General features: G+C 31.9%; 29 protein-coding genes, 1 long non-coding RNA gene and 2 other non-coding genes across 51 annotated transcripts; 15 read left to right on the forward strand and 17 right to left on the reverse strand.

Annotated features, from left to right (window-relative positions):
* Window positions 1-12,882: 12,882 nt before the first annotated feature.
* LOC115706512 (beta-amylase 2, chloroplastic) lies at window positions 12,883-17,349 on the forward strand. The gene is made up of 9 exons (XM_030634181.2): window positions 12,883-13,511; window positions 13,697-13,774; window positions 13,872-14,075; window positions 14,288-14,482; window positions 14,584-14,748; window positions 14,834-15,094; window positions 15,207-15,425; window positions 15,619-15,838; window positions 16,139-17,349. Exons 1-9 carry the CDS (start codon window positions 13,209-13,211, stop codon window positions 16,219-16,221), a joined length of 1,728 nt encoding a protein of 575 aa, XP_030490041.2. The 5' UTR covers window positions 12,883-13,208; the 3' UTR covers window positions 16,222-17,349.
* LOC115706513 (acetyltransferase At1g77540) lies at window positions 16,639-17,288 on the reverse strand. The gene has a single exon (XM_030634183.2). The coding sequence runs from the start codon at window positions 17,286-17,288 to the stop codon at window positions 16,917-16,919; it is 372 nt and encodes a 123-aa protein (XP_030490043.2). The 3' UTR covers window positions 16,639-16,916.
* Window positions 17,350-17,448: 99 nt separating the features above from the next.
* On the forward strand, window positions 17,449-24,105 carry LOC115706510 (beta-amylase 7). 3 transcript variants are annotated; one of them, XM_030634180.2, is made up of 11 exons: window positions 17,449-17,919; window positions 18,330-18,872; window positions 19,136-19,420; window positions 19,737-19,814; window positions 20,150-20,353; window positions 21,040-21,234; window positions 21,788-21,952; window positions 22,346-22,606; window positions 22,925-23,143; window positions 23,428-23,647; window positions 23,819-24,105. In XM_030634180.2, the coding sequence occupies exons 2-11, from the start codon at window positions 18,414-18,416 to the stop codon at window positions 23,845-23,847; spliced, it is 2,115 nt and encodes a 704-aa protein (XP_030490040.2). In that variant the 5' UTR covers window positions 17,449-17,919; window positions 18,330-18,413; the 3' UTR covers window positions 23,848-24,105. The 3 variants fall into 3 exon arrangements, with proteins under 3 accessions (XP_030490040.2, XP_060969881.1, XP_060969886.1); XM_061113898.1 differs by having other exon boundaries at window positions 18,340-18,872; XM_061113903.1 differs by having other exon boundaries at window positions 18,424-18,872.
* Window positions 24,106-24,242: 137 nt separating this feature from the next.
* Window positions 24,243-28,637, reverse strand: LOC115706514 (uncharacterized). 2 transcript variants are annotated; one of them, XM_030634184.2, is made up of 6 exons: window positions 28,484-28,637; window positions 26,788-27,498; window positions 26,369-26,427; window positions 25,771-25,899; window positions 24,841-24,976; window positions 24,243-24,741 (listed from the first exon to the last, which is right to left on the reverse strand). In XM_030634184.2, exons 2-6 carry the CDS (start codon window positions 27,490-27,492, stop codon window positions 24,409-24,411), a joined length of 1,362 nt encoding a protein of 453 aa, XP_030490044.2. In that variant the 5' UTR covers window positions 27,493-27,498; window positions 28,484-28,637; the 3' UTR covers window positions 24,243-24,408. The 2 variants fall into 2 exon arrangements, with proteins under 2 accessions (XP_030490044.2, XP_060969896.1); XM_061113913.1 differs by having other exon boundaries at window positions 26,788-28,086; window positions 28,484-28,557.
* Window positions 28,638-38,517: 9,880 nt separating this feature from the next.
* LOC115706516 (acyl-CoA hydrolase 2) lies at window positions 38,518-44,586 on the forward strand. Of its 2 annotated transcripts, none has more exons than XM_030634187.2 (17): window positions 38,518-38,672; window positions 38,828-38,920; window positions 39,083-39,150; window positions 39,236-39,317; window positions 39,489-39,535; window positions 39,688-39,813; window positions 40,082-40,159; window positions 41,235-41,322; window positions 41,768-41,880; window positions 42,327-42,389; window positions 42,466-42,521; window positions 42,875-42,979; window positions 43,147-43,203; window positions 43,628-43,729; window positions 43,895-43,943; window positions 44,026-44,094; window positions 44,192-44,586. In XM_030634187.2, the coding sequence occupies exons 1-17, from the start codon at window positions 38,657-38,659 to the stop codon at window positions 44,264-44,266; spliced, it is 1,287 nt and encodes a 428-aa protein (XP_030490047.2). In that variant the 5' UTR covers window positions 38,518-38,656; the 3' UTR covers window positions 44,267-44,586. The 2 variants fall into 2 exon arrangements, with proteins under 2 accessions (XP_030490047.2, XP_030490046.2); XM_030634186.2 differs by having other exon boundaries at window positions 38,568-38,687.
* A 101-nt stretch (window positions 44,587-44,687) lies between these two features.
* LOC115706517 (F-box/kelch-repeat protein SKIP4) lies at window positions 44,688-47,684 on the forward strand. 2 transcript variants are annotated; one of them, XM_030634189.2, is made up of 3 exons: window positions 44,688-45,614; window positions 46,157-46,656; window positions 46,967-47,684. In XM_030634189.2, exons 2-3 carry the CDS (start codon window positions 46,175-46,177, stop codon window positions 47,559-47,561), a joined length of 1,077 nt encoding a protein of 358 aa, XP_030490049.2. In that variant the 5' UTR covers window positions 44,688-45,614; window positions 46,157-46,174; the 3' UTR covers window positions 47,562-47,684. The 2 variants fall into 2 exon arrangements, with proteins under 2 accessions (XP_030490049.2, XP_030490048.2); XM_030634188.2 differs by having other exon boundaries at window positions 44,688-45,517.
* Window positions 47,685-48,035: 351 nt separating this feature from the next.
* LOC115706518 (uncharacterized) lies at window positions 48,036-49,731 on the reverse strand. Its single transcript, XM_030634190.2, has 2 exons — window positions 49,307-49,731; window positions 48,036-48,565 (listed from the first exon to the last, which is right to left on the reverse strand). Exons 1-2 carry the CDS (start codon window positions 49,527-49,529, stop codon window positions 48,351-48,353), a joined length of 438 nt encoding a protein of 145 aa, XP_030490050.2. The 5' UTR covers window positions 49,530-49,731; the 3' UTR covers window positions 48,036-48,350.
* A 1,715-nt stretch (window positions 49,732-51,446) lies between these two features.
* LOC115708173 (kiwellin-1-like) lies at window positions 51,447-52,373 on the reverse strand. The gene has a single exon (XM_030636382.2). It carries the CDS (start codon window positions 52,371-52,373, stop codon window positions 51,807-51,809), a length of 567 nt encoding a protein of 188 aa, XP_030492242.2. The 3' UTR covers window positions 51,447-51,806.
* Window positions 52,374-53,011: 638 nt separating this feature from the next.
* LOC115704482 (kiwellin-1-like) lies at window positions 53,012-54,114 on the forward strand. The gene has a single exon (XM_061109447.1). The coding sequence runs from the start codon at window positions 53,545-53,547 to the stop codon at window positions 54,112-54,114; it is 570 nt and encodes a 189-aa protein (XP_060965430.1). The 5' UTR covers window positions 53,012-53,544.
* Window positions 54,115-59,313: 5,199 nt separating this feature from the next.
* On the reverse strand, window positions 59,314-62,797 carry LOC115704483 (uncharacterized). Its single transcript, XM_030631687.2, has 2 exons — window positions 62,239-62,797; window positions 59,314-60,001 (listed from the first exon to the last, which is right to left on the reverse strand). The coding sequence occupies exons 1-2, from the start codon at window positions 62,795-62,797 to the stop codon at window positions 59,514-59,516; spliced, it is 1,047 nt and encodes a 348-aa protein (XP_030487547.2). The 3' UTR covers window positions 59,314-59,513.
* A 5,805-nt stretch (window positions 62,798-68,602) lies between these two features.
* Window positions 68,603-69,619, reverse strand: LOC115704485 (kiwellin-1-like). The gene has a single exon (XM_030631689.2). It carries the CDS (start codon window positions 69,599-69,601, stop codon window positions 68,972-68,974), a length of 630 nt encoding a protein of 209 aa, XP_030487549.2. The 5' UTR covers window positions 69,602-69,619; the 3' UTR covers window positions 68,603-68,971.
* Window positions 69,620-69,922: 303 nt separating this feature from the next.
* On the reverse strand, window positions 69,923-72,641 carry LOC133037136 (uncharacterized). Of its 2 annotated transcripts, none has more exons than XM_061113973.1 (4): window positions 71,134-72,641; window positions 70,929-70,981; window positions 70,452-70,595; window positions 69,923-70,364 (listed from the first exon to the last, which is right to left on the reverse strand). In XM_061113973.1, the coding sequence occupies exons 1-4, from the start codon at window positions 71,576-71,578 to the stop codon at window positions 70,206-70,208; spliced, it is 801 nt and encodes a 266-aa protein (XP_060969956.1). In that variant the 5' UTR covers window positions 71,579-72,641; the 3' UTR covers window positions 69,923-70,205. The 2 variants fall into 2 exon arrangements, with proteins under 2 accessions (XP_060969956.1, XP_060969954.1); XM_061113971.1 differs by having other exon boundaries at window positions 70,929-71,008.
* Window positions 72,642-78,934: 6,293 nt separating this feature from the next.
* TRNAV-CAC (transfer RNA valine (anticodon CAC)) lies at window positions 78,935-79,008 on the forward strand. The gene has a single exon. It is a non-coding gene; the product is annotated as a tRNA-Val (tRNA).
* Window positions 79,009-79,184: 176 nt separating this feature from the next.
* LOC115706526 (voltage-dependent chloride channel 1, chloroplastic) lies at window positions 79,185-81,933 on the reverse strand. Its single transcript, XM_030634202.2, has 4 exons — window positions 80,906-81,933; window positions 80,384-80,551; window positions 79,945-80,151; window positions 79,185-79,614 (listed from the first exon to the last, which is right to left on the reverse strand). The coding sequence occupies exons 1-4, from the start codon at window positions 81,629-81,631 to the stop codon at window positions 79,438-79,440; spliced, it is 1,278 nt and encodes a 425-aa protein (XP_030490062.2). The 5' UTR covers window positions 81,632-81,933; the 3' UTR covers window positions 79,185-79,437.
* A 1,816-nt stretch (window positions 81,934-83,749) lies between these two features.
* Window positions 83,750-85,360, reverse strand: LOC115706536 (uncharacterized). Its single transcript, XM_030634213.2, has 2 exons — window positions 85,053-85,360; window positions 83,750-84,058 (listed from the first exon to the last, which is right to left on the reverse strand). The coding sequence occupies exons 1-2, from the start codon at window positions 85,167-85,169 to the stop codon at window positions 83,933-83,935; spliced, it is 243 nt and encodes an 80-aa protein (XP_030490073.2). The 5' UTR covers window positions 85,170-85,360; the 3' UTR covers window positions 83,750-83,932.
* Window positions 85,361-86,427: 1,067 nt separating this feature from the next.
* On the forward strand, window positions 86,428-88,396 carry LOC115706533 (uncharacterized). The gene is made up of 3 exons (XM_030634209.2): window positions 86,428-86,779; window positions 87,248-87,302; window positions 87,702-88,396. Exons 1-3 carry the CDS (start codon window positions 86,627-86,629, stop codon window positions 87,971-87,973), a joined length of 480 nt encoding a protein of 159 aa, XP_030490069.1. The 5' UTR covers window positions 86,428-86,626; the 3' UTR covers window positions 87,974-88,396.
* Window positions 88,397-88,586: 190 nt separating this feature from the next.
* On the forward strand, window positions 88,587-88,658 carry TRNAC-GCA (transfer RNA cysteine (anticodon GCA)). The gene has a single exon. It is a non-coding gene; the product is annotated as a tRNA-Cys (tRNA).
* A 9,351-nt stretch (window positions 88,659-98,009) lies between these two features.
* On the reverse strand, window positions 98,010-103,992 carry LOC115706523 (serine/threonine-protein kinase BSK3). 10 transcript variants are annotated; one of them, XM_061113949.1, is made up of 13 exons: window positions 103,794-103,992; window positions 103,384-103,414; window positions 103,150-103,290; window positions 102,450-102,540; window positions 102,115-102,335; window positions 101,490-101,625; window positions 100,856-100,989; window positions 100,666-100,771; window positions 100,140-100,225; window positions 99,817-100,005; window positions 99,125-99,277; window positions 98,853-98,966; window positions 98,010-98,766 (listed from the first exon to the last, which is right to left on the reverse strand). In XM_061113949.1, exons 4-13 carry the CDS (start codon window positions 102,529-102,531, stop codon window positions 98,512-98,514), a joined length of 1,476 nt encoding a protein of 491 aa, XP_060969932.1. In that variant the 5' UTR covers window positions 102,532-102,540; window positions 103,150-103,290; window positions 103,384-103,414; window positions 103,794-103,992; the 3' UTR covers window positions 98,010-98,511. The 10 variants fall into 10 exon arrangements, with proteins under 10 accessions (XP_060969932.1, XP_060969936.1, XP_030490055.1 ...); XM_061113953.1 differs by having other exon boundaries at window positions 103,176-103,290; window positions 103,794-103,916; XM_030634195.2 differs by having other exon boundaries at window positions 103,009-103,290; window positions 103,794-103,915.
* Window positions 103,993-105,801: 1,809 nt separating this feature from the next.
* On the forward strand, window positions 105,802-106,712 carry LOC115706535 (uncharacterized). The gene is made up of 3 exons (XM_030634212.2): window positions 105,802-105,960; window positions 106,054-106,115; window positions 106,423-106,712. Exons 1-3 carry the CDS (start codon window positions 105,903-105,905, stop codon window positions 106,546-106,548), a joined length of 246 nt encoding a protein of 81 aa, XP_030490072.1. The 5' UTR covers window positions 105,802-105,902; the 3' UTR covers window positions 106,549-106,712.
* A 21,548-nt stretch (window positions 106,713-128,260) lies between these two features.
* On the forward strand, window positions 128,261-133,398 carry LOC115706527 (AT-hook motif nuclear-localized protein 11). Of its 2 annotated transcripts, XM_030634203.2 has the most exons (7): window positions 128,261-129,025; window positions 129,209-129,390; window positions 129,858-130,384; window positions 131,738-131,805; window positions 131,987-132,118; window positions 132,401-132,562; window positions 132,728-133,398. In XM_030634203.2, exons 3-7 carry the CDS (start codon window positions 129,955-129,957, stop codon window positions 132,941-132,943), a joined length of 1,008 nt encoding a protein of 335 aa, XP_030490063.1. In that variant the 5' UTR covers window positions 128,261-129,025; window positions 129,209-129,390; window positions 129,858-129,954; the 3' UTR covers window positions 132,944-133,398. The 2 variants fall into 2 exon arrangements, with proteins under 2 accessions (XP_030490063.1, XP_030490064.1); XM_030634204.2 differs by lacking the exon at window positions 129,209-129,390 and having other exon boundaries at window positions 128,378-129,025.
* Window positions 133,399-137,511: 4,113 nt separating this feature from the next.
* Window positions 137,512-140,235, forward strand: LOC115706529 (uncharacterized). 3 transcript variants are annotated; one of them, XM_030634206.2, is made up of 5 exons: window positions 137,512-138,727; window positions 139,048-139,278; window positions 139,502-139,551; window positions 139,676-139,810; window positions 139,913-140,235. In XM_030634206.2, the coding sequence occupies exons 1-5, from the start codon at window positions 138,418-138,420 to the stop codon at window positions 140,105-140,107; spliced, it is 921 nt and encodes a 306-aa protein (XP_030490066.2). In that variant the 5' UTR covers window positions 137,512-138,417; the 3' UTR covers window positions 140,108-140,235. The 3 variants fall into 3 exon arrangements, with proteins under 3 accessions (XP_030490066.2, XP_060964319.1, XP_060964320.1); XM_061108336.1 differs by having other exon boundaries at window positions 139,258-139,278; XM_061108337.1 differs by lacking the exon at window positions 139,048-139,278.
* Window positions 140,236-140,879: 644 nt separating this feature from the next.
* LOC115706532 (kiwellin-1-like) lies at window positions 140,880-141,894 on the forward strand. The gene has a single exon (XM_030634208.2). The coding sequence runs from the start codon at window positions 141,134-141,136 to the stop codon at window positions 141,698-141,700; it is 567 nt and encodes a 188-aa protein (XP_030490068.2). The 5' UTR covers window positions 140,880-141,133; the 3' UTR covers window positions 141,701-141,894.
* A 1,131-nt stretch (window positions 141,895-143,025) lies between these two features.
* LOC115706534 (uncharacterized) lies at window positions 143,026-146,584 on the forward strand. Its single transcript, XM_030634211.2, has 2 exons — window positions 143,026-143,600; window positions 146,101-146,584. Exons 1-2 carry the CDS (start codon window positions 143,038-143,040, stop codon window positions 146,582-146,584), a joined length of 1,047 nt encoding a protein of 348 aa, XP_030490071.2. The 5' UTR covers window positions 143,026-143,037.
* On the reverse strand, window positions 144,022-146,200 carry LOC133037141 (putative ripening-related protein 1). The gene has a single exon (XM_061113981.1). The coding sequence runs from the start codon at window positions 144,850-144,852 to the stop codon at window positions 144,277-144,279; it is 576 nt and encodes a 191-aa protein (XP_060969964.1). The 5' UTR covers window positions 144,853-146,200; the 3' UTR covers window positions 144,022-144,276.
* Window positions 146,585-147,640: 1,056 nt separating the features above from the next.
* LOC115706520 (FT-interacting protein 3) lies at window positions 147,641-152,565 on the reverse strand. The gene is made up of 2 exons (XM_030634191.2): window positions 152,194-152,565; window positions 147,641-151,044 (listed from the first exon to the last, which is right to left on the reverse strand). The coding sequence occupies exon 2, from the start codon at window positions 151,002-151,004 to the stop codon at window positions 147,981-147,983; it is 3,024 nt and encodes a 1,007-aa protein (XP_030490051.2). The 5' UTR covers window positions 151,005-151,044; window positions 152,194-152,565; the 3' UTR covers window positions 147,641-147,980.
* A 12,655-nt stretch (window positions 152,566-165,220) lies between these two features.
* Window positions 165,221-171,047, reverse strand: LOC115706537 (uncharacterized). The gene is made up of 6 exons (XM_061114007.1): window positions 170,431-171,047; window positions 169,825-170,339; window positions 166,825-167,017; window positions 166,674-166,738; window positions 166,382-166,592; window positions 165,221-166,304 (listed from the first exon to the last, which is right to left on the reverse strand). Exons 1-6 carry the CDS (start codon window positions 170,650-170,652, stop codon window positions 165,945-165,947), a joined length of 1,566 nt encoding a protein of 521 aa, XP_060969990.1. The 5' UTR covers window positions 170,653-171,047; the 3' UTR covers window positions 165,221-165,944.
* Window positions 171,048-172,479: 1,432 nt separating this feature from the next.
* Window positions 172,480-176,020, reverse strand: LOC115706525 (tRNA-specific adenosine deaminase TAD1). Its single transcript, XM_030634201.2, has 10 exons — window positions 175,701-176,020; window positions 175,444-175,564; window positions 174,817-175,007; window positions 174,563-174,691; window positions 174,362-174,475; window positions 173,927-174,099; window positions 173,776-173,852; window positions 173,560-173,679; window positions 173,393-173,480; window positions 172,480-172,867 (listed from the first exon to the last, which is right to left on the reverse strand). Exons 1-10 carry the CDS (start codon window positions 175,876-175,878, stop codon window positions 172,757-172,759), a joined length of 1,302 nt encoding a protein of 433 aa, XP_030490061.2. The 5' UTR covers window positions 175,879-176,020; the 3' UTR covers window positions 172,480-172,756.
* Window positions 176,021-192,989: 16,969 nt separating this feature from the next.
* On the forward strand, window positions 192,990-195,427 carry LOC115706531 (remorin). Its single transcript, XM_030634207.2, has 5 exons — window positions 192,990-193,246; window positions 194,351-194,401; window positions 194,500-194,587; window positions 194,799-194,880; window positions 195,032-195,427. Exons 1-5 carry the CDS (start codon window positions 193,081-193,083, stop codon window positions 195,224-195,226), a joined length of 582 nt encoding a protein of 193 aa, XP_030490067.2. The 5' UTR covers window positions 192,990-193,080; the 3' UTR covers window positions 195,227-195,427.
* A 1,417-nt stretch (window positions 195,428-196,844) lies between these two features.
* LOC115706528 (transcription factor MYB17) lies at window positions 196,845-199,863 on the reverse strand. Of its 2 annotated transcripts, XM_061114014.1 has the most exons (4): window positions 199,592-199,863; window positions 199,270-199,478; window positions 198,035-198,164; window positions 196,845-197,866 (listed from the first exon to the last, which is right to left on the reverse strand). In XM_061114014.1, exons 2-4 carry the CDS (start codon window positions 199,403-199,405, stop codon window positions 197,128-197,130), a joined length of 1,005 nt encoding a protein of 334 aa, XP_060969997.1. In that variant the 5' UTR covers window positions 199,406-199,478; window positions 199,592-199,863; the 3' UTR covers window positions 196,845-197,127. The 2 variants fall into 2 exon arrangements, with proteins under 2 accessions (XP_060969997.1, XP_030490065.2); XM_030634205.2 differs by lacking the exon at window positions 199,592-199,863 and having other exon boundaries at window positions 199,270-199,563.
* On the forward strand, window positions 198,160-199,454 carry LOC133037171 (uncharacterized). Its single transcript, XR_009687332.1, has 2 exons — window positions 198,160-199,010; window positions 199,101-199,454. It is a non-coding gene; the product is annotated as an uncharacterized LOC133037171 (long non-coding RNA).
* Window positions 199,864-213,946: 14,083 nt separating the features above from the next.
* On the reverse strand, window positions 213,947-219,557 carry LOC115706521 (eukaryotic translation initiation factor 3 subunit A). Its single transcript, XM_030634192.2, has 13 exons — window positions 219,300-219,557; window positions 218,729-219,210; window positions 217,970-218,185; window positions 217,480-217,848; window positions 217,367-217,396; window positions 216,804-217,031; window positions 216,506-216,667; window positions 215,882-216,103; window positions 215,578-215,778; window positions 215,293-215,502; window positions 215,113-215,193; window positions 214,835-215,036; window positions 213,947-214,740 (listed from the first exon to the last, which is right to left on the reverse strand). Exons 1-13 carry the CDS (start codon window positions 219,343-219,345, stop codon window positions 214,235-214,237), a joined length of 2,955 nt encoding a protein of 984 aa, XP_030490052.1. The 5' UTR covers window positions 219,346-219,557; the 3' UTR covers window positions 213,947-214,234.
* A 4,175-nt stretch (window positions 219,558-223,732) lies between these two features.
* On the reverse strand, window positions 223,733-228,762 carry LOC115706522 (DEAD-box ATP-dependent RNA helicase 8). The gene is made up of 10 exons (XM_030634193.2): window positions 227,809-228,762; window positions 226,913-226,973; window positions 226,198-226,432; window positions 225,675-225,913; window positions 225,226-225,477; window positions 224,958-225,138; window positions 224,553-224,641; window positions 224,408-224,481; window positions 224,199-224,312; window positions 223,733-224,118 (listed from the first exon to the last, which is right to left on the reverse strand). Exons 1-9 carry the CDS (start codon window positions 228,141-228,143, stop codon window positions 224,234-224,236), a joined length of 1,545 nt encoding a protein of 514 aa, XP_030490053.2. The 5' UTR covers window positions 228,144-228,762; the 3' UTR covers window positions 223,733-224,118; window positions 224,199-224,233.
* Between the last annotated feature and the right edge of the window lie 11,972 nt (window positions 228,763-240,734).

Here is a 240,734-nt window from a genome sequence, read left to right on the forward strand (position 1 = left end):
TATTTTATGAATATGAAATCAGGGGTTAACCCTATTTGTGAAAATCCCAGATTGTGTGACTAGGATTACTGGCACCTGGTCAGGAGCACCCGGGGATTCGGAATCTCTGCCTTTGCGGGACAATAGGTAAGACAGTAGTTGCACGTAGAGATATGTACGGTGGTGCTTATATTGAATATTATATTGGTGATAATTAGAAACCGAGATTAGGGTTATTACCCTAAAGTGAGCGGTTTAATGGCCTAGGGTTATTACCCTAGTAATTATTAATGTGTAAATGCTATGCCATGCTAAATATATTGTAATAAAGAATTATGCGCACAAGGCATAATTAAGTTAGACTCGGTAAATTAGTACCTTGAGTTTGATAGTAATGCGGTCTAGGGTTATTACCCTAGAAGTTATGTGAAGGTAAGAAAGTCATGATGTACAATAATATTGTTAATCAAGTGAAAGCATGAATTAGGGTTATAAATCTCTATAAGTGTTATTTTGAGCATGCAATAATATGTTATATGAGATACTATTTGGTATGTAATTTAGGGTTATTACCCTAAGATTCTATATGTTTTGTTATTTATTGAATACATACATATATTTCAAGAGTTATGTGCATAAGACATAACTTGGTTAGACCTAGTATATTACTAGGATAAACCACTGAAAGAACGTAATGTATGGATTACGTAAATATATATGAATAGGGTTATGTGAGCAAGGCATAACCAGGTTAGACTCGGTAATTATAATCGAGATAAACCTTACTAAGGCCTTATTGTAAATAGACGTGTGAGCGTAACACGTAGGTCTATGCTACATAGACATATATAGACGTGTGGGAGCAACACGTAGGTCTATGCTACATAGACATATATAGGCGTGTGAGCGTAACACGCAGGTCTATAGCAAATAGACAAATAGTGCAGTGGCACCAATAATTATATGATAAATATATATGTTGAGACTAAGGGTTATGCGCTCAAGGCATAACCAGGTTGGACTTGGTAACAAGAACCGAGATGAACTGATCTAAGGCCTTATTGTAAATAGACGTGTGAGAGCAACACGTGGGTCTACGCCACGTAGACATAAATAGACGTGTGAGCGCAACACGTAGGTCTACGCCACGTAGACATAAATAGGCATGTGAGCGTAACATGCGGTGTCCGTGTCACACGTACAAATTTGAATAGCATTGTTGTTTATATTGTATGATGAGCATATTATTGATATGTTTTATCTTGTCTTCTTGGGCTTGGCTCACGGGTGCTCTCTCGTGCGGGGAAAGGGTAAGTCAGTGGCTGATCAACCATGAGTTTGAGGAGCAAGATGAAGAATGTACATGTTCAAGCCATATCAGACCAAGCGGGTTAAGGGTCTATCAGTGATGAACTTTTGAATTCTATTTTGCCGTTTAGGTCGGCTAGAAATAAATGACTTGTAATAGCGTTTGTAAATATTTTTGGGATCCCAACTATTTTAAAAGTTTTAAATATATTACAAGTTTATTTTCTTTCTGTTTAATATAAAAGTTTAAATTCTGCGCTATTTTGATTAGTAATCTCGTTTAGTGGATTAGGGTTTCATAAGTATTTTGGGTAGCATGCCTAATTATTTAGGGCGTTACAGCCTACACCGTACAAACTGTCTGCACCGTTTAAATAATACGGTTCGGAATCTTTTACTGTGCAATTGTGGTTTGTATCTTTGTCAAACCGCGTAGTGCGGTGCAGTTTGCAGTTTTAAATTTAATAATTGCAGTTCAAGCTGCATCGCATTATATATATATATTATTAAAATTACAAATTTTTACAATATAATTTTTTTCATATAAGAACAAATATATGTAATATATGAATATTATATTATTTTTAGAGACGACTCAATATAATAACTTAATGATTAGTATATATGTTATGATATCAAAAGTTTAACAAGAACTTTTTTTTGTACAGTTAAAATTTTATTAGATTAATTTTTATTATAATGTTTGATAATGGTGATAGTGTAAACTGCTCAAACCGCACTGCACCACACTGCATTTTTGTAGTTTTAAGATCTCGCGGTACAGTTGCGGTTTGAGAAATTACAAAAACTGCATATGCAGTTTGGTTTAAAAAAAATTTACAACTCCCACCGCGAACACCCATAACAATCACCTAGGAATATACAAAAGCTAGTTGTAGATCGTCGAGTAGCTAGGCAAGATGCCCAATCCAAATCAGAGAAGCCTTGTAGGTGCAGAGTGGAAGAGGTAGAGTATAAAAGACCTTGGCTTGGACTCCCTTTCAAGTATCAAATCAAATGATGGATGACTTGGAGATGATGTGTGCGGGGTTTTTCCATGAATCGACTGAGATTGTTGATTGTAGGTGATATTTGGTCTCGATAAGGTGAGGTAGAGCAACCTGCTAATTAGTTGGCGATATGGAGAAGGTTCGTCAAGTGATTCACCTTGTTCACGATATAAGGTACTGGTCCCCAAGCTCACAACTCATTTTGTGAAAATAATAAAATACATTTAAGAGAGTTAAAGAGAGCTTGGAAGCCCGAATACCCACACTAAGTTTTGTTTTCTTTTGCAGATCCAAAGATCATGTGGGATAGAAGCTCAAAGAATCAATTACTAGAGGCATTTCGATCCTTTAATCATACACAATCATATATGCTCCATGTATTATATAAAAATATCTAACAACTTTACCTAATCTAATTATTGCTTCTTCTATGATGGTGGTCACAGTTTGAAAAATTATAAAAATTATATGTGCGGTTTACTTTAAAAAAAAAAGTTAATTAGGATTTCTTCTCCCCGAACTTTGACATGTACCAAATCATGCCCTTGAATTTTTTTGGCCGTTAAAAATTTCCTCTGAACTATTGAGATTGTTAGATTTAAGGACTTTTGTCTAATTTTAGTAAAAAAAATTCTAACATGGATGAAAGTTCAGAGGACATGATTTAGTACATATCAAAGTTTGAGGGGCCTAATTTGGTAGATATTAAAGTCTGGGGAGTATGATTTAGTACATAAACAATCACTGAAACAGTAAAATTGAATGAAATTAGACAAAAGTCCTTAAATCTAACAATCTCAATAGTTCAGGAGAAATTTTTAACGGTTAGAAAAGTTCAGGGGCCATGATTTGGTACATGTCAAAGTTTAGAGGGAAAGAAAAAAAATTGTAATTAGCCTTAAAAAAAAATATTAAAAATTACACCTGTTGCACGACATATGCCAAATTAAATTAGTTAAATACTCCAATGCTATGTTATGTATTAATATAGTATAATAATTTAAAAATAAAACATATAAATGGTTTTTATTTTTATTTTTATAATTATGTGAAATCAAGCGTTCTTACTTAGGAGTGGCAAAATATGTTATTGTATCGTGTTCGTGTTATATTTTATTTGACCTGTTTTTATATTTCGTGTCAGGCGTGTCGACTCGTTTTTAACTCGTGTCTAATTTTATCAACACTAACTTGACCCATAAAAATTTTTTTTCTAGATAATATAGTAAAAATTATAATTTTTAAAATATTTTTTTTTAGAAGAAAATTAAATTTAAAATTTTTAATTCTTGAATCACTAAATATATATTTTTAGATAGGCATATTATTTTTAGACTGTACATCGGTTGGTGTGGGGAATTTATCCTATATATTTTCTAACCGAACCTAAAGTTCGGATTGCTAAAATTTAAGTGTAACTCGCCCAATTTTAAAAAAAAAAAACTGTAAACCGACCAACGGTTTAGGTGGCCAAACTTTTTTTTTTTTAGTTTCAAAATCAAAATCAATAAAAATTAAAAAGATAAATTAAAAATATCACATTTTACCAAAGTACAACAAAATATATATGATTTTAAAACTAACAATTAAATATATAACTTTATATTATTATACATTTAATCATTTATGTTATATATAATAAAAACCAAAAAGTTAAAAAAAAAAATAAAATCCAAAATCGGGTTGGCCGGTTTAATTGGGCGGGTTGGACCTATTTTTAACCCACCCAATTAATAAATTGAGCGGTTTGTAATTTTTTCGGTTTATTTCGGTTTGGTTTGGGCAGGTTATTCGATTTGAGGGTTTATAATTTTTTTTTTGTACAGCCCTAATTATTCTTAATTAATTTTTATTTTATTTATTTAAAAAAATTGTGTTATATTCGTGTTAAATAAGTTATATCATTGTTGTGAAAATTGTGTACGCAAGTATACGCAATCGTAACAAGTAATAAAGTGATAAATCGAGTATCGTCTCCACAGGGATTGAAAATTAGAAATTAATTTATAAAACTAATTACTCACAAATTGGTTTCAACAAAAATAACATAAAGTGATGAGAATATGTAAAAAATTAACAAACACAAACTATGAAAAAAAACAAGCTAGAATTATTAAATTGGCCTAAAAATGCAAAGTTGATATAATGGTGCTAATGAGTATTGTTGTAAATTGATAATGTCAACTAGGAATTTAAAATGTCATAATCCTTTTTCCAAAGTGTTTATGGTTTGATTCTCTAATTAATTAACATATTCCTATGCCCAATTAATTTTAAGAATACCAATTTAAGCACAATTCCTTCAAGTCATACAAGGTAAATAACACATTCCTATGCTATTTACAAATCACACTTTTCCAAGTTGATATTCATGCATCATTCAAGCAATTCCACTAACTCTATTTTTTCCAAAATCAAGATTAGCTACTACTTACTAATGGTGATCAAGCAAAAGTAAGCAATTGCACAATAAACACTCTTGAATGAACAAAACCAATTTACTAAACATAGCAATAAAATATCAAATCATAATTTAAGTCAAGAAAATAATTATAGCAAAATAAAAATTAACTCATAATAGATTGTGTAAAAATTAAAAAATTTAAAAGAAAAGAAAGATAGAAATAAAAACCCATTTAGAGCTTGTCACAAGACTCTAAGTTTCTTCTCCAAATTGCTCTTCTTCTTCCTCTTGATTTTTGCCAATCTCAAAATTAAAAATTCTAAATTAAAACCCTAAATAAAACTCTCTCTCTCTCTCTCTCTCTCTCTCTCTCTCTCTCTCTCTCTCTCTCTCTCTCTCTCTCTCTCTCTCTCTCTCTCTCTCTCTCTCTCTCTCTCTCTCTCTCTCTCTCTCTCTCTCTCTCTCTCTCTCTCTCTCTCTTTTTTTTCTTCCTTTTCTTTTTCTTCACTGTCAGCCGCCTCCTGCTTCTTAATTCTTTTTAGCTTCCTCCTTCCTTTCACATATATACATATCTATATCAAATGCCAATAAACCCTTGCAAAAGAAAAATAATGATCAGCCCATTATTTTCATTTGTCTATTCCTTTTTTTTTTGTGAAAATTACATGAAATATGGGATTTCATAACAAAGTTAGAAAAATATGGCATTTTTAAGTTTGCCACTCTTCTATGGCATTTTTTTACATTTAAGATTTTTTATGGTATTTGATATGCCATATTTTTATAAACTTATTATCCAATCCCATATTTTATGTTTTTGTTTTTAGCTTTATTAGTTTTATTTATTTTTTAATTTATTTTACACTTACATTTGAGGGTTTCTTTTTATTTGAAAAATTTACACCAAATATTGCATTTTTTTTCAAACATTACATTTTTAATTTGACAAGAACATTTTATTTTTATACTTTTATTATTTTTTTTTTCTTTTTTACTTATTGAAACTTCAAAAAGTTTTTTTTTTTTGGTTTTGTTTTTTTATATATTTTTTAGTCAATTTTGGCTCTCTTTTTTCTTTTCAACTTTTAAGTCAGTTGCTACTTTTTTTATCTTTCTTTCACTTATCTCTCTCTATTGTTTTTTTTTTAATTTCTTTTTGTGTCTCTCTTTTTTTTTTTTAATTTTTTTTTCTCAACCTAATTTTTTTTCTCTTAATATATATAATAAGTGTACATTTTTTTATTTCATTTTTTTTTTACAAAAATTAAACTTGTTTTTTATTTAAACTACTATTTGTTTTTTTTTTATTAAAAACTAATTATTCCATTAAAAACAGCAGAAAAAAAAAACCAGTTTCATCAACATCATCCTGAAAAAAAAAATAATATAAAAAATCATAATCTAAAAAGAATCCAAACTTTAAAAACTAGTTTCATCAACATTGAAAGAAACTAATAATTTCATTTAAAGAATACAAAAAATAGTTTCATCAACAAGATAATGAAAAAAATTACAATCTAAAGACGATAGTAACTTTAAAAACCAGTTTCATCAATATTAAAAGAAACGAATTATTTCATTAAAAGAGGCAAAAAAAAAAAAATAGTTTCATCAATAACATAATAAAAAATACACAATGCCTAATGACTAAACTTTTACAAATTAACGATACTAAATTTAAAAACCAGTTTCGAACATATAAATTTTATATCAATACCTAATAATCAAACTTCTAACTTCATTCTTTATTTTAGCATTTAATTTTTTATTTGCTTGCTCAAAAATTAGAGTTAATTTAAACATACAATATGCAGCAAATATAACAAAGAGAATCATAAATTAAAATGAAAGAGAAAAAAAAAGAAACAAAGAAAATTAAAGAGACAAAAGTGCAATAAAAACCATAAAAGAATAACAAAAAAAAAAACAGTGGAATGTGAGAAACCAGTTAGTAAAACAACCAAAATAAAAACAAACAAATAAAAACCAGTTTCTTGAAATAAATTAATAAAAAATTGAATAAAATTCAATTATGAACAACAATAAAAAAAAAAAATTAGTTATAAAAACTAGTTACTTAAAAAAACCAGTTATGAAAATAATAAAATAATATGTGTGTCAGAAACTGATTAATTAAAATAAAATAAAAATTGTTGTTCAAATATCATACAATAAGAAAACTGGTTTTATACAAACTAAAAAATATATAATAATATCATAAAAATTGAGCAACCCTATTAAAGAACAGTTAAAATCAGAAACCAGTTTCGACATGTGAAACCAGTTTTGACGTTACAAAAAATCATAACAAAACACAAATGTTAATAATAAAGTTAATTGAAACCAGTTTCATCGGACAATCAAATAAAACCATACACACACAAATATACAAAAAAAAAAAAAATACTAATTACAAATATAATCAAAACAACACATAATGCCTACCAATAATTTAATAACAAAATATAAATGTAAGTTTCCAACCTAGAAAAAAAAAATAAAAAAGTAACTTGAAAAAAATTCTAATAACATAATGAAACTATTTTTTTTATTCTTTTAATGAAATTAATAGTTTCTTTCAATGTTGATGAAACTGATTTTTAAAGTTTATATTATCTTTAGATTATAATTTTTTATATTGTTTTTTCTTCAGGATGATGTCGATGAAACTGGTTTTTTTTTTTCTGCTTTTAATGAAATAATTAGTTTTTAACAAAAAAAACAAAGAAAAAAAATAGTAGTTTAAATAAATAATAAAAAAAAACAAGTTTAATTTCTGTAAAAAAAAATAATATCTATAGTTGAGATCATTTTTTATTTATTTTAGTATTTTATTTTTTTTAAAAAAAATAATAAATAAAAAGAAACACAAATTTAAAGTTTTTTATGGCATTCCTCAAGACTTTTTCCCATATTTGTAAGTTTTTTAAAAAAATGCCATATTTAGTGTAATCAAGTTTTTATGCCATATATATCAAAACTTATCTTTATTTTCCCATATTTTTGTAAATAGCCCTTTTTTTTTTTTGACTTTTCAACTAGTAAAGTAAGGCCCAATAAATATAACATCCATTAGTGAATTAAGTGTAGAATACTTGGGCTTTAGTGAGTTTATGGACTTTAACATCATTTCTCTCAATTTGAATAATAAGTCCAAAATGTACATTTAATCTTTTTACAAAAATACACAACATTGAGATTACACTTATAAAATGGAAAACTAAATCAAATTGATAAAATATAACAAAATTAATTAAAATTTAATCTAAAGATACTAAAATTAATATTTGTGCAAAACTAAATAAAACTAAATAAAAGTCACTAAAATAAACTAAAAATACTTGAGAACAAAGCTAATTTAATGCCCAAAAAGATATAAATAACTCTATTTTCATAGAGTTATCACACCCCAAACTTAAAACTTTGCTTGTCCTCAAGCAAAAAAAAAGAAAAATAAAGAAAATAAAACACGAGGCAATATGACACTAAAATTGGTGATCTCCACATTTCCTTAAAGCTTAAGGTTGATTAATGAACATAACTTAGAGAAAAATAAAAAGATTGTCCAATGATTGTGAAAAATTCAAGCACAAGTTTCATTCCAATTTTGATTACTCCAAGTGTGGGTGTGAAATGCCTTTTATCAAAATATTACTTGCAATTTAGATCAATTTATGCAAATATGAAATAAGCACAAAATCTCTAAAGTAACAAATTCTCATAGGTTTGTTTTTCATCTCTCTCTCCACTAATGTAGACAAACACAAAACCAAAGATCAAAAGGATTTTTTTTTTTTAAGCTTGTAATGTAAGGCTTAGGTGAAGGTGGTTAAGAGAAGTCATTTTTGGCTCAAATCACCTAAAAGCACCTTAATTTTCCTAAGACCAAAATGAGACCTTACACTTACTTCCTCAAAGAATATCCCACAAAAAATTTGAGTATTAACATTGCCATTATTTATTGCCCCAAAATTTTCCAAAATAATGTGCTCCCAGGAGTTATAGCAATGCTTTAGCATAGCATTTTTTTTTTCTGTGTCTCTGCTCCAGAATGCTGAAGCAATGCTATAACACCTGAGACTTCAAGCTTCTAAAAAAAATCTTGCTCTTTTTTTTTTTTTTTGCAATGGGTGGCACACCCCAAATTTAATTTTAAACACACTTTTTTTTTTCAAGGGGTGGCACACCCCAAACTTAATTTTAAACATTCTTTCTTTTTTTTTTTTTTTTTTGAATAACTAACAATACAAATATAATAATGACAATATACACAAAAGATGGTAATTCTCCCCCAACTTAAAATTCAACATTGTCCCCAATGGTGAGAATAATAAAGTACCACAATGAAAACACTCACCCAATTACCACGCTACAAAAATTGCACCCCTCCCATCCCCTTCATGACACAACAAACAAAATCTTGGAATAATAAGGTGCTCAAAGGGTATATGGTGAGAAGATTTGTATTTAGCTAGGCTTACATATGGTAAAAAAAAATAAAGGGATCAATTATGCTCAAAGGGGGTGACTAGGGATGAAATAATACTATGGTTGGCTCGAAAGGCTCAAACGGTCAAAAAATGGCCTAAATCATGTCTTTGGTTAAGCATTGTCTAGGATTTCGCCTCAAGAGAGAATCAAACGAAATTCTAAGACTTGTGAGATCACAAAATCATATATTTACACAAACTTTCACCAAATCACACACAATAAAATGATCAAGGCATTCGTGCTCAAAATTAGCCATATCTCAATCAAAATGAAACTAGCACAAGAATTAGTCACAAGCTCAAACAATATTTACATTTTTCAACAAGCTATGCACTCTATCAATCATGTATTAGAATGTGAAAAAATCACCAAACCAAAGCACATATGCCTCAATTTTTTTTTTTAAACAAGCAAAATAAAAGAAAAGAAGAAAAAAAAAATATTTAGTTTCCCAAACCATTGTATGCACAAAATTCTCAAATATGTGTGAGCAAGTTTAAAATTAATAAAGAATAGTTAAAGAGGAACTCCCTTTCAATGATGTGCAAACTCGCTAGTGTCAACCTCCATAAGTGCGCCCAATTCCACTTGACTTTATGCTCGCACCTAAAAGAGAGAAAAAGAAAAGAAAGAGAGAAAAAAACTACAATGCAATTGTCAAAGCCATTTAATATTGCATGTTTATTGAATTTAAAACAAAATAAAGACAAAGTTTAGAAAGCTCGGGTTGCCTCCCAAGAAGCGCTTGATTTAAAGTCGTCGGCTTGACTTTTTGAGAAGCACTCATCAAAGAGCGGCTTCCGCCCATAGAGAGTGGCATATGCCCTCACAAATGGGTCTTTGTCATGAACGCCCTCAAGCTTGGCGAGATATTGAATTGATGAGCGCAAATGTTCAACTTTTCTTGAATTCGATGAATGCACATGATGGATGCCAATGTACCATGCCAATGGTGGAGGAGGAGGTAATGGCCAAAAAGGATCCTCATAAACATAGTATTCCATTACCATGAGCTCTTTGACTTGAGGAATGCAAAAATGCTCTTGCTGAATTTTTTCGAAAACTGGGCAGTTTTGCTGTGATAATGCTACAGCATTATGAGCAGCAATAAATGTTGACCAACTTGGAATGCTTGCTTCCTTATCTTTTATTTCACTACTTTGGATTGAAGTGAGCTCTTGTAATTGCTCAAAATTTTCCCCAAGTATCTCCAACTCATCACCACTCCTCAAAATGACATTTTCATTTTCTTCTTTCTCCCTTGAATTTTCCATATCAATGCCCAAAGTTTCATGGTGTTTATCACACAACTCATTGACCAAAAGCTCAAATTGGTTCTCCAATTTCCTCAAGGATGAAGCTTGGCCTTGAATTAAGGCATCATTTTTAGCCATGAACTCCATCATCAACACCTCAAGTGAGCTTGGTTGAGCCATTTGATGAAGATCTTCTTCTATGTTGAACTCTTGTAAATCTTCTAAAATCTCATCATTTGGTCCTTGAGTGTAAGTGTCAAAATTTGGCTCCAAATTGTTGTAATTGTCGTCCCAAACATGGTCATTGTTTGGACAATTACAACACCACTCATTGTACTCCGCCATGTCTTCCAACATCCAATAGGCTTCATCGATTGATAGTTGGTAGAAATTGGTGGTACCATCTCCTCTTTCTACCCATTCCCTTGTGCTTGGATTCAACCAATTTAGGAAGATTTCTAATTGACACTCTTTGGACAACCCATGATATGGAAATCTCATTAGAAATGCCTTGTATCTCCACCATGCTTCATACAAGGGCTCCAAGTCATGTTGAACAAAATTCATAAGGACTTGTAGATGAGACATCTCAAGACCTTGCAAAAGAAACCAAAACAAGACAAACAAAGCGTAAAATAGAACAAGGAAAATAGAATAAACAAATGAAAAACTAAAAAAAAAAAAAACCAAATTGATAGTAATTAAGTTCTAAAAATAAAATTTCTCTAAATCAATCCCCGGCAACGGCGCCAAAAACTTGTTGTGAAAATTGTGTACGCAAGTATATGCAATCGTAACAAGTAATAAAGTAATAAATCGAGTATCGTCTCCACAGGGATTGAAAATTAGAAATTAATTTATAAAACTAATTACTCACAAATTGGTTTCAACAAAAATAACATAAAGTGATGAGAATTTGTAAAAAATTAACAAACACAAACTATGAAAAAAAAAACAAGCTAGAATTATTAAATTGGCCTAAAAATGCAAAGTTGATATAATTGTGCTAATGAGTATTGTTGTAAATTGATAATGTCAACTAGGAATTTAAAATGTCATAATCCTTTTTCCAAAGTGTTTATGGTTTGATTCTCTAATTAATTAACATATTCCTATGCCCAATTAATTTTAAGAATACCAATTTAAGCACAATTCCTTCAAGTCATACAAGGTAAATAACACATTCCTATGTTATTTACAAATCACACTTTCCAAGTTAATATTCATGCATCATTCAAGCAATTCCACTAACCCTATTTTTTCCAAAATCAAGATTAGCTACTACTTACTAATGGTGATCAATCAAAAGTAAGCAATTGCACAATAAACACTCTTGAATGAACAAAACCAATTTACTAAACATAGCAATAAAATATCAAATCATAATTTAAGTCAAGAAAATAATTCTAGCAAAATAAAAATTAACTCATAATAGATTGTGTAAAAATTACAAAATTTAAAAGAAAATAAAGATAGAAATAAAAACCCATTTAGAGCTTGTCACAAGACTCTAAGTTTCTTCTCCAAATTGCTCTTCTTCTTCCTCTTGATTTTTGCCAATCTCAAAATTAAAAATGCTAAATTAAAACCCTAAATAAAACTCTCTCTCTCTCTTTTCTTTTTTCTTCCTTTTCTTTTTCTTCATTGTCAGCCGCCTCCTGCTTCTTAATTCTTTTTAGCTTCCTCCTTCCTTTCACATATATACATATCTATATCAAATGCCAATAAACCCTTGCAAAAGAAAAATAATGATCAGCCCATTATTTTCATTTGTCTTTTCCCACTTTTTTTTTTTTTTACTTTTCAACTAGTAAAGTAAGACCCAATAAACATAACATCCATTAGTGAATTAAGTGTAGAATACTTGGGCTTTAGTGAGTTTATGGACTTTAACATCATTTCTCTCAATTTGAATAATAAGTCCAAAATGTACATTTAATCTTTTTACAAAAATACACAACATTGAGATTACATTTATAAAATGGAAAACTAAATCAAATTGATAAAATATAACAAAATTAATTAAAATTTAATCTAAAGATACTAAAATTAATATTTATGCAAAACTAAATAAAACTAAATAAAAGTCACTAAAATAAACTAAAAATACTTGAGAACAAAACTAATTTAATACCCAAAAAAATATAAATAACTCTATTTTCATAGAGTTATCAATCATGTTTGGTATATTTTATTTTGTGTCAAATTTAATTTTTCAACCATAACTCATAAAATTTATATCGTATTTGTATTCGCGTACCACGTGGAAACCCCATTTTACCACCCCCTTCTTAGATTTTTTTTTATGTCGATCACAAATATCTATGACATTCACACCAAGGTTCAACTTAAACGACACTTAACTTGAAAAGTAAAGAAAGAAACGACAGATGAGGTTTTGTCTAAGAGCGACACCACCACATCAACCTGATTCTTGGAGTTGGATCCATCTTCATTTGTCACGGGTTCTCATTTTCTCTTTTATTATCTTTTCGGATTCCCGATAATATCGTAGAAAATACGTAAAGGAAAATTGAAGTGTAACGTCCATGATAATTTTCCCGGGAAAATAGTGAGAAAGTGAATAAAGAGAAAAGCTTCAAACTTCCATCGCTGTCCACAAAAAAGCCAAAGTACAAAATATTCACTTCCCCTCAGTCTTTTTAAGTGAAAGCAATCCTTTCCCGTTTCTTCTCTAAAAAATTTCCTGGAAATAAACGACAAGATTCGAGTCTGTTCCTTTCCTTGGGAAAATCTAGAATGGCGATTTCTTCAGCTCAGATTTTCCGTAGCTCGAGACCACCCAATGGTTTTTTCAGAGCTACTACGACTTCTTCTTCTTTTTCAAATGCGCAAACCTTTCTGGCTTCTTTTGGGGTAGCTTCAAGGTTTCGAAGCTCTGTAGCTGGAAGTCATCGCCGATGGAAATGCGAGTCTGGGTACGGTACTTATGCTACCAATACCCAGTTTCGGACTATGGCGGTACTCAAAGATGAACGAGAAGAGAGAACCGAGGATGATCATCCCTTGATCGATGATTCTGTGGCCACCTTTCAAAGCCAGGTTTAGTATTTCTGCATTTAAATTTTTATACTTTATTTATTGAATGTAGTGAATGAGGCAATAAAGAAATCAGGAGAAGGAAAGGGAGGTTCACTTTATCCACAATCAATCAATGGTGATTGGGGATTAATATGTAGTTCTCTACTGTTTAATATCAATTTCAAAAATTTGTTCATCATTCGTAGGTTGAAGATAAGCCTGCCGAAATTCGGGAGCGTGATTTTGCTGGAACTCCTTATATTCCTATATATGTGATGCTACCAGTGAGTTCTCGAATTCAGTTCTTGTTCTACTTGCTGTGCTAAGTTTCCCCTCTAATGTTATTTACCAAATTGACTTGTTATCATGGGGGACTGGCAGCTGGGTACAATTGATATGAATTCTGAGTTGGTTGATCCAGAAGGTCTTGTTAATCAGCTTAAAATATTAAAGTCCATTAACGTGGATGGTGTTATGATCGACTGCTGGTGGGGGATTGTTGAGGCACATTCTCCACAGGTTTATAATTGGAGTGGGTACAGAAAACTCTTCCAGATTGTACGCGATCTTCATCTGAAATTACAGGTGAATAATCTGTATTCACTGTTAATTTAATAATATGCTCATTTAGCATATATTGTCACCTGCATTTGAGTATGATGTCTGTTCTCTTATATATACTATTGTGCAAATAATTACTTTTCTTCTCGTTACTTTTGATTTTATTAGCGCCTTTTAAAAACTCAAAGGTTGATTTTGTCTAAATACTAAATGTTCTTCTTTTCAATGCACTTTAGGTTGTTATGTCTTTTCATGAATGTGGAGGCAATGTGGGAGATGATGTACATATTCCACTCCCTGGTTGGGTTACGGAAATTGGCCTAAGCAATCCTGACATATATTTCACTGATAGAGAGGGAAAACGCAATACAGAATGTCTTACATGGGGCATTGATAAAGAACGAGTTTTGAAGGGCAGGACTGCAGTTGAGGTATGATTCTTTAGCTGTACTAAATATTTGCACATTTGGCTTCTGCAGTTACATCTCTAAGAATTATCTTTTGTCTTTTATATATCATACAATTAGTGCAGGTCTATTTTGACTACATGAGAAGCTTTAGGGTAGAATTTGATGAATTTTTTGAGGATGGTGTTATCTCTGAGATTGAAGTTGGACTAGGTCCATGTGGGGAGTTACGGTATCCTTCTTATCCTGCAAAACATGGTTGGAGATATCCTGGTATTGGTGAATTTCAGGTACTTCTGTTCAGCTATTTCTTTTAAATTGGTGAAAAGGTGTGCACTTTTTTTTCTTCCCTTGATGCAAACTATTTCAGTTCAGTGCTATGATAAGTACTTGATGAAAAGTCTGACCAAAGCAGCCGAAGTGAGGGGGCACTCAAATTGGGCGAGAGGACCAGATAATGCGGGTTCTTATAATTCCACACCACATAAGACTGGATTCTTCCGTGATGGAGGTGAATATGACAGCTACTATGGGAGATTTTTCCTTAACTGGTACTCTCGGACATTGATTGATCATGGTGATCGTGTACTTTCTCTAGCCAATTTAGCTTTTGAAGGAACTTGCATCGCTGCAAAGGTTAGTCTGCTGGACTCATTTAAAAAGTGAATCTACTGTATTCAATTTACTTGATAAAATGGTATTATAGCTCTGCAACTTTTAAAGAAACATTCTTTTGCTTGATGAGCAGCTATCAGGTATACATTGGTGGTACAAGACCGCCAGTCATGCTGCTGAGTTGACTGCAGGGTTTTACAACCCTGCAAATCGTGATGGTTATGCACCAATTGCAACAATGTTTAAGAAACATGAGGCTGCTCTGAATTTCACATGTGTTGAACTCCGAACATTGGATCAGCATGAAGACTTTCCAGAGGCATTGGCAGACCCAGAAGGATTAGTTTGGCAGGTATGTATACGTGTGAGGTTCCTTCAGCTTAGTTTTTCTGTTAAGTAATAGGATGTGCTGATGTAGGATGCAATACAAAATTCAGTGATAACCATGGGTCTATTTCCCTTACTGCCATGAATTAATTTAGTTTGAATTGGACAATGCTTTGTGAATCCCTTTGATCATGACACATTTGCCTATGCATGTCTAGGTCTTGAACGCTGCCTGGGATGCTTGCATTCCAGTTGCTAGTGAAAATGCTCTTAATTGCCATGATAGAGATGGCTATAACAAGATATTGGTAAATGCCAAGCCTCTGAACGATCCAGATGGGAGGCATTTGTCTGCCTTTACCTACCTCAGGCTCAGTCCTGCTCTCATGGAGGCGCACAACTTTGCCGAGTTTGAACGATTTATTAAGCAAATGCATGGTATGTCATTCTTGCAAGTCTGCTTATTCCTCTGCTAAGTTTGCTTAGTCCTCTGCTAAGTCTGCTTATTGCAAGTTTTTTTTTTTTTTTTGGCTGAATATGCAAGCTATCACTTATTTTGCGGTTAGATATGCTATTTATTTCATAAACATGCAATACAAGACTTCATCGTCCCACTGTCCCAAGAACTATTGGTTGCCTCATGTCTGCATTTTTCTTGGGGCAATATATGAATGACATGAGGGAGCTTTTCATGTGTTGGCCTTTCGCTTTAATCACTAGTCTCCCTTCCACTTTCAGGGGAAGCAGTTTCAGATCTTCAAGTTGATCTGGAAACGATGCATGCCGATGTAATGGATGAGGAAGTTGCACCACAAGACTGATTACAAGTGAAACCCAACTCATCTCTTTTGATGAACAACTCATATGATATTCACATTTTTCTTCAACCATTGTGGGAGACTACGTTATTTAATTACCAGAAAGCAATTTCATTATTGCAAAGAAGAGACTATTTGCTTAAATGGTAAAAGCTGATTGTAATTCCGATGAATCAATAACATAAGCTTCATCACACGTTTATTTGTTTTCCTTTCCCCCTGCATCTGTCTTACAATTCATCTATTGGTATTTAATATTCAAAGTGGCTTGATCATGTCAGGTTGGTCAGCACTTAATTAGCAGCAGCAACCAGAGGATGTAGCTCATTAATTTTGATCTTTTTATTGATATTCCGAAAATTAAATAAATTGGAACGAATTACCCAATAGCCCATTAATTTTGTTCTTTTTATGCTGGATAGTGTTAAGAATTAAAATACCAGAAGTTGTAGGTGCTGGATATGATGTTTCTAATTAACCATATCTAACCACAAAAGAATCAAAGAAAACAGGAAAAAGCCATATCTGAAACAACAAAGATACTTAGCTCCAAAACGACAATGAAACTTCAGCCCCTTAAACAATTTTTTTTTTTTTTGTCGCACAAAATACTAAAACGATATTGGAATTGAATTGTAACTCAAATACAATATAATGCTATAACACAATCGTTTTTTTTTTTTTTTGGAGTAACACAATTACATGCTACTACTTGCTTTAATATCTTCTGAATACACAAGAGAATTCCAAGAAGGATTCCTCGGAAGAAAAGTGTCGGAGATGTAAGTGCAAGTGGGGATGATAGTAAGGGAGCGGGATTTGGCGTGAGTAAAGGCAGCAACACAGAGGTGAGAAGCCAGACCTAAGCCTCTCTTGGAAGAAGGGACAAAGGTGTGGAGCAATTCCATCACTACTTTGCCTTTACCTTTATCTCTACCGTTGCCACCATACTCCTCTGTCTCTCTCTCCACATACTCTAAATACGCCTTCTTATCTTCCGTCTCGAACCTCCGTTGGGTCCCGTTCCACACAATTTTTGGAACCTCCGCCGGAATTTCTCTTCCTGCCATCTCTCTCTCTCTCTCTCTCTCTCTCTCTCTCTCGTTTCTATCAAGGTAGCTATTTTTGAATGAACTATCTAAAATCCAGGTCACGTGATACAGTCGGATTGAGTGAGTGAGTCCACCAAAATCTCGTGCCCACCCCACTTCAATCTTAATCCATGTACCATGTCCATGCCTTTTGCCACGCCTCACACGTGTCCTTCACACAATTACCATTTTCCAGCTTCGCTCGCTTATACACCACACACACACGCACCATCCGTGCCAAACTCCCGATTCGCACACTCTCGCACGCGCGACCCCAAAACCCTAACTCACTCGCATGTTCGCACGTTTCTTCCTTTTCATCTGCTCCGACCCGACCCGCCACCGTCCGCCGGTTTCTTAGGGTCTCATTCCCCGGAGATCTGGTTCGCCGTTCTGAGACGAAGAAGGACCTCCACTCCGGCCGCCGGAATTTTTCCGTGCGGACTTCATCGGAGGTGGTTAGGGTTTCTTCCGTGGGAAAAGGTGGATCTGTTTGAGAATTCTTTGAATAAGCTTTAGTGGAAGACAACCGAAAATGTTAGGATTTTGAAGCGTCAGTTTTCGGTCAAAAAGCTGGAAAACCTGTCCAGTTTGTTATATATATAAAAAGGTAATATACACCTTTTAACTTTTCCTTAAAACTTGTTTGTTATATGGGAAAAAGTTCATTAAGTTTAGGAAGAGAATTCGCTGTTTCTTTTTGGTTGCTACTGAAACTGTAGCAGATGTCAACACAGTGAAAGAGAGAAGTTTTGGCCTTTTGTTTGTTTTTTGTTGCTTCTTTGATAATTTACTCTAATCACAACCAATTTTTTTTTGCAACGGAAGATGATTGACTGTTTCAACTCCTATAGAATTAGTAGAATTGAGTTTAAGCTTAATTCAATAAGTTCTCTTTTTCTTTTTGAGTTAATTTTATCTTTGATTTGTTGTTATCATTATTTTTTTATTTATTTTTATTATTATTTTTTTTATACTGTGATAGTATCGCAATGCTTACTGTTATTTATCAACAATTAGTGAAATTCAGTTCAGACTATGGCATTGTTGTTACATGAATTAAGTTGTGAGGATAATTGGGATTAAAAGAGAAAGAAGGTTATTATGGCTTCAGAAATGCACAAGTTAATTGGAGCTAGTGAAGAAGATGACGAGGAAGAAATGGAAATGGATGTTAAAGAGGAGGATGATGATGACGAAGACCGGAGGAAACATGCTGCTGCTTCTGCTTCAGTAATGGTCGGTTTTGATGGAGGGATGCCAACTAGTAGCAGCAATAATAATCATCAGTTTCAAGAGCTACAGCAAGTACAAGAAGTAAGTACCCCAGGTGGAGGAGGAGCTCGTAGGTGTAGGCCACTAGAAGAGAAGGAGAGAACAAAATTAAGGGAGCGGCATAGAAGAGCTATCACTGCAAAAATCTTGGCGGGGTTACGGAGGCATGGGAATTATAATCTTAGAGTTAGGGCTGATATAAATGATGTAATTGCAGCTCTTGCACGAGAAGCTGGCTGGGTTGTTCTTCCAGATGGGACCACTTTTCCTTCAAGATCTCAGCCTCAGGTAATTATACTACGAGGAAATTTTTCAATATTGGTCATATTTTTTGCTACATTATTTAACATACAGGAGAATTAGAAGGCCAGAACCAGATTGTGAAACTCGGAACTATTGTAGTTCTACCTACGTGCTAGTCATGGACCATTATGCATTTTATGGACACATGATTAGTTATGTAGGACTTTTGCTGGGTTATTGTGATAGCCACTTCTGAAGATTGTTAGGGAATGAGTTAAATAAAGATAGATATTCTCTTCTCTTTTCAGGGTTCAAGACATGCTGTTGTCAATTCTACTGTAGCTACTTCATCATCTGGACATGCAGCACCACAGCAAACTCTACCTTCCTTAAAAGCTTGTGCTGCTGGCTATCAAAGTTCTGTGGATTTTAATGCAAATAGAATGAAAGGTGTTTATATGCCCTGCTCATCACCATACGATATTTCCACAAGTGCTCGTTCTCAAACTTCAACTATGGTGGGTGATGGAGGGGAACAAACAGAGAGTCATCCTCATATTGTGGGCTCCATTGATCCCATTGATGACAAGCAGGTAGTAGAGCAAATCTCTTTGGAGACTATGCATACTTCATTATCAAACTCTTTTGGCATGTCGTTGCTGATTTTAATTACGCTGACATGATCTTTTATATGATCACTACTCATAGCTCGTATGACGTCTTGAACACATGATAAATAATTCTTTCATTTGTTTGCAGATTATGTATAGTCTATTTGAGAATCTGTGATATTGATTTACCTGTATTCATATTAAATTTGTAGCATTCCTTTTATCTTGATGTAATTTATGAAACTTGTGAGTTCCTTTATGGCCTTAGCGTTTAGCAGTTTTCTATTTTGTTCTACAGGTTGTTGATATATCTCCGAAGTTATCAGAGCGTGATTTTTCTGGCACCCCTTATATTCCAGTTTATGTAATGTTACCGGTGAGTTTTGTAATTTGTATTTCGGCTGAATTTTTCTTTTTAAGTTTTCATACACACGTGACACCCCCATCCTTGTACTGTCTGTTGACTTTTATTGAGTGGCATGCATCTTTTTAGCTGCCATCTTACCTTTTATCATTACCATGATATTCCATATGCTAATTCATACGCTGTTGCTTTTTGAGTCCATCCCAATTCCCAATTTATTAGCTTTCTTCTTAATTTTCCTTTGTTTATGGTTATTAATTCTTTTTGGTACTTGTGTAGTTTGGATAATTAAATTTCTTTCTGGTAATTTTTAGTTTACTTTTCATGACTTGCTCTTTTGATGGCAGTTAGGTGTTGTTAATATGAAATGTGAACTGGTTGATCCAGATGGCTTACTCAAGCAGTTAAGGGTACTGAAATCAGTTAATGTGGATGGTGTTTCTGTTGATTGCTGGTGGGGAATTGTGGAGGCACATGCTCCCCAGGAATATAACTGGAATGGTTACAAGAGACTCTTTCAGATGGTGCGTGAGCTCAAGCTCAAGTTACAAGTGAGTTTAAATGAGCTTTACTGTTCTTCAGTGCTTATTCTAGCTGATGTCCCTTTTTTTTTTCATGGTGAATACTATAGAGCCACGGCCATACTAATGTTCACTTCCTTTGTAAAAGTAACTGTTTGTAAAATGATTTCCATATGCTTCAGTATCTAGAAGACAATCTAAGAAGCTTGTGTTTTGTCCTTTTGATTGATTTATATAGTTGTTTGGTATGTGTGTTTATTAAATCAGATTATCTGATCTCACGGAAAAGTACTAAAAACTTAAATCACATTTTTACTACAAATGGTCACCATTGATAGTTGACAGATTTTGACTAAGTTTCTATGCTCTGTATGCTAGCATTATTCTTTGAAAGGGGATTTATTTATTCTCATTCAAGTTTTTTTATATACATGAAAATTGAGTATCGTGTGCAAATATTTTGTAGCTGTAGTTTGAAATTATTTTTGTGGACTTCTGAGTAATGGATCCCCTTGATCTAACTAAAAGCCAACTTGTGGAGCATATTGATGTTTGGAGGTTGGTGATGTGCTTTTAAATGTTTTGTTTCGTGTCATATGGAATCAATTAGCAGAATAATTATGATGCATATTTAGATTCCTTATTCAGATGATGCTGTTCTGGTTGATTCTCCTGGCATTTATTTTTAGTTTGATAGTTAAAATCTCTTATTTCAGGTTATGATGTCATTCCATGAGTGTGGAGGTAATGTCGGTGATGATGTTTGTATTCCACTGCCACATTGGGTGGCAGAAATTGGTCGCAACAATCCTGACATCTTTTTCACTGATAGAGAGGGAAGGCGGAATCCTGAATGTCTCTCGTGGGGAATAGACAAAGAGCGTGTTCTTAGAGGCCGGACAGCTGTTGAGGTATTCTATTTATTATTTAATTATGAGGATGACTGTTAACACTGCTTACTGTTTAAATGTTTCTTTTTCTAAATGGTACAAGAACAGTTTTACTTTTAAAGCCATAATTTCTTTTTTCCCTCTCTCTGTTTTTCCCCCTCTGTTTAATTGCGTACATGTGTTTTTACTTTCTTCTCTTTTATCTTCTACATGATGAAACAATGTTAAGTGCCTGCTTTAGTAATTGCCAAGTTCTTGTGTACAACAGTAATTTTTTTGAGAATTGTCAAAAAAGATGAAACACCATAAAGTTTATCATTATTTCCTAGCTTGTCATGAAGGACCTCAGTCCCCTATTCAGTCACTCAATTTTAGCTTTTCTTTTTTAGCAAGCTGTAAACTTTGACATCTCATGCAGATTTGAAGACCTTTTCTTGCCATGCAGTGCCCTGATTTATAAATCTCCTGTGACCCTCTTTTTTTTTTTTTTTTTTTTTTTTTTTTTTTTTTATGTATTTGTATTTCAGTAAATAATAGATTACTAGTGCTCTAATAAATCTTAAGATTGATGCAGGTCTACTTTGACTACATGAGAAGCTTCCGGATAGAATTTAATGAGTTCTTTGAAGAAGGTATTATCTCCATGATTCAAGTTGGACTAGGTCCATGTGGGGAGCTGAGGTACCCTTCTTGTCCAGTTAAGCATGGTTGGAGATATCCTGGCATTGGTGAATTCCAGGTAGTTTATCATCCAGTCCTTAAAGTTTGGTTACCTATATTTTTGTAGTTGTATATATATTACACACATTTTGGTGTCTTGGCTCCTTATGCATAATAATATCAAGTCATTACATTAGCATTCAACCCCTTACAAGACCTGATTGGGAGACAATTTGTATGTAAAAGTTGGATCTTATTCTTGAGAACTTTGTTTTAGTGTGACATGACTCCTCAACCATTCTCTTATGAAATTACATCCCTCCAGTAAATCCCTCTTTGAGAAAGAAAAAAAAGATTGAGAAAATAATTATTTATAAATGTATTTATTTATTTTAAAAAAACCATTTTAAGTATCAAAAGCTTTTTCAATTATATTTGAGCATTGAACAATAAATTATTTGAATACATGCAGTGTTACGATCAATATTTGCTAAAAAGTCTGAGGAAGGCAGCAGAGGAAAGAGGACACTCCTTTTGGGCTAGAGGACCAGATAATGCAGGTTCTTATAATTCCCGGCCTCATGAAACTGGTTTCTTTTGTGACGGAGGTGATTATGATGGCTTCTATGGCAGATTCTTCCTTAATTGGTACTCTAAGGTTTTAGTTGATCACGGTGATCGAGTCCTTTGTCTTGCAAAATTGGCTTTTGAAGGCACCTGCATTGCTACAAAGGTAACTTGCCTTTTTGTTTATTGTTTTCAATCAATGTTATTTTGTGTATTTTTTTTGTTTGATTGCTCTGGCTCCACTTCCAATTCAATAAAATATTCTCTTATTTCCTTTTTTTTCCACTGTATCACAGAAAAAACACGATTTGGCTGAACTTTGACTCTAAATATTACAATGTGCACATTCTAGACATAAAATTTCTTAATCTAAGGGTCTTTTGTGTGCCCAAGCTAAAGGAGAATTCAATTGAGTTTGGAGCCATAGAAGTCATTCTTTTAGGCTTTTTGATCAAGTGTTTGCTATATTTTAATTGTTGAGCAGCTATCAGGTATTCATTGGTGGTACAAGACGGCAAGTCATGCTGCTGAACTGACTGCCGGATTCTATAATTCATGTAATCGTGATGGCTATGCTGCAATTATGTCAATGCTAAGCAAGCACGGGGCTGCTCTGAACTTCACATGTGCTGAACTGCACATGCTAAACCATCACGAGGACTTCCAAGAGGCCCTAGCTGACCCTGAGGGATTAGTTTGGCAAGTAAGCTTCAAAATTGTGAAATCTCATTGTCAGCATCAAAGATCTATATAAATATATTTATATATAATTTCCTGATCTAAAGTTTAAACAATTGCATGATCTGACCCGTATGCTTAACCTCCAAACTATGTGCCAACCAAAAGCCTCAGGGCAGAGCAATTTTCTTTTTCCCTTCCGAAAGAATGTGAATTGTTTGGCAAAGATAGGAAGTTGTCTTGCAATGGGCTTTTTTAGATTCTTTGGTAAATTTTGTTCCAATGCTTGACAATGAACCTCTATTTCAGGTGCTGAACGCAGCATGGGATGTCTGCGTACCGGTTGCCAATGAAAATTCTCTTCCCTGTCATGATCAAGTAAGCTATAACAAAATTTTAGATGACGCTAAGCCATCTTCTGATCCAGACAGAAGACATTTTTCATCATTTACCTACCTTAGGGTCAGTCCACATCTCATGGAAAGACACAACTTTGTGGAATTTGAACATTTTGTTAAGAAAATGCACGGTATGGCGTTCAACTTTCTATTTGAACTAGCTGATGAATTCTGAATCTGTTCGAGCTTCTTTCTCTTAATTGCCATAATCTGTTTTAGAGAAGTTTTAATGCTACGAGTATACATCGTCTTAAAGAATCCGACTGTGTTCAATTCTCACTCAAACTCTATGCTTATTGCAGGCGAAGCTACTCGAGTACAAGGAGCATAAACGTTTCTGCTGATTATGTTATTGATTTGCCCCCACCCCCCAAATTGTAGTTATATTCTGTTTATGGTAGTGAATAAATATTTATTTATACCAGCTTCAGGCCAGTAATTGACAGTCATATTGGAATTATTTATTTATTTTTTTTATAATTAACAAACAAAGCATCGATAAATTGTTAAATTAATCTACAAATAGAATTTACTACAAGCGAAAATAGAATTTACTTCTCCCTTGGAGACATTATTGACTGATTTTGCAAACGCATATGTGAGTTGTTTGATTCTAATGAGATGAAGAAAAGTTCAGCGGCAATTTCAATTTTGGGTTAAAAAAGTAAATAAACAAGGTTTATTCTTGCCACATTTATGTTACTTTGTAATGTGTCTAATTTATAATTGATTAACAAAACTAGCTTCATTAATTATTGAATTAGTAGATGTACAAATTGTCCAATAATAATTGGATAATAAACTAGCTGAACTATTCTTGGATTGGTATAAGCAATCCTTTCTTTTATAGCAATTACACTGAATACTAAATAATTGAATCAAAGAATAGATTTTAGTGACTATTTACAGGGTGGTCCCTCTTGAATGCTATGTGACCAGACTCATCCACGTCAAACAGTCTCTCAATGAAACCATCCCAGCTTGCCCTCAATTTATTGAATGACAACATTGACATCTCCCCTGCTGACCTGCTAGAATTCTCCCCTTCCTCATTTTCATGGAATGTCCCATAAGGTGAAGATGAGATAGCATGAGGAATATCCAAAGCCACAGCCCGTTGGAGGGCTGCCTTGTACTCCTCACTATGTTCTCGAACAAGAAACTCTTGCCGCTCCATCCTCTGCTTTTCCGGAATCTCCATTGTTCGGTATTCTTCCAGCATTAACTGAAATGTAGAGAAATATGGTTGTTGGATGTAGTTAAAAACAAATGGACTAGGGAATTTAGAGAACAGATCTGCACAGTTCAAGGCCTAGGAACTTACATCAAGAGCCCTTTGAGATTCTCTCTCTATCCAAATAATGGCATGATCAGTTGTTGCATTACATGAAAGCACTAAGTGCTCAAATCTCCCATCCACTGGCACTGCTGTTCTTACTACTGGTGGAAATCTTCCCATCCTGCAAGTAGCAAGACCTGATTAGTTATTTCCCACACTTGTATCTCTTATTCACCTCACAAGTGCTCCAAAACCAGTTAAGGTATTAATATGTCATATGCTAAAAAGAACCAAAAATCATGTAGTTCCAATTCGACACCACCACTCAGATTCTGTTCAACTTCAAGGATTAAATTGTAGATATCACACTGTATATCACCATATAACCCAGTCTGACAATTACGGCAAGGAGACATGTTAGATGTAAGTCAGGGAAGCATTCAATCTTACACCATAGGTAACTAAAACCCTGTAGACCCACAGCCCTAAGCCAGACCCAACATGAGAGCACCGATAAATTCATTTCTCTGCTTGAGTTCAGTGCTTGAAAACTACGATCAATCTCATAAAGGTGTGAGTTAATCATCAAACTTCAGGGAATGCTCTCATTCTCTCTTTATAGAGCAATAACAGTCTTCTAGGGCGACTAACATTTTCAGAAACATATGCAATGTCCCCTTATAGAAACCCCCGTAAAGAATATCATTTCATTGGAATGGACTGAGGATTTGTAATTTTATATTACTTTCATGGTTCCTCATATCACCACACATCACTTGAAGGCATTGTATGCCCATCAAACTAATCTTTTTCTAATTCTATGTCACCTTTGCATCTATGAGGAGGCAAGCAATTGGACATTAACACTCATCGGCTAGAGGAGAAAACACACACACACACACAAAAGAACACAGACAGACAAATCGAGAGTAGAGTAAACAACAAAGCATACATCAGCAGGGAGCATGTTGTTACCTGAAGGGTTTCCGTTCAACAATATGATAGAGACGACCAGGGGCATATAGCCTTCTTGGGTCTTTAAGCCTCTTTTTCTCCAATGTACATGTATCCTTCAAGCACATTAGGCAAAGCAAACAAGGCAAACTGTTCATACGAAGGAATTCAGCTGAATTAGTATTTCAGAAAAAATCTACAGCGCAAGTAAATGCAATTAAACTGTAGTAATAGTAACACACGAACAGTTTTCAATATAAACAGAATGTGCATGTGATCTATTCAACAACTGTCAAGGCTTAGGAAAATACTTAGATTGCACTATGCTATAAAATTGAACTACCAGAAAATCCATTGTAATATTCTCTCTGTTTAGGTTGAAATAAATTTATTGTGTAAATTAGGCTATAAACTGGGGTCTTACTCTCACAGTCGTCTAGAGTTTTGCTTTATCATTCGCGCGATATCATAAAGGTCGCTGTTTAGTTTGTGCGTTCGATCTCTCACTTTATATCACCTTACTAAAGCCTAGCGTTGGATTCATTTTGCTACCTGGAATTCCTATGTTTTTACTCTTATCAAATGCAAAAAAGGTGACTCAAGACATACTATATTTTACCAGAAAAGTGATCTGAATACATCTTCTAGAGCAGTTGTTGTCCGTGGTAAGAAATCATCCTGATTCATTGAGAAGTTATTAGCACAGAAACATGTAACTTCAACAATAATAGACAGCTAACTAATTATCACGTAAATAATGTATCACACATTCTATGCTTGCAACCCCATAGCTTAATGGAGTACAAGTATAAGTTCATGTTTCAGTTATCCAAGTGCTTCTATTTCAAACCAGTAGTGCCCTTAATTAGGAGATCAAGATGGCTTTACATATATCTCAGGATTCATATTAATGCCTGTAAGTCAATACAGCACATTTTCCCTATGGCAGTGCAAATCTCATTATCTTCATAGTGTGGAATTTACATACACATTATATTTAACTGAATATCATATATTTTGAGCAACTAGTGACACTACCTGTAGTACTACTGAATTAATAACATCTGCATATCTCACAGCCAAATTCAGAGACATGCAACGAGCAGGCGCTATAGCATAGCATCTGATCCTCTTCCTAACAATGGTTCCCAGTTTCTCAAGATTTTGAAGTGCCACTATTGTTAACAATGCTACCACCCCTGCTCCTAAGGAATGCCCAGTAAGAGTCAAGGTATATGTCGGGTGTATTTCTGCTAATTCCCTCAAACCCTCCCACTCCTCATCAAAAACCCGTACTGCTGCCTTTAGTAAACCATTATGAACATAGCCACCATCAAATTTTGTTTGCCCCAGCTTGTTATCAAGTAAAACTGCGTAATCACTCTCCTTTGCAAGATTGAGGCCTCTAATTGCCAGAACTATATCAGCATTCTCATGATCAAGATAGACCATATAAGGAGGAACCTGACCCAGAGTTTCTTCATAGTTTTTTCTTAAGATTACAAAATCAGGATCAATGCCATATCCTCCAGGGGGTGCCCAAAGCGGGTTGCGTAGATCATCTTCGTATACAGCAAGGATTAGACGACAGAGGCGGGGAATGGGCTCAAATTCTTCAGCAGTAGCTAGACCCCAATTTTCACTCTCATAGCCAGCAGTGTAGAGGCACTTTAACCACACCCAACGAGCACAGCCAAGACAGTACACACACTCAAGGATAGGAACCCCACAGGCGATTGACATGGACGCCTATGAAGCAACCATGTGAAAAGATGATCAAGTTCTCAACATCAGTGTTCAGATTGAAAAATCAATACACTACACTACACATCCACAGGATAAACTGGTAAACTGACACAAATACAGGTATCCAAACGGGCATTTACCTGGGTTTAAACTTGAAATACAAACAAAATCATCAAGAAAAATTAAAAAGAAGACTGTAAGAGCATTTAAATAGCTGTCAAGTGAAAACTATCAGCTTCCACACATTCACAGATCAGAAAGCCTTATCCAATGAAATTGACAGTTTATGAAGGAGTTTAACGGTGTGATCAATGATCTATATATATATATCTATGTATATATATATATATATGAGGTCCAAGTGTATAGCCCGAGTTCAATCACAGCAGTTGAAAGGAAAGGTTTATAGCTTGAATTTCAGGCTTTCAGAAAAAGAAAACAAGTTCGCAATCAACGTGAGCGAAATCCCATGATTGGAAAAGAAGAAATGAACCCAGATTTTAAAATCCAAGCATAGACTTAAAGAGAGTGACCCTTACAAAAAAAAAAAAAAAAAAAGGAAAAACAGCCATAAAGATCATTACTACAAGCCTGGAGACAAACACAACAAACTAGCATTAGTATACGACATAATAATTAAAGACCATTAAAACCAATAACTTAATTTTAAGTTCAAAGAAAGAAAGAGAAAAAAAAGATTCCAAATAAAGATTGAGAAAAGGGTTTTGGTGGGTTTTTGAGATTGGAACAGTGGGAGCTTCTTTCAACAACTACACGGATGTTAATTATTACAAAGTTGGTAATTCCAATTATAAAATACGGAATTTCAAGAGTACATCTACATATATAATTATTAATTATAGAGTTGGTCAAAATTGAATTGGAGAAGAAAATTATATATACAGATAGTACACACTAATATAATTGCGAATTGTAGTTGTGTATAATCTAGAAAGAGAATAAGAAGAAGTTGAAGATCAGGTATTACCTGCAAGTCAAAACCATTTCTTTTGGGATTAGCTTCAAGAATCTACTCATTCGAATTCTAATTCCATCGTTTACTTCTCAAGTAGGAAATTACTATTTGAGTGTTTATAATTAAGACTGGTCTCAAATTACTAAATTAGCCCTATCTGCCTTCAATCAATCATTACTAACTTTGGGCCCATTTCTCATCTTCAATCAGCCCATGTTTTTATTTTCTTCTTCACTTAAAAACGAAATTTGCTTTTATTTGATGGTTGGTTTGGATTTTTAGCATTGTAAATGGCTTCCTCACCTAGCGTTACTTCTAGGGATAGTGACACAAAGCGTTTGTAAAATTTTTACGACTTCTTTTACATATTTATAGTATTTTATAAAAATAATACGAAAATAATATAAAAATTATATAAAAATAATAAAAATAGGGGAGTTATATTTGCACCCCATAAAATTATAAATACACCCCATTATTAAAAAAAATATAAACTTAAATAATTTTTAAAAATTACTCTTAATATTTTTTTAAAATTTTTTCCTCACATTATTTTATGTTAATTTCAATACTTATTTTGATTTTATTTTTATAATTTTTTCTAACTCATGTATATATTTTTTTATTTTTTTCTAAGAAAATTTCATATAATTTTTTATTTTTAATTTTTTTGTCATAATTTTTAAAATGTAATTTAATTTTTTTTGATAGGTATATTTGTTAAAAATATAAATTGAAAGAAAAAAGTTAAAAATACTTAGTAAAATTAAAGATATAAATTTTATATAAAATAAAAATTATTAAAATGAGGTGTACTTATAAATTTTTGGGGTGTAAATAAAATTTTCCTAAAAATAACATATAAATAACAATAAAAAATCAACAACAAATTAACAATGGCACATACACCATAAAATACATCAAAAAAAATATATTTTCTATAAATAAAATCATAAAAATTATAAAAATATTTAAATTTTATACAACCGTAATTTTACTTTTGTATAATTGTGAAATAATCCTTTACTTTTTCTATATGCATTTATTCTATTTTAAACAATGAGCACTTCATTGAAAATAATAATTTAAGTTATATACATCATGTATAAAAAATAATAGAAAATTATCCATTTAAAATAATTTGCTATCAATCCTATAACATGCACAATTATTTCGTAAGCAATTATTCTGATTAAAAATAGACATATATTACAGATGTCTTAGTGAAATTGGATAGTAATATTTTTTTAACAAAGATTATAAATTATTACAAAAGTAAGATATCTTAGAGAGCACAAACTGTTAGACATTTATTTGTATAAACTAAAACATACATGATTATGAATAAAGTGCGGAATTAATAAATCATACATGCACTATAATTTAAGGATCGAAATACCTCCAGCCATTGAATCTTTGAGCTTTAATCCCACATAAGCTTGATCTGCAAAAGAAACCGATTGATGTGGGTAATCGGGCTTCCTCGCTCTCTCAACTCTCTTTAGATGGATTTTGCTGTTATGAACAGAATGAGTGAGGAGCTCGGGGACCGAGACCCTATATTTATAGGTGAGATACTCCATCAGTATCTGCGCCACATTAATTGTCAGAATATTTTGACAATTAATTCAGGAAATCAAATCAAGTAATGAATATAGAAATCTGACCATATATAGAATATTACATAATTGATTTGTCCAGATTCAATGAATATAAAATATTCATTTAACAGAAAATCAATTATTTATTTATTTCCTTAAATAGAAAATCATTTCCTTAATTAGAAAATAATTTCCATAAATAAAATATTCTAATATTCTCCCACTTGGTCAGCATTTAGACTAAAACATTCAAACCCAAACGTTCCTCATTATATAATAAACATACGAATCATAGCGACATGTCCTCATTATAAGTCGAGTATTATCTTCTATGTATTACGATATATTTATTATATAACAATGTACTTTATGTGGCAATGTACTTAAGTGAATAAACCCTAACCCTTATGTTTATTCAGGTCCTCTTACGATAATTTTCTCAGATGAAATTAAGGTGCACATAAATATGAGAAAATATCGAAATTAGAGTTTCATTAAATAATTTTTGGTTGTACAAATAAAAAACTGCATATGGGTTAATTGAATCCCATATTTACTTTATGATCCTTGAATTTGTGTTGTGGCATGCCTTTAGTCAAGGATATGCGATCACCTAATTCAGTTTGCGTGATTAATGACCACTTATCACGCCTTTTTATGGCTAAATACTTAATGTCGATATGCTAGCTTCGACCAGTACTCTTATAGTTATTAGCCATAAATATTGTAGCTGAATTTATCGCAAAATTTTCTTAATGGCCTAATGAAACTGTAATTCTGAACTCTAGGCCTACTATGAAACTCTATAATACATCATACGAGATGTATCCTCAAAACAATAAATGAATCTGACTTCTATAGTGGAAATAACAATCAAGATTCTCTACAATATAACTTACTGGTAATCTTAAGGACGTAATAAAATATTGATTTACGTGAATAAATACAACCAGTGAAGTATGTTAGAATCTAATTGGTTAACTATATTTCCAGATGGTCAATTCATCTTCAAATATGTATGAATATAATTTTTAGTATCTTAAAGATACCTCATCACTTTGTATGAAAAATAAAGTGGTCTTAACTTTAGTTATTCTGATACTACTTAACAATCCTGAAACAAATGTAATGCAAAGTCTTATTCAGACTCTTAGGCATACATTAGGCTTCTAAAATAGAAGCAAATGAATGTTCTTAATTTATTCTCACTCCAGATCATTTTTCAGATGCTGGTTCGAGTTGAATTTATCACACTTAAAGATAAAAGTTATATCTGATGAATAATACATAATTTTATTTAATCAGAGATGCTGTGGCTACTCTCTAATTAATTAAAATTATATATATTATTTATATTCCTTATCTCAAAATAATAATTTAAGATATGAATGATTTCAACTTATATAGAAAACTTTTATCATCATTTGCAAGTAACATATTGTCGACGTATAAAACAAATATTACTCCCACTAACTTTCTGGTATATAATTATTTCCATAATTCTCTTTTCAAACCTAAAGGAAAAGATGATATAATACCAATTTGTGAGATGTTTGTTTTAATCTATAGGTAGACACTTTAAGCTTGCATATGTTCACCACTATTAGAGGAAAATCTTTGTGGCAATCTATATACCTTCTCCTCTAGTTCACTATTTGGAATTGATTAATGAATTAAAACAAGCAACAAATGCCAAGGTCTATAATAGAATCTTTTATAAAAACAATTGAGAATGTAAATCTCCTTTGTTATTGATTCTTAGTTCAAAATGAACTTCTTAGCAATGAATATTCTTTTATATCTTTATGTTTCTCAATGTTGCCTAATGAATATTATTGGTGAAAAAACCTATGCTTAATTAATGTTCTCCACCCCATTAGGCAACTTTACTAAAGATAAACTTTATTGCTATTTAAGATATTCATTTCTTCATTCATGGCATATTGTACTACAACTTCAATTCTTTATCATTCTATAATTTAATTTGTGTCTCAAATTAATATTGTAGTTGAACTCTTATTGTACAAAATGTGATCACTAGAATACATTGATCTTACTGTTCTAATAAGTCATCTTAAGGATGGACCAACAAACTCTTAAAAGAGCAAATGGTTCAATAGCATGTTATTTTAGAAATTGTAATCAATTACTAAATAACATAACTTATTAGAATTTTACCAATGACTTGTATATTATTAATGATTAGTTATGAATTCTCAATAACCAGTAATCTTAAGGGTTGTTGTGAATCATAATTAATCTAACACTTGAGGTGGAAGTTTGAGAAAATATGAATGATCTTTCTCGGAAACTAGGTTCCTAGATTGATCACTCCCACTGATCAAGTCAATTCTTAATTCCACAATTCTAGTGTTGTGAGATGGATAATAAAATATGTAACCCTTAAACCTTATAGCTTTTCAAATGAAATATGCTCATTTATGGTTTTGGGCCCAGATCTTTTCTTTGACAATTTTACTCTAACTATATATGGGTATTTATAAAATGTGTACATGTCATCCAGTCGGTTTTCAACCTTATCACAACTCAAAATATGTTTGAGAAACAACTTTGGTTAGAACACGATTCGATATGTACACCCCATTGAAGAGTATCAATAGAGAAAGATTTAGGAAAGATTGGAGTTTGCTATGTAGGCTCCACCCCATGTCCAAAAAATGCTTAGTTTCTTAAATCTGTTACACACTATAATTTAGGTGTACCAAGCATATGTATCGGGCAATGAACCCATGCTTTTAAAGAAACTTTGCAAATAGACTGGGAGTTTATCCATACTCACGAATTTTAATGTAGTATTCTCCATTTTATATTTGATCTCACTATCTTAATATGCAAAATGCACCATTTCTCTACTTAAGATTTAAATGTCTTTGAAACATATAAATCTATACTTTTGTAGAAAAGTTATTTATGTGAGTAATTGTTAAAAAAAAGATGCAAAATTTGAGTCCATGTCTTCAAAATTAATTGACTTGTATGATTTCTAATATGATAGAATTCTAGTATGCACCAATTTTGACTTGTTGGAATACATATTCTTAATGAAATTCACACAAGTTCTAAATAAAGTTAGTAAAATCTAGTGTAACGAAGATCCCCACCATTTACTAACATTTATTCTATTTATGGAGATATGTTCCATAATTTTTGGTGCTATAATGTAGAAGAATTCTTATTAATAACACATTTCTTATTGTCAGATTGAACTTGCATATCTTTATGAGTGACATCATTTGTAGTAAAGACCTCTAAATGTGTCTAAATCAAGTTTCAATAGAATCTTGGAACATAAAGGTCTTTGCCAATTTTAAAACAAAGCCACTATTGCTTGTTCTTTAAACTTCTAAATGTGAGAACTTATCTTGTCTGTGGATAAGATTTTCTCACAGTTACTGACTTTCTTAGGTTTATTGTAAACCTTGCAAGAAATTATGAATGTGGAATAACAATTTAAAATAATCCACTATGTGTTAATAATCACATTAACTATATTAGAATGAATTCATACACAATAAATTAAAATTTATTGGTGATAATAAAGTGATTTATTTTTCTCAATTATACAGTAAAAACTGTATATTCTAAATGAAGTTATCAGAATAAATTTTGAAAATTTCTACTGGTATGGAAGAAATTTATGAATAGTGATGTAATAAAATTACATATATAGTTTTGAGGTTTAAATGAATCATGTTTTTACCAATGAATAACATGCTTACATATGAAATCTTATTAAACAAAAATTGCCTGTGGGCTAAATTTTTAATTTAATAAGATTAGATTTAGATGTAGATTATGATAGATTTACATAATTTATGAAAAACTTAAAGTTTAATAATTCTATCTCAATGAAAGGTATGAAACACTTAATTATTTATAAATGTTTCAAAATTTTATACTTTTTGATAAAATTATTAAATTAAATCTACATAATTCCCTGTGGGATAAATTAAGAGAATTTAATTTAACATATTAATTATGTAAAAATAATAAAATCCTTGTAGGGTAAGATTATTATGTTCACATAATTCATGTCCATTATGTGATCTTAATCCACTTAATATATATAATTTTATATAATTAAGGATGCTGTGGCTACTCCCTAATTATTTAAAATTATGTGGTTCACTAGACACCAAAGTATAAACTGAAGATTAAAATTTTACTAAATCTAAAATTGCATGTGGGCTAAATTTTAAATTTAATAAAATTAGATGAACCTTATGATAGATTTAATTAAACAATTAGTTTAGGAAAATGAAGGATTATTATCTATCTTTAATTAAATTTGTGATAACACTATTAAATTAAATCCCCATAACTCCCTGTGGGGTAAATTAAGAGAATTTAATTTAACATATTATCCTAATTAATTATACAAATATAATAAAATCCCTGTGGGGTAAAATTATTATACCTATATAATTAATTACAAGTTATGTCCATTAAGGTGAATTTTAATTAATGTATAATTTTATACAAATAAGGATGTTGTGGCTACTCCCTAATTATATAAAATTATATTTTCACTTTGACATTAGGTATTGGACTCTACCTAAAAGTAATTTCGTTGTTAACATAATAAACAATCACTGAGATTAGTGCTCCTAGTGTGGTCGTCCGAAGATCATTAAAAACCGTTCTAGATATGAGCATTTGTCCCAAGTTCATGTTTTCTTATGTCAAACCATAAAATTACTTACATTTTATTCATATTTTATTCATTTTAGGAAGTTTTATGAATATTTTATGAATAATTTTATGAATTTTTATGAAACTTAATGTGCTATAATAAAATATTCAACCTATCTTAATGTTTGAATATTGCTAAATATATCTAGCACTATAAAAGGAATTTATGTATAGCATTTAAATCATACAAATCAAATTTAATTGTATTAAAAATAAATTTGCCAAATAAATACAAATTAAAACAATTATTGTATGATAATAAATTAAATGCTTAATTCCATGACATGTAATTAATTATGCATTTATAACCATATAATATCTTAAATATTTATACTAATAATTAATTTGTATAAATAAGGTAAATATACAAATTAGTACAATTAATTATATGGAATGAATTAAATGCAAAATTAAAGAATATACTTAATGGCAGATTATCAATTAATTTAATCAATAAAATACTTAATTGGTAAATAAATACAATAATTGCGCACTTAATTGTAGAATAATTAAATATTCACATTCTTAAAATATCACAATTATTGTAATTACATGAAAAAATAAAACATGTAATTAATTTACCAAATTAAAAACTTTCCATAATAATTTATTACTAAATAACATATAATATATGAAGATATATGTTAAATAAGAATGGAAAGTTAAACAAATGTAATTTAATTGACTAAATCAACAAAAATAAGGAAATAAAATAAAATTCCAAAAATAAATCAAAGTAACAAAATTTCGGAATTTTCTTAAATTTTTCTTAATTTTTCTTTTTCTTTTTTTGAAAAACTGCCATAAAATTAATTTCTTAATTTTGGTTTCATGACCAAAATTCATGAAACCAATTCCAAAATGATCTAAATGAATAAATTAAGAGATCCATATTGATTTCAAGCATCGAAAACACGTAAAATGTAGACTTTAATTTCATAAAAAATTCTTTCGGGTCCAATCGTGTTCTTAAGAGAATTTTTTTCAGTTTTCAGATGGGTTTTAAATCCTTTTCATTCATAAAATCGATCTAAAATATTATATGAATATAGTAATGAATAGAGGATTTAAAATAAATACCGAAAATGAAAACGGAAAAATTATAGACCGAAAAATAAAACTTTCATGTATATATATACTCGTATACAATGTATATATACTGCATAAAATCATCATTAATGTATGAAAGAGAGTATTACATACAATTTTATGCAACAAAAATATGAAAGCATTGAGTATTATACATAAACATATATACATGAAAATTATATGTATACACACAGTATATGAATATAAATATGAATGTGCATATATATGAACATATAAATTATGAAATATTAATATAAAAGTATATATATAAATATGAATATATATACGTAAATGAAAAGAAAATGTATATAAAATATATATACAAACAAAAACCAATACTGGATATGTATATATATACATATATACTTACATATACACATTAAACCATATAAAATATCATAAAGATATATAAAAGAATATGATAATCAATTATATGGAAAGAAATCAATGAATATAATATGAAAGTGTATACTCAGAAACATATATATATATATATTATACGGTATAAATGAATGTATATAATATATATATATGAACGTAAATATGAAGATGAATATATATATATGTATATATTAAAAAATTGAGTATATGAATATATATATATATAATCGGGAATTATATAATATGAAAGTATATATATAAAATATATATTATATTATAAATGAAGAACCCCGTAAATGTATGTATATATATATATATATGAAACTCAAAATAAATCAAGGCAGAGATATATAATCCGCTCTGATACCAACTGTTAGACATTTATTTGTATAGACTAAAACATACATGATTATGAATAAAGTGCGGAATTAATAAATCATATATGCACTATAATTTAAGGATCGAAATACCTCCAGCCATTAAATCTTTGAGCTTTAATCCCACATAAGCTTGATCTGCAAAAGAAACCGATTGATGTGGGTAATCGGGCTTCCTCGCTCTCTCAACTCTCTTTAGATGGATTTTGCTGTTATGAACAGAATGAGTGAGGAGCTCGGGGACCGAGACCCTATATTTATAGGTGAGATACTCCATCAGTATCTGCGCCACATTAATTGTCAGAATATTTTGACAATTAATTCAGGAAATCAAATCAGGTAATGAATATAGAAATCTGACCATATATAGAATATTACATAATTGATTTTGTCCAGATTCAATGAATATAAAATATTCATTTAACAGAAAATCAATTATTTATTTATTTCCTTAAATAGAAAATCATTTCCTTAATTAGAAAATAATTTCCATAAATAAAATATTCTAATACAAATACCATAATTAAATAGAATAGTATTGAAAAGAAAACTCACTCCTAACTACTAATTTAAAACCACCATAAAGAAATTGTGAAAGTATTTTGAGATTCTTGATCAAAACGATAACACTAACAAATAGAAAATAATTTTCTTTCTTTTTTGTTTTCTTTTAGTAAATTTTGAACGAAATCGTAGTAACATTAACAATAAAATTTTGATATTATGGCGAAACAAATGAGCATACTCGAGTAATACTTTGAATGAAATTATAGTACTTACAAATTATAATCTTGAACAAAAATTCATGGGGTTTTTAAAGGAAAAACAGAAAAACTAAACTTCACCGTAAGAATATATGGGGAAGATGAGAGGTGTGTGTAAATTGATCAAATCTAATTATAATCGATTGTCACATTAAATATTTAATTATAATCGGATCAGATTAGATGTTATTTTTTTAATATTCCAAATCAAATGTTGGATTAACTGTCTAAAAATTAAATACATCTAATTTCTAATCGAATTAATTAGTATTTTTATTTAGTTTGGATAAGCAATTAAATTTTTTTGATATTATAGTTAAAATGTAAATGTATATATGAAAATTAATATTGAAATTGTTCTTTTTTTTTTATATTGAATAAATATAATCCAATTAAATAAATATTAGAACTAAAAATTTGAATGAATTTGATATAAAAAGATTAAGTTTAAAATATTAAATAAATTTAAATTATTTAAATTAATAGATATATATGAAATATATTTAATAAATATTGAATTGATCGAATTCAATATTTAATAAATATTGTGAATGATTGAATGACTGAAATTATTTTTTTTCATGTCAAATCTAACCTTTAATACATAATTAGAGGAGATTTGAATAAATTAAAAAAAATGTGATCCAAGATAAATTTAAATGAGTTTTAAGTGAAATCTAATAATATTCTATTTATTTACTAGTGAGATTGAGTAGTTCGAGGGTGCACTCCCTTGCACCATAAATTTCCCCAAATTATATACAAAACAATAATAATAAATAAAAAAATATTTACGATAAAAATGATAAAATGATAAAAGAATATTAGTAAAGTAATATTTAAAAATGATAAAATAAACAAAATAAATGAGATCAGAAGGATCAGTCTCCAAAAAATAAAATAAACCAAACAACATCCACAGCTAGGCCCACCTATTCAGCCGAGAAAAGAAAGACATGCACAGCACGTGATTAATATGAAATGAAAAATAGTAATTTCAACAATTTTAATTTTGAATTGACTGTTAAAGGTCGGTCGTTTGACTTCATTATACAAGCAAGGCCCATCTTATTGGCCGAAACCCAACCTCCAACTCTTTCCATGTACCGCTACGCACTGGATAATTGCCCTCCTTTCTCCTATTTCAGTTCGCAACACTACAATTTATAGCTTCACACTTCCCACTATTTTCTCGGCGTTTGTACTGTTTAGAAAATATTAATTTCAATCAAACTATTATTTTCTTGATTCAATTCATTCATGGACTCCGAATCAGGTGAGCTATTGAAAAGTACAAACTTAACCTGAACCTATACTCTCCTTTCTTCGCCACCTACAAATTGACTGACAAAATATCCACTTTATTTTAACGTTTTCCTGTATTGTTTGGGCTTTTTCGCTTTTGGGGTTTCATATATTTTTATTTTTCAGTGATTGAATTCCTGGGTTGTGTTCCCTTGCTTCAGAGTTTACCTGCCTCATCGCTCAAGAAAATTGCCGATTTGGTTATCGTCAAAAGCTATGGTTGTTATTCTTATTCTTACTTTTTTTTTTTTTCCATTGTTCTCGTTCAATTTTTCTTTCATTCGAAATTAATTAATGGGTATTTTTAATTTTCTTTTCCGAGTGAATTCATGGTCGAATTGAGGGTGGTACTGATTTTTGTAACTTGTTTTTTTGTGTTAGATTCTGGAGAGTATGTTGTTCGTGAGGGTGAAACCGGACATGGAGTTTACTTTGTATGGGAAGGAGAGGTTGGTTATATGGTTTGTCTATATTGTTCGCATTATGAAATCAAAATTTTTGTTTGTTGAAAGTGAATATCGTGGATTTTTACAGGCTGAAGTTACTGGTAATGTTAGTTCTGGTGCCGATAATCGTTTGGAGTTTCAATTGAAACGTTATGATTATTTTGGTTATGGTGAGAAGCTTTCCATGTTCTTTCAGTTTTTGTGTTTAGAGCATAGATTGGCTATATTAAGTTTCATGTAAAATTCGAATTGTTTGTTAATCAAACAAATAAAAGGGGCTTTTTATGATTAAACCTGCTACCAGCAATAAAATTGAAGAGTAACGTCACTTGCATGTGTAGGTTCAACATTATCTGTTCATCACACTGATGTAATCGCTTTGTCTAAGGTACCTGCAATTATTTTATTTATTTATTTTTCTTTTAAGGTACCTGCGATTATTACAATAGTGGTTTTGCCTTTACGAGGGCTAAAAGTGTTGTTGGCTGTTCAAATTTGTACATCAGTACTTAGTTTCTGATGTGTAATTTGTTTTGGCAGTTGACATGTTTGGTGCTACCTCATGAGCATTGCAATCTGCTGCAATCAAAATCAATCTGGAGTGCTGATACAACTCCTGGGTCATGCTCACTTGTAGAAAGTATATTGCATTTGGAGCCGGTAGAAGTATGTTTCTGTATGTTTGCAGAAGGTTTTTTTGTTTTATTTTTCTCCTTTTCTCCTTTCTTAGAATTTTAGCAACTTTATTAAATACCTTTAAGACTTTAGAACAGATTTAGCTTTTGTTATTACAACAGTACTGATAATAATTGTGTCTACGTTGATTGATTTAATATATAAATATTGCTAAGTTGTCATTTCATTTATATTTGATGGAAATTATTCAAAATCGTAAGATAGTTATAATGTCATTTCATTTATCTTTGTTGTGAAGGTAAATATATTCAAGGGAATCACTTTGCCTGATGCACCAAAATTTGGGAAGGTTTTTGGAGGACAGCTTGTTGGACAGGCATGAAGAACTTATCTCTCTCTCTTTTGCTTTCATTTTATACATATGCAACAGTTTATTACTGTGTGTTGAAAATTGAGTAAAAGAATATTGATATATCATGATGGTTGAATAAACTGTTTGGCTACTTTCCCAAGATGCTTGATAGTCTCATTTGGTGAAAAAGGAGGGTGTGAACATAAATGATCAGTATGATTATGATACACTATTGATCCAATTCAGTTCTTGAAAGAATTTGAGAATAGGCATTTTATTGATATCAAAGAAAGGATTACAAATTTTCCAAGCTTTTCGAGACACTTGGATATCTCCCTGAGTAAATTTTACTCTAAGCAATACAATTTAATTCTTATTCGTTACAATTAATGAGCCCCTCTATTTATACTAACTCACCTCTAACTGTTTTTTTAACTAACCCTCTTGACTATTAGCATAGCTCACTTAAGACATTCCATCTCAGCCATTAAGAGTTTGACAACTCAGCTTCTATAATCCTAGTCAATTTTACTGGTTAGACTAATATTAAGGCGTAACTGATTACATGGTACTTGATTATGAATGAGAATTTATATGAATAAGCTTCAAGACCTTATGGAAAATTGGTTGTTGAAATCCTCCTAATATCCAACTATTAGTTGTTCACGATTCCTTGTGGAAAACCTCTTGATGTACCGTGCAGGTTTCATTGTGCTTGTTCAACTCGATATAATATTTGTTATGTTTTCCAGTTTTTTTTTTCTTTCTTTCTATTGATAAGAAACATAATTTTTTAAGTTCAGAAATAATGTGAGGAGGAAAAGTACAGTACAAGATTGTGCTCTACTCTAGAACATATCTGTTTTTCTTTAACAAACTTTTCGTATTATTTTGCCTTCGCTTAGTTTTTTCAATTCTCTTTTGTAATTAGCTTGAAATATATTTTTTTTTTCTATTCTTCCCCATCATATTTGTTCAAACACTTGTTTAGATATTGTAACTAGTCTTCTATACTAGTATTTCATTAACCCTGAGATATTTCTTCAAACACAAAACTTACAAGTGATAGAACACATTTAACATGATCTGTAACTTGCAGGCTTTGGCAGCAGCATCAAAGACTGTTGATTGTCGCAAGAATGTCCATAGTTTGCATGTATATTTTCTACTTGTTGGGGATTTTGATAGTAAGTAAATTACCATTGGTCTTTCTTATGGTTACTGTTGTATGTAAAGATCTCTTGCCATGTATTCTATTATCCAAGATATTCTCTAAGGATTTGATGATGAGTATAACTCTGTGTGTGTGTGTGTAATGAGATATAGATATTAAGTAAAAGTAAGCTTCTCCATTGACAAATTTATGTTTGTATTGAAAAATGTATTGAGCTTCTAGGTTTTTACTGACCCAAGTAGATTGCCAGCTTTGGATTCTTACAAAACTTCCGTAACATAATGTAGTTGCTGCCACATATTTGCATGATTTTGCATGGAAGATGAAATTTATAATCTTTTAAATTCTTTTTTCTATTTATGCTTTAATTGGCTTGGTTTTGTTTTTAATTTATTTTTTATTTCTAAACACTACGATGAATAATTTTTGGAACTAAAGTTAATTTGAAAATTCTGCAGTACCAATTATATATCAAGTACACCGACTGCGTGAAGGGAGAAGCTTTGCTACCCGAAGAGTAGATGCAATACAGAAAGGAATCATCATATTCACGTTGCTTGCTTCATTTCAAGTACACACTTAATCATTGGAGTTTTATTAAGATTTTTATTTTTGTGACTTGAATTTGGATAGCATTTACTTCTAGTTTTCTAAAATCACCCAGCATTTTTTTGATACCTCCCTCCTTTAAATCAAGTGTAAAGCTAAAAATACGTTGTAGGCATGGTTGGCTGCAAAACCCACCATTCTTTACTGCAGGTCAATAGATTGTATCAACACTTCTGTAATAAAATATTATAGTAATTCATCCCAAACAAAAAAAATTATTATAGCAATTATACTTGTGAGATTATGGTACAGTATGCTTATACATCTCAAATTAATTGACTGCTAATTTTTATGTTGGTCCTGCATTTACTTTGTGAGCTCTTTAGCGTGTGTTTTTTCTTGCATTATGCTCCATGCTGTTTCAACATCTCAGATTTCTAATAATATTTTCTTGAGCTGATTTTACAGAAAGATGAGGAAGGTTTTGATCACCAGGAATCACTAATGCCATCTGTGTCTGATCCAGAGACGGTGAGTAACAGTGCTTGCTGATATATATATTTATATATAATTGCTTTACTAATATTTGAACTCTTATCTGCTACAGCTCCTCAATATGGAAGAACTACGAAATGAGCGGATTATGGATACTCGTCTTCCAAGGTAGATTTCTTATCATGTTTTAAAGGTCTTTCTAATTCTTTATATTAGTTTCTACATCAAACATTAACTGGAATATTCCATGACACTAGCTCTAGCTTTTGCATAACTTTAAAACAAAAAATCCACTGTTAAATTTGAAGATCTATATTAGTCATGTATTGTCCATTAAAGAGTAAGTTTGTTGAACACTAATTTGATATGTTGAGATGTATTAAGCAACTGACTTTTCTATGCTTGCCTCGTTAGCCCCGCATGTGCTTTTGAAAGGGAGTTACAATGCACACTGTAGTTTCATTTCTGATATAAAGATGTTAATTTTCTGTTATATGATTTGTGAGAATGAATTGATTCAGGACATATCGAAACAAGGTGGCTACTAAAAGCTTTGTCCCTTGGCCCATAGAGATACGTTTTTGTGAACCGAATACTTCAACCAATCAGACAAAATCTCCTCCAAGGTTTGCTTTCTTTACAGTGCTGTATAAGTTCATCTCTGGTTGAACCCTACAATCGCTTCTCATTTAAGGGGTTGTTTGTTTGTTTGATTTCCTTAACTTATCTTTTTGAGGAGAAAATTGGCATTTATTTACTCTTTTATTGGCACCTTTCACTAACTGTGTTGTAGTTTGAAGTACTGGTTTAGAGCAAGAGGAAAACTTTCAGAGGACCAAGCCTTGCATCGGTACGCAACTTGCTCTGAGTATTGAATATTCATCCAGTTTTCTTGTTGATAATGGTTGTTCTTAGACACAGTTTCTTTAAGTGACTACGTGAACCAGGTCTATCGAATACTTGAGTATTTTTATTTATGCTATTATACTCAATAAAAGACCCCCATCTTTCTATCTAAATTCTGCCTATTGCTGTCGTTGGTATTGTGGAATCTATCAGATAATGAGTCAATGACGTGATGAATTTTTGTTATGCCTAGGATATGTTTAGGGGTCTTTATAGCTGAAACTGATCTTAGAAAATAACATAACTGAATTGCAAATTGTGTTGGAAAGCATACTGGTTTTTTATTCTTTGATTGGTAATATTTTTATGCCCTTTTTTGAACAAATATTTGTATGCACTTTGATTTCTCATTATTGGTACCTCTTCAGATGTGTTGTTGCCTACGCATCAGATTTAATATTTCTTTCAGTAAGCGTGAATCCACACCGCAAAAGGGAGCTGAAGACGAGTTCAGTTAGTTTGGATCACTCGTAAGTAATTGCTCTAAAATAGAATTGTGGATACTCAGAGACTCATCATCTTCCATTCAAAATTAGAGAAGCTCAAATCTAGTACCTTTCATTTCAATTTCAGAAATGTTTAAACAATATAATTTATAGATCTTTCTTCCTTGGGTAATTGTGTTTGTTTCTTAGGATGTGGTTTCATCGCAGCCTTAGAGCGGATGACTGGATATTATTTGTGGTAAGTTCCTTGAAAGAAAGAAAAAAGAAGACTCTCCTATCAAAATTTTGTGGCTAAATGTTAATATGCAAGTGTTGTACAGATTTCCAGTCCCAGTGCATACAATGCCCGCGGCTTTGTTACAGGCCAAATGTTTAACCGAAAAGGAGAGGTAAGAGAACATGATTTTTATTGATGCGTGCAACCAAGTGTCTTGGTGTTCTTTTCTTGTTTTCTTTTATTGAGTTTTGGCAACTATTTTGTGGCAGTTGGTTGTGTCACTGACTCAAGAAGGGCTACTAAGGGAGAGGAGGCCAGAGTTGGCCATTGGATCAAAGTTATGAAGTATGTCCAAACAAAAACAATGCTATTTATTATTAGTTCAGGTCAAGGCACGAATTTATTGAGTGTATTGTCAATATAATCCTACCATTATTCTGATTGTTAATGCCCTAGCTAGTTTGGCGTAAATATTCTCTCTGCACTGCAGCCTTCTGGAGATTTTTACATCAGTATTCAAATACATAAAAACCAGAGCCAAATATTAAGCAGAAGCCTGCCTCATTTGATAGCTGCAGGGAATATATTTTGTTATTAGTATTTTATCTTTCTTTGGTGTATGACATGAACTTCTGAAAGTATATCTTAGACCATTTACCGTTGATTTTTAATAATAATAATAATAATAATAATAATAATAATAATAATAATAATAATAATAAATTCTTGTTTTATTTATCAGTTTATGCACAAGTATATCATTCTTGTCAAAATATGGTCAAAGTTAATGGAGTGTAAAGGAAAACCATTAGCCTAATTATTTAGTCTCCTAATATCAGTTAACATGGCAGAATAATATTTTATTGTAATATTTTGATTGATATAATTAACAATATTTATCAATGAGTATTAGTCTTTTGTAAGGAAAGAATCCAAAAATTTTCTTTAAGGACAAACTTTTGCACATAAATTGTTGAAAAACGGCATCTTTCAAAAATGAAAATGAAAAAAAAAAGAAGAAAAAGACATACTAATTGAAAACATGCTGTTTTTTAATTGGGATGTTGACAGTTACTCGAGCTTGTAGGTGTTGGATTGGTCTTTAATGTTTGGTTTTTCTGTTTATTTTTTCAACATTGACTGTTTAATTTTATTTTTTGTATTCTTTATGCGATCTTTTGCGAACTAGTTTTTATGAATTATCCTTCATTTATTAATGATGTCTCATTTTATTTTTCAATGAAATTTTGTTCTAAACGACATCAGGTCAAAAGCGAAATAACAACAAAATTTCGAAAAAAGAAAAGGAAAAGAAAGACATTTTTCTAAACGACATCATTTCTGATAAACGATATGAATCTGGGAAAACGACATTTTTTCAAGACACTTTTCAATAAAATCGACATCGCTAAATATTTTACAAATTCAGATATCAAACATTTTATGAATTTACAGGTTGGTCCCCGCTACAAAGATAATTTAGATAATTGACGCTTACTCCAAATATTTTGTACATATAACCTTCGCCGTCACCGCAACCCACCTCTCCTCTTCTCTCCATCGTTATCTTCCACACGACGATTCAAATATCACAGGTCAGATTTCCATGGAATCCTTCTCTCCTAACTTAATATCTTCTCAAATTTCCCCCAGAATTTTCTTGCATTTTGGATCGAACGAAGCTTCTCCCTGGTATCTTTATTAGGGTTCAAATTATTGGATTTTACTTTGTGATTGCTTTCATACGATTATTGGATATCAAGCAGTGAATTTTTCTTAGTTAGTTTTGGGTTTAGATTAGCTTTTCGTATAAATAAAAAAAACTGATGATAAAATTTGTATATTGGGTGTATTGTTTTTCCTCATTTTTCGGGCACATTGAGAAATTTAATAGTCATACTTTATGGCACAAATTTCTTGAGACTGGTCCATTTGTGGACAAACAGTTGATGTTAACGAAAAAAAAAATGTCTATTTTCGGTGCAAGGCTTTGATTTGAATTTGATCATAGATTCATAGGTAATAGACTTTATGTATATGGTGAAAAATTGATGCATTGTTGGGAAGAAAGATTGATCATGCTGAAATCTTATGTTAGAAAGTTTGCCCAGATCATTCGATTGATCTTGCAGCTTGTGAATTCCAAATGAATTATTATAATGTTAACTTCTATACCTTATGGTTTGAGCAATACAACTTTGGTGGGTCTTTTATACATTAATGTTTCATTTCAGGACTCTTAGCCTAAATTCATGGAAGAGTTAGACAATGAGTCAAATGCTATGAGTCAAATGGAACTGACTCAGCCGGCACTCATTTGTGGGCTACCAGATGACCTTGCTGTTTTTTGTTTAGCAAGAGTTCCTCGAAAGTACCATAGAATTCTTAAATGTGTTTCAAGAAGATGGAGAGACTTGACATGCAGTGAAGAGTGGTATTCCTACCGCAGAAAACAAAAACTTGGTGAAACTTGGATCTATGCTTTGTGCAAAGACAAATCAGAGCAATATTGCTGTTATGTTTTGGATCCCAACTCATCAAGAAGATGTTGGAAGCCAATTGAAAGGCTTCCACCTCGTAGCTTGAAGAGAAAAGGCATGTCAATTGAAGTGTTGGGAAAACACATATACTTGTTGGGTGGTTGCGGTTGGTGTGAAGATGCTACCGAAGAAGTATACTGCTATGATGCTTTAGCTAACACTTGGTCCGAAGGTTCTTCCTTGTCAACTGCTAGGTCATTTTCTTCATTTGTGTTCTTTGCTAAGTCGATTGGGAATAGTACCAGTAGTATGGTTGTTTTTTTTTAAAAGATTTTGAATGCTCTTTCATAAATCTATCATTTTTTTTTACTTCAGGATCATCTGTCTATGCAATGCTTAGTTGTTCATTATATGTCATTCTTCTGGCAAGGATTATACTCTTGATTAAACAAAGTAGTATTTGTATTTGTGATTAACTATAACTAAAATAATGATACTTACGAGTTACGAGTAGTATCATTGCCACCACAATTTACACTACATTTGTCTATCCCTTGCGTTCAGGTGCTATCTTTCTTGTGAAGTTTTGGATGAGAAAATATATGCCATTGGCGGGTTAGGTTCAAATTCAAGTGATCCACACTCTTGGGATACTTATGACCCGTGCACAAACACTTGGACATCTCATTCAGACCCAAATATTGTTTCTGAAATTGAAGATTCTTTTGTCATGGATGGGAAGATATATATCCGCTGTGGCATATCCTCTGTAACTTCTCATGTGTATGCAGTGGTTTACGAACCATCAAGTGGCACATGGCAGAATGCTGATGCTGACATGGCATCAGGTTGGCGAGGTCCGGCTGTTGTCATGGATGGAACTCTTTACGTATTGGATCAGACTTCAGGAACCAGGCTGATGATGTGGAAGAAGGGAAGAGCATGGGTACCAGTGGGAAGGCTATCTCCCTTGCTCACTAGACCACCCTGTCGGCTTGTAGTTGTTGGTAAGAGCATATTTGTTGTGGGGAAAGGTCTAAGCACCGTCATGCTTGATGTTGACAAAGCTGTAAATGTTGAAGGGGTTATGGTGAGTTCCTCTATACCTAAGTTGAATTCTGATGATGATGTAATTAGCTGTAAATGTTTAACCATTTGAAACATTATCTTATTTTAATGATTCCTATAAATCTACTGACTATTTCTTGTAATATGTTTCTGTTGTATCGTATTGTATATAAACATCTGCAATTCATACTTTAGGCTGTGCTGTTTCTTATTACTTATTATTCATTTTGCTGTAAGAACACCCATTACACATATACCCATTGACTTTCATGTTGTGATCCTCCATACCATCACAGCAACTTTTCAACTTTATAGCAATGTAAATTTGGCTTCATATATTCATAGTAAGCTAATTGTTTCTCAAATATAACAGTTAGTCTAGAATCAACTAAGCAATTTAAGTACTTGTGCAGGCACGTGTAAAAACTAATCATTATAGTCCCTATTTATTCATAAAATAGAAAGAAAAAAAAATTAACAAAGAAGATGAAAGGTGCTAGTGGTACATGAGGGTAGAATCTGAATACAGTTTATATGCCAGGGACATAATAAAAAGGGGAGGAGATTCTGTTCTCTACATCTTTCTTTTCACAATTAATGCATGAATGGTTGGGACTGGGAGATCAGTTACATATGATGTAATGTCATCATCCTACTATTGTACACTCTCAAGAGGAAAATTACTATTTTTCTCCTTTTCCTTTGCATAATTATCGTACACATTGAGAACTTTACAACCCATAAAAATGGAAAACCAGACCTCATCAGTTATTCTCCTGAAGAAGCTGGATCATGCCTTCACTGTAGAAATCAGTTTCCATCACCAATGTCATTCTTCACTAGTTAAGAGCTAAATCAATACCAGTCAAGGGTTGTGAGCTTAGCTAGTTCTTTTCCTTTTAAAAGCTGGATGTATGGTTCTGTTTTGAGAATCTAATTTGTCAATCTTTGAAATACACTCTCGCATCCTCTTTAGAACAATAGGCATTTTAGAGGCATTACTTGAAATCTTATCCTTGAGCAACCGTATTTTCTCAATAGTCTCTTGATCTCCATCTGCAGGTATGCTGGAAGTAACTTGCCCCTGTCCTGCATCTGTACAGTGCAGATATATTTAGTGTTTCTAGCACACTACTAAATAATTATTAAGGTCATTAAAGAAACGTTTTGGGGAAATAGACACGAACTATGAAAGCAAGCACAATTAAGGAATGTAAAGTTTGTGATAAATTTTAAAAAAATAATAATGAAAAAGAAAAAGATGCTGCTTTAAATGAGACTTTTTTTCACTCAACAGACAAGGACCAAGCATTATTAATCAGCATTCAATAGTAATCTTATTACTATCCAATCATTATTTGATGGACAGGGTAGTAATTTAGGTTTCAGAGTTTCTTGCTTCCTCCATGAATCTCTCTTGTCTCTAGCCTAAGGTGATGATGCTAGACTGAAGGCAAATTTTAACAAGGCCCGTCCTTGAGTCTAAATCATTTACTTCATTAGTAACTGGGATTTCTCTTAAGTGTTTCAGTCGCAAGTCAAGTGCAAATAAAAGATCCATTGTATTTAAGAAAACTACAAGCTATAAAATTTGAATTTCACAACACAACGATATTCATTTCACCGAATTTTAACCAGAAAATAATAGTTTTTAGGTTACTTTCATTTACTTGTAGTCTATACCAATCTATGAGAAACGAAGTTAAATTAGAAGAAACCCATATAAACAAGAGCGAAAAAAAAAACAAAGTACTTTCATAGTTTTTTTTTTTTTCGATCTGGGAGACAAAACCAAGATAAACCCACACCCCGAAGCAGAAGAAAGTGAAACTATACCTGTGTTTTGATCACCTGACGTTCCAGGCTCGGAGCCTTCTGGTAAAATGGGTCTCTGAGTTGCAAGAAGAGAAACAAACGTGTCTTTGAGCTTGTCGGGAAGACTGGCTCTGTATTGAATAATCTTTGCGGACAATTCTTTGACCTCCGACTCCAGCTCCCCCAACTCTTGGGGTTCACCAGCCTCCGTCTCTAGGTCTTCAGGGCCATCGTTCGAAGCCATGACTGGCGGAATCTGAACCCAAACGAATAGAGACCAGAGAGATCGGAGGCTTTTGCGAAAATTCAAGTTATGAGATTTCAATTTTTTTGGAGGGTAAATGGGATTTTGACGTTAGGGTTTTTGAATCTTTGAAATTTTGAAAATTATGATTATGACGTTAGGGATATTTTTTTCTTCCAAAAAAAAAAAGAAGTTTATGATTTGGGAGAAATCATTTCCTGATAATTTTGGACTTGGGGCATGGACCGGGCCTAAAGTGATAATGGCCTGTACTCATTCGTCATTGTGGGTTGCTAATGGGCCTTACTAGATCCCGTTAGCCATATTTCAGTAAGAACACTACATCACTAACTCTACATTTATTTAAGAAAATTTAGAATGGCACCCACAATCTGACTTATCTTTTTCACTTTTTTACAGATTTTTTTTAATATTTTTACGGACAACAGTAATTTTTACTTTGCAAAAATATAACAGCAACGTGAAAATATTTTTCTTTAGAACAACAGTAGTAATATAACGGTTTGTATTTTTGTAAAAAAATTATAATCATAAAAAAAGTTAAAAATACTATAGACCCGCAATTTTGTAAATTTATTATATTTTGTGAGTATTTATAAAATAATCCCTTTATAAATGCTACCAAAAAAGAAAAAGAAAACTCCACATTTTATATTCTCATCTATAATAAAAATATTTTCTTTCCTTCTGATATAAGAATTAATGAAATTTTACATTTTGAGTGATAATTTAATTTTAAGTACATAGTAAATGCACATTTTTTTTTCCTTTTCTTTTCTAATTCTTACCACCAAGCATTTAGGTTTGATTTGGAGTTGGGCAGGAAAGACAGGTTACCCACAAGTAGCATATTATAAGGGAAATTTACATGTTATACTAACTTTTGTCATTTTTTTACAAAAATACTGCCAGACAGTATTTTTTACTTTCTTACTGTGTTTTTTTATAAATTTCATACTGCAGTATACTGTGTAAAGTTTTCACTGGTGTTCTACTGGTGTTTTACTAGTGTTCTACTGTTGTTTTGAGTTACACTGCTTTGTGTTTTACTGGTGTTTTATAAAAACACAGTATTTTTGTAAAAGTTAATCCGAATTCTAATATTTTTGTAAATTTCCCTATTATAATTGCTACTCGTGATTCTGAATAAATGATACATCGATCTTCACAGAGACCTATTACGGATATCAAACCCATTTATTGACCCAATGAGGACAACTTACTCAACCCACCCATCAAGAATAGGCAAAAATTAGACAGATGGTCCAGTTCCCGTGTCACTTCCTAGGGAAGAATCCAAACATCAAGTTCTGGATCATCCTTTAAGACTTAGTAAGCAAACAATGTGAACTAAAGGAGGATACCCTAAGGGGTTATCCACAAACAATACATGAAAAGGTGTTCGGGATAGCTTGGTGTCCTAGAAGTTTCCTACGTGACACTTCTCTAACACAATCTTGAGAAATTAGGCAGCCCGTCCCTTGTGTCAGGCCTTGGAATGGCACACAACAAAAATGAAATTACCTTTATGAACAAATAGTCACTATTATGACATTTCTTCCTCTCCATAACGGCTCACGCCTCACCTGTCACTGTCAACAGTATAACCATGTACGGAAAAAAACTCAATTCAACTTGGGCCTCACTTATTTGGTCCAATAGCTCAAATTATATTGTATTTTATCCCATCAATAGGATTTTTATACTCAAATAACCCTAATGGGTTTGGATTAGTTCGACCCAACAAAGATAAGTACTTATAAATATGGAATTATCCCTCTATGCAATTGCAAAGGGTTAGAACTTCCTAGAGCTCTAAATGAGAAAATATATTGTAAACTCCATAGCCAAAAACTTTATGGCAATGAATCTTGGATTAAGTCTCGTTAATATCCTAACCATGCAAAAAATCTTCTCTCATTTGCTTTCTAACATACTTTCTTTAGCATAACACTTATGATAACGGGTTTCCAAAAAATTCAATAAACAATAACCGTTCAAGTTAGAATAATGCAATATTGATAATTAGATTAAAAGCTAAAGCCTTCGGACAAGTTTAATTATGGCATCAAGACTAAGCTCATAAAGCAACAAACTGAGTGAGCTTGCAATGTAAGTTTAAACTTTTCTGTTTCAATATAGATAACACGTAAGATGCACTTTCATTAATTCAAACATAAAAAAGAACAATAAATAAACAATACATAATATAGCCTCAAATCACAATAATCAATAACCGTATTACAACAAAGGAAATCAGGCTTGAGACCAGTAAATATCCAATTGACCCCAATCACCTTTGGAGACTCCTAATGCCTTCCAAACAGCTTTAGAAGCATCAACAATGTTATTAGGACATGGAGGCTGATAATCATGAGCAGCATCACACCCTGCTGTTGAATCACACTCATCCACAACCATTGCACTCACACTTCTCCCATTACCATATATGGTTATGTTTTGAAGACATCTCTGCATATTGTTGAACCAGCCAGTGGATAATGCCACCACCGGAGTATCATCTGAGTGGTATTGGTTGTCGCATTCTGAGGGGCCACCGCCATCTCCACCCTTCTCAAAGCTGTTGATTGTCAAAACTGCCTTGGTTTTGCCTGACACTCTTGGTGAGCACTCGTAGGTAGTATAAGATTTGCCTTGCTTGCAGCAATCAGAGTCATTTTCTTGGTTGCATTGTCCTGGAGGAGGCTTTTTCCCTCTTATTTTCCCACTGGGATTACAAGTTTTGGCCTCTGTGGTCAACCACTGGGTGACCACAAGAAGGAAAATGAGAAAAAAGGTCTTGGAGCAAAATTGGTTCTTCATCCTTTTGTATTTTTTTGTTTTTAGATACCTTCTTTCTTTGGTTAGATTGGTGTAAGTTGATTTCGAGGTTGGCTCTATATATAGAGACCAAGTAGTAAGTACAAGAAGTGATAAATGTTCTTTTTTGTGTGTTTCTACAAATAAGATATTTTTGCAGTCTTTATTTCAAATAAGTGGGTTATTCAAATAAACTAATACTAAATAAATTAAATAGAGAAACGGGGCTTTTAGCTGTATCACCATGTTTAGGCCATATTAATTCTCCTATATGATTCAGAATCTACGTGGCGTCCTGGCAAATTTAGAACCACAAAATGTCAAAATAGAGTACCTGAAAAAGATGCATATTTTATCACGAATTTTATACAAATGGCCTCACAAAGGTACGCGAAGAGGCCTTTATTGTGAAACAAACAATAGAGTATTATGCTATTATTAGCATTATTATTATTATTTTTTTTTTTTTTTCCATATATACTGAGGGAATCAGATTGTTTTTATTTTTTTCTCCTGAGAAAGGGAATTAGATTGTTGATGTGTACAATTAGAATAATATATATTAGACTTGAGAAAACTTTTCACGCAAGTGATTTTGGAATCTTGCTGCCTAGAAAAATAAAACAAATAAAAAGAGTTTGGCATCTTGTTGTACTTACTACAACAACAGTGTATTGAAAGAGAATATATATAAAATACTGCTATTTTGTCCCAGCATCCAAGTCAAGTCATCACCTCTAAGTTAGAAACTTTGTCTTGGTAGATTATAATTAAGCAAATGTTTTCCCCTAGAACCGTCCAATGATAACAACCCCTCTCTCATGAAGATTATCCTATTTTATATGTGAAACACTAGGAGTAGATTAGATCGATTTGACTCTTATTCCAGTAATATTTTAACTATTCTTATAATCAGATGGATTCGGGAATAAATTTCAAAAACCTTAATTTGCATGGTTTAATCAGTACGTACTGTCATCTTGATAGTGATCTGCTGTGAAATTCCAATACAATATATTATTAATATATGTATTGATCACTCTGATGTAGCAGAGTACTAACTAATAAATATAAGTACTACGAAATCTCATGCAAAGCAAAACTCATTATACATATAACCTATACACAAATTCAGGTTAATAATAAGCAAGAGAAAATATCAATCAATATCAATATGTCTGATAATAATCACCGTATTTTTCTCCTGGGACTAATAATTCTCTTTCTAACATTAGTATTAATAAATTGTGACGAGGGCGCAGCCTCAAAATGCCGCCCGAGCGGTAGAATCAAAGGAAAGAAGCTACCACCGGGCCAATGTATGGAAGACGACCTGTGCTGCGTGGAGGGCAGAATGTACAAAGTCTACGAGTGCTCCCCCTCCGTAACTGCACACACCAAGGCCTATATGACAATCAACAGCTTCGAGGGTGGCGGGGACGGTGGCGCCCCAGCCAAGTGTGACAACCGCTACTACTCGGATGACACGCCCGTGGTGGCACTGTCGACGGGGTGGTACGAAGGTGGAAGCAGGTGCCTCAAGAACGTGACCGTCAGAGCCCCGAGTGGGCGTAGTGTGGAGGCGATGGTGGTGGACGAGTGTGACTCCTCTGTGGGGTGTGGCAAAGATGAGGACTACCAACCTCCATGCGCCAACAACGTTGTTGATGCCTCCAAGGCTGTTTGGAAAGCTCTTGGTGTTCCTCCTCGGGACTGGGGTGACTTGGATATTGTGAAAAGTTAGTTGGTTAGTTACCTATTGTACACGTGTCAAGTTAGTAGCCCTAGTTCGGTATGTTAGGTAAGTTAGTTAATAACTAACTCCTAGTTTCCTAAGACATATATATAAATGTCTAACTAGTGCTAATTCATTGTAGTAACATTCATACACACTCAAATCAATACAATTCAATTTACTAAAACTGTTCTTGTGTTCAATGGCCAATCGGCCAATCACCTTGTGAGTTCATCTTGAGAGTTTGAGAGAGATTCATGCAAGGCTTTGCATAACAAGTGGTATCAGAGCATTGGAGAAGGAAGTTCGAAAAGGATTGTCTTGATTCTTGTTCAAGAAATTCAGTGAACAACCAAGAAAATGGGGACTGCAAAGTACGATCTCGAGAAGTTTTCTGGAAAGAATGATTTTGGCCTATGGCGTGTGAAGATGAGGGCCATGTTAGTTCAGCAAGGCCTTCAAGCAGCCTTACTGGAAGAGAAAGACTTACCAACCTCCATGACAGCTAAGGAGAAGACTGAGATGTTCGAGAAAGCTCACAGTGCCTTGATTCTAAGTCTTGGAGATAAAGTGTTACGTGAAGTTTCGAAGGAGACAACAGCTTCTGGGGTCTGGAAGAAATTGGAAAGTCTGTACATGACCAAGTCACTAGCAAATAGACTATTTCTGAAGCAGAAATTGTATGCATTCAAGATGGTAACAGGGAGAAGTGTAGAGGATCACTTGGACGAATTCAACAAGATCATTCTTGATCTTGAGAATATTGGAATTAGGATCGAAGATGAGGATCAAGCCATCATAGTTCTAAACTCATTGCCCACTGAATCGTACGAGCATTTTGTGGATACAATGATGTTTGGAAAGGAATCATTGACTCTCGAAGAAGTTCAGAATGCCTTAATGTCAAAGGAACTTAAGAAGAAATCTGAACAGAAGGATGAAGTTGATGGAGACGGTTTGTTTGTTCGAGGAAAGAATTCCAAGAAAGGAAACAAGGATCACACTGGACAGAACAAAGATCAAGGAAAATCTAATTCTAAGTTCAAAAGAAAATGTTTCATCTGCAGCAAGACTACTCACCTCAGGAAAGATTGTCCAATTCTGAAAAGCTACAATCAGAATCGATCTGGTGATGCAGGGTTAATTTCTGATGGTGATAACAGTGAGGGATATGACAAAGTCTTTGGAGTTCTTGTTGTCTCAGACTCAAATTCAAGAACTGGATGGGTGATGGACTCAGGATGTTCATTTCATGTATGTCCTGATAAATCACAATTCAGTGAATATCAAGCATTGGAAGGTGGGACTGTAAGATTGGGAGACAACAGATCATGTCCCATCACTGGAATGGGAAAAATAAAATTACAGCTTCATGGTGGAGGTGTTGCAGAGTTGAAACAAGTAAGACATGTTCCTGAACTAAAGAGAAATCTAATTTCTGTGGCTATGTTAGATCAAGAAGGGTATACTGTTCGAATAGAAAGTGGAACAATGAGAGTGATTATGGGATCAAGAATGGTGATGAAAGGAATCAAAGACCATGGGATCTACATACTACAAGGAAATACCATGATTAGTGAAGTAAATGTTGCAGCCTGTGATGCCAAGAAAAACACGAAACTGCATAAGACTGGGGCATATCAGCAATGGAGGTCTTAAAATTCTTGAAAAGAAGGGTGTTTTTGGTAAGAACAAGCTACAAGATCTAGATTTCTGTGATCAATGTGTGTTGGGGAAGTCAACCAAAGTCAAGTTTGGTACAGGGAAGCACACATCCAATGGCATCTTGGATTACCTACACTCAGACCTATGGGGGCCATCCAGAACCATTTCCAGAGGTGGAGCAAGGTATTTCTTTACTATCATAGATGATTTTTCAAGGTATGTTTGGATACACATTTTGAAAAATAAAAATGATGTTCTAACTAAGTTTAAGGAATGGAAAATCCTACTTGAAACTCAAACTGGTAGAAAGGTTAAGAACTTGAGAACTGACAATGGAATGGAGTTCTGTTCAGATGAATTTTCAGTTTTTTGCAGGAAAGTTGGCATAAGGAGACATAAAACAGTGCCTAAGAACCCTCAACAAAATGGTTTAGCAGAGAGAATGAATAGAACCATTTTGGAGAGGGTAAGATGCATGTTAATACAAGCTGGATTACCAAAGAATTTTTGGGGAGAGGCTGTTAACACAGCCTGTTACTTAATAAACAGATGTCCTTCATCTGCAATTCAATTCAAAACCCCCATAGAAGCTTGGACAGGGAAGAATGCCAACTATGATCACTTGAGAGTCTTTGGTTGTGTTGCCTTTGCTCACATTAGGCAAGATAAACTAGAACCAAGAGCAAGAAAATGTATTTTTCTTGGCTATCCAGATGGAGTAAAAGGTTACAAATTGTGGAGTATTGAAGAAGGGAATCATCAAAAGTACTTCACAAGCAGGGATGTAACCTTTGATGAAAGTAGAATGTACAAGGATACTCTCAAAAGCAACCCTGCAACTGATCAATTAACAATTGACAGTGAATCTCAGTTTGAGGTGGAGCCAGATCAGAAAAAGGAGGATTCTGAACAAGTAGAAATAGAAGAAACAGTAGATGAAGAACCAGAAGAAAGAATGAGTGATGATGAAGATCATGAGAGGGAGGACTATCAACTTGTGAGAGATAGAAAGAGAAGAGCAATAAAACCACCAACCAGATTTGGTTTTGCTGATGTCATCTACTATGCACTGAATGTTTCAGAAGGAGAAGAGCCTAGATCCTACAGAGAAGCTATGAGATCAGTGAACAAGCATCAGTGGGGACAAGCTATGGATAGTGAGATGGACTCCCTCAGAAGAAATAAGACCTGGATAGTCATAAGGTTACCTGCAGGAAGGAAAGTTGTGAGTTGCAAGTGGGTTTATAGGCACAAAGATGAGATTCCAGGGATTGAACCAGCTAGGTTCAAGGCTAGACTAGTGGCCAGGGGTTTCACACAAAGGGAAGGTATTGATTACCATGAAATATTCTCCCCTGTTGTGAAACACACCTCTATTAGATTGCTTCTCAGCATTGTAGCCTATAATGACCTAGAACTTGAGCAACTAGATGTAAAAACAGCATTTCTACATGGAGATTTGGAGGAGGAGATTTATATGAGACAACCAGAAGGGTATGAGGAGAAAGGGAAAGAAGATCATGTATGTCTATTGAAGAGATCCTTATATGGCTTAAAGCAATCACCTAGACAATGGTATAGGAGGTTTGATGATTTTGTAACCAAAATAGGGTTCAAAAGAAGTGCCTATGACAGCTGTGTTTATGTGAGAAAGGCAAAAGGATTAGTGTTCTTGCTGCTATATGTTGATGATATGTTAGTAGCTAGCAAAGACAGAAATGAAATTGACAAGATCAAGAGGTTATTGAGCAAGGAATTTGACATGAAGGATCTAGGGGCTGCAAAGAAAATTCTTGGGATTGAGATTGATAGAAACAGAGAACAAAGATGCCTCAAACTATCCCAGCATAGCTATATCGAGAAGATCCTAAGGAAGTTCAATTTTCTGGATTGCAAACCAGTAAGCACTCCTATTGGCATGCAATTTAGATTAAATAGCTCCCAATCACCTTGCACTGATGAAGATACAAAATACATGGAAAATATACCATATTCTAATGTGGTAGGCAGTATAATGTATTTAATGGTATGCTCCAGACCAGATCTAAGTCATGCTGTGAGTGCTGTTAGCAGGTTCATGGGCAATCCAGGCACTGAACATTGGTGTGCTGTGAAGTGGATACTAAGATACTTAAGGGGAACAATGGATATAGGCTTGATCTATGGTCCAAACACATCTAATACTCAAATAGAAGGGTTTGTAGATTCAGATTATGCAGGAGATCTAGACTCAAGGAAGTCTCAAACTGGTTTTGTGTTCAGAATAAACAATAGCACAATCAGTTGGAAGGCAAATTTACAAACTGTAGTTGCTCTGTCAACTACTGAAGCTGAATATATTGCTTGCACTGAAGCTGTCAAAGAAGCACTCTGGCTCAAAGGAATTACCAGGGAGCTTGGTGTTGAACAGAGCACAGTTGTCATCCATTGTGACAGTCAAAGTGCACTCCATTTAAGCAAGAACCAGGTCTTTCATGAGAGGACCAAACACATAGATGTGAGATACCATTTCATTCGAGACACTGTAGCTGAAGGAAAGATCAAGCTTCAGAAGATTTCAACATATGAAAATCCCTCTGACATGCTTACCAAACCACTTCCCACAGCAAAATTCAAGCTTTGTTTAGACTTACTTCAAGTTGCAGCCTAAAAGGCTGGTGTTGTTAAATTTTTGTCAGTTGTAAGTCTGTATGTTTTTTTTTTTTTTTTTTTTTTGTTTAAAAGGTGTGTAATCTAATTTTTTGATTCTGTACATTAGGTTCCTAGGTGGAGATTTGTGAAAAGTTAGTTGGTTAGTTACCTATTGTACACGTGTCAAGTTAGTAGCCCTAGTTCGGTATGTTAGGTAAGTTAGTTAATAACTAACTCCTAGTTTCCTAAGACATATATATAAATGTCTAACTAGTGCTAATTCATTGTAGTAACATTCATACACACTCAAATCAATACAATTCAATTTACTAAAACTGTTCTTGTGTTCAATGGCCAATCGGCCAATCACCTTGTGAGTTCATCTTGAGAGTTTGAGAGAGATTCATGCAAGGCTTTGCATAACAGATATTACCTGGTCTGATGCCTAATTCATAACTAGTTCGCTCATCATCACTTTTCTTCTTCTATATAGTACGATATCAATATTGAATTTTGTTTTTATCCGTTGTGGTAGTCCTTGGCTAAGTTAATCGTGTTCTTATATGATTTTGTATGATTGTAGTGTCATCTAAATCTGTAATATATTTCTTAGTGTTCTGATCTGTTGTTAAAGTAGCTAGTCCTAACTCCTATGAGAACACTATCGCTAATTGGTGAAATAATAAAATTAACTGTTCTTAGATACTTACATACATAAATATGTAGGATGTTCAAACATAGAGATATAACTCGTTAAAATTTCAAAGTCAGATAATGAGTAAGGAGTACTGACCGCGCGCTTGTATGTTTAACATTTCTTAATTAATAAAAAATTAAAGATATGTACTCTAAAGACCCATAATCCATCAAAGTTCAATTAGTTCAGAAGATTAATATAGAAAAAGGGGGAAGAACATAGCTTTATTAGTAATAATATTAGAAATACACACATAGATACAAATTAATCAATAACATGATTCATTAAAGATTAGGAGAATAATTATGACCCTGTCTAATAACAATTATGAGATTAACTATTCAACCTTTCTGCATGCATTCCCATTTTGCTTATTTAATAACAATAACTATTAGCATACATAGGAAAAGGAAAATCAATCTTCAGACCAGAAGATATCAAGTTCACCCCGTTTATGTTTGGGGACTCCTAATGCCTTCCAAACGGCTTTAGAAGCATCAACAATGTTATTAGGACATGGGGGCTGATAATCATGAATCTCATCACACCCTACTGTTGAATCACACTCATCCACAACCATTGCACTCACACTTCTCCCATTACCATGTATGGTTATGTTCTGTAAACACCTGTGCCCTTTATTGAACCATCCTGTGGATAAGGCCACCACCGGAATGTTGTCCGAGTGAAACTTGTTGTCACATGCTGATTTCCCGCCGCCATCACCACCCTTCTGGAAGCTGTTGATTGTCAGAACTGCCTTAGTGTGGCGAGACACCCTTGGTGAGCACTCGTAGGTAGTATAGGACTGGCCCTTTTTGCAGCATTCTGATTGATTTTCAGGGTTGCATTTTCCTGGAGGTGGCTTTTTGCCTCTCATTTTCCCACTGGGATTGCATCTTTTAGCTTCATTAATGCTTAATAAGTTGGTTGCAATAAGAAGGACTAGGAGAAAACTGAGAGCTGTTGTAGAAGTATAGCCCATTATATTTTCTTTTCTCTTGTGCAAATTGATTTAGTGGTTTGGCTGGGTTGGGTATTCATATATAGATCATGCGCTTATGTAGACACGTTGCATGGCTTTATTCTAGCTTAAATTCTTAGTTAACTTCTTCTTAAAAGTAACGCTGGTGATAGCGCGAGGTTTGTATAGCTTAAAATAAGTAATACTACTAGGCAGGGACACATAATAGGTACAAACGTTTATATATAGCTTAGGTAAATCACAAGAAGGAAAAAGGTAAGTGAGAATTTTGATTATATCACCCATTTAATTTTATTTTTGAACATTTAGGATAAATTTCTCTATCGGATATATAACTTGCGGCTGAATCGAAAACATAAAACAAAACATATTTCAGAATCATGTATTAGGAAGGTCAATCATTAGCATGAAATATGAGCTGGGAAAATATTGATAGGGTGGCAGATTCGGAATCTCAAATAAGAGTTCTAACACCACGTACAGATGCTATACAGTAATAGGTGCAATTTAATATAAAATTTTATGTATTTTAATTTAATAAATTAATAAATGGTTATCTTATATAGCTTATCTCAAATAATAGAATACTAGCTAAGCAATTTATATGTTCTACTTCTCTACTCAATTAGTAATTTATTAAATTATTAATTTAAATTCAAATTCTGGCCCTTCTTGCCGGGTTTTATGTCATGAGACACCCAAGGTTCACTGCCCCTTAACTTCTTCCGGCGGCTTCCAGCAAGGACAGATAGCATGCTGTAGAAGGTTGGTTGGACGTGAAACTGCTCTATATTGTATATGTCCTAGTCTTACTAGCCAGTGTTTTTGAACCTTGTGTTTTCTGGGTTAGTGTTTGGGAATGGAATGTGCAAAATCTTTGTAGCAACCAATATTATTATTGGGGTTTATATAAGCTATAACTGTGTATCTAGAAGGCCTGCTGGTCTCCGGTGAACTTGTGTTTAGATGATCTTGTTTTGTATTAGTTGTTTATGTTCCTTTTTAGCTGTTAAAAATGGGCAGGTTTTATTGGTTAATTATGTCAATCTTTATCTTCAGCAGCAATGAAGATCAGAAGTAGAAGAATCTATTCACCTCTCAATTCTTTAGAGCCATCATACTTCATACATTTAAATTTGTCATTTAAAAAATAAATCTAATTTTGCCTCTAATTTATATTTGTCAATGAATTTTTCAATGGTAGTTAGATAATTTTTTGGTTTAACTGATTTTCTAGCAGCAGATGTAGACTGACCAAGCCTAAGGCCAATAGTTGTGTCCTCCAGATAGGATCATATTGACCACACCCAAACTTGTTAAAACTTTCAGTAGCTAGAAGAACAACAACTATGACTACTTTTGGTTAGTTCTGTAGCTTTCAATTCCAGTTTTCTCAATTGGATGTCTATCTTTATTTTAGGGAAACTTGTATACTCATGTTACCACTAATCAAATTCAATAATTTGTGGAAAGTTAATTATGTTCCATTGAGGGATAATTGTGTAAAGATTAGACTCTATCTGTTAGTTTAACGTATGTCTACTTTTCTAGAACTACTTAATCTATTATATGAAACCTTTAAGCTATGTGAATGAAACAAATGCAAACAGAATTCTATCTTTCAAATCCATCAGTGTTTGTTTATAAATTCATCTAGCCTTTTTTTTTTCTTTTGCTGAATCTAAGGCAGCATTTAGCTTGAAGGCAACATTTTCTTTTTCTTTCTTGAAATGGGCTGTCATTTTGTGGTCTCTTCCGATTTCTGCCATCTTGGACCACAATTTTACTACTAGGTTCTTTACTTATCAGATAATTATGTATTGTGGACAAAGGATTTATTTGGCTCGCAACTATTAATTCTAAGTCTAGGTGGGTTCAGATTCAGTTCAGGGGGCTGTTGTTCCTAGTGAACTGACTCAAAGTTAATGTGTTTCGACTAAGTGTTAAATTAATGACTGATCTAGAGAAGCTTTTCACAATATGTATCTTTTCATTAAACAACATGAAGGAACAACTACTTACTGCCAATGAAAAGGAGTATATTACAAGAAAATAAAACAGAACCATAATAAAAATGCAACAATCTCAATCACAATGCAGTGCAAATTTACAAGATATAACATAATATGTATGGAGATAAAGGGAAATCAAGCTTGAGACCAGTAAATATCCAATTCGCCCCAGTCACCTTTGGAGACTCCTAATGCCTTCCAAACAGCTTTAGAAGCATCAACAATGTTATTAGGACAAGGAGGCTGATAATCATGATCAGCATCACACCCTGCTGTTGAATCACACTCATCCACAACCATTGCACTCACACTTCTCCCATTACCATATATGGTTATGTTCTGAAGACATCTCTGCATATTGTTGAACCAGCCAGTGGACAATGCCACCACCGGAGTGTCGTCTGAGTGGTAATTGTTGTCGCATTCTGAGGGTCCTCCGCCATCTCCACCCTTCTCAAAGCTGTTGATTGTCAAAACTGCCTTGGTTTTGCCTGACACTCTTGGTGAGCACTCGTAGGTAGTATAAGATTTGCCTTGCTTGCAGCAATCAGAGTCATTTTCTTGGTTGCATTGTCCTGGAGGAGGCTTTTTCCCTCTTATTTTCCCACTGGGATTGCAAGTTTTGGCTTCAATAGTCATCCAGTGTGTGACTACAACAAGGAAGATGAGAAGAAAAGTCTTTGAACAAAATTGGTTCTTCATCCTTTTCAGTTCCTTTTCCTCTCTTTCTTTCTTTTGGGTTGGATTGGTGAAAGTATAATTACTTGTTGGCTCTATTTATAGAAAACTAAGGAACAGTTAAAAGAAGTTATTCTCCTTCTTGTTTGTATAGCTCAAAATATGACATTTTTACAGTCTTTCCTTCAAAAAGTAAAAGTACGTTATTCTCTAGATAAGATGTTGCTGATAAAATGAGGTGTCCAACTATGGATACAAACAGGAACCTATAAGGTAAAAATTTAATAATAATAAAAAAACAGAATTAAATTAGTGTTGGATTATATCACCAAGTTTGAGCCTACTTTTGTATGTTAGTGATGATTTCCCTTTTGAGTTGCTATTGGATAACTTAGCTTTAAGTTTGATCAAAATGATAAATAATGTTCAATTAAAAGTCTATACAGCACTAGGAGAGATGATAAAGATTTATTCATAGAGTGCTCTGTCTCTTTTTAATAAATTGAACAAAGACAAAGAACACATCATACTTTTTTTTGTTCTTTTAAAGAAGCAAAGAAATCTAATAGAACTTATCTTAGGTTAATGGGAAATGTTGAATAGGAAATATTTCACTATCCTTGTTTTTTAAAAAAAATAGTAATTTGTGATATAAATATTTAAATTTAATTCTTGATTACCAATAAATACTTAAATTTAATTTTTGGTAGTAATAATACTTAAATTATATTTTTGTAACTCTATGTACCTAACCTTAAATGTTAAGTTATTATCTACGTGTCATTTTCTTATTGGTATATTTAATTAATTTTTTTTTAAAAAAAAATAAAAATTTAATGACTTAGACCAATCAGAAATTGTCATATGACAATTTAACACTTATAGAAATTCTAAAATTATAACTTAATATTATTACCTTAAAAAATTAAACTTAGATATTTATTTATAATTAAAAATTAAATTTAAGTATTTATGAAACATATTATTCTAAAAATATAACCCCCCCATTAAGAAAATAGATCAATTAATATCTAATTGAGTAAATAAAAATCATAGCTTATTTACGAGTCATTGACAAAGATTACCTCATTAGGAAAATGGGTAATTATACAAAACAACAATTTTTAAAATTTTTACTTTTAAAGTTTTTTTTTATATATATATTTTTATATTTTTTACGGTATTTTATATAAACACAAAAAATAACAAGAAAACTTCATGAATGTAACAAGAAAACAACATCAAAATAACAACAAAACAACATAAAAGATAATATATAAACAACAAAAAATTAACAACAAAATAACAAAAATACAACATAAAAATACACCAAAAGACTGTATTTTATATAAATAAAATCTAAAAAATCGTAAAAATATTGAAAATACGATGCAAACTGTATTTTTGTAATTTTATATTTTTTGAAATTATCTCTTAGGAATATATAGATCAATTAATATCTAATTATATTTAATCAACTAGTGAGGTGCACGTGAGTGGCTCCTACAAAAAAAATATGTATAGCTATTTAAAGAAATAATTAATATTTTGTCTTTTGAACTTACAACACTATAAAATTGTATCCTTTAAAATGTACACCATGTTGAAAAAATTTCGTCAACTCTTCTATTTAGAGAGATAATATTTTTGTTAGCTTTTCTTTTTTATCATCTAAAATTGGATGTCACATTATTAATTAGTATTTTTTTTCTCATGAACATTATCTACTTCTAAAGCTTGCCTCCTCTTAAAAAAGAAATTAAAAATTAAATAATTTTTCATATTTTTTGTTGTTGAAAAAACTCTTACCTAAAGTATATTTTTGATCAATAAATATATTATTATTGATTTAGATGAGAAACTTGCATTTTTTTTTTATACTTGAAGAAATTCGGTAAGAAATACATAGATATCATATGAGTTTGTAAATATGAAGAAGTTTGAATCTCTCTTGTTTAAGTAAACAAAAAATTTTAGGAAAAAATTAAATGTTCTTATAAATGTTTTTGGATTTTCAATATTACTAATAACAAATAATAATTAATACAAAATTAATTTTTTTAAAAAATGATAAAAATGGGCATAAGTAAACAAATTTTTTGAATCTTATTTCTGACATGTTAAATTATTCTGAATTTATTAAAAATTTGCAAGATATTTTAAAAAACTACAATATACATTGTCACATAAAAAATTAAGATTAAAACTATCTAAACATTGAAAATACGAAAGGAGTTGTTTGGTACACTTAATTTTAAAAATTGGAACATAGAATTTTCCTAAATTAATTATAGTATTGTTTTATTATTATTTTTGATTATCTATATTTAATGGTTGATTAAATTATCTTATCAGCTCAATAGTCTCATGTGATCGATTGTCAATTGCTTCTTGCTGGCCCTTAAACTTTCAGTCTCTCTATCCATGTATTCTTGAAAACGCTTCTTTTGTTGTGTGAATGCTTCGTTCATGGCTGCTCAAGTATCTGTCTGGCCGTGATGAAAAGTGTTCGTGTGATTTTGAATAAGAGACATTGCCACCCTCAAATTATGTAACTCGGTATCATTATCAATGGTCACCCGAGGCTCGCTAATTAATGGCTCTCCAATGCCCGACCTAGTTTCCCCATGAGTATTGGTTGTTCTAGTGTTCTGAGTGATTGGAGTGGTACCAATTTCACGAGAAGTGTTCTTCAGATATTTGTTAGAGGATCTCTTGAATTTGTTAGAGAATCTCTTGAATTTGTTAGAGGATCTCTCGAAGTGTTCTGAGTGATTTTACTATTTGTAGGGAATAATTATAATGAAAATACTTTCTCAAAAGTTATTAAGGCATAAAATAGAAAATTACTAACTTTCCCAAATTATGATAATTACACATGGAAATATAGAACAAGAAACTAACTTATATAGATTTATTTTTCATGTTTTACCCTAGTCAGATCGCGTGAGGTGCTGACTGTTTCTTGTCGTCCAGGTTAACTTCGTTTGCTACGTACGACAACTTTTATCTTGTTCTTTTATTGTTGCATTTGACAAGTTATTCATCTTGAGCAGATATACTGAAAAGTATTTCTTTCACCCAAATCTTAAAAGTACATGGAAGTACACCATGTGTCGCTCAAAAGATACACCTCGTCATTCGAATAAGATTTGGGATTACATAATGTATATCATCTTTCCCCAATTCTAATCTAAATTCTTTTTTGGTACATTCATTAATGAACAAATTGCTCTCTTAAATTACTGTCTTCCCCTGTGATCGTGACATGCACTCGTTTCACAATTTATAAATTTATTTTTCCCTTAGTAATACAATCTAACAAACGAATACCACATTCCTAATACAATTAATATACACCTTATTTTGAGTATGGTATTCACAATACAATTAATATAAAATTTGTTAAAAATAAACTAGGCTTATATCTCTATTTATAGCCCTTTCAGGTTTATCAAATTTACTACAAAACAAATGTAGGACTAAAATCCACTTCTTTTTTTAATTCAAAAAAACAATTGTGGACTAAATCAACTTTTCCAATATCCTCATCTTCGGGCCCTTCTTCGTAATCTTCTTCCCAAACTTAAAAAAGAAAATCTAAAGAAAAATAAATGAGTAAGTTAAGTAGAGGAGAATAACACCTTGTTCAATTGTGCCATAAAAGTGAGCAATTTCGAATTGTCCCTACGTGCACAAGACAATTTACCAATAAGAAGCTGCCAAGGACGATGGCCGAAGATGCACTTCCATTCTTTTTATTTTTTGTTTTACTTTTAAAAAAAATTATAGTTTTACAAATTTAATTAATAATTTTAATTTAATTAAATAATTTATGAATTTCAAATGGGAAATTTGATTTTCTATACTTAGAAAATCTTAAAATTTTTTCCCTAAACCAAAAATTTAAACCCTAAAAAAACTATACTTTTTTTTCAAAACCCCAAAAATACCCTCAAACTCTCACAGCATCTCTCTTTCTCTCTCTATCTCGGCATCCCACACCCCAGGTCCGATGGGGTCCGACCAATCGGACCCCATCGGACTGTGTTTTTTTTTTTTTTTCTTCTTCTTCTTCATTCGATTTGAGAGAGACTTAGAGAGAGGGGGTCCGATGGTCGAACCATGGGTCCGATGGGTCCGATTGGTCGGACCCCATCGGACCCCATGGTCCGACCATCAGACCTGGGGCTTTTTTTCCTTTTTTTTTTTTTTTTGCTTTCGATTTGATGGACCGGCAGTGTAGAGGGGGCCTGGGATTCGTGGGCTTCGACCGTCGGTGATGGGGGGCCTGGGATTCGTGGGACCGGCAGTGAACTGGGCTTCGACCGTCGTTCGGGTTGGGGTTGGGATTCGTGGGTGAGGGTGGTTCGGGTTGGGGTTTTCGTGGGTGAGGGTGGTTCGGGTTGGGGTTGGTCGTGGGTGAGGGTGGTCGACGACCGTGGGTGAGGGTGGTTCGGGTTGGGGTTGATCGTGGGTGAGGGTTTTCGTGGGTGAGGGTGGTTCGGGTGAGGGTGGGCGGTTGGGGTGAGATAGAGAGAGAGAGATGATGCAGAGAGAGAGAATTGTGAGGGGGGTATTTTTGGGGTTTTGAAAAAAAAGTATAGTTTTTTTAAGGTTTAAATTTTTGATTTAGGGAAAAAATTTTAAGATTTTCTAAGTATAGAAAATCAAATTTCCCAATGAGAATCTGCTATGTCATTGAGAATGTTTGTCATATAAAATTGTGAATCACACTCGATTATTTGAAAGGAAAATTTGATTTTCTATACTTAGAAAATCTTAAAATTTTTTCCCTAAACCAAAAATTTAAACCCTAAAAAAACTATACTTTTTTTTCAAAACCCTAAAAATACCCCCCTCACAATTCTCTCTCTCTCGCATCATCTCTCTCTCTCTCTCTCTCTCTCTCTCTCTCTCTCTCTCTCTCTCTCTCTCTCTCTCTCTCTCTCTCTCTCTCTCTCTCTCTCTCTCTCTCTCTCTCTATCTCACCCCAACCGCCCACCCTCACCCGAACCACCCTCACCCATGAAAACCCTCACCCACGATCAAGCCCAACCCGAACCACCCTCACCCACGGTCGTCGACCACCCTCACCCACGATCAACCCCAACCCGAACCACCCTCACCCACGAAAACCCCAACCCGAACCACCCTCACCCACGAATCCCAACCCCAACCCGAACGACGGTCGAAGCCCAGTTCACCGCCGGTCCCACGAATCCCAGGCCCCCCATCACCGACGGTCGAAGCCCACGAATCCCAGGCCCCCTCTTCACCGCCGGTCCATCAAATCGAAAGCAAAAAAAAAAAAAGGAAAAAAAGCCCCAGGTCCGATGGTCGGACCATGGAGTCCGACCAATCGGACTCCATGGTCCGACCATCGACCCCCTCTCTCTAAGTCTCTCTCAAATCGGAAAAAAAAAAAAAAAAAAAAAAAAAAAAAAACCAGTCCGATGGTCGGACCATGGGGTCCGATTGGTCGGACCCCATCGGACCCCATGGTCCGACCATCGGACCTGGGGTGTGGGATGCCGAGATAGAGAGAGAAAGAGAGATGATGTGAGAGTTTGAGGGTATTTTTGGGGTTTTGAAAAAAAAGGTATAGTTTTTTTAGGGTTTAAATTTTTGGTTTAAGGAAAAAATTTTAAAATTTTCTAAGTATAGAAAATCAAATTTCCCTTCTCATTTGACATGAAAAAGCCTCAATATTAGGGACTTTTTTAATGAATTTATATGAGAAATTTTCTATATTTCCAAATTAGGTGTAGTTATTTTCTAATTTCTTGGATGAATTAAAAATTAACATGAGATATTGAGACAGATAAGGAATCAAAACCAGAAAACCCATATCTTATAAGGACTCACTCTTTATATTATGTTTATGTTAAGCTATGATTTTCTCCTAATAATGAAGAAGCACAAGTAAGGGGTCCCTTTTCATGCATCTTCTGCACTAACAAGATTTCAAACGACGACATAATCGTACAAGCAAAATAATAGTACACTGGTCAAAGCAGTGACAAATTTTCCCGAGTAAAATAAAATAAAATTAAGCAATTTTGATAATTAAGCACCTGAGGATATTCCAACTGATATGAGACAATACCTTTTCTAACAACAATCATCAGCATTCCCATTATGCATGATATAATAACAACTATCACTAGCATTACATTGAGAAATTATTAAAGAAAATTAAGCTTCAGACCAGAAGATATGAAGTTCACCCCGATCATGTTTGGGGACTCCTAATGCCTTCCAAACAGCTTTAGAGGCATCCACAATGTTATTAGGACATGGGGGCTGATAATCATGGTCAGCATCACAGCCTCTTCTTGAATCACATTCATCCACAACCATTGCAGTCACACTCCTCCCATTACCATGTATGGTTATGTTCTGCAAACACCTCTGTCTGTTGTTGAACCATCCTGTGGATAAGGCCACCACCGGAGTTTCGTCTGAGTGAAACTTTTTGTCACACTCAGAGGGTCCGCCGCCATCTCCACCCTTTCCGAAACTGTTGATTGTCAAAACTGCTTTAGTGTGACTATACACCGGGGGTGAGCACTCGTAAGTGGTATACAATTTGCCTCTTTTACAACACTCTGATTGATTCTCCGGGTTGCATTGTCCTGGAGGAGGTTTTTTCCCTCTTATTTTGCCACTGGGATTGCAGCTTTTAGTTTTAGCTTCGTTTATGCTCAATAAGTTGGGTGTGATAAGGATTAGGAGAAAACAGAGAACTGATGAAAAAGAATAGCTCTTCATCTTTTCAATGAGTTCTTTTTCTTGTACTAATTGATTTAGGGGTTGGCTATACATATATAGATATAGAGACACATTGGCTTTACTGTCTTGGTTATTTTTTCTTTAGAATTAACGTTGGTGGCAGCGTGAGCTTTGTAGTTTGTATAACTTTAAATATATAATAATAAAATTACCGGCAGGCCTACCTACTATGTACAAAGTTTATAAGGTAAATCACAAGAAAGGAACATAGTAAATGAGAATTTTGATTATATATATCACCATCTAATCTTGTTGGTGTATTTTTATGATAATTTCTCTACCGTATATATAATAAACATATTTCAGAATCTTATTCACATGAATGAGTAAAGCTAAACTTAAAATTAAAATATATTAATAGAGAAAGCAATTTATATGTTCCACTACTCTGTCTAGTAATTTTATAGTTGCCATTTTAAAAAGCATAAAATAGAAAGCGTGATAAAGTGAAGAATGAAGGCTAAACTTTTATGTTTGAAGGAATTAAGCAGCAAAAACATCAATCCAGTTCAAACATTAAAAGAAAAATGAACGATAAAGAAACAAGACAGGCTCAAACCACAAGTAAAATATACATGAGAAACTGCTTGTGGAAACTCTTAGCTTTAATTAGGAGTAATCTACAATGTTGTCTGTATCACCATTTTACATGAACGTAGGTTGTCGCTGCAGCAATGAGCGTTCCAATAACCTCCCCATTATATTCATCAATATGGTCTTCAAAACGACGACGTAAAACCCTGATCACAACACCTCGATCAATTGTGCCATAAAAGCGAGCAATTTTGAATTGTCCCTACGTACACAAGACAATTTACCAAAAACATTTATATAAGAACAATATTCAAGTATACATATTCAGAATACTTTTGGTAGTACATACCTCATAATCATTTCGTATGTTTTTGCCTCTGTAATACTTCGTAAGAGTCGGATTAAGAACATCACCAACAGCTGACACAATGACCACACTACTCGTCTCCACCCGTATCTGTGACGCAAACGATTTGACTTTTCCTATGATGTCCTTCATAACCAAATACCAAAGTCAGATAGAGAAGTAGTACTGGGTTCGTTTGGAAAGCCGTATTAGGTCGTATTGTATTGTATTATATTGAATTGTATTTTATGCAATATTTTTATGTAAAACTAGATGTAGTATTAACTTTTATATATGGACACCTAAATATATAATATTTTAGTATAAATTAAAGTTTAACATAGTATTATATAAAAATATGATATATAATCTAATTCAATATTATACAATATAATACGACCTAGGCGTTATAAACGAGCCTAAATTATTCATCTTCTCTATTTCATATTTTAAATTTAATGAATTAAAATGCATGCTTACTTCTCCTTTTCCAACGTTAATAACACCATAAGAAGGACCCTCCTGATCAACACCTGTCACGCCACACATAATCTCATCATCTAACATAAAAAGATAATATGTAAAGCAAATGAACATTATTACCGGAGCAAGAAAATCAAGATTTTGGTACATGATGATACTAACTAACGTTTGAAAATCATATTAAATTATAGTATATACGTACACTCTGATTTTTGTTTACTCGCATTAGCACAAACTTTTGGGAATCCTGTTCTAGCGCGCTTGCGGGATACTGGGGCTTCTATTTGTGTTAATTTCCTTGAAGGCTCACTAGAAAAAGAAAAAGAAGACAGTTGTAATATTACTGATTCCTCCATTTTAGATTGGTCCATTGCTGCTAATTCCATATTATTGGGTTGTTCTTGGGCTCGTAATTTCATTGCAGGATTACTAGGAAAAGAGGAAGAAGATAGCCGCAGTGCTGTTAATTCCTCCATATCAAGTTGATCTTGTGCTGTTGATGATGATTCCATATTGGGTTGTTTTTCTTGCGCTATTGATCTTTTAAACAAATCTTCAACAATGAAAGACAAATCTCTAGTTCTTGTGGGAATAGATGAATTGGATAATGTTTCCCTATCATCATCATCACGTCCATTTGCATCCATGTTGCTTTGAAAAGCTAGCTTATAATTACAAAGAATGTTTTCCAAAGTAGAAAAGCTATCTTTGCAAAGATAAAAATTAGTGTTTTTCAAAGGAATGTGGGTTGGTGGGGGTAACGTACACAATTGTATATATATAGTAATCAAGATATAGTTCGTCACGGGTTCAAGATTCAAGAACGATAAAACAGAGGAATAAAAATATATATCATTTATTCCTTTAATTCCACTATCTACTCATTTCAAGGCTAAATTACTTGCGGTGTTTGGTAACACTTTTTTAATTAGTTTTCAATTTTTAAAAGTGAAAAAGTGAAAATATTTTTCAAAAATATGTTCTGTAAAACTGTTTTTATTTTTCAATTTTTTAATTGAGAATCAAAATATCTTTTTTTAAAAAAAATTACTTTCAATATTTTTTTAAACAGTTTTTTTATTAATCAATATTTTGGACTTCGATCAGACTCGGACCCAAATCCCTCCACGACCCTGGCGCTAAACCCGACCTCTGACCTGAACTCGAATCCGACCCCGGACCTATAGACCTGACGTAAATAAAATCAAAAAATGAACTTTACAGAACACACTTTTGTTTTCTGTTTTTGTGATTAAAAAATTAAAAAACAAAAGTGTTACCAAACGACACAACGCAAAATTGCAAAACAATTAGTAGTAAGTGAAATTAACATATCAGGTATGTGATAGTGCTACTTATAGTTATAAAACATTAATTATATTTTAAAAAAAAAAATGACTTTAAAACTTATATTTGAAAAACATAAATTAGGAGTCATTAATATACCGGCATTTCAGTACCCACAACTTTGGCTGCTATTGTTCTACTTACTGAATATCTTGCAGAGGAATGAATTATTTCCATCACCATAAACCACATGCTCTAATCCACAGAGATTTAACACCAAGGTACTCCAACATGATCTTTACACTAAGAATAATAAATTGTTTGTTTCTACCAAAATTCTCCCTTTGAGAAATGGTAGAAGGCCCTTTTGACTTATAGAAATGTGTTACAAGATGAAGCTGAGAATGGTTATAAGACTGGAAAAGAAAGTTCGTGTAATATAAGGTATAATTAGATGTTTCAAAAAAGACCATCACCTGTAGAAGAGGATACAGAACAAATTGCAGAGCATATGCAAATGGTGTAGTTTCCTTCCCTGGCTCTTCTTTGTGATATTACATGGCTTCTAAGAGATTGCTGGCACAAGAAGCCAGCATTTGAGAACATAATTTCTCAGCTTGAAATCATCCATGCAAAACTCTGAGATAGGAAAATAGTTCATGTGGCTTTCAAAAAAAAAGAGGTTTAGTTCATGTTTGGTACTGTGAATCTCAGATTTTCATAAGCATATTGTTTAGTTTGTTTGTCAGAATTTTATTCAATGACTACGTAGGCGTATAAATGTTCTACCGAACACGTAGATATTTCGCTAAGGGTTTTTTTTCATAAATGTACAACAAAAACAACATAATTACAAAAAATGTGCAAAAAAAAATATTTTAAGAACTTGTATATTTTGAAAATGTATTACATGAAACCATACATTTTAATTATTAAATAATAAACTATGTTTATTAAAACTCAAAATAAACAATTTGGTAAAATTAATTAAACAGTTTTATAAAAATAAACAAGTTATTTTTTTTATTAAAAAATAAATGTTTATTATCTATTTTAGTATGAATTGTTATAATTTAATAAGATTTTTTTTTTAATAAAATACGATATCAAAATTATAAACATACTGTATATAAATACAAATCAATACTTAAAATTACTAAAAATAAACATAAACACATAGAGTGATATAATAAACATATATGAATATTATTATTTTGTTTATTAAATTAGTATGTTTAATAAATAGAAAACAAAATAAACATATATATACAAAGTATTTTATATTATTAGTATGTTTATTATAATTGTAAACATAAAAATAGACATAGACAATTTATACTAGGGAAAAAAACAAAAAAATACAAAAAAGGAAAAAAAATTACAAAAATACTTTGGGCCGGCCCATTAAACATTTATACAGTCCACATACAAATATTTACAAAAATACCACATGCACTAAGCCTTCAGCTGTACAGAGCGAACCATGAAGATGAAAATACGCGCTCGTTTCAAAACCGCAAAACAACCAAAATGAAACCAAAACGAGAAAAATACAACTATTAATTCTGGCAAAATCAACTGGAAACGAATACCTGCAATGATCTAAACTGAAAATGACGAAAAAAAATCAGAAAAACTGTGAAGAAACTGAAATTACACATTTGTTTTCTGTTTTATTCGATCAAAACAACTCCCCCTAATATCGAAATCCAGATTCATGAAATGTAGCTCTGTAACAAACAGATCTGGACCTCCCACCAAATTCAAAACAATGTATGATGTAAAAATTTAAAAAAAAAAAAAACCTCATGAATAATACATCTACGTTATATACAGTTACATTTTGATTTATTTTTTGTTTTGGTTGCCTTATAGTTGCATTATCGTTTTATGACAGTTTATATATTATGCAAGAATTTAATTTGATGGGGACTAAGAAATAGTAGTTATACATAGTAAGTTTTGTGCAAATAGTTGCATATTAATTTTATAGTGAAATAACATATGCAAGTAGCAAAACTATAATAAAACTACAAAACAACTGTATGCAAGTGCAAATAGTTGCCTTATAGTTGCATTATCGTTTTATGATAGTTTATATATTATGCAAGAATTTAATTTGATGGGGACTAAGAAATAGTAGTTATACATAGTAAGTTTTGTGCAAATAGTTGCATCTTAATTTTATAGTGAAATAACATATGCAAGTAGCAAAACTATAATAAAACTACAAAACAACTGTATACAAACTAAAATACAGGAAAAACTCTTTGAACATCAACATCCATGATAAATCTCATTGTTACCCATTGATGATATAAAAATGGACAGGAAACAACTAGATAAAAAACATATTAAAAAAATACATACAGAAGGTGTAAAATTTCAAATATGGGAGAAAACCAAAAAGAAACCGAAAACAAACCTCGGTTCGAACATCAGCACCAACATTAGCTTTTTTCCCAGAAACGTTGACAATGAAATCTCTGCATTATTTGTTGAGCAAACATACATAAGAAGCACAATGATTTCCTAAGATTGTGCCTAAAACCAGTGAAAATATTTTTCATTTCTCAGAACACTTTCCTTGACTTCGACTATTCTTTAATATTTGATTTTGTCTTCAGGTATTAGCTTTTGTTGTCTATACTCTTTCTGGCTTTATTCTCTACACAGTCGCTCCATATGTTATCAAGGTCCGTTTCTTCGTAAGAATATATAAGAAACTAGCTTTACAATTAAAAATTAAAAATAAAAATAAAAGAAGAATTTTTATGTAAAAAAATTAAAAATTAAAAACTCGAAATAAAATTAAAAATTAAAAATTAAAAACTCGAAATAAAAATAAAAATAAAAAGAAAAGAAGAAAAAAAAAAGAGTGAAATGATGGATTGATTGATAGAAGTCAATCCTAGACCTAAGCAACAATATATAAGAAACTAGCTTTACAATTAAAAATTAAAAAAAAAAAAGAATTGTTATGGAAAAAAAAATTAAAAATTAAAAACTGAAAATAAAATTAAAAATAAAAAATTAAAAACTGAAATAAAATTAAAAATAAAAAATTAAAAACTGAAATAAAATTAAAAATAAAAAGAAAAGAAGAAAAAAAGAGAGTGAAATGATGGATTGATTGATAGAAAATGAAAAAAGAGAGGGAAGAGAGTAGGATTTGATTGATGATGGATTGAATGATGACTAAGTGGTATTTGTGTAATAAAACCAACATTGTAAGTAAAAAAGTTGATATAGGCGTGTAGGAGTATTTTGGTAATAAATTGTGCAAAAGTGATTTTTCATGTAAAAATTTCTTTATACTATACTAAAATAAGTATATTCTTTTTCTATTGTTTCTATATATTGATTATTTTATAATGAATTAGTGAACGAATTTTCTATTAAAGTATAATTCTTACATCAAAAAATAAATAAACAAACATAACTTTATAAACTCCAAAAATTATTTAATTAGAAAAAATAAACATGACACAATAAACAAAAAAAAAAAGATCAAAATAAACAATTTTTTTATATATATATTATTTATTTTCTAAAAAATTACTAAAAAATAAACATAACACGCATAGAATGATATAATAAACTTATGTGAATATTACTATTTTGTTTATTAAATTAGTATATTTAATTAATAGTAAAAAAAAATAAACACATATATAAAATGTTTTATATTATTAGTATATTTTTTAGGGAAAAAAACAGAAAAATACAAAAAAGGAAAAAAAAATTACAAAAATACTTTGGGTCGGCCCATTAAACATTTATACAGTTCACATACAAATATTTACAAAAATACCACATGCACTAAGCCTTCAGCTGTACAGAGCAAACCATGAAGATCAAAATACCTCGATCGTTTCAAAACCGCAAAACAACCAAAATGAAACCCAAACGTGGAAAATACTATTAATTCGGGCAAAATTAACTGGAAAAGAAGACCTGCAATGATCTAAACTGAAAATGACGAAAAAAAATCAGAAACACTGTGAAGAAACTGAAATTACACATTTGTTTTTTGTTGTATTCGATCAAAATAACTCCCCCTAATATCGAAATCTATATTCATGAAATGTAGATTTGTAACAAACAGATCTGGAGCTCCCACCAAATCCAAAACAATGTATGATGTGAAATTTTTTTAAAAAAAAACCTCATGAATAATACATCTACGTTATATACAGTTGCATTTTCATTAATTGATTACTGGTTTTCAATATAAATATATTTTTTTAGAAACACAATAAGAAGAGTAAATTCGAATAAATGTACAACCAGTTACGTATAAGTCTGTTTATTTTTTGTTTTGGTTGCCTTATAGTTGCATTATCGTTTTATGATAGTTTATATATAATGCAGGAATTTAATTTGACGGGGACTAAGACATAGTAGTTATACATAGTAAGTTTTGTGCAAATAGTTGCATATTAGTTCTATAATGAAATAACATATGCAAGTAGCAAAACTATAATAAAATTACTAAACAACTGTATACAAACTAAAATACAGGAAAAACTCTTTGAACATCAACATCCATGATAAATCTCATTGTTACCCATTGATGATATAAAAATGGACAGGAAACAACTAGACAAAAAACATATTAAAAAAATACATACAGAAGGTGTTTACACTATTAAAAAACTATGAAAAAACTATTTCAAAATGAGAAATAATCAAATGAAGAAACTGAAATGAAAAACAATAAAACATCTCGAAAAATAAAAACAGAAAAAAAAAACAAAATAAAATAGAAATTAAGACTAAACAAACGAAAATGAAAAATTCCTAAAAAGAACATATAAATTAAACTAAAAAAATAGAAACCCTAAAAAACCAAACAAAACTAAAAGAAATGTTAAAATAAAAAACCTAAAATAGTAAAATCAATAAACACAAAACACACTAATGTCAAATACGAAAAAAATTTCAAAAAGGGGGGAAACGAAAAAGAAACCAAAAACAAACCTGAGATCGAAGACCAGCTCCATCTTAATCATTTTTTGAGCATCATCTTGATGAATTTTTTCCTGGGCAGCAACCTTTGATTTTTTTTTTAGGAGGAGCTCGCTCACGTTTCAACAATTGAGGAGCAAAATCGGAGTCATCGTCTTATTCCTATTAGCTACAGCTTTCAACCCCATTTTAGAACTTTTCTTTGGCAAAGGGGAAGGAGAAGAGTTCAGCTATGGAGGTTTTATTGTTATAAAAAAACTGAAAAGAAATTGAAAATAATAAAAAAAAAAAAAGAAGAAGAAGAGAAAAAGATAAGGGAGTGATGTAAGGTGTGATTGATATAAATCATCAATCAATGACAATGACGTGTGTGGCTGCATGCATGGATTGTGTGTGTAAGTGGTAAAAGTGTAATAAAATAAAGTTAATGTGTATAAATGTTGGTTTAACCGTGTGAAGATATATATGTAATAAAGTGTGTATTTTGTATTTTTGATGTAAAAATTTCTATTTTTTATTATAATTTTAAACATAAAAATAAACATAACCAATGTTACCATATATATATATACTAGGTTGAAATTACGTGCAATGCACGTTTATTTTGTTATAATATATATTTTAAAAAAAATATATCATAATTTTAATTGTTACAATAATTAATGTCTTACATAAATTTTATTTTATAAATAGTGTTATTTTAAAGATAAAAAAATATTTTATATACATAATATATATAAAAAAAATAATTTAAAAATTAAATTTTTTAAAAAAAAAACATGGCCTAAATAACAACCTTTAGGCCTGCTAGACACTGGTAAACATGGTAACCAAATCTAGCTTGATCTAATATACGAGCATAATTTAGCTTGTGAGTGAGATTGGCATTTGTAGATCGTGATTAATCAAGATTACATTAGATTTTTTACAAAGGTTAAAAATAAAACAAAAATGTTAAGGACAATTATTCGAAAGATGGAAAGGATATACATAACAACTTCTTTATTTTTCTTTTCTTGTTTTCCATTTCAATATGCAGAAATTATATAAAAAAAAAATTAAAATATAGAAGAATATTGCTCAAGGCCTATTGAACAAGATATCACAATTTGAATTGAAAGTAATGGCTAGGCAAATCGGTTTTACTTTTATATGTATTTATATATATATATATTCTTGTTTTTTTGGGACGATATGGTTTTGTTTATATATATATATATTATTTTTTTAGGGAGTTAAAATGAGTCATCCGTTTGTTAGAGAGATATGTGGGTAAGATGATTTTTTTAATTTAAAAAGAGATTATTAATATTTAAAAGATTTTTTAATTTTTTGGGTTTAATTATTGGGTTTATTTGTTAACGGGAGATCAAACCTATTAACATCGTTAAATTTAACAGAATATTCTTTTAAAAATAAGTATATTCTGTTAAACCAAGAATTGCCGTTAGATAGGCACTTTTAATATATAAAGATATAATAATCAATAATTGTTACTATATATATAGTATAAAAGAAATTGAAAAAAAGTTTTTAATTATATATTAAAATGTATGAGAAAATAATAATAAGTTTTTTTGCACATATTTTGTAATTATTTAAAATAATGTATACAAAATTGTAAAATGCTCTTTCGCTAATTGATATGCAAATGTGGTTCTTACCGTTATTGACAAAGAAAAGAAAAATACTTATTTTTACTCGTTCATTAATCTTATTGTAAAAATATACCCAATATATCAATTGTCTGGGTGGTGTAGTCGGTTATCACGCTAGTCTCACACACTAGAGGTCCCCGGTTCGAACCCGGGCTCAGACATTTTCTTTTATACAACTCCACCATCCATTTTCTAGATATAACCTTTCTAGATGCTGGATTCTGATTATTACTTCATTTATTAAGAGGCTCGATTCATTTACATCTTCTCTTACAGAGTCCACTCATTTCACACATTTAAGAATAAATTTGACAATAACACAAGGTATGCCATAATATCAAACGAGGTTACAATTTCATTTAGCATATAACCATTTATGTACAGAGAAAATATAGTATTTACACAGGATTTCTTGTTCGTTTATGTAATGTATCTACCACATTCAATTGATAAAACTCGATAATATTTGTGTTTTGTTAAATGGATCAAATGATCATTATTCACAAGCTTTGCCCGAGTGTAATACTCAAAAACACATAAGCATACGCCGTGAAGTTGTGCAAAAATTTCTGTATGATCATACCACCCAACTACAAATTAGGATGCCCATTGGAAGAATGTTGCTCCGAGTAGATATTTCTTTTAGCATTTAGCACAGCCCGAATTCGTTTTTCACTTGCCACGGCTTCCTGAATGTTCTCCCTAACCAAGTTGCAGAGATCATCTAGGGCAAGCACCGGAAATGGTTCTTCAATAAGAACACCAACCTGCAGTAGATAAGATGAATGGTAAATAAAGTCATCTAAATTAAACCACACTTCTACAAATTCCACAACTTGACTCCCATAATCTGATATCCTATCTATTTTCTCTTCAGAAAGAAAGGTTTGAGATTTTCCACTACCTAATTTGGCTAGAAAATCTCCCATTCAACCGACATTGACATAAACTGTTTCATTAACCTCAATAGCTCCCTAATTATCAAAACCATAAAAGCAGCACTCACTACTTGCCTCCCAATCTTTAGATGATCTAACTGTCAGGCAAAAGAAGACTAACACAAGTCCAAAACTGAGTATTAGAGAGAGAAAACATACTTCTTCTATGCAGAACAAAGAAGCAGCACTAACGAAAGTAGCAGGAACCACAATCCAGTGGCAATCATCCCAAAGTATGATAGGGAGAGTTAGATGCCAAAGGACAAGAAATCTTGAAGTCAAGCGAGTGTATGATAAAGGGATTGGAGTGCCAATGAGCTGTTCACAAACACCAATTCCTTCGTGAAAACAAGAGATTTTTGATTCCTGCACAAGTTGAGTTTAAGGGTTACCATGATATGGTGGTTGCTAATTTGAAGTGTCCACTTCTCTGAACTACTAAATTATAGTCTTAAAAAAGAATCAATGATTTCCACCTGATGATATCTTAATTACAAAATCTAAACAGAAATTATAGCTTATTTAAGATGTTTAATAAAACTTGGGAAATGAAACTGACAAAAATTTCTCAATGTCTTGCTAATTCAAGAAAAATTACCAACGTAATTCTCTTTGCTTCTTCCAACTTCAGCATTTGCAAGCTCTGTGAGATGAACTGAATAATGCTGCGAGGCCGATGTTTTGAATTCAGAACCACCGCCAATTCATCTCTTTCAAGCAAATTCTGGAGATCTCCTTCAGCATCCGAACCGTAAAGCACATGGCACTTAAATCAAGAAGTCCAAAAAAATCAGCATCAAACTACAATACAAGCATATGAAACATATGAATATTCTTAGAAAAAAGCTTGAACCCAAGAACCACTAATTAATTAGCCTGAATTTTGACAGCTTGAGCAATTTGTTTCAAGTCCAAAAACACAATTTGAGATCAAGTGGAAAATATATATTGAATCCATTCCTCTCATAGATAATACTTTTGGATCAAATTTCATATTTTTGTTACTTAACTTGGGTCAAGCAAAACTTCTCTACTTTTCGATTAGCTTATATATCTGTCTTGGTATCCACTTTCAAATTTCTTCAAGTAACAAAAAAACTTGGGAAAAAATGGAATTGACCTTAAGGGCAACCGGGAATGCCATTATGTACTGCAAAAGCGCCTTTTTGAGCTGCGCATCGGAGGAACTCTTCACCGCTGTAATCACCAGTCTAGCCATATCATTCGTCCCTGCAATCACTTTAGTCCAAGCCTTCCTCCCTTCCTCGAACCTCGAATACGAAGCCTCCGTTCGGAACACCAACAGTAGCGCCAATGCCGGCGCAGTCAGCTGGTACGGTAGCGATGAGGCCCTCAACACAGGGAAAAACTCCGGCAACCAATGCATCAGAACCACAGAGTTATAGCTCGCAATGACAGCTGCTACCGACGTGAATGCTATTACCGGTGGTATCAATGAAAGGATGACTCGGGACGACAGGCTCGAGAGAAAGTGGCGGACATGGCGGAGCGAGCTTCTGTGGTCAACCCATTTCTCGTGGTTGTAAAGGGTTCGGTTCTGTCGCATTCCGCGCTCTTTGATTCGGTCGGCCCAGTCTGGTATGGCACGGAGGATTGAAATTAGAGTTTTTGAGGGAGATGAAGATGAAGATGGGTTCGTGGGGTTTGATGAAGCGAGGACTTTGAAAGAGGTGGTTGTTCTGGGTTTGGAGGAAAGGGTTGGGTGTAATTTTGAGAGGGTTTTTGGGGAAAAGTCGGAAGAAAGGGACACTCTGGTGGTAGAGTCATTTCTGGTAAATATCAGGTTTGGAGTTAGGGTTTTGGAAGAGAAGGAAGAAGAGGGCATGTTATGGAGTCTGAGAGAGTGAAAACAAGAACTAGGAGAGAGAGTGGATTGGTAGTTAAAAACAGTTATTTGTGAAGGAGGTTTTTACACGTTCAAAATACAAAAATATGAAATATGAAATATGATAATGTTACTTACATTCGTGACAGACATATTTGGAAGTTACTGAAAATAAGTATGCTGAGTGGAGTCGGGGAATTTGTTTCAAAACAACAACACATAAATTCAAAAAACTTTTTGAAGATTAAAGAGACTCATCATGGGTCATTTGATGTGATGACCTCATTTTAATAGAAAGTTTTCTCCTATTTCATGCAAAATCATATTCAATAGTTTGAACTTCCAATTGGTGAAGGCAGATCAGTCGAAGCGGTTCTGATCCATGGATTCTAGTCACACTTTTTTTCGTCCACTTTCTTATGGTGAGCCTACAAATGAGGTAGGACTAGCAAAACGAGTCAGACACTATAACACAATTTGAAATCTGCACGAGAGTTAGGAGTTTGGGTTTGCCTTAAATGAGTTCGGGTCGTGTTCGAGTTAACTCGTTTAACCCATTTAATAAACGAGTTGTGTTCAGATTCACACGACTAACATAAAATTGACCAGTTAATAACTTATTTAAAGTTATTTTAGTACTTTAACATATCACAAACGGGTCATAAACGCGTTGAATACTTCATAAATGTATTATTGGTTGACATGTTTAAACAAAATATGCTTATAAACGGATTACACAGATCGTGTTCGGATTTTATTTTCTAATACGATTTTTAAATGGGTCGTGTTCGGGTCAAGTATATACCTATTATACATGAGTCTCGACATGATAAGAATACAACTCGCGAACACAAATGGCCACCCCTAAAATGGGGTGGTAGCGAACTTGATAACACATGCGTCAATGAAACATATAGCTCCTGCAACAATATTTTTCACCACTTATGTGGAAAAAATTCTTACTTTACCATTGAATTTCTTCCCAAATTCAAATATGCTCATTTGGCATCATCACCACTTCGACCACTACATTGTTAAATCAAACTTTCATTTGGCAAATTCAATTGAAGATGCACATGCTTCGTCATTATGGGACTATATTTGGTCTCTTAAATTAACGCAAAAAAAAGTCAAAATCTTTGCTTGGGTGTGGTTTATGATGCTCTCCAAGTGGCTAACCTTGTTAAAAGGAAGGTAATAACTGATAATACTTGTTTGGTGTGTAGTCGGGCTTGGGAGTCTATAGGACATGTCTTGTTTAGCTGTGAGTATGCTCGATCTGTTTGGCATAGTTTAGGCTTGGTTTTCGATTGGCATCCTTCTTCTTCCATGATCAAAGGAGACTATCTTGTTCTTCTCTCTACACTTTATACCAAGGCCGAAATAGAATTTATTATTTGTACTCTGTGGTGCATTTGGACTGAAAGGAAAGTTGTTATTCATGGAGGAAAGGCAAGGCCGGCTGCATAACTCGCTAAGTTTGCTGCAATTTATCTCGTCAACTTCAAATCTGCTAGCCTCAAATATTATCCGGCTATTCCTGCAACTCAAGACAACACCCTCTTTGCAACAACTCTACTATCGACTGCTTCACCTCCGTGGGTACTCTCGGGTTTAGGAGACTATAAAGTAGCTGTAGTGCTGCCTTGAATGCTAGCAGGCAGGGACGAAGCTACTTTAGCTCCAAAGGGGGCCATGGCCCCTCTCAAAATTTTGGACAAAAAAAATTATAAAGTAATTTAATGTTAAAAATTTTATTTTTTTCCAAAAAATTATGTATTTGGCCCCCTTAATGATTTTTTTTATCATTTGGCCCCCCTTATTCTGAACTTCTGCCTCCGTCCCTGCTAGCAGGAGTATCATATCATTGGTGTTGGTGCAACTATTCGAGATGCTCACGGTCATGTTATGGCTGCGCTTTCTAAACCGATTATACGAAATTTAAAATCGCATGAAATAGAAATAAAAGCCATTTTTTACAGTCTTAATTGGTTTCTTTAGCTACAATTATCTATTACACAAATATTAATTTATGATAACAAAGTATTATCCTAAAAAAAAAATAGTTTGACTTGCAAAGAATTATTTATTGCCTATATGTTTGACAATGAAAAAAAAAAAAAAAAAAAAAACCATCTTCAAAACATCAAGGTTCACAAGTCACAATTGGTGTTAAGGTGTAAGCTTTTACAAGAAACCAATTGATCCCAATACAGCATCTCATTTTTTTAAAAAAAAAAAAAAACTGGAAAATTTACTCAAACTGGAGGTGTTACTATACAAAGTTAGCTGTTTATTAAACTATGGTTGTTTCTTGATGTTGTTGTCAGAGCCCAGCTTCTCTACTTGAACTTCTTCAGATTGAGTGTTTGGTCCAAAGATGTATCCTTTCACTGAATTTTCTGCCGATTTTATGGCCTTTTTAACCTGCCATAGAAGGTTTGAGCTTTAGGTAACAAATATGAAAAATGTACCTTAATCTTTATCTTAGATGATAAAGTTTGGATAACTCCTCAAGATAAAACTAAATAAACATTAAATCTTATAGACTGCAACTTCATAAATGACACTCAAATTTGAAATCAATTTTTTGAGGCAACCACAAAACAGAAACTCCCAATTTCAAGACATAAAATTCTTGACTAAGTAGAGATTTTTATTATCCACGAAGTGCAAATTAACATATACAAGCTACACAAGATGAAATGGATAGAGCAAATGAATTGACTTGCAAAGAATTGACCTATTTATTCCTAGAAAGCAAAGATATTCTATCATCCAGCAACAAACACTGCCCAAAATAACTGAAAGTGACAATTTACACAAAGTGCAAATATTCTACATTCTAAAATAAGGGGCTATTTGTCATTGCAATTTTACAGGTCTCAATTCGCTTAAAACTTATGCTCGCTAAATAGGTGCTTGTAAATCATAATTCATAAATGGCAGCCAGTTCTATCAGTGTGACAAGGAACAGATTTCAAGGACAAAATCCTACCAACTCAACTCAGTGGTTTCATTCGAAAGGATGAAGAAGAACAATGGATAATAAGTTGCTTTTATCAATTTGATGTCAATAGTGTAATAGTCTAGTCCGTCCAACCTTTGCTTCCATAGAATAATGAAAAGGCCATCAATGAAAAACGACAACCAAAACAGGAGACATTCCCACAGTAACTCAAACCTAGAAAACCCCCCAAAACAATACATATACGAAAATTTACAGACAACCCACATACAAAAACATCAAAAAAAGATCTCCAAAACGCTACTCACAGCTGAGTTGACCATTATTTTAAGTAGCGAAGAGCAAAGATTGCAAACCCATTTCATAAAACATCTTAAAGTTTCTAAATATTTCATCTTAATTGCAATAAAATAACAGCATAGCGAACGGATTCATCGAAGAAGACAAGCTTACAGGATCGAGAGCATTTGGTTCGGAGCCATAGTCGGCGGTTAGGAGAAAATAAGAGGCAGTGACGGTAGCCACCATAGTTGTCCTCCTCACTAGCTTGTCTGTTCGTGGGTTCATCATTTTGTTCACTTTGATCCTAATTCCTAAAGAGGGAAGGGTTTTAGATCTTCGTATTGACAAAGAAACCTGGGAAAAAATATATCCAGCGGTGGAAGAAGGATTTAGAAGAAAAAAGTCGCAGAGAAACCAACGACAGATTGGAAATTGCTAAAGTCTATTAATATTTTTCTCTTATTATTGAAAATTGCTAAAAACACATTATGAAATTAATGTCAATTTTATTTTAAATATTTATTTGTAAACCATTTTTGTTCCCCTAAAATAGAAAATCATTTCTTCATTTATTAATAGAAAGATTTATTTCGTCCAAAAAAAAAAAAAAGAAGAAAGGTTTATAATTTTCTTTTTTTATGAATAGAAAGATATATGAAAAATTAAATGCGTAATTTCCATGTTCAGTATTAAAATTACATGTACTTGTCTAGCCAAGTTTAGTTACTTTAAATTTGTGTATCGCAAATAGGGATGCACATTTTCCCGCGGGGGCCATGGGACGGAGATTTCCCGTCTAAATGAGAAACGGGGCGGGGACGGGGATTACTTTTTGTCCCCGAATGTTAAACGGGGCGGGGACGGAGATCACACTCCCCGCCCCTACGGGGACCCGTTTAGTATTTTATCTTATATTTTTAATAATATTTTATAATTTATAATTTATGTTTGCATTTTTTTAGTATATTAGTATTTTTTTTTTTTTGAATTTTAAGTTATATTTTGGATAATAATTAGTTTATTGAATAATAATTAATGTGTAATATTTTAATTATTATGTAGTTTAATATTTTTGTATATCAAAAATTTCATTATAAACTTTATTTTATTATTAGGGGATTCTCCGCCCCGTCCCTGCCCCATTAGGGGATTTCCCGCCCCCATCCCCGATGGGGAATAAGTGGGGATGGGGATTAAAATTCTTAACGGGGATGGGACGAGGGGAGTACTCCCCGCCAATTTCCCATCCCGTGTGCATCCCTAATCACAAATCTAAGATTTTCCTTAACTATCGATTTTCTTCAAAGTCTAAAATTTGTGATATTTTATTTATTTATTATTTTTTCTTTTGAAACAAGTTGAATAGAAATATCTAAAAGGGAAAAAAAAAAAAGGGAAGAAAAAAAACCCAAAAAGATCCCAATATCGTTAGTTGCTCATTTTCATTACTTTCTGCTTTTGGATAAAACGACATGAAGTGTATTAATATTGAGTTAAACGACACATCGTTTATTATAGTAGGGAAGATAGAGACTCGATAATTATAGGGAAGGGAAGGAAGTGAAGGCAAGTCAAGTTAAAAAGAGTTGTCTTTAGCGGTGGCGAGTACGGTGACCCAACCCAAGTCCAACACCCCACCCGCCCGGATCAAATCTTCAAATCCCCCGCTTTCACTGTCAATTTGAGAGTCCTCTCTCTCAACCATCTTCGCAGTTCGCACCTCACTCCTCCTCACCACACCATCCATGGAGGGACCAAAGGCAGCTCAACCCCAACCTCCTCAACCTCTCTCCTTTAATTCCAACAAGAGACCCCTCTCCACTCACTCTCTTCCACACAATTCCAAACGCCTCAAACTTCGTCTTCTTCTCAATAGTCTTCGTCCTCATTTTATTGAGGTTTGTTTTTGACTTTTATCCAACTTCATTCGTTTTTCTTTATTTTATTTCTTTTATTGGGTTTTTTTTTTGCTAATTCCTTCTGGCAACTGTGTTAAAAGTGGGTCTCTTTCTCTCTCTGGTGTTTTTAATTGTAACCTTTAAACTCATGGAGGTTCAGATTTTGAAAGATCGCTGTTGCAAGATAAATTTTTTTTTCAAGAAAACAAACAGCAGAAAAAAAACTGGATGGACTCTGTAAAGAAAACTTACAAATAGAGTTTTTTTTCTCAATTGCTAAACTTATTTATTGATAAACAGAAAGGTTGATGAATTTTGCATATTTATTTATAGTTAGAAACTTAGTGTTGCTGAAATTTCTAGGTTTCGTTTGAGGATATGTATTTAGCACATTCCTTATATACATTTGCTGAGTAAATTACTACTTTTCATACCAAATAATATGAAATCCTTTCTGTTGTGTTGAAGGTTATTAGCACCCCGGATTTTCGGAATTGCAGGGCGGCTGATGAAATCCAAGAACGTAAGCTCACTGAGATGATTTACTTTCTTTTCATATTTGAATGTTGGAATACTACACCCTTAAATTTTAGTACTTTCAGCTTCATGACTCATATCCATGTCTTTATGGACAAAACTTGTGCTGAGTTTACAAGTATAGTTTTTAGATGGGGTAGACGCCAATGCCATCATAAGTTCAGACCGCTTTATTACAAGTCTGGTACTTTTTGCACACAATGAAAGGTTGTACTCCAATTTTTAAACTGGATATGACCTTAGTAGGATCTGGGGTTTTGGTAGAAGTGAAATAAAATTCACATTAGGTTAGCAGTTGATATTTGTATGGTCTGTCAATAATTAACATATTAGTTGGATTGGCTGTTAAATTGTGTTTGTGACATTCCAAACCTTCAAATTACAGAGCTGAAGCAAGTGGTAGAGCTATTCAAACAGGTGATATCAGAAGCAAATTCCTCTTGGAAAAAGAATGGTCAAAATCAGCAAGAGAAGCCTCAAAATGTCTCTTCAGACCAACAAGAGAAGGCACAACCTGAATCCGGTGAGATTAAAGGGACATACGTTGTTGGAGGATCAGCTTTTGGATGGAATTTCATCACCTTTACCAGCACAGATCCAGTGTATTATGGCATGACCAAGGAATCATTCCGTGCAGCTAAATTAATTACTCCCTAAACCAGTTTGGGACTCTGCCGCTAGGATTGCTGATTCTTATTCTAGGCCTTCAGTTTAGTGTCTACTCCACCAAACGTAACACCTCATTTTGAAGAGCAGAAGATCCAACTTAATCGGTTCAATGCTATTAAGATATTAACATCAGTACTTAAATTCCCGTCCCTAACCCGAAGTTCAGAATTTTAGGTGTAGAACTATAGAAATGTTAAATGATTACAGGTTTGATATTTATAGCTGGATGTTTTATGAAAAGGGATTGGTAAGCTTTTGTGTTTGTGATAGTTTATTATTATTCAATGTCGCTCTGAAAGAAAAAAGTTTTAAATATATTTATGGGGAAAGGAAATTAGATTTTGTAGTGATGAGAATTTGTACCCACAAAATTGATTATGTTTCTTGGGAAGGAAGTTAATTGCTTTATAAGACTTGTCTTGTGAGTTGTGAATCTCATGATTATGACATAATTAACCTCTCTGCTGAGCAAGAAGTTCATAATTTGGTTAGTATATGTTGTGCATTCAAACTCATTTTACAGCAAAATAAATTTCAGAAACTTATGATAGTGTATTATGTTTGTATTATTTAATTAGTAAAACGTATGAATAAACAAATTGGGTCCATAGCTCAGTGGTAGAGCATTTGACTGCAGATCAAGAGGTCACCGGTTCGAACCCGGTTGGGCCCTTTTTTTAAATTACCTTTTCGAATCTTTTATTTATTTGCACATTAATCCATTAATTAATTGCTTTAATTCCCACTTATGGTTAGGGGTGGGGGTTGCATACCAATTCTCTAGTATTCAAGAAGCCAGATTTATTCCTTCAAAAAAAAAAAAGAAGCCAGATTTATACCCTTTCAAAAAAAAAAAAAAAAGAAGCCAGATTTATACTATTATCGTATTCTTACTATTTTTCATCAAAAGTTTAGGATTACCATTCTACAAAGTATGAGTGTCAAAAAGAATTTTGACATAACACACAAACATAACACAAATTTTAATAGTTAGGATCGAAAAAATTAAATGCAAGTTAAAAATAAGTCGATTTAATTTGACACAAAATAAAAAGCGTCAAATATAACACGACTTGTCATCCTACAAAGTATGAGTGCTAAAAAAGATTTCGACATAGCATACACGAACATAACACGAATTTTATTGGTTAGGGTCTGAAAAATTAGATATATGTCAAAAACGAATCAGCACGACTTGACGCGAAATAAAAACGGGTCGACTTGCTTAACACAAATGTAACACGTTTGACACGATTTTTTTAAAATAAAATAAAATAAAAAATTATTAATAATAATATAATTATGTAAAATATTTAATGTATAATATTTTAAAATTTTAAATAGTTAATGTATATATAAAAAAAAAAAAATGAAAAAAAAAAACTATATATAGACAGATATATATATAAAATTGAAAATATTTTATTTATATTTACTTAAAATATTTATATATATAGGGTGTTGAAAAAATAAAAATACACATGGTAGTGGTTTTGGTAAAATAATTAAAGAGAAACAATTTCTTATTTGACTTTAAAACAAATTTGAAAAAATATTAGAAAAAAGGAGAAAATAAATATATAAGTTTAAATAAATATTTCTTTAGTTAATTAATTTAATAAATTTAAATTATATGCCAAGAGAATAAAAATAATAATAAATACACATAAAAAGAATAAAAAAAATATATAAATGAAAAAAATAAAGAAAGATTAATGCCTCTCCTAAAAAAAACGTAAAATGCATCTATGTAAGTCAATCATAAAATTTTTAAATAGCCTAACATTAAAATTAAATTTTAAACATTTAAAAAAAAAATTAAATTTTAAAAAAGTTTATGGGTGAAATAGATACATTTAAAAAATTAATAATTAATAATACTATTTTTTTGGCAACAAAGATCTAAGGTGGATTGGATGCAATCGGGAGACAAAAACACCAAATTTTTTCATGTGAAAGCCAATGCAAGACGGGCTAACAACAAAATTGTTTCTCTCAAATCTGATGTGGGAGTCACAGTTACATCTAAACAAGACATTGCTGATGTTACCTGTCAATATTATGCTGAAATTTTTTCAGCAAGCCCTACTGATGATGATGCTATTGCAGCCCTCATAGATGCTATTCCAACAACCGTCACTATGGAAATGAATGATGATCTTACTAAGCCTTTCACAGCCAACGAAGTTGAGGTTGCTTTAAAGTCTATGGCTCCGGATAAGAGTCCTGGAATTGATGGAATGTCAGCCATGTTCTATCAACAAAATTGGGATATTGTTGGTCCACAAGTTATAGCCGCTGTTCTTTGTGTTCTCAATGAAGGTGCTGATCCAATTCCGCTTAACTGTACTTTAATTACACTTATTCCGAAGGTTAAGAAGCCACAAGTTGTCAAAGACTTCCGTCCCATTAGTCTCTGCAATGTCATTTCCAAGCTCATCACGAAGGTTTTGGTGAGTCGGTTCAAGCATGTTCTACCGTATGTCATTTCAGAAACTCAGAGCGCTTTTCTTCCCAATTGATTAATCACGGACAACATACTAGTGGCTTTTGAACTCATCCATGGAATCAAGCACAAAACATCTGGTCGTAAAGGAGTGGCAGCTCTCAAGCTTGATATGAGTAAGGCTTTTGACCGTGTCGAATGGAATTTTGTGCAGTTAACAATGGCAAAGATGGGTTTTCATTCCAAGTGGATATCTTTGATCATGGCCTGTCTTACAACGAATCACTTTACTTTTCTTGTCAATGGGGAAGTTACAGGCTCCCTCACTCCAACGAGAGGTCTTCGCCAAGGCTGCCCTTTATCGCCATACTTGTTTCTCACTTGTTCTGAAGTTCTGTCTCGACTGCTTCAGCATGAGGAAAATCTTGGGAATCTTCATGGCTACTCTTTGAATCGACACTCTGCTCCCATATCTCATTTGTTCTTTGCCGATGACAGTCTCCTATTTTGTAACGCTACTGAGAGCTCATGCTTGGCTATGAAACGATGTTTGGACATATATCATAGAGCATCGGGACAGCTTCTTAATCCTGACAAGTCGGTAATGTCTTTCTCTCCCAATACCACTTTGGCTAGCCAAATTTTCTTTCATCGACACCTTGCAATGCCAATAAGCGAGTGTCATGAAAAATACTTGGGGCTTCCATCTTATTCGGGTAGGAACAAACAGCAAATTTTCGGGGAAATCAAAGATAAGGTGTGGAGGTTAATGAATACTTGGAGTGAAAAAAAAAATTCAGCTGGGGGTAAAGAAGTCTTGCTAAAAGCGGTGGTTCAATCAATTCCAACTTTTGCCATGAGTTGTTTCCAACTTCCAATTACTACATGCAATCAACTTGAATCAATGATGGCAAATTTTTGGTGTAGAAAAACTGAATCGGGCAACAGAATCCATTGGAAAAATTGGAAGCTGCTGTGCAAAACAAAAACACAAGGAGGTATGGGATTTCGTTCTTTTGTTCACTTCAATCAAGCGCTTCTCGCAAAGCAAGCCTGGCGAATACTCAATCATCCTATATCATTGCTGTCCAAAATTCTCAAAGGCAGATACTTCCCTCGGACATCTTTTTTGGAGGCTTCACATGGCCACTCACCATCGTTAACATGGCAAGGAATTCTATATGGCCGAGAACTTATCAAAGCTAGTCTTCGTTGGATAGTTGGTGATGGAAGACAAATTAACTGTGGTTCGGACCCATGGATTCCAGGATGTTATAATTTCAAACCAACCTATTACACTGGACCTCCATCAGCTGTGGTTGCTAATTTTATTTCAGAAAACCGTGAATGGAATATTCCTCTTTTGGAAAGCTGCTTTTCAATGGTTGATGTGGAAAAAATTCTTACAATCCCTATTAGCTATTTTCAGAGTACTGACGCTTTGATTTGGCATCACACCAACTCTGGAATTTATAGTGTCCAGTCGGGTTATCATCTTGCCACTGAACTTGAGGACTGTCTACAGCCTGCTGCTACCTCCTCCGCACCTGGCCAATGGAATTTCTTCTGGTCTTTGAATCTTCAACAAAAGATTAAGATCTTCGTTTGGCGAGTTCTTCAAGATGCGCTACCTGTAGCCACTTCTCTTGTCCGAAGAAAAGTCATAACAGATGCTACTTGCTCTCTTTGTCATCAAGCTTGGGAATCGATTGGTCATGTTTTTTTTGGTTGTAAGTATGCCCGTTTAGTGTGGCGTTCTGCAGACTACAATCTAGATTGGACTACCACTTCTACAATGATCAAGGGTGATTACCTCCTGCATCTATCAAGCATCTTCACCAAATCAGAAATGGAGCATATACTTTGTGTTTTGTGGTGTATTTGGACTGAGCGAAACCGTGTGGTTCATGGTAACAAGGCTAAACCAGCAAGATCTCTTTCCTTGTTTGCTGCTAATTACTTGCAGCAATATCGCACGGCCCAGCAGAAATTCAGGCCTTCAACTACATCTTCCACTCCACATCAGGTGGCATCTGCTGCAGCAAATACTTCCCAACAAAATCTGGTTGCTCCTCCTCCTATACCGTGGCAACCTCCACCTCACTCATCTCTCAAACTTAACGTGGATGCTGCTGTGGACGCACAGCGACATATCATTGGTGTTGGTGCGGTTGTACGAGACTCGACAGGATCTGTTCTTGCTGCCATGTCGAAACCTCTTGTTGGCAACTTTGCTTCCCATGAAATGGAAGCCAAAGCACTCTTCCACAACATAAATTGGATTCTACAATTGGAAGTGCCAATTACTCACATCGAAACAGATGCTCTCATGGTTTCAAATGCTCTAACTGTTTCTTGTAATGCAATTTCTTCTTTCAAAAACTTAATTGTAGACATTTCTTGCCTTCTTTCCTCTCTCCCTAATGTATCTATTTGTCATGTTAAGCGTAATGCTAACATAGCTGCCCACGGGTTAGCTAGATATGCTTTAGGGTTGGAAGAAGCTTGCTTTTAGATGGGTATTATCCCTTCTCCGATTTACGATGTTATTGTAAACGATATCTCTTTAGTTTTATAATAACATAGTATTTCTTCTCAAAAAAAAAAATAATACTATTTTTTTTCGAGCGAGAATAATAATATTAATAGTAATGTCATTATATATTTTAGATTATATATTATTATTATTTTAGAGTCAGGGTATTAATATCGTCATTTAAATTTCAAAAGAATCTATTTCAAAAAAAAATATCGTCATTTAAAAAAAGATTAATTTTCAGTTTAAAAAAAAGATTAATTTTGATAATAATACTAGTAGAAGAATATATATATCTATTCTATATAAAGTGTGCCTATATAACCAAATTCTTGGTTTATGAGAAATTCGTGGGTGACTTTTTATTTATATTAAAAATAAAATAATTTATTATTAAAAATAAAATGGTTTATGAGAAATTCATGGACCACTCTTTATTTATATATAATTAATAAAATAAATCCCCATTAAATTCAAAAAAAAAAAAAACATCATTAAATAAAAACAAAAAAATGACTAACATCAAATCTTCAATTACATAGCATGTAAATTACTCAACATCAAATCTTCAACTACACAATACATGTAATTACTCAAACATCACATCTTTCAATTATAAAAAAAAAATGACTTTTTAGGAGGGAAAATATGGTTGTCTAATAGAGCTAAAACAATATGTTTCCAGTGTGAAATGACTCAACATCAAATCTTCAATTACACAGCATGTAAACTACTCAACATCAAATCTTCAACTACACGATACATGTAATTACTCAAACATCACATCTTTCAATTATAAAAAAAAATGACTTTTTAGTAGGGAAAATATAGTTGTCTAATAGAGCTAAAACAACAGTGTGATAAAAAATTAAAGCAACAATTTTGTTAATATCAAAGAGTTTGTAAAATCCGAAAGAGTTTGGGCACAAAGAAATGATGTTTCTTTTTCTTACTCTTTTTAGAATCAATATATGAATAATAATTTGAATTAATCTTATAATCTTAACTTTTTGATTCAATCAATAATTATTTGTCACGTAATTATTAAGTCTTTTCCCTTTAATTTTCCTTTTGTTGATGATGCTAATTTATTCATATTTTGATTTCTACAATTTTTGTGTTCAGACTATTAAGGTAGTGTTCTCCTAGGGGATCTAACGAGTTTCGCCCCTTCGCTAATGGCATCTAAAAGTTTAAATTCCAATATTGTATAAATCTTCAATTTGTTCTATTTCTTATATTAACTGAAATTTTGCTATTTTTTTTTTAATTTACAACTTGATTGTTTATATCTTATTAGGGACATTCATGGAAATTAGGGTTTCTTTGAAATATACAATTAATGAGCATTACTTTATGATCATAGTGTGTTTTCCATGGCTGAAAACCTCAATAATCTCTATCATTTGATATCAAATAAAATAAAATTATCATGAAGTATACATTATGGTTATTTAATGAGTAATTAGTGTGTTGAAATTGTCAAGCTAATATTTAGAATTGTTTATAATTGAATTGTTTCTTTGTCAAAATTAATATTAAGTATATTTATATGTTTATAGGTTTATCTATTTTCTCTTAGATCAATCATGCTCATATAGCAAAAAAATCATACTCATATAGACATGTTATTTTCATTTTGTAATTTAGATCTTCTTAGTCATTATTTAGTTCACTTAAATCTTTTCCGATTATGATAACTGAAGTTTTGTTTCTTTTAGGTACTCCATTACAAAGATTTGTATTACATGTATTATTTATTTTTGACTATGAGGAGGTGGATTTCTTTATTGGAAAACATATAGCTTGAGAAATTATTGTTCATATATTGAATAATTATTTTTGATTAATGGGATTCATATATATAACTTTGTATATTGAATTCTTTATTTAATTTTGATTTTTACGTGATTATTTATTGTTTATATATCTAGAATCCTATTTGATTAAAGTTAGATTATAAGATTAATTAATTTGTGATTTCTTCCTATACACATAATAATAATAATCTCACCGAATAACTAATAATATTTTTTCTTTAATTTTTAATTGTATAACTTTCAAATAACATAGAAAAAAATTAGCATAAAATTTAGTATACGTGCCTCGCACGTAATTTTTTGCTAGTATATATATATATGTCAAATATAATAGTTGACTACTGTGTAAAATCACAAGGAATTTCAGCCAATATACGATCATCATCATAGTATTCATCATGGCGAGAAACAAGGGCGACTTTTGGCAAACTCAAAAGAAAAAAAAGGATGGAAAACTCGTGAGGATTGATGATGGTGGTGGTGCATCAATGGACGGTATTTGTGACGATTTACTTTTGGAAATCCTATTACGACTCTCTGATCAGCGGTTGGCAATCCAATGCAGCGTCGTCTGCAAACGCTGGCGTATGCTGATTTGGAGTCCCCAATTTGTTGGCGCCTTCAAAGGAAAAAGGCCCACAACGCTTGTGATGCAGGTGGGGGAATGCATGAGGATCATGCTTTGCGGAAGAAAGTATTGTCGTCCTACTGATAATGTTGTTTACCAAAAACAACTCTCCTCCTTTACTAGTTATTTGAATTTCATTCCTGAGGATGGATTAATGAATATAAAAGCCTGTTTCAACGATTTGCTGCTTGTGGAAAGATTTAGAGATGAACGCAGAAAATTATATATCTGCAACCCATTTACTCGACAATGGTTCCTTCTTCCTAATCTTAATCTCAATCCCGTATCTTATTATGGCGAAAAGTTTGGATTGTCGTGCGAGGAGGTGCCAGACAGTGGTAATAAATTATTATTCAAATACAGGGTTTCGATTGTTTATGATCATATCAAGGTGGCCAATTTCCGTTGGAAAACTAGAAAATGGAGCAGATCATATATTGGAGAAGGGCTTTCTCCGTTAGATGGTACCGACAACCTTGTTTCCTTGAACGGGAATTTTTACTGTATTATGACTTGTTCCAAAACCAAAACCATTATTGTCGTTGTCTTTGATCCTGGTCGTAACAAATTTGTTGGGCGTATCGAACTCCCCAAAACTGACCGATTTCCACCCTACGTGAGTACACCACCTTTAGACCTATCGTACCCCAAATTTTCGCTGGGAGTGAGTGAGGGTCGTCTACGGTTGGCTATGGTAAGACCAGCAAATCCAGAAAAGGAGGAAGAGGAGGAGCAAAACTACATGTGGAAGGTTTGGGAAAACAATAATGGGTCATGGAGTTTAGTGTACAACAGGGCTTGCTTCCCTACATGGCAAGACAAACCGCAGATAATTTACCCAGATAAGATTTGGTTTCATCCGGAGAATGGTGAAGTTATGTTCTCCATCTCAGAAATATTTCAACGTGTCCTTTGTCACAACATGAGAGAAGGAACGGTAGAAGAAATATTGGAAATACTCAAAAGATATGATATTGTTAATTTTCGTGGACGAAGTGATAATCAGATAACCTCAATACAAGTCACCTTATCTGCAACTGGATTACCTCCTTTCCCTTTCCACCTTACTCGTCTCATCCCCCCAACTCCAGCTCCTAATTAACCTTTCCTTAGTATCATAATTACTGTTTAATATTGGTTCATGTTTATGTTTTTTTGATAAATAATTGTTTAGCTTAGTTTCTATCAACATTGGGTGAGTGATGTTGTCATTTTTATTTTTAAATTTTAGGTTATTTTTAATATTAATTTTAGATTAAGTTTAGTATATTTTTAATTGAGTTTTAATCGTGTTTGGAGCATTTTTACGCTTGTTATTTTTTATTTTTGCAGATTTAAAATAGAAGAAGACTAGAAAAATGGAAAAAGATAAAAATATCATGATATTTAAAATAGAGAAAACTGTGCAAGAAAATAAAGCTGAAATTTCAAGCCTGAATTCGACTGTCTTTTGATTGGATTTTGGAAAAAGTCAAAACATAAAAGTTCTAGATCTCTCTTTTATCTTTCCAGAACATCTTGAATCGTCCAATTCCGAGCAATATTGAGAAAGTTATGGCCAAAATACTATCAGTCGACGCAGCAAAAAAATCGCTTCCAACACGGGCCGCGGCATGGCTTTAGCATGCCGCGGCCCGCCTCCCTAAACAGCACAAAAATCGTATTTTTATCTCACGTGGGTGTTGGGGGTTTCCTAGTTCGAATAGGCATTTAACATGTGCGTTTTTCTATCTTTTTAGGCCCTGAATGCCTATATAAAGAGCAGAAGAGAGTTGATTTCATCAAGCAATTCCAGAGAGAAGAAAGTGAGAGTTCAGATACAGAGTAGAGAGATCAGCTGCAATACTGGAGACATACTGTTCAAGGTTTTTCAGCATTCTTCTTTTCTTCTCTTCTTTATTTTTCATCTCTTTTTTATCAGTTAATATGTGTATTTGTGCTTCAATGAACATGAGTAACTAAACACTTTATTAGGGTTAGATGGATATTGTTTGATATTGTTTATGGTGTTAATATGATTAATTTTCCCCCTAATTTCTATGTATTCTATTTTATTTGTGCTTAATTACTTTTAATTGTCTGGCCACCAATTAACTGTTTATGATTTTGATGTGAGATCTGAGAAGTGAGTGTCAAATATGCTATAGTAGAATAGAACTGAATTTCGATATAGGACGAGAGTACCTATATGGTTTAGATAGCTTATAGGGTTTCTGTGTTTAATGTCTGTTGCATGTTAAATTTATCACGAGAGTAGAAAGTTTGCATGTAATTGAGGTTTATATATCTGAGAAGACTATAAATTACCTTAGTAAATCTGCTATTGCATTGGAATTAATATTAGGAAAATAATCATATTAGACCATATTCAATAGAAACAATTAAAATCGACACCCTTGTTTATTAACTATCAATTTTCTCGAATCGTTACTTCCAACTACTTTTCTTATACTTCATTGTTTTTTTTCCTATCTTTTATTTAATCAAATAGAAGTAAAAGTTTAATTTCAACGTACTTAACTACAATCCCTGTGGGATCGACCTCACTACTAGTGAGTCTACTACTTAAAACGACAATGACACAGTACATATAATTATTAGTAACTATAAAATTTATAGCAATAGCCAATTGTTGATCTATTCTTAGGAAAAATCCAAAAATAAACTAATCAACAAGATCAAACAAAAACAAGGGTGGTGGGTATCTGTACACAAATCACGTACAAGCTTGTGGAACACTATTCAACTTCAACTCATGTTTTACACCATTTTTTTTTCTTTCTGATTTCAAAAATAAAAATAGATTGCACTTATGGGATCCTCCTCACATACACAAGACATCGAATCAGACAAAAGAATAAGCCAATAAAATAATATTAATAATTTTATATAAGAGAATAAGCCCACTAGGAAAATGGCAAAAAATTCACACTGCTCTTTCCTAATACCTGTTTTTTCTTTTTTTTGGGGAACTCTTCAATTCAGTTATGCTCTCCTAGCATTCACTGAAGGGAAAGAATTTCTTTTGTATGTCATTTGAAATGGAAGCAAAGGAAACAAACTCTGGATGTTGAAATTGCTTCAATCTCACTAATGTCACTTCTGTCCAGCAGTAGCTGTTCTCTTCGCTTCAAGACTTGTTCCCTCCTTGAGTGCTACATGTGCTTCATTCTCCATTCCAAGTGCAGAAAGAGCCGCGGCCTGAAGATAGGAAGCAACATGCCATACTGGAGAAATGACCTGAGCTTGCATTGCATCGTTAAGAGCTTCTTGATGCATGTCGCTCATGAGATACGATAAACTACGCCTCGCAAAAAGAGTCGGGGAGACCATGGTTCCAACATCAATGAACTGCAAGAGAAATAAGAGCCTGTCAGCAGATTATAAACAGCTAAAGCATTCCAAGCAGGCAAAAGGGAATATAATACGATATTAACCTGTGAATAACACTCGATAGCCATTCCAAAATCCTTTTGCTTAAATGCGACATCACCCTTTTTCTTTGAATTTAAAGTTTCCTGCATTTGGTCAGTCCACATCTGGAATGACAGCTGCATCAGAATATCAAGGAGAAAAAAACAGGCTCAGTACTCGAGCGTAACAGAAAAAATTGCACAGAAACAAGGAATGAACTAAGGAACAATGCAATCAGCATAAGAGGCAGCAGAAACACTAAATATCTATGGCATGTAAGAGACAACTAAAGGACCTCATTTGTGACTCCTTCATCATCCTTATAGCCAATTTTTTCTAAGATCTCATGTATAGCAGTCAAGTCTCCTCTCGAGCAAGCCTCACCAAGCGGTGACAGAGGAGTGCAGGAACCACTGTGTGGAATGCCCATCAAGAGATAGGAGAGAACCTGCAAAGCTCAACAGAAAGGAATTTGATATAAACCACAGCTACCAAAATATGAGTTTGAATTCCAATAAAAGCATGCAATGCAAACTGAAACAATGGCAGGTTTTACACTTCAAATGCAGCCTGCCATAGGAACTGGCGAGTCAATGTGCATTCATGAGGCTGAATCATTTATCCAGGCATTACATTAAAAGCAACTTAATTGAAAAAAGTTTGGAAGTTCCTAAACTTGAATTTGAAGGTAATTATATGAACAGTTGTTAGATGAATATATAAACACCGAGAACATCCGAAAATGCTACTAGTGATAAACTCATAAAACAAGAAACCTTATTCACAAACCAAAAGGTCAAGAACCAGAGAAACATTAACCACCAGCAATCATGAGAATAAAAGTCAACTTAGAAGTAGATTTTAGTAGAAGAAAGTGGCTATCTTGATTAGAGTCTGCAAACTTCAATAAGAAAATCTTGAACGAAGTCAAACAATATTCACCAACTTAAGTTAGCAAAGAAATTTTCAAGAAGAGGGGTAAGTGACCTCTGTTTCCTTCTGAAGAGGAGTCAATGCTGTAACTAATGACTTCGGATTTGGACGCTCTCTAGGTTCATACTGCAAGCACCGTGATGCCAAGCGTACCAACTCTGTACCATCATCCTCAGAAAACTGTCCTTCTAAGCAAGAATCTGTTAACATCTGGATATTTTTGTCCCGTATAAGGTCAAGAGCCTGGAAAATTGTTTAGATTGTTAGGTAAGCATATAATTCAATCAAGAAAAACCACATCTAGGATACATATTAATTCAACAAAACTAATACTGATAATGTTAATATTTTAGTTATATATTACATTTACAACTTACATGGCTTGGGGGAATATGTTTTCCGCTAAGAAGATCAAGCAAAAGAGTACCAAAGCTATATATTACACTCTCGGGTGTCACTCTCCCTGTACAGCAAGTTAAAATAGAAAAAACAAATTTAGTGATGCTTTTAACATAAGACTTTCAATATACGTCCGACTTTAAATCATATATAGGCATAATTACTAAACACATGTGAAAACTTAAAAAAGAGAAAGAAAAGCATCATCATGTGATTCATAAATAAAATTATAGTGCCAACATATGACTTTTGAGGAATTTTTTGGACTGGCCACAGAGAAACCTTGTAATCAGCCTAGAGTCCTACACACTTGACATAGATCAATAATACATGTCACTTAATGTGTCATTTATATTTTTTGACAAGCCTGTAAAGGGCCTTGACCTTGAAGCCCTATAATATTTTGTCACCATCTACTGCTGTTTAATAGTGTAACCAATACCTTAATCTCAAAACTCAGTTCCAAAACCAAGAGATTTATCAGGAGGGGTAGGGGTTGCATACCAGTTCTCAAGTATTCAGGAGGAGTAAAAGCCAGATTTGTACTATAACTTTTCCCATCCCTACTATTTTTCATCAAGCCAAAGGTTGAAAGTCTGGGATTGGCATCCTGCACAAAAATTTATTTCAAAGTTTAAGGGTTGCAAACAGATTACACCAAGAATACTGGTTATGCAATATGAAAGTAACAAACCTCATCAAATAAAACTCTATAAGCATTAAGATCATGATATAAAGCACGTCCTTTGCTTGTGCAGTATTCTAAAGCCTGTGCAAGATGTAGAACAACCCTTAATCTCATCGCCCATTTCATAGGCTGTTTTTCCCCTGCATCAAGAAAGTAATCAAGTCAATTTACAGAGAAATTGAAAAATTAAACACTGGCAATGCATCTTTAACTGCACTGGGCAAAGCAACTTTTTTTGGGAACCAAAATAAAAAGGAAATCAGAACAAGTTACTGACTGAAAAAGTACTAGGAAAATAAAAAACTCAATAAGAAATAATTGAATCGCATTGGTTTTGTTAAATTAATAACCACAAGAAAATTATGAAATGCCAGCAAAGGCTGTCAAAATTAGAAAGCAGTCCAGTGGCCATCATAATAACATATATGACAACGCTTCAATATGATTATCTGAAAAATTCTTGTTCTGTACTAGAGGGTGATGCCCGTAGTCTCCTATTTCAACTTATTAAATTTCTAATTTGTTGAAGCGAAAGTTAAAGGTAAGGACACAATCAGAATAATTAGTTTTTCAATGGTTAGAAACAAATTAAATAGATGCTTTTATAAACTGTAGTGTATGCTTAAGTATTAAGCCTTACAGTGAAAAAGATGTTTTGCAAGTGTTTCATTGGGCATGAATTCAGCCACGAGTAATCTCTCATCATTTTCACAGCAGCAGCCAAGCAAATTCGCCAATCTCTGGTTTCGTAGTAGACCGACTGATTTTGCTTCTTCCTATATAATTGTGCAAAAGAAAGTCTATCATGATATCTCTGTAAGTGGAGTGAAAATAATAATCTTTATTAGCAAAAAAAAAAAAAAAAAAAGAAACTTTAGTATCACTGACATGTTAATTATGTAAGACTCAATAAGCTAATATGTATATGTCAATAAAATGAGCCATAAAGATATAGAAAGTAATCTTGGACAGCAAGAACAACACAGTGCAAAATTATATGAGCACTCTCTGCAGCTGATCATAGAGAAAAAGGAAAATAAGAAAAGTTTTTCAGGATGATCACAAACAGAACGTAATAGCTAAAAGAGCATAAATCTTCAGCATTATGCACCAGCACATACAGAGGACATGTCATCAATGGTACTGTTGCTGAGTCAAAAAACTGCAGAAAACCCTGATGATCCCCACTTGAAATTATCACAGGATGGAAAAAGATTTGACAAAAACCATCAGAAACAATGAGTGAGAAAAAGTGTAGTAATTACCAGAAATTGCCGGGAATCAGGCCATGCCATTCTATTAAACCGCTTAACTGCAATTCTGCGTTGATTCTCCAGTTTCCCTTTATAAACAACATTAGGAGCTTTCTCACCATGCTCAGACACAATGTTTTCCACCGCGAAACCAGATGTGGCATTTTTTAGTTGCTCAAATGTGAATTCACGAAATGCAGGTATGTCATTAACCTCAGTGTTCCCCTCATTCTCTGCAAAAAAAGGAAACAAGAAAACCATAAAATATATTCATTACTTTCTTTTCAAATTTAGTTTATGTATTGGGAAAAAAATCTTAGTAAAGTTTATCTTCAACTTGAACCTACCAACATCTGGAGCTTCAAGCACAGCTGCCTTGAATTGTGAATTCCAGCAGCAAGGACTCAGTTTGGAGCATTTACACCCCATTTCAATTATCTGAAAAGATAAATGCTTTTTTGATTAGTTATCCGATTTTCAGCACAGAAATTCTTGCAGCTTCAAAGTTCAAACTCTGTATTTCATTCTATGATCAGACAGCTGAACTCCTATTTTTAGGATCAAAATGACAAGAAACTAATCTGTTTTACATGAGATTCAAACAAATTATGAAAAAAAAATTATCTGCATACAGCATATAGTTTCTTATGGATTGACATATTAAGATATAGATAAATTGAAAACCCAGCTCAATGCTACAAATATAACCAAAGTGATCAGCTTTCCTTCTTCTTGAAGCAACATTTTGGATAGTCTTTACTGGGCATACGCAATTTCCTATACGCTATTAATTAGTAACCAACTAAATCATAAGTCAAAACTGAAACTAATGAACACGAAACAATAAATGCTGAAAGGCATAATGAATAAGATAGCAATAACTTAACTGCATACATATATTTATACCTATTTAAATTTAATTTTCTTAGTGTTTCTCTCTCTCTCTTTTAAAGCTTCTGAACCAATCCAATCTGGTCAAGCTGAATTCAGAACCAAAAGATACAGACCCAGATTCCAAAACCCAAAAACCAGTTAGAAAAAGCTTACAAACTGAGTCAACCACAAGTCAAAACCTTAAAAGCTTCGTCTCCAGTCTGCAAAAACCCCTTATCTGGGTTTTATCTTCTTTTATTTTCTCTTTTTACACCTTGAGACAATCAATAAACTTTCTCGATCCAATTTTAGCCCCTTCAAAAGATTGAAGCTTTTCGTCTCAAAATCCGGAAAATTAAAAAAAAAAAAACGAAAAACAAAAACAAGCAAAACCCAAATCAGTAATACCGTGAAGCTTGATAATATCAGAGCTCAAGATCTGCAGAAGAAAAAAATATAAAAATAAAAAATAAAGAAGAGCTTGATAAGAGTTGTTCTAAACCATTTGTTTTATTTTTGTTTTCTCACACTATTATTTTTTTAGTATTATCATTATTTTTAAGTTTTCCTGTACAAATATTTAAATAAACCAATTATTTCCGACATGTCACGAACATTTATTCAAAGCCAAAGAATCTGCATAATATTTTAAGAAACTATTTGTGTTTTCTTTTTGTGCAAAAAAGAAAAAAACTTGATAAGCATGATTACTTGAGAAATTATCAAAACCATTATAATAATATTATTATATATAAATTTGGAGTTTATAGGGTGGAATTTGAGGCTGAGTTGTGTTATATTAGAATTAAGGGGCCAACCAAAGCAAAGTCGGAGAAAGAAGACTCTCTCTTTCTCTTCCATTCCCATCATTCCTTCCTGTGCCCCATCACTCCCGCCGTAATCATTTCCATTTGCCTCCTTTAATTATTGACTATGGGGACACCTTTAAACGACACCGTTTCTATATTAACTCATTTCTGTCTTTCTTTGGTAAGAAATAATAATTACAATTTTCTAAATTTGATTACATAAAATGCTTAGTACTACTTATCATGTGCCTTGCTTGTTAAAGCTGGAATCCACCTCAGGTGTGTACACAAAAAATAAAAATAAAAAATCCCATGATAATGGTATTTCATAATTATTTGGAAAATTAAATCAGGTAACGAAAAATATGGCATCCAAGTCATGATACTTTGATTCTTTGTATTAATTTATTTTTCAATAAGAATAATTGTAAAAGAGTAATTGCTTTATTTAGATGAATCATTTGTCAAACATACTATTTCAATGCAGTTTGACATTATTAGGTGGGTGGGGCAAAGTTGTCAGTCAAAGGATGAAACTTCCCCTGAAAAAACACTCTCAAATTACTTTAACCAAAACAGTAGTTTGAATAATTATTACCTTTACCTCTCTTTTTCAATACTAATTATATTTGTTTTCCTCTTAAGAAAAAAACCCTTCATTTTTTATATTAAACAGCATTATTTTTTATTTTAGACTTAATTAAAGTTATTTATATAATTTTAAAATACAATTTATTAATTATTTTTATAATTTAAAATCAATTTTTATTATTTTAAATAATATATAAGCAATAAATTGCAACAGCGTGACACATGTTACTTAACAAAGTGGTCATTGGTCAGATTTGAGAGATTTTCTACCCTCAATCTTACAGATTAACAAATCTAACTAAACAAAAATTAGTATTCATCGTCTAAATTCCAAATAATGATTTTAATAGTCAATTTTTTTTTAAACGTCTATTAATCAAAACGGAGATCTAATGGTAAATGCAAAATACTGACTCGGGATGAAACCTCTACAAATCGATCCAAATCCTTAGTTTGAACTTTCAATAGGGACATTTAATATTAAATGTAACTGTGGAGACATTAAGAGCTGATTGAATAGTTTAAAGATAAATTTAAAAAGAAAAGCTACATTTCTTCTCATGTCCAATTTATTTAAAATTTAAAGTATGATGATAATATTTTTCTTATTAAATAATATATAAATAAAAATAAAAATTTAATGACCAAAAAAAGATGATCGGTCATTTGATCGATCTATAAATCAACGAGTCAAGAATAAAATGTGTGCAATTTTATTCAATCATGGGATTGATAACAAAGATATCACTACGTAATGAATATAAAAATAAAAAATATAAAAAAACGGTTGTGTTTGGTAATAATTTTTTAATTATTATTTTTTATTTTTTAATTAAAAAAGTAAAAATGTTAATAGAAAATATATTTTATAAAACTGTTTTTGTTTTTCAATTTTGTAATTGAGAATGAAAAATTTAAAAATTTTAAATATAAAAAAAAATCATTTTTAAAATTTTTTTAAAATAATTTTTTTTCTTAATTAATATTTTGGACTCCAATTCTAACTTAGACCTTAAGACACAGACTCCAACTTCGGCCTCAATCTCGGACTCGCACCACAATCATGGTCCCAGATACGGACCTCGACACGACTTAAATAAAACTAAAAAATAAAAATGAAAATTCTTAACAAAAAAAAAAAATGAAAATGAAAATGAAAGTTATGAAACATATTTTTGTTTTTTATTTTTAAAATTAAAAAACAAAAGTAATCATAGATTTATTTTTATTTTTTGAAAATAAAATTTTAGAAATATAAATTTTACTTTTATTTGTATGATTCAAAAATTAAAAAAATAAAAATATTACTAAATAGCTACCTATAAAAAAAATCAAATTTGAAAACGTTGGGACCAAATCTGTAATAAAAGCAAAGTTAGTGAAACATACTATAATAACTTAAAAGTTTGTGGGTAAAAATATTAAATACCGAATCTTGTGTGAATTAGGGTTAGAATTGGGCACTTACTCGTTAGTCAGAGAAAAAGGAAAAGAAAAGAAGAGGCGAAGGAAGTAACAGCGGGAGAGATGTCGAAGAAGAATAGCCTTTCTAAGCGGAAAGTACAGCACGAATTTGAACTCAAAAGTAAATTTTTCTCTGCAATCTCTCTATCTATTCATGTATCTATATGTTGTTTCTGAATATTTACTCATATTAATCATTCTATACTGAACACAGGGGAGAAGGAAGAAAAAGAAAGGAAGGCAAAGAAGCTTCATGCTAAGAAGAACAAGATGAAAGTGAGTCCCCATCGATCGATTGCAATAGGAATGAGTTCTTTTTTTGTTTTTAGAAGTTACATTCTTCGTGGTCGAATTCCAACAAGAGTATCTGCTAACTGAAGTTTTTTATTTTAATTTTTTCCATTATCAAATGCAATTGTCTTGGGTAATTAGATTGGGTGGGTGGTTATAAATTTATAAAATTTGATGAATAGTAATGTGTTTGATTTTGATTCTTTTGCACAAATTTTTATGTTAAAATTTATGTGTTGGGTGTTTTGGAATTCACTGAGAGGAGTTTTCATTGTCTAATTGTGTAAAACAGGTTGATGGTGGTAATAAGAAAAAGAAGGGCTCAGGTGGGTTTCAGGTAGGGAAGAGGAAAGTAAAGACCAAATTGTCAGCATTGGCCAAAGCTAAAGCTGAACAGGCTATGGAAGTTGACAACTAAGGTTCGATTCCAAAAGCTTTCATTATACTAATTAGGAAGAGGATAATAGTGGTTCTAAAATTTGTAATTTAGATGGGAAATGTTTCGTATTTTTATTCCATTGTTTTCATTTGTCCTGAAATGTTCACTTTTCTTCTAATGAAAAATATTGAGTGAAAGTTAAAGATTTCTGGCAATGCTCCATTTTAATATATGCTGCTAAAGGCGAAGTTAATATATATGATCGTAGAAGCCTGTTGGTGATAAATTGTAGGAGATAATATGGAAATAAATGTTACAAACTTAGGACATGGATTTTGATACCCAGATTCTGTGGAGTATATGTATATCAGTATATGTATACAAATTACAAAGCAAAAAGGAACTATCTTTTTTATTCAAAAAGGTTTACTGAAGAGAGAAAAAAAATCATATTTCCAAATAAATACTAGAGACTCTAGTGTTTCAAAAGCAGTCACTAGAGTGAAGGAGATGGAGAGAGAGATTGTGTGGGATGAAAATAAAAAGTATATATAAATATTAGAGACTGCAGCATTTCAAAAATAAAAATGGTCACGCATCTTCCTTTGGTACCAACCGAGATCTTCTCAGATGGTATTAGAAGGTTGTGTATGAAAATGGGTATCTGGTTCTACTTATTTTTCGTAGCCATGACCATGATAAAGGGTTGCGTGCTGCGTGTGACATTTTATGGGTTTGATTTTTAATGTTTTATTAAAATTTATATTATATAATATAATATAATGTTGTTCTGGATCCCTGAATAGATTGACATTCAAGAGCTATCACCAAAGTGGGATATCATTACGAATGCTTTGCAAATAAGTAGTGGATTTTCATCATAATTATTAAATAAAATGTAAGACTTAATTGGGATATAATATGTTATGATGTTGTGGATTTTGGGTGCCTTATAGCATATTTTAAAACTTATATTTCTTTGAACGACAAAGATTAGTGATCAATAGGTCCACCATGTAAAAAAGGAAAAGAAAAAAGTTACATGAGTTAGATATCATTGGCAGTAAATAGTCAGCAACATGATAATTTAGATTACTTTAACGTGATTTAAGTCTTTAGGGAAAAAATGAGGATCTAGGGTCATATACCTGCAATGTCAAATGGATTGAGGTACATAGCTTTGTTGTCAGCTTCAAAATTAATTGACTGAATCCCCAAAAAAATTATATTGAAAATAAAACCCTGTAGTTTGATTATCATTTTTCTTTGTCATCCCCAAAAGTGAGAAAGTATATTTGGGGGTTTCAATTATTTAAGTGGTAAAGTTAGTGGAAATTTAAGACATTATCCCCACATGATGATTAGAATAGCAAGATAAATGCATGCCTTTGGACAAAATGATGGTATGTTTGTTTGTTTGTTTTTTCCCTTTACTTTTGGTGATATTCTTCTCACTACTACATCATTTACAACAAAAAATTTCGAGAGTATTATACATCTCTTTTCGTTGATAGGCATCATTATCTGTATTATTATTATTATTATTAATTTCTCGAAGTGACCAAATGCGAAAAGTGCATTTCTAGAAAGGGGTGTATTTCGTTTAAATTTAGTTCCAGTCACATTATATCATTCACATTGAGTCATTGATTAATATGTCCCATTACATGTTGAAGCTTTTGTATTGAGATTCAGATTCCACGTAAGAAATATGCTTACAGGTTAAGGAGAAAATAACAGAGTTATCAAGTACGTAGCCTAGCCAATTCAATATGAGCTACAATTTGCATCAATAAAAAGTAAAACAAAATATTTGTTACAATTAATTGATTAGCTGTATTATTTTGGAAACTGAGAACATATTAAAATATTGAACAACCTTTAAAAGAAAACAAACTAAAGATTCCTTGGCAAAAATCAAAGAAATAAAATACATAGTGGGCGAAATGGGCTTAGGCCCGTCAAAGCCCTCCCAAACCCAGTCTGTAAAAGTCAAAACTGGCAAAAACCCACGAGGAAATTACGCTCTATACCCTTTTTATATTGTTCACTTTTATTTTTACTCTCTTTTTTAAAGTTTATTATTTTTACCTCTTTTTTTAAATATTGTACCAATTTTGCCCCTGTCACTTCAAGATACTCTCCATGTGACTCTCTTATATTAAGGTATTTTGAGTACAATACATATAAAAAGAGGTATGTTTCAAATAAATATAAAATTAAAGGTAAATTTGATTAATTGATTAATAAAAGGGGTATTTTTCAACTTACCCAAAATCCATTATAGGCCTTCATGAGCCCATATAAAGACCACCACCTTTAAGGACGATGAGCCAAACAACGTCTTCACTTCTAATTGTCGTTTTAGGTAGTTTAATTGTAATTATATGTCTACAATATCCAGCCTATATTGTTTTCCTTTCGGAAATTTTCAGAAAAATAGCCTAAGTTCGGAACCTCTTAAAAGAAATCTCAATTTTGTAAATTTTGTTCAGTAAAATGACCAATGTTGGATAAAATTGTCAAATTTAATAATAGTGGCAAATCCTATACTTGACTCGTATTGGTATCTAAGTTGATACATACAACCTCAACTATGAAATGCTAAATAAACTTTTTTTAAATCTTTTCTTGACATCATCTTGCCTCCACATATAGCTTTTCAATAATAATAATAGGGAAATTTATAAAAATATTAGAATTTAGGTTAACTTTTACAAAATACTATCACACAAAAAAGTTTTCAAAAATACTGTGTTTTTATAAAACACCAGTAAAACACCAAACAGAATAACTCAAAACAACTAAAAAACACCGGTAGAACACTAGTGAAAACTTAACACATTATACTGCAGTATGAAATTTATAAAAAAATACAGTAAAAGGGTAATAAAAAATACTGCCAGACAGTATTTTTATAAAAAAATAACAAAAATTAGTATACCATGTAAATTTCTTCGGGCATGTTTAGAATTGAGAAGTTCAGCTATGATTATAAAAGGATAATTTACATGTATACACCTTTTTTATAATTAAATTACACAAATAACTTTGCTCATTATAAAGTACCGTAATTTACCAATCATAAGTTTGTTTTTTTTCCTTTTTAACTTTTTTGCTGTTGGTTTGATTTTACTTAGCATATGCATACATGTTGCATTCCTATTAATTTTTATTTCTTTTTCTTTTATCTTTCACTTATTTCTTTCTCTCTACATCATTATCAATTTCTATTTCTTTTTTAATTTTAAAAATAAGTTTTGATTACATCATTAATTTCAAAAATATTATCATTGTCATTTACTTATTAATGTGATTATTTTAAAATGTAGAAAATATATATTTTTTCACCTTTTTCAAAATTAATTTCAACATCAAAGTCACTATTTAATTGCTTACCGTATCAATTATATACTTATTAGTTACATTTCACCAATTTATAATTATAAAATTAAATTTTTTATAAACAAGTAACCAATTACTATTATGTTAATTTATAAATTAAAATATAATCAGTTACCACTTAAAATCTCGATATCACAATATTTTTTTATTGACATCGTAAACAATTGTATTTTTTTTATCAATAAAAAAAATACATATTAATAAAACAATGAATCATTTTTATGTTATGTGGAAAAGTAACTTCATAGTTACTTCTAGCCTCTAGGTTTCACTTTCGGTATCATAAGCAACTAAATAGTTACTATTAATTATGGCGACGATGAGAAAATACATATTTTTCTTACACGTCAAAATGACCATATTGAAAAGTAGTTTCTTTTTCATTTAGTTAACCAAGAAGTAACCATATTTTTAAAACTATTTTTCTGACCATATCGTTGCTTATTTAAGTTAAAAAAAATATTATCGTGATTTACTTTTTAATGTGATTATTTTAAGATATGAGAACATATATATTTTTTTATTATTTAAAAAAAAAAAAAAAACTATTGAGGTAGCCATGATACCAATCATATACTAATTGTTTACTATTATATTATATATTAAAGAAAACTTAATTTATAATTAGTTTCTACTCTTTCTACAATAAAATAAATTTGAAGGTTACTCAAATGTATTTTAAATAATAAAATGTTATAATATTACATAAAAATAACTTACTTATTATTAAGATGCATACAAATAAGTTTTAGAAAAAACAAAAAAATGTATCTCAAATTATATACTGTTTAGTTACCATTCTATAACTTTTATTTAGTTAACAAATCAAATTTATATTTAAAAAATTTAAAATACTTATATAATAATAAAAAAAATATGAGTGACTAAATGTATGTTACATACTTTTATTTGAATATTATTATGAAGTATACTAAATAAAACTATTTCATATATATGCTTACTATTTTAAAAAGGTATAGTAGCTTATTATATTATATGACAAACTCATTAGTTTTGAAAATAAACTTTAAAGTTACCCAAATGTATTTTAAATAATAAGATAGCACAATATAACTTAAAAATAGCTATAGGTTATTAAGATGTTTACAAATAAGATTTTAGAAGTAACCAAATTGCATCTCAAATTATATAATTTAAAAAAGAAGTTTTTTTTTACATAAAAGTAACTAATTATTTTCTTATCAGCATTATAAGTAACCAAAAGGTTACTTTTGAAAACCCAGGAAAATAATAATAATAAAAAAAAAATGGAATTTGGGATTAATTTCGTTTCAGGCATATTATTTTAAAATTAAGGTATTTTTAAATGACGTGGCAAAGTATTATTGTAATTGAGATTTATTAAGGTATTTTTGTAAATAGTTTATATTTTAAGTACATTATTGAAAAAATCCCATTATAAAATGTGCTGGGCCTAGCCTATAATAGCCCTTTGATAAGTTAGCCACTGAAACCTCAATACTTCGACGAAGACCACGGTGAGTTTGCTTTTTTGCTCTTTTCAACCATCATTTTATTTCCCAATTAGTTTGGAACTCCTATTTTGCTGGTTATTTGAGGAATATGAATTTTGATGTACAAATTTTATGACTATCTCCAATACTATTGAGTATTGCTATTAAGCATTACTAAATTGTACAATACGATTAAGAGATAGCGCTCTCGGAAGTGATTTTTTATAATAATGATAAGATTAAAATAAGTAAAATAGGATAAAAAACTGTACCAATAAATCTACCACTCTTATAGTAATGTTCAACACAAATAATATTTTTTAATAATTCTTTTAAGAATGACGTATGTTTTTGGACTGTATGGAAAATTTACCACTCAATACATTAGTTTGATTTTGTATAATGAATTTAATAAGTTATGTGCATGTGTAGAAGGTGGAGTTTTTTACTAACATGTCTCAATAATAAAGGTCGATGTGACCCTATAAAAGATTTAAAACTAGGCCAATCATTTTTAGACACAAACGCTAGTAGTATATTATATTTGGTGTGAGGAATAAAAGTAAGTAGTTATCAGAGTTACAAATACTCATTTAATTCACTGCTGCCTAAATTGTATAACTCAAATTCATGATTTGTAAGAGTTGGTCGAGGTTTGGAAGGTATGCCAAGTTGGGAGACGGAGACACTTTCATTTCAATCTTCGCTATAATTATTTTAACATAAAAATCAAATCACTCATTCTTTTCAATTTATTTTGATTTTTTAACCATAATATAGGTGGTATGCCAATTTTTAATTTGACCATTGCTTCAATCTTTAGATTATTCTAATGTTTTTTTGATAAGCTACATAGCAACTATTGTTTAGTTTTTAAAGGTAAATAAATATATAGCTTCACGATTTATTAACCAAAAAATTAGGTGTGGTATATGATCATGCTTTACCTTATGTTATTATTATTTCTCGTCGTAAACATGTTATTAAAACTAAGCAACAGAGATGAGATAATAATGATGGGATTATGAGTAGAATTTCCTAGTCAAAATAGCAATAGCCTTTCATTCTTTATTTTTCTTTTTCCTTTTTTATTCATTAAATATTATATATATATATATATATATATATCTTCAACCACTGCAGGTTGAGGGTTTCTTCACCCACCAACATCATCTTTGCTTTCAACTTCTTGCTTAAATTTCTTTCTGCAGTACTTAAGTTATTTAACTAAAAATTCAAGATTTTGATCTTTATATATGTATGTGTGTAATCAATATAATCAAAAAGTTCCTCAATTTCATTCTTGAAAAAAGAAGAATTCTTCAAATTATTTGTTATAGAAGATGCAAACTTTAAAGCCAAATTTCAAACTACATTTAAGCAAAACGATAACTGTTTACTTTGACCACAGATAAACAAAATTAGATGCGGTCGATAACGTTAGTACTTTAGGATGATAATATTTTTTTTTGGGTTTATTATGGAAAGTTTATTTACAACAAATATAAACACATCTTATTTTAATATATTAAATAGATTTAAATTAATATCAACATAAAACTTTAAAAATATATATATATAAATGAAAAAAAATATCTATAAATATAAGTTATTAGTAAATTATTATAAATAAAATTTAACAAAACAGCTAGTTTTACTTTTAAAACTAGAAATGTTAGCACGTGTTAATGAAATTTAATATTAAGTCTTATATATAAAATGTTAAAAAATACTAATAGTGTTTAACACTACTTTAAGTGTTAGATGTTAAGTATTAGAGTCTATACAATTTAATTTAAATTTATTCTAGAATAATACTAACTATTTATAATAGAAATCTCAAGGTGGTATAGCAAATGAAATTTGTTAAACTAATGAAATAATAAAATTTATAAAATAATTTTACTTAATTAACTCTAGACATAAATTTATGGCTGGTTATGAGTATGCAATTCATAGTCGTTTCTGTGACTTATTTTACTAATAAAATTTTTTATAAAATTATTTTACTATTAATAATTTTTATAAAGTCCAACTCAAGTGATTATAGAAAGATAGGCTTATATTAGAGATCTTGTGTATGTTATAATATAAATACCATAGGACACTTCTCAAGAGAAAGGAAAAAAATACAGCGGATAAAGACTAGTTAACAGTGTGGTGCTATTATTATTGTCTTCTCCTATTGGAACCAAATTCAGTAGGCACACACAAATTTATTTATTTATAGCAGCCCAAAAATAACAGAATTTATTTACAACAACCCCAATATCTGACCAGAAAATTAAAAGAGCCTCCCTAGGATAAATCCATTTAAAACAATTTTATTTTCTTAGCATTGTAGACACTTCTTATGTCTGGTAACAAAGTCAATTCAATAATAGGTATCGAAATTTCCTGGTCTAGCACATGCATGTTTTTTTGTATAGTTTTCGTATGACGACTTTAATTGCTTCTATTTTAAAACTTTTTTTTTCAAAAGAAGGATATTGAGGGTAAAATTATTTAATTATCCTATTTGTGATATTTAATTTTATAAATTGATTTTTTCATGGTAAAATTTTCAATCTTATTTCTGTTTTGGTATTTATACTTTCGTTAAAATATTACCGTTAAATATATTTCGTTAAAATATATATATGATATATATTTTAATTAGTCTACATCATCTTAAAATATAATTATAATTTAAAAAAAATAATAATAAAGTTAGGAAAAAATTATTTTTTTTCTTCTTCTTCCTTCTTTTTTTTCTGAACCATCGAGCCCACCATCACCACCACCATCACCCACAATTATCATCACCGCACCACTACCCACACCACCATTATCATCACCACCAACAGAAATACTAATAAACACTCATATCACAACCAATCACCACAATTATCACTACATTTTTTAGAAAACAAATTCTCAGATCTGAAATAACAGTAAGATAAATATGTACAAACACCAAATAGCATACCAAATTTAACAAAGAAAATCTAGCAAAATCACAACAAAAAATAAACCCCAAGTTCATCTATTCAAACAGCACAACCCTAATTTTTTGTAATTATTTTTCTCCTAATCAATAGTCAATATTTACAAAATTAAAATTTCCAAACTAAGCCAAAACAAATCTAAGGCTACTTGGCAAGAAGGAATGAGTGTAGGAGGGATGGACTAGAGTAAGAAGGATGGTAAATCTACAAAGGATAGAGAGGATAGTGACTCTTTCTTATTATTTGGTATTAGGAGTAAAGGTGGGAGGATTAAGAAGAAGTTATTTATTAAAATTACTATAGTATCCTTATAGTATAAATATTTGTAATTTTTAAAGGATAGTTTTAGTATTTGGTGTGTATATTTTATTTTTTTCTCCAATCCTTCCTAAAATGAGGGGATAGAATTTTTAAAATTTGGAGGGAAAAAATCTCCCTCCACCACTCCTCTCTTGTCCTTTCTCACACTTACCAAACAAGGAATTCTTCCTCTCGTTTTAACTCTCTCCCTTCTCCTCTCTCCACCCACCCATCCCTCTTTCCTATCAAACATAGTGTAAAAGAAAACTGAAATGAAGAAGATCGCCTCTTGATCTGGGCAGAGGAGACTGGGAGAAACACCATGGAAGTCTCGTTGTTGGTGTGAGCACAACGAGTTGCTCGAGTTCTTCTCCTGATTAGAGGTCTACGTAGAAGAAGTCTCAGGGTTGAGGGGTCTGGGAAGAAGAAGTCTCGGTGCCCTTTTCCATCAGAGAGAGAGAGAGAGAGAGAGAGAGAGAGAGAGAGAGATGAGAGAGGAGAGTACTGAGCCTAAGAGAGAAAGAGGGATTGTTGGGTTTCGGGTTAGTATGGTCAAGAAGTCGGGTTTTGAGGTTCATTTGTGTTGAAGGTGGCTGTAGTGACCTTAATGAAGTTGCACAAAAAGAAAAAGGCAAAAGAGAGAGAATGCAACTGGGGAAGAGAATAAAAATTAGGCTAATTAGTAATTTTTTCCCCCGAACTTTGACATGTACTAAATCGTGCCCCCTGAACTTTTTTGGCCGTTAAAAATTCCCCCCGAACTATTGAGATTGTTAAATTTAAGGACTTTTGTCTAATTTCATTCAATTTTACTGTTTCTGTGATTGTTTGTGTACTAAACCATGCTCTCCAAACTTTGATATCTACCAGATCATGCCCCTCAAACTTTGATATGTAGTAAATCATGCCCCTTAAACTTTCATCCATGTTAGAATTTTTTTACTAAAATTAGACAAAAGTTCTTAAATTTAACAATCTCAATAGTTCGAGGGTTTAACGGCCAAAAATATTTAGGGAGCACGATTTAGTATATGTCAAAATTCGGGGGAAAAAATTACTAATTAGCCTAAAAATTAGGGTTACAAGGAACAAATGAAAAAGAAAGAGAAGAAAAGAAAAAAGAAAAAAAATATTTTTAATTAGTTTTCCTATTTTAAATTTATTTATTTAATATTGTAATAATTAAAATTATAAGAACAAGGCATGTGTACATGATAGCTATTCTACTTGGCATTTAACAACACTATTTTAATCAAAGTGTAAATATCAAAATAGAAGTGAGGTTCAGAGGGTTTTATTATCAAAAATTTATTTTGTAGAATCAAGTGTCATAAATCGTACAATTTAGATAGTTTTACTGTCAATATAAAGGACAACCTTGTTTCTTTCCAATATATAAATTAATCAAATTTTAGCACACATTTGTTGGTAATCTTTTATTTTTTTAATAAAAAAGTAATTAAACTTTATTAATTAACCTTCAAATTTTGCTTCCAAACAAGAAAGTAATTTAGATGGAACGTTCCCACACACTAAATGTACCATTAGATAGAAACTAGAAACTCTTGTAAATAAATGAGCAACTAAATTTAGTGAACGTTTAAACATTTGTTGGTAAATTTATATATATAGGGACACGATTTTCTTTTGCTATTGTACTTTCACGGATTGTAATCTGTGATGTACGGCAACCGTTAGATCGGGTAGTTAATTTGATCTAATGGGTGGGGTTGATCTAGGGGTATTTAAGGTTAAAAAAATGGCAACCGGTTAAATTTTTGAATTTTAAATTTATTAAATTTAAAAAAGTTAAAACTGACATCCATCAATCACATCAACCGTCGTCCTCCACTCTTCCATTTCATTCTTCACTTTCTTTTTGTTTTTCATTTTCCATTTTCTCATTTTCTCCTTCCATTTTCCGTTTTCGTTTCTGCTAGGGCAAACCACTCATCTTCATTTTCCATTTTCTTTTTCATTTTCCATTTTCCATTTTCCATTTTCGTTTCAGCTGAGGTAAAACTCATATTGTACATTTTCTTCACTTTTTATACTTCGTTCTTCACTGTGGTGTACATTACTCGTCTTCTGTCATTGTTGGGGTTGTTACAGTCGTGGGTGTCGACGGTGGGTTGTACAAGTAAGTTTTTCCGATTCTACTTTACACACATTTCGTTCTTCACTGTGGGTTTAAAAAATAAATCTTTTTTTGAAGGGAATGTGGTGTTAGTCCATTTTCGTGTACTTAATAGTCTCATTTTGTCTCAGGTGTCGACGGTGAGGTGTTCAAGGTAGTTTCCATTTCTGTGTTGAGGTATTTCTCTCTCTTTCTCTCTCTCTCTCTCTCTTTCTCTCTCTCTCTCTCTCTCTCTCTCTCTCTCTCTCTCTCTCTCTCTCTCTCTCTCTCTCTCTCTCTCTGTCTCCCCCGTGCATGTGTTCTGATTCTTAGTGTGCAATGTACTGTAATTTGTTTTGGGTTTTTGGTTTTAGTTTTTTTGGAATCTGTCATTTGGTATTTTGATTTAGGTTGTTGCAAAAAAGAGTTGAATTGTTTAAATGGAATTGGTTGCATTGTACTGTAATTTAGGTATTTTTGGAATGTGTTAGTTGATTTGGTTGGATTTTGATTTTTTGGGGATTGGATAAATGGAGATGGTTTTAGCCGCTTAACAAACCTACAACAACCAGTTATCAACTAAATTAAAAAAATTAAAAAATATTTTCATGTACCGTGGGACCCACGTGCCGTACAACGGATTACAATCCGTGTTTTCCACTTCTAGTCACAAAATCGACTGCCTATATGTATATATATGAGTAAACCTTTTATAATTATAGCATCGCCAACCCCTAATCCAACCCGTATGTAAGGATAAAAAAAGTTGAGAATAAACGCAAAAAAATTATAAACTACTGTGATTATAATTGATTATACAATTAATGAAATTTTAAGAGCACTCCAAACAGTTTCTTTATTCTATCTTTAAAATATATCATCAAAATTTTACTTTTTTTTTTTATTATTTTATAGCACATTTTTAATTACACCATACATCAGTTTCTGTAAAATACATCACTAATTTTTTTTTTTTTCTAAATATTAATACACTTTATTCATTTTAAATATATAATATTAATATATACACATATCCTCATACAAAAATAATTATTAAAACCCAATACAGTTAATAAAATATGTTTAAATGAATGCATAATATTCTATAAATGTAGAGCATGAATAGTAAATTTTAAAGAAACTTTAAAATGATAAAAGAGTTTAGAACATCTGCGTATAATAAGGTTTTAAAAGTTTTTCTATTTCAAAAGATTTGTTGTGAGTGATCGGTATTTGAACCAAACTTCATTTAGAAAATCAAAATGGTATCAACTATCAAGAATCAAGCTTAACCTATTTTTTTTTTTGTTAGGGCCAATCACGCTAAACTTTAAACCATATTCTATCATGCGAATTAAAAAATTAATAGTAAATCTTAATAATACAGTTTTGTTAAAATAATAAAACAAATTTTTAATATACTTAACACACAAAAATACCTTATTGACATTTTGATTTATATAAAAATTAATTTCGATAGAACTTTGTTGATTAAACAGGAAAAAAGGTCTATTTTTTAAAGTCAATAATACAACAAATTGCATATTTTACAATCACCAAAAAATAAAATAGTATAAAAGAGTAATAAATAACCTAACGACCTCAAAACCTTGAAAATGGCTTTGATATTGAAAAGGACCCTATGACACTTTAATTTGGAAAAAATCTAAATTTGTGGACAAAATTGTCTTGGGCATTTGGCCGCTGAAAGAAGCACCACAATAAATATAAAATTATTTAAGCAAAAAAAGTATGTATAAAATTATGATAAAAATTGGATAATTTTGTCTTGGAACAAACGTTGAGTAGTTCTATTTTTGGATGTGATGATCCCAAGTAGGACCCAAACAAAGAGAATAAGAATCCCATAATTCCATGCAAACTATCTAAAATAATATAATTGAACTTAGAAAGTTAATTAATCAAATATTATTTTATACACTTTAATGATCAATCTTTCTTTATGTCCAACATTCTAAATGTCATTATTTTAATAAATAATATCGGAAACAATAAATGTTTTTTTATTATTTTAGAGGTGGAACTTGAAAGTCCCACATTTCACTGATTCTCCAATAACACCCATACTTCACTTCACCCATGTGTTAGGAGAAAATTAAAGTTATACCATTGTATTCACCCAAGAGATTTTCACTATTTTTTTAAAAAATATTTAATTCAGTCTTAAAAAACAAACAAAAGTTCATATACTTTTTGAGTTTATTTAAGCAATATTATAAACATTCCTTTAAAACTAAACAAAAGTATTTATTAATTAGAAGAGTACATGAGGTCCATATTTTATGTGGAAGAATTTGATTGATCCAACTGCATAAAAAAACCACTTGGTAGAGCTGTAGACTATAGAGAGTACATAAATTGTGTCATTCTGCATTGGACTAGATTATCTGGCTTCATGTTTGTGAAAATATTTTACTAAAAATTAATGAGGAATGGTATTAGCTAGACCCTACCATGAAGTGATTTTTTTTTTTTTTTTTGAGTGGTTAGTAGTTGTTGGGTAATTCTATAGTATAATTTTTAATTGGACCGTTTCAATATATTTTTTTATTTGTTTCAGTATTTAGAAAAGTTTTTTAGTCTATCTCATTTTTTATAAGAGCAATGTTATTGAGCACTAATAATTTTTAGTACCTCTAAATATGTTATCTTGCGATTGGTTAGTGATATTCCTTAAAAATTATTATATTAAATTATATGTGACTGGATCTTTTATTAGACCAATAGCAATATTGACACATAAGAGAGTGTTAAACACTATTGATATCTTTTAGCATTTTTATTTTTATAATTGTGTAAGTTGTACTTGTGATAGATTTTTTTTTTTGAACTAAGATAGTTTTCTCTTAATACACATGGTAAGTAATTGTTTGATCTTTATTTTCGATAATGTACATTATTTAGAATTTTTAAAAAATATATGAATTGTCTTAAAAAATTACAGTGCACACGATCATAAAAAAAATAGCCTATTTTTTTTTTCAATCCTTTAGAAAATGTACAATATATTTTTCTGTAATTATTTTGTATAAATTATTAAATTAAATTTATAGGTAAATATTAAATTGCACAAATAATATACAATATAATATTGGATACATACCACCATCTTAGTTTAGGAATAAATATTCTATTAATATGTATATGTGAGTGATGAAACGTGCACTTAAATTATATAACTTAAGGTTATAATTTTTTAATCAAGTATGCTCATCTAAATTAAAATACCGTCTTCCAACACGTGTAATACTTTTACGATATATTTTATGCACATATGATTAGTAAAAATTACAAAAGTAACTTAGATTCTACTCAAACTCTTGTTACAATTAGGCCTAACTAAAGTACATTAAGTGGATGGAAGATATGTGGAATGGTGATAAAGTGACATTAGCAAAAGGCAAATCCAATTGGATAATGTGTAGTCCAACCATAAATAATTGTCGTTCTCAGATGATAATGTAGTAAGTTCATGAGGTAGGGCAGGTAAGGCTATCAATGCCCTTTGGCCTTTGCCCTTGGGTTAGATATTATTATTATTATTTAAAAAAGAAATAAATAAATAAATTTGAATAGATGGGCGTAGGATTAGGAGGGGAGGGGGGTCATGATAGAGGGTGGAAAACTTTGAATGGTACAACAGAAGAGAAGAGCATCACATGCGAACAAAGTCACCCTCTGGTCACCTCTTCCTCTTCACTCTTCACTCTCACTGTCTCACTCTTCCCACGCGCATATATACTAGGCCATACATTTGGGGAGCCAACACGTTCCAATAAAAAATAGATAAAAGTTAGTTAAAAAAAACAGAAATATAGAAAGGTACCCCATATTTTTTTTAAAAGGTAAATAGCCGTACAGAAAATTTTAAATTTATCAACGGTGTAAATTTAATTTTTATTTATAGTAGCATAAATAATTAATATTTATAAAATTATAATTTTTTTTTAATTTTGTCCGTATATATTTTATTTTAAAATTATTAAAAAAATATTTAGAAGTAACTGATACTACATGTTTCTATCTAGATGCTCTGTTTAAAACAATAATAAAGTTTGTACTAACAAAATTAGAGAAAATTACAGTTTTACAAACATTGGATACTTATCCGCTAAAAATAAATATTGAATTTATGTCACTTACAAATTTAAAACTTTGAGTACTTATGCCGATATTTATCATATTTTTTATATTTTTTTCTTTGAGTCTTTCAAATTAATTAAGAAAAAATTGAATGAAAATAGCTAACTTTAATCGTTAGAAGAAATGTCGTTATGAAAAATAACCACAACTATAAATAAATTATAAAAGAAAAAGAAAAAAACCAAAAGCGTTACTTCCACATGCGCCTTAGGCGCTCTAAGCTTAAGAGATGTTGATCAAGTTCAAATAGTGTTGAAACTTAATCCTTGTAACCACTTTTGTAAGCATAACTACAGGGTTATCTACAGCCCCAAAATTTTGGAGAATATCATTCCCTTCATCAATGATTTCACTAACAAAATAAAATTGAACATCGATGTGCTTAGTGTGACCATAATGGACTTGGTTCTTTACCAATCAAATGGTACTCTGACTATCACAGCAAACCTCCACATTCTTCTTAACAATACCCAAATCTTTGGTCAACCCGAGAAGCTAGATAGCTTCTTTGAATGCTTCTGTTACAGTTATATATTTTGCCTATGTAGTAGACAAAGTTATAGTTGACTGTAATGTGGATCTCCAGCAAAATGGTCCACCTGCCATTGTGAACACATAACCAGTATTTGATCGACGCTTATCCAAATCTCCAACGTAGTCAGAATCAACATATCCGACAAGATGTTTACCATTAGTCTTATCTCTCTCAAACTTCAAACTAATATATACAGTACCATACTGTAGAGTCCACTTCATTGCTTGACAGTGACCTTTACCGAGATTGTGCATGTAGCGACTCATCATACTGCATGTGAAATATTAGGTCTGGTGCATACCATTACATACATTAGGGCACCAACGACATTTGCTATGGAATACACTCCATTTTCTTCTTTTCAATTGTGGTGCTAGGTGAAATCCTTGCACTTAACTTAAATGAGGTGCAGGAGGTGTACTGACAGGTTTAGTCTTCTCGTTTATGTCAAACCTTTGAATACTTTCTTCAGGTATTGAGTCTATGTTAGATAGATTGTTCTTGCAACTCTGTTTCTTGTGATCTCCATCCCAAATTTTTTTTTAGTTTCTCCAAGATCTTTCATTTCAAATTATGAACTTAACTGAGTCTTTAGGGTTTAGGGTTTAAGGTTTGCATTCATCCAATCAAAGAAAAAAAGAATAAAATTTTAATGTTCATATATACATATATATTTTACGTATAACAATATAAAATCTAATTACTCGTCTAAACTAAATGAAAATACTATTGTTTCGATTAGATATTAGATATATTAGATTTTTGCACACCCCATCCAATAACCGATCTGATCCAATTAGATATTCAAAAATAACATCGAATCCGATTAGAACATAATTAGATTTCCAATGTTTGTTAGTAGATTGTAATTGGATCAATCGGTTATCATTAGATTGAATCAATTTATGCACCCTCCTAATAAAAAGAAAGTATATTGAAATGATATTTTGGTAATTATCTCATATAAGAGCATCAGTTGAGATGAAATAAGAGCGTTATATTTTGGATCCCATAATTATCTTACTCGATTTGATTTCCAAATTAAGAATGATCTTTAAGGATGCTTAGAGTGTTGATGATGAGTTCTTGGATGACACATTTAAGTATTTAATTGATAAGATCAATCATTATATGTGCTCTTTACTTGAACTAAAAGATTGAACCCAATAAGGAATACATGCAAAAAGACATTTTGATGCTTAAGTCACTCAATTATTCTCTCTTCTACTCCAAAAATTAAAGTTGCAAAGTGAATCCAAGGTCTCCATGATGAATCAATGATTTCCTAGCCTACTATTTATAGAGAGTTTTGGCAAATCGAAAAAGTTTGCACTAGTTAGTGTAAATCTTTCTAAGTATATTGAGTTTTTGACAATTAAATTCTTTTAATTATCATTTCACTTGTACTTAATTTTTTAAATTCAAACTTTAACAGTAAAATCTTCAAAATTATTGAACTGTTAGTAAATTTAAAGTGTCATCCGACTGACTGTCACCACAGACTGCTTATGTGTACATTCTTATATACGTGATACATTTATAGCAGTACATCTAACATTATTATTTTAAAACTAAATAAAATTATAAAAACTAAAAAAATATTATTAATTTTGAAATAATAATATTAGTTGTATCAATATAAACGTGCTACGTGTACTAGAGTGTACACATAAGCAATTCATGTTAGCAGTTATCTGTGAAAAATAGATGACACCTTAAATTTGTTAATATTTCAATAGTTTGGAGTGTTTTACTACCAAAATTTAAATTAGAGAGTTAAGTACAAATAAAATAATAGTTGAGAGAATTTAACTGCAAAAGACTTCATATTATTTACTTGTTGCGTTTTAACTCTTCTTTCATTAGTTTCCTTCTATCCCTTTTTCACAAAAAATGGGTTGGTTGTTCTTGTATATTTTTTTTTATAATAGTTTACATAATAACTATTTAAGTTATTTAATAATTTATAAAATCAAATTTAAATATTTAATTGTACATTTATTACCATATACATGATTATATATATAAAAGAAATTGGACAAAGAAAACTCTTCTATAAATGTCGAACAAATAAAAAAAAAATGTACAAGAAAGGTGTTCTAAATTTTTACTAATATATACAGAATAGAATATAATGTGATTTGATTCTTAACAATGCAATTTCAAACAAGTTTGAAACAAATTGTGATCTAATCTGGCATATTCTCGATGTCAACTATGTTAAATGTCGTACTTTTTTTAGACTCAATCGTAGTTTTGGGCACATGCACAACTTGTACATTTTTGTCATGATGAGATTGTGTAATTCACATTTTAGAAAAATTCAAATCTGTTGTATGTATATTTGATTATTTGGTCTCACCCCAGAAAAATCTTGGTCTGATTTTATTGTTATTGTTTACTAAATTAGATACATGTAGATTCCTAATTCAACTTTATTTTATGTCAAATCAAAAAAAAAAAAGGAAAATAATGATTCTTTATTTTATTTTATTTGCATTTACAGTAATTTTGAATAATAAATGAAATACTATTTAGATTGTTGTTTTTGTTTTTTGAGAAATAAATTTAGATTATTGTTTGTACTATCTCTACTGTTTCACAGTTTTATGGTATTTATTCTTTTTTTTTTTTCTTAAAACACAATTTTATGTATTACTCTTACCTTTATATGCATGTCCATAATTGAATGATAAATCTTTTTTATTTTCAGTCAATAAAAAATAAAATCTTTTCTATTTTTTTCCTTTGAAACATAATCCACCATTATTGATATTGAACACATAATTTGGAATTTAGGTGGGCCACATAAGACCTCAAATTTTAATAATTTGCCCACTGACATTATTCCTTTACCTCTTTACCAAATATAGTTGTCAAATGTCAAGTAGAAGCACCATAGCATGGTGATGGTGGTGGTGACAATGTACTGTCATACTGTGTTAATTTCTAGACCATGCTATCAAACAACTTGAGCCACACCAAAATCACATATATTTATTTTGTTACCCTTTTTCCTTCTATTTTCTTAACTTTTTTTAATAATGATTTTTTCTCACCCTATATTTGGTAAAAGGGAAAAATCGAGGATTTTTTTTTAAGATAAAGATCGAGAATACAAAATTATTTGTTTAATTGGAAGGAATATATGATAAAAAAAAAAGTAATAGGAGAGAAACAAATGAGTAGGTCCTATCAATATTTTTCTGTCAAATTAGAAAAAAATTGGAGGAGAAATTGTTTATAACATTAAATCAAAATCTCATTTTCTTTTTTTGAAGCTGAAATTATATTTCTCTTATAGGAAATGAAAATTACTTATCCCTCTCCTTAGTTTTCTTTTATTTTTATCCATATACTATTTTTGATTTTTTTTTTTATTTATATCGCCGTAACTAATTTTTTTTTGCACAAATACGATAAATAATCTTTTGTAGTATTAATACGGATATATGTTTTATTTTGAAAAATTAGGACTGAAGCCACACCCCATCAAATACTGCGATCCAACAAAGAAAAAAGAAAGAAGAAAAATGTGCGCTAGAGCTTCACGTATGACATCATCTCCTCTAGCTCTGGCAAGTTTTCGACAATTATTATTGGAATTGCTGACCTTTGACTCATGAGAATGACTGATAGAGGAGGAAGAAGTAATATTGCAATTTGGGTTGCGATATAATTAAATGGTTATTTAAGTTAGGTTGCGATTTAGGTTGCAATTTGCGATTGGGCATGATTGAGATTGTAAATATGTTTAATGGTGGGTGATTTAGGGTTGCAATATCGGTTGCGATTTGTGTTGTAATATCAGTTGTGATTATTCAATTTTGTTTAGGAAATAAATGGAAACTTCATGCATTGGTCTTACAATTTAAGTTGCGACTGGGGCATGGTTGAGATTATTACGTGATTTGATGGTGATTTAGGGTTACAATTTGGGTTGCGATATTGGTTGCAACTTTTGTTTTGTTTTGGATTTCAATGGAAGCTTCACGTGATGGTCTTGAATAATCACATAGAAGAGAGAATGACTCAGAGGAGGAAGAAGAAAGGGATTGAGATTGTGATATATGGTTTGATCATGATTTAGAGTTGTGATATGTGTTGTGAATTCCGTTTCGATTTTAGAAGAAAATAAACATTTTTCATGGTGTTAAGTAATTGGGAGTCTGAGAGGAAGAACACATACTTGATTAATCTTTGTTGTTCTTGTTCTACAGTAGAAATATGGGTTGCAATGATAATTCAGTGTTTTAATTTCTTAAAATCAAGAGATATATGCGAATTGAGTTTTGATTTGGGAAACTTCGGATATGGGTTGAGATGAGGATTTTAGGGTTGCAAATTGGGTGTGCATTTGGGAAAATTGTGATTTGGTTTTGCTAATGTGGGTACTGATTTTAAATTTAAAGAAGATACACTATGCAGAAAGAACAAAAAGAGATCGACAAGCTCTGTAATGGTAGTCTTTGGTGGACACCCATTATCTCCAATAATCACAAAGATAGAAATTTAGCGAGAAAAGAAAAAATAACTTTGGGTGATTCTATAATGTACCCCCTTAAAAGGGATGTACTGATGCACCCCTACTTGTTTCGGCATCTAGAAAAAAAATTTAGTCTAATTTTTTTTTTCATATTCATGTACGTTATAGCTATTTAAGATATCCTGCAAATTTTGGAAAATTCGAAATAATTTACTCTATAGTAAACAATGTTCAAACAGTCTATTTTACACGCGTATAATAAAATAAAATAGTCACGCGTCCAACACTGTAACGTCCACGCTTCAAGCCTCCATTGGGTCCTTACGCCCATGAAATAATGGCTCTTATACACGAGCACGTCACTCTGGCTGCTTCATGGACTGATGACTGACCCTACAAACCAACACGAGTGTTTCCAGCGTGCTTTGTCCTCACTCGCACGCTTCTTGAGAAAACTTCCCAAGAGGTCACCCATCCTGAAATTACCCCAAGTCAAGCACAGTTAACTGTGGAGTTCTTTTAAGAGGGGCTGCCGAAAAACAAGATGCACCTTGTTGATATAGGTAGTACAATCAATCCATTTAAGCCCTCTTCAACTGTGTAGTTCCATACCTACACAGTCTCAGAATCATCCCACTTGACCTTCCCCAAGAGGTGAGGGATTGCACAGCTTACCCGGTGTTTCCCCTTACGGATCACGGGACTACTGACTGTCACAATCACCCCCCTTAGGGGGTCCGACGTCCTCGTCGACCACACTTCCAGCTGGGTCAAAGCTCTGATACCATTTGTAACATCCCCACTTCAAGCCTCCATTGGGTCCTTACACCCACGGAATAATGGCTCTTATACACGAGTACGTCACTCTGGCTTCTTCATGGACTGATGACTGACCCTACAGACCAACACGAGTGTTTCCAGCGTGCTTTGTCCTCACTCGCACGTTTCCTGAGAAAACTTTCCAAGAGGTCACCCATCCTGAAATTACCCCTAGTTAAGCACGCTTAACTGTGGAGTTCTTTTGAGATGGGCTACCAAAAAACAAGATGCACCTTGTTGATATAGGTAGTACCAATCAATCATTTAAGCCCTCTTCAACTGTGTAGTCCCATACCTACACAGTCTCTGAATCATCCCACTTGACCTTCCCCAGGCGGTGTGGGATTGCACAGCTTACCCGGTGTTTCCCCTTACAGATCACGGTACTACTGACTATCATAAACACACTGCTTGAACACAATTTTTGGCGTATTAAACTTTTCTGAATTTCTTAAATTTTTGCAAGATGTCTTAAATAACTATAATTTACATGACCATTAGAAAAAAAATTGACTAAAAAATTATTTCGGATACTAAAACAGAAAGAGATGTATCGGTATATCTCTTTTAAGTGGTGCATTATAGAATTTTCCAATAATTTTTATAGTAAATATAATTAAAAAAGAATATCTTTAATGTAAAAATTAAAAAAAGAAAATATTAATATGGAAAAAAAAATTAAAAAATCATAAAAATAGATAAAATATATAAAACTGGTGAAAATAGGGTGATTTCCCATATTTTTTATTGAGACCATAAAAACATTGAAACCATGTAAGAAATTTACAAAACCATATAAAAAATAAAGATGTATTTGGTAATATATTTTTAATTAATTTTTTAGTTTTTTTAATTGGAAAAGTAAACATATTTTTTATAAAATTATTTTTGCTTTTTAATTTTTTAATTGAAAATTAAAATTTTAAAATTTTAAAAAAAAATCACTTTCATTTTTTTTAAATAAATTTTTTAATCAATATTTTAGATTTTTACTCTAACTTAGATCTTGGGACTTGGACTCCGGACTCGAACACGAACCTAGATTCAGACTCGTACCTTGGCCCTAGACTCGGACTAAATCCCAACCTAGAATGAGATCCAAACCTAAAATAAATAAATAAAAATAAAATTTTAAAAAATAATTTTTGTCTTTTGTTTTTAAAATTTAAAAACAAAAAAAAGTATTTTTATGATTAAAAAATTAAAAGAAAAAAATATTATCAAAGCCACACTTACAAGGACATTTTTCTTTTATTTATTTTTTAAAGAGAGCACTTTGATTGAAAAAAAAAAGAAAAAGCCAAATGAGGGCACTGTGTCACACGCGCATCTGACCGCGCGTCATTTGGCGAACCCGAACCTGAAAGAGTCGTACGCATCTGAGATTTAATATCATTCATCGAACTTTAGCAAATTTCATAAATATTAAAAGAAAAGAAAAATCTTTGTTATCCAAGAGAGGAAAGTGTATTTTTTATTATACAATTATTCCATTTTTTATTAGGTTTTTTTTTTTTTTTTTTTTTAAGTTGTCATGTTTTTTTTTTTTTTTTTTTTTTTTTTTTGAATGAAAGTTGTCATGTTAGTGATAGAAGTAGAACAAAGGAGGAACCAATAAAGGAGAGAGAGAGAGAGAGCTGCATAAGCAAGAAGAGAAAAGCATCGTCAACCTCAACCACTTGGTCACACACTCACAGCTTTTAGAGAGAGAGAGAAAAGAAACCCAGCTTTTTAGAGAGAGAAAGAAAGGAAACCCAGCTTTTTCATTTTCAAAATTTGTATGTTTGAAGAGAGAGAAAGAAAACTCCTCTGCCCCTAGAAAATTGCATTGAGATAAGGACTTATGCTAGTACTGGTAGTAAATACACACACTCTCTCTCTTATTCGCAGATATACAAAATGACCTCTTCATCCTTCTCTTCCTCCCTCCTCTCTGCATTTTCACAGAGCCTCTCTTTAATTTTCCACAAACTGTTCGACCTTTAAGGCCCCCCCTTCTCTGACTCTGACCCCCCCTCTCTCCTGCGGCTTCTCTAATAGCCCAATTCTCTTTTCTTGATTTTAGAGAGCCATCTCTCTCTCTCTAGCGCAGTGAAATCGTTCGACGTTTACTCCTCTTGCTTCAAAGAAATATCGATTTGATAAATCTCTCATTTTTCACCTCTAATAGAAGACGGGTCTGAGAAAAACTGTTCGACATTTAACTCTGGTCACGTATACGTCACTCGGGTCTGTCATTTCTTTTCCTTTTTTCTGTTTTCTTGGTACCCTTTAATATGTCGTCTGCATTTTCATTTTCTGTGGTGTCATACAAGACTTGGTTTTGAGTTTATTAAATGGCATTGACTTAGTCAGTGTTTCTCTGGGTTCATTTTAAATTTTGTTTATTTTTCATTCTTTTTGGGAAAAAAGTGGAACTTGTTAGAAGGGTTTGAAGGGTTGAGCTGGGTTATGTGTGTATGAGTGCGAAAGTATCCTTAGAAGATGCTTCGTGTTAAAGGATTTATAATGGGTTGGTGACAGTGGACCTGTTTCAGTCTCTTCCGTTCGTTGTCTTCAACTCCAAGCCTTTTTGTTCTTTCTTATTTGGTTTGGTAAGCTGTAAACAATTAGTTTCTAGTTTTGTCTTTTCTTTATTTCTTTATTATGATTATTTGCATTCAAACTTTGAACAGTTCTTTTTTCCATGCTTATTTTGTTCCTTAAAAGAAATTATTTTGTGATTCTGCTCAAACTCTTTTTCATTTAATATGTTTCGTTTACTGTTTGTTTTTAGAAACTAGGGTTATTCTAAATATTGCCAGAGTATATTTTTTTTTTCTTTTTCCTGTTCTGTATTTGTGATTTGTTCTTGAAATGTCGTTTGCTATAGCTGTGGTTCTCAAACAAAAGGGAGGAATAAGATGTAGTGGAATGAACAATGGAGTATTATTATTGCTTGTCTTTTTTAAATTTTGAAGTAATGAACGGGTTCTAGTTAATTAGTATCCTGAAGAGAAGAGACATTGTTTAGTATACACAAAGTCAGTTCACATTGTTTTGAAATGTCTTTTCTTTGTAGAGTCTACCTCTGTATCAAACAGTAAACAGTGGAACAGAGAGGAGCTATTCCAAGTTGCTTTTAAAAAGATTTATAAGCTTTTAAGAATAGTAAATGCATGGATCGAAGGGATCCTATGGCGTTATCTGGTTCTGCTGCTTACTATGCTCAGAGAGGAATAGGTGTCCCTGGTTCTGGAGCACAGCCTGAGCTTCATGGATCACCAGGCATGCATCAATTGTCGAATCCAAACGTGTCTTTTCAGTCGAATATGGGAGGCAGTAATATGGGATCAACACTGCCTGCAGAACCACCTTCTGCTATGTCCTCCCATGGTGTCAATGTGGGTGGTGGACAAGGTATGATGTCATCAAGTGAGCAAATTAAAAGGAAAAGAGGAAGGCCTCGGAAATACGGACCTGATGGATCTGTATCCTTGCAACTGTCTCCTTCTCCCGCTACCAATCCTGGAATGGCATCACCAACCCAGAAGCGCAGCAGGGGACGCCCGAAAGGGACTGGGAAGAAGCAACAATTAGCTTCTCTTGGTAAGTTTCTGATAGACTTTTGGATTTTTGGTTTGTGTTTGATCATGACTATCGGTTACGTACTATATAGGTTTTGCTTGGTGTAATATTATGTTGCATGGTATCTTTTTTATTTATAAGCAAATCTGTGTTCAAATATTGATTTTCCTGGTCTTTTTTTTTTTTGCAGTCAGTTATTATTCTTTTAATCTTGGTTTGCTTTCATATTGTAATGTATTTCTGACAAGTTGAGCGTTGGAAAAAAAAAGTAATAAATAAAATTGAGGAACAAGAAAACATAAATATAACTTAAAGAAATGAACAAAATTTTGGCCCATTTTGGCTTAGTTTTTATAACTTCCTTATAAGCTTTAAGATTAAAAAAGTCATTCTAGAGATATTTCGTTAAAAAATAGTCTTTTATTAATTCCTAGTTTCTCTAAAAGGTTTTTGGTAAAGCTATTTTTGAATTGAAATAATTTAAATTATTCTTAATGCACTCATAAAAGATTTTTTTTTCTTTTTTTAATGATATCGAAACATTTCCAAAAGGAAAAAATAATTCAATAAAAATCCTTGTATGGTAATGATCCAAATAGAAAAGATAAGCAAAAACTTTTTCTTATTATATGCTTTTTCTCTTTTGTCAGCACTTATTATTATGTGCTTTTAGTTATGAGCAAAAGCATAAGTTTAACAGCACCAATAATGCATTGTAGGATTCTGCTTCTAATGTTAATTTGTAGTCTTGGAAAATGCATTTTATAGGGGCTTGCTGCTACTTAGGTGATTATTCCTGCTCCTAGTGTTAATTTTAGTCTTTGATAATACATCTTGTAGGGTCTTGCTCTTTAGGTGATTCTTTGAGTAAGGTAATGAGTGGTGAGTTTTAAATGAAGTTACTTAGGTGATTCTGGAGGAAGGTAATGAGTGGAGAGTTTTGGAAAAAGTTAGAAGTGTTCACTGCTTAGGGTGATCTTTTCTAGTGGAGTTTTTGTAGGTAGATTTTACTGGGTAGATTGTATATCAGCATGGTTTGAAAGATGCTCTTCATGTGAAGTCCCTGTTAATTTGGTAGAAGCATCTAATAAAGCTTTCTAAATTAGACAGCAGAAAAACCACTTCTGAAATTTGTGCATCCTCAATATATCGGTGTTTGTAAACGTGTACATTTATACGCTTTCTTCTGTTTTATTCATCTATATTTACAGTATAATCTAAAGGGCATTTTTGCACTCGATATTTTTAATATATGTGATTTTGTTGCTCATTTTTACCTATAGTACTAATGAACTAGCCATTGGCATATATTTTATTATTATTTAGTTGCAAACTACAAAGGTCTAATAAATATGTATTTTTAATATTTGCTAGGTGAATGGCTCTCCGGTTCTGCTGGGATGGGTTTTACTCCACATGTTATCACTATTGCAATTGGAGAAGTAGGCATTTCTTTCATTATTATGTATTCTTTTCTTTTCCTCAGCATTTTAGATTATCAAATAGACTTGTTTTCACTTTTGTTTTTATTATTATTATTTAATAGCCAATGTATTATGTATGAACATACATAGGGTTTTGGAATTTTTGGGGATGCTGATATGTGCTCATGTTTCTATATAGGACATTGCAACAAAAATAATGTCATTTTCGCAGCAGGGGCCAAGAGCTTTGTGCATTTTGTCAGCCAGTGGTGCTGTTTCTACTGTCTCTCTTCGTCAGCCTTCATCATCTGGTGGCACAGTCACATATGAGGTACTTATAGCATTTCTGTGCGTATGAATATATTTTGTTTGAAGTTACAGACTGAAATAAATGGTTACTCCAAAAAACATCTTAGGTTGGAGAGGCAAGGATCTCTAAATTGAGGCTTGTCTTACATGTTTGGCTTTTGCCTCTATGAATTTTTAAACCAGCTTATGATGCTTACTATAATCAGAGTATTGCACTTTAGCTTAAAGTTTCATTGTTAACAGTCAAGTATGTTCATATTAAATGTCGAGTTAGTTTTGAGTTTCTTCAACTTTATTTCTGCAGGGACGATTCGAGATAGTTTGTCTTACAGGCTCTTACTTGATCACCGATAGCAGTGGCTCTAGGAACAGAAGTGGAGGTCTTAGCGTAACTCTCGCCAACGCGGAAGGCCGTGTCATTGGTGGCAGTATTGGAGGAGCGCTCATTGCTGCAAGCCCCGTCCAGGTAACTAACTAACTTGTTGATCACAGTGAACTTTGTGGGCTTGTGATCTTGTTCAAGATGGGGGTTGCTTTAGATGGTTTTTCTTCTAAGCTGATTAGATAAGTTAAATTTGGGTTTATTTGTTGGATGTTATAAGTAAGTGAATGGGTTAAAACTGCAATGCAGGTAATAGTGGGGAGCTTCATATGGGGTGGTTCAAAAATAAAGAACAACAAAAGGCAGGAAGCAATAGAGGGTCCGACAGATTCGGTGGATAACCCACTAGGCATGCAAAATCAAAACCAAAGTCTTACACCAACATCGTCCGTGGGTGTGTGGCCAGCTTCTCGGTCATTGGACATGCGCAATGCCCACATGGACATCGATTTGATGCGTGGGTAACAGTTGTTTTCTATTATTAAATAATAATAATAATAATGATATTATTATTTTGGAATGCAACGTCGACAACAAGAGCAATGTATATATAATCTTTCAGTTTTCTTGACTAGCTGAATCTATTTTTCTTGGAGATAAAAACTGATGACAAATGACAGAAAGCCAGCTGCTGATTCAAGATTTCTAACTTCATTTTGCCCATCATGAATGGACAGCGGGGGAGATCATGTACTCATATTTTTCTAGCCTTTTTTTTTTTTTGATGGATGGAATTTTCAATTTGATCAAATTTCTTGAATGTGTGTCGTTTTTTTTAGGTAATTTCGTTTGATTCTGTAGGAAAAATTAATGACCTGTCTCCTTCATTCATATATTATTTTAATTATAAAGACAATGAAAAACATAATTCATGTATGATGCTTACATGGATGAATGGATGGACTTATGAGCACTGCAAATCGTTTTCTTGAGTGTGTCAAATAATATTCTAGTTGAATTGAATCAATATCCTTATAAGATACGCACTTCAACTTTACATTGCTTACAAGTTTCATATACATGTGCTTGTAAAAGATATGCTATTGACAACAACCAACATTTTGTTTTTCTTCAATAGAAGCTTGTAAACCTAAAAAGTAGATAATAAGTTTGATTTGTTGGTTCAAGAATATTTTTGTACACTTCTCTATAAGCTATGATTCAAAACAAATTTTGATAATGGTTTTATACCATTACATAATGTCTTTTAATACCTGATTGTCTATTGTGAAAGTTGATTGAGTATGGCAATTAATGTATTGAAAGTTCAAATGCAATTAACTTTGATTTACCAATCGATATAACTTCTTTACTTCGTATTTTCTTCTACGTATCTGCATGAGTTAGTATTAACATGTGGATAAGAATGTTCTAAATCAACTTGGGCTAAGTATATATCTAAAGGGAAAAAAAGTGGCTTCATTTAGCTTAATGAGAAAAAGCTTTAGAGAAGAAGGTTGCCAAAAAAAATGTATTATGATAATAGGCATAGGCAGAAGGAGAGAGTTGACAAAATGAGATGGCTAAGCTACCAAACCAAGGTTTGCTAATTGAGTTCATAGCTATGGATCCTTACTGAGAGGGATGCACATATCGTAATTGCTTTATTAACCATAGAACAAGCAAACTCCAAAACTTAATGATCTATATTTAGTTGAAAGGCTCATATTCCAATGTTTTTTTTTTTTGTTTACTTATTAATTTATAGATATATTATACAATTTTATCTTTTGCAATAGATATATTGTAATAGAATATTACAGTGTGTAATTTTCTCACGATCCACAAGCTCGGTAGCTAACTAGCTATGGCTTTTTTAAATTCTTTCAAATTAATAAAATTTGTTAAGAGAATTAGATTGTTCATAAAAATTTAATAGTCAAGCCAAGTTTGAGAAATTCAGTGTTCTTAAAGTTGTTATTAATGTAGTTATAGATATGTTAGTACTAGGCACATCACTTATTCTCTAACAAAAATTATAAGGTCCAAATTCACATTTCCTATCTTTTCTAATGTAAAAAGAATAGTTATTATTAAGATTCCTTTTAATTGCATTGCTTAACTCCAAATTAGCTCGATACATTTTTTCAAGCAAGCAGTCATTTTATTTTAGAGTAATGATTCGTTCATATATAAATTAGGCTAATTAGAATTTTTGTCCTTGAATTTTGGCATGTACCAAATTGTGCCCTTGAACTTTTAAAGTCGTTAAAAATGCTCTCTAAACTATTGAGATTGTTGAATTCAAAGACTTTTGTCTAATTTCATTCAATTTTACTATTTTAGTGTTTGTTTATGTACTTAACCATGCTCCCCAGATTTTGATATCTCTCAAATTATGTCCCATGAACTTTGACATGTACTAAATTATGGCTACTGAACTTTCGTTCATATTAGACTTTTTTACTAAAATTAAAAAAAAAAGTCCTTAAATCCAACAATCTCAATAATTCAAGGACATGATTTGGTACATGTCAAAGTTCAACGACAAATTCCTAATTAGCTTATAAATTACATTAAGATTTAACACATAACTTGTGAGAAAATTCAGCCAATCACCTTCATTAAAATACAGGTCATTTATGTTTAAAATAAAAAAAAGAAAAAACAAAAAAAGATGGGTCACAGTTTTTATTAAAAGAGATCGACTTGCTACATATCTTATATATAATAAGAGGCTTCTTCACCTCCTGCTTATTATACAATATTACCCTTCTATTTTAATTTTTTAAGAGGGCATTATAGTACATTTATTTTATCAATAGTATTTTCTTTTATTTAACAAAATAGTTTTTATGTATTTCATTTTTTTTAAAATTTATGTTGGCCAACTTCATACCCATTTTCCGTCGGTCGGTTTATGCTATATTTTATTCAACTCAATATAAATATCGGGTTACAAAAATCTAAGTCCAACCCGTCCAATTAAGAAAAAAAATAGTAACCCACCCAATAAAATTTGTCAGTTTGGTCGGGTTAATCAGTCCAAACCGACCACTAATATTTTTTTTTTACAATAGTATTTTCTTTTATTTATCAAAATAGTTTTTATGTATTTCATTTTTTTAAAAAATTTATCTTGGCCAACTTCATACTCATTTTTCCTGGCTCCTAGTTTTATGCTATATTTTATTCAACTCAATATAAATATCGTGTTACAAAAATCTAAGTCCAACCCGTCTAATTAAGAAAAAAAAATAGTAACCCACCCAATAAATTTGTCAGTTTGATCGGGTTAATCAGTCCAAACCGACCACTAATATTTTTTTTACAATAGTATTTTCTTTTATTTATCAAAATAGTTTTTATGTATTTCATTTTTTTTTTAAATTTATCTTGGCCAACTTCATACTCATTTTTCGTCGGTCGGTTTATGCTATATTTTATTCAACTCAATATAAATATCGGGTTACAAAAATCTAAGTGCAACCCGTCCAATTAAAAAAAAAATAGTAACCCACCCAATAAAATTTGTCGGTTTGGTCGGGTTAACCAGTCCAAACCGACCACTAATATTTTTTGTTTACATACAATTATTATATTTTAGTTAATTGTAATAATGAGACAAATATATATAGATTAAATTTAATGTTCAAATCAACCACCATAAAAAAATATATTAGTTTAAAATTTATATTTTAAAATAGTCATATAAATTATATGATATATATATAATAAAACATATAAATATATATATAAAAAAAAAACCCTCTTAATCGGGTTGTTCGGGTTAGTTGGACGAGTTATATTTTACTAAAACTTAACTCTAACGGTGATGTAATGTATGCCAAATTTGGCCCTAGCTAAAAATACATTATATTTTGTTTTTGTTATTGAAAATTCTCCCAATTAATTTAGTGGTTTGATGTGTTTTGAATTTGTTGAGTTTATTTGTGTATGTTTTAATATGATAACCTAGACATAGTATAATTATTTGATTAAAGGTATACTATATATGTTGTATATGTTTCTACGGAAAATAAGGAACAACTTATTTGTGTTGATTTTCTTTTATTTTATTTAAGCTTTGTTCCATTGATTTATTGAATTTAAGTTATACTGTGTTATAAGAGAAACATATATCGTGTCATTGTTTAGCATTAATTAGTTCTCCAAAACCTACTATCTTTTAGATGCCTAGATGGACTTTTCATATCATAAGATCAAAGATCAAAGTCTTTAACTTGTGGTTATCTCCAGTCTCCAGTACTATTACATACAACTACTTTGGAGGATAATATTAACACACTATTTTTTCATTTACTGTGTTACATGTCACCTTCTTTGACCTCTTTGTATGATTATAGTCAAGCTCATTCATATAGATAATATTGTGTAATGTAAATGTAATATATATTCACTATATAAGATGTTTGTTCGTGAAAAAACTTGTAGCAGGATGTTCTATCAGTCAGATTTGTTGTTTTTGGATTGCCTTTTTATAAGAAAAAAATAGGAAACATTGATTCGTTTTAAGTATTAGCTTACACCATTTTTAATAGATGGTATATATTTTGGGTTAAATTTGACTAATATATATATATATATATATATTATAAAACTATATTTAGCTCAATTTTTGTATTTGTGCTCCAATGTGCAAATTAGCTATAAAATTAATACTATCATTAATGTTCATTGAAAATATACAAAACAATTAATTATATTATATTATTTTAATATCTTATAAATATAATTTTTTTATTAATGAATAGTATTAATGAATGTCAAAGAGGTAATTAAAAAATGTGATATTTATTGTGGACTAAAATTTAGCTCATGCTATCTTTTGTGCCAAATTTGGTACAATTTTTAGTTTTGGTCAAATTTTACACATATTTTAAATCACTATTAAAATTAAATTTTAATAAAATATTCAAAAAATGACAATACACTACATTTATAGTTTTCCGTTAGAGAAGTTCTTAGTCTCTAATTAATTTTTCATTCATTTTCCACTAAGATTGTAGGAGTACGTGCAACGCACGTGCCCTACACTAGTAATAAGTATACGTGTGAAGTATGATTTAATTTGTATATGGATATATAATTTAGTCATTATTGTTTTCGCTAACTATTTACTCATAATTATCTTATTACTTATATTAAGCTCCAGTATATACGGGGATAACAGTTAGTAGGGCATAATCATATGGTCTATTAGTATTATTTCACTAACTAGTACATGAGGTTCTCAATCCCAAAGAACTCTTTTGTGATGGGGAACTTGCGGCCTATTTTTTTATTCTTTATGAAATATGTTAGTTAAAGTGATTATTAAAGTGATTGCTAATAGAATGAAAGAGTTATTGGATATTTTTGTAAAATTGTACAACTTACTTAATATTTTTTTTTTTTTACATATCGAGATTACTTATTATCACAATAAAAATGCAAATAATTTATTACCTATTTTGTTATTTTTGAAAATTAAAATTTTAATATATTTATTGTTAAAAAAATAATAATTAATTTGTCACATCAAATAATTAGTTTTAACATGTTAATAATTATTTTATTATTTCATTAAACATTAAAAATGACTAGAGAATTGTACTCAGGTTTAAATTAGTATTTCACTTCAACTAGTAGTTGTATATAGAATCTTACAAGTAGTTGAATTACTCTTGAAATAGTGCATTTTGGCGGAAAAAGATTCTTGAAAATTTTACACTATATAGTCATGATTAGTGGAATGGGTTAAATAGTAACAAGATTCAATACTTCTTGAATCTTTAAACAGTACATGACCGACTTCTTAATTACTATATATATACACATTTGTGTACGTAACAGACACCAAATTCATATCATCACGTTGTTTTGAAAACAGTCAAAATTTTCTTGAAGCTAGAGTTCGGTACTGAATCAACGAAGATAGCTTTTCTTTCTTTTGCTTTGGAAAAGATTATTTACAATAAGCTTTTCAAAGTAAAAACATGGATCTAAATAGAAGTGATGATGATGGGGAGGAGGCACAATCCAACTTTACTGATCGGAGAGGAACTGGTGATTTGTCTTCCATTGTTGAAGACTTTTTCAAGAGAAGAAAACCGCAAGAACAACCTAATATGGAATTACCAGTACAGCAAGAACAACCTATTACGGAACTGCAACTATCTTCTTCTTCTTCTTCTTCTTCTTCTAGGGAATTACCACCACGCCACAAGAATTCAAACTTGAATGTGCAATTAACAGGACCCCCAGAAGGGTATGCCTATGCGAGTAATATGCAAATATCACAATTAGGTACTTAATTTCTAACTTTTTCATATAATGTACTTTCTATTGTATAGCAATTTGGCATTAGTGTAGTGATAATAAAAACTGCATGTATTCATTCAAATCTTGATTTTTTTTTTTTCTCTGGTAATTGATTGTTCATTTTCTTTATATACATCTTTGTTATATAATTAAGATATGAGATTTTATTGTGACAAAGAGAAATAAGTTATTTATATAATATTCTGCTTGGTCTTGGTGATGATTCTTGGAAAAAATCTATACGTATGAGTCGAGTTAATTCTGCTCTGATGTACAAAAGTCTTTTTTTATATATATATATGTAGGAAATATGCCGCTTCATTTGCCTCTTGCTGGTATATCGCCTATAAAGAATTATCCAAACTTCTTTTTGGAATCAATATCTCCTGGACTAACTAATATTTTGTCACCTAATCAACAACCTATGATGTCTCCCTATGAATTTCGAAACATGATGCATCAATTCTGGGTTAATAATCTGCAATCGCCACATGTGAATATTCCTTCGGATACAGGACCCCAAAAATCAGAAGAGGGTACTTTTCTAACTATTTTCATCTTCTATTCTTTGTAATAAAATTTTATTAATTCTTGGGTCTTGCTCTGGGATAGAAGATAGTTCATAGTAGTTATGAACTCTGAAAGTCGACATTCATTTCAGGGATAAATTATTTTTTGATTAGTTACTATAAATGTTTGTTCAAATTAAGGTTATAATATCTATACACGTATTAATAATTTTGGTTGTTGTGGTGTCAGGAATTGTGGGGAGTTCTTCTCGGCATACTATCATCGTTACAGAAGGAGAAGTAGGCATTGTGATCTTTCAGTAAATTTAATAAATAAGAACATAAAAATAGACCATAATAGTACTTATAAGGGTTCCTTTAATTTTATCTGATTTCTTATTTGGTCATATGCATGTATGTGTAGGACATCATAGGAAGGATAAGATCATTTTCGGCAGAGATGGAAGTGGCGCCAAGTAGTGTGTTCGTTATGGCAGCACTTGGTGGTGTTAATAATCCCATTTTGAAGCTCTACACAGGCTCAATCTTAGTGTATGAGGTATAATTTTGATCGTCATATGTTTCATCTTTGTACATGTACTATTTATATATTATACTTGATTGTTTATACAATTTTTTCTTGTGTTGGATTGTCTTGTAGGGAGCATACCTGATATTTAAATTTTGTAACACTATTAGTAAGGATGGCTCAAGTGAGAATTTTGAGCTTTCTATTTTCAATCATTCTTTGGATGGCCTGGCCAATACTGATGGAGTTATTACTGGAGAAGTTAATGGAATGCTCATTGCTGCAGGGACAACCTACGTCCATGTAATGGTGACGAGAGGAGCTTAATTAGTACCAGTCACTCATTCTTTTCTAGGCTTTTACATTCTTCTTTTATTATATAAACATTAGTATAACTCTACTGTGTGCACGTATGATCACGAATTCACTAATACAACTTTGTTTTTTAGCTTAAATCTTAACTGGAATTTTGAACATGAAACATAAGCTAGAAATTCAAATCTTTTATACTATATTCGTTGACACAAGATTAATGATTCATATATGGACTACTGTTTTGTTAGCTGGGGGATCATTTATGTAATGTACCCCATCACTTCATTCGATGAAATTGTACATTCAAATAATCTAATCCTTCATTTCAATATGTTTTACGGGACCAATTAAAAAGGATGTTTAGACCATTCTAACCACAGTCGTTTTAATGCATAAAGAGCCAAATAGCAGCTCCCTCTCTATTTTCCAAAAAATGGGTCTCTGTTAATGAGTCAATAGTATCTTATAGTGTTTTAATAAGGTTAAAATATTTATATTGAGATTATCTATATAATACAGAATACTATTCTAAAGGGCTAGTTCTCAAAACATACGCTCTTAATTTGTCCTTTGTTTTATTTATCCATGATGAGAATGGTTGACAGGAACTAGTATTGTTGAGGTAATTTATTAAAAATTGACAGAGTAGTTAATGAAGAAAAAATCTTGAAAATCTATCCATATAGATGTAGACCTTTTTAATTGAAAATTCATCATTATTTTAATCAAAGCTAAAGAGAATAGAATTATAAGAACGTTATATGTAGCAACTGACATAGGGATTGCATTGCTAAAATACGAAAGTAGGCTCAAACTTGGTATATATAATCAACATAAATTTATTCCTTTTATCACCAACGGCACATATCTAAGGAGCCACGAACTTATTTGGTAGAAAGACTCTAAACATGTCATATATTGAAATAAAGAAAAGACGGTCATATTTCAAAGTAGTAATTTATCTCTATATATAGACACTGGTAAATCAACTTTCACCAATCCAACCCAAAAGAAAGAGAAAAAAAAAAATAGAGAGGGATGAAGAACCAATTTAGCTCTAAGGCCCTTTTCCTCATTTTTCTTCTTGTGATCACGCAGTGGTTAACCATTGAGGCCAAAACTTGCAATCCTAGTGGCAAAATAAAAGGGAAAAGGCCTCCTCCAGGACAATGCAACCAGCAAAATGACTCCGATTGCTGCAAACAAGGCAAGTCTTATACTACCTACAACTGCTCACCAAGGGTCACTGGCCACACCAAAGCAGTTTTGACACTAAACAGCTTCGAGAAAGGTGGAGATGGCGGTGCACCCTCGGAATGCGACAACAAGTACCACTCGGACAGCACACCAGTGGTGGCCTTATCCACAGGATGGTTCAATAATATGCAGAGGTGTTTACAAAACATAACCATATATGGCAATGGGAGGAGTGTGAATGCAATGGTTGTGGATGAGTGTGACTCAACGGCTGGATGTGATTCTGATCATGATTATCAGCCTCCATGTCCTAATAACATTGTGGATGCCTCCAAAGCTGTTTGGAAGGCCTTAAGAGTTCCAGAAGGTGATTGGGGTGAACTTGACATTTATTGGTCTCAAGCTTGAGTTTCGTTTGTTATAATATTATCATTGTGATGTACATTTACTCATGTATTCTATTTCAGTGTGATGTGAGGCTGTGTATTGTTTGTTTATCGTTCTTTTTTTCATGTTTGAGTTTAATTAATGTAATTACACCTTGGCTGTTATCTATTCAAACAGAAAATTAGTTTAGCCTTCGTACTTTTAATTGTTGTTTGTCAAAGATGTTATAAACTAAAAGAGCCTGAGTGATGCATAGAATTCGTGGTTGGTACTTATTTGAAATTGACTTTGTAAGACTAGTAAAATATCTGTAATATGTTATTTTTATGTAACAATTAAAGTGTAAAAGGGGAGGGGTCAATATGAGTAGACTTAAATGAATTGTTAGCTACTGTAGATTACTAAATACTTTAGTTTAGAACATGTTTTAATATTGAGCTCTCTTACATATTATTATCCAATTTTTCTTCCCCTTTTAATGATGTTGTTTGGCATTTCATTTAACATTTTATGTATAGGAAAGTGATCGTTATGACCGAAGTATACTATCTACTTAGTTAAAGCAGAATATTTACAGAGAAAAATATTACGGTTTTTGCTCATATTAGTTAAATGCAAAATTGATTGCCTTTTTAGAAATTAATTTATTTTCTTTTAGAATTTGGTTTAATTTGTGATTATTTTTGTAAATTTAAATGGCAGGATGCCTTAAATTAATAATTCAATAAATTACTAATTGAGTAGAGAAGTAGAACATATAAATTGCTTAGCTAGTATTCTATTATTTGAGATAAGCTATATAAGATAACCATTTATTAATTTATTAAATTAAAATACATAAAATTTTATATTAAATTGCATCTATTACTGTATAACATCTGTACGTGGTGTTAGAACTCTTATTTGAGATTCCGAATCTGCCACCCTATCAATATTTTCCCAGCTCATTCATGCCAATGATTGACCTTCCTAATACATGATTCTGAAATATATGTTTTGTTTTATGTTTTAGATTCAGCCGCAAGTTATATATCCGATAGAGAAATTTATCCTAAAAGTTCAAAAATAAAAGTAAATGGGTGATATAATCAAAATTCTCATTTACCTTTTTCCTTCTTGTGATTTACCTAAGCTATATAAACTTTTGTACCTATTATGTGTCCCTGCCTAGTAGTATTACTTATTTTAAACTATACAAACCTTGCGCTATCACCAGCGTTACTTTTAAGAAGAAGTTAACTAAGAAATTAAGAAAGAGTAAAGTCATGCAACGTGTCTATATAAGCGCATGATCTATATATGAATACCCAACCCAGCTAAACCACTAAATCAATTTGCAGAAGAGAAAAGAAAATATAATGAGCTATACTTCTACAACAGCTCTCTGTGTTCTACTAGTCCTTATTGCAACCAACTTATTAAGCATTAATGAAGCTAAAAGATGCAATCCCAGTGGGAAACTAAGAGGCAAAAAGCCACCTCCAGGAAAATGCAACCCTGAAAATCAATCAGAATGCTGCAAAAAGGGCCAGTTCTATACTACCTACGAGTGCTCACCAAGGGTGTCTCGCCACACCAAGGCAGTTCTGACAATTAACAGCTTCCAGAAGGGTGGTGATGGCGGCGGGAAATCAGCATGTGACAACAAGTTTCACTCGGACAACATTCCGGTGGTGGCCTTATCCACAGGATGGTTCAATAAAGGGCACAGGTGTTTACAGAACATAACCATACATGGTAATGGGAGAAGTGTGAGTGCAATGGTTGTGGATGAGTGTGATTCAACAGTAGGGTGTGATGAGATTCATGATTATCAGCCCCCATGTCCTCATAACATTGTTGATGCTTCTAAAGCCGTTTGGAAGGCATTAGGAGTCCCCAAACATAAACGGGGTGAGCTTGATATCTTCTGGTCTGAAGATTGATTCTCCTTTTTCTATATATGTATGCTAATAATTATTGTTATTAAATAAGCAAAATGGGAATGCATGCAGAAAGGTTGAATAGTTAATCTCATAATTGTTATTAGACGGGGTCATTATTCTCCTAACCTTTAATGAATCATGTTATTGATTAATTTGTATCCATGTGTGTATTTCTAATATTATTACAAATAAAGCTATATTCTTCCCCCTTTTTCTATATTAATCTTCTGAACTTATTGAACTTTGATGGATGGGTCTTTAGAGTACATATCTTTAATTTGTTATTAATTAAGAAATGTTAAACATACAAGCGCGCGGTCAGTACGTCCTTACTCATTATCTGCCTTTGAAATTTTAACGAGTTATATCTCTATGTTTGAACATCCTACATATTTATTATGTATGTATGTATCTAAGAACAGTTAATTTTATTATTTCACCAATTAGCCATAGTGTTCTCATAGGAGTTAGGACTAGCTACTTTAACAACAGATCAGAACACTAAGAAATATATTACAGATTTAGATGCACACTACAATCATACAAAATCATATAAGAACATGATTAACTTAGCCAAGGACTTCCACAACGGATAAGAATAAGAAAATTCAATATTGATATTAATGTACTATATAGAAGAAGGAAAGTGATGATGAGCGAACTAGTTATGAATTAGGCATCAGACCAGGTAATATCCAAGTCACCCCAGTCCCGAGGAGGAACACCAAGAGCTTTCCAAACAGCCTTGGAGGCATCAACAACGTTGTTGGCGCATGGAGGTTGGTAGTCCTCATCTTTGCCACACCCCACAGAGGAGTCACACTCGTCCACCACCATCGCCTCCACACTACGCCCACTCGGGGCTCTGATGGTCACGTTCTTGAGGCACCTGCTTCCACCTTCGTACCACCCCGTCGACAGTGCCACCACGGGCGTGTCATCCGAGTAGTAGCGGTTGTCACACTTGGCTGGGGCGCCACCGTCCCCGCCACCCTCGAAGCTGTTGATTGTCATATAGGCCTTGGTGTGTGCAGTTACGGAGGGGGAGCATTCGTAGACTTTGTACATTCTGCCCTCCACGCAGCACAGGTCGTCCTCCATGCATTCGCCCGGTGGTAGCTTCTTTCCCTTGATTCTACCGCTCGGGCGGCATTTTGAGGCTGCACCCTCGTCACAATTTATTAATACTAATGTTAGAAAGAGAATTATTAGTCCCAAGAGAAAAATACGGTGATTATTATTAGACATATTGATATTGATTGATATTCTCTCTTATTAATAACTTAAATTTGCGTATATGTTATATGTATAATGAATGAGTTTTGCTTTGCATGAGATTTAGTAGTACTTATATTTATTAGTTAGTGCTCCGCTACATCAGAGAGATCAATACATATATTAATAATATATTGTTTTGGAATTTCACAGCAGATCACTATCAACATGACGGTACGTACTGATTAAACCATGCACATTAAGGTTTTTGAAATTTATTCCCGAATCCATCTGATTATAAGAACAGTTAAAATATTACTGGAATAAGAGTCAAATCGATCTACTCCTAGTGTTTCACATATAAAATAGGATAATCTTCATGAGAGAGGGGTTGTTATCATTGGACGGTTCTAGGGGAAAACATTTGCTTAATTATAATCTACCAAGACAAAGTTTCTAACTTAGAGGTGATGACTTGACTTGGATGCTGGGACAAAATAGCAGTATTTTATGTATATTCTCTTTCAATACACTGTTGCTGTAGTAAGTACAGCAAGATGCCAAACTCTTTTTATTTGTTTTATTTTTCTAGGCAGCAAGATTCCAAAATCACTTGCGTGAAAAGTTTTCTCAAGTCTAATATATATTATTCTAATTGTACACATCAACAATCTGATTCCCTTTCTCAGAAGAAAAAAATAAAAACAATCTGATTCCCTCAGTATATATGGAAAAAAAAAGATAATAATAATAATGCTAATAATAGCATAATACTCTATTGTTTGTTTCACAATAAAGGCCTCTTCGCGTACCTTTGTGAGGCCATTTGTATAAAATTCGTGATAAAATATGCTTCTTTTTCAGGTACTCTGTTTTGACATTTTGTGGTTCTAAATTTGCCAGGACGCCACGTAGATTCTGAATCATATAGGAGAATTAATATGGCTTAAACATGGTGGTACAGCTAAAAGCCCCGTTTCTCTATTTAATTTATTTAGTATTAGTTTATTTGAATAACCCACTTATTTGAAATAAAGACTGCAAAAATATCTTATTTTTAGAAGCACACAAAAAGAACATTTATCACTTCTTGTACTTACTACTTGGTCTCTATATATAGAGCCAACCTCGAAATCAACTTTCACAAATCTAACCAAAGAAAGAAGGTATCTAAAAACAAAAAAAAAAATACAAAAGGATGAAGAACCAATTTTGCTCCAAGACCCTTTTTCTCATTTTCCTTCTTGTGGTCACCCAGTGGTTGACCACAGAGGCTAAAACTTGCAATCCCAGTGGGAAAATAAGAGGGAAAAAGCCTCCTCCAGGACAATGCAACCAAGAAAATGACTCTGATTGCTGCAAGCAAGGCAAATCTTATACTACCTACGAGTGCTCACCAAGAGTGTCAGGCAAAACCAAGGCAGTTTTGACAATCAACAGCTTTGAGAAGGGTGGAGATGGCGGAGGGCCCTCAGAATGCGACAACAATTACCACTCAGACGACACTCCGGTGGTGGCATTGTCCACGGGCTGGTTCAACAATATGCAGAGATGTCTTCAGAACATAACCATATATGGTAATGGGAGAAGTGTGAGTGCAATGGTTGTGGATGAGTGTGATTCAACAGCAGGGTGTGATGCTGATCATGATTATCAGCCTCCTTGTCCTAATAACATCGTTGATGCTTCTAAAGCTGTTTGGAAGGCATTAGGAGTCTCCAAAGGTGACTGGGGCGAATTGGATATTTACTGGTCTCAAGCTTGATTTCCCTTTATCTCCATACATATTATGTTATATCTTGTAAATTTGCACTGCATTGTGATTGAGGTTGTTGCATTTTTATTATGGTTCTGTTTTATTTTCTTATAATATACTCCTTTTCATTGGCAGTAAGTAGTTGTTCCTTCATGTTGTTTAATGAAAAGATACATATTCTGAAAAGCTTCTCTAGATCAGTCATTAACACTTAGCCGAAACACATTAACTTTGAGTCAGTTCACTAGGAACACAGCCCCCTGAACTGAATCTGAACCCACCTAGACCTAGAATTAATAGTTGCGAGCCAAATAAATCCTTTGTCACAATACATAATTATCTGATAAGTAAAGAACCTAGTAGTAAAATTGTGATCCAAGATGGCAAAAATCGGAAGAAACCACAAAATGACAGCCCATTTCCAGAAAGAAAAAGAAAATGTTGCCTTCAAGCTAAATGCTGCCTTAGAGCAAAAGAAAAGAAAAAGGCTAGATGAATTTATAAAAAAATACTGATGGATTTGGAAGATAGAATTATGTTTGCATTTGTTTCATTCACATAGCTGAAAGGTTTCATATAATAGATTATGTAGTTCTAGAAAGATTGACATACATGATACATTAAAGGTTTCATATAATAGATTATGTAGTTCTAGAAAAATAAACATACATTAAACTAACAGTTGGAGTCTAATCTTTATACAATTATCCCTCAATGGAACATAATTAACTTTCCACAAATTATTGAATAACATGAGTAAAGTTTCCCTAAAATAAAGACAGACATCCAATTGAGAAAACTGGAATCGAAAGCTACAGAACTAACCAAAAGTAGTCATAGTTTGTTGTTCTTCTAGCTACTGAACGGTTTATAGGTTTGTCCAAGTTTGGGTGTGGTCAATATGATCCAATCTGGAGCTATTGGCCTTAGGCTTGGTCAGTCTACATCTGCTGCTAGAAAAACTTCCATTGAAAAATTCATTGACAAATATAAATTAGAGGCAAAATTAGATTTATCTTTTAAAATGACAAATTAATATGTATGAAGTATGATAGCTCTAAAGAATTGAGAGGTGAAAAGATTCTTCTACTTTTGATCTTCATTGCTGCTGAAGATAAAGATTTACATAATTAACCAATAAAACCTGCCCATTTTTAACAGCTAAAAAGGAACATAAACAACTAATACAAAACAAGATAATCTAAACACAAGTTCACCGGAGACCAGCAGGCCTTCTAGATACACAGTTATAGCTTATATAAACCCCAATAATAATATTGGTTGCTACAAAGATTTTGCACATTCCATTCCCAAACAATAACCCAGAAAACACAAGGTTCAAAAACACTGGCTAGCAAGACTAGGACATATACAATATAGAGCAGTTTCACGTCCAACCAACCTTCTACAGCATGCTATCTGTCCTTGCTGGAAGCCGTCGGAAGAAGTTAAGGGGCATCGACGGTGTCTTTCTCCTGAACCTTGGGTGTCTCATGACATAAAACCCGGCAAGAAGGGCCAGAATTTGAAAAGGAGTCACGTACAAAACAATGGCAGCAACAAGACAGAACATTATGAAAATAGTTGTGGCCCGAGAGTCCCTCCAGCTGAGCAACGCCTGCAAGCGCTCCCCTTGTGTGGCAATGTCGCCCACCACAGTTTGAATCCTGCCAGCCACGCTCCTCAAACGGTCGTACCTCATCCGGACAATATCAGTGGCCCGGGACGTTGGAAAAGTGTCGAATTCTTCATCTAGCTCATCGGGATTCACAGCATCTGCGTGTGAGAGCCTTGTGTTCATGTGGGGAGGGTTACTCGGTCGATACCGAAAGTTCCATAACCCGATTAAGAACATGTAGAGGAAAACAGTTGGAAGTATGAGTTCGGGAAAACAAACCAGCATGATGAATAAAGCGTGTACTAGTACTGTTGTAACTGGGTTTTTCCATCTGCAGACTTCTCCAAACCATTTTCCTACGGAGAATAAGCCCGAAAAGACAGTCATTAACCTGAAAAAGTTAGCCTTGCTGCGCCTCATGCTCCATAGATGGGAATCAGCGTCGGACATGTACTCAACAACCTCCCGACGCAGAGGAGGCTCAGCTCTGCTCAACCTTGCAGCCACTATGTTGACAGCCTGGTGACGCAGCGACTCTTGTTGAATCACGGTTAGTGGCCTAATGTAGTGCATTTTGGGCAAAAGGGGTTTAGTGTACTTGAACATCATGTTTGTCAACGAAGTGCAGGAAAATCTTATGGCCAAGTGAAGTTCCCCCATTTTTTTAACCCCAGAAGGATGAAGAACAAGTAAGGGGTAAGAGTGTGTGTAAACTCGGCCTGTCTGCAGAGTTGACATTCGAATCCTAACCTTGCCAATTTTCATGTCTCTGTTACCATCAGTGCCACCGATTTGAGCATTGTCGAAAACTCCAATGGTAAGAACCGTTGCAGGGTCATAAACCTCCCAAGTGTACTGCTCATTGTATTTTGGGTTCAAGCTGTTGATTATAGTTCGAGTTCGAATCCATTTGTGGCCATACTTGGCAACGCAGTAGGTGTCTGATGTGCCTCTACTGTCCCTTGTCTTCATCGGATGAAGTCCATCAGCTCCAAGGATACCGAGTTCAAGAACACCAATGGAGGATTTCCATAGCTGCTTTGCCGTGGGACGAAGATCACTGCTGTAGTGAGTGGACTCGTCAAGAACATGGTACCCTCCATCAAGACAAACCCGAACTCGAACCCTGCTAGAGAATTTCTCCTTCTTGCTTTCACTCTTGTTTTCGCCTTCCATGGCAGCAGACATAGATTTTTCAAGAGGTAGCCACTTGTCACGAATGTTCCGATCATCAGCTCGCTTCTCTACGGTGTGCAACTGAATAACGGCTCTCCCAAGTGTCTCATCTTTGCTGGGCCCAGTTCGGTCTTCAACCGTGATAACCAATGGTTCTTCAAATGGCTCAGCAGCAACGAACAACAAATCATCGTTCCACATTGGATTCATACCCCGAGCCTGAACTGGTTTAGTCCTCTGAATCTGATTGCCAAGCTGAATTTTCACATAACAATCAGGGATTCGCGACTTATCAGAAGTAACCAAATCCTGCGCCTCAATCACATTGACACGGACGTACCACAGCCTCGGAGAATGGTAAACTTTTGATCGGATGTGTGCCAATGCCGACGGAGCATTATCTGTTGGACCGATCGCATCTGAATGCCAAGCATCTGGAAAAGCCTCATCAGCTTGTGTTCCGTACCAAACTGCAAGCATAAGCTCCCCCTTCTTCTTGTCCCCATCCTTGTCCACAAGCCTGTACCATTCAGGAGCCAAAGGACTATCTGGTGGAACTCTAGTTGGAACCTCGTGTAGATCAAACCTGACCGTCCCAACCAAGTCATCCATAACAAGATCCTTGTCTTTCACAACTACTTCAAGAACAGAGGACTGAAGATTATCCCTGGCAAATGCAAAAACCTCATTCCATTCAGGACTTGACTTCTTCTCAAAATGCTTTGTCTTTCCCCTGAAGTTCCCAATTTTCACCTCGACATAAGGATCAAGACTGCCTGTTAAATCCATTGAAGGAAGATCACGAGCTTTAACAACTCTTACGAACAAGTACTGCATCTTCTCCACGAGATCATAGGTGCTCGTAGGTCTGTTGTTTCCAGGGATAACTCGGCCTCCCACAACTCGTCCACCACCCAAAAAAGGACTTGTCTCCCTTATGGTGTAATCAGCTGGCTGAGCCGGGGCACCTGTAAACATCTTAACAACTTTGGGAGCCTGAGGTTCTGATTTCATCTCATACAACCCATAATTCTGTGCAGGCTGAACTACAACTGGAGCAGGAGCAACACTCTTCTGTTCAGCTGGACTTTCTTTCGGAAGATGATGAAATGTGTGTCTCGAGTCGGATTTCTCATTTGAGAATAAATTCGAGACAAAATTTGCAACTTTTGGCTGTTTTGGCTCGGCCTTTACAGGGTTGTCCATGGCAGGAAGAGGATTTGATGACCTTATACTTGGATCATCTATCACAAACACTTTCAGACCAATCTCTCCCTTCACACGAGACAATAAGTGTCGTTTATCAAGAGGGTAGTGCAGAACAAGCGAATCAGCATAAGGAACAAATGAGGTCGACGTGAGGCAGACTTTCCCAAGGAAGGATTTCGCGTTGTTGTTCTTGTTGAGGCTGTAGACAAAGGCCTCAAGAGTGTGATTATGTAAATTGCTTGGATCAGTAATGTTGAAATAGAAAGTCTCGTTCCAAACTGGGTTCAAGTCTTTTTCTTTTACTGTTGTTCGAAATCTCTGGTGATCAAAATGGAGCTCAACAAAAGCATTCGATGCACCTTGACCATCTTTAGGCATGAGATCATGAGCCCCCACAACCTCAACCCCTAACTTGAGGTTACTCATTGTAACTTAATTATCTTTGAAGTTACAAAATAGAAGCAACCTGAAACAGAGGAAACAAAAAAGGTCATAAGAACAAAAACAAGTCGCCACTTCAAATATACAGCCTAGTAAGAGCTAGTTTCAAGAGATAACTTACTTCAGTCATTACTTAACAAGAATGAATATTGTAGAATCTACTTACTAAATAAAAGAAAATAGACACTCATGCAATCTACAGTTATATTAAGCTCAATTGCTATTATTTTAATATCTGGGTACTTGTTAGATTTTGCAAAACTATTATTATTCGTTCCCCCCACCCCTCTCTTTTTGGTCATTAGAGACCTTTAGACAGAAGCCCAATACTAACACAAAGTTTTTGTCTGCATTTTACTCCAGTAATAAAATACAATCAAAATCCAATCCATAATAATTTTAATTCATCAAAAAGAAAAAAAATATATATGATAAAATAAAGGACAGGAATCTATAAACCTTTCGATCCGGGGGGAAAAAGAAAAGAAAAGCAGATTCTGATGAAAAGTTGGAATGTTTTAGCTTGAATTTGAAGCTATATGATTAGAATCCAAAAAAAAAAATACAGTATCTTAGAAAAGAAGGGGAAATCAGGTAAAAGCCCTTGACTTTTTGAGATTCTAAAGATTAGTATCAAACAACTAAATCCGCTTCTCTCTGACCCAAAATCAGAAGCAAGAACATTCAGAATCCTTTATTAAATATTTCTATAATTTTATTTTATTTTCTTAAAAAAAAAAAACATTTCATTTTTATTTTCGTCTTAGTCTTAAAGCACCAAAGCAAACAATTTAGGGTCAAATTCCAGAAAACACTAAACATAAAAATGAAATCAGGGCTCTAGCAAAAACTGATCATCCAGGAGGAAAAGAAAAAAGCAAGAGACACACACCAAAAATTCTATCATCCAAAATAAAAAATTGAATAAAAGACCAAAACTTGTAGATACCAAGTAACCACTTGATTTCAAAATTTAATTTTTCATTCGTTCATAGAAAAGGGCGGAAAAAAAAAAAAGCTTGTACCTTTCAGGAATTCTTATCCCTATGAAAAAAAAACAAACAAACAATCCGGAAAAAAAAAACATCAATAAAACAGAGAAAACCCAAACCACCTACCCTGTGAAAAAAAAAGGTGAATAGCTAGGTACTATTCAAAGGAAAATGAAACGCACCTGGTTTTGAGAGAGCTGAGACTTGTATGGAGAAAAACCTTTCGAAAGAGACTGAGAGGGAGATAATAAATATTATTGAAGGGGGGAAATTTCACCTAATAACAAGAATATGAAGTTAATTGAGATGGTTAGTACCCAGAAAGAGAGACAAAAGTAAAGAGTCTTCGAAACCGAGGAATAGTAAGCAGAAGAGAAAACTCAGAAAAGGTCTTTGGTCCACTCTTTCTCCTTCTCCCATAAATATGAGTATTTGATTGGGTTAGTTTTGTTGTTTAGTTCAAGAATGTTTTATAGAACAGAACCTCCTCTTTGAGTAGTCAGTCATACTCAATACGTTTCAGTTTTAACATTCAAAACAAAACAGAGTATGGTGCAAAGAAATAACGGGCTTTAAACTACGCGCTATAATAGCTAAATGACACGTGTCAATCCATTTTTATTATGTTATTATTATTTTCTTTATTCCCTCGTTTTTTTTTTGTTTTCATTTCCAAAGCACAAAAAAAACCATTTACTTCTTTTGCTTCGTTCTGAAGACACACTTAGAAAATCAATTATGTCTTTTCTGATGAAATCATGATTTTCTACCTAACTGCAGTCTAATATTTATTTCTACTGAAACATATAGATAGAGATAGAAAATTTAGGGTGATTCTACAATGCACCCCTTTAAAAGGGATGCATTGATACACCCTTGACTTTTTTCGGCATCCAGAAGAATTTTTTAGTCTAATTTTTTTTCATATTCATGTACCTTATAACTATTTAAGATAACCTATAAAATTTTAAGGAATTCTGAATAATTTACAATATAGAAAACAAAGTTCAAACAGTCTATTTTACACGCGTATAAAATAAAATAGTCACGCGTGCAACACACTGTTTGAACGTAGTTTTCGGCATGTTAAACTTTTCCAAAATTTTTAAAATTTTGCAGGATGTCTTAAATAACTATAACATACATAACCATGAGAAAAAATTTGACAAAAAAATTATTTCGGGTGCTAAAACAGACAAGGGTACATCAATGTATCCATTTTAAGAGAGTGCATTGTAGAATTTCCCGAAAATTTATTATGTTGCAATTTCTGAAATCTGATATTTATTATGTTGCAATTTATAAGAAAAAATTGTTTTTGATTTTTTTTTTCGGTAAATAAAACATAAGAAAAGATAGTTTTTGAATTTAGTTTTTTTTTTATTATTGTCACCTCTTACAGGGTCGGCCTCCCCGAGGGTAGACGGGTTAGGCGTACTTCTCACGCCTCCGAACGTTCACGGCCTCAAAATTGTGAAAAGAAAAATATTAATATATAGATAAAAAATTAAATAAGAAAAAAATATAATAAAAATTGTTTGGTGTAGTGGTAAAAGGTCTTACTTTAAATTAAGGCTATGTTTGGTGGGAGGGAGAGAGAGTAGGATGGATGGAGAGATTAGAGAGGATGGGGAATAAGAGTGATGGAGAGGATTGTTAATCTCCTTTGTATTGTTTGGTATTACGTATGAGGTGGGAAAGATGGATAAAAAATTGAATAATAAAATTACAAAATTGTCATTTTAAAAATAAAATTTTATTATTTTTTAAAGGTGGTTATTGAATTTTGCAAAATATATTTTATCTTTTTCTACAATCCTTCCAAATTTGGAGAGATTAAATTTTAAAGATTTGGAGGGAGAATGTCTCCCTCTATCTCTCCTCTTCCTCCTTCTATCCCTCTTGCCAAACAAGTGATTTAGTCTCTCCTTCCATCACTCTCACTGCACCCCTCTCCATTGACCCATCTCCCCCTCCTACCAAACATAGTGTAAGAGATCTTGGGATCAATTCCCAACATCTACTTTTTAATTTTTTAAAAAATATTCAATGGTAAAGTTTTTAAATTTTACCATTACATTAAGCACTAAAACTATTATTTTCATAATAGTTAAACTATATATATAGTGGCCCCAAAATTTAATTTCGCCTAATACCTTAGGACCGGTCCTCCCTCTTACTATATCTTTAAATATCTTTAAAACTAGAGCCATTTTTTTAAGCAAGAAAATTAAGTCTGTTCCGCTCTCGCATCTTTAATAGTGATATTTTTTAAGAGTGTCAACAACTTTTACATTATTTAAAAATATAATTTTTTATTTATCTATCTTTTATATTATTTTTTAGCATTTTTTATTCTAAAATGTTCCAATAATAACATCTCAAACAATTATTAAGATAATGTTATGTTATTGTTTAATATACATATTAAATAATTAATTTTTTTAATATTAAAACTCAAACAATACATTAGTTATTAAATAAGAGGGAAATTTTTTCCAACCAAGAAACTTCATTTTTTATCTGTAGTGCATAAACTCACCATGTGTTGTGGTATTATCATTTTACATTACATGTTATAGACATACACTCGAAAAAAATAAATAACAATGATCTAATAGGTTTAATAAACATCTACACCTGGAGACACCCTCAAAATAAGAATGGGTTGAAGTCACTACAACTTCAGGATCACTCCCTACAAAAGAAATAAAAAGACCCAATAGTGAACAACTTTGGGCGGGAGGGGAACTTCTTAGTTGCATGACAGTGAGAATCTTGTGCTTGTGAAGAAGGACTCTCTCGAAGATAGAAAATATTTTAACGGTAAATAAACAAACTATACATTAGTGAGGAAAAAAATAAAAATAAAAAATAATAATCATAATAATAAAAATGTTATAAAAATTTTACAAAATATTTCACTATAAATTAATAAACCATATTGATAAATAGAAAAATAAGAAAATTTATCTTGTCAAATGCAATCGATGCGAGCAGTAAATCATAAATCAAGCTACTTCATATAATTTAATAACGTTAAAAATTTAATAATTTTACAACTCTAATAACTAATAAATAATTAAAATAATTAAATAAAAAATATAATTAAATTTTTTTAATTTTACGACAAAACAATATATAAAAAAAAGATATAAAAAATGTGATAGAGTGAAAAATTCTATGCCCTATCCCCGCCTCGCTTAATTCCCAACAAATTTAGGGTAAAGGAATCCCCATTGGATATAGGGATTCATTGAATACTCATAAAAATTAAAAAAATAATAAAATAACATTATGTAATTCAAAATGTAAATAAAAGAGTTTTTGAATTTAAAATAACATACACTATTTAATTTGTTATTATCTTTTTGTGAGGAGAAATGTGGAAGGCTAAGCTATGCATATATATGACTACTATACCATATATATTGATACATATACCCCATATATTGATGCTAAGTTTGTAAATAATAATAAGTTAAAGAAGATATTAGAAATTAAAATTGATAGGTAGAACACTATATTATTAAAAGGTATCTATTATAATAGTAATAAAAAATAAATCAATAATTTTGTAGTCAATAACTTTAATACATAATAGGAATAAATATTTAGAATATAGATATTTTTATTTTGATATTGAATATAGAATTGGTAGTAGCACTTGTGTTTTTGCCTTAAACGTACTTTGGGTAAATAAAATTGTCCGTACCCTGCTCCATAATCCAATAAACGGGTATTCCCGCCCATTCGGAGTGGCTACCTATGAGTATCCGGTCATCCCGAGTCAAATTTCCATCCCTTGCTTCATAGTGCTTCACAATTATATTACAAAAGGTTTTAGTTTACAGGTGTAATAACAGGCCACATCAGGTGTAATAATGTTTATTAATTAAAGAATTGATAAAGATAGACGTTTTCATGTGTACGAGAGGAATGCTATAATTACAATTATTTATAATAAAAATATGTGTAAAATATTTTTTTATGCCGATATTTGTTATAATATTATTTTTATTAATTTTTTAAAAAAATTTAAATGATTTATTATATCAAAAACAAGTTTAAAATATTTTTACATGCATACAAATTAGAGTATCAAAATATTTGTTAATGATACTGTAAATTATTTTGAAATTTTTATAAATTTACAGGTTTAATATCGTAAAACGTAGATAGTAAAAAAAATGTTATAATATTAGATTGTAATTAGCACAATTTTTACGATAGAAAATGAATTTAAGGAAAATAATAATCCTATAATTTTTTTAAGCAATTTGTAGCGAAATCTCTTTATGTTTTAATTTTTATACACTTAACCCCTTTATTTTTTGTGTGGCAAAACTCCCTTATAAGTTTATTTTTCTTTATAAATTTGACATGCTAGTTAAATATTGCCATCAAATATCAATTGAATGATTACTGTATTGTGTATATGTAACAGTAAAACTTCGAAGTCGATATAGTAGTAATCCAGTTAGTATTTAACGGTAATATGTAACTGACATACCTTAAATTTGTAAAGAAAAGTAAACTTAAAGGGATTTTGCACAAAAAAAAAAATAATTAAAAGGATTAAGTATATAAAAATTAAAACATAAGAAAATTTTGCCGAAATTCATCTTTTTTTTTTTCTTAATTAGTTATCTTTGTGAATTAAGTATCTAGTAAGTACTTTGAAACGTTTTTCTTTATTGAGCAATTGAATAGGGTTCTTTGTATGGATAATAAAAAAAAAAATACAAATTACAATATTTTGAAAATCTATTACTTGGCTTAACTCAATTGTAATATTATCTACCTGTTAAGGGGTGTGCAGAAAGTCATCCAATCTAATTCCAATCGACCGATCTAATAGAATCGGATATCCAATCATAATTGGATCGGATCGGATGCAAATTTTAAAAATCTAATTGGATCGGATCGGATATTGGATGAGACATCCAATCCAATGGATAACCGATCCAATCCAATCCAATATCATCCAATGTCCATCCAATCATATTTAATATTTATAATTTTATATATTTAATTATTTTATTTAATATTTTATATATTATTTTATTATTTATTAGGTTTTAAATTATGTTTTTTCAAATATATTTTTTTTTAATGAAATTAGCCTAAATAGTGGTTAAAATGGATTGGATTCATCCATGGGATTCATTGTATGGATCCAATCCAATCTAATAAAAAACCAGTTAAAGCATCCAATGGATGGAACCGATCCAATCCAATACATCCATTGGATCGGATCGGATCGGATGACTCAATTCAATTGGATTGGATCGGATGGAAAAATCCAATATCCAATAAATAATTGGATTGGATCGGATAAGTCCAAATCCATTAGATGTGATCCAATGAACATCCCTACTGTTAATGATTCAAAACCAAAACTTTTATACTTAGAAAAAAAACATTTAAATTTAATATTTGATATGCATAAAAGCTACTTTTTTTTTATATTATAATTTCATAGGAAATAGGAAAATTAATTATAATCTCATCACCTAATGAACAATTCTAATGCGGAATAAATTGATTGTTATAAAACTTAAGTTGAATGAATTGTCTACCTCCGGTTATTGTTTATGCAAATCTCCACTAATATGATTTTTAGATTTGCAAAATAAAAGGAGGAATAAAAAAGTGATTATTTCATAAATACACAAAAAAAAAATATAAAATTATAGTTGTACAAAATTTTAAATATTTTTTTACGGTTTTTAAAATTTTATTTATAGAATATATAGTCTTTTGATATTTTCATATTATTTTTATGTTGTACTTTTGTTATTTCGTTGTTTCTTTATATTAATTTTATGTGTTTTTTTTTCGTGTTATTTTTATAAAAATACTTTAAAAATAAACTATAAAAAAATTACTAAAAATAGTATTTTGTGTAAATTTTTTAAGAAAAAATTGTTTACTCATTTTATTCTCACATTTTATTATAGAAAAGTAAGATATTCGCTTCTAAACATGGCATATAAAAAGAGCGCCTCCTACATGATAGATAAATATCTTTCAAGCTTTTATTAACTCTTTTGATGGTGATTTGATAGAATGAAAGAGTAGGAACTTAGGGAGAAATCACCTATATATCACAATTAATTATTAAAATATTTTAACAATTAAAATTGAATATAACTTAGACAACTAAATTAAATAAAATTAATAACTAAATAATAGTTTATTTTTTAAAAAATAATAATATTGATGATAATTAAAATATCAAAACTAAATATTGACTTTAACAAAATAAAATAAAATAAAATAATTAATAATTCTAATATTATAATAATATTCTACATACTGTTCGTTTGAGTAATTGAGTGTAATAAAAATAGAAACCATTGTATATTTTGTATTTGCACCCACGAATGAGTTAGGCCATCAAAGTCGATTGCTTATATTTTATGTTTCTTTCTATACTCTATAATATAAGATATCGAAAGTATATAATATGAGGAGCTATAAATGTGGTAGAGTGAGGTGATGGAGAACGAAATGGCACCTGTAATTGTAATTCATGGAAGTGGAAATAATATAATATAATAAAGCTATCACTTAAGGTCCAAAAAGAAAATACCCTGGTGGCGTTGATACACGCGCCATTAGAAGGTGGGACCTGGTGATTTTTGGTTAGTTTATTCTCATGCATTTCACGCTTTCTTCCACTAACTAACAACCTCTGACCAATTGCTGATTACCCATTTCCTCTCAAGTCTTTTTTTACATTAATTATTCGCCCCACACCCTCAGTTTCATAAATTATTAATTACATTATCTCTTTTTTAAGATTTTGAATTAATTTTTTATCGAAATAAAATTAATAATAATTCGATCTAAAGAAATTATGATTAAATTAGTTATATTTTCGGTTCGTATTAAAAATTGTCTTAAAGTTAGTTATATTAAAAAATAAATTGTTAAAAATTAAGCTTAAAGTGCTATTTTTATTATTTTAAAAAATATAAAATTTATTTTGTCATTTAACAAAACAAAAAATTCAATTAGTAATTTTTACAAATACATAGTTTAAAATGATATTATCCATTTTTTTTAGAAATATTTGCACCAATAACTATTATTATTAAATTATTTATGAATTTACCCTTACCTATTTTAATACTCACAATTTAGGCATTTCTTTTTGATAGGTATACCAATGTATATTTATTGCTTATCTCTCCTAAATTCTGCCTACATGCTAGCTTTTTTTTTTTTTCTTTTTCTAGACAGTAGCTTTTTTTTTTTTAATAAAAAACTTATTTTTTCAAAATAATTGATCAAATATTTTTTTTTTTTACATTCTATTCTTTTTTTTTATTTTATTTTACATTCTTTTTTGTTTTTTAATCTAATTAGTAGTTTTAGAAAAAAATAATTATATGTATCAACGTGAATTGTAAATTATTTATGAAATTTTCTTAGACCATTTTATTGTTTTAAATACCGCTACACGCCTACTAAAATTAAAAATTAACCATATGTTTTTCTTTTACATTTTATTGACTCTCCTAGTTGATATACAATCAGATTTTTTTTTTTAAAAAAAAAAAATTATGTGAATAAACGACACAAATTGTTATTATTCTCACTTTCTTTATTTTTTTTTATTTCAAAAGTTTTTTCAGCCACGCAATTTATTATTTGGACACAAAAATTACACTATTATAATCTATTTTTTAAAGTGATCATTTTGACATGTTAGAAGCATATTTTTTTCTGCTACAAAAAAAAATGACTAAAATTAAAAGTTAGACTAAGGTTTCTTAAGGGTCGTTTGGAACGCCGTATTAGGTCGTATTGTATTGTATTGTATTATATTGAATTGGATTATATATCATATTTTTATATAATACTATGTTAAATTTTAATTTATACTAAAATATTATATATTTAGGTGTCCATAAAAGTTAATACCACATATAGTTTTACATAAAAATATTGCATAAAATACAATTCAATATAATGCAATACAATACAATACGACCTAATATGGCGTTCCAAACAAGCCCTTAAACAACAAAATAACACACTATAATTTAAAATCTAAACAAGAAATTATAAGTCTCCTCCAATATTTATCTTTTTACTTTTTTTTTTCCTTTTTGTTTACTTTTTCTTTTTCTGACATTATTATCTTCTTCATTTATTTATTAATTTGTTTTTTTGAAAAAATCTTCTTCATTTATTATTATTTTTTTATTATTCTTTTTCTCTAAATTTATTATTTCTCTTAGTTTTTTTTTATTTTTCCTCTAACATTTAGATATCTCTCTTACATTTTAGTGACTCCGAAAAAGGACGATCAGTGTTAAAAGAAACTTTTTTATTCCTTTTTTATATTTTGTAACAAAAAGTAATAAAATTTAAAATTTAATAAACTTTAACATATCAAGTAACATCATAACTTAACTTAAAGTCTTTTGTTATTTTGTATTTAAAAGTTAAAATATAGTATACTAATAATAAATTTATTTAGTAAAAAGAATTTAATATGTTAATAAAAAAACTTATAAAGTTACCAAATAGTATCTAAAACATAATAGAATTAGTTACAATATGAAAATTATTATATATATTAATTTTAAAGTTGTCTGATCAAAATTAGCAATCAAATGTGTATGAGAAAAAAATTATCTTGAATTAATTTTTTTCTAATAAAAAGTAATTAATTGATATATTATTTACATCAAAAGCAGCCAAAAGGTTGCTTTTTTTAAAATTTGCAAAACACTGAAATTTCTGGAAGCGAGATTTTTTTATTTTTTTCAATTTTCGGTAATTATTTTATATTTCGGTATTTATGCTGACGTGGCAATCGGTATTTGTGCAAATAATTTTCTTAAAGGTATTTTTATAAATAAAATCAATTTTAGGTATAATATTAAAAAGACCCCTTTTTTTTAATACCATAACCCATAATTCATAATTCCATATGTATATATTTCGTTTCTTTTTTCATTTTTAAAAAATAAAGGCATGTTCGGGAGGAATTTTTTGTTTTTTTTTTTTTCAATTTCTCTTAACAAAATTTTGTATTTGTTCATTGATTTTGATTAATTAATCAGGAATTAAATTTTTAATTGTTACCGAATACTACTTAAATATATGTGTAGAAATCATACTTATGCTTTTTAACTTAAATTGACAATGTATTATGATTTTAAATTGGACCATACATCTTCAATTCAAGTTAAAAGGAGTAGGTGTAATTCTATGATTAGTAGCAATATAATTATATATTTTATATTGTTACTAATTATACATTTGTTATTAACACATTTTTACGAGAACTAAAAAATATGTATAATCATACATTTTATAGAAAGTATTTAGTTTCTAATTAGGCATCTCCAATCCAAACTGCATTATTGAATAATTGAAGGTAATAAAGAAAAATAGAAGGAATATGTGTTTTTGAATAATTGAAGGTATACGTTAATGTTAATGCTACAATTATTTATTTATTTATTTATAAGAGCAAAAATATGGAACCAAAAGAATGAAAACTGAAAACACGTGTTTTTTTATAGAGAGATAATGATATTAACCAATGGGAATAAAGGGAAGATAACAAGAATGTTAAGAGAAGATGCCTACTTTACTTTTATAATTTTGTTTGGCTTCTAACTAGCAAGGCATATTCATTATCCATTTCATATAGAAAAAACAATTATATATTGGTCCCACCTTTATATCCAACTATTTTTTTTATGTTATAATGTAACTATACTTTATTTATTTTTTAAAGCCTTTCTATACAGAAAGCGTGTGTACATTTTGGTCACGCAGTTGACTATATACCACTAATGTCTTTTGCCATTGGTATAGGATCCTAGGAGCATTGTGGTTATAATGAAGAACAATTTTTTTTATTAGAGAAGCGTTTTTAAATTACATTTTTGAGTTACAAAGTTAAGGATTTTATTTCATGATTCTTACAAATACACGACTTTAATACTTTTTATATGATCACTTAACTAATGATTAAAAAAAATATATTATTATTAGAAATTACGATATATTATTATAAGTTGATAATTTATAAATAATTAATAATTTTTTATAATTATTATTAAAATAAATAAATAGGATCCCAATAGCAATATGACATGTAAGCACGTATGAAAACCAATATTTAATATTTCTCTTAAACAGTATATATTATAGTTAATTAAAATTTTATACTAACTTTTCTAAAATTATAAATATATAATTTACGATTTTAAAAACTCACTTCAAAATAATTTATTATTATTTTCAACACTTTAAAAATTTTCAAACATTTGTATGCTGTTATATAAAATAAATTAAATTGTAATTTGTAACATATAAACGTGATGACATCTTTAAAAAGGAAAAAAAAACGTATAAACGTGTCAAAAACATAAAATAAATTATTTTGAATTTTTTTTTTATATACATGCATAAAAATAATTCTTTTGAATCATAAATTATTCAAAATTACTAGAAGAATAGAAACTATAATATACACGGTCATATAATTGGAATTATAATTTTGTATATGTACTAAAATTAAAACCACTACTCTTACCAAGCATATAGCCTAGTACTCCTAGCTACAAAAAACAATTCCCAACATATATATAAAATCTTGGCTTTCTTAAAAGCTACAACCATGCAATTATATATATATATATGCAAGCCATGCATAATATATATGGGCAAGATTATGGTAGGACCTAGCAAAAGTTTCTTACCGGTAGAAAACTTTTTTTGAACATTGATTTTAGATCATATGGTTATTATATTGTAAGATGTATACAATTAAAACTTTAAACATATTATAATAATATTTAATTTTAGTTTTATAAAAAAAAAATATTAATAATTAAAACATTTATAATTTTTTTTTTTCAATTATTATTATTTTTTTAAAATTACTTTGAATTATTTTTATATATATTTTTTTTGAAAGAATTTATTATTTTTATATTGGTATTTATTTTTTTAAAAAAATTATTTTTTCTACTCATTTTTTTTTTGGCTTCTCATTTTTTGGCTTTTCATAATTTATTGATGATTTTTTTATGTTTACACCTAGTTTTTTATTTGTTTTGCTTTTAGGCTATGCGTAGTTCTAGTGTTATTAACTATTTTTTTTAATAGTTTTTATCTTGTTGTTTGGTTACTCTTTTGAGACGCCACTTATAAAAAAAAATTAATTAATTTAGTTAGATATTAGTTTTTCTGCCCAAAAAATTGAGTTTAAACGAAGACAGTTGGTACGGTTCCAATTAAAAAGCATCTAAAATCATTCAAGTAAGCCTACATCAGAGAAACTTTTGAGAGTAAATATATATATAAATATAATTTAAGTTATAAAGTCAAATAGCTTCTTTTTGTTTTTCAATCAATTAAATATGAGTACAAGTCCAAAATATTTATTATTACGATAAATAAACTTGATTTAATAAATTATAAAACGAAGAACTATTACTTAATCTTAATGGTGATAAGGAGAGAAAGAACAGAATAGTAATAAGAATTTGATCTTGACATATATAGTAAACTAATGTACAGAAATTCATATTCACATGTAATTTATGTTATAGATATAGAGAGATTTACATATAATTATTGAGTCTTAAGTGAGGGAAACAGAGAGCTATTTACAACAAAAACCAGTTAAGTGATTTTGTTTTAGTCAATTTTTTGTAATTTTATTTAAAAAGTGTTTTAGCTATTCAACATATTTAAATATTTATTTGGTTTTCCCAATATAAGCTGATCACTTATAAAGCATCTAAATAAATAGTTAGCAGAAAAAAAAAATAAATAAATCAATAAACAGTAAAATATCAATTAATAATGAAATAATCTCCTATTTTAGTTTTATAAAATTTATCTACACTCTACTTTCTTAAGCTTGTGATTGGGTCAATTTGTTTCCCTATAGCATAGGGGCAAAACAAGCAGCCCCATGCTAGAATTCCCCTATATATATATATAATATATACATATTTTTATACTAGAAGTTAATATTAAGGTGTATTGATCATTAGTTATATTTTTAGTTTTTATTTTTTAGTTGTATAATTAAATCTTTTTTTTGGTGTAAATGTTATTCAATAAATAAAATTATTTTTATAATCTATGGTTAATTATAATTTTAATTTAATTACCGTAATTTTTTTTTTTAAAAAAAATATTACAATTCAAATTAAACTTTTACTACATTTATATATCTCTTTTATTTTTTATAATAACTAATTGTATAGGTGGATTACACTTAATATTATCTTAGTATAATTAAAATATATTGAAGCTATATTATATATTACATGAGTACCATAGGAAACTTCGTATACTAGTTACTACTTAATTATAACGTCATGAACCATGAAAATGAAATTATGCATGAAATTCATTGTTTGGTACGCGGAGACACATTTTTCACAATAACACTATTGATTTCATGATTTAATTAATTGGAAAGACATATATATTGTTTTTTTAATGAGCTATGAAGATTACATACGTAGTTTCGTATTCAACAACTATACACGTCCTTGTGCCATTTAGTCATTGAAAAAACAATAATGTACATTGAAATATTATTATAGTCCATATTAAATATCGTACGTTGGTGAAATGTCATTTTCTCTCTTTGTATATACATGCAAAATGCAAATAGATATATTTTAATTTAAGCATATATATATATACATATAATAAGTTGGTATATTGTATCTGCGTACGTATCTTAATATATAGCCGATATATACAGCATGCACTTTTGTTTGTAGTTTATATTATATATAGCTTTATATTTTTATTAATTGTCCTTAATTTATGTCGTTGGTTATAACAACCAGTGATGAGTACTAATGAGATTGAGAAGGACACAAATGGTTGACTTAAAAACATAAAAGTTAAGGATTTGATTTTTAGTTCTACTATTTGGATAACCCTAATTCGGGCGGTGTTGTAACTTGTAGCATCTTTATTTTATGTATAATTAAAAGATTAAAAAAGAAAAGTGTTTTATACTTTTAACATTATTCATTCTTATAAATTAATTAGGTCCTTCAGTTCATTGACTTGATTAATACTAATAGAAATGACAATGAGATATATGTCAATTAATTGTCTCTCCATCTTTATATATATTTGAGAGAGAAAAAGTAATAATTTGTCTATTATCGATCACAATAATATTCACAACCCTATCATCTCATGTATGCATTCCAAAAACTAAATTAATGATAAAAGTTTAAGAAAATTATCTTACATATTTGTTTATCTGTTACATGCATACACAAATAATATATTATGTATTTGGTGAGAGAACAGATGTGTACTTGGACTCTTGGAGAGTAAGATAGTAATATGCATTTTGGAGATTATAATGTGATAATAACGTGATGACTCATCAAATAATACATTAAATAAATTGTCCAATTCAATATGTTAGATGAAGTCTGAAGTCATATATATATAATATTATGTATAGCACATCAATTTTCTGTTTCACATACATTTATATAAATATATATTACTATAAGAAAAAGTAGTCATCCATATACAATACAACTTGACGATAAAAATTTTAATCGCGAATACATGATATACATATATGATATATTCTCGAAGGTAGGGCTTATCCTGTGACATAAATTAATAATTGAAAGGTCATAAACTAGCTGACTAATTACATTTATGATAATCTAAAATATAATGACAATAAACAATTCAAACTATACACATATAATAACTGTATATATGAGGACAAATACCACTTTTTTTTTTTTTTAGGAACAAATACTACTGTTTAAAATTGGATATTGTCACTCGGGCCCACAAAATAAAATGCTACAAGTGAGCCTACTGATCATGAAAGCCGGGCCAGGCCGACTAGGGAGAATAAAGTTCAACTAATTAATTAGCCCATTTATTTGGGCTTTGGCTGCTTTTGCCAGTATTCATTTTCCCAGAACTCCACTTGCCTGATAGAACTATCCCTTTTGTGATGCAACTGAGAAATGGCCTGAGGATCGTTTGGGGGTAAAGAGCAGGGAATGGAGTCGCTAGGAGAGTTGACCATCGACTCAACCATGAAATTTCTCCAGGTCCCAGTGACTTGGCACAGCATGGCTTGGGCAGAGAGCTCCTCTGCTCCGGCAGGTATGGTTGGTTTGTACTTAAAAAGCTTTGCGTATTCGTTTAACAGATGGAACATGTAATCATACACGTACTCCATTTTCATATCTTCTTCTATAAACTTACTTGCTTCTTTCCCCATCGCTTCTGCCTAAACATATATTATATATAAATGCATATTATATATGGAGACCATTATATATACTAATTAGAAAACTAATTAATTACCTGGTGAGTGTGATTGTTACCCCAATCTACAGCGAACTTGAGAGAGGTGCACTTGGTGTTTTCTCTAATAGGCCAGTAGTGTTGCAATGGTTGCATGCCTCTTATGTAGAAATCATGGTAACGTGACTTAATGTACAAGGCCATTGAGTCGCAAGCTAATATGTATTTTTCACTAACAGACCATGCCCATCCTTCTGTATATATTTTGTATCTACATATATAATCGTTCATTAATTTATTTTATTTGAACAAAACAATTACCTACTAGTAGGGAGGTCATTTTGAAAACTACCTGTGGGTACACTGGTCTTCTAAATTGGATTTCTTGTACCCTTGTTTTTTCTTTTCTTCCCAGCTCTAATTAGTCAAATTTCAAAATTTAGATATGAAATGGATATATGATTTGTAGGAGAAAAATGCGAATATATTTGTATAATTGTAACCTGAATATAGATGCGGGTATTCCAATCATTTTTTTGGGAGACATTGCATTTAAGAAGGTCCCTTCTTGTAGGAGCCACATATGGGTTTCCTCTCCAATAAGCATAGGGTACCCTATCTTTCCATTTTGTTCTTTTGTTGCCTTCTTTTATGTCCGCCAACTCATTTTTCCATGGTTTTATATTGCACTCAGCCCTGTGCCATATATAAGATGTACCAGTACCTTATGTATTTTTACTGTCAATTTTTAAATAAATTCATAAATAATAAACAAAGAGATGTTATTTTGAACTAAACAGAAAAATTCTTAGTATTTGTCTTGCAAATTCATTCATTAAATTTATTACATCATAATCTTTCACAATTTTAAAAATGAAAAATAATGTAGATTAAAAAATTACATAAATAAAAATTAGAGTAGATAATCTTAAATGTGTAAGTAGCTCTTTCGAACGAACAATTATATCCCTGCTATTATTTTTATTTATAATTCCAAAAATAAGGGGCATATAAAATAAACAAACGATCAAAAAATATCTAATATATATTAATATGAATTTTTATATCTAAAAAATGTAAAAAAATAAAAAATAATGAATTTTTATATTTGGTATAGAATGAAAAATTGTTTAGAAAAATACTCAAGCCAACAAAAATTTTCATATCACTTGAAAAAATTGGTTTTTTTTTTCTTCACACTTTTTTTTTATATTTTTTTTTTCTTTTTGTCTTAATATTTAAAATATATTTTATTTTATTTAATATATATATTTTTTAAAAATAATTTTTTAATGAAGAATTTTTCTTAGAAAAATAGTATAAGTTAAATATATAATTTTTATATAAAAAAATAATTATTAAAATTTGGGGTGCAATGCAAATACGTTAACAATATAAATACGTTAATCAAATTTGGGGTGTACGATATTAATGGTTCGTAGCACTTTTTTTTTTTTTTGGTTATTGCTATAATTAAGTTTGAGTCTTATATATAACTTAAAAAAGTTAATAATAAGGTGCAAAAAGTACTATGCAATAATAATACTTTTATTTTATATAGAAAAATGCTAATTTTTACGATGCCAATTACATGCAACTCACAATATGGTATGGTGTTGGTTAATTAATATATATATAAATATATATATAAGGCAAGACTATGGTAGGACCTAGCAAAAGTTTCCTACCGGTAGAGAACTTTTTTTGACCATTAATTTTAGATCATGTGGTTATTATGATGTAAGGTGTATACTCTTACGATAGGACTGCTTGTATACGATTAAAACTTTATACATATTATAATAATATTTAATTATATTTATTTTTTTAAAAAATAATATTAATAATTAAAAATTTTATTAATTTTTATTTTGAATTATTTTTTTAAAAGTTATTTTAAATTATTTTTTTAAAAAAAGTTATTTTGAATTATTTTTATATTGGTATTTATTCTCAAAAAAGAATTATTTTTTCTAAACTCATTTTTTTGGCTTCTTATTTTTTTGGCTTTTCATAATATACTGATATTTTTTTTTTTATATGTTTACACCTAGTCTTTTCTTTGTTTTTCTTTTAGGTTGTGTGTGATTCTGGTGTTATTGACTGTTTTTTCAGTGGTTTTTATTTTGTTATTTGGCTGCTTTTTTGAGACGCCACTTATAAAAAAAATTAATTAATTTGGTTTGATATTATTTTTTCTACCAAAAAAATTGAGTTTAAGAGAAACAAGTTGGTACTGTTCCAATTAAAGAGCATATAAAATCATTCAAGCGATCTGATATCAGAAGAATTTTTGAAAATAAATATCTATATAAAAATAATTTAAATTAATTTTAGAAAATAATAATAATAATAATTAAAAAATAAAAATTAATAATTTTTTAATTATTAATATTATTTTATTTTTTAAAATAAATATATTATTAAAATATTATTATAATATGTATAAAGTTTTAATTGTATACAAGCAGTCCTATAGTAAGAGTATATACCTTACTTCATAATAACCACAAGATCTAAAATCAACGGTTAGAAAAAAAGTTCCCTACCGGTAAGAAATTTTTGCTAGGTCCTACCATAGTATTACCCTATATATATATATCTTTATATATTAAAAGTGCCTATCTAACGGCATTTCTTGGTTTAACAGAATATACTTAAAAATAAAAGAATATTCTGTTAAATTTAACGATTAGGTTTGATCTCCCGTTAAAAAATAAACCCAATAATTAAACCAAAAAATTAAACAATCTTTTAAATAAACAATCTTTTAAATATTAATAATCTCTTTTTAAATTAAAAAAATCATCTTAGCCACATATCTCTCTAACAAACCTATCTTGGGAGAATATTAATAATTTTTTTATTTATTTTTTAAAAAAGAAAAATATAGATAAAATATCTAGAAAAGATAATATAAAAGAAGATTGATTGTGTTGGCTTAGAAATTTTTGGGCTTGGGCTTAAAAAAATAATTAAAAAAAAAAGATGAAATGGGCTGTAATTAGTATTTACCTTATATGTTTGTGCTTATTTTTAGTTTTATTTTTAATTTTACCACCAAGAGGAGAAGGTTGAAAAATATTAGAATATGAAAATATTATTGGTGCTTATTAGTAATTTGCAAAGAATGTGAAAGTCTATAAATATATAGTTGTGTAGTTATTATTAGATATGAAGTGAGATAATAGAACTTTTTTCAATTAGAAGATTAATGTATATTTTACTATTAATAACATACATTATTATAACACAACTATGTTTTACTTACTAAAGATACTGACACATATTTTATTTTTATAAAACAAATCGTTCAAATAATTATACTATTTTAATTATTAATTAAAATAAAAAATTAAAATATTAAATAAAACTAACACTACGTGGCTTGGCACGTAACAATCACCTAGTATATATATATATATATAAAATGGAACATAAATAATTATAATATATGTAAGAGAATTCATTGCAAAAATATATATAAGAGAATTATATATTACCAGCCCCAGAAAGACCAATCAGGGAACACAATGTCCATGCTCCACCGATCAGAGCAGTATCGGAAAAGCGGCGGTGGTCGGGGGTTGGGTGCCCGGAAGTCCCTCATTCTAACCACCGGACGATCGTTACAGTCAAACATGAGCTCCAAATCAGGCAACCGACCAGGGTAAAACCTCAAAAGCTGTAAAATACCCCATATACTAAACATGTCTCTACTCTGTAACGACTTCCTATACTTTTTAACGTACGCCTTCCCTTCCACGATCACTAGTCTAAAATGCGCCGTCCTCTGAGCTCTCTCCACCATCTCCTTTGTGATTCCACTCTCCTTCCAATGGCCCAGATCTTCATGAATCCAACGGAAGTATGATGGACACGTCGACACAGTAGTAGTAGTAGTATTACTCACCACCGGATCACTAGGATTGATTAAAGATGACCAACTGGTACTACTGTAGGTGTAGTTTCTTGGACAAGTAGTAGTTTTTATTAATCTTGCATTTTCATTATTAGACTGCAAAAATTAATAATACAGATTAACAAATTTACATAAATATTCCTTAATTAGTTCATTAATTTACTTATACATATAATTTATGACTTACAACATTGATCCACCCTGCAGATAACATTATAACGAGAGAGAAAGAGAAGAAGATGAAAACTATCAGAATAACGGCTGGGGCGATGGCTGCCACCGCTTTCTTCTTGGAAACCGGCCTCAGCCAACGATTTCCTCCGGTATCATGGAGTACTACTATTTCTGATGATGATGACTCGTTGAACAAGCCAGTACCAGAACCTTTTTGATCATTGCTCCTTTTCATTTTCTTTTTTACTTCTTTTCTTTAAATATTGACTGTAGTAATAAACATTATCAAGATATATAGAAAAAGATTTTATGGATGATATATATATAGCTAGCTAACGTGATTGAAATAATTTTTTGGATACAAATCTATCCAAATTTGTGTTCCAATTTGGTATCTGATGTATTACATGACATTTACAGTTTAGTACTATTAAGTTGTATAACACTTTATAAATAGTTTCTTCCATATATTTGTTTTCTATTTGAATTACTTTTTTTTTTTTGACGTGCTATTTGAATTACTTTTAATTATAATAATTGTACGTTATTAGATTTTATATATTTATATTTTCTAATTAGTAGCTAATTTATTAATGGATGAATGATTACTTTTGTATATATAATTTATATAAATAATTAGGTGTTCGCGGTGCGGGTTATGCGGTTTTTAACCATTTTTTCAAACCAACCCGCACATGCGGTTTTTCTAATTTTCCAAACCGCACCCGCACCGCGATACTAAAAAACCGCAAAAACCGCACCGCAAAAAATGATGCGGTGCGGTGCGGTTTTTGCGGTTTATGCGGTTTGAACTATCACAATTTTTTTTTTTTTGAAATAATCATAAAATAATTAAACTATCATTAATATAATTATTCCAAAACACTTAAGAAAATACAACAAACTTGAGACTAATAAAAGTTATAACAACAACAATAAATCAATAATCTTTTTAAAGTTTCAACAACACACTTAAATCAAAATAACAAACTTGAAACTAATTAAGTTCTAACAACAATATAAATGTACAACTAACATACTTACATCAATAGATTAAAAATATAACAAACACAAACTTCCAACTCCAAATTTTAATACACATGTATGGACTTGGGTTTGTTGCTAAGAAGAGAGGGTTTGTGAAGAGTTATGGATTTTGCCCTAAGATTTATAGGCTTGGGTTGGGCTCATATGTATGGACTTAATAAAATAAATATAAAAATTGAAATTTTAAAAGATGCGGTGCGGTGCGGTTTGAATCGCGGTTTAATAATTCAAAACCGCAAACCGCACCGCACCGCGCGGTTTGGGAAAAATTCAAACCGCAACCGCACCGCGAAGAATTTCAAACCGCATTTTTTTTGCGGTGCGGTGCGGTGCGGGCGGTTTGAGCGGTTTGAGCGGTTTGATGTACACCCCCTAATGACAGTTAAGGAGGAACTTACAGTGCAGATAAAAACTCTCGTGAATGTCCACGTAAGTTATATAGTACTATATATAATATTACATGACACTCTAATACTGGTAAAACATGGAGAGCTAATTAAGCTAAACTAAGGTACGTACATGGTAAATAAACGTGTCTAGAAAGAATTAAGGTTATTTTGAGTGGTAAATATTGTGATATGTGTAACAGACTTGCTAAATAACGTGATTAAAGTCAAGGATTTGCTATGTAAGATCACCATTGAAGTTTTTTCCTCCTGTCCTTTTAACCTAATGTTTAACTGTGAAGGTTACTACTAGCTTCGCTTAGTTTCATAACAATTTTCTGTTGCAGTAGTAGCTTCAATTCTGTTGTATGGCTTTTAATACGTTAAAAATTTGAAAAAAAATTACAAAAATATATTAACACAGAAAATTTTATTTTTATAATTTGAAAGTTGTGCAGAACACAATAACAAATATTGTACGAAATATAGCATTTTATCTCGGCGTTAATTTATTTGGGGATAAGATGAATGAGGTTACATCTCAAAACTAATTGACAATATTCATCTTATATATGGTAATTTATTTTTATATATTAACAATGTGTGACTAACTCCAATACTAATCCCTCTAAACTCAAGCTAACATCGATAAATATGATTAATACTTTCATCATCTTTTATTACACACTGATTTAATGATTTTACTTGCATAATTTGACAAGTAAATCTCACTGCTCAAGAGTTGCAAAATAAGTCACCTAGAGAATCATACTATAGTAATGCTACAAATCGTCCAATGATTGTTTAATACCTTTTTTGTAAATTTCAGATAACTAACTAAAGCCTCTCCAAATAAAGCACAAAAACAAAGATAAATGGACTGAAAACTGAGCAAGACATCTCTCACTATTTCGAGATAGTGAAGATATTGTAGTTTCGAGGTTTCAACGGCCAATTACAGAACGGTGGTCTTCCTTTCAGAAGTTCTGAAGTTGAATTGTATTCTTGTGCCCTTTCCTGTACAAAATAACACATACTAGTTGGTACATAAGTGTCAAATATTAAAACCAAAAGGTTATAAAGAACTGGTTCTACGTCTTATATATTGTCATAAATTTAAATAAATAAAATATCAATTCTGAATGAAGAGAAGCGTCTGTTCGTACTTTGCAGAACCAACTTTCTCAAGGAAAGAAGACAGTTTTATTTATAAATACAGTACAAGAAGAAGATAATTTATCCTATTTATAAACCAAATAAAATAAAAGGTGAGAGAATCCGGCCAATTGTTGGAACTGGCTGTATTAAATTACCTTCCTACCAAAACATCACCCTTCACAAACTCATTTGGAACCCACACAATACTAGCATAGAGCACATTTCATGGAAATTTAAATGTACAAGTCAGTTGAAGTATATAGACATCAGATTTCTTCAAATTGCATCCTAGTTCCCAAGTCCCAAGGAAAAGGGGCAGGGAGAATTTATTTGTTACTCGGGATAGTAAAAAGATGTTCACATATTGATACTATTGTCGTATACCTTGAGTTCTTGATAAGAAACATCATCTTCTCGGTTTCCGATAGGAAATTCAAATCTTAGTGACAAGAAAAACTCCAACAATCGCTTTCTGTTGAATAAAATCAAAATAACATGATTATAATTGCATTATGACAAAATTCTTCTTAAACGATTTTAACAGCTCTTACTTGCATAGAGAAGACTCGGTTGATGGTGATAATGCCCCCTTAGAAGATGTGCCTTGCTTTCTTCCCGTTGTTCCGAGAATGACTTCATGCAAGCCAGACTTATTCCAACATATTGAATATCTGTTGGCCAATATTTATAAATCTATAGGTAGCAAAAGCCAGTTGAGAAATAACAGCAGCAGCAGCTAGAACAGATCAAGTTCAAAAATCAAATACCCGCATGTTAAAGTAATTGAAGCAGTTTCCGCATGTTGAAACTCCTTTGGTGGTATTGGAGCTGCCCAGAATAGTGGCTGCAAGTGACATTACAAAATTATGACCCTATCATACTGATAATAGATGTACCAGACATTACAAATTCACAAACCTGGTTCACTCGAAAGGGACTCATTAGCTCATTCAACAATAATGGACGAACTCGATCATATAAAGCCTTCTTCAAGCAATCCTCCACAAGAACCTCTCTGGAATAGTTAGAAGATTGACCAACAGTAATGGAAGATAGGTAAACAGGTTGCAGTAAGTGAGAAAGCAAAGCTCCTGAAACAAGATGAATAGCCTTATCTTTTAGCCATACTAAAAAATCTAATATTAGCATAATATGTTGAAGATATACTTAAATGGTACCACACCTTGCCGCATGCACTAGCAAAAATGCTTAACCCTACTAGAAAATTAGCATGTGTTGCACGAGCTATGTCATGATGAAAAATTTAAACTACTACAGTTTTCTTTCAAGTTTTTGTGGTTTCATTTAGCTATTTTTTAACCTGGGAGGCACTTCTTGTATAAAAAAACATACCTTGAACTCCAACAACATTCCAACGACATATCTTGTCAGAGCAGCTGACTGATGATGTCGTATTGCCTCGACCAGGTTTTCTTTGGACTGAGTTACCAAGTTCTGAAGCATCACCTGAAAAATAATAATCCTGTAGTCAATTAACACCTTAGATAATCAAAAGCACAGATACAATTAAGCTAATATTTAAGGATCCACTACAGAAACTCTTTATGGAAGCCTCTCCATTCATGGAATCCTTGAGCTCAGCACAAGATGGCTGGAAACCGCATTCTGTTGGTAAAACATTCTTCTCAGGTGCAAATTGTGAACTCAACGAAGCATCCCCACCTACATGAAACATATCAGAGATCCATTATAAAGAAGTTTTTCAGAAATGTGCATTACCTAAACCAATGCGATAGCCATAGGAAAAGGTAACTGTTTATTATACTTAAAGCATTACACATAGTTACATGGAAGCTGTGATATATACATGTGTAATTGCCAATCCTTCTTCATTCTATATTTTCTCCTCCCCACATTATCTTGGTCCAGTTCCAAAACCAAGGTTTCATCATCATCACCTTCAGACTGTTTGTTTCCATCACCAAGTTTTTGTTTACTGTAAATTTCAGAATTTAGCTGAATCTGCGTGTAAAAGTACCTATTGCCATAGAATGGGAAACCAAAAAACTGTATTATTTCCACATAACAAGTCACAGACTTTGAAATATGCACTATCAGCCAAAATGAAGTCACCAAGTAGCAAACCAACAACTACATAGGTCAATACCGATTCTGAACCTCAAAATGGAAAATTAACAAGCAGAAAAGCAAATTTCCAGTCATGAATTCACTCATATTGTTAGAATTTTGGATAAAGTAAATGGGTTCCGTCTCAAAACTAATTATATATGGATTTTATTTTCCCGCATTAGCAATAATGTGGGATAACTCTAATAAATATACAAATAAAATCAATAAAATTAACAAACTTTCAATGAAATCCGTACACGCTTATATGTATGTCTATCTATAGGCACATACATAAAAAGCATCTATAACAAAATCACTCCAGAAAGAAACAGAGTAGAAAAGACCTCAACAAGGATCTCCGTGCAACGATTTCAGCGTGAGAATCGTTGACTACATCACCATGGGAGCTCAAGCGTGATCGCCCTATACATTTCGTCCCGGTTCCAAGTGCTACAACTTCCAATTCTGTTGGCACCATAAGAACTATACATAAACTCATGTATACATATACACTCGTATAGTAAAGGAATAGCTGAATTGATTTCCTTGAAAATGTATAGAGAGAGAGAGAGAGAGAATAATAGGGGATTTAATAGAGGACCTTGAGAAGGGGAGGAGATGAGAAATGCAGCTAAGACGGTAACTTCGCGACCTTGAGGCTTTCCTTTCTTCGGGAGAGACTTGTAAAGCGAGAAAACCTTGCCTGAAACTTGATTCCCCCATTGTAGTTTCGTTGGAGAAGAAGGAGAGGACGACGCCGTTTTAGGGAAGCACTCCATATCCAGTTGTCCACGGTTCAGACTTCAGAAGCAGAAATCTCTGTACAGAGCTCGGAGCCTCTAGACATGGTTTTTGGGCCATTTTGCAATGAGGTTGGACTTGAAATGCACCTTCAGCATTTGGACCACGTAAGAATAAACACAATGAAATAAGGCCATTTACTGCTATTTCTCATGAAACAATAGGGATTATTTCAGATATACTGATTTTTTTTTACATTTTTACGGACATTTTTTTTTTTCGCTTATGAAAAACAATGTTGTTTTCCTTCTAAAAAATAACAAATCTGTGAAAATATAAAGAAAAATAAAAATTCTATAAAACATACATAAAAAAATGTGGTACTTTGTATAAATTTTTCAAAATAATAATAGCATATAAACTTTTGTTTTATGTTTAAGCCACGTAAATAGGCTGGCCCAAGGGTAGGTCCAGTTAAGCCCAAGCACTCTTCTTTTTGGGTAAGGCCCAACTCTTTTTCAATATTTATATATTTAACATTTTCTTCTTGATAATTATTTAAATATATTTTTTTGAGTATGTAAATATATATAGTTAATTTGGTTGTAATATTATACTTAAATTTTAGTTTTGGATTCTGATTCTAAAACATCAAATATAATTGAAAAAAATTTAAATTTAGTTAATTGTCATTTTAAATTCGTAGTACATAATTTGGACTAATATAATTTAATTAAAATATCAATTTATGATACTTTGTATTAAAATGAAAAATGAGAAATTATTATTTTTATGATATTTGTGGCAAAGTTTACAAAAATGAAGATTTTTGAAAAAACAAATGTATATGAGAAAAGTTTTAAATTGGGGGAGGGAGAATCAAATTTGATAAAACCACTAAATTATGCCTATTACTAGGGGTGGGGTAGCATACAATCTAATCTAATTGAACCGAACAAATTCAATCTAATAACAAAAAGTTAGATATCTAATTACAATTGTATTAGATTGGATGCTAAAAGTTAGATTTTAATTGAATTAGATCGGTTATTGAATGTAAATCTCAAAATCCAATTAAAAACCAATCTAATCCAATTTATTTATGTATATTAAAGAATAATTATATAATAAAAAATATAATATATATTAATTATATTTTATTGGATTTTTTTTGCGTTGAATTTTTAACACTTGGTTGTTTTGTGTATTTAGTTGCATTGCACTTGTAACGATTGTACGTTTATAGGGTATTAAATTTAAATAAATGGTTATATTCAGTCTATACGTACTTTTCTTTATTTTTTTTAAGTTAATATTAAAATTTAGATGTGTAATTGGATATCCAATTAAAAGACCGATCTAATCCAACTAATAATTAGACTGGATTTGATTAGATTTTGAAGTCTAATTATATTAGATCGGATGCCCCCTAGCTATTACCTTTTAACTTTTTAAAAAAATTATATTTCTCATAAGTTAACTTTTTGGAAGGAAAAAAAAATCTTATCTTTAAAGACATTGTATATAAACCTATAAAATATACAATTTAATTCCAATTAAATTTGGCCCAAAGCCTACTTGAGACACAACTTTAGTTCAAATAAAAACATATTTTTTTTTTAGTAAATAATGGCATAAATATTTAAAGTTTTTGAGATTGTAAGTAATATAAATTTAATAATTTTTTAACAATATAAAAATTAATATTGTTTGTAAATTTGTAATTATGACATATATAAAACTCCAGATTATAAATCATAAAATCTAGGCAGAAACAGATAATATTAGATTTAGTTACTTTTAAATTTCTTTTAATGGATTTAACAGAAGCGATCATCCATTACAATAGATAATAACTCTAAAAAATCAAACCATTAGCCACACTCACCTTGAACCTAAACCAAACCAATCTTCCCAGAAATTGTTACTTTAGAAATACATAGATGTAGATAAAAATTTATAAAATTTTCATCTAAAAATTATTATTATTTTACACATAATTAATAATAATAAAAAAAAACAGCTCATACAAATATATATTATAAAATTCTACAATGGGCTTGTTTGGCATGGCTTTGGAAGAGCTTTTGAAGTCTCAAAGCTACTTTTAGATATGTTTGGATAAAATATGAGAAGAGCTTTTTTGATTTAAAAGGGCTTTTTAGAGAAGCAATGACTCACCAGCTTTTTTAGGAAGGACTTCTAAAAAAACACGGGAAATTATTTTTTAGTTTAATGAATCTTTTATAATACCTAATTTACCCTTTTTTTTCTAAAAAAATAATTAAATTACATTCTTGATTTTTATATTACACCAGATCATTTCATCTTTTTCTCACAATAAAAATCTAATAGTCTTCAGCCAATAAAAAATAATACTGTAAAAAAATAATTAATTTTTTGAATTTTTTATTTTTCTCCTTTATTGTTACGTTAAAGTCTTGTTTTTTTTTTTTTTGAAAACATTAAAATCTCATTGTTTGTTAATTAATGTTACAAACACGGATTCTCTTGCAAAAATAATGGTGATGGCATCATTACGTTGGAGTTAATTACTCACGAAAATAATCTCCATTCTATTCTTCTTCACAAACCCATTGGCACGCTTATATATTTTTATTTTATTTTTTAAGATTAATTTTTTTAAACAAGAAAAAAAATTATATTATTATTATTATTATTAAATTTGATATATATTATTTGTAAGAGCTTTTATATTTTACTACTAAACACTTATAAAAGCTCTTCAAATGGAGAAGAAGTTCTTTTAAAATTAAAACCCAAACACTAAATGAAAAGCTCAAACTTTTACTTCTCTTCTTCTACTGTCTAAAAGTAAAAGTATAAGTTATGCCAAATATCACTTAAAAAGGATTTGTTTCGGGGGAAAATCTTTCGTTTAATTTTTTTATATAGTTCTCTATATTATAGTTATTTAAAATATGTGTTAAAATTTTAAAAAATTCGAAAAAATTTAACATTCCAAAAACATGGTTCAAAAAATATTGCACTTATCTTTTTTATTTTATACGCTTGTGAAATTGTTTCAACACTATTTTTTTTTGTAAATTATTTTAAATTTTTAAAATTTTACATGATCTATGTCTTAAATAATTATAATGTATATAATTATATATACATTATATTTTAATTTTTCTTTTTTATATAATTTGGGTAAATTCCTTTAACCACAAATGATATTTGTTAGTTAATTATGTTTCTAAAGAAAAGAGTAAGGAGTTTGAATTTTTTTTGTAGGTTAGTATGTTGTTGTCCTTCCTTGTCCAATGAAATTTAAAAATCTGCTAATGTTTCCATTTTGGAATTTGGAATATTTGTTTGTAGTGAAATTTGACTACCTCTGCTAAATTTTTACAGTTAAAAACAGCAAACATGTAGACATCATATCTATAAATACATGTCACCTTATGCCCCTTATCTAATATCTAGTTAATTCACGTCATTCATTTTCTTGTCTTGTTTTTAGTTTTGAGAACCATTGTTTGTTTAATATGTTATATAAATGAAATAATTAAAATGTACACATTCTCTACTTTATGAGCACATCTAACATAATTTTCAATAAAATTAGTAATAAATACAATACATTTGAGAACAGACTACCACTACCAGCCAGCAACTTTACACATTATTATTATTATTATTATTATTATTATTATTATAGAAATAAATCTGCTTTACATCTGATAATTATTTAAATAATGTTGTGTCATGTTCAATTATTGATAACAGAAGGAAAAGGAAAAGCAAAATGATAATTGCAAAGGCGTCTTGTATAAGCTATTACAGAACATGAACAGCAAAAAACAATGAATTTGTTCCCAAAACATATCTATGGAGATATACCATAATATTTATTTTGAAGGGGAGATTCCATAATTAATTTATACTATATTTAACTATAAAAAAATGATGGAAATGCAAATTTCAATTTAATAACTAAAATAAAAATAAATTGAATGTAAAACGTTAAGTGCCAGTTGGCCACCAACATAACCAAACATGAATACAATTTGGGCCCAGTTCACATGCTGACCAGACCACCCCAATCAATTAGCCTATCCGACGTGCTTCCAAGCGCTACAATTGAACACGCTTTCCATAGCGCGTGAACTTTTTGCTCTTTTTTTTATTTATTTATATGACTCTCTTCATTTGTTATTAGGAAAAATATTTCTTTTTTTTTTTCTTTTTACTTTTTCTTTTGAACCGGATTAGGAAAAATATTTCAGTTAGAATTTTTTTTCTCTGATTCCTGGTAGAATTTTTGTTTCTCAAAATGCATATAAAATCTAATGGAGTGAACAATCATAACTATATAAAAATACATGTATATAAATTGTGGTATAATCATTGATAATGTGTATTTTTACAGAAACTTTTATCTCCAATTTATAATATACAGAATATTTACTGTTATGTATTATAAATTATGTGGCGGTTAGGGAAGGGACAATGAGGCTAACCGTGGTAGTTTGAGATCATGTTGGGAAGGTGTTATAGGCTGGCACAAAGTTATTGCCGTTAGAAGTTGCTTCTTTTTTGATGACATTGAAACTTGACATAGTTATTAAAATTATTAAGAGATAAATTTAAAATGGAATATTGAGAACTATATAGTTCATTATAGGAAATTAGGAATCTTATATTGGATGTAACTTTTTGAAAGTCTCTATATCTTTTAATTTTGTTACTTATTAATGAATGAAGTGAGCATTTATCAAAATGTAATTGGTGTAATTGAAACTTTCTCAATCCCAAATAATATTGTTTGTAATGGTTTTATGGCCTAATTTGTTTCTGTTAAAATACTGTAAACTCTGAATATAACCCTAATTAATTCAAGAGAATCAAACAATAAGATTAAGGAATAGCGGAAGCGTACCGGAGTCCATAGAATCGATCTTTGATTGGTATGATCTTCCAATTTTGCATCAAAACCTTTTAAACCTTATTTTCTTGATGATGGGGATTCAAGAACTCTGGAAAAATACTGATACGATGCAAAATGGGGACCATTACCCGTTATATTACCAACAGACAAACCTGTTGGCAATATTTTTGACTATTTCTATTTGGCCCCTCATCAATATAGAAATTGTCTAATTGGTATCCACATATTAAAATCATAACAATCATGCCCTTAAGTCATAAACTTTATTCCAAAATAGACCACATAAATTTGACTTATTTATTTGATGACCCAACACACATTTTATATATACGATTGTGACCCCAATTATTTCTAACAATCTCCCACTGGGTCACATATGTATACATATAAATGTGTTAACCTTATTGAGCTCATAACTTTGTCATCATAACCATAGGCATGTGCAATCTCGTCCATTAACTATATCAACATAGGATCAAAGCGATTTTCGTTGTATCAATCACAACTAAACCCATCAATGGTCACATACATCAACATAGCCAAATGACATAGATCAATTATGATAATGTGGTATGAAAATTACATGCATGGTGATCTATTCATGTCAATTTTCAATTGGTCCTACTTTACTTTATGGAGATCAAAACTTTAGCTTAAATGTACAAAGTGAAATAAACTGAATAACATAATTTTCGATCAGAAAATAACCAAAATACACATGTTTCATGAAACAAATAAAACACACTAAAGACAAACTCCCACTGAATCTAGATATCCTCATAATCTAAAACACCCATACGAGCAGTGTGCTCGTGAAAGACCTTGGGTGGCAAACCCTTAGTAAGGGGGTCTGCAATCATGGAGTTTGTACCTAAGTGTTCTATACAAATCTGCCCACTTTGTACCCTTTCTTTTACAACAAGGAACTTGATGTCAATGTGTTTTGACTTAGTCGAGCTCCTGTTGTTGTTGGAATACAATACAACTGATTTATTGTCACAATACAACTTAAGTGGTCTTTCAATTCCATCCACAATGCGCAGCCCAGTGACAAAGTTCCTCAGCCATATACCATGGTTGGATGCCTCATAACATGCAACAAATTCTGCTGCCATGGTGGATGAAGCTATGAGTGTTTGTTTTGCACTCCTCCATGATATAGCTCCACCACCTAACAGATATATGTAGCCCGAAGTGGATCTCCTACTATCTTGGCATCCCGCAAAGTCAGAGTCAGAGTATCCAATGATCTCAAAGTGATCTGACCTCCTATATGTGAGCATGTACTCTCTTGTTCTCTTCAAATATCTCATAACCTTTTTGGCTGCTTTCCAGTGATCAATTCCTGGATTGCTTAAGTATCTGCCTAACACTCCAACAATGTACGCTATATCCGGACGCGTACAAACTTGAGCATACATAAGACTCCCAACAGTAGAAGCGTAGGGAATCTTTTGCATTTCTTGAATTTCAAGGCTTCCTTTAGGGCATTGTTTAAGACAAAATTTGTCTCCTTTAACGACAGGGGTATCACCTGGTCTACAATCTTGCATGCCAAACCGTTTGAGTACTTTATCGATATAGCTCTTTTGTGATAATCCAAGAATACCCCGAGAACGGTCTCGATGTATTTGAATTCCTAACACAAAAGAGGCGTCACCAAGATCTTTCATCTCAAAATGCTTCGATAGAAATCTCTTGGTTTCGTGCAATAAGCCTATATCATTAGTGGCAAGCAATATGTCATCGACATATAGAACCAGAAATATACACTTACTCCCACTAAACTTATGATACACACAATCATCAACAGCATTCATCTCAAAACCAAATAAGAGAACCACTTGATGAAATTTGTGGTACCATTGACGGGAAGCTTGCTTGAGTCCATAGATGGATTTTTTTTAATTTGCAAACCATTTTCTTTGGGTCACCAACCACAAAGTTTTCTGGTTGCTCCATATAAATTGTCTCATCAATGTCTCCATTGAGAAACGCTGTTTTAACATCCATCTGATGTAACTCAAGATCAAAGTGAGCAACAAGTGCCATTATTATTCTAAAAGAGTCTTTCGATGAAACCGGAGAGAAAGTCTCTTTATAATCAATGCCTTCTTTCTGAGTATAGCCTTTTGCTACAAGACGTGCCTTAAACCTCACCACATTACCATTTTCATCCCTCTTGGTTTTAAATATCCATTTACAACCAATTGGTTTTACACCTTCTGGTAATGGGACAACTTCCCAAACTTTATTGTCTTGCATAGACTTATTCTCTTCATTCATGGCATCATTCCACTTATGAGAGTTAGAACTTTTCATGGCCTGATGAAAGTTGATTGGATCATCTTCCATCATTCCAATGCCATCCTCATGTTCTTGAAGATACACTATGTATTCATCTGAATTAATAGCATTTCTTCTTTCTCTAGTGGATCGTCGCAAAGGCACTTGTTCTTGAGGTTGTTGAGTTTGTACCTCTGGGGTTTGATTGACTATGTTTGGTTGCTTTCTTGATCTAAAACTTGATCAATATTAGGAATGGAATCCTGAATATTGTCAAAAGCAACTATTGGAATAGGAATCAACTCATCTTCAAGAGAAGTGGGTGATTCTAAATCCTCCTCAAAAACAAAGTCTTTAACCGTATTTCTCCCCCAAACTCAATATCCTCAAAGAACTTTGCAGTTCCCGTTTCAAATATATTCTTTACTTTGGGATCATAAAACTTGAAACCCCTGGATCGTTCAGAATATCCAATAAAGTAGCTGCTCACAGTTTTAGGTTCCAGCTTCTTTTCATTTGGCCTATAAGGCCTAGCCTCGACTGGACATCCCCAAACATGAAAGTGCTTAAGATCGGGCTTTCGCCCGTCCAAAACTCATAAGGTGTTTTTGCAAATTTGCTTTAGTTGGTACCCTATTCAAAATGTAGGCTGCTGTCTTAAGTGCCTCTCCCCAGAGTGATTCTGGTAAGGTTGAATGACTGATCATACTCCTTACCATATCTTTAAGAGTACGGTTTCGTCTTTCAGCAACACCATTCATGCTAGGAGATCCTGGCATAGTGTACTGTGGGACAATTCCACACTCCTCTAGATATCTGGCAAAAGGTCCTGGACGTTGTTCACCTGATCCGTCATATCTGCCATAGTACTCACCACCACGGTCAGACCTGACTTGCTTTATTCTTTTGCTAAGTTGATTCTCAACTTCAGCCTTAAAAGATTTGAACACGTCCAACACTTGAGACTTTTCATGAAGTAGAAATAGGTACGCATATCTTGAGTAATCATCTATGAATGATACGAAATATCGTTGACCATTCCAAGAAGGTGTAGGAAATGGCCCACAAATATCTGTATGTATCAACTCTAAGACATCGGTAGCTCTTTTCGCACCCAATTTCTTTATTTTGGTCTGTTTGCCTTTGATGCATTCAATACAAACATCAAAGTCTGAAAAATCAATTGAATCTAAAATTCCATCAGACACAAGTCGCTCAACTCTATTTCTAGAGATGTGACCTAACCGTTTGTGCCATAAGGAACTTGATTTTTCATTATCCATTTTACGCTTAGTACCACGTGATTCCACATTCAAGGTTTCATTATAAGAAGCAACAGTGTCAAGCAAATATAAGTTGTCATAAACCATAAGTGAACCAGTTCCAACAGTATTTGAATTAATAGATAAACTAAAGCAATTGTTTCCAAATGAACAACAATAACCCAATTTGTCCAAACAAGAAACAGAAACCAAATTCCGTCTAAAAGACGGTACAACAAAAGTATCTATTAAGTCCAAATAGTAACCAGTACTTAACAACAACCTAAAATGCCCTATTGCTTCCACATTTACCGACTTGCCATTTCCCACATAAATGCATCTTTCAGCATCATTTGGCTTTCGGTAACTCAGGCAACCCTGCATAGAAACACTGATGTTAGTAGTAGCACCAGAATCTAACCACCAAGTGTTTCTTGGTACTGAAGCTAAATTTACCTCAGAACAGACCAAAGTAAGAAATGTACCTTTCTTTGCTCGCCATGCAATATACTTAGCACATTCCTTCTTCATGTGTCCTTTCATGTTGCAAAAGAAACAACCATCGTCACTGTTGGTTTGAGTTTGTTTCTTATGTGCAGGACCTTTATCCTTAGCAGCCTCATTCTTTCTTTTCTTGCCCTTATCTTTAGAGGTGCTTGCCAAATGAGCACTTTCAGTCTTCTCTTGCTTCAATCTTTCTTCCTCTTGAACACAAAATGAAATGAGCTCATTAAGAGTCCATTTCTCCCTTTGGCAGTTGTAACTGACTTTAAATTGACTGAATTGTGGAGGAAGAGAGATAAGCACTAAATGCACAAGCAAGTCATCCGAAAGCTCAAGCTTTAGTGCCTTCAACTTTGAAGCAAGGTGAGACATTTCCATAATGTACTCCCTTATGTTTTCCTTGCCCTTAAACTTCATGGAAATAAGTTTCTTTAAAAGAGTACTTGTTTCCGCCTTATCACTTTTTGCAAAGCGTTTCTCAATTTCAGCAAGGAAAGCTGTGGCATCGGTGACCTCCTCGGACACCGCACCCCTAAAAGCCTCAGGTATGCCGCGCTTAATGATCATAAGACTCATGCGGTTTGAACGGTCCCACTTCTCATAAATCCTCCTTTGCTCGGAGGTACTGGTATCCGTAAGAGAAGCAGGACGATCCATCCTTAATGCAAGGTCAAGATCCATGCAGCCAAGAACAATAAAAATGTTCTCCTTCCAGTCCTTAAAGTTATTACCATTAAGGACCGGTACCGAATTAAGGTTAGCAGATACACTAGCAACAGCTGAAAAGAACAATACAATTACATAAATAACATGCTCATATAAGAATCCAAATAAAACAATAAATTCAAATAATGGTTAATCCCATCTCAAGATACCAAACACAACATTAATATTAAGTCTTTGGACAGTAATATTAATTGTAAGCGGTGTTCTTGTTGTAGTGATCAAACATTGACAATAAATTATGTCAAATAATATGCAATCTTTGGACTAACATATTATTCACACAAAATACCTTATAATTGTCACACATTTATCACCACAAACATGCATGAAATTCAACCAAATATTAACTCACCTTTGGGTTAGTTAATAAATTTATGAATCACATACACACAATTATCATAATATTTTTATTAAATTAATCTACACAAAAGAAATCACTTTGGTGATATTTTGTTTCAATTAATTTAACTAAATATTAGATATCCTTAATAAATTCTAAACCAAAATTTGAATTTAATTGTTACTGAATTATTATTATTATTACTTTAAAATTATATAATAATAATAATAATAATAATAATAATAATAATAATAATAATAATAATAAACAAAAGAATGAATAGAATGTAAAGAAGCATTCTCGTATAACGATAACGAAAGAAACGAGTAAATAAAATGCATCAGAACCAAAAAAAATTTACAAGCCAATTGTATGTATATATACAATTCAGATTTTCCTTAAAACACCTATTAAGTAGACATAAAATGAACTCATGCACTAATGCATTTGTAAAATGCACGGACTGCATATATATGTATATGCGATTCCTATGTATATACATGTATTATATGAATCATCCAAATTAGTGTATCAAGGAACAATCCCCAAGAGTAATCACGATTGCTTTATATGTATATACTTGCTGTTATAGCAAAAATCTATATATATATATAGCAGTAGTCGCACTCATTGCTTTTATGCGTATGCGTTTTTGATTTTGCTTTATATGATACAGTAATCGCAAACATACAGCATTTGTCTACAGCATTTGCTTTACATATATATGTATATATCTTAATTCAGATATCCAATCTGCAGATATATTTCTAACAGTTTCATTATTATTCATTCATCTTTTAAAAAAATAAATTATGTTTTATTTATTTGTTATTGTGGTTGAATGTACTAGATTTTGATTTGATTAAGCATTTTAGTTTTTAATAAGTAACAAGTAACAATCATTATTCAACATATATAATTGTAATTTAACAAAACAATTATGGAGATAAACAAGATATATTTTTCCACCAATCAAAATTTATTTTTAATATTTGTATTTGTAACGTCAGTATCTATATTTATATCCGTACTATTCCTTTATAATTAATATTATTTTAGATTTGTATTTTATAAAAATTACTAATCAGACACACTATTTTATCACATGATAAATTGAGTCATTTATTTTCTAAAAATTGTATAAAATTGTATTCTAAATTCAACTTTTGACATTTTTATAATATAACTAATTTGAAAACTATTTTTAACATGAAAAGATATAGAAAATGTAACCAATCTTATCATAATACTTCGAGATTGGGTTATTATTAAATTTTATTTTGACAAAAAAAAAATTAGCTTAAGATATTTTATATTATTTTAAAAAATATGAATCTAATTTATTATTTAACAAAATATATAATTTAATATTTACTCTTCCTCTATCACTATGATCATTTGAAGCAAATCATTCAAAAACGAAAAAGAATGTGATTAAAAAAAAAAAAAAGTAACTTTTCAATAAACACTATAGTTTTGCAAAAAATTTGATAAGCAAAATTTACTAAAATCAATAATTAAGATTCAAAACAAATTATTGTCCTTGTTATTATAACATCACAATTAAATAGTGACAAATATTTTAGGAAAAAAAACATAAAATTAGTGGCTAGGATTTAGAAAATTTTAAAAATTTGAAAAAAGAAATTACAATAATACATCAACACAATTTTATTTTTGATTTTTATGTTTTTAACTTTTTTATTTGTAAAAAGATTTCTTGAGTAAAAATAATAAACTATTTTTTAGTTGTTTTATAATTAAATTATAGTTTTCATGAGATTATTTTTAGTTGTTTTATAGTTTATTTATAGTTTTTGAAGGAATGTGTTGATTTCTCATTGTTTATTAGTTGTTTTCTTACTTTTTGCTGAGAAACATATATTTTCGTAAGTATAAAATTTTATAAGCGTATTTTTGTAAATACAAATTTTAGACTGTAAAATTGTAAATAAAACATAAAAATATATTTTTTGAAAATTTGCCTAACATTTATTTTGTTGGGTGTGTAATTAAAGTTCCACATTGGCTAGAAATAGAAAATAATATGGGTATATAAGGATGGACACTACTCTATTAGTATGAGGCCTTTTGGGAAGGTGCCCGAAAACAAAACTGTGAGGGTTTAGGCCCGAAAATTAATGAGAGAGTCAAGGTGAGATAGCGGTCTAACAAGGTGGAAGAGCGGGGCCCAACAAGTGGTATCAAAGCCAAAGATTTAGGAGCGCTGGGATAGTGAGTTGCATTTGTGATGTGTGGGAGAAGCCAGATCAGTCGCGAGTTCCGTTGGTGATAGCGGCGACACAAGGTGGTTTCGTCGGAGGAAATGCCGCGAATATGTAGTCCTTGGTTTGAGGGGAGTATTGTTAGGTGTGTAACCAAAGTCACACATTGGCTAAATACTCTATTAGTATGAGGCCTTTTGAGAAGGTGCCTAAAAATAAAATCGTGAGGGTTTAGGCCCAAAGCGAACAATTTCGACTTTGGCGCTCTTCTGTTGTGGTTGTTGTCAGCCCTTTGTAGATCAATGTTGATTGTTTATGAAGGATTCGAGTTTTATTTTATGACTAGATTGTGTTTATTCGCAACAAAAGGAAAGCTAGCGATAGTCCTGAATTTACGTGAGTGGGTTTAAGGTTGTGGAATGATGGGTTGGTTTTTAGGGGAACAAATGAGTTTGGTTTTTTCTTTACTCTGTAAATTTGTAATGCCTTTTAATTATTTTTAATTTAATAAATTAAAAAATTTTATCCTCTAAACGTTAACATATACTGCATTATACTTATTAAACTTTTAAGGTCTTTCGAAAGTTCTACTAAACTATGGAAATTGTTAGATTCAATAACTTTTATTCAATTTTTCTAACAAACACTTAGCGCAGATGAAATTTAGGGAAGTATAATCTCATACATGTTAAAATTCGAGGCCAGCACTTAGTACATAGATAACCGTCACATTAGACCTTTGTTAGTAAAATTAAAGAATTAGACAGAAATTTTTAAATCTAACGTACATTTTCAATAATTTAAGTGAAATTTTTAATAGTCTGAAAAGTTTTATGAGCAAAAATTCTATTTAATTTTTGTTTAGTTACGTTATGAGAAATGGCAAATGCCAAAAGACACTAATGTTTAGCATCATTTAATGTGTTGTATTATTATTAGTGTAATAAAGTATTAAGATACAATTCAATTAAATAACTATTATATGGAATATTGCATTTACAAGGTATTACCTCAAGGTGATAGTATATATCGTTGGTGTTTAATAGCAATACCATATTTAATTTTGTAATTTATATATTTTAATATATATAATTTTTATAATAGTGATGTTTATTTTTAGATGTTCCACATCTTTATTTGATTTAGTTGTGTGAACTTTGCTCTTTTTTTTTTCTTTCTTTTTCTTACAAAATATTTGTTTGAGCTTTATTTATTTATTTATTTTATTTCAAAATAGGAACTTTATTTGTTTTAATTATTATACCTTGATACAAGAGATAGTTCTTTGAAATTTGACTAGTTATCTAGTCTCATATTTGGACAAAATTTGAACTCAAGAAGGATTGGATTGGATTATATATCCCAAAGAAAAGATGAATTAACATAGTTCCAACCCCCTTCTTATTCTTCAATTAAATTTTAAATATAATAATTCGTTTTAATTTTTAAAATAATAAAATATGTATATTGAAACATTTTACTACATATTATATTATTCTAAAATTATTATTCTTATCAAAAATTAATTAATTTCTAACTAATAATCTAATCTAATTCATTCAAATCCTAATACTAAATGAGACTTTAAAGAGTCCTATCTCAAATTTTTATATATAATTTAAGTTAATATTAATCATTTGAATATGACTCTATTTATTTGGATTTAATCTTAGTGTTGGGCTAATACTATGTGAGGACTGACGTCCTTCTTCACTACAAGTCTCCTTGCTTGGGATCAGGGTTGTGCTGGGAAAATTGAAGCCTAAGAGTCTAAGACCACGTAAACTTATGAGGACTTTTTTTTTTCTTTTTTTAAAAAATACTAGAAGAAATTGATCTTCAAAAAAAAAAATAAATTAGTAACATAATTTTAAAAATCGTCATCTTAAAAAAATAAATAAAAAACATATGATAATCTTTTTTGAAGAAAATATTAATCAAATTATGTGTTGTAATCATATAATATTATATTAATACACATCTACAACAAAAATGTGATGTAGTGTGATGAAAAACTGTTGTTTATATTTTTCACGAGATCATTCGTTTGATTCTTAATATAATATTTTTTAATAAAAAAATTGTTTAAAAAATGAGAAGCCTCGCTAAAATTCAAAATCAAAAAAAAAAAAAAAAAGTATTTACGCTAAAGTTACTTTGAGATTTATAACGTGATAAATTGTATTTATTATATATAAATTTAATAATATTTTGTGTTTAGGGCCCCATAAAGTGGGGATTCTATGCTCGAACTTACTTTGTCTACTTGTAAAACCGATCTTGTTGGGGAAAACTTTAGGGCACCACTTGGGTGACTTGGTGTTGATTGCTAATTTAATGTTATTGCCATTTCTATCCTAGATGAGTAGATGTTGATGTAATATAACTAATAATAAAAATAACTTTAATTATATTTATGGTAAATAGTGAGATAAATACTTACAGTTTTAAGTTTATAAGTGACATAAATTTAATGATTATTTTTAATAGCATAAGTATTCAATATTTGTAAAACTGTAATAATCTCTAATTTTTATTTCCTTAAACAAAGCATATATAAGACCCAAATTCTAAATTATTTGATCAAAGATTAAAATATGCAGTATCATCAGTTACTTCCAAATATTCTTTTAATAAATTCAAAACGGAGTTTGTAGTGATAAAATTAGAGAAAAATTACAGGATTACAAATATTTGATACTTATATCGCTAAAAGTAAGCATAGAGTTAATACCGCTTACAAATTTAAAATTTTAAGTAATTATTCTACTATTTACTCATGTATTTATTATGTAAATTATCTTTGTCGATGAAATCAGTTTAATTAATAATTATTATGAGTAAGGGTGTGCATAAATCAATCCAATCCAATGAGAACCGACCGATCCAATTACAACCGACCGCCAAACATTACATATCCGATTGTGATCGGATCAGATCGGATTGAATGTTATTTTTAAATATCCAATTGGATCGGATCGGATGGTGGATGGGGTGTCTAAAAATTAAATACATCCAACATCCAATCAAACTAATTAGTAATTTCATTTAGTTTGGATGAGTAATTAGATTTTATATTGTTATACGTCAAATTATATGTATATATAAAAATTAACATTAAAGTTTTACTCTTTTTTTTCTTAGATTGTGTTGTCGGAGGAATTTTGACAACACCAATTTTGTGCGAGTATTCAAGGACTGCATGAATACCAAAAAATAGATATGCGAGTACTCACTTAGAATAGCGAGTACTCAAAGAATATAGTGTATAATATATGCGAGTATTGTAAATAGTATAAAATAGACATAGAAAAGTATGGTGGTTCAGCAGGAGCTTCGGGCTCGGCCTGCCTAATCCACTGTTGAAAAGAGTACTCTGGCTCTGTTTTTTTATTCAGATCAGCCCCCCTTCGAATGGAGGGGGAAGCCCCTACTTATAGGTAGTAGGCATCGGTTACAAATAATGGTCATAATGAGACCGTTACAAAATAATGGTAACAACAACAATAATAATAATAATAATAATAATAATAATAATAATAATAATAATAATAATAATAATAATAATAATAATAATAATAATAATAATAATAATAATAATAGGCTTATTGATCAAATTAATTACAACGATTATAAAATATGTGTAACGTTTGTCATAAATGCTCCTTGAATGTTTGACTGTTGACTTCCGTTGATTGGTGTATGCATTTGCGCCTTTCCAAATATGCAAGGTGTGCCTTTCTTAATATAGCGAGGTCTCTTTTAGTTAATATTGCGAGATTCTTTCTTTCGGTATTGCGAGTACTATAATATTGCGAGCCACCTTCAATACAGCGAGTTCTCTATAGGCAAGTCCTTCTCACGGGAAGGGTAAATTTATGCCGATAACAGATTGGATAGATCCAGCCCGATTCAATACATACTGTACCTAAAATATTGGATGGATCTGATCCAATCCAAAAAATACTAGGTCTAAAATATTGGATAAACCCAAAATAAATAAATAAATAAATATGAAATACATCCAATGGATAGAACCGATCCAATCCAACATCCAATAGATGTTGGATCAATTGGATGACGAAATTAATTAGGTCGGATCGGATAGTAAAATAAAATATCCAATATATGATTGAATTGGATCTCATTAGGTCTAAAAATATTAGATGTGATCCAATTAATACCCTTAATTATGAGGTTTGAGCTGTATTAATGAAAATTGTTTGATTTTACAAATAGTTTCTAATACCAATTTAATTGATCAAAACTATGCTCCTCTTTTACATAACCGTGGGTTAATTTATTTTAAACTTCACAATGATTAAGTAAAAATCTCCTAAAAAGACCCCCAATACTTACTATCACCGAAATTAACGTCTTATCATAAAACTGTTTCGAGAAATTAGAAAATCACCAATGATATTATTTCTAAAAAGAGCAAATATTATATAAATAGTATACACTCAATTTCTTAAATACTCCACGCGTTTGTAATGAGCGTGATAAGCACACTCTCTATCTGTGTAATAATCGAGTCAAAAAGAAATCTTTCAAGTGGGACCCACTGAGTAAACGTTGTCGTTTTCTCCTCTGCCGACGCTTCAGCCACACCTCTATACGCGGCACCACCAAAAATCACCTTATTACCTATAATACCTGTCGACATGAACCAAGAAGCACTTACTCCCTATCCGGGACCCCACCATACTCCTCATCCACTTAACTCATAAACACCGTTCGATCAAACCAATCAAATCTATTCCACACTAAGAACGGATCTAAGAGTCCGGTTGCATTGACTACCCGTAAAACTCACCACACACAATCGAAACCACTCTCACTGTAGGACCCGCGGTATTAAAAGACAAAAATAGAAAAAGTCGAATGAATTTTAAAATTTTATCCGTTAAATTACAGAAGAAGAAAAATTGGACCGCTAAATAAATATATATTACAGAAACCAAAGAGGAAAGGATTATCATATGGAGACGGAGCTGAAGAAGGAGACTAGTATGGAAGAAGAACTGAACGCTCCTTTGGCTCAGCCCCCATCCGACGTCGTTTCTGAGAAGCCTGCTCTTCCACCTCCTGCGCCAAAGACTGAGCCCAAGGTTGATGACTCTAAATCTCTAGTTGTGGTTGAGCCAAGTAAGTTTGTTTTGTTTTTATATGTTTATCTGTTTGGTTGCCGAGAAAAAGTATACGAAAATACATTTGTGGATAAGATTAGTTTCCTTTTGTATGTGAAATGTCTGAGTTAACCATGGTAATAAAAGCTTGTATTTATGTAACTTAAGAACTATTTCATTTGTTCAAAGAAATTTAAATATAATCATAAATTCCTTAATTTAGAATCGAAAATCAGATCACGAATTAGGCTATTAAACATTTTTTTGTTTGTTTTCTGATCACCCCTGTGTATCTGTAGAATCAAGTTTTACTTTATTTATAAATTAATTAATGAAACATGTTCCAGTATCGTACTTATGGATTGATTCTCTAGTTTGGCTGTCCCCTTTTCACTTTTATAATTTTAATCTTGTTTGAGGTGTTCTTCCTTTGGAACATTATTTGTTTTGGTTTATTTCACTTTCTTTTTCAAAGTGTCTTGTTAGTGGAGTCTTAATAATAAAGTAATGACTTAATTTCAAAGTGGTTGATAAATATCTAGCGATGGCCCCCCTCTACAACTCAGAATGAATGAATATTGTACATTTTTCCAACAAATTGTTACTAAAAATCATATAATTATTGGTTTTTTATGTATAATTATGCTTATTTTCATTCTCTATTTCCATTAATTTATTCAACCTCATCTTTACCATTTCAATTTTATTGAGAATAAGTACATACACTTTTCTTTTTAAGCATTAACTTTCAAGTTTTTATTTTCAAAGGGAAATTCTCAATCGATCTCTCATCCAAAGGACCAAAGATAATTATCCTTAGATGTCCAAGTCTTTATCCTTGACAAAATAGCTTTTTTGCTTTATCTTTATAATCAATTATCGCTTTAGAAAACATCTGTAGTGGATTACAGTTCTAAAGAAAAAGAGGAAGAATACAATTCGATCCACATCAATATTATTCACACATTATATTTCTGTTTATTTATATATTTATATAAAGATGAGATTGAACTAATTGTTTGAAAACACTATTTGCTTTTCCTATGCAAAACACCTAATCAATTATAGCTCTCTTGCTCTCCGATCCTTCCCTCTAGTTCTTATCTGTTTTATCCAATGACAGGTACTCCTGAGCCATTGGTAAAGAAACCCTCTGGTGGATCAATTGACAGAGGTATGTCTACTCATCTTCCTCAGAAGCTCTTTCATATATATACATATACATTTATATATATGGAAATTTATGTTCTAATTTTATTACTTTTCTTTCAGATATTGCTCTTGCAGGGTTTGAAAATGAAAAGAAATTGTCTTTTGTTAAAGCATGGGAAGACAGTGAAAAATCTAAAGTTGAAAACAAGTAAGGCTTTTAACAAGAGTTTTAGTTGGTTTATTTTTATCTCTGTATCTATGCTCTATACCAAAAAGGAAAAGAAAATGTAAAATTGTGAAATTTTGTCTAAAACTTTTGACAATATAAATATATTATATAATATATATTTTGTATGAGTATGTAGTGTGCATGTATACATATAAATATAAATGATTAATGAATGCAATGTCATAACCAGGGCTCAGAAGAAGCTCTCCACTGTTACTGCGTGGGAAAACAGCAAGAAAGCTGCTTTAGAAGCCAAGCTAAGGAAAAAAGAGGTGATTATCTTCGTTGTGTGTTGCTACAGATACTTTTATAGACCTTGGTTTGTTAACACTTTATTGTGAATGTTAATTGTAAAACTTTATCCAATTTCACTGAAACTGAATACATATATTAGAAGCTCATAATCAAGTTGATAATTACCAGGAAAACTTGGAGAAGAGAAAGGCAGAGTATGGAGAGAAAATGAAGAACAAAGTGGCTGAGATTCATAAACAAGCAGAGGAGAAAAGGGCAACGGTTGAAGCTATCCGTGGTGAAGAGATTCTCAAAGCAGAGGAGACAGCTGCCAAGTACCGTGCCACTGGGAAAATTCCCTCCAAGTTCCTTGGCTGCTTCTAAATTCTTTCTTACTTACGGCCCAAGCAATGTTATGAAGGCTCCTTGTTTTGATCTGTATACTTAAATGTCGTTGGTTTATTTTATTTATGTGTGAAAATCTCAGCTGGGTACTAGAAACTTGTTCGCTATCAACCAAATTTGTGTAGAGAAAACATGTTTGTTACATATGAAGAAGAAAAATGAAAAGAAAAAAGTTTGGCATTTTTGTTATTGTGTTTCTAGATATGCTCAACAATTTTTGTTATGTTTAGAAAAAAACTTGTTTGTTTTGTTAGTTTTCAAGAGAGGTACTTTTGAAATTAACAACAAAAGGTCATTTTTCTTTTTTGAAGCAACGGAACAATTTTATTCAACCATAAACACCAAACTAACAAAGCAGGCTGCTTTCCTCAGGAAAAAAAAAAAAAAAAAAAAAAAAAAAAAAAGCAAGCTGCCAGAAACACAAAACTTAAAAAATGTTAATTAAAGACAAAATATCAACTTCCCTTTTACTGAGATGAGAAAATAAACCACCTTTAACTCTAGCTTTCACAATTAACTTGATCTGATTACTTAGCACTTTAGCATAGCTACAAACAAATTCAAACATACATCTATTTATATTACACCAAATGCAATGTATAATTGCAGCTACTATTGTTCAAAACAGCAACCAGGCCTTTGATGGGTTTCTTACACCAGGTTATCCAACCTCCATGTCCTCTAGCCAAACTTTGTAGAAGTATTTTTTGGGGTGCTAAAGGAAATCGTAGTAAAGTTCATCTTACTTTTTGGGAGCATGTTTGCTTACCCAAAAAGTATAGTCGTCTTGGATTTAAAGAAGGAAGGAAGTGGAATATGGCTCTCATGGCTATGACATTTAAGCTCTCTCAATAAAATAAAACTGTCTTTGGGTGAGATAAATTAATGTTGTCTACTTGAAGGACCAAGATTTCTGGTGTCTTACTCTCGAAAGTGACTTTAGCTGGTATTTTAAAAAGCTTCTTACAGAACTCCTTGGATCATCATCCCTTGATGGAGGCTGAGAGACAAGGGCTGTTTAAGGTAAAATATTTCTAACTTTCTCTTCTTGCTTGTTATAGAGTGTTCTATTCCTGTTTTGTCTCGCACAAACTTAGCGTTCTTAAGTACTGCTTTATTATTTGGCAGGCGATTAACAATCATTTGCTCACAAGGAACCATCTTGGAAGATTCACGAGCTTAGACTCTCGCTGCTGCCCAATTTTATGAGACTCATCAGCATGTTTTCTTTAATTGTGTTTACACAAAAATGGCGATTCAGGATGAACAAAAGGTCTTGGTTAATTTCACGAGTCAGGACTCAGGACCCCTAAATTTATCATCTAATATAATATAGACCAAGGCAAGCATTTTTCCAAGAGTTTAGGACAAAACAGAAACAACGGTGAAAAGCTTTGTAGAACCAGAAATTAACATTTGTCTTTGTCAAAACACATAGTTGTTGCCACCAGGCACCAAGTACCAACCTTTCCTCTCATTTTATCCAAAAATAATAACAAACCCAATAATTGTTAATAACGAGCGTGGAATAAACAGCATTTAAATAGAATGACAAGACCGTGTTCCACTTGGACTTTTCGTAGAAAAATCCTTCCAATTAGAGTCTAGAATATCATATAATTTCAATAATAATATTATACATATAAGTCTTGTCTATACATAAAAACTCAATCCTAATTAGTTGACCTGAGATTAATTAACGACTCCATTGTCTCCCTACCTCTCAACTACATAAACCAAAATCACCATAGTTACTTACTAGTACTACCAGTGGTGCCAATCCTTTCTCACTTTAAAATGCAAAAAGAACATCCAAAAACCAAAAAAACAGTGATCAACATGGCCTAACATCTAACTACTTTTGCAAGCCTAAAAGCTTTTTAGAGATGACAGATGAATGAATTTTCAGACAACATGGCGTGATCGGAGGCGTAATGATCACCGCAATTCTCTTCCAAAAAGCTCATGTCATTGTTGATGGGGAAGTCTAACAGCAGCTGCAATGCAGAACTATCTGATGAATCATCCTCCATGTCATTCGAGCACGAAGAATCAGAGCCTGCACCCATCACTACATGATGATCATCTTCATTGTTGGGGCAGTACTTAACGAGGTAGCTCTTGCAATCCATGTCTTCGGCTTGGTCATTAGCCGGAGTATCGAATCCAGTCCTGTTCGTGCCACCCTCAGTGGTCAAGGCCGAAACAGAAGCCTGCGAAATTGGGCTACAACAAGCCATTTTTTCATCTTTGATAGCTACTCCTGCTACCTTTCGGAATGAGTCTCCCACATCAGAGTTCCACAAGCGTAGGAAGAAGTCAGAGTCATTGGATTTTGTTGTGAAAGGTTGAGTAGTAGAAGAAGTAGTAAAGAGGGTTGACTCCTTTGAGAGGCGCGCCTCGGCTTCGAGCCTTGCGCTCTCCCACTGCGCCATGTGCCGTGTTGTGGGAGAAGCAGGGGAAGAAGCAGTGGGTGGATAATGAGAATTTGAGTTGAAGGGTTCGTGAGTTAGAGGGTCTAGTCCCATGCAGAGTAGACGTTTCTTCAAGTGAGTGTTCCATAGGTTCTTGATCTCGTTATCAGTTCTTCCTGGAAGTTGAGAAGCTATAGCAGCCCACCTGAAATGTAAACACACATATTACATGATGTAGTGATCATATAAGTAACTGGTTTGAATGGATGTACTGAGAAATAGTTGAGCTGAAATTATCAAATTGAAGTCTATCTCGTATAACAATAGTTTTCTTCTAATACATAAAGTAGGCAAAGAAATCAGATATAAGTACCTATTTCCAAGCATGCCATGAAGCTGGATGATAAGCTTCTCTTCATCTTGAGTAAATGGCCCTCTTTTAATGTCTGGTCTAAGATAGTTTGTCCACCTAAGCCTGCAGCTCTTCCCACAACGAAGAAGACCTAAAAATAAAGAAATGACTAAAATATTTAATGGAAATGTGAATATTATTACTGTAGACCCAGTGGGAGAAATAGTTCAGATCAATATTACTGTAGACTCAGTTGGAGAAATAGTTCAGTACTACTATTTTTATTTAATGGACTACAGTTTCACTCGTAGGTGTGATAATTTTTGTGAATACAAATATAGCATAGATGCTGTTTTAAAATATGCATAAATTCAGCATTATGACTAAGACCCCAAAAAATGAACTAAGAAAATCTGAAAATGCCTTCTTGAGAAAAAGCAAGCAACAGAGAACTTGATATTAGTTTACATACTGATTATTAAGTTGACTCATAAAGCAAACCAAAAAGAAGGGTTAGGGGTTAACTAGTAGAACTTGCTATTAGTCTGCATGCATATATGTGAGAAAAAAGCAAATGACTTCAAAGCTTAAAGAACAAAACAATGGCCTTTATTTATTTTTATTTTAAAAGAATCTGTAAGAAATTGGAGATAAGAAACCGTTTGATTTAAAACTTGAAGGACCTAAACTATACCTCCCTCCAAGAAAATACCATGTTGGAAGGATATTACAGACTTATACAGTGTTACATCAGGTTTTCTCACCTAAAAAGGGTTGTGTAGGTAACCTGAGATTTTCTTGCAGCTCAAGCAAGATAAGCAAGGACATTGAAAAGTGAAGAAAATGAGAAAATGAAAAAGAAACCATCAAAAACTAAGACAAAAATTGCATCAACTCAACATGCCTGGAAGAAAAACAAAAAAAGAAAAAAAGAGTACTTGAACAAACACAAACCACTTAGTGACTCAGTAGCAAAAGAATAAAAGTCAACGAAAAGGTAATTTCTTTAAAGACAACATTTCATTTTTCTACTACCCCATTTGGAGGTCCTTTCACAACTTTTGAAACTCTTTGTCTTATTACTCAGAACAAAACTACAATCTGAAGCACACTTTTTGTTCTCTTTTCTTCCAAAAAGCCAAAGTATAGTGCATATGTTTCAGGACAACAAACAAAGATCCAAAGCTAGAAAACAAAACAGAAAAGAAAAAGAAAAAAACAGATAGAAGAAGAAGAAGAGAAGAAAGAGTCAAAACCTGCCAGCTTAGGTAGAGAACGCCAGCTTCCATGGCCATTATTTTTCTTGATATATTCAACAAGAGTCTCATCTTCTTCAGCAGTCCATGGCCCTTTCTTCAAGCCCTTCTTGTCACAACATGGTGTTCTTCCCATTTCTCTCTGTGTGTCTTCCTTTTAATCCTCAACCAGGATCAGAACCAAACTTTCAAAATGCTTTCAGATCAGACTTTAATAAACACACAAACAAACATATATATAATTATTGAGGGAAAATAAATATATAAATATATATTAGTTTTATTTATTTCAATCTGGGAAATAGGAAATGTGTATGTATACTTATTGATGTGGTGAAGTAAAGAGCAGGACAAAGAGCAGAGTAGGGGGGCCTATGAGCCTTTAAAGTTGTCATTGGCAATAAATGCTGGTTCTTTGGTACAGAAGAAGGAAACCACATTGAGAGAATTGAATCATCATTGAAAGGAAAATCTTGTCCAAATAATGGAGAAGAGAGTTATAAATGCTGGGGTTTCTTTTTTCTTTTTTTAAATTTTTTACGTGTAAGTGGTAATGACAAGTGCAGAAGAAAGAGTGTGAAAAGAGCATTTATGGCTGATCCTCTTTAAGGAGGAAGAGTAGAAGACATAGTGAGATTTATTTAATTAGAACAGTGACAGAGTAAGAAAGAAGACTGTAAGAAATAAATATTAATTTTTGTTTAAATAAAAAAAAAATAGAGAGAGAGAGAGAGAATGGAATAGAGGAGCATTAATGTCTGTGACAAAGACATACAGAGTACGGACAACCTCATGTAATGGAACCCTACCTTTAGCTGTTTTTTCTTTCTCCTTTTATTTATTACTCCAATTGTGAATGAAACCAAAATATGTATAAGGTACATAAAAATTGAACTGTATTAGTATTATATGGCAATATCATGAGTGACCTTTTTTAAAAAAAAAAAACAAAATATATCAACTTTACGGATTGGAGATCAATTTGTATCAAAATTATCATTATATCTCATAGTTTGTGACTTGTGTAACCTAAACTCCATAACATGTGTTATGTGATGGGTTAAATCCATTTGGAATAGTTGTACCAACAAAATATCATGTAATGTATTTGAGATATATAGTCAAATTGATTTTTGTTTCACTGTGATCATCCTACTGTTGTTACATTTTTGATGAATATTACACCTATAATTTGATGTATAGTAATTAATGTTTGATTAATTCTGTCTCTATAACGGGTTACAGAGTTCATTAGCTGATAAAACTTTATTTTAAAAAAAAAATAATAAGTGTGATAACATAAAAGAGAATGTCTTTTTCAAATTCTATTTATAAGTTTTTTCTTTGGAGCTGAAAGTCAAAGTACAAATCTTGGGAAAGTGATTTACTTCTTATACAGTTTTCCCAGTTACCCTTGTAATTTTTGATGAAAAAGAAAATAATTAAACGAAAGGGAAGGAACATACGTGTGAAATGAGAAAATAAAACTAAATTGGGTTTTAACTTTTAAGTCTCTTTTTCTTTGACTTTTCTATTTGAATGCTTTTGAAAGATGGGAGTGAGACTAGAGTCTAGACTTGGTGAGAAACCAAATAAATAAAGAATTATAATGTGGTTTTGTTTAGGAAATGAAAAGGAGAGTTATTAAAATAGGAGAGTTATTAGAAAGGAGAATAAGAAAAAGTAAAAAGTACTGGAGGTGTAACTTTGTTCAGACGCGACTTGACAGGTGAGTTGAGACACTTGAAATGTTAAAATTGTATGTGTTATTAATTAAATATCAAATCTTACATGACTTACAAAAATAATTTTTAAATAATATTACTAACTAATTTTAGTATGCTAAAGTATTAAACACCTAATACTTAATAACAATATTCTATAATTTAATTTAATAGTTTTTATATAATACCACTAATTAATTATAAAGGCAAAAATAAAGACTCTTTTTATCTCAGAAAAAAACCAAAGACTTTTGCCGAAAGAGAGCTAGAGCTCTTGTGTAATGTCAATATCGTTTAAGAATCTTTGAAAATCTCTTTTTAGTAAAAGGAAACAAAAATTTACACTTAGCTGGTAATGATTATTAAGTTTATTAACAATAAGGTAAGATGGATTAAAAAAATACGAGATGTATAGGAATTGTAAAAAGATGGAGAATGTGAAGGAAAAAGAGGAGAGTAAATCTTTTAGATTGTTTAGTAGAAAGGGTGTGTATAATTGTTATTATGCACGAAAAAGTGAAACTAAGTGAGAGTGAATTTTTAGACCCTCCTCCAACACATTTCTCCATCCTACCAAACATAATTTATTGATGTGTAAAGTTATATTATGCATGCATATTTTAATGAGTCGTGATGCATTTTTTCTCATTAGTGCTTCAATTGATACTTTTTAATTATTATGATATCTTCATGCAACAATTGGTCTAAACACAATCTGTCTATAACCAAGCGCAACACATCATATTCCAAAGTTATCCAACAAAAATTAAAATAAAACAAATAATACTCATCTTGGACAAGCATTTACAGTGGACTAGGCATCATAATAAATGAGTGCAGCCAAATAGTGTGAAATGTCTATTCAATCTAATATACCTAATAAATGTGGTCAAAGGAAAAGTCAAATATAGGAAACCATCTCATCACTTCTCTGCAATCTCAATTGGGAGTTTGAGACATGGGACTTCTCTATAGCATCCTGGCCTTCATTATCTACAAGATTTATACACTATTTTTTTCACTCTTGACCAGTAATAACATTGTGCATCAGAAATAATCATGATTCCATTTTTATTTTATTTTGAAATGGAATCATGATTTCTTATTATTACAATGAGAAATGCTAAAGGGCACCACCGGTGCCTAGCACCCTCCTACGTGTCAATATCGCTATTGGTGCAATTAAGTATCGGGTCCCATATAGTTTAATATAATAATTTTTATAGAGTATCGCTAGCCAATTGCAAGTCGACACATTTAGAAGGTGCTAGACACCACTGGTGCCCAATAGCAATGTTCAATTACAATATATTCATGGTAGCTAGAAAGATAAAGTCTTTCTTGGTTCGAGTCTTGCAATATCATCATATATACCACAATACATTGGTTTAATCACTACATTGGTCAATCATGATATAAGATTATTACTCAATCATAGGGGACACAATATAGCTTTAGACCTTCCTCCATAATAAAACTAAAAATTAATAAATTCACATCATCACATTTATGCTTTCAGTAACTACTAGAATAAAGGTGGTCCTGGGATTAAAATTAAAGTCGGAATAAACTTTATTTTCTTTCTCTCAATAAACCCCTTTCAAACCAGAGATATATATTTATATATATTTAATCACAATTCACAATACAAAATAAAGAGTCTAATTTTTATTAACTCCACCTGTTATTTTAAGGTTGATGTGATCGAATAATAGTTGTTAAATTACAAAACATTTTACTTTTTAGTCATATCAAAATTTATTCAAAATTTATGATAAAAAATAAAAAAATTGAGTCATTATTTTTATGTTGTAATTAAAAAGTTTATGACTAAATATATTAATGACAAAAATTACAATTTGTTGTGACTATATGTATTTTTAGTACATTTAATCATAATATTTGTTGTGAATAAAACTAAAGCAGTAATAATTTATATCTAAATACTATATTTTAATTACAAGTAATTTTTTATTGTGACAAAAAATTTAGGGATTTTTTCAGTTTTAACCAAAAAAAAGTAACAATATTACAAAAATACTTTCAACTGACCAAATAAATAAATATACAGCCCTAATAAAAAAAATTACACAAATACAACTTACACACACCTTCAACTCAGGACCCATACTTCCTGGGCAACTATCGTGCAACCATCATGCAACTACGCAGCAACCCAACGCAACCGAAACGAAAATTCAATGAGAAAGAGAACCACCATTAATTCCGGCGACTTCACTTGAGAAGACGACCAGAATCAATCAAAACAGGGACTGCTTCGAATTCATAAAAAAGGTGTAGAAAAACTACTAAGAAATTAAAATTCAACTGGAAATCCAATTTAATTTGCATAAAACTAATGTCCTGGCTTCAATTTTTAGATCCATGAAAAGCAGATCTCAAAAAGTTGAGTTGGAGTTCCCAAACAATCTAACTCAAGTATAATCTAAAAAAAATTACATCAATACTATAGTAAAATGTTTATTCTTGTGTATTTTTGTTGTTTTCCAAATTTTTAATGGTGAATTTATTCATATTAAATCATTAAGAGACATGTAGATAGAGTTACGTACGTGAAAATACTGTTTTGATTTTTAATGTTTCACAACAGTTGCATTACAGTTGCTTAAACATTTTGTTAACAGTTATTTCGTCTGATTGAAACCTTCGTCTGATGCATCCTTCAGCCAACCACCTAAAAACTTTCGTCTGATTGAAACCTTCGTTTAATGCAACCTTCGGCCAACCACCTAGCAACCACTCTGCAACCATCGTCTGATTCGTCTGATGCAACCACCGTGCAACCACGCAGCAACCACCCTGCAACCATCGTCTGATTGGGTAAGTGATGATAGTGTAAGTGGTATTTTAGTAATTAAAATTACAAAAAAAGTATAAATGTTGTCTTTACCTTATAGAGGTATTTTTGTAAATAAAATATCAATTTATATTTTCTATATAATAATTCTAAAAATTTATGTTGTGGCTAAAAAATTCTAACTAAAAATAATTGTTTTTTATATTTTTAATTCGTTATACTTTTTAGACGCCAAATTTTTAGGTGCGATCTTGGATAAAAAATATTGTTGCATAATTGATTAAATAGGTAGTTATTAAACTCATATATTTATTTATATATATATACATATTTAAAAGTTGAAATGATGCCTCCAAGAAAAAGGAAAAAAAAAAAAGAAGAAGAAGAATGTTTGTGTTATGAAATAATATAAAATAATATAAAATAGATGAGAAGAAAGAAGAAGAAGATGAAGAGAGAAAGAGAAACTGAATAAGAATTTCTGAGTTGTTTATTCCAATAGGGTGAACCCCTATTTATACAAATACAAGAGTGAGATATTAAGAAACTAAGAAAAAAGGAAACTAAGGAAAAGAGGAATGTTCATTACAATTCATGGTAATAAATAAAAGATTTGGACATCCATAACACTCCCCCTTGGATGTCCATAATAACTGTCTTATTAAAAATCTTGCTGAAAACTTGATCAAAGGAAAAAGAGTATAGTGTAAACTAACTCCCCCTCATTTAGGCATTTGTGGAGATCTTCTAATCGACGAATTTCGATCTTATCTGCCGTCTTCTCAAATGTTGATGTTGGTAATAACTTTGTGAATAAGTTTGTAAGATTGACACTTGATTGAATATGTTGAACACCAATATGCATTTTCTTGAACCGTATAAAGAAAAATTTCGTGGAATGTGTTCTAACTCTATCTCCTTCAATGTACCTCTTTTTAGTTGAACGATGCAAGCAGTATTATCCATAGAGAATTGCTTGGGTTGATACTTCTTTATTGAGTGCAATTCATATGTTTCCCGAATATGCTATGTCAATGATCTCACTCACACACATTCTCTACTTGCTTCATAAAATGCAAGTATGTTAACATGATTTATAGTTGCCTCGTTAAAAACCTTGCCAGAAAAACCCAGTGGGACAAAATCTGAGCTAGGGAAAAAGAGTACAATATATATTTCATATTCATAACTATTTGTAAGTTGCCTCGTTAAAAACCTTGCCAGGAAAACCCATTGGGACAAAACCTGAACTAAGGGAAAAAGAGTGCAACATGAATATGTCTCCCCCTCATGCACATATGATCCATAATTCTTTTGGCGATAATATATCTCATAAGATTATTGTTATCACTTTTAAAATATCACCATATATAATCTTTGATCATATATTTTCTATAACTCTTCCAGAGTATGTATGAACTTCTAAATTATAGATGAGGGGTTCGTAGAACATTAATATTTATCCAACTAATTATATCATTCATGTGTATGTACAATCTTGTTCATACTAAAATTTAACATTTCAAGTAGATATGAACATAACACATTAATGATAATATAAATTTCATTTGTGACAATGATGGTACTCCAATACCATATATTTGTTCCATCTTGTTGTATGATCTTAATTTTCATATCAAATGATCATATATTTATAATTCTTAATACATATGAAGTACTTCAGGACTTCAATACTAATGAACAAACTTTATACATTCAATATTTCTCGATATACAAAAGAAATAAAAGTTTGTTCTTCAATTAATCAAAAACTCTTCAAGAGTCTATCACAACGTATAATTTACGTATTTATACTGCATAGACAACCATACGTATTTTTCAAACAATAATTTACTTACATGTCTTTATTTCATACAAAGATCTTTGTCATATAGTGCGCGCGACTTAGAATTTATATCACTTAAGACATGTATTAAATTCTTCTAGAATTTTTAGATAAGGCTTATTTCAAATTCTCACTATATTAGGAGCTCCAAATAAATAATCTTTTGTTGCAACATTTATGTGACGCTTATAAATCCTCATAAAATATATTCCAGGCTATAATCAAATAATGATTATATTTTCTCAATATTTAAGCCTTACTTCAATCAATCTCATGTCTATGCAAACTTTGTACAACAATTCATTATGTACAAATACATAATATGCAAATTTCTCATTAGAAATATTTATTTGCACACCCTACAGGTCTTACTTCACTTTATGTGAGTAAATTTGCCTGGATTGCGTCATAATATTTTGACCAAAAATCAAAATGTAAGTCGATGATTCTCGACAAATCTAATACCATGATCCTTGCTATCTCATGTTAGTTTATTGCATATGCAAACATTCAATATTTATTGTCGACAAAAATTTCAATAAATGATAATTTCCTCCCATATTGACATAACTTATAGAGATCTCTTTAAATTACATATTTTTCAAATATGTTTATCATTTATAGGTACCTATAACGAATCACTTCAGGGATTCAATTATGATGAAATGTGTTATGTCTAACTTCTCTTGGGAGTCTTTTCGAGTACCGTTTTCATCACGGTTATCATTTTAATACTTTATAACATTAAGGTATCTCCATGAGTACCTCTAGATTTAACAACTTCAGGGCAAATCCAATGAACATTTATTAATAATTTCTACATTGTTCATTTACGCTTCAGGCGTTTTCAACTAATTCTATCTCAACTTTGAATAATATTGATTTGCAGTTGGTATATATCATTTTGAACTATATCGTTCTTATAACTTTGTGCAAGGATCATTTTTCAAAAATTATCATCGATCCCAACTGCTTCTTTCCCCCTGATCGAGAGAATTTTAAGAAATTGTGATATCTAATAATATTAATACACCTGTAGGGATTTCAATATATCACAATGAATCAATATCTATTTAAACTCATATATATTATATGACATTGAACTTCAGGTTCAATAACTTCAGTTTCAAGTTCAATACTTATGAACTTAATTCATTTCTAAGAATGAGTCATACGTGTATAATTAGAAATACATAAATTTACACATTTTGTAAATGCATGATCATATAATCTTATCACATCGATAAGAAACTATGCAATAAAAATCTAACAATAGCTCAAGATTGTTAAGGAAATATAATTTAAATATTTTCTATGTGAAAATATATGCACATTCTTCTTTTGAGCCTTATAAATTAACAATGAGAAGAATCTTCTGGTTCTTCAACAAAATTTAGTCAAATTCTTTGACAATTTATTGCATATGATTGATCATGTCAAAAAATTCAATTCATGAACTTCAGGTTCACTATAATTTGTATTTCAATGAAACTTTCAAAAGGTAATGTAAATTCATTACAACATAATCATTACAAGTTTCATTTTATATACACGAATAATATAGTTATATTATTCTCCAAAACATATACACTCTTCAGGAGTCACTATTATGTTTATCAAACTTTATATTTCTTCAGGAATCACTATCATCAATTCAATGATGTGTATAATTTAAAAGATACATGACAACTTCATCATGTTATTGTAATGGTCAAATAGATATAACCATAATATATCATTCATTTTTCTTGGTATCTTTTTAACAAGTCGTCTAATTTATTAATAGACTATTCATCAGTCTAATTATCATGACTTGATATATTATATATTTAAATGTACAACCAGTACATATAATAAGTTATTTCTTATCACTTTTATAACTAGATAAAAGTTATACATCTAGGTACATACAAATATATTTTACTACTCCAAGTAGCAATTGTATGTAAGACTTCTTTAGGAAACTTTTCAAATAATTATTTTGTGATTCTTTATCACTTTGATTATATTGGATCACTAACAAATATTAGTAAATTATATATCCACTTTTGGAAATATGCAAACTAAATTATATAGTAACTATATATATACACATATTCTGCACCAACAATAGTTTGAAACTATTGATTTCAAGAAATAATAAAATATGTATATATTAATTTGCTTTTGGCATTGCCAATATATGTGAAATCTATATTCTTTGAAATAGAATTTCATGTCTATTCATTCTCTTTAGGGAATGATATTTAAATATTGTAAATGTACAATAAATTTGTACAATTCACATCCTATTCAATAATCAAGTATACTTTTATCTTGATTATAAGTATGTCCGTACTACAGGTACGCGACCACTATTATTCAATTCCACACATGATATATAAATTTCATGCACTTTGATTATGTGTGGTATCTCATCTTTTAGTTGTTTCCACTTTTTCTGGAAATATTTGAGTAGTAAATAATGTCATTGATTATTTAAAATCATTACATTCACTTCGGAGAATGACGTTGAACAAGTAGAACATTATTATAAATTTCTTAAAAATTTATTACTTGTTCATCCATAAAAAATATAAGAAATTATTCAACAATTTCTTTTACGATATTTCAAAGAATATATGAATGCAATTTTTGCATAGTCTCCAAGATGTATGCAAAATTTAATCTTTAACATATGTCAGATTCAATAATTTTCAACATTGCAAGTAATAACAATGTATAATAACATGACTAATACGAGGAATCTTTAAAAGTAATTGACTTCAATTCGTATCATTCTCTGCAGGGAATGATGAACAATAAATACATGCCTCATGTATTTAAATAACATTAGTCATGCTCATTGTTATTCTTATACTTTGATGTTTCAATGCGATTTTCTTAACATTCTTTTTGGATATTCAAAACCCACTATAAAATTGCATCAATAATAATCATTTTTAATGATTCTTTAGTTGTATTCACATAAATACAATCATTTTTTTTCTTCGATAAATATAAAACATTTACTTCAGAAAATGTTTGTCAAAATCTAGATCGATATTAGATTATTTTTCATTGTCCTCAAAGAATACAAGAACATATATATAAATATGTATTCATCTCTTTCATTATATATTCATCAACTATATAATGAATATTACGTTTGCATAATCTTCAGGATATATGCAAGATTTTATTGAGGACGCATAATCATCAGGATATATGCAATATTTTATCGAGGATGCATAATCTTCAGGATATATACAATTTTTTATCGATGATGCATAATCTTCAGGATATATGCAATATTTTATCGATGATGCATAATGTAAAGCCCGCTTAGTTAATTTGGAAATTAGCAGTTGTTTATGTTTAATTATGAAATTATTTATAGCTATTTAAATAATTTATCACTGTTATTTATGGAATTCAGAAATGCATGATTATGTCATCAGTAGTTTTTATATTTCGCATTTCCGGTGTCCGGTATTTTGGAACTCGGCGTTTGGCTCAGTAGAAATCACAACTTAGTATGTTAGTAGTTTGGGGACGGGTTTTAGACTTTGGGAATGTCGGGAATGGCGGGAATTTAGAATTTCCCAAAAATACCCCTTTAGTATGATTTTTGTGATTTTTATGGTTTAGGAGCCAGTAATCCGCCACTCAGCTTCAGTTCCAGTCAGGTTGACCGGCACACCTGAAATCGGAATCCAGGTAAGATTAGTATAACAGTATGCATATGTAGATTACATGTTTAGCGTGCATGTAGGAAGCCTGCTAGATTACATTAGATATGTATTTAGGCTTCGAACCATCCAACCCTGTCACGTCGGTACAGGCTGGAGTATGACCAGCAGCCGGAGTATGACCGGTTCGACCGATCAGGCTGACACTTGGTTGGTGGTTCGGTGCATATTGACCTATCCGTCGGTACGGTGGAGTATGACCGGCGGCGGAGTATGACCGGTTCGACCGATCAGGAGGATACTTGTCAATAGTACCGTCCCCTGAACGTTCAAAACTCAGTACCATGTTGGACATGGCAGTAGTGGCTCAGTACCATGTTGGACATGGCAGTAGCGGGACTCAGTATCGTGTTGGAAACGGCAGTCAGTTTATGTATGATATTTTTATGCTTTTCTTACTGAGTCTGTCGACTCACAGTTTATGTTCATGTGTAGGTAAAGGCAAGGCTGTAGCTGATGGACCGTGAGCGAGCTTATGGGATTGTACATGTCGGGGCGGTTAGGCCTGGAGCGTACGATCCTCGGGACAGCAAGGCTGAGATTTTTGTAACTGTCGTTAGACGACTTTCATTTTGATGTAATAGTTAAACAGTGAAACTTTTTGTAAATATTTTTATAATCGGGATCCCGAGTCTTTTATAATATGTTTTACAAGTTTATTCAAAAAGCAAAATTTTAATTAATCACGTTTTTCCATAAACCTCGTTGATTAGCAACGAGCTGCACAGTACGTTTAAAAATCACGTAATACGCCTAAGGTAGTTAGGGTGTTACACATAATCTTTAGGATATATGCAATATTTTATCGATGATGCATAATCTTTAGGATATATGCAATATTTTATCGATAATACATAATCTTTTGGATATATGTATAATTTATATAGATTTCTCTATCATATCATAGGCACACATATATTGTAAATATTATGAATGATAAGAACATTATATATATATGAAATCAATAATAAATATATAAAAACATATACATACATATATAATATATAGATATATAGATAAAAATAAAATAAAAAAAAAAGATCATTGAAATTGTTTCAGTCAGATGAGTATATATATAAATATATATTTAGTGTATCGTGACTTTGAAACAATTCAAGAACTTTAACAAAATACTTACATTGGATCTTAGGTAGAGACTCATGCTTGAAGCTTGGGCAGAAACTCATGCTTGAAGCTTGGGCAGAGACTCGTGCTGATAACGTGTTATGAAATAATATAAAATAATATAAAATAGATGAGAAGAAAGAAGAAGAAGATGAAGAGAGAAAGAGAAAGTGAATGAGAATTTCTGAGTTGTTTATTCCAATAGGGTGAACCCCTATTTATACAAATACAAGAGTGAGATATTAAGAAACTAAGAAAAAAGGAAACTAAGGAAAAGAGGAATGTTCATTACAATTCATGGTAATAAATAAAAGATTTGGACATCCACATAATTATTAATATTTAAAACAGTTTGACGGATTTAAAATGCTCACAATTTATAATGTACTCACAAATAGTTCTGTAAGTTCGTATCTGTTGTGTTGGTCTAGTTCGTATATATTAGTATTTTTTAAAAAAATGGATCGTGTCGTGCCGTATCAGTATCATAGAATCATGTTGTATCATGCTCATATTTAAAGGATAGGCCCAATATTTTTATGTAGTTTTTTGCTCGTGACAGCTAGTATTTCTTAAACAAGCTCAAGTATTACTAAAGTATATGTATATTTTATAATTTTACTCATATTTATATAACTTTCAATAATATTTTTTTTTCTAAATAAAAAATAAACTTTCAATAATTTAGTACCATTAGAACTTAAATATTTACGTATAAATATTTAAATTTTTATATCAAACCCTATCAATAAATTAATGCATAATCTTTTTTTTTTAAGAAAATTAATATATAATTTTAGTTTTTTATATTTTTATTGTTTTAATTATAAAATTATATATTCAATATTACATTTAAATTTTATTATTATTTTAATTTATTTATCATTAGTAAATTTATATGTATAGGCACTCCACTAGATGAATTACCCAAAGTTATTATTATTATATTATAAGGTTTTTTAATTTGTCGGGTCGTGTTTTTTGGACTTGTCGTGTGTTGTACCTTTTGGGTTAGGCTATTCGTGCTTACGTGTTGTTCTTCTCGTGCCATGTCATGCTTAAGGATATATTTTTCGTGTCGTATCATGTCAATTTGTAGCATCGTGTTGTGTCGTGCCCAAACTTATATTTTTTCGTGCCTAATCGTACTCGTGTATATATATCACTATTTCAGTACATAATATGAATGAATGTTCATCGATAATATTACTTTAAAGAGACTAAATAAAAATTAAAAAAAAAATATATATGGCAAAGATGATCATAACGAAAATTGTTGACATATCTTGAAAAAACTCGACCGTTGAAGTTCATATAGACATGCCCAAATTAAAATTTAGAATAAATAATTATTTATAATCATAAACTTTATTACTTATATGATTATGCCATTGAATTATTAGATTGTTTAAAAATATCCCTATACGTTTTTTAAAAAAAGTTGTAAATTCATTAAAAAATTAAACACAGCAAATTTACAACTTTATAAGTTTGGTACAGTACCATTCCATACCTTCTCCTTATCCAACCATAGAGCAATTTTAGCCTGTGCCATAACATTAGCCTGCCTAGGAACAAATGACGAACGATAAAGAGTGATTAATATCACAAACAACATCTTATAGAGCTGAAAGATCACTATTTTTTTAGCAACTCTATCCACTAAAATTTTACAATCAGATTCCACTTGTGTAAGGCTTAATCCTGTGTTGAGTTTATAACCCCCAACAGGAGGGGGAGCCCAAGTTTCTATTCTGATTACCTTTTGATTGCACTTCCTGGTATTCATGCAAATAGGCCACTAACCAACTGAAAACATCTTTAGCAAACATGTTAGTTTAACCAAGTAAGATACCATTTCTATGATTCCAACTTGCCCAAAGCAATCCAAAAATTATTTTACAATCATCAGCAGAATTATAATCAAAATATGTTAGAATAAATCTTTTAATATCCATATTGATTATTAAGGAAAAACTGATAGTAAAGAGAGTATTTCAACCCTTTTTTCACTCTGGAACAATAGCATGGGATCCTGATTTCGAGTATCTTTTACAAATATTAACTTTTGTTGAAAACACATTTAAGGCAGTGGGAAGAATGTAATAAAAGGTTCTCTAGACAAAGTGCTTGATTTTTGGTGATAAATTTGAATGCCATGGGAAAAACCACTATTTTTTGGAAGTAGTTCTGTTTAAAGGTGAAGGGACATCAATGGAAGAGAATGCAAGATGATAAGCCGATTTTACAGTAACCTCGCCAGAGGAAGTAAAAACCCAAATTTGAGTGTTAGATCAATAGACATTAGTTAAAAGAACAACTAATAAGCCGAAACATGATCAATCATCATCAAAGTAAGAAGATTTTTTAAGTCTCAATGCCCGGAAGAACTGGTGAAAAAAGACAAACTCACAAGGAGGTATTGATCTGTTTTTATAATTCAAAAATCTAGTGTGAGGAATCTAGTGGTATAGTGCGAACATTATTCTCATTGCCAATCTTTTACAGTGAGTCCTTTTTGGATTTGACTTATTGTGCGGATTAAATTGAATTCAAAATATGAAATCCGCACTTAATGCAAATTGAATGTACTATAAACAATCTAGTGTGGATTGAATTGAATGAATCACAATCAAAAAATAAAAATAATTATACGGAGAAATTATAATTTTGATCATGAGTTCAAATACAAAGAAGTCCTATATAATTAGTGAAGGGTTTACATGAAAATGATCTTTACTTATGCACCAATTTTGCACGAAACTTTTTAATCCTTAATTGGATTGTAATTTCTATTTTCAGCAAAAAAAAATTTGATTTGGAAAAATTTACGATTTTACTACGCCAATAACATCACATTTACTACACAGTATATAAAATCAAAATAAATTAATAAAAAAATGTAATATAATAAATAAAAAATAGTCAAAATTAATATTTATAATATATTATTTATAAAAATTGTTTGAAAATAAAATAATAATAATTTATCTTGTTCATTTTATTAGAAAACATAATCGAAACACCTAAATTCACTATATTACCCTTTTAAATTAAACTATAATATATAATATATTTTTGTAAAAATATATTTTAAACCGACAAAATTATTATTAATATTAAAAATAAAAATAAATAAAATTTATTATTCACTTTCTTCGATCCCTTATTTAATAAAATTCCCCTTGAATACTTTAAATAAATATAAAAGAATAACTATTCCGAATTATTTATTTATAAACAGCCCATAAGATCGATACTTATACTATCGTACATTGAAAAATCTTATGCATGGCAGTAATTATAATCAAAGGCTTTATCTTCTATTTTAATTATTTGAGACTGAAAAATCATAATAAATAGTAAAAAAAAATACAGTTTTAAAAAAAAAAAAACAAATTAAAAAAATAAGCAAAATGGAAAGACATTATCATGACAAACAATAATATCCTTCTTAGTTATTAAGAACAACAAATAAACTATAATAAAAACTCAGTTAACTCCTTCAAGAGATTACAACGAGAGCTTCCAATATCATGAGTAGAGTAGCTACTTGAAAAGATGGCAAAGAAAATCAAAGGAAAAAAGAAAAACTTTTTAACAGGTCTGAAATTACTAAATTATTATCTTGGGTCCACCAGAGAGAGCGTCCAAATGCATATATGATCAATCAAAATTGGCCCACCTTCAAGCAAATACAACACTCGAAAATTTCATGTCCTCAACGGTCTGAACCACCACGAGAAGACCTAGACGATGACCAAGTGGAAGTAGATCTCGAACCACCGCCAAATGAAGGTCTTCGGTCATCACTACCAGTACCACTACGCCACCTGTCACCAGGCAGTTGAGAGGGTCGATCACGATCATCCTGTCGGCTACCCCAACGGTCAGTTTCTGGAGGAGGGGCCTGTCCAGTGCTCTCAGCACCTTGCCTCCGCAGCTTAGGAGGCACATATCTTCCACCGGATGGCGGTGGTGCAGCAGCGGCTCCATTGGCAGCAGAAACAGCAGTAGCAGGAGCAGCGGGAGCTGTGGTCTCACTCACACGGGTAGCAGCAAGAGGTTCAGAGGGCTTAGAAAGTCCATCGGTTGATCTACCCAACAAAGCTTCTTTCCTCAGCCTTTCCTTCTCTTCTAGTTCCCGTTCCCTTTGGCGCTGCTTTTCAGCAATCTCATCCAACTTCGCTTTCCGTTCAGCTTCTTCTTTCTTACGCCTTTCAGCCTCTGCATATTTTAAATACAATAAAATAAACAACCAAAGCATGATAAAAAGAAATGCACCAAATTTCTTTAACCAATATTCTTTTATGACGTATACCTTCACGTTTGCGAGCTTCCTCCTCTTCACGAAGCTTTCTCAGCCTCTCTTCCTCAGTCCTCACATAAAATACTTTCTTTCTTAAAATCTCTCTTTCTTGTCGCCGAGCCTGAATCATTTGGCTGATTTGCTCCTCGCGCTCAACTCTTCTTCTGGCAAACTCTTCTTGCCTACGACTCATCACCCGTTCTTGAAAGATAACCTACAGAAGAAAAGAACAGTGTTTGATATTCTGACTCGGAGAAATCAATTGTAGAATTGTAGAGTTTCAAACAAACCTTGTAATCCAATATACGTGACAGTCTATTCTTCTCCTTAAGGTCCCCTTGATGACGCTGTTTGCTTTCCACAATCTCCCGCTGCAAACCAGAGTAAAAAGAACTTATGTGAATACAAGAATAGTGTAATGCTTAATTAAGATTTACATATACACACGCACATAATCCCAGATAAAATACCTCTTGTTCGCGCTCATGAAGAATCCTCTCTTCCACCAATCGCTGCTGAAACGCAGCTTCAATCAGAGGGGCAGATTCCTCCCTCTTAGCTCTTTCCAAATAATCCATTGTTTTAGCCTGTTTTTGCAGTTTCTTCTCCATTTCTTGCCTCTCTCTAAGTTGTTCAGTCAATGCCAGCTCCATCAACTTTTGTTTTGAAATCTTTTCATCCTGTACAAGAAATTAATTTGTTAAGATTGATCGCTCCACCAAGGACAACAATTACATTAAATCAAATTAACTCACTCCTTCAAGAATCCTTTTGGCCCACTTCTTGCCAGTTATTGTCTCCTGAAGTAGAACCTGAGCTTCTTCTTGCTCCTTCTCTTCTATTTCCTTACGAATCCTGAAAATTTTTCGCTGCTCTATTTCATCTGCAAGCCTCTTCTTCTCTGCTTCTTCAGTTTTCTTCTGCTCTATAAGCCTCTTTGATTCTTCAACACGTTCCTAATCAAAGACAAGATGATCAATTCTTACTTAAACTTCATTAATTTAACAATAAAAGACTATTTAAAACCTGTGGCTGAAGTAGCAAAATTGAAATGCATACCATTTCCAAAAGTTGGCGTTCCTGTTCCTCCTTCCTCTTCTCAATGATTGTTTTTCTAGCAAGAAGCCTTTTATGTTCTTTGTCCACAACATCAGCTAAAGAAGGAAGCACTTCACCCAATTTAGATGCTTTCTTAGCAGGAGGATAAATCAAGGCTCTTGCTTTATTTAAATTTTCAGCAAGAATGGTCAAGTGATCACGGAGAGCATCCGACTCAATACCCTGAAGACCCAATTCGAAAAGTACAAAATCAGAAGCCAACAAATAATAAAGAAATATACAAGCAATATCACACAAACACAGACACACCAAGTACTACACCGTTCAAAGTATAAACAAGCAAGCGCTTAAAACAAATTCCTTGCTCTTCGTAGGAATATAAATTTCCCTCAGTTTTCTCCAAGATAAGGACATAAAGAAAATAAAGTAAAAGCAACAAAAACCACAATCTATTATCCCTTTACAAAAATGAATGGTGTAGGTAATTGTATTACTACATCCAAGTATGATCTCTCATGCCATGGACAAAATCAGTAACATACATCAACCAAAAAGTACAACAATCTTCCAAAAGGAAAAAACAAAAATAAAAGAAATTAAAACCATAAGCTAGGACCAACTTACAAGGCTACCAAAGAGTACAACACCCTTCATATGATCAACCTTCATTGCAACAAAATTGTGCTTAACAGCATCCACAGAAATCTTCTCTACAACAGAAAAACTATAGAATGGGATCATTTGTGATAGACATTCAATTTTCATTGTCTGATAAACCTGAGAGACCTGAAAATGCATACAAAAAATAACAAATGTTAGAACAATCCTATCAATTTGAGTATAAGACAAGATGAATTTTAATACAATGCAAGATCGAATAAAGAACAATCCTATTAATATGAATATAAAGACATTAATATACCTGCTGAAGCAACCTCAGTGCGGCAAGCTTCTCCAGAGAAGGAACATACTGGGACAGTTGAACTTCTGGTACAGAAGAAGCAGAAGACAGCTTACCCCCAACTTTTGAAATTTTCGCCAGCAAAGGCTGTACCTTCAATGCAAGATCTAAAGGTAGAAAGTCATGCTCCAGCAGTTTGTAAAGATCTTTTACTTCCTGGGTTGCACAGCTTAGTACACCTTTAGAAACCTATAAGTAAGACCATATCAGCGTGCAGATCTATATATGAGTAGAAACTATATCCCAAATACATACACATAAATAATAGTGTTCCGGAAAAACACCTAAATAGTAGAAGCAATATAATGACCTACTAAAATAAAAGAAAATGATGATATACTTATCTCTGCATCACTGCCTATTGGAATTCGCAAGCATCGAAATTTAAATGGAATTAAAAGCAACACATGGTGAAAAAATATTACTTCTTACTAACCATCACTACCAAAGCTTTGATATATATACACACATAATGAAAGGAAAAATGAAGGGAACTATGAAGCTACAAATAATATGGAACTTACCAGTTCAGACAGAAGAGATGCTCTTGAAAGCTGAACCACAAAAACACATTATCAGACCAGTGAATGTATGATGATACATGAAAAAAAAACGACTACTTAAGTTAAAGAAATACCACTTCTCCTCTCTCAAATTTAGGCTCGAGATTAAACCCTATGAGATTTGCCATCCTGAAGTTACGCTCTTTCTCATTTTCAAGCTCCATATGAGATGCACCACGCCTTCGATCATATGGAGGAACGGAAAGTGCAGCCAGAACAACTGATGATGCAATTAACTGCAGATCCTTCTGGTTTAAGTTCTTATTGAAACTCTTCTGAAGATTGAAAAGCTTGACCCATGCATAAGCATGATATAGATGGCTAGAAGAGATCCAAAAGATTTCAGATAGTTTGGCATAGTAAACCACCATCAATGATGCTTTGGGAGTTTTCTTAACCAAGCACATCAATCCATGAATATCTTCAACAGAGCGAAAAGCTTCCTGTAGAAATATTATTCATGATAAGTAGGCATAAGTTTTATCTCATAACATAATTTATCTGCTACAACAAAAGTTTAATCTGACTAAGATATGCTTATCGTTAAAAGTACTTCACAGAGACCTGCCATAGCTCGAGTTCAGTGGCAATCTTTAGCTGCTCAAACCTTGTATCAAGATACAGTTGCAAGCTCTCTGGTAATGTCAGATCGGGTCGGTCTCTTTGATCTCTGTATTTGTTCAAATTGGCTAAATGGTTCCTAATAATTTCACATAATCTGCGAAACTCAGTTGTTCTTTTGTATTGCTTGCAGAATTGGAAAGCCCGGTGTGCTGTCATCTATAGATAAATAACAATAAACTGCCAAATATAAATTATCACTAGATAAAACAATCGCAAACTACGAAATGCAATGCGTAAATGGCAAATAAACAAAAAAAAGATCAAAGTTTCCCAACAATATATAAATTAGTAACAAGAACCAAACAGCCCTAGATAAAATCAAAACAATAAAACCCTCGATTTCTACAGCCAAGTATGCCTCTAGAGCACCAAACAGCACTACAGGGACTAACAATTAAGACAAACCCAGTTCAACTTCGACACTAAATTCTAGTGAAGGAATAGAAAGCCCTATAGATAAATAACAATAAACAACCATATGTTATTTTTCATTAGATAGCACAATCGAAAACTACAAAATGTAATAAGGATGGCAAGTAAACAAAAAAGATGAATATTTGTCAAACAACACACATGTAACAAGAACCAAGCAGTCCCTAGATAAAAGGATAAGAATAAAACCCTCAATTTCTACAAGTACATCTCTCTTGAGCAGAGACTAACAATTAAGACAAACCCAGATAAAGCCCTAATAATTACCGCATAGAGTGCCTCCAACTTGGAGTTGTTTCTTAAAATTTCCAGCACGGTTCTATATGTCTCCCACAAAAACTTGAACCAAGGTGTAACGAGCTCACGATCCGATCTATCCTTTCCCTTCTCTCCACTAACATAGCTTAGCATAAGATCTTCAGGCCTCTTATCAGCTTCAAGATCATCAACATCGAGTGCTTCTTCCAAGGCTTGGGCCTGGCTACGAGCCTGCTCAGCTTTCTCAGTAGAAAGATGCATAAAGTGCTTGATAACCTCTTCCAAAGAAGACACATTCACTTGTTGGCATATGATACGATACTGAATCAAACCGTCCTTAGCGAATCGACCACGCCTTAAGTCCACACATAGCTCAACATACTTGAACATAATCCTCTCCAATGGCTTCTGCCATGCCCGATGCTTCTTCGACGTAATAAGATCATGCAAAGCTTGCAGAGCATCTTGCTTTTGCCCAACATTAATCAACTCTGTATCCACACATTACGACCGCAACCAATTTCAGATTATTATACAAAACTAGAAAATTAATTTATTACACGAAGAAATATATACATACCTTCGGCGCGCTTCAGAGCATTCTCGGGTTTGGCATAGGACGCCATAACCGAAAATTTTCTTCAAATCTTCTTCGTCGATACAAGAAAATGAAACCTAATCAAAGAAGAGCAGGCGGTTCTTGGTTGGTATGAGAAAGATGATATGAAACCCTAGTCAAAGAAATGGGTATTGGCTGGACTGGGCTGGACTGGACTGGGCTTAAAATTTCTAAATAGGGGAAAATAGCACCTTTATGAAAAAGGTATGTGAAATTGTGTACCCGTATTTTTTTTTTTTTGGGGGGGAAATTTACACCTATCCTCATTTTTCCTTTTTTATTTATTTTTTTTACTGTTACACAACAATTATTATATTTTTTTACTGTGTATATTGTTTTTTTTTAATTTTGAGCAAACCTATTTAATTTATGATTGATGACTTTTATGTCACTTTCATGTAGATTTTTTATTTTTTTTTTCTTAAATTTGAATTTTAAGTCCAACTAATGTGATCCCATTTTTAAAAATTTATATATATGTTTTATTTATATGTGTTTAGTTGATTAATGGCTTATATTATTTTTTTGACAATTTTTTTTACTTAAATTTTAAAAAGTAAAATACGCGCCCATGTGATCTCCATTAATCCCAAGACTTTATATATATTTTTTATTTCTCTCTCTATCTCTTTTTGTAAGTTGGTATTTATAGAAAATTTCTTGAGATTGGTGTCTAAGATAAAGAAATTTTTTTGAGATTGGTGTCTAAGATAAAGACCATCAACTAAGGATTTTAGATAAAACTCTTCTCCTCACTCTTCACTGTTTCAAAAATTTACAAAACTCACTTCTTTCATTCATTTTTTTTACTTGGGTTTTGAGAGAGAAAGCAATATATATATTAAGAGAAAGTTTTGTGGGTGTGCTTCAGAGAGAGAGAGAGATAGAAAAAACTTGAAACGACAACAAGCTGATGAAGGAGTGTGGAGGCTCTCTTGGTGAAGAGAGTCTATCCCGTGAGAATATCTTCAAGAAGAACACTACTGAGGAAGAAGAAGAACAGCAGACAACTCAAACTTTCTAAGTAGAAAAATTCTCTTTTTTTCTTTATTTATTTTTTCAAGAACGACATAAATTTTACTGGGTTTTTGTTGTTTTTACTCACTCTGTTATTTTTTTTTTCTTTTTTGGGGTTGTAGTTTAGCTATGGTTTTGTGAGTGGTGTTGTTGTATCGTTTGATGACTTTGTTATAAATTTATTATTGTTTTTAATGTTATTTTATTGTTATTTTCTTTTATTTTTATCACATTTTCTAAATATTACTGTACTGCTCTATTTTTAATAGTAATAGGGAATAATGAAATTTGTATGTAAGTTATTTTCTTCAGTATCATATGCTTTAATATATATTCAGTTTTCCTCTATTATTCTAATGTTGTTTTTTAATTGTTCTGCTTCTTTTCATTTTTTATGTCTTCTCCTGTATATTCTCTTGTTGTGCCCCAGCTCCCCACATTTGCTGCATTTGTTATGTTGTTTCTTTTCCCATCCAGCTTCCATCCTCTGTTTTTTGGTCTTTTAGACTTCACCACTTTAATGGAAGGTAAGACTATTACTGTCCATGATCCTTTCATTCTGGTTACCTCAAACAAATATTCAGTGGTTGGTTTAACCTGTGTAGTTTAAAACCAATATTTGTTAAACATACGAAACAATAATGGAACAACCCAAAAACAACATTAGAAAAACTATGACAACCCTAATATTAATGGTTCTAATGTTTCTGCTTCATCTCAACAGATTTAATGATTCTTTTCTGCCTATTTTGGTGTTGTTGTAGTGGTTTGTCTGCGGGTGTGAAAAATGGAGACCTCGTTTTTTATTTTCGATGTTTACACTATAAAAGAAAAAAAAAGTCCCAAGGCAGTATAAAAGTTATTTTTGCCGTGTGGCAGTATTTTTGTAAAGATTGAGTCAAAATCCAGTATTTTTGTAAGTTACCCATTTTTTTAGAGGAAATTACACTTACTATGGGATTTTAAAAGTTCTTATGATAAATATGGCACATTTAAGTTTGACTAATTTATATGGTATTTTTTTTGTTTTTAGGTCTTTTTATGGTATTTAATGTGCCATATATATGTAAATTAGGTTTTCAAATCCCATATTTAATGTTTTTATTTGTTTAGGTAGTTTTATTTATCACAGATGCCGAAAAAGTCGCGAGAGTTTGCTGCCGGTGCCGGAAAAATCAACGGAGTAGCGGTCGGTGCTGGGAAAGTCGTCAATGTTGTTGCCGACGCTAGAAAATTCGTCAGAATTGGCATTGTCGCCGAAAAAATTACTGATAAAGTCACCAAGAAACTACTTTTTTAAAGATTTTTCCGGTGACAATACTAATTCTGATGACTTTTCCGACACTGGCAAATACACTGCTGACTTTTTCGGTACCGACAGCAAACTCTAGGACATTCTTCGGAACTGGCATTGTTGCCGAAAAAATCATGTTTTTTGTAATTTTTCCAGCGATAATGCCAATTCAGATGACTTTTCGGTGCCGACAGTAACTCCGGTGACTTTCCTGGTGACGGCAGCAACTCCGACGACTATGCCAATTCCGTTGAGACTAGGCAGTGGAAATTGACGGGGGTGTATGGAGAACCAAACTGAGCGTTGAGGAGGAGTATGTGGGATCTTTTTTGCTCTTTACATTCGGAGTCTCAATTGCCTTGGTGTTTAATAGGTGACATGGATCATTTGGGGGGTCGAGATGAAAAGAGTGGTGGGCAAAGCTACCCCAATCGGTTGGTGGAGGGGTTTCGGGCAGTACTAAAACAATGTGGCTTGCACGATTTAAGGTTGGAAGGTTACCCGTTCACTTAGGAGAAAGGCAAAGGATCTAGTAATAGGGTGGAGGAAAGGTTAGATAAAGCTCTAGTTTCGCAATCTTGGCTTCATTTGTTTCCTTTAGCTTAACTTTATAATGTTGAGATTTCTACTTCTGACCATTACCTGTTCAATCAGACCCCTACCCCTCTCTTCTCCCCCTTGAAACCTCCATAGTTGCCAGTGCCCTTCTCACCAGAACTCTCTTCCTCTTCTTCCTTTCTCATCTGAACTCGAAAACAAACCCACCTGAACTCGTTGTTACCCACCATCACTTATGTCGTCTCTCTTTTTCCAGCTCGCCTAAGTCCGATTTATCCCATCACCACAACCAGTTCATCTCCACGACCCAACGAAATATTTTCATTTTTATACTTCAAAGCGGTTTTTTTTTTTTTTAATTTTTATAGAAATTCACATAGCAATCAACGGAACAACCTAGATCGCAATAAAAACTCACATAGCAATCTACATAGAAACTACCAGAGCAACCTCCGAAGCAATCTAAACCGTAAATTTGACAAAAAAAAAGTTCAAATATAATATATAGGGTAATTCCCTACCATCTTCTTTCCTCATCTATGTTCACTTTCCCCGTCTAATACTTAGACCACCACCCTAGATGGAGGTCAAGACCACCAATCCTCCTCTCAAGCTCCACCTTTCCTCACTCCTTAGTCCTCCCAAACTCCACCTCACTCCTCTATTGAAACTCCACCTCGAATCGAATAGCGTAGGAGAGCCCACTTAAAAGTAAGATCTGAAAATTTGAACAAAAGAAAAAATGAAAAATAAGAAGATGAGATCTCTTTTACGTGGTGACCTTGCACGAGTTCATGGGTTCGAGCGATGGTGGTGGATTGCAGTGGCAATGGTGGTGGGTAGTGGTCTGTAAATGAAGAAGAAAGAAAGCGAGAGGGAATAGGGAGCACAAAAAAAAAATCCGAAAAAAATAAGAAAAAAAAAGAAAAAAATATAATTTTTTATTAAAAATATTTATTTACATGCATCAATATATGTATAGGTTAATGTAGACAATACCCCTATATATTGACAACCAACTTGAGAGTTAAGTATCAAAAATGATTAAAAAGAAAATATAAAAGTAGTGAGAATTATACCCTAATAAAAAACTATCTTACATCATCAAGTGGAGCACATTTTTAGTAGGTTTTCTTCAAAATTTTGAAGATTGACGCAATTTGAAGAAACGTGCTCTAATCTAGCTGAATACACAGCACTGCCAGGCATGTAGCAATTTAACTTGAAATAACTGACCGAGAAGAAGAAAGTTCACGATACTTGTATCCCAAACCTAAAGACTCGGATTTACCATTTACAGAAAATCTAAACCTCTGGGTTATTTTTTCAGTCACCATCACCAACTATACCATTACCAAAAAGAAAAAGCACGTTATAAGATTTCACAAGAACAAAAAAGATTAAAAAAAATTGTGAGATTTTAACAGTTGGCTTTCGACTACACTGTTTATACTAAGTCAGATGTATCAAGTAATGAAAACATTTAACAATAAAGAATAATATTAAGCAGAGCAGAAAGAAAATATTAAAAAAAACAAAAAAGGCAAATAAATTTTTTTCCTCAAAGTGTTGGCTGGTTGCATAAAGTACACATTTCAACAGGTTTAACATTGACCAAACTAGAAAGGAAGGAAAAAAAAAAATAGTAGTACCAAACCAGTATGATATAAAATCAAAGGGACTGCGAACTGGACCCAACATCTACCTGGGGATTTTTATAAGCCAATCTATAATTCTCTTAAGGGCCTGTTAATGTCTCAGGGCTACAAAAGTTAATAAACTAATAAAAACATTCCACGAGGGAAGACGCCATCCACATCATCAACCACGAGTTTTCAACAAAAATACCAAATTCTCAGTTCGTTTTCTTGAAGCAGAGCTGTCTCCTTCATGATTGGGGACTATATCAACCTAAAGAAAGATGGAGAAACCTTGTTATCCTTTGTCTTGTAACATAAAAGTATGTAGCGGATACATTAAATGTTACTCACCATTGTTGACCACACATCATGACCTCCAGAAACAATTATCGGCAATAAATTGCCTGATCAATGTGCGGTGGAATTTGCTTTATCTCAGTGCCAAGTTCCTGCTCAATCCTATACCTGTAGGATAATTTTACATGTTGTGTAAGCTAAAAAGTACAAGCTACTCAAATGATAGGCATAAAATTCCAATGTAAACTAAACAATACACGTACAAGTTGAAGCGGTCTTCATATGTGATCAAATTCACAGCTAAACCAAGATGTCCAAATCTTCCTGATCGACCAACCTGAATACAAAATAAACCATAAGAATATAACTATAGAAGTGAATAAATCTGCATAAAAGCTAGCCACATACCCTGTGCAGATATGTTTCCGAGTTCTTGGGAAAGTCAAAGTTAATAACAACATTGACTGCTTGTATGTCTATTCCTCTAGTAAATAAATCTGCAATTTCATCCCCACAACACAGAAAATAAGAAAAATCAAACCTATAATTTCAAAAAATTATACCCACCGCAAGACAATAAAGAGAGAGAGAGAGAGAGAGAGAGAGAGAGAGAGAGAGAGAGAGAACTAGCTAGCAATGCTAATTAAAAATAACAGCTTAAGCAAACACGAACAATCAACATTGACAGCTCCAACAAATATATATCTACTAAGAATAAAATAAAGTATTTTAAAGTAAGAATGAAAGTCAACTGCTATCTCTGACTCAAGAAAAAGTCTTAACTAGAAAAATCAGTACAAACACTAGACATACCAGTACAAACAAGATTCCTGCATGCACCATTACGGAAGTCATGAAATACTCTGTTACGGTGATCTTGGAGCATCTTTGCATGAATATAAAAACAAGAATAGCCAAGTTCTGTAATTTTCTTGGCCAGCAGTTCTACTCGATTTACAGAATTGCAGAAGATAATTGACTGGTTTATTTGAAGCTGGAAAAGAATATCATAATAATGTTATAATCACAATCAGAAAATAAAAATGGCTGGTGAAAATCAGTAATTTACTCGAGAACTAACCTTGGAGAAAAGAGTGTTCAGGCAGTGAACTTTCTGTCGTTCTTCAACAAATGCATAAAACTGTGTAATACCCTTTAGAGTAAGCTCATCCATAAGGTTAATAATATAAGGCTTTTGAAGATATCTATCCTTGAAATCCTTAACAGTGACAGGGAATGTAGCTGAAAACATTAAAATTTGCCTGTTTCCAGGCAAAAACCCAATCAGCTGTTCAATTGATGGCTGAAACTCTGGTGACAGTAGCTTATCAGCCTGAGAGAAATTTTATAGCCAACCATTAGACTTCATATGTCATCAGTAACCACATTGTGAATAGCAGAAAATCGAATAAGCCTATAGAAACTACAAATAATGTAAAGTAAGTTGGTGACAAGTTATCGCACACAGATAAGGTCACCATCACCCACCATGTTACCGTACACATAATAAAGTAGCAGTCAAGTACATACCTCATCCATAACAAGCATAGCGCAGTCTTTCAAGATGCAAACACCCTTCTTCGAAAGATCTAAAATTCTTCCAGGTGTTCCAACAAGCAAATGAACAGGTTGATATAAACGCATGATATCATCCTTTAAGCTAGTACCACCAGTTGTAACCATAACTTGAATATTCAAATGCTTCCCGAGCTCCTTACAGACTTGTGATGTTTGAAGAGCCAGCTCACGTGTTGGGACAAGTATTACAACTGTGAGAATGTGGAGTGTATAAGTTAGGATATGAGATCAGCACAGTAACAGCAGCATCAACGCATGAACAGCCTAGTATTCTCCAGTAACACTCTTTAGCTGAAAAATACATGCATTTTCTACATCTAGAACAAAACAAAGAAAACATTGCAACAAGTTTTGTGCTTGAAAAACATTATTAGACATCATAAGTTTCTTAATATACACAATCAAGTAGCCCCAATTTATAAACAAATCCTAAAAGCAACAGCTTTCTTTCCGAGACAGAGAGTAGAGAACTGACCTTGTATTGCATTTAAATCTTGATCAATCTTTTCCAAGGCAGGGATGCAAAATGCAGCTGTCTTTCCAGTCCCATTTTTGGCTCTAGCAAGTATATCACTACCAGTAAGAGCAATTGGTATACTCTCTTCCTGAATAGGGGATGGTCTTTCAAACCCTTTCTCATATATTCCCATCAGCAATTCACGTTTCAGGAAATAGTCCTCGAACTCATTTCCTTTAGTTGCAGTCACATCCTGAAAAGAATATTAGTAAGGGGATCTGGACTATTAGGAAGATATAGAGATAACGTTGCACTTACAGTTTCTTTCACACAATCAACAGGTCCACAATTTTTCAACGCAAACAAATGAAACCACAAAAGCATATGGCCACATAACAATTCAAACATTTAACTACACATAACTCAACTAAAGATGAAAACTAAAACTGTTATCTTATTATCACAGGAAATCTAAGCAAAAGTGAACTAATATTAGTTCAGGTTTGGGGATGGTGGGACAAGAAAATTTCTATCGAGACTGTAAGAGAAAACAAATATACAATACACGGTAAAAACCCACTGCATATCCATTCTTCAAGTACATCAATAATGAATTAAATTTATACAGCTCAACCCTGAGATAAAATCAGATTGTTTATTAAACCAGTAAAAGTAAGTACTGATCAAATAACGCAAAAAACAGTAAGTGTGTAACCAATTATTTTAAACCAACCTCTGTTCTGTAGCGGGTATCAGCTGGTGGTATTTTCAATCTTGCCTTCCAATCTTGAGAACTATAGAAATAGTAGAAGGAAAAAAAAGATCATTTAGATTGCAAGTGAAAAAGTACTACTCACATACATTTTCGATAATAAATAAATTTAAAACCAGATAAAAGCAAAACCATAAACATCCCAAATTAGAAAACAAGCAAAAAATATTGATATCAATATCAGCAGCAAGAAAATTTTCATATGCAGATTATTTTTTTAACAAATATACAGTGTTGAAATCAAACAAATGTCTGGAAGCACCTTCAAGCTTTCAACAAAATAAAATTTCAGGATATCATCTTCAAGAATTGTAAATATGCTTTTTATTCCCACAAAAATCATATATCATGATATATAAACAACATAGAACCAGAGTCTTCACCGGCAACAAAACTCTTATAGACGACTAACACGAAAAGCTTCCTGACAGTTGTTTAATATCCCGATTTCGTGACAACAAACATGAAGGTTGTGCTCAACCCATCCAGAATCAGATTTAAACTACAAACTATAAGAGAATCACCTCCAACATTTATCTGCAATTACATCATATAGTCCCTTTATAACACACGTAAAACTCCATACCATAAACACACGGTCACAAGCAGTATATCAGAATCATGGTTTAGTATGGTTCTCATCCTAACAGAGTTATATGCTATATCCCGAAACCGCAGTATATATTTGTTCTATATCTTCTTCTCGTTACTTACTCTATAACTATCTCAATTCCAACTCAAATCATGTCAGCACAGTAAAGCATAGTACAAACCAGTTCCACAATCTCACACAGCATTCATAAACCCAACACATTCACAATAAAATATGTAAACGTGATAAAAAAAAATGCACACACCTGGAGTCCACAGCCTCCGACTGTACGGTCTTCTCGACCTCGTCAGCACTGGAATCAGCAACTCCACCCAATTGACCTCTCCTCAGCCATTGCTGTTGTTGTTGTTGTTGCTGCTGCTGCTGCTGCTGCTGTTGATGATATTGCTGCTGCTGTTGCTGGTGGTGCTGTTGTTGCTGGTGATGAAAATACTGGGGTTGATTCTGAACCAAACCTCTCTGCACGTACTGCTGCTGAGGTCCCCTAGACTGAAACGCCGGATTTGCGTTCATGGGCCCGCCTCGACCGGCACCAATCCCCGGAGGGTACCTCCCTCTATTATTATTATTATTGTTCATTTCACGACTCAGATTTCTCAGATTTCACACACTCAAACCCTAAAACCCTCCAAATAAAATCACCACCAGTCAGAAAAAAATACAGGAGGCGATGGCAACTAGGGTTTCCCTGGGCGAAAAGATCGAACAAAAGGTCTTCCAAGAGGATTTCCCAAACAGAAAATTTCAAAAAAAAAAATCCAACGACGAAATGGAAATCGATTTGTGGCGGAAGAATCCTAAGCTCGAATTGAAATTCTAAAGAAGCAGAAAAAACAGAAATCAGCGAAAACAAGTGAAAGGATTTCAATTTTAGCAAAACAGACAATGTTAGGGTTTCGTCTACGGATCTAGAACCAGAACAAGTTACCTATATTTGTTTTTTATTTTTACAGAGTGAAAAGGATAAAAGAGAGAAATTATGCGAGAGATAGTTGCAGAAGAAGAGGAAATAAATGGGGTTCCATGGTTAAGAAAAGAAGGAAGAATAAGCAGAAATGTGAAACTCTAAATCAAAACCGTCTCAAAACCAAAACAGCCTCTTTCTCGTTCCCTCTAGGGCGTCGTCTCGTCATAAAGATTGTGCATTATTTGCTGTTTCGTCCTTTATCTTTATTATATTCATAAAAAGCAACTTGTTTTACCATTTGCTAACGTATAAAAATCACGAAAATTGTATAATGCACCTTAACACACTTTTATTTTTTACAATTATATATACGTTGTATTAATTTATGGGATTTTTTCAATTTTAACCAAAAAAAAAAAAAATAACAATATTACAAAAATACTTCCAGCTTTCCAAATAAATAAATATACATCCCAACTAAAAAGAATTATACAAATACCACTTACACACACCTTTAACCCATGATTTATGCTTCCTGGGCAACTATCACGCAACCATCGCGCAACCATCGAGCACTAAACAACAACTTAATGCAACCGAAACGAAAATTCAATCAGAAAGAGAACCACCATTAATTCTGGCAACTTCATCTGAGAAGACGACCAAAATCAATCAAAACAGAGGCTGTTTCGAATTCATAAAAAAAGTGTAGAAAAACTACTACGAAACTAAAATTCAACTGGAAATCCAGTTTAGTTTGCATAAAACTAATGTCCTCACTTCAATTTTTAAATCCATGAAAGACAGATCTCAAAAAATTGAATTGGAGTTCCCAAACAATCCAACTCAAGTATAATCCAAAAAAAATACATCAATACTATAGTAAAATATTTATCCTGGTGTATTTTGTTGTTTTCTGAATTTCTAATGGTGAATTTGTTCATATTAAATTATAAAAAGACATGTAGATAGAGTTATGTACGTGAAAACACTGTTCTGATTTTTAATGTTTCACAACAGTTGCATTACAGTTGCATTATAGTTGCATAAACATTTTACTAACAATTATTTCGTCTGATTGAAACCTTCGTTTGATGCAACCTTCGACCAACTACCCAGCAACCACCCAGAAACTTTCGTCTGATTGAAACCTTCGTCTGATGCAACCTTCGGCCAACCACTTAGCAACCACCATGCAACCATCGTCTGATTGAAACCTTCGTCTGATGCAACCACCGCGCAACCACGCAGCAACCACTCTGCAACCATCGTCTGATTGTGTAAGTGATGATAGTGTAAGTGGTATTTTGGTAATTAAAATTACATAAAAGGTATAAATGTTGACTTTACCTTATGGATGTATTTTTGTAAATAAAATGTAAATTTATATTTTCTATGTAATAATTCCTTAATTTATTTAATACATTCAATAAAATTTAGAAAAATTTAACAACAAATACAAAATTTAAACAGTATGTCGTACATTTGCTACAAAAAAAAAAACAATACGTGGTACATATAGTTTTTTTTTTATTATTATTTTATAAGTAAATGTCAAAACAATATTGAATAATAAATAACTTAAAGTAGTGCACGTTATATTCTCCCGTTAGTTTCGGAGCAGGCGAAACAACTGGGTAGTGCAGTCCCTTCATGGGAAGGGTGAAGTCGACGGCAACGACTGGTTTCCTCCTGGTTTTGGCTTCGATTTTTTTGTGTGACTTCATGGATTTGGAATTGGTTAACAGGTTGGCTGAGGTGCTGGTTCTTGATGAGGGAGATGGACCGGTTCTTCCTCTGAACAAAGTTGGCATTGAGGAAGGAAAGAAAAGGTTGGATTTGTGTCTGGTGGGCAAGGTTATTGGTCCCAGACCGGCGAACAGGGACGGTATTGAAAAAGCAATGAAAGGCGTATGGAAGATCAACCATCGATTTCAGGTGGAAGAACTGAGTTCTAAGAACGTGTTTCGATTCTTTTTCGGCAGTCGGGAAGATCGGCAGAGGGTCTTCGGAGGCGGACCGTGGACGATCGATAAGCAGCTGATCTGCTTTGTGAAGCCATTCGGATTGGGTGAAATATCGAAAATGAATTTTGAGTTTACGTCGTTTTGGATTTCGATCAACAATGTGCCATTGGCATGTATGACCGAACTCTTTGCGAGAGAATGGGGTGAACGGATTGGAAAGCTTGAAGATATTAAGATTGTCAATGGGACCATGAAGGTGAGGGTGAGAATTAACATCACTGAACCTCTTAAACGCGGACTACGGGTGGCGGTGGACGACCAAGGTAATGAGGTTTCACTTATCTTTCAATACGAACATTTACCCGATTTTTGTTATGATTGTGGAATAATTGGCCATAAGGCATTGGATTGTCCTTTGCGGGACTTTGCGGGGGATAATCCTCGCTTTGATAATGGGAGATATGGGTCTTGGATGTGTGCTCCGGGATCGCCGATTCGTGATCGTCCTCGGTTTCAGAATAAACGCGAGAATTCTCCCTCGAATAGACCGATAATGACCATGGGAGAAGCGTCACGAATTGTATCTGCTGTAGAGAGGAGTCGGGCTCGTTATTCTGGTCCTACAGCTGAGCAGTTGGCTCCTACATCTGTTTTAGAAGCTCGTGAACGTGATGAGGAGTTGCTTTCTCATGCTACTGCCGAAAAGAATTCTGTGGTGGCATCTGAGAATCACTTGGCTATGGATGGTGCCGTGGTGGATGGGCAGCTGGGTATTGATGGGGCGAATGATAAAGGGGTGTTGAAATCTACTTCTCTTTGTAATGGTAAGAGTGATGGGGGTCCTATGCATGATAATGATAATGTGGAGATTGGAGTGATGTTACCCGATAGTGATAAAGGGAAGGTTGTATTGGGTGGTGAATGTTCATTGGGTAGAGATATTGATTCATCTAGTGTTGATGTGATTATGGAAGATGAGGGAGTCATGAGTGATCAAAGGAAGCAACAACTGATTAAAGATCGTAAAGGGAAGGGTGTTATGGGTCATTCGGATCATGATGAAATTACATTCAGCCATGCACTTCAACATACTTTTGAACCTCTCATTAAAGCGCAGAAGTCGAAAACATGGAAACGGCTTAATTCCTCATATGGCCGTGGCTCTAAAGGGATGTATAAGGTGCCGGCCATGCCCATTAGTCCTAAATTATCCCATATCCTAGTTGCTAATGCTACATTTAAAACTAGCCCGAAGGTTGGGGGTGGTGGGAAGCGAAAAATGGAGAAGGAAGTTGAGCGGGATAGTGTGAAAAAAGGACGATTGGAGGAGCAGTGTGTCGTGCCTCCCGCATGTGAGAATACTTTATTGGCGAAGCCTGTGGAGCAGGCTCGCCAGGAGCCATGAGTCTATTATGTTGGAACGCCCGGGGATTGGGGAACCCTGGTGCGTTGACGGCCTTGCGAACGATTGTTCGTAAGTTTTCCCCAAGTTTAGTTTTCTTATCGGAGACTAAACTTTATGGTGGGTGGGCGGAAGGAGTACGGAGACATGTTAATTTTTCAAATAGTTTTCATGTTGATTGTGTGGGTAAAAGTGGTGGTTTGTTGTTAATGTGGAATGATGATTGGGAGGTGTCTATAAAGTCTTTTTCAGTTGGGCACATTGATGCGTTGGTTCAATGTCCTGGTAGGAATTTGTGGAGATTCACTGGGTTTTATGGGAATCCTAAGGCTAGTTGTAGATCAGACTCATGGAGATTACTGTGTCGACTTAAGGACCTATTTACGCTTCCATGGATTTGTGGTGGTGATTTTAATGAAATTCTATCTATAAATGAGAAAAAAGGTGGTGCTGATCGTAGCTTGTCTGCTATGGCTGAATTCCAACAAGCGCTGGATAAATGTTCCTTGGTGGATATGGGGTTTGAAGGGCAATGCTTTACATGGCTTAACAAACGGCAAGGTGTGGCACATGTGCAAGAGCGGCTTGATCGTTATTTTTGCAACCAGGAATGGCATAGTTTGTATCCGTCTTTTAAAGTGATTAATGGGGATCTGATTCACTCCGATCACCGCCCGGTGGTGGCTTCTCTTGAAAATGTGGTCCGACTCAAGCATCAGGGTAACCAACGACGATTTCGTTTTGAAACTCATTGGCTAAAGGATGATGAATGCCTTGACATTGTTGATCAGACATGGTTGACCCCGGATGCTCCTTTGGATAGTCAAGATAGTATTATTGATATTTTTGGGAGGTGTGCTGATAGGTTGGGGGCTTGGAATAAGTGTAAGTTTGGGTCGCTTCCTAAATTGGTGAGAGAAACGCAAAAACAGTTGGATGATCTTCTCAGTGTGGCTGCGCCGTTGGTGCGAATGGATGAGGTAAAAAGGCTTGAAACTAAACTTAATGATCTCTTGTCTCGGGAGGAGTGTTATTGGAAGTTGAGGTCGCGGGCGGATTGGTTGGCTCTCGGTGATAGGAACACTAAATATTTTCATAATAAAGCGACAGGGAGGAAGAAGAAGAATGCTATTGTGGAGATGATGACTGAGGATGGCCGAAAATTGAGTCTTGAGGAAGATATTGTCAGTGAAATTGAGCGGTATTTTGGTACAATGTTCTCTTCGGCTTCTCCTTCTGTACAACAAGTGGCGAATGGGATTACTCATATTGCAGGCCGAGTCTCTTCTGAGGAATGTGAAATGTTGGAAGCTCCCTTTACTGATGATGATGTGTTGTGTGCGGTTCGGGCTATTGGTGCTACTAAGGCCCCGGGGCCAGATGGATTTCATGCTATTTTCTTCCACAAATTCTGGGGTACGATTGGTCCTAGAGTCTCTGCTGTTTGTCTTGCTATTTTGAATGGACACCAATCGGTGAGGAAGTTTAATAAGTCGAATGTGGTGCTGATTCCGAAAGTGACTAATCCTTCTCTTGTCAAGGAGTATCGGCCTATAAGTCTCTGTAGTGTCATGTATAAGATTGTGGCGAAGGCTGTGTCTCTAAGGCTGAAAGGTACGTTATCACCGCTGATTTCCTCATTCCAGAGTGCGTTTGTTCCGGGCCGAGCTATTCATGATAATGTTATGGTGGGATTTGAGTTGTTACACTCTCTTTTTAAGAAGAATAATGGAGTCAGGGGATTTATGGCGTTGAAGTTGGACATGAGCAAGGCGTATGATAGAGTGGAGTGGAGTTTCTTACGTGCTATTATGTGTAAGTTTGGCTTTCCTAGTCGTTGGGTGGATCTCGTTATGGATTGTGTTACTACACCGGAATATTGTTTCCTTGTGAATGGCAAGCCTAAGGGATGTGTGGTGCCTTCGAGGGGGTTGCGGCAAGGGTGCCCACTTTCGCCATACTTATTTCTTTTCTGTGCTGAAGCCTTGTCAACTATGCTTCGGCAAGCTGAGGTTAGTGGGGACTTGATGGGTTTTCGATGCTCTCGGTATGGGCCTCGGGTGTCCCATCTTTTCTTTGCGGATGACAGTTTAATTTTTGGTAGAGCCAATGGGAGAGAGGCGGAGTCTATCCGTCGGATCCTCCAATGTTATGAGCAAGCTTCTGGTCAACAAGTCAATTTTGATAAATCTGCTATCACATTCAGTCCGAATGTATTACCTGCGGATCGTACTAGTGTATTGGGTATATTAGGCTTGGGATCAGTCGCCACTCATGACAAGTATTTGGGGTTGCCAACAGTTATTGGGAGGAATAAGAAGCGAACTTTTGCTAGTATATGCGACAAGGTTCAGAAGCGGGTTAGAGGGTGGAAACGAAGCTTTTTCTCTGCGGGTGGTCGTGAGATTCTGATCAAGGCTATTCTACAGGCAATTCCAAACTATTTAATGAGTATCTTCCAGCTACCTGTGGCTACTTGTGATCAGCTTCGGTCCATTATTTTACAGTTCTGGTGGGGTACTAAGAATGATAAACGGAAGATTGCGTGGGTGAAATGGGAGAATGTTTGCCAACCTAAGTCAAAGGGGGGTTTAGGATTCAAGGATCTTCGGCTTTTTAATCAGGCTATGGTTGCTAAACAAGTTTGGCGCCTACTTCACTCTCCAAATTCCTTGGCTGGCCGCGTATTGAAATGTAAGTACTTTCCCACTACTTCTATTTTGGAAGCTAAAGATCGCCAAGGATCGTCTCATCTATGGTCAAGTTTGATGTGGGGGTTGGAGTTGTTGCATTCGGGGTTGAGGAAAGTGGTGGGGGACGGTCAGAGTGTTAATGCTTTTAGGGATCCTTGGCTTCCTCGGCCTAGGACGTTTCGGCCTATCTCGCCGGCTCCTGGTGGTACAGTTATGGTCAGTGATTTGATTGGGGGGCAGGGTTCCTGGGATGTTGGTTCTTTGTCTCGATATTTTATGCAGGCTGATATTGATATCATTCTTGGTATACCGTTACGGTATGGGCCCTATGCGGATCGTTGGTGTTGGCATTACACTTCAAATGGGTGCTACTCTGTGAAAAGTGGTTATGCAGTTGCTCTTGATATGGCTAGTGAATCGAATGGTAGCTCTTCTGGTAACCAAGCCCATTGGTGGAATGGGTTGTGGAATTTGCGGGTGCCGCAAAAGATCAAAATATTTGTGTGGCGAATGTATTTCCGGGCTCTCCCGACTAACTCCCAACTTATCAAGCGGAAGATCCCTCTTCAGCCGCTATGTCACAGATGTGGTGAGGAGATTGAGACTCCTGAGCATGCATTGGTTTATTGCTCTTCCTTACGTCCTTTATGGTTGAAGCTTCAGTTGTGGAAGGTGCTAAGTCGTGGTAGATCTGCTTCGCTGGCGGAATTGCTTGTTTATCTTTTTGAGGTCCTTGATGCGAATCGATTTTCTCGGTTAGCGATGGTGTGGTGGTGGTTGTGGTATGATCGAAATTCTGTTCTATTTGGGAAAAAGCAATCCAGATTAGATGTGATTGATGTGCTGGCTATGGAAGCTTTGGAGGAATTTCTTGGTGTGGGGATTAGTTGTGGGGGTCGGGTCTTGGGTGCGTCGGACGTTGGGGTGGCTCGGTTGGGTGCCGGGAGGGGCTCCGGTGGCATGGGGCGGTTGAGACGGGAGGGTGGAGGGACGGTAAGGCCGCGGTGGTGTGTGCCTGGGGTGGGGGAATTTGTGTTGTCTGTGGATGCAGCGGTGACTCCGGGTAGGGGCTTTGCGGGTTTTGGGGGTGTTATCCGCGGTGCCGAAGGGGTGGTTTGGGCGTCTTGGGCGGTGGGAGCCGTGGGGGACTTTCAGGTGGCGGTGGCTGAGCTCCTAGCTCTCCGAGTGGGCCTTGTGTGGGCTAAGAGTTTGGGGTTTTCTTTGGTGCGTGTGGAGTCGGATTCTACTGTGGTGACTTCATGGATTAATTTTCCAAATAATATTCTTATGTTTAAACCTATTGTTGATGAGATTATTTCTCTTTTAGCTGCTGTTGGTGGTGGTTCTTGTTGTGCCATTTCGCGTGATGCGAATGGTGTAGCCCACTTGTAGCTAAGTGCATTCTTAGTCTATAGGGGTTCATTTGTGGAGCGATGCTATCTGGGATTCATTCTTGCTCTATGTACTTGGTGATTTGATTTGAATAACATACTTTCTTTCAAAAAAAAAAAAAAAAAACAATATTGAATACATCAGTGCATCTTTTTTTTGGGATGCATTGTAGGTGAAAATAAAATCACAAAATAATAACCAAACTCAAAACCAACTGTAAAAAAATAAAAAATTCAGTGACGAATCATCATCGATTTCGGCAATCAATTTCGATTTCAATTTTTTAAAGAATGGTGGTAGTTTCGATTATTACAATTATAGAAGGAAAATTTGAATTTATATGCATATTAAATTTTTTGAACACGAGCTTACCAAAATTAAAAAAAAAATAGGCACACTTGATATTAATACTCATAATACCCTTCTCCTTTCTCTTCTCTTCTAACTTCAATATTCATACTCCACATTCCTATTTATACCGATGGTGATCTAATGAGGATCCAACGGTAGTTCGATGGTAGCCTGATGTTACCATTTTTTTTTTTATGTTTTTGTACATAAAAAATAAGAGCATCAGCCCAATATCGGACCATATTCTACATTTATAGATGTTAAGCTCAATTCATTAAGCTCGTCAGACAGGCATCGGGCCACAGGCCCGGTCCTGGGCATAGGCGAGCTAGGCTTGTGCCTAGGGCCCACCTAGCCCAAGGGCCTAAAAAAAATATTTCCCTTTTGAAATTATACAATTTTTTTTACTGATTTTGAAAAATACCACATTTTTTTAAAAAAAATAAGGGCCCAAAATATTTTTTTTTTCTATGGCCCACTAAATTTTAGGGCCAGCCCTGTCGGGCCACCATCGAACAATATCTTACATTTATAGTTAGCATCGGCCACCATCAGATTACTATCGAACCTTCGTCTTCAACCTTTACTCATTTTAACAATAGAAAGGCATCAGGCCACCGTAGAAACACCATCGGGCCCAGGGCCGGCCCTAGGCATAGGCGGGCTAGGCCCGTGCCTAGGGCCCACACTTTCCGGGGGCCCAAAATAAAAAAATAAAAAAAAAATTATTAGGCTTTTATTTAAGTAAAATTTAAGTGTAATATAAACAACAAATATTTATAGCTTAGTTGGTTGAGGTGGAGGACATAATGTCTAAGGTCATGGGTTCAAATCCCATGACACTCTTTTTTTGATATATTTTTGAGGGCCCCAAAATTTAATTCGTCTTGGGCCCATAAATTTTCAGGGCCGGCCCTGATCGGGCCTGGCAAAAAAATTAGCTTTCTACCCAAAACTCATATCCGACCGTTTTTTACCCTAGATCTAACATCAACTCACAGATAACAGATATTAATTATATAATTTATTCCTAAATCAATAAACTTATAATAAAATCATACATTTTAACCCTAAATCACACAAAATACAATAAAATGAAATGGAAAACTTACATTCATGGCGTGGTAGTCGTGATTCGGAGATCCTAAGTCTTGAGTTGGTAGTCGTTGGTGGGTAGTCTTCGGTTGGAGGCGTGGTGGTTGGCAGCCGTGGGTTGCTATGTGCGTGAGAAGAAGAGAGCAAGAGAGACAGAGAGAATAGAGGAAGAGAGAGAGAGGAGGGGTAAGTTATGAGAAGAGTACTTTTAAATTTAATGAAAAAGTGGTATATCTAATTATTTTTTATATACTTAAGTTTAGTATACCAATTTTGTTCAAATACATCAATATTAATTCAAATTTCTTTTATAAAAAATGTTTAACGGTAAATGACCATATATACAATATAAAATTATAAATATATATATAAGATTTATTATACATTAAAGCTGGACGACACCTATTTGCTACACCTTTAGTTTATTTTAAGAAAAAAAACTTTAAAGGTATTTCAGTTGAGAATCGAACCCACAACCTCACAATTGGTGAAACAAGCGCGTACTTAGGGTCGACTTAAGGATGGGGCAACCAGGGCCTAGGCCCTATAATATTAAGGGCCCAAACTAAAAATTAGTATGTATAATATGTAAAAAAAAAATATAATATATAAAAATGTAATTTAATATTTTCATTTAAATTGAGTTAGCACTAGTGTGGTAAGCATCAAGCTTATTATTGAGGAGGTTATTGGTTTAACTTTCACACTATTGACAATTTTTTTTTTTTTAAGAAATAACATATATAAAGGCTACTTTTAAATGTGTCCTAAGCCTTTCACCAACTTGATGGCTCTGCACATACCATTACGATAGAGATCATTTTTTATTATGAATATACGCTAATTTATATTTAATTATGTATTTGAATGAAATCGCCAAAAATTGACCATAACCGATCATAACCACCAAATCAGTTATGAACGGTTATAAACTATCATATGGTCAGTTACGGTGTGCAAAAATGAAAAAATGAACATAATCGACTGAATTTCACTCCTAGTATACAAGATTGAATTGGAATGGATTAAAATTTATGACTAAATTGGATTGGACTGAACTAGATATATTAGTACTATGTTGTGTTTGGTGTAATGCAATAATAATTAAAGTATAAAATAGTTCAAAATAAATTTATAAAATATTGTATTTTAAAATAAGTAATATATAATAAAAATAAGATTTCTAAAAATTAAGTAATAAAAAAATATTTGAAATATTTTTACTAAATAATATTACATCTTGAAAATTTAGGTTATGAAAAAAGAAAAGAAAAAAGTAAGTACATTAGACTAAATTAATCCATTATTTTGATCAAGGAGTACAAATAAGAAAGGGTGGAGGTGGACAATTCTTATTTTTAAATAAAACTTTGGTAGCTTAAGATCTCGTTGAAAGTAAAAAATCTTTTATGAAAAATTGTATCGGAGTGCCTACCTACTTGGATTCAGCTACAGATTAAGAAAGTTGATGTTCCCTCTGTCTGTCCGTCGTATAATAGTGTTGCAAAAACTATTCTCCATGTTTTACTTTCTTGTTATTTTGTTACTGCCTGGAGAAGAGCTAGACTATTTATCGATGTGGTGAATCTACCTCTCTTTTGGCACTTGGCTATCCCAAATTATAAGTTGTTCTGACGAGTACAAAGGGTGTACGTATGACAACTATGCTTTGGTGGGCTATATGGAAGACTTGAAATGCACTAGTTAGAAGGATAAATCTATCTCTGTCGATGATGTAATTATCTCAGGTAGAGTGACCTTGGAACAATGGAGAAAAGCTCAAAACACAAATTGTTTTCCGTTGTATGATTTGCAACAAAATGGCGATGGACTAGAGCTTTGGTCTAAACTTGCTACAAATGTTTACAAAGTCAATGTCGATGTTGCAATATTTGAAAGGGAAGGCCTATATGGTTTTGTTATGGTGGCTCGGTCAGACTCATGGACTTTAGTTGGTGTCCAAAGTAGTTGTAGACATGGTCACTTGGATGTTGCAACTATCGAGGCTATGGGGGTGAAGGATGTCCTGAGTTGGATTAAAAATATGTCCGGCAGCAAGTAGTGGTCGAAATAGTTAGCCAATTAATTATTCAAGCGATTCGAGGTTCTTTATTAATAAATTATTTATTTGACCTTCTTATTCAAGATTGTAAACCTGTTGAGTTTGTAAAATAATTTGCAAACTGAGTTGCACACTATACTACTAAGAGAACTAGATTTATTGTTGATTGTGAAATATGTTGTTCTAATGTTCATGCTCCTATGGAGGCCCTATTGTATTCATATTCTATTTAATTAAATGAAGTTTCTTTTGCTTTAAAAAAATTATTCTATTCTTTTGGTGGGTTAAAATAGTTCAAAACTCTTAGGATTAATTTGAAAGAAGATAAAAAAATTGTATGGCTTATGACTATTTTGTATAATCTCAAGCCTTTTATCCTAAGCTCCAAACAAATCCATAATATTCAAAAGAAAAAGAAAATTAGAATTCTCTCAAGATAAGTAACATAATTTTTCATTGATTGAAATATATATTTTCTATCTCAAATGCGTATATTTCATTCTTCATCCTCTTCTTTTTCTTTTTTGCGCATATATTTCATTCTTCATTATTTTATTTTTTTTCGCTCTATTATTTTTTATACACCCAAAATGATAAATAACAAATGCATGTTTGACATCATAACTAATTTTTTTTTGTTTTTGTTTTTAAAAACAGAAAATTATTTTTTGAAAACAATTTGGCTTGTTTGGCTTTGTTTTTTGAAAACAATTTTCAGAAAACACAAAAAACAAGAATTTTGAAAACAACAAAATGTTGTTTTATGTTTTAAAAACCAATTCACTTTTGGTCAATATTGTTTTTAAAAAACACTAACCAAACATGACTTATGTTTTAAAAACTTTAAAAATTATTTTTTGTTCTCATTTTTAAAATCAATTTTTTGAAAACAAATTAAAACCAAAAAACAATATCAAACATGCTCCAAGAATCTAAAATTGATTTATGAAATTGATATTAACTCTAGTTGATTTATGAATTTTTTTTTTTTGATAAAGTAGTTGATTTATGAAATTGATATTAACTCTAATTGATATTTTTAATTGGCTAAAAAATTGAAAGAGCACAATAATATATAGGTGAATAATAAGTAGGCATATTTTTACATATGAAAATAAAGGGTAAATACTATTTTGGACCCTCTGTATTGCAAAAGTTACCAATTGGACCCTGTGTTTTGTTAAATGACAAAATGGACCCTGTATTTTCTAAAATAGTACAAATAGGACCCTGAATTGATTTTTTGTCAAAATAAAATTTAATTATAATCCGATCTAAAAGTGCTATGACAAAACTGTTTA

Source organism: Cannabis sativa, chromosome 1, assembly GCF_029168945.1.
Source record: "Cannabis sativa cultivar Pink pepper isolate KNU-18-1 chromosome 1, ASM2916894v1, whole genome shotgun sequence".
Classification (NCBI taxonomy): Eukaryota; Viridiplantae; Streptophyta; class Magnoliopsida; order Rosales; family Cannabaceae; genus Cannabis; species Cannabis sativa.

Excerpts from the sequence above, each read along its gene's own strand:
- LOC115706512 (XM_030634181.2), top strand. The coding sequence starts at position 13,209 with ATGGCGATTTCTTCAGCTCAGATTTTCCGTAGCTCGAGACCACCCAAT. Across the intron at positions 13,775-13,871 it reads CTATATATGTGATGCTACCA|CTGGGTACAATTGATATGAA; the intron begins GTGAGTTCTCGA and ends GGGGACTGGCAG. Across the intron at positions 15,839-16,138 it reads ATTTATTAAGCAAATGCATG|GGGAAGCAGTTTCAGATCTT; the intron begins GTATGTCATTCT and ends TTCCACTTTCAG.
- LOC115706513 (XM_030634183.2), bottom strand. The coding sequence starts at position 17,288 with ATGGCAGGAAGAGAAATTCCGGCGGAGGTTCCAAAAATTGTGTGGAAC.
- LOC115706510 (XM_030634180.2), top strand. The coding sequence starts at position 18,414 with ATGGCTTCAGAAATGCACAAGTTAATTGGAGCTAGTGAAGAAGATGAC. Across the intron at positions 18,873-19,135 it reads CTTCAAGATCTCAGCCTCAG|GGTTCAAGACATGCTGTTGT; the intron begins GTAATTATACTA and ends TTCTCTTTTCAG. Across the intron at positions 22,607-22,924 it reads GCACCTGCATTGCTACAAAG|CTATCAGGTATTCATTGGTG; the intron begins GTAACTTGCCTT and ends ATTGTTGAGCAG.
- LOC115706514 (XM_030634184.2), bottom strand. The coding sequence starts at position 27,492 with ATGTCAATCGCCTGTGGGGTTCCTATCCTTGAGTGTGTGTACTGTCTT. Across the intron at positions 25,900-26,368 it reads GTATTCAGATCACTTTTCTG|TTTGCCTTGTTTGCTTTGCC; the intron begins GTAAAATATAGT and ends TCGTATGAACAG. Across the intron at positions 24,742-24,840 it reads AATCTCAAAGGGCTCTTGAT|TTAATGCTGGAAGAATACCG; the intron begins GTAAGTTCCTAG and ends TCTACATTTCAG.
- LOC115706516 (XM_030634186.2), top strand. The coding sequence starts at position 38,657 with ATGGACTCCGAATCAGGTGAGCTATTGAAAA. Across the intron at positions 42,522-42,874 it reads ATGGATACTCGTCTTCCAAG|GACATATCGAAACAAGGTGG; the intron begins GTAGATTTCTTA and ends GAATTGATTCAG. Across the intron at positions 42,980-43,146 it reads CAGACAAAATCTCCTCCAAG|TTTGAAGTACTGGTTTAGAG; the intron begins GTTTGCTTTCTT and ends ACTGTGTTGTAG.
- LOC115706517 (XM_030634189.2), top strand. The coding sequence starts at position 46,175 with ATGGAAGAGTTAGACAATGAGTCAAATGCTATGAGTCAAATGGAACTG. Across the intron at positions 46,657-46,966 it reads TCTTCCTTGTCAACTGCTAG|GTGCTATCTTTCTTGTGAAG; the intron begins GTCATTTTCTTC and ends CCTTGCGTTCAG.
- LOC115706518 (XM_030634190.2), bottom strand. The coding sequence starts at position 49,529 with ATGGCTTCGAACGATGGCCCTGAAGACCTAGAGACGGAGGCTGGTGAA. Across the intron at positions 48,566-49,306 it reads GTCAGGTGATCAAAACACAG|ATGCAGGACAGGGGCAAGTT; the intron begins GTATAGTTTCAC and ends TGCACTGTACAG.
- LOC115708173 (XM_030636382.2), bottom strand. The coding sequence starts at position 52,373 with ATGAAGAACCAATTTTGCTCCAAGACCTTTTTTCTCATTTTCCTTCTT.
- LOC115704482 (XM_061109447.1), top strand. The coding sequence starts at position 53,545 with ATGTCTGATAATAATCACCGTATTTTTCTCCTGGGACTAATAATTCTC.
- LOC115704483 (XM_030631687.2), bottom strand. The coding sequence starts at position 62,797 with ATGAAGAACCAATTTTGTTCAAAGACTTTTCTTCTCATCTTCCTTGTT. Across the intron at positions 60,002-62,238 it reads ATTGGATATTTACTGGTCTC|AAAGATGCAATCCCAGTGGG; the intron begins AAGCTTGATTTC and ends TTAATGAAGCTA.
- LOC115704485 (XM_030631689.2), bottom strand. The coding sequence starts at position 69,601 with ATGTATAGCCAACCCCTAAATCAATTAGTACAAGAAAAAGAACTCATT.
- LOC133037136 (XM_061113971.1), bottom strand. The coding sequence starts at position 71,578 with ATGGATGCAAATGGACGTGATGATGATGATAGGGAAACATTATCCAAT. Across the intron at positions 71,009-71,133 it reads GAGTAAACAAAAATCAGAGT|ATGATGAGATTATGTGTGGC; the intron begins GTACGTATATAC and ends TTTTTATGTTAG. Across the intron at positions 70,365-70,451 it reads ACATACGAAATGATTATGAG|GGACAATTCAAAATTGCTCG; the intron begins GTATGTACTACC and ends TTGTGTACGTAG.
- LOC115706526 (XM_030634202.2), bottom strand. The coding sequence starts at position 81,631 with ATGCCCTCTTCTTCCTTCTCTTCCAAAACCCTAACTCCAAACCTGATA. Across the intron at positions 80,552-80,905 it reads CATTCCCGGTTGCCCTTAAG|TGCCATGTGCTTTACGGTTC; the intron begins GTCAATTCCATT and ends TCTTGATTTAAG. Across the intron at positions 80,152-80,383 it reads AAGCAAAGAGAATTACGTTG|GAATCAAAAATCTCTTGTTT; the intron begins GTAATTTTTCTT and ends CAACTTGTGCAG.
- LOC115706536 (XM_030634213.2), bottom strand. The coding sequence starts at position 85,169 with ATGATGAACCCACGAACAGACAAGCTAGTGAGGAGGACAACTATGGTG. Across the intron at positions 84,059-85,052 it reads AACCAAATGCTCTCGATCCT|GTTAAAAAGGCCATAAAATC; the intron begins GTAAGCTTGTCT and ends CTTCTATGGCAG.
- LOC115706533 (XM_030634209.2), top strand. The coding sequence starts at position 86,627 with ATGGAGGGACCAAAGGCAGCTCAACCCCAACCTCCTCAACCTCTCTCC. Across the intron at positions 86,780-87,247 it reads TTCGTCCTCATTTTATTGAG|GTTATTAGCACCCCGGATTT; the intron begins GTTTGTTTTTGA and ends GTTGTGTTGAAG. Across the intron at positions 87,303-87,701 it reads GGCTGATGAAATCCAAGAAC|AGCTGAAGCAAGTGGTAGAG; the intron begins GTAAGCTCACTG and ends TTCAAATTACAG.
- LOC115706523 (XM_061113949.1), bottom strand. The coding sequence starts at position 102,531 with ATGGGGTGTAAATGCTCCAAACTGAGTCCTTGCTGCTGGAATTCACAA. Across the intron at positions 100,226-100,665 it reads TCCTGAATACTTGAGAACTG|GGAGAGTGACACCCGAGAGT; the intron begins GTATGCAACCCC and ends CTTGCTGTACAG. Across the intron at positions 100,006-100,139 it reads AACATATTCCCCCAAGCCAT|GCTCTTGACCTTATACGGGA; the intron begins GTAAGTTGTAAA and ends ACAATTTTCCAG.
- LOC115706535 (XM_030634212.2), top strand. The coding sequence starts at position 105,903 with ATGTCGAAGAAGAATAGCCTTTCTAAGCGGAAAGTACAGCACGAATTT. Across the intron at positions 105,961-106,053 it reads GCACGAATTTGAACTCAAAA|GGGAGAAGGAAGAAAAAGAA; the intron begins GTAAATTTTTCT and ends TACTGAACACAG. Across the intron at positions 106,116-106,422 it reads CTAAGAAGAACAAGATGAAA|GTTGATGGTGGTAATAAGAA; the intron begins GTGAGTCCCCAT and ends TGTGTAAAACAG.
- LOC115706527 (XM_030634203.2), top strand. The coding sequence starts at position 129,955 with ATGGATCGAAGGGATCCTATGGCGTTATCTGGTTCTGCTGCTTACTAT. Across the intron at positions 130,385-131,737 it reads GCAACAATTAGCTTCTCTTG|GTGAATGGCTCTCCGGTTCT; the intron begins GTAAGTTTCTGA and ends AATATTTGCTAG. Across the intron at positions 132,563-132,727 it reads TTGCTGCAAGCCCCGTCCAG|GTAATAGTGGGGAGCTTCAT; the intron begins GTAACTAACTAA and ends ACTGCAATGCAG.
- LOC115706529 (XM_030634206.2), top strand. The coding sequence starts at position 138,418 with ATGGATCTAAATAGAAGTGATGATGATGGGGAGGAGGCACAATCCAAC. Across the intron at positions 139,279-139,501 it reads ACCCCAAAAATCAGAAGAGG|GAATTGTGGGGAGTTCTTCT; the intron begins GTACTTTTCTAA and ends TTGTGGTGTCAG. Across the intron at positions 139,552-139,675 it reads TCATCGTTACAGAAGGAGAA|GACATCATAGGAAGGATAAG; the intron begins GTAGGCATTGTG and ends ATGTATGTGTAG.
- LOC115706532 (XM_030634208.2), top strand. The coding sequence starts at position 141,134 with ATGAAGAACCAATTTAGCTCTAAGGCCCTTTTCCTCATTTTTCTTCTT.
- LOC115706534 (XM_030634211.2), top strand. The coding sequence starts at position 143,038 with ATGAGCTATACTTCTACAACAGCTCTCTGTGTTCTACTAGTCCTTATT. Across the intron at positions 143,601-146,100 it reads GATATCTTCTGGTCTGAAGA|TTGCAATCCCAGTGGGAAAA; the intron begins TTGATTCTCCTT and ends AGAGGCTAAAAC.
- LOC133037141 (XM_061113981.1), bottom strand. The coding sequence starts at position 144,852 with ATGTCTAATAATAATCACCGTATTTTTCTCTTGGGACTAATAATTCTC.
- LOC115706520 (XM_030634191.2), bottom strand. The coding sequence starts at position 151,004 with ATGAGTAACCTCAAGTTAGGGGTTGAGGTTGTGGGGGCTCATGATCTC.
- LOC115706537 (XM_061114007.1), bottom strand. The coding sequence starts at position 170,652 with ATGAAAAGGAGCAATGATCAAAAAGGTTCTGGTACTGGCTTGTTCAAC. Across the intron at positions 170,340-170,430 it reads CTGCAGGGTGGATCAATGTT|TCTAATAATGAAAATGCAAG; the intron begins GTAAGTCATAAA and ends TAATTTTTGCAG. Across the intron at positions 166,739-166,824 it reads ATACCCGCATCTATATTCAG|AGCTGGGAAGAAAAGAAAAA; the intron begins GTTACAATTATA and ends TTGACTAATTAG.
- LOC115706525 (XM_030634201.2), bottom strand. The coding sequence starts at position 175,878 with ATGGAGTGCTTCCCTAAAACGGCGTCGTCCTCTCCTTCTTCTCCAACG. Across the intron at positions 173,481-173,559 it reads ACCGAGTCTTCTCTATGCAA|AAAGCGATTGTTGGAGTTTT; the intron begins GTAAGAGCTGTT and ends TTTATTCAACAG. Across the intron at positions 172,868-173,392 it reads TTTCTTATCAAGAACTCAAG|GAAAGGGCACAAGAATACAA; the intron begins GTATACGACAAT and ends TATTTTGTACAG.
- LOC115706531 (XM_030634207.2), top strand. The coding sequence starts at position 193,081 with ATGGAGACGGAGCTGAAGAAGGAGACTAGTATGGAAGAAGAACTGAAC. Across the intron at positions 193,247-194,350 it reads TCTAGTTGTGGTTGAGCCAA|GTACTCCTGAGCCATTGGTA; the intron begins GTAAGTTTGTTT and ends ATCCAATGACAG. Across the intron at positions 194,588-194,798 it reads AAATCTAAAGTTGAAAACAA|GGCTCAGAAGAAGCTCTCCA; the intron begins GTAAGGCTTTTA and ends TGTCATAACCAG.
- LOC115706528 (XM_061114014.1), bottom strand. The coding sequence starts at position 199,405 with ATGGGAAGAACACCATGTTGTGACAAGAAGGGCTTGAAGAAAGGGCCA. Across the intron at positions 198,165-199,269 it reads TTCTCTACCTAAGCTGGCAG|GTCTTCTTCGTTGTGGGAAG; the intron begins GTTTTGACTCTT and ends CTTTATTTTTAG. Across the intron at positions 197,867-198,034 it reads CATGGCATGCTTGGAAATAG|GTGGGCTGCTATAGCTTCTC; the intron begins GTACTTATATCT and ends TTTACATTTCAG.
- LOC115706521 (XM_030634192.2), bottom strand. The coding sequence starts at position 219,345 with ATGGCGTCCTATGCCAAACCCGAGAATGCTCTGAAGCGCGCCGAAG. Across the intron at positions 215,194-215,292 it reads TTCATGAGCGCGAACAAGAG|CGGGAGATTGTGGAAAGCAA; the intron begins GTATTTTATCTG and ends TCTGGTTTGCAG. Across the intron at positions 214,741-214,834 it reads GGAAGCTCGCAAACGTGAAG|AGGCTGAAAGGCGTAAGAAA; the intron begins GTATACGTCATA and ends TAAAATATGCAG.
- LOC115706522 (XM_030634193.2), bottom strand. The coding sequence starts at position 228,143 with ATGAACAATAATAATAATAATAGAGGGAGGTACCCTCCGGGGATTGGT. Across the intron at positions 226,974-227,808 it reads TCGGAGGCTGTGGACTCCAG|TTCTCAAGATTGGAAGGCAA; the intron begins GTGTGTGCATTT and ends CTATTTCTATAG. Across the intron at positions 225,139-225,225 it reads TGAACACTCTTTTCTCCAAG|CTTCAAATAAACCAGTCAAT; the intron begins GTTAGTTCTCGA and ends ATTCTTTTCCAG.